This window comes from Taudactylus pleione, unplaced genomic scaffold (assembly GCF_031769625.1).
Source record: "Taudactylus pleione unplaced genomic scaffold, aTauple2 ptg000198l, whole genome shotgun sequence".
NCBI lineage: Eukaryota > Metazoa > Chordata > Amphibia > Anura > Myobatrachidae > Taudactylus > Taudactylus pleione.
In genome coordinates this window covers 14938712-15227069 of record NW_028284600.1, presented here as the reverse complement: position 1 = coordinate 15227069, position 288358 = coordinate 14938712, and the positions used below count along the sequence as shown (strand labels likewise).

General features: G+C 45.3%; 2 protein-coding genes across 3 annotated transcripts; both read left to right on the top strand.

Annotated features, from left to right (window-relative positions):
• The first annotated feature begins 87405 nt into the window (after positions 1–87405).
• On the top strand, positions 87406–129022 carry LOC148518891 (uncharacterized). The gene is made up of 10 exons (XM_088476923.1): positions 87406–87772; positions 111816–111891; positions 113468–113599; positions 113690–113813; positions 120658–120718; positions 120903–120949; positions 121068–121143; positions 123125–123211; positions 123758–125485; positions 128091–129022. The coding sequence occupies exons 1-10, from the start codon at positions 87744–87746 to the stop codon at positions 128290–128292; spliced, it is 2562 nt and encodes an 853-aa protein (XP_088333049.1). The 5' UTR covers positions 87406–87743; the 3' UTR covers positions 128293–129022.
• Positions 129023–161355: 32333 nt separating this feature from the next.
• Positions 161356–276473, top strand: BTAF1 (B-TFIID TATA-box binding protein associated factor 1). Of its 2 annotated transcripts, none has more exons than XM_088476922.1 (38): positions 161356–161705; positions 176884–177007; positions 177088–177202; positions 178970–179116; positions 181113–181270; positions 191178–191314; positions 192174–192300; positions 201462–201530; positions 201704–201793; positions 203672–203767; positions 205681–205857; positions 206001–206141; positions 206576–206700; positions 206828–206948; positions 212419–212523; positions 212600–212749; positions 216534–216676; positions 219242–219416; positions 220660–220863; positions 221823–222246; positions 222826–223016; positions 236350–236503; positions 236722–236831; positions 238070–238271; positions 238677–238825; positions 245712–245864; positions 246356–246477; positions 246556–246723; positions 247546–247623; positions 250275–250404; positions 252125–252266; positions 252355–252485; positions 252694–252819; positions 255583–255735; positions 256246–256457; positions 267798–267957; positions 275160–275330; positions 275754–276473. In XM_088476922.1, the coding sequence occupies exons 1-38, from the start codon at positions 161692–161694 to the stop codon at positions 275898–275900; spliced, it is 5541 nt and encodes a 1846-aa protein (XP_088333048.1). In that variant the 5' UTR covers positions 161356–161691; the 3' UTR covers positions 275901–276473. The 2 variants fall into 2 exon arrangements, with proteins under 2 accessions (XP_088333048.1, XP_088333047.1); XM_088476921.1 differs by having other exon boundaries at positions 161357–161705; positions 192171–192300.
• The last annotated feature ends 11885 nt before the right edge of the window (positions 276474–288358 follow it).

The following is a 288358-nucleotide window of genomic DNA, read 5'->3' as shown; positions in this document are numbered from 1 at the left end:
GCCGTTAATGGCAAAATTGGAAATCGAATCGGCTTTTCGTCTTCTGCCATTGCACCCCGATTCTATGCGCTATATGGGTTTTAAGTAGGATAATACATTTTACATTGATAAGTGTTTGCCAATGGGCTGTTCTGTCTCCTGTGCCTATTTTGAGAAACTCAGCACTTTCCTTCACTGGTGCATTGTGGCAGGCACAGGCCAGTCCGGAGTCGTCCATTATTTAGACGATTTCCTCTTTATAGGCCAAGGTGATAGTAACACTTGTCAGAAAATTTTGTTTTCATCTAGCTCATTGTTCCATGTTTTGGGGGTTCTGGTTTCATGGGATAAGACGGAGGGTTCCACTTTTTGTTTGTCCTATTTGGGTATCGAAGTTTATACCAGGGCGGGGTACTGTCACGCCTTCCAGTTCAGAAGCTGTTAGGGCAAATCAAAGAAAGTTTGAGGTTAGAAAGGCTCAGATTGTGGCAGGTCTAATCCCTTTTGGGCTCTTTTAATTTTGCATGCCAGATCATTCCAATGGGGCGAGCGTCTTGCCTAAAGCTGGAGAAGGCAACTGCTAGTGTTGCTAAGCCGCATCATTTTGTCCGCCTCGCTAGAGAGATCAAGGACGATCTTCATGTGTGGTTTTCCTTTTTGAAAAATTTAAATAGAGAGCTGTTATGGCCTACCAGTGCGGTTTTTAATTTCACTCTGCAATTGTTTACTGATGCGGCTAGTTTTTGGAGCATTTTTTTCAGGGGGAGTGGTGCGCTTCGCATTGGCCAACATCCTGGTTTGTACGGCGTTTCCCAGCCAACTTATTGTTACTGGAGCCATTTCCAATAATTGTGGCTGTGGAACTTTGGGCCACCAAGTTGGAAAATTAGAGCGTGGTGTTCCGGTGTGACAATTTGAGAGTGGTTCACGCTATTAACAACCACTGTTCCTCTTCCCCTCAGGCATTTGTGGTGGTGGCTAATAAACGTTTGGAGGTTACTAGCTTGTTTTCCCGAAATGTACTGATTAAGAAGGAATCAGTCATTTGCAAAATTCCCCGTTCCAAGACAGATGAGATGGGCCGTGGGCGGTGGGTCTCCCTTAAATCCCATGCTATTCCTAACATCTGGCCATTGTGCCTCGCGTCCCTTTTCAGTCAATCTAGGCCTGCAGGGGGGTGCACAATTTTTAGTTAATTTAGATTCTTCTTCCCTTACGAAGTTCCATTTTGCAGCAGTTTTTAGGCAGTGTTTGCTTGGTTTAGGCCTTAAGAGTGAGGAGTATGGTACTCACTCTTTTCGCATAGGCGCTGCTACGTTCGCTGCGGATAATGGTATACCAGCATCTGCTATTCGGGAAATTGGGAGATGGAAATCAGCTGATTTTAAAAGTTATGTTTGTTGTAATAAACTTTGAAGTTGCGCCTGTTGCTCCAACCCAGAAACGTTGCTTACCTGTCAATTTTTGAATGATTAGCATTCAAAAACAGGCGGGATTTTTAATTTTTCCTCCGAGGGGACCCTGATCACAATTGGCTAAACAAGAGGTCCACGGGAGGTTTTTTAAGTTTTCTTCTTCACCTGGGTTTATATCTAACATTGTCTGTTGCTGACAGTTATTAATTTTTTTTTTTTTTTTGCAGCATACATCGGCACTGTGGAGCAGGTGTGGCTTGTTGGCCACTCCTATATTTTTTGGTCTGAAAGCCACCCCTTGGCTAAAAAGGCAGTTATGTCGATGGGGGGGTCGCAGAATTAGATGGCTTGGGATAAGAGGATTGCGTTGGGCGTCCCTCTTAGAGTTGCTGTTTAAACAGGAGCAGCAATGGAGGCGTCCTGACTGGTTAATTTTGCATCTAGGAAGTAACGGTGTGGGTCAGGTAAAGGCATTGAGCTGATCCTTTGGCTAAAAGAGGATTTAAATATGGTTTTGTCCCATTTGCCAGGGGTGCATGTGGTATGGTCCGAAATTGCACCCAGGTTTGTTTGGAGAGGCTCCAGAGATTTAGCGGCTTTAGACAAAGCTAGGAAAAAGGTCAATATTGCGGTTTCCAAGTTCGTTATTGCTGCTGGGGATGTTGATGTTAGGCACCCATTGTTGGTTCTTAAAAGTTCATATTATTTCAGGCCGAATGGCATGCACTTATCAGTATTGGGGTTGGGAGTTTTTCTTAAAGGACTTTTTTAAATTTTTGATTAACTGGTTTAGGCTTTGGGTGGCAGGCTGCGGTTCTTGGAACCTGGCGTTCGGGGGTAGGCGCTACTAACCAGTGGCCACATGTGGCATAAGTGGTCATTGTGGGGCACTTGCCCCTTTGAAGGACGGCGGGTGTGTCCTACCTATGCGTGGTGGACAATTGGGTGCTTTCTTTCTGGAAGCGTCTGGACCATGCCCTAGTAAGGGGTGGTGAGACCTTCACAGCGCAGGTTGCGCATATAGAAAGGGGGGAGTCTTAGTCGCCCCCAATTTTTGGTAAGAAGTATTTGGCTAGAGCTGGGTTTTGGTAGCGCCTTCTTTTGCCACCCTTTATTAAAATAAATTGCAATGAATAAATACATTAATTTGATTCGAACCAAAGCAGTTGTTGTCAGTGTCTTTATTTCAGAGTTTAACTTAACAAGATTGTATTGTCATGTTTTTCACAATAAATGAATGGATGCCTTAGGCTAGCTGAGAGCTGCATAGGCATGAAGCTGTATAAGAATCCTCGATTTTTTGTGATTGGTCAGTATTAGGGAATCTGTTGCTAGACAGCTTTCTGTGTTGTAAGGTTCTTTATTTATCATTCATTGACAGTTGGCCAATTAGAGTTTAAAGGGGGCATGCATAATGAGGTATTCTATTTAAGGCTAAATTTGAATTGGTCCACCCTCTTTTTCAGTTTGAAGCCCCTCCTTCCCTCCCCAAACCGTGTGTCTGTTTGTGTTTTGTTTGTCCATTACTAATCAATTTTAAAGCAGTAGGCATGAAGGCGTTACTAACCCACGGCCACATGTGGCGTAAGTGGTCGTTGTGGGGCACTTGCCCCTTTGATGGACGGCTGGTGTGTCCTATCTTTGCAGAAGCATCCAGACTGTGCCATAGCAAGGGGTTGTGAGACCTTCACAGCGTAGTTTACGCATATAGAAAGGTGGGGCATCTTAGTCGCCCCCAATTTTTGGCAAGAAGTATTTGGCTAGAGCTGGTTTGTGGTAGCACCTTCTTTTGCCATCCTTTATTGAAATAAATTGCAATTAATAAATACATTAATTTGATTCGAACTAAAGCAGTTGTTGTTAGTGTCTTTATTTCAAAGTTTAACTTAGCCTAAGATTGGTTGTCATGTTTTTCACAATAAATGAATGGACGCCTTATTGTCACCAGTTTCTCGAACCTGTCTTCCTGATCAGGAGTCACCCTGGTGTCATCTGCTGTTGTTCTAACGCAGGGGTGGGGAACCTTTTTTCTGCCAAGGGCCATATTGATATATATAAACATTATTTGCAGGCCCAGTGCAGGCCACACCCCCTCCATGTGACATCACATGGGGGCAGAGCCACAATCGCTGGTGATTACAGCAATGCCTGGAGCATCCTGAGAAGCTGTAAGGGCAGCGGTGTGACCATCTGAAGTGTCCTAAGGATGCTCCAGGCGGCACTGCTGCATAGATTCTAGGCACCATTCTAGGCACCCTGCTAGCCAGATGAGACTAGCAGAAAAAAGCTCCAAGGGCCAGAGTAAATGATTCCGCGAGCCTTATACGGCACCAGAGCAGGAGGTTGCTGTTGATACCATCCAAAGCAGAAACTTCTGTAGCCGCAGCCTACCTGTCCGCAGCCCGCGTCAGTTCCACACCACAGCATAAGTCTAAGCCGCGTCAGTCAGTGATCAGCTGCTTCAAGCCAGCAGTGCTCTTCATATCACTGCCTCCAGCCTGTGTACTAAGCCACACCAATGTTCATCTGTCTGTCATATCTCAGTCAGCGGCATAGCCGCACCTCGGACTCTAGTCTGCTACATCAGCCAGTGGCCCAGCCACACTATTGGGCCTTGTCCAGTCTGCGGTCTAATGCTGGCCATACACTAGCGTGATTTCGAGCCAATTGCACGTTTTTAGACTCCTCGTATAACGCATTATGTGGAAATCGTGTAGTATTTTGGTAGGAATACGAAACTATGCGTGCTCCCGCCACTGTTCTATCGTATCTTATGATCAGACGTTCAGCCCATATTGTCCGTTGTATTCGTATGCAGATCGTGCCGTGTATTTGCGAATGCGATGCATCGTCCGTTCCGACCATCCAAGCGGCGTCATTTAAATCTATTATGATCACATGCTTTTAGTGAGGCACACGATCGATCGGATCACGACCCGTCGTATAGGGGCGAATGATCATACGAGAGATCGTATGTACATCGTGTGTCAAAAAGCACCAAATCATGCGGCCGGGACTGCCAGGGAGTTCAACGGAAATCGTATGATAAATCGCATCTTATGCATTCATACTAGTGTATGGCCAGCATTAGCCACATCAGCGACTGTCTACCTGTCATACATCAGCCGGTGGCATAGCCGCACCTTGGACCTTAGCATGCAATCTCAGCCAGTGGCCCAGCCACACTATTGTGCGTACTCCTGTTGTTCCCTAGTCCACGGCATAGGCCGCATCCCCGTTCTCGGACCAGTCGCTCAAGCTGCGGTATAGCCACATCATAGTTCTCTGTCCAGTCATCCTGCAGCCTGGTCACTCCAGACCACGATCCAGCTGCTCCACAGCCTGCGGTTCAGCTGCATCGGAATTCATTGTCAGTCGTGTCATAGCCTGAGACCCTGCAGTATCACAGTCCCGGTCGCTCCTTAGCTAGTGACCTATTCATCTGGTGTTTAGCTGCTTCATGCTTGGTGACCAAGTAGCACCATAGTCCCTTGACACACCTTAGACCATCACCACTTGCCACTGCTAGTGCAACTTTTCCATTGTTCCTCTGCAAGTCACATTCTGTCTGCAGCTTCACTCCAGTTAGTTATTATAGTGGTAGGACTGCCACTTCTCAGTTTTACCTTGTCTCCAGCCAGCAGTCCTGCAGTCTCTCATCAGCTGTGTAAGCCTCTACTTCTGGAGGCTTAAGTCCAGGTGGCCACCTAAGTACCGGTGTGAACGTCTATCACTAAGGGAACAGCAGGTGGCTGTTATTGGCGGAAGATTCTCTCCCTGGCTCTAGAGGTCTTAAACAACTGTGCGGGATTCGTAACAGTTATTAATAGTAATTTTGCTATGTTATAAGTGGGTGTGGTATACAAATTTGGCAATTAGAATGGCGACATTGGTATGGTCTACAACAGTACTAAGTACTGTTAAGTCGACTAAAACCATGTCGGCAGTGTCTTTATGCCGACTATAGTAAGGCCGACAGAGCTGTTATATTGACAATCAGAATGCCGAGCAAACCCCTAATACTAACCGTAACCCGCAGCGGCATCCATAACCGGTTATAGGTATATTAATTCATTGCTATTCACAGGTGGCCTGTGTATGAAGAGGGCTTTAATGCTCAAGTGTAAATGGGAAATACGGGAAATAAAAGTGAACGGTTATTATCAACAAGCTTTGGGCCTGATTCAGACCCACTCGCGAGCGGCTGTCCGCTCGCAAGTGGGTCGATGGTCTGCACTGCGCATGCGCGCGACGGAGGGAGCTCCGTCGTGCGCATGCGCGAGACGCGACGAGCGAAGGACTTTCCTTCGCTCGTTGTGTCTGATCAAAGGGGGCGTGCTGTCGATGTTGATTGACAGCACGCCCCCTTTGGTGGGCGTGCCGGGGGCATGCCTCCCAGACGGGGGCGTTCCCAAGGGAACGCCTACCGTCAGGAGCCGGCCCCACTGACATCACTAGTGATGTCAGTGGGAGTGATTTTGGCTCTGATAGAGCCAAAATCACTCCGGGCCTTGCGGTTGAGAAACTCAACCGCAGGCTTCGGCTCGCAGTGGCGATGGTCGCGATGGTCAAGCCCATTGCGACCATCATCCTGCACGCTCGTATATGCTGTGGGTGGTGACCCACAGCTATACGAGCGTCCAGGAGGACGCTCCGTAATTATGGAGGTGGGCCCTGATTCAGAGCGAGCGCTCTGGTCAGAGCGTCCGGCTCTGAATCAGGGCCTTTATTCAGAAGGAAAAACAATAATAATAGATCATACCTGCCAACTCTCCCCGATTGTCAGGGAGACTACCTGAAATAGTAGCAAACCCCCTGAAGAGTCTAGCAATCTCCCTGATTGCACTTTACCCCTATTATGTAGCCGTATATGTGTGTGTGTATATGTGTATATATATATTATATATACTCTATCACAGTGATTTATATTCAAAAGGGATCAGTAGTATAATTTCCGTGCATTGGTTATAAGGCACAATGATCCCTATGGCTACATGTATTTTCTGAAAGTATCAGTGTGTTTTCATCAACAAGTAGATCCTACTAACTGCTTTGCGAACTCAGTTACCTTTGGATGTAAATCCATTTTAGGACATTTCCACACGTCCACTTTACCGCCGCGCTCATACTTGTTGTTTTCGCAGTCTCCCTGAAATGCTTTTTCAAGTATGTAAGAGATACAACAATTATTTAACAAATATTTTTTTTTACCCATAATGACAGGGGAGCCCGCAGAGAGCAGAGACAAATAACCTACACCAAACTGGCAATTATCCATATTTAATTCTTCCAGCTGTTGAAAACCAACCTGCAATGAATGAAGACCCCTGGATTAAATGGGGTCCAACATTAAATAATAAATCTAATAAATAAGAATTCATGTATAATTCTTTACTGCAAATTAGCCAATTTTTGAAAGTAATTTTAGTTTATCTTCCACCTGCTCATAATACTGCACAGCAATGGCAACCATGTCATGTATGGGGTCAGGTTTAGGCTGCGGGGGGGTGAGGTTAGGTTTAGGCACTAGGGGGAGGGTTAGGTTTAGGCAGCGGGGAACGCTAGCATCCCGTACCAACCCACTGTTTCAGCGTGAGCGATTTTACTTGTGTATAATTTTTAATGTGGACATTTTTCCATGTGCGTTTTTTTCTGGATACCGGTTAGCCCGATCCTAATTATTTCAGTAAGCAATTATAGAGTGACTCACAAGCCAAAGGTGAATACATCACACTGCAATCTAAAGGTGTGTTAAGCCAAGCATACATTATGCAATTACTGGCCCACAGATTATTGACGGATTGGGACTATAATTGCACAATGTCCACGACAGGTGATTGGAGGGTTGGGCATGAGAAATCCTCCAACATGCCCGACTAATCCGATTATCGGTCGGCCACATCTGGCAGTGTATGAAATGGAGAAATGTCTACTCCCCAGGGGAGGAATGCAGATATCATGGCCGTACACTGTGAAATATCTCACAGTGGCCAGGATGTACTAAAGATAAAAATGCGGTAAAACCCCAGAAAATGCCTTTTCAGGGGCTTTACTACATTTTTCATATGTACTAAGCAACCGCGGTATGTACCCAATAAGAGGTGGGATGTACCGCATCGCAGATGCGATGCGCAGATCGCAGATGCTATGCTTAGTACATCCCACCCAGTGTATGGCCACACTATCGGATGGGTGTCAGACTGTCAGATAAAATATCTGTCTGTCTGACATTTTATCTGACAGTGTATGCTGAGCATTAGGCATATATGCAAGTGTGGGGACTTTCAGAGAACTAGGGTTCCTTGATGACAGGCTGCAAACTTAAATGTTGTGATTAAAATATGAACACAGGGCCTGATTCAGAGCCGCTCGTAATCGGCCGCTCGCTCCAAGCGATGTTCGCACATCTGCGCATGCGTATGGGTCGTAATGCGCATGCGCCTACCAGTCATTGCGGTCGGAAATCGTGTACTCGCAAAACAGCGAGGGCCTGCTAATTTGAGTGACAGAATGAGGCGTTTGTGGGTGATAATTGGGGAAGGTGCTTGAAAACGGTGAGTGGAGATCTGAATGCAGGCGTGCCAAACGGTCAAAACGGGCGTTTAATGGGTGTGCATAATTAACAAAGCAGCGTCATCGACCACGTCACTTGGTTGTCTTTTAGCCTGAACTGCTCGCAGTGATTGCGGGAAGTAAAACCTACCACAAGCACTGCGAGCAGTTCAGACGCCTTTCGATGCACTCGATTAATCTAATAATAGCGGAGATGACGTATGATGCGAACGGCCAGGGGGCTATTTACAAAATAGCGAGCGCATGTTTCGTTCGCTCGCTCAGACATAGAGGCGTCAACAGACTGCAAAGAGCGAGCGCTCAATTTAAATAGCCGGCCCCTTTCTCTGAACGAGAAAGGGTGTGCGGTTCACATGGGCCCCCGGGTCCAGGGGGGCCCGCAACGCACACCCTGCACCCAAACTTTGTCATACTTACCTCTCCGAAGTCCCGCGTCGGGTCTCCCAGCGCTGTTCAAATGCCGGAAAATGGGTGCCGTGGCCATTCTTCTGGCGTTTTGCGCATGCGCTGTGAGAAGATTGCCGGGAAAATGGTGGCTGCGCCATGCCCCCGGCGATCTGCATATGCGTAATAGACCCTGGGCACACTCTAGTGCCCAGAGTCTATTGATTCTGCGGTGCATCTTTGCAAATCCAAGTAGCTGCGTACACAGGTGCAGCATCGGTCGACGATCCTTCGATTACCTAAGTAACCTCTCTGAATGGCCACAGGAACTGAGACGCCAGATACATTTTTATTGCGCACAGGCTTTGCCGCCACTCCCAGTTACCTCCCACAAACGCACGCTGACTGTTAATCACACCGCGAGTGAAAAGTCACTGTGAGCGATTATGGTAATGTACCTTGAGCGCAATGTGATTTAGACGCATGCGCTGTTTACCAATAATCGCTGAACTGTGTAAATATCAGCTTTGCATACTTCTCTTAATCAGGGCCATAGATTGTAAGATCCACTGGAGCACATTAAGAGAATCACATTCTTTCCTTATATATCATTAGAGTAAATATGAGATTACCAATTCGCCAAGTATCACTTTAAGGACACACATCAAAAAGCAATACACACAATATAAAAGCCGCAGTAGCTTTGGTACTTTGACAGAACATTCGAGACACACATTCTCCTAACTTGGAAGCATAAGGAATTATAAGGGAAACATTCAGGCATTTTAACCATCCTTACTTTCTTCTTAGTCACATTTTCTTTTTTTTTCTTATTTCGCTACATGTTTTGATAATAACCCTGTATTTGAGCATTATTAGACATATGATCATATAGGGAGACATTCTTTATAAATATTGTATTGATATAAAGTGGGAGATAAATCATGTGTTTTTGAATTAAAATGTAATAATCCTTATACATAGTGGGATTATCTTTAACACATAAATGAATTGCGATTAGTTCAGCTATCAGGCCACTAGTAAACCTAGCGTCTTACCATTTGTTGGTCCATTGATTTGCTCAGCAGACAAATCCATTCTGCCATGATTAATGTGACGTCTCTGGGAAAATAGACGTGTCAGTCATTATAAAAGCCTGCATGTGGTAAAAAGTCTCCCGAATCATTTACAATTACCAACAAAGCGGCCACAAGCTCACTTTATGTAACAGCTGTTAGTCCGGGGAAAGAATGTACTGCTAGAGGTTATTTAATAACAACATTTTCAGTTATTGGCACCTATGTTAGTATATAAATTCTATTGAAACTTGAAAACAAACAAAAACAACACATCATATTTTCTTTTAAATGATTTTCGGGGGGGAAGGAAGTATTATTAAAGTATGTTGTATTTTATAACATAAACATGATTACATAATCAAGCACAAAGTATGTAAGTATGGAATGGCTACAGGTATAACAATATAAGGACAGATAAAATGTGGCATGATTACAGTAATATTCCACAAAAAAAGAACTAATAGGAAGGGGTATATACAGTCAGGTCCATAAATATTGGGACATTGACAGAATTTTCAGATTTTGGCCTCTATTCACCACCACAATGGTTTTGAAATGAAACAAACAAGATGGGCTTTAACTGCAGACTTTCAGATTTAATTTGAGGGTAATTACATCCAAATCGGGTGAACGGTGTAGGAATTACAACAGTTTCAATATGTGCCTCCCACTTTTTAAGGGACCAAGAGTAATGGGACTATCAACTCAAAAGCTATTTCATGGACAGGTGTGAGCTATTCCCTCGTTATTTCATTATCAATTAAGCAGGTAAAAGGTCTGGAGTTGATTCTAGGTGTGACATTTGCATTTGGAATCAGTTGCTATCAATTCTCAATATGAGATCCAAAGAGCTGTCACTATCAGTGAAGCAAGCCATCATTAGGCTGAAAAATCAAAACAAACCCATCAGAGAGATAGCAAAAACATTAGGTGTGGCCAAATCAACTGTTTGGAACATTCTTAAAAAGAAAGAATACACCGGAGAGCTCAGCCTCCCCCTTACACATTATACCACACAGTATAAATCCAAGCCCAGCCTCCCCCTTACACATTATACCACACAGTACAAATCCAAGCCCAGCCTCCCCCTTACACATTATGCCACACAGTACAAATCCAAGCCCAGCCTCCCCCTTACACATTATACCACACAGTATAAATCCAAGCCCAGCCTCCCCCTTACACATTATACCACACAGTACAAATCCAAGCTCAGCCTCCCCCTTACACATTATGCACACAGTATAAATCCAAGCCCAGCCTCCCCCTTACACATTATACCACACAGTACAAATCCAAGCCCAGCCTCCCCCTTACACATTATGCCACATAGTATAAATCCAAGCCCAGCCTCCCCCTTACACATTATACCACACAGTATAAATCCAAGCCCAGCCTCCCCCTTACACATTATGCACACAGTATAAATCCAAGCCCAGCCTCCCCCTTACACATTATACCACACAGTACAAATCCAAGCCCAGCCTCCCCCTTACACATTATGCCACACAGTATAAATCCAAGCCCAGCCTCCCCCTTACACATTATGCCACACAGTACAAATCCAAGCCCAGCCTCCCCCTTACACATTATACCACACAGAATAAATCCAAGCCCAGCCTCCCCCTTACACATTATTCCACACAGTACAAATCCAAGCCCAGCCTCCCCCTTACACATTATACCACACAGTATAAATCCAAGCCCAGCCTCCCCTTACACATTATACCACACAGTACAAATCCAAGCCCAGCCTCCCCCTTACACATTATGCACACAGTACAAATCCAAGCCCAACCTCCCCCTTACGCATTATGCAACACAGTATAAATCCAAGCCCAGCCTCCCCCTTAAGCATTATGACACATAGTACAAATCCAAGCCCAGCCTCCCCCTTACGCATTATGCCACACAGTACAAATTAAAGCCCAGCCTCCCCCTTACACATTATACCACACAGTATAAATCCAAGCCCAGCCTCCCCCTTACACATTATACCACACAGTACAAATCCAAGCCCAGCCTCCCCCCGTACACGTTATGCCACACAGCACAAAACCCAGCCCCCTCCCCCCCTTACTCCCCGGATTTCTCGGCACTTACCTGTATAGCTCCAGCTCCTGAGCATGTCACTGTAGGAGCTGAGGTAAGGCAGCCTCTGTCCTCCCATGTGCCATCCAACACAGAAGGAATGACTCCACAGGGGGGAGGTCACTCAGGAACTGGGCCAGGAGAGTCATGACGTCTCTTCCAGTTTCGGAAGACGGTACAGCAGACGAGGAGAGGGCGGACCACACGGCATAGGCAGCTGCAGCGATGCCTACTGTCAGGGGTGTATCTAGGGGTCCGAGCGCCCCTGGCAAAGTAATGGACTGGCGCCCCCTCCCCCCATATTTTCTGAATAATTATTCTGTACTTATAACATCTCTACAGCCAATCCTCCTTCTGTATCCCCAACCAACCCCCATGTTTTATCAGCCAGCACCCCATTCTGTTTCTTCAGGCAGCCCCCTTTTTGTCTCCCCAGCATCCCCTTCCTGTCTCCCCAGCCCCAACATCCCCCTCCTGTCTCCCCAGCCATCCCTTTCTGTCTCCCCAGCCCCAACATCCCACTTCTATCTCCCCAGTCACCCCCCTCCTGTCTCCCCAGCCATCACTCTCCTGTCTCCCCAGCCCCACCATCCTACTTCTGTCTCCCCAGTCACCCCTCTCCTGTCTCCCCAGCTATCACTCTCCTGTCTCCCCAGTCATCACCCTCCTGTCTCCCCAGTCATCACCCTCCTGTCTCCCCAGCCCCACTATCCTACTTCTGTCTCCCCAGTCAACCCCCCCTTCTCTCCCCAGCCATTAGCCTGCCTGTAATGTGGGGCTCCAGTCCCTGTCCCCCGTGCTCCTGTCCCTGGCCCCACGCATCCAGCCCCCAGCTCCAGACCCTGGCACCCACCATCCAGCCACCGGCCCCCCAAAACCCACAAATACTTACAAACTTCAGCATGTGACTCGGCGGCATCATGACATCACGCAAGCCTTTATTTATTCTATGTACCTACCAGACAGCCGCCGGTATGCGATAGCGGCTGCCAAGACCTTGACATCTAGGAAGTTCCTAGATGTCAAGGTCCGGGCAGCCGCCATCGCTTGCCGGCGGCTGCCTGGTACATAGAATAAATAAAGCGCTTTTTTTTATCTTTAACAAGGCTCGCATGAAGTCATGTGCGCCTCATCGCTGCTGTCCCAGGGGCGTACCCGGGACTGCAGTCCTAGCGGCCCTGTCTTGATTCTACCCCTGGCCACGGGAGGCACCCAAGATGGCGCCCCCCCTTGGCCGGTGCCCCTGGCGAGTGCCATCCTGGCCAATGGGTAGATACACCCCTGCCTGCTGTAGTGTGTATTAGTGTGTATTAGGTGCGTCCGGCGCAGAAGGAGCCAAGCACACCGCTACTATTATACATTGCAGCAGGCGGCGGCGACAGATGAAAGGGGGTGATCGTGGGTGGAGGAGGCCAGTTCCGCCCTCAGGGCACGTGCACTCAGCACGGGTGCACTGGCCGCACCACCCTATTTATGGCCCTGTACAGATGTGTCCTCATACATCCAGCCTCCTTGCGTGTTAATCAGCCCTTTTAGTCGCGCCATGCCGTGGCGTGACTCGGTAGCACAGAGCGTCTTTTCATGCAACTTTTTACCTTCAAATACATCTTATTCGCCCAGCAAAACAGCTTCTGCTAATTAAAATGATATGCGGCATGCCTTTATTATTTGTGCGATTGCGGCTGTATCTGCATGCGAAACGCTACATTAGTGTGTCACAGCCACTGACACTGTGCATTGCGACACTGTGCGTCCTTCGGCATGCGCAGAAAGATGTCGGAGGAACTTCTGGGTCATAGACCTGGAAGTCCCTCATTCGCAAAGGACCACTCTTACCGAGAGAGCGATCCTTAGCCTTTTCCTTCATGCATACAGGTGTAATTAACGCCGGAATGCATGCAAGGAGTGATGGGATGCATCGCGTCCTGAATGTGATGCGCCATGCATCTTGCCCGTTATAATGAAATAACATAACATTGTAAAAGAACATTGGGGCTTCCTTTATTTTGAAGTGACATTTTTTTCATTCTATTGGTAGAATTGCACATTACTGTATACTTTTTGTATCTTATCCTTTAATATGAGCAAATTAAGGGGTCTATTTACTAAGCAGTGTTAGGAGACAGAGTGAAAAGTGATGTCTGTGATAAGGTGCCAGCCAATCAGCTCCCAACTGTCATCTCACAGGCTGTGTTTGAAAAATGATAGTTGGGAGCTGAATGGCTGGCACCTTATCACAGATATCACTTTTCACTCTGTCTCCTAACACTGCTTAGTAAATAGACCCCTATATCTTATAGTTTTAATACGGCACAACTTTGACCTTCTGTGTGGTACAAAACCTCTGCAATGACTCTTAAATGCCTTTGGAAGATGTGTGTCATCTTGTTTTTATCTGTCATCAATGATTCCTGCCCTGTTAAATCAAAATACTTTGCTATGTGGTGAAGGAGAAACGTTTGGTAATATTGGAATAGATAGGAATTGTTATATATATTTAGGATTTTAGCGCAGAGCAGAGGGTGAGAGGGAGCATCCCAACTTCTCCCTCCCCCCCCCACCATAGGACACGTCAGCCCACAAAGAGCAAAAATCTGGACAGTTGGGAGGTACGCTGTCTACTTGAGGAATGCCATCATGGTCAAAGTTGACATTTTGACCATGTCGACATTCTCACATCAAAATAATGAATGTCAACATTATGGGGTAAATTTACTAAAGTGAGTTTTTAGAAGTGGAGATGTTGACCATAGCAACCAATCAGATTCTAGCTATTATCTTCTAGAAGGTTCTAATTAAATGTTAAGTAGAATCTGATTCTCTTACTTTAGTAAATATACCCCTACGACTGTAGACATATCATGCCCAATCCCTTTAATTATGCTCTGGGGCTGCTGCCACCATGGAATTAATTAAATCTTAATTTTGTTCCCCAGTTGCCAACTGCATGGCTCCCCCAAAGACCTGGCACCCAGGCTACAGCCTACTCAGCCTAATGCTTGATCAGGTACTGGCCAAGAGCACTAAAAGTTACTGCTTGGTTCGGCCAGGCTATGTACAGCCTCAGTGACGGCGATAATAGAACAGGCATAGTGCCAATGTGAGTGTAATGCCACAATACTTGTTAAGTAGTCTTCCCAATGCCGTTACATATTGTACAAAATATTATCACTAGCAGTAACCACTGTTGTATCGTTGCTGAAATAAACTCTATTGCCCTTTCATGTGTCCCTTAGTAGTATAACTGTAAGTGCTCAGGCAGCACGTTTAGGGAGGAATTCACCCTGTATATACAAAGTACTGTTACTGCTCAGGATGAGAACTCTAACCCAAATGTACATGGATATAAATTAATACAAATCTTTAATGTGTCTTATATACAGACCAATATTTTTCTTTTTGGGACAATTAATCATTTCAAAGGTTTGAGTGTAGAGGTTAGATGTACTAAAACTTTTATAAAGGAAAAGTGGGGTTGTTGTCCATAGCAACCAATCGCATTGCAGCTATAATTTTCTAAAATGTACTTGATAAATGATAGCTAGAATCTGATTGGTTGCTTTGAGTAACACCTCCACTTTTCCTTTGTAGAAGTTATAGTGAATGGATCCCCTGGGCTATGCGACAGTTGCTGGCTACCAGGTGCGGAATGCTTTATTAATTTCAAATTCCATTCCTTGTAAGCAATAAATCACCACCTCCCATTGGCTGACAAACCCCTTTAGGCTTATTTTAGTTTTTGAGTGATAATGAGATAATAATTTTGTTTATTACACAGAAAGCATAATCATTTGCAGCACTGCTGAAATAATGTGCTTTATTATGTCTAGTTATTTCTTTAAATAGGAAGAAACATTTAGTTGGGATACTTACATTTATTTTAGCCTCTGTTTGTACAGTGTTCATCAACAAAATGAGCCATAGTATGGAGGTGTAATGCATCTCTAGGAACTCAGGGCATAATTCAGCGTTGTATGCAATTTCAGCTACGTTCCCGTAAGCAGCTGCTGTGCGAACATATGCAAATGTCGCAGCTGCTGGGAGATGTACTGAGACGTCCAATGGCGCTTTTGCAAATCCAAACATCTGCCTACAAAGCTGCATCATCAGTCGCAGTTCATTCAATGTAAGCAGTGCAGAGCGAGTCTATGGTCACGAAGAATGCTTGTGGGAAATGAGATGCTGGAGCCATACGGGAGACCCAGGATGTGAAACGCCCCCAAAACGGTCGCGGCACGCCTGCATGCTTAGCTGAAACTCCCCGTTACCACCCCCCAAACACTCTGTGGGCGGGATGTACTAAGCATCGCGGTGCATCCCCCTTGACTTCGGGTACATACCGTGGTTCATTACCGTGGTATGTACCAAGAATTTCGCAAAGGACAGCTCTCCCGATAAGAGCTGTTCTTTGCGATGCTGCCGGGCAGAGGGATTTCCGGCTTTAATACCCAGAAGTCCCTCTGGGGTCCTTCTGCACATGCACAGAAGGCCGCCGGCCACGGAGGCTCATGGGAGGGATCCGATCCCTCCCATGCCTGTCAATCACACTGCGAATAAGTAATCGCTCTGAGCAACTACAATAATGTACCTTGACGCAACTGCAATGCCAATCAACTGTCAAAAACATCGGCTATAGCGTACAACTCTGAACCAGGCCATCGGCTTTTATTTTGTTTCTGTTAAGTTTCTTTCAGTTTAAAAAATAACCTGTCCAAATGGTGATGTATTCTGCTACATGTGCAGCCTGGCATGGATGCTGCGATATGACCTGAAGCTGGTATGGAGCTCCCTGCGATTAGTTGCTTCCTATTTGATAGGTTTCTTCCAGTGGAAAAAAAAAGCAGATTGCTTGTTGCCTGTTTGGAATCTGATACATTAGCTGGGTGCATGTGCATTATTGATGACAGGTTTAGAATGGTCCAATGCAGAGTTGATAGCAAGCAGGCTTTACTTACACCCACATTGTATGCACGGAACAGAGGCCCTGATTCAGAGCCGGAGCGTTTTTATTTTTTTTGTTGCGGCCCTCAGCTTTTGCGAGCGGCCAGGTGATGGTCGCGACCATCGCGGCTTGCGACGAGACCCTTGTGGTAGGGTCTCGTCCGTTGCATACCCCAGAGAGCTTCCTGCTCTGACAGAGCAGGAAGCTCTCCACTGACATCACTGGTGATGTCAGTGGTGCCTCCCACAAACGGCAGACATTCCTTCGGGAACGCCTCCGTTTGTGTAACCACCCCCCCACCCCATCTACAAAACAGGGCGAGCTGTCGATCAACATCCACAGCCGCCCCTTTTGTAGTGAGTCCCAGAGCGAGAGAATTTCTCTCTCGCTCCGGGGCTTGCACATGTGTGCGGCACGCGCCACGCTTGCACAGTACCCCACCATCGACCCGCTTGCCAGCGCTGTGCGCTCGCGAGCAGGTCTGAATCAAGCCCAGAGTACGGATATTTGCCGTGTGCCAAGTTGTAAGTATCTCTGCAACTGCACCACCACTATCTGAATGCTGTGTACCATCGCCGTAGTCAGTATTGGTGCGCGTTGGCGCCCGTCCTATCTTTGGTACAAGAGATCAATCTGAAAACAGGCGTAATTACACGTACGCACAACGCTGCATAGCCCGCTATACCACTTACATGCCCTTACTAAACTTAGCAGTGCCATGCCCCGTTACCACCCAGTTATGCCCCTTCAGCTGCAAGTGGAGATACGACTGACTTGCATACACCTGTAGTGGCATATGCCTGGCATGCACAGTGTGAAAACAAGGTCTGCCTGTAGCATTAACTTAAATTCAAGCACATTATCTCCCGCTCTCCCTTTTACTACTATACCCAAATTCTCTTTCTCTAAATGTAACACAGGTGTCTCACAGTTGGGGGAATTTTATCAAAGCTTGGAGAGAGAGAGAGAAAGTGGAGAGAGATAAAGCTCCAACCAATCAGCTCCAAACTGTCACTTTACAGGCTGTTAGGTTTACAGGGAAATAAGGGAAAAGCTGGTAGACTTGAGCACAGGTGAGTTGGAACTGATCCGAAATGTATATCAATTTATATGTAATAATGCTATAGTTATCCACAATTGCAGAGGAAATTACTATTATAAATAAACAATAGTCACTCATGTGGAGGTGCTCCCCTGAGTGAACATATGTTAAAGTTAAGAAGACAAAGGAAGAAAAGGAACTCTCATCTTTGCTGGGGCTCTCTTAGACAAAGTATTAAAAATAGAACTTTTATTCTGTATGTTAAAACGATCTTAACAACAAACAAACAACGTACAACACATAAAATAGTATCAAACGATGATACAGCGAAAATATCAATAACAATAAACTCTATGATGGTCACTAAACATGGAGGACCTACTTCCCTTTGGGCTATTACTGAGTCTTCTCAACCCTCAGCCTGTATAGTGACCCAACTGCACGTGTCTGATCGACAGGAATTTTTCCTCTTCTGTCCTATGCAGAATGGATCTCAGAATTCTCTTTCAGTTTGTTATTTTATTTTATCAACATACTGGTTACACAGAATATATTGGTTTCAAAAGTATGAGATCAGTAACATAAAATATCCCTATTTGCCGATGACCAACACTGCCGTAACTAGGATGGCGCGGTGTGTGCTGCTGCCCAGGGCGTAGTGTGGGGAAAGGGCACCGGCTCTGAGTTGGGTTCTGTTTAGGTTGCCTGCACCTGCAATTTACATTTGTTAGTGACTGGCCTGATCTACTCCTCCGGACTAGCCTCTGTTATACTGGTGGTCTGGACTCACTGTTTGTCGAAACCACTCCCAGATCTCCAACTGTCTCAGCTCGGTGTCACATGGAGCAGAGCAGTCATACCCGGAGCTGGGGGTAGGTTTGCAGTTAGCATCTGACTATCAGCTCTCCGCCCTAATTGGGACTGTTACAGAGCCATGAGGAAAATCATTAAAGCATGACTGAAACTTTGGATTAATTTAGCACTTACCACTGTTACCACTGAGTGTGCCACCCTTGTGGATTTAGGTCCTGATTCAGGTTGGATCGCAAGGCTGCGGGTGCACGCAACCGGTCGATCTTTGCATTCTGCGCATGCATCACAGTGCGCGTGAGCAAGCCGGCCACTACGATCGTGTATGTAAACACAGCGGACACACAGCGGCACAAACAAATGATTGACAGGAAGCCCCTGCGATGGCATACGCAGCCAGAAGTCTAGATGGCGACAGGAAGTTTGTGAGTCAGGGTCAGCTCAACCACAACTGTGCGTATGAGTCCGCTGTTACCTATGTTTTCGCTGACTTGCGGATGTATGTAATGGGAAGTGGGCGGCTTTATACATTGGTGGGCGTCTTGGTATAGTGCTGCAACTGCACTGCAATCGCATTCATTTGCATATTTTCTCAGCGAGCGGGTGCGTGCGATTGCAGACTTTAATACCCTGGTAATAAAGGTTGTTAATTGGCTACTGTCTACCTTGAAGAAATCTCACAGACAAAACGCGTTGGGTAGTGAACTCTTTTGCCTCATGAACTTTGTGCTGATACCTGAACTCAGATAAGAACAGTTTTTCTAATGCCAATTGTTCTTTTATATGTATTTATTTAAGAATCTTTCTTTTACTGAGCCAATTGTTTCAAAAAACTTTAAAAAAAATCAATGCAATGTGATCCCGTGAACTCCTGTATGTAATTTAATTCTAGCTTATTGATTCATTTAATTTAATGTGATTTGATTAATTTTATTGCCTACAATTGTCCCCGCTGTCTCCATTACCCTTACCCCCATTGTTATACACCGCACTGGTCAGATTTTAATATTTACCTTGTATTAAATGCACACCATTGCTTTCATTTTTATACATTGTATTACATTTTTTATATATATTTATTCACCACTGCATTGTGTACTTACTCACTATATTGGTATTTATTCACTCGCCCTTTATGTACCCAGCTAAATACAGAAGGTTATCAGTTGATATCACACTGTTTGCGTATACCAATTCACTCGCTAGAAACTAGACAGTCGCTGAATAGTACACCAATCTGTATACTACCTTACAGAACCTACTCCTTGCTTTTATTACTGTTTAGTTGACACACTGATATCTAAAGGGAGGGCAGTTTCTACCCACTGATCTTTTTACTTGAGCATTCCTGTGCTTCATTTATTTATATATTTATCTACATATTTATTTATTTGTTCTGTATTGAGGGGGCGTTATTTTTTTATTGGCGCCATCTTATCTTCACCTACACTATATATATATATTTATATTAAAATAAACAAAAGTGCGTATTTGTTGATTGCCTATTAAATTTATCCTTTCGATGCACTATGGGATGCCACTTTATTTTGTTTGCCTTCACTGTATTTTTTTTGACTGTATAAAACTATTTTCTACAAATGTCCCCAAAATTCTTTATTTTATTAGCAAATAATGTAGGAAATAGCTATTTAAATCTGATTCTGTATGATTTTAATAACAAATCTACATATTTGTTAATAACATTATCATAAATCATGTTTATTTAAATAGCTATTATTTACTTAATTTGGTAATACAGGTTGAGTCTCCCATATCCAAAATGCTTGGTACGAGGGTATTTTGGATATCAGATTTTTCCGTATTTTGGAATATTTGCATAATATAATAATATATCTTGGGAATGGGACCCAAATCTAAACACAGAATGTATTTAGGTTTCATATACACCTTATACACACAGCCTGCAGGTAATTTTATACAATATTTGTAATAATTTTGTGCATCAAAAACAAAATTTGTATATTATTATTATTACAGGTTGAGTCTCCCATATCCAAATATTCCGAAATACGGAATAATTTTGGAATGACTGAGAAAATGAAACCTTTGATTTTTGATGGTTCAATGTACACAAACTTTGTCTAAGGCACAAATTATTAAAAATATTGTATAAAATTACCTTCAGGCTGTATGTATAAGGTGTATATGAAACATAAATTAATTTCATGTATGTACACAATCTTTGCTTGAGCCACAAAATTATTGGAAATATTGTATAAAATTACCTGCAGGCTGTGTGTATAAGGTGTATATAACACATAAATGCATTCTGTGTGTATATTGGGGTCCCATTCCCAAGATATTTCATTATGATATGCAATTATTCCAAAATACGGAATATTCCGTTACCCCAGGTCCCAAGCATTTTGTATATGGGAGACCCAACCTGTATTATCCTTTCTTTATATGGCGCCACAAAGGTTCTGCAGCGCCTTACACAGTACATAAATGAGCACACAAGAAAAACCGTTATTAGCTGTACAATACAAGGCAGGACAAGGACATGGTTTATAAATGGGTTGGGTATGAAATGCCGATAGCCGGGAAGCCGTCTGACAAAATCCCGACACCGCAGAGCCCGAACGCTGAAAATCACGACTGGGGTTGGTTGTGAGATTGTGAGAGATAAAGTATTAACCAATCAACTTCCAATATACATTTTGCAGGCTGTGTTTAAAAAATGATAGTTAGGAGCTGATTGGTTGCTAATTTTTTTTTCACAATTTATCTCTCTCCCAGTTTTGATACATAGGCCCCTAACTCCAACGTAACTGTCTTAGTTATCAAATTGTAATTACACTTATAATCTAACAGACTATGGGGCCTATGTTTCAAAGCTTGATGAGAGAGAAAATTGTGAGAGAAAAAGTATTAACCAATCAGCTCCTGACTGTAATTTTTCAAACGCAGCCCATAAAATATAAGTTAGAAGCTGATTGGCTGTTGATTTATATCTTACAATTCTCTCTCTCATCAAGCATTGATACATATGCCCCTTAAGCAGCCTATGGCTATGCAGCCTAAAGCTACATACACACACACAACGATTTTGTTACCGACGATTTTATGAACGATTTTCTGTCAGATTATCTGTCAGATTTTTATAAAGTGTAATGAACGATTTTTTTGAACTACAAACGGTTTTTGTAACTTCCCTTAATGAAAATCGTTCAGCTGGTCAGTCAGAATGAATTACAAACGGGAACGCGCATGAACGATAATCGTCCATCGTTATAACTCAGAAACTGAACGATTTTTTCAACAATTGAACGATAACGGCATCGTTATAGTTAAATGGTTCAAAAAATCGTTACGTGTGTATGCACCTTTACTGATCAGTAATAAGCAGGGGTTAAAGTAGGCAGGAACAGGAACTGAGTTCCGTCACCTCTAATGATAGGTGGAACTAGTTCCCCTTCTGTCACATCCCTGAATAGAAGTCTTACAGACAGAGTACCACTGTCTGGTGGCAGCCGCCTCCCCATCCTCTGTTTCCGGCTCCATGTTCCTGCTCCTATTCTGCCCGCTGGCTGCCCCTCCCTGTCACTCACTTTTGTGGCCCTGCGTCCCGGCGGCTTCTTTTGCGGCACAGCGTGTGTGATGTCATGCCTTCACTGCTGTTGCATAGTGCACTGAGGAACCTAGAAGGCAAGCAAGGGTCAGGGCAGGCACAAAGGTGAGCTACTGCTAGAGGGACATGAGGGGGGATAAGCTGCTGGTCGGAGAGGAAACACAGGGGCAGGGAGCTACTGCTAGAGGGACATGAGGGGGGATAAGCTGCTGGTCAGAGAGGAAACACAGGGGCAGGGAGCTACTGCTAGAGGGACATGGGGGTATAAGCTGCTGGTCAGAGAGGAACACAGGGGCAGGGAGCTACTGCTAGAGGGACATGAGGGGGGATAAGCTGCTGGTCGGAGAGGAAACACAGGGGCAGGGAGCTGCTGCTAGAGGGACATGGGGGTATAAGCTGCTGTGGGAGAGGAGACACAGGGGCAGGGAGCTGCTGAAAGGACACAAGGGGGTAAGCTGGAGAGACACAGGGGGTGGTGTTGGAGTGAAGACTTGGAAATGGGGTGAGAAGCAGGGGGGCTCATGCTCGTGAAACACAGGATGATGGTGCTGAAGAGACGGTGGGATAGAGAACTTTTTTTTTTCTTATTAAGCGACCGGACATTGTAGTCTCAGCTGATGGCAGGAGTGCTAATAAAAGCATCTAAAATGTATTTCACACTGTCATAGCCCCCAAAGCTTCTGGGGGCCTAGGCGCCCCCCGGCCATTCACTTTAAAGTTTCCTATACACAAAGGTGTGTGTTTGTGTAAAGATCAGTCTTCATATTGTTCTCGCCTCTCAGAGTAGCTCCGCCTAATGTGTGTGAAGGGGTGGGGGAGTAGGCGGCGGGGAAGGTGAGTTCCACCACCTCTCTAGGACTACTTTACACCCTGGTAATAAGTATAGCTGCAAACATGTGTGTGTGCTCACTGATTGGGACCCATCCCCAGTACTCAACACACACTAGATAGTGATGCAATAAATTCTAAAATAAACAAATTGTGGGAGGGGAGTAGGCCATTACAGATTGACAATAAAATCCTTACTTCATTTATAGTAATGGCTGCTAATATAAAAGTAGTGGCAATTTAACCTAAAACTATTTATCAAAGCTGTGAAATTCATTTATGTTTCATATAAGCCTGAATGCAATTTTATACAATATTTTTAATAATTTTGTGTCTTAAACAAAGTTTGTGTAATTGAACCATCAAAAAGCAAAGGTTTCACTATGTCAGTCATGCTAAAAAAAAAAAAATCTGTATTTCGGAATATTTGGATACGGGAGACTCAAGCTGTTAAAAAAAAAAAAAATTTTAGCCCGTTTAGTGGACTGTTAGGTGAGATCCAGATTTAGGGCCAAATGTAATAGGGTGAGAGTTTAGAAAATGTGACAGTTTAGCAGTAACCTCTCACACTATTACATTGGTCGAGTTTTATCTTCAAAATGGAAAAACATCTGAGTTTTTTGAGTCTGTAAAACATGCGAGTTTGCCTGTCCTCGGCCTCTATTATACCTCTTTTCCACCAAAAACCCGGGTCCAACCTGGGTTTTCAGACATGGGCCCTGATTTAGAGCCGGACGCTCTGACCAGAGCGCTCGCTCTGAATCAGGGCCCTCCTCCATTAATATGGAGTGTCCTCCTGGACACTCGTATAGCTGTGGGTCACCACCCACAGCATATACGAGCGTGCAACAAGATGGTCGCGATGGTCTTGACCATCGTGACCATCGGACTTGCGAGTGAAACCCTGTGGTCGGGTTTCTCAACCACAAGCCCTGGAGTGATTTTGGCTCTATCAGAGCCAAAATCACTCCCACTGACATCACTAGTGATCTCAGTGGGGCCGGCTTCAGACAGTAGGCGTTCCCATGGGAATGCCTCCGTCTGGCAGGCACGCCCCCAGCACGCCCACCAAAGGGGGCGTGCTGTCAATCAACATCGACAGCACGCCCCCTTTGGTGCGAGACCTGGAGCGATGCAAAGTCCTTCGCTCGCCGGGTCTCGCGCATGTGCACGACGGAGCTCCATCCGTCGTGCGCATGCGCAGTGGGGACCATCGACCCACTTGCGAGCGTACTGCCGCTCGCGAGTGGGTCTGAATGACCCCCATGGTTCCAATCCAGGTCAGACACCATTTACACAGCACCATCGATCTGGGTTATTCTCAGGTCAGCCCCGTTCACACTGAACCTGGGTCTGCCCTGCTACACTTGTGAGGTCATAAAAAGTGGGAGGTGACTGCTCCACAACCACCAATCAGCATATTTTAGGCATGACCCAGGTCTGATAACACGGTTTGCGCCATTTACACTGCACCATTACCCAGGTCCATCCTGGGTTAGACCCTGGTAGCTACCTGGGTTAGATTGCCAGGTCACTTGACCCGGGTTATTTTTCAGGGACCCTTTTACACTGAGCTGCGACCCGGGTAGACCCAGCAAAAACCCAGGTGTTTGCTCTGGTGTAAAAGGGGTATTACATTGGCCAGATTTAAAAAGTGTCAGAGTTTACTGCTAAACGCCCACATTTTCTAAACTCTCACCCTATTACATTTGGCCCGTAGGATGAAGTGGATTCAGGTATCCATACTGAAATCTACAGGATACTGTAACATTATTGATTTCTGCTTCCTTACATACAATTGAATGTATCTGAATTTTATTGGAAGTATGTAACATGTCATGAAGGATAAGACTAATTTCAAAATGGCCAAAAAAAACCATGCAGTTAAGAATAAAAAGAACTGTGCAGGAAACCATTTCCAGCAATCGGTATCTGCAATCTACTGTATGGAGAGGAGCGTGTGTGCTGTTATATTATACAGAGGTGACCTCTCTCCTACCTTCTGTCTGCTTCCTACTAAACTTCCCAGCTGCAGCTGTTGTAATAACAAATGGTGCCAGGACATTCCTCACATTCCCGTTATCAAACATAACTAAAAGCTCTTCTGCTCTCTCATCTCCTGTAATAGCCAAGATTCGTGTGGATGTCAAACACTTCACTGAAATATCCATAAACCTCGTCATACTATTCTAAAATCATATATATGACATATATGTGGTATTGTCCTTGTATTACGCTGCAACTTTTGTGTGGGTACATATATGTATATTTCATTTTGCCCTCAGTCACTTCCTTTTGCTGTAACTATTTTGTTTGATGTAAGGTCTCCAGACTGCAAGCTCTGGGTTCTCACTGTGCATAATCTTGGTCTCCAGTGCGCTCCCGCTCACAGGCAGGAACTCTGACCCTTTCTGTCCATCCTCCCAAGGGACTGGGTCATTGAGTGCTACTGTTACTTCCGGTCACTCAGTGGTATAATTAGCTAGGTGTTGGATTTTTTCCCCCTGTAACGTCTGTTTATACCATTGTCATTTTCCCTGTACTGCACTACAGACATTTGTTAGTGACATAAATAAAAAATAAAATAGTAATAATAATAGAATACCAGTTTTTAAGAAAAATCCTTAAAAATAAATGTAATGGGTGTCCACTACATTCCGTACTGATTTATATAGTCGCTGTAACAAATATCACTGTTCTCTATTGTAATGTATCCTTCTGGCAATGTGCAATAATACAAAAAGAGTATTTAGATATTATACCTGTAATACATTATTATGGTGTAATATGTATGGTCTGTTTCGTTTAAAATGAACTCAAAGACAAGACTTGTTGCAGCCACCCCTCAGAAATGTTAGATGTCCGTCTTTTATATTTTAGGTTTATGTACATTAATTAAAAGTAGCAAGCGACCAGTAAGAAGTTGAAGTAAATAAATGAAGTATATGAGTTTAGAGAGTAAATGTAGTTAGTTATGTCATGTGTGGTGACATTGCATACACTTGGTCCTGTTACTTAACTCAACAATTTACTTTCTTGCACTGTGTTTAACTGCATGTATACAAGGAAATCATAACCATGAGGTAAGTGTTAGAAACTCTGTCAGGAGAGTAAGAGCTACTAGGAGATTGCTGGGCCTCTATTTATTTTGTATAAATACACATTTCTGTACAGTGTATTTGCACAAAAAAAGCCTACATCTGTACACAGATTTTGTTGCATCTTCTTAAGGTGGGTACAGACTTTTACGATTGCAGGCTGATCGGGTAAAACTGTCCCAATCAGCCGTGCAGTCTGTCCCCAGTGTGACCTCCTGTCAGCCGCCTACACACTGTACAGACATAGCACAGTGTGTACGGGCTTCTATGGGATCGGGAGGTCGACCCGATAAATATTAACCAGTACATAAGATGCGACCTCTCAATCCCGACCTTTGCAGGAGCGTTAAAAGCCGTTTATCAGCTAATGCTCCAGCATCGGGACAGCGTACACACCTATACAATCCAAAGGCCGTTCTCTCGATATTGGATGAACAGCCAAATGATTGTATAGGTGTGTACCCAGCATTCTACTGTAACCAGAGAGGCAATTCAGGGGACGGGCAGATGAGTGCAAACAGAGTACTGCAAGCCTGTGTGTTACTTTAATTGAGACCAGTGATGTCTCCTACCTGTCATTCTGCATGGGGTCTGATCTGCCGGTCTGTAATGTGCGGGTTGTGTGCCTGCGCGGGAATCACTCTGCTACGTGCAGTGTGGACTGACAGTCCCAGGGGGACACCTCGACTCCCTACGGCTATGATTAGCAGGGATGGCTTCCCTGTCACTGGGATGTCAGATTTTACTGGGGTGGGTGCAGGGGCTGTGCAGCCTATTCCTATAAAGCTGCACAAGCCCCTGACAGTCCGCGACCGCTGCATTGGTAAGCGGGAGGGGGGGTGGAGGCTGCGCCGGAACGATTTTATGTTGCCCCCCCCAACATAAAATCATTCCGAAGCTGCTCCGCATATACACCTGCCCTACTTTGCTGGTGCAATGAGGCACTAGCTAGCTGCTTCTGATCAGCAGATTACGGCCTGACCGCACACACTGTCCGTACTTTTATATGACGTGGTGGCTGTCTATTTGCATTACTTGATATTTACATTTATGCAGGAAAGAATGTTCCCATTTTTATTTTTAAAGGGCAGAATAACAGATGTTTGTATTTTATTTAATTTCACTAAATTAAGTACAGATTTGTATTTTTAATTATATTTTATACGGTATACAACTTTTGTGTTTATAAATAACACTGTTAATGCAATGTTCTCTGTTGTGTATATGACACTTCAGTAGGTAATGAAACTCGCAAGGTCACTATTAACTCTCAGGGGTTAATTTACTAAAGTAAGAGTTTTTAGAAGTGAGTTTTAAAAGTGATGTTGCCCATAGCAACCAGTCAGATTATAGCATACACGCCGACAATCAGCCCCCTCCTTCCGGGAGGGAGCTGATTGTCGGCTAACAGTGGGGGGGTTGTCCGGCCAGATGTGCCACGTTGGGGGCGGAGCCACGTAATCGCGTCATCGTGGCCCTGCCCCCTCTTCACAATGCCATTATTTTCGCCACTGTGAAGCAGGGGGCGGGGCCATGATGACGCGATTCAGCGCGAATTGCGTCACCGTGCTGCTGTGGGGATTTCTAGTGGATTCTGGGGGGAGGTCTGGAGAGGTTGGAGAATGTCAGGAGCCTTGCCTGCCTTTCTGGGGGGTCGGGAGCGGCACCCAAAAATCGGGAGGCTCCCGGCCAAATCTGGAGGGTAGGCAAGCCTGGATTATAGCTATTATCTTCTAGAAGGTGCTAGTTAAATAGAATCTGATTGGTTGCTATGGGCAACATCACTTTTAAAACTTACTTCTAAAAACTCTCACTTTAGTAAATTTACCCCTCACTGTGTAACACTTGCTGCTCCTGAGGTAAGCCTGGCGCATATGCTAGTGTTCTAGAACTGAACGATCAAACATATGCGCTCACAGTGACATGTTCTTTTTCATTTGTGGGACTTTTCCTATTCGTGTTTGGCATGTAGAGGCATCTAACTCCCCACGAGCCCTATTATGTTTGGGAGTGCAACTCCTTCTTTAGGTAATAACAATCACAGGTATGTAATATACTCCACGGACTTAACAACTACATTATATATATATATATATATATATATATATATATACATATATATATATATATGTATATATATACATACATACACACTATAATAAAATGATATTAAATTACAATAAAAGTATCATTCCAAAGTGCCCTATTTAAAGCAGGGAGTGCTGGAAGAACATTGGCAGTACAACTTCTCATCTAGAGGACCCAGCACCCTGGCTCCTGGTTCTGCATTGCTTCCCAACATTCTGATCCAGTTCATTCCAGAACTCTGTTCCAGCTTCTCAGCATTTGGTCAAATTCTGAAAACCTGCACTTGCCTAATATTTAATTATTTGGGCAAATCTTGAAAATCTGCACCTGCCTATTATTACATCAAACAGGCAAATCCTGAAACCCGCACTTGCCAAATATTCCAACTAACAGACAAGGCATGAAAATTTGTAAATGTCTAGAACAGGCTATCCTGTAAGACTGTATCCTGCCTCTATGTCTTCCGCTTGACCTGCCATTCTTACACACTGGCCGTGGTTCCCTCTCTGCGGCATCAATCTCCCACTTCTACCACCAGAGGTCCGCATGAAGAATAGCATCATGAGTCCTTCCAGCTTCATTCACACACCAGTATGTACAGTTAGCCCAAGTGGTACCTACCCGAATCTCAATCCTTCTAGTACTGTAACAGGATCCTTGAGCAATGTGTTGTAATGCACATAGGATGATTACAGGAGGAAAGCCTCACTTGTTTTTTTTTTTTGCTTACACCTCTATGTACTTTAAGGAAAAACATAAAAGGTTTCTCTGTCCATATAACCCACCCAAGGCCATCGCAATTATTATTATTATTATTATTATTATTATTATTATTATTATCCTTATATGGCACCACAAGTGTTCCTCAGCGCCTTACATAGTACATAAAACAAGTAAGTGATCAAGAAACAAGTTACTTACAGTACATTACAGTGCAGGACAAGGACACGATTTATATACATTGCTGCAATAGCGATTAAAGCACTCACAATAAGCAGCTGGGAGTTGGCAGTCACGTGTTAGGTGCCCTAATGGGGAGAAAGAAGTAGAAGAAAAGAGAAGCACATGAGGGAAGAGGTCCCTGCTCGTGAGAGCTTACATTCTAAAGGGGAGGGGCAGACAGACAGGCGTGACACAGAAGGGGAACGATAGGGAGGAAAGAGCATGCAGTATGCCAGCTCTTTCCCTGCAGCCAGAGGCTGGAGCGCACTCCTGAGCTCCGCTTTCCGGCTTCCATAGTGTGTTTAGGGAGAGAGGTCATGACATCTCTGCCATAGTGCCAAGCTTGAGGAGCTGTTGGACGGTGGCGAGCCAGGAGTGAGATTTCAAGCAAGTACAGTATTGTATGTCTGTGTGGCATAATGTATAAGGGACACCACTATTATGGTCATTATGAGTAAGGGGCACTACTACTGTGGGCATTATATGTAGGGGGAACTACTACTGTGGGCATTATGTGTACGGGGCATTATGTGTTTAAGGGGCAGCACTGTAGGCATTGTGTATAAGGGGCACTACTGTGGGCATTGTGTATAAGGGGCACTACTGTGGGCACTGTGTGGCATTATGTATGTGTATAAGGGGACTAATATGTGGCATTGTGTATAAGGGGTAACACTGTGGGCATTATGTGTATAAGGGGCATTACAACTGTGGCATTAAGTGTATAAGGGGCACTACCGCTTTGGCATTGTGTATAAGGGGCACTACTACTGTGGCATTGTTTATAATGGGAACTACTACTGTGTGATGTAACGTGGATAATGGGCACTACTATGAGGTCTAATGTGAATCAGGGGCACTACTATGTGGGGTAATGTGAATCAGGGGCACTACTATGTGGTGTAATGTGAATCAGGGGCACTACTATGTGGTGTAATGTGAATCAGGGGCACTACTATGTGGTGTAATGTGAATCAGGGGCACTACTATGTGGTGTAATGTGAATCAGGGGCACTACTATGTGGTGTAATGTGAATCAGGGGCACTACATGCGTTGTAATGTGAATTAGATTGCAGTACTGTGTGTCGTAATTTGAATTTGGGGACCTATTATGTGACCACGCCCCTTCCTTGTGAGACCACGCCCCTTTTTACAGCACACACCTTTGGCATGCGCGGTCCCTTTATAAAAAATGGGAGGGTGCATATTTATAGTTTGCAGGGGGGCACCGAACACCTTAGCACTGGCCCTGTAACCCGCATCACATTAGCGTTTGAGGTTCCTATGGACAATTGTGGCTAACTGAATCTCCCCCTTTTTAGTCTGTGATGCTAGAATAAACTTTATAACAGACGATGTGATCGAAGGAGACTCTACTTATGTTTATAGCTGTAGATTTCTGAAACGTAGGCGTGAGGGGTTTGCTGTCTGTTGTATTGAGAATCTAAGCTTAAAATTGTGGTATAGATATATGTAAAAAAGAAATAATCCTAATTAGCTAATTATTTGCAAAACAATTATGTGTAATAGGGACTTTAATCCTTCCCTTTGAGAGACATATCATGAAATACAAGTACTGAATCTGACAAAACATGTCATGTTGTCACACCTTCATTGTATGACAACAAATGGCATTAATCAGCACTATTATATATCATGAACCACAAGAGGAAATAATGAACACTATGATATATGTATTGTGACCATTTTAATTGACTATCTAGAGAGTGACACTTACCTCTACTGTCACCAAGCAACTATAAATATAAAATATCATTACCATCACTTATTTCTAATCTATCAGACAGCCATAAACCTTATGCCACGCATATACCAAAAAAAAGTCTAAACACAATATTAGTTCATTATTAAATACTCAAGCGTACAATTCTACACACAACATTCTTAAAAGACATGTCAGCTTGTTTTTCACTTATCAAAAGATTCTTTAACAACCTTTTCTGCTATAAGGAGTATTTAAAAACATATATTTAACATCCATTGTCCTATATACAATGTTGCTCTCAACATGGGCCTTTCTGATGTGTTAAGGAGATAAATTGTATATCCTGAGCGAAGAGAAACAACATAAAATATATATATAGAGTATTTAGCTAGCTTCATATTTTATTAATGTGGATATTATACTTACATGCATAGAATAAATGCTGTCAAGGTTTAATGTAACAAGCTCACAATTCCCTTGACAAACCATGACAATTACCCGTATCCTTGGAAACAAAGTCCTACAGAACATCTTAAACTTCAATTCTGTTTCCAGGAGCGTTTCAGCTTCTTGATGATCAGTATTCTATGGCTATCTAAGTTACTGAGTGACATATTCATAATAACAACTGTGTATAGGACAGAGGCATAACTCATTGCCAAGTGAAAATCATTGCTCACAAATGGTTAGAAAAAGTTAGGGCCTGATTCAGAAATTTAAGCTAATGCAATAGCAACTACAATCTCTTACAGATCACAATTGCTAATATATGCTAATGGCTTCCATAGCTTCCCCAAGCATAGGGATGCCCACTGTTACCTTCTCATTTCCATTCAATGACAAGCAACAGCGTAAACATCGGGTACATCAACGCAGATCGGACAGCCACGCAGTTTCTGAGTGAAGATCGACCTGTCCTGACACGCACAAAGCTCTCATGCTGAGAGGGAGATTGCAGTGGCTAATTTATGCACACCCATGAAACGGAGTTTAAATGGTCTTAACACGCCTGTGTTTGTTTAGCTACCCCCTGTTATCTCCCCCAAACACAGACTACCTGTCACTCACTGTGAATGAATCCCCTGTGCCAGCATAATCACAAACTAATCACTGCGCAATGGCTAACAATCGCACAATCTGCGTAAATATTAGCATTGCATAATTCTTTCAATCAGGCTTTTAGGGGGCGATTCAGACCCGGACGCTAAGCCGCGATCGCTCTCATCCAAAAGGGGCCGGGTATGCAAATTCCGCGATCACACTGTCTGGTGTAAGGACGCCCTCTATGTCTTAGAGAGCAACATTAGAGCGAACGCACGGTGATCTAAAGACGCCCACTTTTCCTTCTTAACACACGTCATCTCCAGGAAGTGTATGATTAATAAGAACCATCGAGAGCCATCGGAGCTTCACGCAGCGCTTGAGGTCAACCCTACCCCACCGCAAGCACTGCGATCACTGCAGGCTGAAATACAACCCAGTGACGTGTACAATGACACCTACATGCTAATTATACACACCCATAAAATGCTGTTTAGATGCCCAGATACTCTTGCGTTCGCAGCACCACTCCCCCGTTCACAAGCATCGTCCCCTGTTATTTTCCCACAAATGGCACTGTGCCCACTGTCACTCAAAGTAGCGTCCAGTCTGTGTACTATGAGCGCACAATTCCCGAGCCCAGTGAGTGACTCGCGCATGCGCATATTGACGCATACACATGCACAGACGGGCGACTATCGACCATAGCGTGCATCTGCGGTGTAGCGTCCGGGTCTGAATTGGGCCCTTAGTTCCTTAATAAATTGTCCGATGCCTGCAGCAAGCTTCCAGCTCACGTCAAAAACAATTCTAAAATGTTTGAGATAAACAGCATTTATCGTAAATAAAGAATCAACAATGTATATACACAATTGCCAGAGTATATAAATGGAATTTCTCTACCGCCAATAGTCTAAAGATTCGTGCATCCTTTACTAATTGACCTTACCTTCCTGCATAACTGGTATTCACTATTTGTGCTAACCTGGGGAAAAAAATTGTCCGCGCTTTTATTTTTTTACATTTATAACTGATTAAAAAATGAATCACTCATATACGTCACAAGATGCAGCAATCTTAAAAAGAAAAAAAACGTAGCTGTTGTGTCAGAAGTGCATATATATTACACCCTATTATACCACAGTGATACTGCAGACATGTCTTGACAGTAATAATCGTACGTACATGCGAAAGGCGCTTGACCCAATTTTTACAAAATATAATAATGTGATAAAGTGTCATATAGGCAACGGAGAATATTGTCTTGATAGGTGTGGCAAAAGTATTTTCTAAATAAAATGTTATTATTATTAATATTAATAAATATAAAACAAATATTTTTTATTTAAATGTATATGTTGTTTTTCCTTTTAACAGTCAAATGGGAATCTTCTTTCCTGTAGTGGTCCAAATGGAAATGCCAATGAAGTCATGTGAATACATGGTAGCGGCTTGTTATAATATAGCCGCAGTGCTAGTGATTTAAGTATTATCAGCTGGAGTGGCCAATACATAATCAGCCAATCATAAGCAGCTATACACTACTGCTGGTCATCATCATTGTATATCATTGTACTAGGTCTCTAGCCAGGGGCGTTTTCAGAGAGGAAGGGGGCCGTGTGCAGCCTCCGTTTCCTCTCTGTCAGCGCCCTGATGCCCTGATTCAGAGCCAGACGCTCTGACAGAGTGCTCGCTCTGAATCAGGGCTGTCCTTCTCTTTTTTTAGAGCGGCCTCCTGGCCGTTCATATAACTGTGGGTGACCACCCACAGCTATAGTGAACGGCCAAAAAGATGGTCAAGACCATCGCGACCATCGGGCTTGCGACGAGACCCTTGTGGTAGGGTCTTGTTGCCACAAGCCCTGGAGTGCTTTCAGCTCTATCAGAGCCGAGAGCACTCCCACTGACATCACTTGTGATGTCAGTGGGGCCGGCCCCAGACGGTAGGCGTTCGTGATGTCAGTAGAGCCGCCCCCAAACAGCCGGGTCTGAATCAGGCCCTGAGTGCTGTCGATTCTGGCTTCATGTGCAAGCCTCCGGGAAAATGGCGCCTGCAGATATTTTCCCGGGGACATCTTTTCTGCCCATGCACAGATCACTGGGAAAATGTCCGCCACCATTTTCCCAGTGAGTTTTTGCTGCTGTGCAGCGCCGTTACATGCACCCTGGTAGCCAGAAGCATGGGCCGTGGTGAGGCGACTGTGCGCTCTGGGCCTTATTCAGACCCGCTCGCAAGCGCTGAGCGCTCGCAAGCTGGTCGATGTTGGCCAAGTGCGCATGCGCACGACGGAGGTGGCTCCGTCGTGCCCATGTGCGAGACCCGGTTGGCGACGGGCAAGCCATCGCTCCGGGTCTCGCTACAAAGGGGGCGTGCTGTCGATGGTGAGTGACAGCACGCCCCCATTGGTGGCCGTGCCGGGGGCGTGGCTGCCCAGACGGAGGCGTTCCCATGGGAAAGCCTACCGTCTGGGGCCGGCCCCATTGACATCACAAGTGATGTCAGTGGGAGTGCTCTCGGCTCTGATAGAGCCGAAAGCACTCCAGGGCTTGCGGCAAAGAGAACCTACCACAAGGGTCTCGTTGCAAGCCCGATGGTCGCGATGGTCTTGACCATCGCGACCATCTTCCTGGCCGCTCGCTATAGCTGTGGGTGGTCACCAACAGCTATACAAGTGGCCAGGAGGCTGCTCTAAAAATTAAGAGGGACGCCCCTGATTCAGAGCGAGCACTCTGTCAGAGCGTCCGGCTCTGAATCAGGGCCTCTGTGTGGTAGCACCGGTCGTTCTCCTCTAGTTACGGGCTTGCACTTCACCACTCATTTTGGTATGTACTCAATGCACGGAGATTGGGGTTTTAAGCAGAAATTTCATATACATCCAACTGTGAGTCCCAATATAGTCAATTTCTGTAACAGTGATAGTGGATAGCCCTGCAATTAAGTTCCTTTTTATTGGAATTTACCGATATATACACTTAAGGATTGGTGAGTGAGTTGAGGGGTGGTTTGCAGACCAGTAACTTTGCTGATTTAATATATTTTACCAGCCCGTATGACTCGAGCTTACAGTGGGCACAATTTATAAAAATAAAGGTCTGCTAATCGAATGGTCCTGGACTGATGTGTCAGGTACATGTTAATCTGGAATACGTTTTACGTTTGGACTTTGCGTTTTGCCACCCGTTTTTTTGCCGGGTGTGAAATTTAATTAAGCAGGGAAGCAGGTGGGTCCTTTCACACGGCCCCGGCACGGCATGGTTGCCGTGTTACAGCCGGGAATATCCACTGGAAGGACGGCTGCCATGCTGTGCCCGTGCCATTCCTGCACGCCAGTGGTGTATGGGAAACAATGTAATATTAAAAAATATTAAAATCATCTCAAAGCCGCAGCTTGTGATAGGCAATGAGTGCCTGAAAAACACCGTCCGGCTTCTGCCTGTTTCTTGGCCAGACGGCCAAAACTGGCAGGTGTGAAATTGGCCTGACTGTATGTTTTGTTACAGCCCTGATACAGCTATCAGACATTGGGGGCCATTTATCAAAGTTAATTTGAGGTAAATTTCTCGAAAGGTTTACCTCAAATACTAAGTATCCCCAGGATGTATGAAGGAGGGACCGCAGCAGGTATCTCCAATCTCCGATACCTGCTGCGATCCCTCCATTGCCGCTGACAGCCGCCTCCCCCAAAGGTTTCTATGTGGGATGCGATGCTGCCAAATGTATCAATATCGGGAAAGTACTTTTCATGTAAAAGATGCAACTTTGGAATTTACAATCTTGGTTTAGATTGTAGCAAACTCGCTGATAAATTGAAGTTTTGAACACTCCACCTCCTGAGCTGTGAGTTTGGCAGAAACATACACAGATCAATGTGATTTGCATATGTTTCTGCATGTATACCTATTTTTTTTTAAATGACATAGGGTCCCCTCCAAAAGCATAACCAGCCCCGGACTGCTCAGCCAGTCCTGGTTCCTAAAATTCGGGGAACAAAACGAGTAGGGTTCCCCCGTAATTTAGGAACCAGCACCTGGCTGCAGGGCCTGTCCTGGTTTTAAATATAGGGGGGGGGGGAATGTGTAGGGGTCCCCCTATATTTAAAACCAGGGTGTAATGCCACAACCAGGAGACCCTATCACCGTGTCTCCAGGGCTAAAGCATTAACACCCCAAGCCGGTCAGCCCAAGCTAGGGATCTCAAGGGAGTTGCCCACCCCACAAGAAGGGGTCCCCCCTCTCCCAAAGACCCCAGGCATAGGCTGAAGCCTGGGGCTCTTCTCTGCACCCCTGGAGCGGTGGGTATGGGGGTAATAATGGGGGCAAATAGTTAAAAACTATTGTATTTTACAGTAGAACTACCAGTGCCAGTGTGCTTGCCCCTTGGCACTTGTGGAACTACAAGTGCCAGCAGGTGGCTGCCACCCATACCCCCACTGTAAAATAAATAGTTAAGAAACACACTACATACACACCATCTGAAGTACAACTTTATTACATTCACCTACCTCCCTCACACATACTTACCTGCTGCCAGATGTTTATGTCCACTCCCGTAGAATCCACCGGTGTACCTGTAAAAAAGATCCCATACTCACCTCTGTCCTTTCGCTGCTCTCCGCAGCATCCCCAAACTTGTCAAAATTACAAACCGAGTGTCCCGATCCAAGGCGGACAGGTACAACTATATGATGTCACATATACTTGCACCTCGCAAAATGACAGATGATCACTATCATCTGTATTTCCCACGGGCCGCTAGCCAATCAGTGGCCGCGTTACATGTAGCGGCCGCACATTGGCTGGGACCCACGTGACTCCAAAGGAAAAAGATGATATTTTATTAAAACAAGAGCGGGGGCAAATGCAGGATTTTTTGTTGGGGGGAATCCAGAAATCCGGCACTCAGTTGTTATAAATGTCTACTTCATCCCGTTGCCAGCACAGACGTGTCTAGTGTGGACACGCTGTAACTTAAAAATATTTCATGTGACACACACACATATATAATATATACAGTATATAGCTAACATGTATATATTATATATAACACACATACATACTCATATATACACACTAACATGCATACACATATAGTATATACACTCTAGCACATACTAACACATACAGACACATACATACACATATAGTATATACACTCTAGCACATACTAACACATACAGACACATACATACACATATAGTATATACACTCTAGCACATACTAACACATACAGACACATACATACACATATAGTATATACACTCTAGCACATACATACACACTTACTACTTACATTACTGATTCAACAGCAGGTTGCTAACGGGGGCAGGCACCTCGCATTATTAGGCCCCGCCCCATCCGAAATGTCACAATTCTCCGTTGTATGGGCGGGGCTTGTCTGATTGGCTCCATCACCATTGCGATCGGAGCCTGAAGAGGGGATGGGGAATCTGTCTGTGGGGGGGTCTAGTGCGGGCTGTGATGACATGGCCCCCACAGAGCCCTGATCTGATCATCATCGAGTCTGCCTGGGATTACATGAAGAGACAAAAGGATGTGAGCAACAAACATCCACAGAAGATCTGTGGTTAGTTCTCCAAGATGTTTGGAACAACCTCCTTGCCGAGTTTCTTCAAAAACTGTGCAAATGTACCTAGAAGAATTGATGCTAATTTGAAGGCAAAGGGCTTTCACACCAAATATTGATTTGATTTAGATTCATCTTCTGTTCATTCACTTTGCATTTTGTTAATTGATAAAAATAAACTGTAAACACTTCTATTTTTGAAAGCATTCTTACGTTGCAGCATTTTTTTCACACCCGCATAAAACTCATATATATATATAGTAGGGGTGAGCGGGTTCGGATTTCTGAAATCCGAACCCCCCAGAGCCCCCCCGATCCGAGGCCAATCCGAGTCAGGCTCGACTTTTCCCGCCTGACTCGGATCTGAAATCGAGGCAAAACGTCATCATCCCGCCTTCCGGGTCTCGCGGGTTTTGGATCCTATATAAGGTACCCGCGTCGGCGCCATTTTCTCACTCGGCTGTGGACAGTGAAAAGGGAGGGCGGGAGTTAGGGCTGGCTGGGCTGTGTAGTGTAGTGTAGTGTAGTGCAATGTAGTGTTGTGCTGTGCTCTGCTGCGCTGTGCTGCTGTTGTCCATAGGGGCTGTGTCCACTCCTCCAAAGTCCATAGGGGCTGGCTGTGTTGTGCTGTGCTGCTGTTGTCCATAGGGGCTGTGTCCACTCCTCCAAAGTCCATAGGGGCTGGCTGTGTTGTGCTGTGCTGCTGTTGTCCATAGGGGCTGTGTCCACTCCTCCAAAGTCCATAGGGGCTGGCTGTGTTGTGCTGTGCTGCTGTTGTCCATAGGGGCTGTGTCCACTCCTCCAAAGTCCATATTGGCTGGCTGGACTGTGTTGTGCAGTCAGTTGTCCATAGCGGCTGTGTCCACTCCAAAGTCCTGTGCAGAGTCCCAGTCCTAAAGGGGTGCTGTAGTGTTGTCCAGGGGGTGCTCTGTCCATCAGGGGTGCTCCCCCCAAGTGCAAAAAAAAATAAAATATTTTCTGTGCTTGTGAATTGTGTGCGCAGTAGCCGCACGTGCATCAACAAAGTAGTGCCAAGCGTGCGCCTGTGTCATAAGTAAAGGGCCGGCTGGCTTGACCGTTAAAGGGTGCTGTAATCCCCAAAGTACACTCCAAACAAAATAAAAAAATATTTTCTGTGTTTGTGAATTGTGTGCGCAGTAGCCGCGCGTGCATCAACAAAGTAGTGCCAAGCGTGCGCCTGTGTCCCATAAATAAAGGGCCGGCTGGTATGACCGCTAAAGGGTGCTGTAACCCCCAAAGGGCACTCCAAACAAAATAAAAAAAAAAAATTCTATGTTTGTGAATTGTGTGCACTGTGGCTGCACGTGCATCAACGAAGGAGCAGCGCCAAGCATGCGCCTGTGTCCCATAAGTAAAAGGCCAGCTGGCTTGTCCGTTAAAGGGTGCTGTGACCCCCAAAGGGCACTCCAAACAAAATAAAAAAATATTTTCTGTGTTTGTGAATTGTGTGGGCTGTAGCTGCACGTGCATCAACAAATGAGCAGCGCCAAGCGTGCGCCTGTGTCCCATAAGTAAAGGGCCGGCTGGCTCATTTCTTAAAGGGTGGTGTAACCCACAAAGTGCACTAGTCTCCAACAAAAATAAAAAATTATTTTCTGTGTTTGTGTGCCCCTTAGCCGCACGTATATATCAATATAACATAAATGGAGGACCAAACTTTCTCCAATAAAAATAAAATAGGGAAAGATCAAGAACCACTTCCTCCTAGTGCTGAAACAGCAGCCACTAGTCATGACATAGACGATAACATGCCATCAACGTCGTCTGCCAAGGCCGATGCCCAATGTCATAGTAGAGGGCACATACAATCCCAAATGACAAAGTTCAGGAAAATGACCTTGAAAAAAACATTTAAATCATCTGAAGAGAAACGTAAACTTGCCAATATGCCATTTACGACACGGAGTGGCAAGGAACGGCTAAGGTCTTTCCCTATGTTCATGACTAGTGGTTCAGCTTCACATGACGATGAAAGCCCTCCTCCCGCTAAAAAAATCCAACGAGTTAAGCTGGCAAAAGCACAGCGAAGAACTGTGCGTTCTAAGAAGATATCACAAATCCCCAAGGAGAGTCCAAGTGTGGTGGCGGTTGCGATGCCTGACCTTCCCAGCACTGGACGGGAAGAGGTGGCTCTTTCCACCATTAGCACGCCCCCTGCAAGTGCTGAAAGGAGCACCCACAGTCCACTTGCTGATATGCAAATTGAAGATGTCACTGTTGAAGTACAACAGGATGAGGATACTGGTGTAGCTGGCACTGAGGAGGAAGTTGGCGAGGAGGATTCTGATGGTGATGTGGTTTGTTTAAATCAGGCTCCGGGGGAGACAGTTGTTGTCCGTGGGATGAAAAAGCCCATCACGGTCATGCCTGGGCAGAAGACCAAACATTCCACCTCTTTGGTCTGACAATATTTCTATCCAAATCCGGACAACAACTGTCTTGCCATATGTACCATATGTAAAGGTGAAATAAGTAGGGGTAGGGACGTTAACCACCTAGGAACATCCTCCCTTATACGGCACCTGCAGCGCGTTCATAAAAAGTTACTGTCAAGTTCAGAAACTTTGGCTAAGACTGTAAGCGGTCCAGGGACACCTAAATCCCTTTTTCCTGTTTTATCCAAGGAATCGGTGGATGAGGAGGATGAGGACGACATCTTGCCTCCGTTGAGCCATTTTGTGCAGGGACATATTAATTGCCAGCTTGTTTTGTGGGGGCCCAAACGAACCAATAATTTCAGCCACAGTCATGTGGCAGACCCTGGCGCTGAAATGATTGGTTTGTTAAAGTGTGCATGTTCTATTTATACAACATAAGGGTGGGTGGGAGGGCCCAAGGACAATTCCATCTTGCACCTCTTTTTTTTCTTTGCAGTATGTACTGTTTGGGGCCTAGTTTTTCAAACTGCCATCCTGTCTGCCACTGCAGTGTCACTCCTAGATGGGCCACGTGTTTGTGCCGCCCACTCGTGTTGCTTAGCATAGTCATCCAGCTACCTCGGTGCAATCTTTTGGCCATAAAAACAATATTGTGAGGTGTGAGGTGTTCAGAATAGACTGGAAATGAGTGGAAATGAAGGTTATTGAGGTTAATAATTGCATAGGAGCAGAAAAACCCATAAATTCTGTGATTTAAGCTGTTTTTATGCTTTTTTTTTCAAAAAAATACAGATCCAAAACACAAAACCCAGAACCCAAAACACGGAAGGGTGGTTTTGGCAAAACCAATCCAGATCCAAAACACGAAGAAAGATCCAGATCCAAAACCAAAACACAAAACACGAAAAGTGGCCGGTGCACACCCCTAATATATATATATATATATATATATGTAGAAAAAAAGGGGGGGTAGCACTCACCAGTCTTCTTAAAAACATTTCTTTATTACATCTCAGTAAAAATTTTACAGCATATCAAAATCCGACGTTTCGGTCCTGTGCATGGACCTTGACAAAGGTCCATGCACAGGACCGAAACATCGGATTTTGATATGCTGTAAAATTTTTACTGAGATGTAATAAAGAAATGTTTTTAAGAAGACTGGTGAGTGCTACCCCCCCCCCCTTTTTTTCTACTTTTGCATGAAGAGGATTATTGTGATCCCATATGGGTGTGTCACCCCAGCAATTTATTATTGAAGACGAGAGTGTGGACCTATTTGGACTATATATATATATATATATATATATATATATATATATATATATATATATATATAAATATTCTCAGTACAAATGTAATATCATCCAGGACAATAGAATATCCCCTATTTGCATATATATATATGGTATATAATATCATTAATATACATGATAGTGAAATAATATAACAGAATTGATTCAAATATATTTTGTAGCACTGAATTTGTCAGAATTCCCAGACAGTTACTATAGTAACTGCAGCCCAGGATTTAAAAACATATTCACAATGCCTGGATTATTATATACCAGTCACTTGTCGGGGGCAACAGCTGGCCCGTTTTGACAAATCACTCTGAAATACGTTATCCAAGGCTCAAGCTGAAACGGTGGCGTGAGTCCTTCATTGCCCCCTGTGACATAGCGCTGGTTCTAATCACTAACAGAATGAAGAGCTCACCAGATGGAGCTGGCTAATTATTCCCTTATATCAGGGAAGACATGAATAAGTAGGATACATTGTTGATTCTTTTTTTTCGGTATGGAAACCATTAAACAGTTTTCTAAGTTTTAATGTTAAATAAGAATTTGTCCAGATGAGCTTTATTGCTGTTGGCCACTACTGTGTATAAGGAACTAAGGGCCTGATTCAGCAAGGAACGCAGTTTCTTATATGCACACAATCGGCCGATGGTTGTGTACTGCGCATGCATCTCAGTGCCGTGCGCAAACTATCCACTGCGATCAGTAAAGCGATCGCAGAGGATATGCAGACCCATGGCAGAGCGACTGACAGGAAGTGCCATTTGTGGGTGGTGACGGAAGGTGGTCGGGAGAACCCAGGCATGTCAGTGCGTTGCAGGGGCGTGCATAAATTAGCCACTGCGATACCATACACAGCCTGAGGCCTCATAGCGTACGCTGAAGTAAGCAATTCCTGAGTAAGGTCTGACGTACTTTAACTGTGCGTATGGGTCCGATGTTACTCGATGTTACCGATTGTTTTGCTATGTTGCCCAAGTATACGGATTTGAGTAAGGGGAAGTGGGCGTCCTTATGTTAGACTGTGATCACAATGCGAATACAAACATTTACATATCCCCGCTGATATTAGCAACTGCGTTGAATGCGTATAAGTAGAATAGCGATCCGTAGTGAATCAGGCCCCAAGTTATAATCATAGCAACAGGAATATAGGGATCTGTATGGAATATAGGGATCTGTACAACACTGCGGATATCTTGTATAGCTGCATAAATGAAAGATAATAATATATTATTAATAGTAGTAATAATAATAATAATAATAATAATAATAATTATTATTATTATTATTATTATTATTATTATTATTATTATAACAACAACAATCTCCCATGCCACTGTAAAAGTAAGGTCAAGGCACAGATCACAGAGAAAATTATGTATATGATACACATGTAGCACTTTCATAATTAGGCTTTCCTTTGGGTACTGCCCTATTATGTGTAGAATGCTCTATACATGATTTACTAGATTTCAATACCCATGATATTGGTTATAAACAGGATAGTCTAACTTTAAGTACATATTAGACGTCACCAAATATTAGAATATTATACTGTGTCTTAGAAATAGGAGAAATATTAGAAGTCATTAGGGTGTAAAAAGACGGCAAACTTAAAGTACTAACCTAAACTAAAAATAAATAAATCATAATATTATAATTTTATATCATTTAAATATAAATATAATTTAAAGTTATTTAAATAAAATGTCACTAAATAAAAAAGTGCATGTGTAAGGTGAATGAGGAAGAAAAAGTATGGAAAATGTAATTTCTGTTCTTAGTATTTTTAAGTGTGAGGTTTGGAGTCTTGCACGTTGCTTCCTACGTGAAACTGAGAGATCTGGGTCTACGGAAATAATCCCCACCACAGCGCCTCTAGTGATAGGGCATGTATTTACAGGCTCTGATATAGGCCGTACTCCATGTGCAGCCCAAAACATGCACAAATCTCCAATTAAAAGAAACCACATATTTGGTACCACAGAAATGATAGAAGTCACAGAATAGAATAACTGGTACATTTTTACAACGGGACGATTCTGAGGTGGACGCAGTCCCAGGCTCGGCCGAATCTGTTACTACATCTGCGTCTGCATATTTATGCTATTGCAGCAGACGATTCTGAGATGCCCTCTTGCAGCTGAGCTAACCTGTCGCTGGGCATTTTTAGACCCACCATCGGTGCACCCCAATGGCAGTCCTATGGCAGGTGTAGTTTTTCCATTGGAACATGACAGCTCCGTCAGTGCTACTGCGCCTTAAGACACAGTCAGCAACACGCCCGCAACACAGCAGCGTATGGCTCTAGCCGCCCCATGCAACCTCTCAGGAACACCCACTGAAATCCAGGGCTCTTGTGTCCAAAATCGTTCTGCGTCTCCCCATTGGAACACATGCGCTGTGCGACACAGATGCTTGCGCAGACCTAGAACACTGGCCAACTGTGTGCGGCATTCACACTGCGTCCACACTGCGTGGCTATTTATTTGGGGTGTGGGATGTGACTGGGCAGACCCTCCTAGGCTGCCCGCGCAGCTTTACCAAAAGAAATAGGATCGTACTGGACAGCGCAGTCATTTTCCCCTATTATCAAGCTTAGGTGGGTCATGGGTGGAAGGATGGGGATGGTTGGGTCTACAGGGGAGACCCACGTACAATATACCCACCGTCTTCTCAGCACCCCTGGTCAGGTCATTTAAGGGCAGGAAAACCGAACAAGATGCTCCATGGGCTAAATGATTATCCACTGAAGAAACTATGTACTCCAAAGACAACATATATATATAGATCAGGATTCAGATCAGTCGCCAGAAGGAGTTGTCAAGAAAGACCACCTCATAGGTTTCAGGATCCCACACCCGAGGAGTCGCATATATTACAGGCCAAAAGCCAGGTACCCTGGTTAGTTAATGCCTTCCACTGATCTGAACCTGAGGGCTTATATACTGTACCAGGGCACTGTACCACAAGAGCTGCCGCAGCTGCATGCAGATGCTGGCGGTCGGGCCCTCCTCAGTGACACTGGCAGGACCGGCCCATCTGGCTATCGGCCCTTTTGGCATTTGCCAGAACTGCCCGTTGGGCAGTCCGTCCTGTACTGTACAGCGGAACCTATAAGTCATTAGTCATTAATCTAAGACACAGGGTAACTGGCCTCAAACAGTTTTGTCTCCATCTGCTGGCCAGTCTCCAGACTGCAAGATATGGATAGACAAATGCTGCCACCTAGAGGCAGCCACAAGACATCATCACACTTCTCTATGCTAAGTTTTAATTGAATGAAATATATATATATATATATATATATATATAAATATATATTCAGCTACCTAAAATATCTTTTTATATGTACTCTGGGTCTGATTCAGAGTTGGGAATAGTGTAATAAGTTGCAAGTAACTGTGTACAAACCATGGGCCTGATTCAGCAAGGATTGCTATTCTGCTTATACGCACGCAACGCAGTTGCTAATATCAGTGTCTGCATTCGCATTGCAATTGCAGCCTAACATAAAGACGCCCACTTCCACTTACTCACATCCGTACACTTTGGCAACATAGGGGAAATAATCGGTAACATCGGCCCATAAGCACAGTTAAGGCAGGTCAGACCTCACACAGGAATTGCTAACCTCAGCGCACGCTATGAGTCCTCAGGCTGCGTATGGTATCGCTGTGGATAATTTATGCACGCCCATGCAACGGGGTGCGAACGCACTGGCATGCCTGCGTTCGGCCAGCCACCGCTCGTCACCACCCACAAACTGCACTTCCTGTCAATCACTCTGACATGGGTCTGCTATCCTCTGTGAACGCAGTCCCAATTGCAGCGTCTGGTTCGCGCATGCAAACTGCGCAGTGCGAAATAATCGGCATATTGCGTGCGTATAAGCAACTGCGATCCTTGCTGAATCAGGCCCCATGTTGCAATGCAAGGGGTGCAAATAAATCCTTTTTTTTGCATGCAGGGTAAATATTGGCTGCTTTTACATGTAGCCCCCAAATGCTGGACAGCAGGGCTGTAACTAAGGTGGAGCAACCTGGGGGCGCTGTTTTGGGTCTGTAAATTTTCCTATTATCATTCTCCCTCGTAGCTTTCTCTTCTTTTATCCCCAGCATCTCCTGGCTCCCCTATCTCTTCCCTGGCCCTTCCCCATGAGGCCATGGCCCTTTTTCAGGTGCACTATCTTATGTCCCTATTTAAAAAATGGAGGGGGGGGGCGCCAATGCTCTCTCTGGCACAGGGCACCAAAAAGTCTAGTTACCAAGATGGACAGTTACTGGCTCTGTCTTACGCTGGGTCTGATTCAGAGACGGACACTAATGCGATCGCAACTGCACCCTGCCGCAGCCTTGGGTGCTCTCCTGACACGCAGACCTGCGTATGCAATTGCAGTGGCTATTTTATGCACGCACATGTAACGGCGTTTAAACAGACAGGGACGCCTGCATTTTTTAAACCACTCCCCATTACTGCCCCCAAACACTGGCAGTCTGTCACTCACTTAGCGAGTGATACGCATACACAATGGAAAACAATCGCTCGATCTGCCTGAAAATTGCATTAGCGTCCGTCTTTGAATCAGGCCCTCTGTCAACATCTATTTCTGCAATGGTGGGTTCCTCTATTCCTGGCAATTACTATTTTCCTTTTTATTATTGTTTAAATATGCAGGACCTGATTCAGAGTTATAAGCTATGCTGAGCATGTGTCATAGTACATTACTGGTACTGTGATGGACAGTCAGGGAGCGTTGGGGAGAAGTAACAGGTAGTCACAGTAAAAACCACAGTTGTGTCCTGACCATTTAGAAGGCGTCACATCCTGCGTCTGATCCCGTATGCAAGAAAAATGGCTCAGTTCCCGTGGCCACACTGCTCAACGTTATGCAGTCAGGAAGCTGGTGGTCGAAATGCCGGCCGCTGGCTTCCCGACTGTGAAATCCCAGCATGGGACTAATGATAGGCGTCTGAATACCGACGCCTATCATCAGCACCACGCCGAAATCCTGAAGCCCCGTGTACCAAACATAGGTAAGCCGGGCGTCGGGACCTGTTAGCCGCGGGGGGGAAGGTTAGGTATAGGGACTCCCGGTGGGACTTAGGGTTAGGCACCCCCCTAGGAGGGTTAGGATTAGGCTAGGGGAAAGGGGGGTTAGGGTTAGGCACCCCTTGGGGGGAGGTTAGGGTTAGGGAGCGGGGAGGGGGGGTTAGGTTTAGGCACCCCGAAGGGAAGGTTAGGGTTAGGGGGGGGATAGGGGAGGGTTAGGATACTTACTAGGCGCCATCGGGATCTTCATCTGTCGGATTTCTGGCGTCAGTATTTCATCCGCCGGGCTTAGGTCCGGCGGTATGCCATAACGATTCCTGCTCAACCATAGGGTTACCCAGAAGAAGGATAATGGATCTGCGACCCATGCTGTGTCTGTGTACGCAGATACTTGGATTTGCAGAACCACAGATGGGCGTCTCTATGCATTTCTCAGCATCTGTTACATTTGCATATTGTCGTACAGCAGCTGCATATGGAATCACTGCTGCAATAACATTAGCGTACATGTCGGAATCAGGCCCATGCATAATACTGTACTGTACATAGGGTGTCGCCCAATGTTGATGCATTTGCATAACAAACACACATAGGAAAAGCTGTGAAAGCAGCGTACATATGTGTATGATAAGATGCATTCGTCCATAAACCAGCATCATTTGCATCAGGCATACATGTGTAACACCCTCTAAGGGATGGTATTTGTAAATACACCCCTCTCAGTGTTAGAGCTTGCTTCCTGTTGTAGATATTACATACCTGAGACCCGGATCAGTTTTCAGGTAAAGGAGGGGCTGGAGAGATAGACACGCAGGGGTGGGAAGACTGGGTGTGTAGCTGGCAGAGCAGAGGGAGGAGGGGGAGAGAACAAAGGGAGTTGGGAAGAAGAATTTGGGGGAGAGGAGACATCTTTGGGAAGCTGCAGAGCTGGAAGCAGAAATGTAGCCCTCGTGCTCCCCTGGCAGGGGGAGATTGGCGGGGCCGTGGTGACTGCCACGATGCCCATCTAACGCCAAAGGAGAAATAGGTCTGGAGTGAGACCACTGAGATAAAGTCTGTGAGAGTCCACAGAGAAAGAGCTGGAAGGTTGCAGTGTGAGCCGCTCAGTGAAGTGTTGAGCACCCATGAGAGGGGTAAGAGACGCAAGTATATGTGTTGAAGAGATGGGGAAGAGGAATTTCCCAGGAGCTTTTACTGTTAAGGTACCAGAGGAGTCCCTTATGCATAAAAGCCTCCCAGCAGCCATTAAAGGGGGGGGTCACTGTGGTAGCAGTGTGGCTATAGGAGCGATCCCTGTAGGATAGGGATGGACGGCAGCTGAGAGTTTGATAGCTGCAATAGAAAAGTCTGTATATTGCTGTCCCATGTGGAAGAGCAGGGGAGCAGAGAGAGGCAGACTGTGTATGAGACACTCTGTATATTGTTTTAGAAGAGACAAAGGAGAGGCAGAGTGCAAAAGAAGTTATGTGAGATGTGTGTAAAGCTGTGGAACTACAGGCACCAGCCAGCATAGGGCCAGGTGGACCTGCATGTATGAAGTGGAGAACTACAGGCACCAGCCAGCATAGGGCCAGGTGGACCTGCATGTATGAAGTGGAGAACTACAGACACCAGCCAGCAAAGGGCTAGGTGGACCTGCACGTATGAAGTGGAGAACTACAGGCACCAGCCAGCAAAGGGCTAGGTGGACCTGCACGTATGAAGTGGAGAACTACAGACACCAGCCAGCAAAGGGCTAGGTGGACCTGCACGTATGAAGTGGAGAACTACAGGCACCAGCCAGCAAAGGGCTAGGTGGACCTGCACGTATGAAGTGGAGAACTACAGGCACCAGCCAGCAAAGGGCTAGGTGGACCTGCACGTATGAAGTGGAGAACTACAGGCACCAGCCAGCAAAGGGCTAGGTGGACCTGCACGTATGAAGTGGAGAACTACAGGCACCAGCCAGCAAAGGGCTAGGTGGACCTGCATGTATGAAGTGGAGAACTACAGGCACCAGCCAGCGAAGGGCTAGGTGGACCTGCACATATGAAGTGGAGAACTACAGGCACCAGCCAGCAAAGGGCCAGGTGGACCTGTGTGGGTAAAATGCAAAGCATTCATTGTGACTGTGCTTAAAGACTGTGCTGGTGAAGAAGAGTGTGATGTAATGTAACCATATCCATGATTGTCATACACCATCTGACATGCCAAGTATATGAGCTGGAGGGAGAGGAGAAGCTGCTGTAACCATATTCTTGTCCTGTAAAGTCATGTGCAGGAGGAGAGAAATAAATTGTTTTATTTTTATAAGAGAAGGTCTGGCGCCCAAGTTATTCAATAGAACTGTTGCTGCATGTGTCTATCTATACCTGTATCTATATGTGTGACTGTTATAAAGCCTGCATGGGCAGGGACCCCCTTCTCAGGTATTGCCCACACCCTGGAGAGCTAGCCTGAGGCAATAGGAGGTGTATCACTCCAAATGCACCTATGTACCACACCGCACACTGAAGGGAGGTTACAAAATGGCGCCCAACGTGGGGCTCGAGCACAGTAAGATGGAAGAAGTGCTCGCAGGATACAGAGACTAAATGCAGTAAATCCAGCCGGAGCAAACCCCTTGGTAGATACCGTGTCTGATCTTCTCTGGGTGTCCCAGCGAGACCAAGGGTCCAGGAGGCGGAGATTGACCCCATTGTTTAAAGTTACCAGTGTAACTTCGCTGTAGGACAAAGTGTCAAGTACAAAATGGTGGTAGTGCCAAAGTGTTTCAGAGACTGTTTAAAAGCAGAAGCACATGTGTGAAGTTTTCTTGGGACTTGTAGTGCCGTTCATCCCATCTGCGTCGGATGCGAGGAGAGCGAGCTCAGCGGAATTGTTGTGTGTTCCTCCAGAAGTTGGGGGGAGCACATGTAAAAAGTTGCCCAGCATTAGAGAAGAGCTGGGGGGAGTGCACCCTGCATCCGCAAAAGTTTGGGGGTATTGGGAGGGGCCACGAGAGCCACCTGTCTCCTTTTGACCCGAGGAGGGGAGGAGACTCAACGGGCAGGCCTGGCAGGTACTTCGTTGTATGACATTAAAATTGTCATTTATAACTCATGTATGAACAAACGTGTTTGAGGACACCCGTGACTCTTGTGCTATTATACACATTGGGGGTAGTGGGATATATTGTTGGAAATGTGAATTTTTTCTGCATACTGTTCACTGCTAATGTTTTTTTCCCATGCAAATGTGATCTAATGTGATTTTCACCACTGAGATTTTTTTTTTATTATGTGGGGTGACATACGAAATTGCAAGGTTTTACATGTGTGCACCAGTGTAAGTCGGGTGTGCCTGCATGTGCAAGTGATTAGCCAGGTATACCAAAATAATGTATATATTTTAAAGCATACCTACCTAATGGGGGGAGTATGTAACACCCTCTAAGGGATGGTATTTGTAAATACACCCCTCTCAGTGTTAGAGCTTGCTTCCTGTTGTAGATATTACATACCTGAGACCCGGATCAGTTTTCAGGTAAAGGAGGGGCTGGAGAGATAGACACGCAGGGGTGGGAAGACTGGGTGTGTAGCTGGCAGAGCAGAGGGAGGAGGGGGAGAGAACAAAGGGAGTTGGGAAGAAGAATTTGGGGGAGAGGAGACATCTTTGGGAAGCTGCAGAGCTGGAAGCAGAAATGTAGCCCTCATGCTCCCCTGGCAGGGGGAGATTGGCGGGGCCGTGGTGACTGCCACGATGCCCATCTAACGCCAAAGGAGAAATAGGTCTGGAGTGAGACCACTGAGATAAAGTCTGTGAGAGTCCACAGAGAAAGAGCTGGAAGGTTGCAGTGTGAGCCGCTCAGTGAAGTGTTGAGCACCCATGAGAGGGGTAAGAGACGCAAGTATATGTGTTGAAGAGATGGGGAAGAGGAATTTCCCAGGAGCTTTTACTGTTAAGGTACCAGAGGAGTCCCTTATGCATAAAAGCCCCCCAGCAGCCATTAAAGGGGGGGGTCACTGTGGTAGCAGTGTGGCTATAGGAGCGATCCCTGTAGGATAGGGATGGACGGCAGCTGAGAGTTTGATAGCTGCAATAGAAAAGTCTGTATATTGCTGTCCCATGTGGAAGAGCAGGGGAGCAGAGAGAGGCAGACTGTGTATGAGACACTCTGTATATTGTTTTAGAAGAGACAAAGGAGAGGCAGAGTGCAAAAGAAGTTATGTGAGATGTGTGTAAAGCTGTGGAACTACAGGCACCAGCCAGCATAGGGCCAGGTGGACCTGCATGTATGAAGTGGAGAACTACAGGCACCAGCCAGCATAGGGCCAGGTGGACCTGCATGTATGAAGTGGAGAACTACAGACACCAGCCAGCAAAGGGCTAGGTGGACCTGCACGTATGAAGTGGAGAACTACAGGCACCAGCCAGCAAAGGGCTAGGTGGACCTGCACGTATGAAGTGGAGAACTACAGGCACCAGCCAGCAAAGGGCTAGGTGGACCTGCATGTATGAAGTGGAGAACTACAGGCACCAGCCAGCGAAGGGCTAGGTGGACCTGCACATATGAAGTGGAGAACTACAGGCACCAGCCAGCAAAGGGCCAGGTGGACCTGTGTGGGTAAAATGCAAAGCATTCATTGTGACTATGCTTAAAGACTGTGCTGATGAAGAAGAGTGTGATGTAATGTAACCATATCCATGATTGTCATACACCATCTGACATGCCAAGTATATGAGCTGGAGGGAGAGGAGAAGCTGCTGTAACCATATTCTTGTCCTGTAAAGTCATGTGCAGGAGGAGAGAAATAAATTGTTTTATTTTTATAAGAGAAGGTCTGGCGCCCAAGTTATTCAATAGAACTGTTGCTGCATGTGTCCATCTATACCTGTATCTATATGTGTGACTGTTATAAAGCCTGCATGGGCAGGGACCCCCTTCTCAGGTATTGCCCACACCCTGGAGAGCTAGCCTGAGGCAATAGGAGGTGTATCACTCCAAATGCACCTATGTACCACACCGCACACTGAAGGGAGGTTACACATGTATACAGTCTGAGTAATACTCTCTAGCCAGAGCCATTTACTGACAAGTTTCTGGTTAGTTTGTCCTTTCAAAGCTGCCGCAATCTCTGGAAAAGATCAGGAGTGTCAGCTAACCTCACACTCGCTGGTGAGGAGAGACAGAGGAAGCTAGAGACTTGAGAGACCTTAAAGAACTGTGGGCCTGATTCAGCAACATAGCGGATCATAGCAACATAGGATCGCTATTCTGCTAATACGCACACAACGCAGTTGCTGATATCAGCGGTGATATGTAAATGTGTGCATTCACATTGTGATCACATCCTAACATAAGGACGCCCACTTCCCCTTACTCACATTCGTATACTTTGGCAACATAGCAAAATAATCAGCAACATCGAGTTACATCAGACCAATACGCACAGTTAAGGAGCGTCAGACCTCACTCAGGAATTGCTTATTTCAGCGCACGCTATGAGGCCTCAGGCTGCATATGGTATCATAGTGGATAATTTATGCACGCCCATGCAACGGCATTCAAACGCACTGGCACGCCTGCGTTTGGCCAACCACCCCCCGTCACCTCAAACGGCACTTCCTGTCATTCTGCGATGGGTCTGCGTAGTCACTGCGATCGCAATCCCGATCGCAATGATTGGTACACGCACTGCGATGTGTACACATGTGCAGATCGCAACAATCGTCCGATGTATAAGCAACTGCGCTCCTTGCTGAATCAGGCCCTGAGTAATAAATACTCCCTCATTCCCATTTCTCAATGTAGAAGACACATTTATAAATGTACAGTACTTCGTATGTGACTTCTTACTTATACATGAGCTGCAACTTTCCCACGGTGGGAGCCGCTCCCCCGGATGTTCTTGTAATCATTATTTTGGAACAAGATTTCTATAAGGAGAATAATATGCAACTCTAAAAAGAGACAGACAAGAATATTTGTATAGGTCTTGCTTGGCCCACTTGTATTCCATGGGGGTCATTCAGACCCACTCGTGAGCGGCAGTCCGCTCGCAAGTGGGTCGATGTTCCCCACTGCGCATGCGCACGACAGAGGGAGCTCCGTCGTGCGCATGCGCGAGACCCGGCGAGCGAAGGACTTTCCTTCGCACGGAGTCTCGCATCAAAGGGGGCGTGCTGTCAATGGTGAGTGACAGCACGCCCCCTTTGGTGGGCGTGCCGGGGGTGTGCCTGCCAGATGGAGGCGCTCCTATGGGAACACCTACCGTCTGAAGCCGGCCCCACTGACATCACTAGTGATGTCAGTGGGAGTGATTTTGGCTCTGATAGAGCCAAAATCACTCCTGGCCTTGTGGTTGTGAAACCCGACCACAGGGTTTCACTCGCAAGTCCGATGGTCGCGATGGTCAAGACCATCGCGACCATCTTGTTGCACGCTCGTATATGCTGTGGGTGGTGACCCACAGCTATACGAGCGTCCAGGAGGACGCTCCATTTTAATGGAGGTGGGCCCTGATTCAGAGCGAGCGCTCTGGTCAGAGCGTCCGGCTCTGAATCAGGGCCCATATATTTTTATCAGAAACATGTTTCCTACCTAAAGATTATTACTCTGCATACTACAGTGATACAGTTTATGAATGAAGTTCATTGTAAATGCAATGAAAAGAGCTTGGAGTGTAAAGGTGCCTACACACTTAGCGATATTTTACCCACCCGCCTTTACTTTCACTTACCTCCGCTGCTCCGGTGATGCTCTCACTCCGGGCTTCGGCCAGCTGCTCTCCCATCCTGCACTGTGACCCGGTCAACTGTTTAATGCAGCAGCTGACCAGGGTCACAGTGCAGGAGCCGGGAGACCAGCTGACTGGTGGGAGGACATCACCGGAGCCCCGATCTTCTGTCCCTGGACAGAGGTAAGTTGTTGTTGTTTTTTTTTAGCAGTGATCAGCGTGTGGTCTGTTTAGACCACACAGCTGATCACTGGGGTGGTCTAAACAGCTGATCACAGGGTGTGAGGAGCCAGCTGTGATCTCTTCTTCCCCGACTCCCAGTTGACAGCCTGTCAGTGACACATCCCCCTGACTGGGAGACGGGAGCGCGCTTACACAGCTCCAATCACAGCACAGCACAGCCTTTATCATCTCTCTCCTCTGAATGGTGCAGAGGAGAGAGATGATAAAGGACAAACTGTGCTGGGGGGGGCGATCGCTCTAACCGCCCCCTCCCCAGATCTGCCACTGCTGCCAGGATGCTGCTGGGGAGAGTTCAAGGGGAAATCGGACACAATGTCGGATCGTGAGCACATCGCCAAGTGTGTAGGCACCTTAAGAAAGTCACATCCGGTTACCACCAACAGGAAAATAAAATACCTGGATATTGTTACTATGGGCCCCATTTATGAACGAACGTAAATACCGGCATATCACTGTGATACATGAAACGAAAACGCCACTACTATATATCAATACTTACGCCTCCGGCGAGGTCCAGCAAAGTCCTCCTCGTCTGCAAGGTCCTCCGCTCGTCGCCTGGCAGCCTAACGCTGCCAGCGATAGGCTCCTGTGTAATGTGAATGCGTGACGGTCCGTCTGTGCATGACACGGGGACCAGGCAGGGCCAAAAAGGCTTCGATTAAGCTGGAAAGGCAGTGCCGGGTCCCCATTGCCATCAATGGGGATTGCATCACTCTCGCCATCTAAAGATAGCAAGAACGATGCAGTGACAAACAGCTGTAGTCTTAGATTGTCGCTGTTTGTTGAATACAGAAAGGATGACATAACCCTTTTAGTGAGCACTAAAGGGGTTATTCTCGTTGATAAATCGGGCCCTTTATGTGTTACTCTGTTGTGGACCAAATGAATGCCAGGCCATGCCCCTAAGCAATTCATCACCCAGCAGCTGGCATCAGGTGTTCGGTTCCATTTTTATTGATCACAGTGGGTTGTGTCTATGATAGATCAATACTCAGTTACAGGGGATGCAGTCAGGAAGCCGACGGTTGAAATGCTGACCGCCGGCTTCCCGACTTTCTAATCCTGGCAGGGGTCTAATGACCGGCATCGAAGTCCCGACGCCTGTCATTTTAGTAATAGTCTTCACTGCTGGTGTTCCGCCATTGGGATTTGAACATGCGTCCGGCGGTATTTCATAGCGATCCCAGTTAAAGCGCTATATAAAACAGAAGTAGACACTCCCTCGTGTTCTGTGACGCTTCTTGTCGCCACCCCCAAACTCCAGCAGCATGTCAACCATGCTAAGGCTTTTGAGACACTGCGTGTGACATCGCAACCCAAGATCTGCACATGCACAGTGCGGCTTCTGTGCATGAGCGGATCTAAAAGCATTGGAGATGTGCGGAACCATCGGGGTTAGGTACATCTCTGCATTAGGCCCTGTGACAGTTGCCGTTACTAGTTAGGCGCTTGTGTTTGACTGAGTGTGAATGCGCCACTGATGCTAAGAGGTATTTTGTTCTGCACATGAGCATATAGGACCTCATTCAGAGTCTCTCGCAGGGAGCGATAATCACACATCTGCGCATGCGTATAATTCGCAGTGTGCGTGCACAAGTCGTTCGTTGCGATCTGATTTTGCTAGCTCGCAAGCCACTTTCAGGTCCCTGCTTTGAGCGACAGATAGTGCCGTTTGTGGGTGGTAACAGGGGAAGGTGCTTGTAAACAGGGGAGTAGTTGTGCAAACGCAGGCGTGTCTGGCCGCCAAAACGGCGTTTAAAGGGCGTGCGTAATTAGCAAAGTAGCGTCATTGCACACGTCACTTGGTTGTTTTTTAGCCTGAACTGCTCGCAGTGCTTGGGGTAGATTAGGTCAACCCCAAGCGCTGCGAGCAGCTCCGATGGCCCTTGATGTTCACGATTAATCAGACTCTTCCCGGAGATGACGTGTGCTGCGGGTGACAGGTGGGAGGTTTTATAGACCAGCGTACGCAAACTGCCGTCGCTCACTAAGACATAGAGGGCGTCCTTACAGCGCAAAGAGCGATCGCTTGATTTGCATACCCGGCCCCTTTTTGCAAGCGACCGATCGCATCTTGCGAGAGACTCTGAATGAGAGCCCTTATGTTTTTGTGTGCATTTCCGCAAGCATAGACAGTTTCGTATTGTGTAATATGCTGTCTTTTTTTGATAGGCCATATCATTTTTATACACTCTACGTCCCACAAAATTCACTGCTGTTTAAGCTGATTAAGATGGACCCTGTGACTATTCTCTGGGAAAAGGATAGTAAATGTAATTGCAAAAGTCACTTTATGTTCTCTCTATGCAGCCAGCTATACACAAACATATAAATATAGATCCATCTTTGATGCTTTAAAGACACTAATTAACTTTTGATGTGAAGATGGCTGATTCACTTACATTGCGACACAGCCACTATTACGCTCTCTTTTATATACCATGTGGATTTATTTATTTCTCTGCTTTTCATTTCTAGAATTCTAGTGATGTGTCTACAGTAAGTTTTTTGTCATCCATTTTTTTTTTTTACTAACTGTGCAATCATACATGCTGTACACAGATCACAATACTAATCTAGAGCGGCGAATGTACGCAAGCTGGACATATACAGCCATGGCCAAAAGTTTTGAAAATGACACAAGTATTGGTTATCACAAAGTCTGCTGCTTCAGTTTTTATTATGGCAATTTGCATATACTCCAAAATGTCATGATCAGATGAATTGCAATTAATTGCAAAGTCCCTCTTTACCATGACAATGAACTTAGGACCTGATTCAGACCCACTCGCTAAGCGATTTTCGCCCATCTGCGCATGCGTATACTTCGCAGTGTGTGTGCGCAAGCCATTCGTTGCGATCTGATGTTGTTTGCTCGTAAGCCACTATCAGGTCGCTGCTTTGAGTGACAGATAGTGCCATTTGTGGGAGGTAACAGGGTGCTAGTGAACGGGGGAGTGGATGTACGAATGCAGGCGGGTCAGGCGGCCAAAACGCCGTTTAAAGGGCGTGCGTAATTAGCAAAGTAGCGTCATTGTACACGTCACCTGCATGTATTTCAGCCAGTGCTGATCGCTGTGCTTGCGGCGGGGAAAGGCAACCTCAAGGGCTGCGAGCAGCTCCGATGGCTCTCGATGGTCCCGATTAATCCTTCATTTCCCAGAGATGACGTGTGTTGTGAGTGGCAAGGAGGCGTCTTTAGACACTTGCGAGCGCACTTTACCGTAGCTTGCTAAAACATAGTGGGCGTCCTTACGCGACACAGTGCGAGCACTTCATTTAAATATCCATTTATCCAGTTCCATTCCAAACAGAGCTTCCCCTGTGAATGGAAGCACTTCCACGGCTCTCTTAGATTCCGCATCCGCCTGCCATTGTCTCAGCCACAGGGCTCTGCGGGCTGAGATAGCCAAAGCCGAGGATCTAGAGAAAAGACTACAAATATCTTTTGAAACTTCTCCAAGAAAAGAAGCAGACTCTTCCACCGCCTTGTTGACCCAACAGCTGACTAATGCGGGTCGAAGGGACACCCCGGTGTACAGACTTTAAGGTAGTTTCTTACATCCTGTCAGAAGATTCCTTTAAAGAAACTGCTCCTGGTACAGGGAGCACCGTCTTTTTAGACAGACATGACACTGAAGGGTCCACTGAAGGAGGTGTTTTGCATAATTTCCTGCTCTCTGCAGGAAAGGGATAGTAGGATAAAAGTTTACGTGAGATCTGAAATTTTTTATCTGGGTGTTTCAACGCTGAGGTAAGGATCTTGTCCAATTCCTCAGACACTGGAAAGGAGGCTACTAGTCTTTGTTTCTTATTAAAGATCGACGGCCTAACTTCCACAGGGTCCATGTCCTCAACATGTAGCACCTGGCATATAGCTGCAATCAGCACCTCTACACCCTGAGATACAGGCTCCACTTGCTCTGGCGCCTGTTCCTCTATAGGGTCCTGTACCTTCCCTTCCTCTGTATCAGGCATGTCGTCCTCTTCCGGATCATCCCACATAAGGGGATTCGGTATTAGTCTCCTAGCAGGGACACTAGAGGACGATGCCACGGGAGGAACCTGGGCTGACATAACCCTTGTGAGCCCTTCTACAGACCTGGCTAAAGACTGCGCCCAGGACCTCATTCAGAGCCGCTCGCAAAATGCGAGCGCTCACTCTGAATGAGGGCGGCCGTATCTAAAAAATTATCCAGCCTCCTGGCCACTCGCTAGGCTGTGGGTTACCACCCACAGCTTTAACGAGCGGCCAAGATGATGGTCGCGATGGTCAAGACCATCGCGACTGCAGACAAGACCCTACTTGAAGTAGGGTCTCGTCTGCCGCAAGTCTCAGAGAGCTTTCGGGTCTAATAGAGCCGGAAGCTCTCCCACTGATAACACTGGTGATGTCAGTGGGGCCACCCACAAACGGCAAGCGAACGCCTCCGTTTGTGAAGCCACCCCCTCGCCACGCCTACAAAACGGGTCGAGCTGTCGATCAACATCGACAGCCGCCCCTTTTGTAGTGAGCCACAGAGCGAGAGAATTTCTCTCTCGCTCCGGGGCTTGCGCATGCACAGTGCGGCCGCTGCACGCGCGCACAGCCAAACATCGACCTGCTTGCGAGCGCTTAAGCACTTACGAGCCGGTCTGAATGAGGTCCCTGGTCTGGTTCAGAGAAGGCAGACCTCTAAGATCTTTCAACCTCTCTCTCCCTGCAAGAAGCTTCCAGCTCTGCAGACATTTGAGACATGACTGATGTAATTTGATCAGCCCAAATAGAGTGTTGTGGGGATGCTGCAGTCTGTGTTTCTGAAACACACTTCTCACACAACAGGGAACTGGATGATAGTCCCTGTGAAAACTTCTCTGCACAGTTCTTACAGGAGAAAGCTTTTTGTGAAGCCTTAGACCCCTTTGAAGTCATGTTACCAATTCACTCTTCACACACACACAGAGAAAAGGTAGTGATACACACAAACACACACAGAGACTGTTTAGAAAGAAGAGATTAAGGTCATAGAGGGAGATTATGCTATTAACCCAGCCCAACCAGCGCTGATGCAGAGACCAGCAATGTGTAACACACAGGGGCGGATTGGGAATTTAAAGTGGCCCTGGAAAAAAATGTGGAAGAGGCCCTATGTGAGCGCGCTGCAGGCGCACGGCCAGAAAAGTGGGTGTGGCCTAATTACAAGGGGTGTGGTCTAATGAGAAATGCCGTGCCCACAAGCCACTCCCCCATTATTTCATGCTAGGGGCATGCCCACAGCTCCAGGAGATGATAGCCATGCCCCCAATCCCTCTCTCCAGTGAATAAGCACAGCGAGCATGTGAATGAGTATTTTCTTACCTTTATGATTTCTCTGCAGTGGGGAACCTATGAAGAAATTGATCCTTCTTGGACAGGAAGTTTCTTGAGTCGGTGATCACTATTCATGCAGGAGATCTCATGGTCCGGAAGCCGCCTGTTTGTGTAGCAATAAAGCCAATGTCATCATCATGCAACAGAGGTTTAACCAGATAATACATAGCAACAGATGTTTTGGGGCAGGACAAAATGGGAGTTTCCTATATTGAACAATTTAATATTAATAAAATATATTTGCTCATTTGGTACCATTTGCATTAGAATATGGTTTCATTAGAATTGATATCTTACTGAAGATTACTGTGCCGCGGTGTTTTCTTCTAATAGTACCAGTGGTCCTACCGTCTATATGCGTGTCTCCAGCATCATCACCTTGGTGTGTCTCCAGCCTATCCCCTGACGTGTTTCTTCAGCTATCCTATCCCCCTGCGCCTCTCCAGTGCCACCCCCAATTCTCTCTGGCACCATCCACCTGTGTCTCCCCACAGTGCCATCCTCCTGCGTCTCCTCAGTGGCGTCTTCCTGCCCTAGCACAGAATTGCCCTTCTTTCTCACACTCAGGTCATCTCCCCTTAGCACAGAATACCCTCATCCCCACAGATCATCATCTCCCGCACCCCTAGTGTAGCACAGACCCTCCCACAGACAGATCATCTCCACCTAGTATAGCAGACCCCTCCCCCACAGAAATATCATATCTCCTTAGAACAAAATGAGCCCACCCCACAGACAGATCATCGCAGTATAGCAGACCCCCCTCCCCCACAGAAAGTCCATCTCACCCCAGTTCAGCAGATCTCCCCTACCCCTCTCCAACAGATCATCTCCCCTCCCCCTTAGACAGATCATCTCCCCTCACCCTCTCCCCCTTAGACACATCATCTCCCCTCCCCATTATACAGATCATCTCCCCTCACCCTTAAGCTGGCCATACACGCTGCAATTATCGGGACGATCCGCCCGATATCGGCGGATCGCCGCGATAATTGTAGCGTGGGGGGGGGCGACCGAGGGTCAAATATTGGATTGGATTGTCCAGCATGCCTGTCCGATGCGATATTTACCCGGTAACGGTCGGCCGCATCGGGCAGTGTATGCCCAGCGCGGCCGACAGACAGACATTTCCTGTGTTCCTTCCTACGGAAGGAACAGGGAAATGTCTCCTCCCCCGGGGGCGGAGCGCAGATGTCGGGCTATACACTGTGAGATTTCTCTCACAGTGTATGCCGCGGACATCTGCGGCTGGCAGCCGGCCAGATAAAATGTCTGTCGGTCTGACAGACATTTTATCTTGCCGTGTATGCCCGGCATTAGACACATCATCTCCCCTCCCCCTTAGACACATCATCTCCCCTCCCCCTTAAACACATCATCTCCCCTCACCCCCTCCCCTTTGACACTTAGACACATCATCTCCCCTCACCCCCTCCCCCTTAGACAGATCATCTCCCCTCACCCTCTTACCCTTAAACACATCATATCCCCTCACCCCCTCCCCCTTAGACAGATCTCCCTCACCACCTCCCCCTTAGACAGATCATCTCCCCTCAACCCCTCCCCGTTAGAAACATCATCTCCCCTCACCCTCTCACCCTTAAACACATAATCTCCCCTCACCCTCTCCCCCTTAGACAGATCATCTCCCTCACCACCTCCCCCCCTCCCCCTTAGACACATCTTCCCCCTTTCCCCATAGACAGATCATCTCCTCTCCCCCTTAGAAGGGCCCCCACCTCAGACATCCTGAGTCTCTCCTGATGGACATAGCCCCAATGTCCTGCACTGCAGCTAGCCAGAATGTCTCCTCTCCTCTCTGCCCTCTCCCCAGGCTGTGAAATTAAACTTGACACTTCACAGCCTGGGGAGGGAAGAGTAGAGAAGAGACAGACCGCCTGGGCGGCCTCCCATTCCCGCCGGCGCCACAACTTACCTCCGCCGCTGTCACCCACAGGCCGCTCCACTTCTTTTCTTCTTCACTCCTCCGCGGCGTGCAATGCCAAAGGCATGCTGGGCAGGGTTTAAATAGGCCGCGCTGGCCTCGCGAGAGAGGCTCAGGCGCAGCAAGGCAGAGGCAGAGCTGACAGTCAGCCGGTCCAGGTGCCTGTAAAAAAAATAGTAAGTCTGTGTCACGACCCAGCGGCCATGGGTGACGGGGATAAGGGGGAGGGGCCTCAATGGAAAAGTGGCCCCACAACCAACCGGCCCACCGGGATTTCCCCCGCAGAAAGTAACTGCCAATCCGCCCCTGGTAACACAATATAATGTGCTGTAATCACTGTGTAAACACAGTCTAACCTGTTCTTCACAAGTCTAACCCCACTGTGCAGTCACAATCTGGGCAGACAGGTCTCTCTTCTGCGTTTGTCAGCAGCCTGTGTCTTCTAAAATGGCCACCAGCCTCCTTCTGGGAGCGCTGGGGCAGCTGGGAGGCAGAAGCAGAACTGTGTTAGGCTCCGCCCCCTCCGTTCTGGCGTCTTTCAGCGCTGCTGCTTTTTAATGCCCGCCTGTCATTTCTCCTGGCCACCCTGCTATTCAGGGTGCCAGGAGTCACTAATCTTCTTGCTGCCAAATGCTGCCGGCAGCAGCCTGAGCTAATGGAGGACCGCGACGAGTGCCGCATGCAGCACGTCTGGGTACCTCCCAAGGACAGTGGTCTCTGTAGCTGAAGACCCCAGCGCACGCTGCAAGCAGCGGCGGTAAGGTCTCCCCGGCAGCTTTCACAGAAGCAGAGAGGCAGGGGCAGTGAGCTGCCTGTCTGATCATCTTGCTGATCGAGGATCCTTGATTTTTAGTAGAGAGCTCTTTGTACGTGACCAGCTCCCTTGGCACAAAATTAAGACTGACCTGTAGGGGGGTATAGAGGGGGAGGAGCTAGCTACTATTCAGATTTATTAAAGTGCCAGTTCTCGGTTATCCCACATCTATACCCCCACTGTACTGAGACTCCAGTGTCCCCTAGTGGATGAAGGAGAAACATCTGACAAAAAGGTTTAAAAACACTGAAGCAGCAAACTTTGTGAAAACCAATACTTGTGTCATTCTCAGAACTTTTGACCATGGCTGTACACACAGATACCAGGACCAAAGACTGGATTTCTATAGCAGAGTTTCAGAACGCTTTGCTTTAGGAACACAGGGGCTAATTCAGAGTTAAACGCAAACCCAATAGTCTGTGTAGAAATTCAATGGTGTGGAGCCTGCGCATGTGCAGAATGGGTCCTGCATCCTCGCACACCGTGCCCCCTGACCTACAGCCTGATTGGCAGGCTGCAGCCATTTGGGGGTGGTGATGGCTTCTGTTCTGGAAAATGTCGCCACATTTTCTGGGAGTGCAAAGGTCAGGGTCTGCATCTTCCCTGGCAGGCTTCCTGGCCCCAGCTACGGAGCTGCAAGGGACTGATGGTCTCAGATAGCTAAAAACGCAGCATTCGGATCTCCGATGCCAGCAGGAGGCGTCTTTTTCCCTCAGACGCCTCCTGCGGCATCAGCATATTAGTTGTACCGTATTGCGCAGTCACTTCCCTATGGCTGTACAATACCATACAACTATTAATCAGACCCATATTAAAAAGAAGAAAACTGCTATACTAAGCCTGAAACAGACAATTAATTCACACCGTCTTATCTAGTGATATTAATAGTATATTCCACAGGTTCTCAAACTCTGTTCTCAGGACCACAAACATTGCATGTTTTCCAGGTCTCCTCACAGAATCACAAATTAAATAATTAACTCCAAATGTGGATCCTTTAAAATGTGTCAGTGAGTAATGAGTACACCTGTGCACCTGCTGGGTGACCTGGAAACGTGACCTGTGTGGGGTCCTGAGGACGAAGTTTGAGAACCACTGGTATATTCAAAAGGGTAACTTTTTTTCCAACACTATAAAATAAAATTTTACCTCAGTGACGTAAGGATTCTGGATTTGAACCTCTATACACTCCTGCCTATACCTTCTAATATCCTGCCTATAAACCTCTAAGGTTGGCGCAATTTGCGTACGCAGTCATACATTAAATAAAGACTCCAGACCTTGAACCTGTTGTTCCAAAGCACAAAGTATTATTCAAGTAAAAGTACAGTCAGTTACACGCTATGATCTAAGTACAATTTAGCGCAAAGAAATTATACAGACCCAAGTACAGTTATACATACGCAAGCGCTCTGGACCAGATCCCGGCATCAGCAAGATAACCTCCGGCAATCAGCAATCAGCAAGAAGACTAGAAACCCAGGGTCAGAGCACACATATTTATACCCCCCCAGAAATAGACAACACAATTGAGGAGTTTGTTGCTGATCCCATTGGTTCCCAGTGCGGGTGCATTTGTTACAGGGCATTTAACAGGTTGGTTCAGATGGACACAGAACAGCCTCTAACAGCTTGTTGCCTCCTCTATTTCCCCTGCATGCAAATCTAGGTTGTTGGTTTAAAAAAAATACATGTTGGTTCTTTATGTCTTTACTGTCCATAAGTTGCGAACGCATGTTCCGATCTTCACACCGTTGATACCGGAAAGCTGTGGATAAAGTGCGGATCAGTATAATATCAAACACGGCTTACTTATCACGTATTAAACCTTAGATACCAAAATAGTCTTTATTTCACAGCATTTGTAATAAATGAATAAAACTTGGATCTTTTACTTTATAGCTATGGAACCTTTTGTGTAAGTGTGCATTATGTAAGTATTAGGGATATGGGAAAAGATGCTAGTTAGGTTTATCTGATTTGGGGCAGGCACATATAGAAACCGTTGTAATTACTACACCGTTCACCTGATTTGGATGAAATTACCCACAAATTAAATCTGAAAGTCTGCAGTTAAAGCACATCTTGTTTGTTTCATTTCAAAGCCATTGTGGTGGTGAATAGAGGCCAAAATATGAAAACTCTGTCAATGTCCTAATATTTATGCATTTGACTGTATATACGTGTATATATATATATATATATATACACATATCTCATTCCTTACTTACAGTTTCAAACTGCAATACAAATGTGTTGCCCCCAGCTGTGAAGCTGGGGCCATTCTGTCTGGGAGTAAGACTAAAACCTGTTTAGGATTCAGACAATATCAATTGTGTAGATCAATGTCTGGGTTATATTACAATTGCCACAACTATACTTGTCTATATACAGGGATTCCCATTTTGTATGTAAAACACTCACAGTATTCTGGTGTATTGTCTATTCTATTTACTTTTCTCAGGAGGCTGTTTTTCTAGTTGTTTTTGGTAGATTATCAAAAACATTGCCATCTGTACTTAGCTCGTGAGTTGTAACTTAAAATGGAGCTGGTCGCAAAATGGCATCTTGCAGATTCTTATTTTTAAGATGGAGTCTAGCTGCCACTAATTTTTACGCTGATTCCGTCTCAGCCACTAATTCAGCTTCGACAGATGTTATCTGCATCTACCACACAGCGTCTGTTTCAGGTACGTTCAGGACTGCAGTAAATACACTTACCATAGTGACAGACTTTCTTGCTGCATTCACCATGTGATTTAGCTAACTGGACTGCAACTAAAAGGCTATTGTTTTATGTTTTCAGGATTACCTAGGCCGGGATGCAGTAACTGCCGGACATCACATTTGTACTGATCGCATATGCATTAACATATGCGATCAGTACAGCAAAGGACAGTTCTTCCGATAAGAGCTGTCCTTTGCGATCTGTGCCGCCTCGTGGACTTCCGGGTTTATGACCCGGGAGTTCAACTGCGCATGCACAGAGTGACGCGGCGGTAGAAGCCCATAGGCTTCTATAGGGTAACCCCAGCAAAAGCTGGCGTTACCCTCCGCATTGGAGCCCGGCGGCCAGGAGAGTGACGCATACGAAAAATGCAGTAAACGGGGATTTTACAGCATTTGTCATTTACTGCATCCCGCCCCTAGTGTGTTTCAGCAGGGCCGTAACTAGGGTAGTGCGACCTGTGCTAGTAGCCGTAACTATGGCAGTGACACGATTAACGTGTAATCGCATTATTTTAGCCCCGCCCCTGTTGCACAATGCCGGAAATCTCGGCATTGTGTAGCGGGTGTGTTACCAAAATGACGTGATTGTGTGGCCACGCACCCCCGCTCCGCCGACAGGGGCAGCCAGAATGTTGGCATCTATGACTTACAGGACAGACAGAGACTAATGGAAGTCACACTGACATTGCTAGAAGACAGACTGACCGGTCAGACCAGGGCCAGATTAAAGGGAGGGCGACAGGGGCGATCGTCCCTGGGCCCCCACACCCAGCCATCGGGGTTAAAGTGAACGAAGGAGATGGAACCAGTTCCGCTTCCTCCGGACACCTAACCCCGGTGCTGCACGGAGACACCAGGCGCCCGCTGAGATTGTAACCAGCGGGCGCCCGGCTCCCTCCCCGCAGCGGCAGCCAGAGACGGCTTCCGGCTCAGGCAGTGAACTATGGGAGATACGTCATGCGTCTCTCCCATAGTGCAGAGGAGCAGCGCCAGCCGAGCAGATCAGAAGGCAGCGGGAGCGGGGCTTAAGGTAAGTATGATTTTTTTTTTTCTCTTTAGCGCAAGTGGCTTTTCCACTGCTGGGGGGGACATTACTCGGGGGGGAGATTACTACTGGGGCATTACTCAGGGTGGCATTACTACTGGGGGCATTCCTGGGGGGGAGCATTACTACTGGGACATTACTACAGGAGACATCACTCGGAGGGGACATTACTACAGGGGACATTACTCAGGGGGGCATTACTACTGGTGCCACTACCACAGTGGGCATTACTACTGGTGCCACTACCACAGGGGGCACAACTACAGGGGTATTACTACTGAGGGCATTACTATTGTGCACACACAGGGGGCATGACTACTGGGGGCACAACTACAGGGGTATTACTACTGGGGGTATTTATACAGGGGGCATTACTATTGGGAACACTACTACTGGGGGTATAACTACAGGGGGCATTGCATAGGGAACACTGCATAAGGGGCAACACTCCTGGGGGCACTACTACTGGGTGCACTGCATAAAGGGCACGTAATAGGGGCCCCCACATGTTTGTTGCCCAGGGGCCCCCACAGACCTTAATCCGGCCCTGGGTCAGACAGACACATTGACAGTGTTCACCCTCTTTCACCTGTGGATCAGGCATCTACAGACTCCCCTATGTCCTGAGATGTGTGATGGGCAGCTCCTGATGGCAATGAGTAAACTCTTAGCACATGATTGTCTGTTTTTCTTCTTCCTGAAATAGTCCTACCTCTCCCCTCTGCTTTACAGTCTACTGCTTTCAAGTGCCCAAAGCTCCTGCATAACCGGGAATGTAAACAGTCATTAACAGCATTCAGTGGATGGAGGTTCTGGGCTAGAGGATCCCCCACCCCCCATAAGAGCATCATTGGCTATGCATTGGTACACAAAAGTGCAAAAATGGGAACATTTTGGCTATGTGTGTACAAGATCCTCCTGGTGACATTATACAATTCCACATGTGTTTTTCAAACTTCAGAGAGTACTTGGTCCAAAGTGTGCTGTATGTACAATATAGGCACAGACGTGTAAAATCAAAGTGACTTGCAGTGCACATCAGCTACGTGACATATATGAAGGCCTGGGTAGGCAGCCATTTTGTAAATGCATGCAGGTTCCATGTGAATTTTGATCTGGCTCCTACTTACCAGGTAAGGCTGGTCCCCCTCCACTGTGGCATTCCTGTCACGAGCAGGTGCTGGCTAGCACCCACTGCAGTAAGTTCCTCAGGCTGCCTGTGGTTCCTCTCCCGGCTGCTATGGGGACCGCCGACATCTCCTCTCTCACCTGGCTGCTGCTGTGAGCAGATGGTCCTGGCTGCAGGCGCCCAAGGTATCGCTGAGGACCGCTCGCACTGTGACCACACAACACTCCCGGATGACGCAGAGGTCCGCTGGCACTGCACATCGCATCCAGCTGGCTATGAGGTCTGTCCACACTGCTTCTGCTCTTTGCTCTCAGTGTGTTTACTCAGTTTGCTTGCACTCAGGCTGCACACCAGAGTTCCCTCCAAAACTCAGTATGGGCGCAGCCATGTTGCATTCAGTCACCTGATTCTCCACCACTCAGAGTGCTGCTCCCAGACCAGCTGATCACAGCATCCAATCCCTTAGGTTCCACCACTATAAATTAAACTTCCTGACTGATCCACATTGCCCAGTACTGAGCTCCCAGGTACTCTGTATCTGAACGGTTCCAGTCCGTATCATTCCAGTTAGAAGTCTGGTTATCAAGTCTCCAATTTCATCTAGTACTCCAGTCTGGTTCTACCACAGAGACGTGCTCATTCCTACCAATCCACGGTCCCAGCCAATATCTCCAATCATCGGTCCCAGCCAATATCTCCAATCCTTGGTCCCAGCTGATATCTCCAATCACCAGTCCCAGCTGATATCTCCAATCATCGGTCCCAGCCGATATCTCCAATCATCGGTCTCAAACTGGCCCAGTACTTCATTTCATCATCATCGGTCTGAAACCGACCCAGGTCTTCAATAACATCAGTTCCAACCTGACTTTCTCCAAACATCGTTCCCAATCCAATTGTCTTCAAACATCGGTCCCAATCCGATCCTGCTTCATCAATTTCATATAATTGATTCTACAGCATCGGTTCCAATCCGACTCTGCTTCATGAATTCCATATCATGGATTCTACTACATTGGTTCCTATCCGAATCTACCACTACAGATCCAATTCAATTACCAGTCTAATAAAGTTGTTCCCTACTGTCCTTGCCTTCTTGCTCATCACCTCCAGCAGCTCTTCTGCCTCCTATCTTCCCTCAGAGTATGAGAAAGTCCTGGCTCAAGCCACCCAGATTCAATCACGCTTCCCCAGTCTCCTCTTCAGCCTTCCATGCCTGTTCTATCCAACCTCAACCCTCAGGTGTGACATCCCTGAAGGATTCTGGGTAGGTGTCACCAGTGTCATACAGTGATAAGAACACAATGACATAAACATGACCTAAACACATAAAATGACCATAAAGACAGTAATAAAATCAAAGAAAGTGAAGAGGTAGGAGGATTAGAGGGTAGGATAAAGAGACTCACTTACAGGTAGAGAGAGTATAACGCCGTTGATATGCTAACAAAGGGACTGATGTCACAATTGCTAAATGTGTTCCTGAGTAAGTGTGGACTGTATATATATGAAGTGTTGATATGTTTCACTTAGTACTGTTTATTGCATAACCCCCATGTTTTAGGTTACAGTGAACTTTGTTGAGATGCCTAAGTAAGGTATAATCATGCTAGCTGACTTTCTGGCTAGGTTGGCACTACAGGGGGCATGCCAGCGATAATAGTGGGCAGTGAAGGAGCGTGGCAGTGCGATATCATCATTGCGCCCCCGTCCCCGTTTTACAATGCTGAGATTTCCAGTATTGTAAAGTAGGGTGCAGGGCTAAGATGACAAGATTCATCGTGAATCGCGTCATTGGACTGCCCACTTTAGACAGGTAAGTTGGCAAGTGTGTGGGGGGGGGTGCGGGTTGTGGCAGCCAAACCGGGAGACTTTCCGTCTTCTTTGGGGGGGTCCGGGAGTGCTACCAGATAGTCGAGAGCCTCCCGACCATTGCGGGAGTGTTGGCAAGTATAAGTATAATGTTTTATGTAACTGGAGACAGCCCTGAGCTAGGATGTGTGATTACATGGCAGACAGTTACCCCCACTGGCGATCACTCATCGTGTACGCGGAGCACCTGACAATAAAACTGTATCTTCCCTTTAGGGATTGGCTTCATATTACTCCTTGTTAATAAGAGCTCCCCAGCATTTCTCAGCATGAGCAACTGGAGCTTACACCTTATCCCTCCTTCTGTAACAAAGTTCAATTCTTCTTGCAGCTGCTCCAGTCAGAAACATTATGGGTCAGTAAGTTTCTTGTCCTGCACATACTGCACACAGGAACAGACAGCAGATCGCAATCACTGGCCGCTTGTCTAACAGGAGCACACTTGCTGCTATATGCCTCTAGGGTGACGGCAGCAGGCACACAGGGAAACGCTTTACTGCTCTCCTAGAGGCTATTATCTAAACATGATTTAATACATTACATTACTACATTATTGCCTACTTTTGAAAAAGCATTCAGGAAGTTTGTGAAAGCAACACCTATGAGCACGGCGGTAAGGTAGACGTGTACTGCTACATCTAAGAGGCGTATCATAAAATTGATTTACATCCAAATGTAAATGAGCCCCAAAGCAGTTAGGGCTCTATTTACTACAGTCTGCATTTTGAATGCAGATTGTAGTGTGATATTACCAACTGAATTCGCATTGCGAATTCAGCCAATATCACAGGGATTTACTAAAAATCCCTTGCAGGGACACAGCTTGCGATAAAGCTATGTCCCTGCGAATCCCCTCCGCACACTTATCACGGTATTTTCACAAAAAACACTATGACAAGTGCTCGCGCATGCACCGACTGGCCGCCGCTAAGCCCCACCTCCCGCCGCTAAGCCCTGCCCCCTGCAATCGTGACCCTTCCCTTACCCCCCCTGATCCCCCCTCCCTTAATTACACTTACCTTCAATGATTGGTGCTCCTGTGATGTTCTCCGTGGCTCCGGTCAGCTGACATACCATCCTGCACTGGGACCCGGTCAGCAGCTGATGACCGGGTCACAGTGCAGGATGGGAGACGAGCTGACCGGATGGAGGACATCACCGGAGCCCCAATCTCCGGTCCCTGGACTCTGGTGAGTCTTTTTTTTTTTACAATTTTTTTTTCTTTTATTTACAGTGTATCAGTGTGTGGTCTGTTTAGACCACACAGTTGATCACTGGGGCCGGCTCCGGGCTCTGCTCTGCCTTTTAGAGCAGAGCAGGAGTCCGGTAACTGGGGAAGACCCTGGATAACGCCACCTCCAGGTGGCGTTATTATCACAAGGCTTTCCCCGGTATTTTTTCACAATTTATTTTTAGTAACTTTGACCAGATCACATTTCCCATTACAATTATGGGAAATGCGATCTGCTTACTAAAAATAAGGCTAGGAGTAGAATTCATAAAATGCTACTCCAAGCCCTAATTAGGGCTTGGAGTAGAATTTTACGAATTAGGGCTTGGAGTACAAGTTTACAAATTCTACTCCAATTGCCCTTTAGAAACTTTAGGTGATACTAAAATAATGTGAAAAGGGTGTGAAAACTCCCTTTTCAGTGTATCAGCGTGTGGCCTGTTTAGACCACACAGCTGATCACTGGGGCCAGCTCTGGGCTCTGCTCTCCCCGTCAGAGCGGAGCAGGAGTCCAGTAACCGGGGGAGACCCTGGATATTATCACAGGGCTTTCCCCAGTATTTTTTCACAATTTATTTTTAGTAACTTTAGCCAGATCACATTTCCCATTACAATTATGGGAAATGCGATATGCTTACTAAAAATAAGTGATACTTAGGGGCTGGAGTACAAGTTTATGAATTCTACTCCAATTGCCCTTAAGTAACTTTAGGTGAAACTAAAATAATGTGAAACGGGTGTGAAAACACCCTTTTTCACATTATTTTTGTAAAAATAATGTTAATAAATATAGCCCATAGAGCCCTCAGTGAGATCTACTTGTTGATGAAAACACACTGATACTTTTCAGAAAATGCATGTAGCCATAGGGATCATTGTGCCTTATAACCAATGCAGAGAAATGGCACGGATTATACCATTTGAATGAATGTATAAGCCTCTGATTTATTGTTTTCCCAAGTATTTAACAGTTACATAAAGGGGGTGGGGTGCAATCGGGGACATTGCTACTATTTTGGGGAGTCTCCCTGACAATCAGGGAGAGTTGACAAGTATGCATTGCTATTATTACAAAGTAAGATTGAAAGTTTCCCTGGCTGGCAAAGCAGAGGGCCTGATTCAGAGGTAGACGCTATTGCAATTCGCACGCAGACTGAGCGATTGTTTGCCGCTGTGCGAGTCCGTAGACCATGGAGGCCCATTGCAGATTGATTGACAGGAAGTGACCATTTGGGGGTGTTGACGGGGGATGGTCAAGGAAATACAGGCGTGCCTTGGCGTTTGAACGCAGTTTCATGGGAGTGCATAAATTAGCCACTGCAAGTGCATATGCAGCCCTGTGTGGCAGAAGAGCTCCCTAGGCTCCGGCAGGTCAGACCTTCCGCAAGGGTAAAATGGCCGCCGATGTCCTTCGATGTTTCCGATATTTATGCGTGTTTGCGATCGCGCATGAAAGTACGAAGGCAGCAGTGGGCATCTTTATGCTCTGATGATCTTTGCTAACATTAGCATATTTACACAGCTGCGAGCGTGGGAATGTGCGACTGCGTACGCATTAGTGTCCACCTCTGAATCAGGCCCAAAGTAAATAAGTTGTTTGCTAGAGCACTGGTTCCCAAACTGTGCGCCGTGGCACCCTGGGGTGCCTTGGGACACTTGCAGGCGTGCCTCAGGTTGGTGGTCCATCACCAAATCAAATTATTTATGGTCAATGTAATGTAAATATGTGGGCAAACAGAAGCGCAAACCTGTCCACCACCACATTTCTGAGCTTAGGCATGACAGGTGAGCACAATTTACTTCACTTTACTACATTCTTTTCTGAATTTCTCAATAACAAACTTGGTTTAGGGGTGCCATGAGGACAATGCGCCATGATCTCAAAAAGTTTGGGAACCTCTGTGCTAGAGTATTCCTAAATACATACAGGATACACTACTCTAACAAAATGTGCATTTAGCGAAAATCTTTCCTGGCAGATCTATTAACAATACAGTTCAACTTGCTACCAAAATATTTATTTTGCAGTATAGCTCTGTCATGTAAATTATTTTTTCTATCTGGCTTATATAAAACATTCACCTTCCTAGTTTAGTTTTTGAAGCTAACACAAGGGTGGGCAATTATCCCAGCCGGGGGCCTCTTAGCAAGTTTAAGGGGTCTATTTACTAAGCAGTGTTAGGAGACAGAGTGAAAAGTGATAAGGTGCCAGCCAATCAGCTCGTAACTGCCATCTCACAGGCTGTGTTTGAAAAATGACAGTTGGGAGCTGATTGGCTGGCACCTTATCACTTTTCACTCTGTCTCCAAACACTGCTTAGTAAATAGACACCTAAGTAAACTTTAGAGGGCTGCACTGTGAGTGGGAGGAGGGGAAGGGGGGAGGGGCTGTCTGGTAAAGAGGGATAAACATAGAAAATTGGAGAAAAAGCCTAGGGGATAGAGATGAAGGTGTAGTGTGCTACTGCACAGAACTCCATATTGCTCCTCCAGGGAGACTTGAGTCCCTGATCCAAGATGGCCACCGAGGCTACTGCTGCGTATACGCGGCACCATCTTGTCACTGTGTTAGAGGGAAACGCAAGTCTTGGACTTAGCTCCAAAGAAACCTGAGATATATAGGGGTCTATGTACTAAGCAGTGATAAGAGACAGAGTGAAAAGTGATAAGTGTGATAAGGTGTCAGCCAATCATCTCCCAACTGTCATTTTTCAAACACAGTCTAAAGCTGGCCACACATCTACAGATTATCTGTCCAACCAGCCAACTTGTTGATTTGTTGGAATGAAAATCTGGTAACGTATGGGAGTAAATGATGATCGTCAATTTGCTCCTAAATGCCAGCAAAAAGATGACAATGGTCGTCAGACAAGTTTGTTAAATGTTTGATCTAAACTATTTGTTTAAACAACAGTTTTGGTCCATTTACCAGCGTTTGGGAGCAAATTGCTGATTTTATTCCTTACCAGATTTTCATTCCAACCAATCAACTAGTTGGCTGGTTAGATGTAAGTTGGTCTAGTGTGTGGCCAGCTTAACACAGTCTGTGAGATGGCAGTTGGGAGCTGATTGGCTGGCACCTTATCACTTACTTATCACTTTTCACTCTGTCTCTTATCACTGCTTAGTACATAGATCCCACAGTAACCACAAACACTGTACCAGAATTCCTGCACCGCTACCAGGTATCCATATAGCTCGGTATCCATCAAGCTCTGCTGCGCTCCATCAACCAGTGTGCATAACAGTGAGTACGACTGTACCCATTTTATCAGCAATAAAACCTCTCCACTGGTAAAGTAACTGGGCTGATCGTAGTCTCCAGGCGTCCGCTGGTGTGTACAGAAGCTCTGCCACATCATCAACCTGTACACACATATTTCCAGCAAGAGAGAGATGGGGCTGATAGAGTCACGATAGACACAAATTGTTGTACATACAGACATAGGAGGAAGTAGTAGTTAGAGGAGAACAGGGCTGTGAAGGGTGAAGGCAGATGACAGATGGTACATTACCTTGTGGGCCTCTGAACACATCTGTTACTGGTCCTCATATTCATTTGCTATAATGTGCTCAGAATAAATAATACCAGTATCTTTTCAGAACACAGTAATTGCAATATAAAATCAATTAACATGAGTTCAATACTATTAATTCACAATGCAACAAATTATGTTTAGTATTAGTTCAGAAACATGCAGAAGTGCAGCTTTTGTTATTATTGTCACTTGCCTAGTCTGCATTTGGATCTATTCTGGGGAATAGGACCAAAACTTTGCTCCTGGTTATGGGAGCTGCTGGTCAGATCAGTGCAGTGCAAACTAAATGGCCGTGCGCTGCCTCACTATAGCAACAGGTAGTGTGCAGCCTATGCTCCTAGCCCCACCTTGGCGTGCGGCATAAAGCTGGTCGAATAACAATATGAAAGGGCCGGTTCCAAGTGCTTGGCGAGCCACATACGGCCCACCTCTGTTCTAACATGTATACACTATGTAGAGAAAAATTATTAGACATCCCATGTTTCAGCTGGTTTGACATGGGTCCACTAGTTGTAATACATGGTCACATTAAGTCTGAGAAGTATAGAGATGTTCTCGATAACTCTTTGCTCCCTACATTGTGGCAGTTCTACGGAAACAACAAATGTTTTTATCAGGACGACAATGCCACCTGTCCTGTATCCACGGCGACTCTGGACTGGTATACAGGAAATTCAGTAACCAGGGTGGACTGGCCAGCTCAAAGTCCAGATCTTTACTCCATTGAGAACCTTTGGGGCGAATTGGAGCGACGGGTGCGTTCTAGGCCGACTCGACCTTCTTCAGTGTCACAGTTGGTCAATGTACTAAGGGCCTGATTCAGCAAGGAAGGCAACTGTAACTGCAACAGAGATTACGCACGCAGTCTCACTGTGATAGCATGCTAATCCATTGTTATCGCAATGCCGCCGCTGCACTACATAAGGACGCCCACTTTACCTTATACACATCCGTAATGTTTAGCAAGATTGCAAAACCATCGGTACAATCGAGTACCATCGCAGCCTCACGCACACTTGCACAGCTCTCACCTTACTCAGAAATTGCTAACTTCAGCACACGCTATCAGGCATCAGGCTGCATAGGGCATTGCAGTACATAATTTATGCACGCCCCTGCAATGGTGTTCAAACACACTGGCACGCTTGCGTTCGGCCAACCACCCCCCATTACCAACCATAAACGGCACTTCCTGTCAATCTCTCTGCAATGGGTCTATGTAGCCATTGTGATCGTAGTCCTGATAGCAATGGTTGGTTCGCGCACAGGCACTGCGATGCATGCTCAGTACGCAAAATCGGCCGATTGTGTGCATATTAGCAACTGCGTTCCGTGCTTAATCAGGCCCTTCATGCGGAATGGCAAAACATACCGAGTGTAGTTGTCCAAGAACTTGTGTACAGTTTGCCAAGAAGGGTGTCTGCAGTAATCACTGCACGTGGTGGACCTACAAAGTACTGATGTCAATAAAATCTTGTTGATCTATTTTGCTGTCAGTGTCCAATCACTTTTGTTTACATAGGGGTCTGTTCACTAAGCAGTGTTAGGAGACAGAGTGAAAAGTGATAAGGTGCCAGCCAATCAGCTCCCAACTGCCATCTCACAGGCTGTGTTTGAAAAATGACAGTTGGGAGCTGATTGGCTGGCACCTTATCACTTTTCACTCTGTCTCCAAACACTGCTTAGTAAATAGACCCCTAATAGTGTACATAGAGGACATTTGTTTTATTTCGTAAGTATCTGAATGTACTATGCTATTATCAGATATGGCACTCTGCGCTGCTGCCGTTCTCTCCCTCCAATCCACAAGATACTCCAGGTCCTGCTTGCAGGCCGTGCACTATAGGAGTGGGTGTGACTCTGCTGTGAATTTACAGGGGCAGTCACATGACTGTTGACAACACTAACCTGCCAAATTCAAACTTGCCACCTAGGGATGGACAATCGCATGGTGTGTATCAAACTTTTTCATTGAGTCATCATCGATAAGAGTATATCAATACACACCAATAATCATCATAAAAAGAATATTTTACCTAATCAACTCAATCACAGCTGAGTATGCACCCAAGAATATGCATCTTGAAGAACAAAACAATGTAAAGGTGGGTACACAACTGACAGATATATATGCAGATCGAGTGATCTGCAGATATAGCTGCCAGATGATGTTCGCTCATACACACTCACCGGCCATCATCTGTGTCTTGCTGCGGGTCCCGTCGACCAGGGGGCGTGTCCCGGTGGGCGGGGGTGTGTCCCGACCCCCTCCTTGCAGCTGCCGCTGTGTGTGTACGGGCGGTCTGCAGACATCTCTGTCCATCGGCTGTGCAGCACAGCCAATGTGATATGTCGGTGAACGCCGACGTTCAATGACATATCGCGGGTACACACTGCCCGACAGGCAGCAGATACATTGACCCCTTTGGCATAGAAAGAGTGAAATGCCTGTAAAAGCAGCTGCCTTCCCTTCTGATATTATCTTGTTTGTGTTTAGTGAACGACTGTGAAGGAATTAATTCCATGCATCCTATTCTCTTGGGGACCAGAGCAATGAAAATCCAACATTTTGCTCATACACTTGTTCATAGTGCAATAATATACCGTTTTGCCAATATTTTTAAGGTTAATTGTGCATTAATCCCCCCTTTATTGTTAGGCTACTATGTATCAGTGTGGAATAATCATTACAGCTATTGACTTTCTTGTATTGATTCAATATCACTACAATTCTGTGCCAAAATGTCGAAAGATTTAATATATTGATATTTAATGTCCATCCCTACTGCCAGTCAGTTTAATGCACACAGCTGTGCCAGAGTATTGGGAACTTACCTGTGATTCTGTGTATTTTGACTAGTGATGAGTGGTTAAATTTTGACTCGTTCAAGTTCAGGTTAGTTTGGATTTATCTCATAGGCTACCCAAAATACGTAATGGCCAGATAGCCAATATGATGTTTTTTCTGAATCCAAACATTAACCAAGTAAAACCGAACCGCTCATCTTTAAATTTTATCTCCAACTGTTCCTGACGATTCTTCCACCTACTGACTTTGATTCTAATTTGCTTTGTTTGGTTTTGACTTGGCTTGTCCTGACAGTCCTTCCTGTGGTACATATTGGGTTCTTTGCAGCCCACTAGTGTACCAGTTCCAGCTTGTCAACCAATCCCTTCTTAGTCTCTCATCGGCATGTCATAGACACCTGAAGGAACAGCAGAACCCATAACTTACAAGTTGGCAAGCAGTGAACCCCAAACCTTGTGAGGGTCCATGGTGAAGACCAGAGGTTCATCAGATTCTTCATCTCTGCCAGTATCAATGCAAATTCAGGTTGGCAAAAGAGAATTCATCACATTAGTCTGAATCCTGGCCATGGATTCTGCCAATAACTTGTCTCTTCAGGACCTTCTGCAACACCTCCTTGGCAAGATAGATAAGCGAGGGGCTATATAAACAGTTGATGAAGTTTCTTCAAGGTCTCTCATGTTGTCTAGATATGCTTCAAAACACCTTGGGCAGTCAGACCCCTCCTATTGCTCCATTACAGACCCCTCCTATTGCTCCATTGCCTCAGCACATTCTCAGTTTCCAATTCCTCACCAACCTAAGTATGATGGGGAAACTAAGGCCTTTAGGGGCTTCCTTTATCAATGTCCAATACAATGTGAACTGCTATCTGGAAATTTTCCCTCTGAGACAGCATAGGAGGCATACATTATATGCATACTTACCTGTTAAGCCCTCCTTTGAGTCTCTCGACTGAGCCTGATAGTGTCTTCTCAGCTCTTCATCTTCGGTGGATAAATATGCAAATATGCATCCTAACATTGCATCTGAATTGCAGTGGCATAATGAAGCTCTGGGGGCAACATTCTGAAAAGAGCCAACGGAACTTATTGAGGACGATTTAGACCTTTTGGGTTCAAAAAAACAAAAAATGTACTGTGAAAAACACATTATTATTATTATTATTATTATTATTATTATTATTTATATATACCCTCTGAGAAGACTTGAGTCCCAGCAAAAAATCTGATATTGGTCAGATAGAAAAATCAATCCTTCATGGAATATATTGTTCCTATATTTAGTAATAGAGGAGTGTAGGACATCAATACACCCCCTTATTGAAGACTGCTAATCAATAGTGCCAAATGTCACCCAGTATATTTTGGTGCACGGTTCTTAAATTATCCGGACTCAATATAACAGTCCAGCCAGCAATGTGCTCCACCTCCCCCGTAGTTTGATACCGACCCTGTGACTGTATGGCCAGCTGATCTCTTACCCCTGCCGGGGTCCAGCTCTGCGGTCATGGGGTTCCACCAGGTGGCACTTGGGAGAGAGAACACGGCAATCCTTAGTACCAGCAGATGAAGCTATGATCCGATGCTTGCAGTATTATTGTGCATCGCAGTAATTAAAAGGGAGTGCACCAGTTCTTGTTCCAACGGGCAGACAGAAAAGGTCTTTTGCAGTCTCCAAAGTGGGGTCCCAGATGGAGAAATAAGAACACCCTAATCGGTTTCTCAGCCACTACTGACGGGCCGGCTTTTTCCTCAGAGGGTATTTATAAATAATAATAATATGTTTTTCGCAGTACATTTTTTTATATGGTTTTCATTAACAAATACATTTGTATACATTGTTTATGATATTTTATGTGCTCTCTTTGAATGAGTAATTCATCATTCTATTTGTATATATGTCCCAATTGTGCCTAACACAAGACTGCTCACCTGTATCCACTGAGTCCATTACTTCTTCTGCCAATTATGGACAATCCCTGGACTCCTTTGCCCAAAAATGTATTGCAGACCTGCCTTATAGTAAAAGATTTAATACCTTCTGGGTGTCTGCTCATAGGTTCTCTAAGGCAGAATACTTTACCCACTTCCCTGGCGCTGTTGCAAATGGCTGTGTCCGCAGCCAGATGGTTTTGTGACTTGGGCAACATTTATTATTTTATGGCTACATACATGTTGCCCAAGTCATAAAAACATTTTGAAATGCCCATTAACAATTAATAAATTAATATTGCCCAATTATTAGAATTACTAAATAATATTGCTTTGCTAATAAAAGTAAACAATAATAACCCCCTCCTAATATATTAATGCATAGCATTTCTCCCATAACACAGAATCAATGTTATCTACCTCATTATTTAATACATAATTAAAAAAATCATTGTGATTCCTCACCCTCTGATTGGACAGATAGATGCAGAGGTTTAATGAAAGTTTTGCGATGGTTTTAAAGGGGTTTTGACTAATGGTTGGTGGTTTGTTCAAAACCCCAGGAAAAAAACACAGCACTACAATGGTTTACAAAACCACATCAAAACCGCTCCGTTGTAAATTTAGTGGTTTTGTGCTTCTAACTGCAGGTGATGTGCAGAGGTTCAAACCTCTAGCACACTTACCACTTAGTAAATGTAGTCCCTGGTGTGAAACTCAGCTTTTGCTTGGCATATCACTCACAGTCAAATGGACAAACTAAAAAGATGAATAAAGGTTTGGAGACCTCTCTTAGGATGTACACCTCAGCTAATCTAGACAATTGTGTGTATCTCCTACACTGGGCTGAATTTGCCCATAATATTCATAACCATATATCATCCTCTAAGTATTTCTTCTTCGCTATGTTTAGTTTTTACCTTTGTCTTCCATTGCTCACTTCTATTTCCACTCCTGAGGTTCCTGCTGTGTTCTCTCGGTCACAAGAGTTTTCATACTTCTGGAGAACTTAACAGAGACATTATCTTGCTAGATGTATTCAGGGGCAAATGCAGAATTTTTAGGGGGGGTTTCCATAATATATATGTGTGTGTGAGACACAAGCAGCACACACACATACACACAGCATACATGCACACATAACATACACACACAAAATATACTTACAAACACACACACAGCATACTTACACACATCCTAGTTGCTGGACTGCTGCTGCTGGGTGGCCGTGATGATCCTCCCTCTTTCCCTGGGACTCCTATGTCCCACACACATACATCCCAAACACCCTCCCCCCTTCCTCTCCAGTACTTCAATGTCACACACACACACACACATACAACACACACATACATCCTAAACACCCTCCCCCCCTTACTCCCCAGTACTTCAATGTCACACACACACACATACAACACACCAGGGGCAGAACTGTGAGAGACAATGGAGGCGCCTGCCAGCGGGCTCCAGCACTGATAGAGCACCTCCTCCATTCTCCACAACATATTCACCCCACTTAGGGCTTTAACTATGTACCCGGAGTGTACCGTCACAGCCGCCCAATACATGGCATCTCTTCCCGGCACCTGAGAAGCCACCATACACTAGTGGAGAGCTCCATGTCAGACCATCAGCTGCTGCCTTCGTCTATCTATAGCCTGTCTGCATGCAAATTACTACATTATAATGTCAGCGGCTGTGACGCGGAGGCACCAAATTATAACTTGCCTCTGGATGTCTTGGATGAAGTTACACCACTGCAACACACACATACATCACACACACATACATCCTAAACACCCTACCCTACCTTCCTCCCCAGGACTTCATTGTCGCAAACACACACACACTCACACAACACACACATACATCCTAAACACCCTCCCCCCCTTCCTCCCTGGGACTTCAATGTCACACACACACTCACACACACACACTCACACAACACACACATACATCCCAAACACCCTCTCCCCCTTCCTCCCCGGGACTTCAATGTCGCACACACACATATACAATACACACATACATCCTAAACACCCACCCCATCTTCTTCCCCGGGACTTCAATGTCACACACACACACATACATCACACAACAAACACATACATCCCAAACACCCTCCCCTCCTTCCTCCCCGGGATTCAATGTCACACACACACACACACATACAACACAATACATCACACACACATACATCCTAAACACCCCCCCTTCCTCCCCAGTACTTCAATGTTACACACACACACATACAACACAATACATCACACACACATACATCCTAAACACCCCCCCTTCCTCCCCAGTACTTCAATGCTCTGTGGGAGTTGAGTCACTGGAAAGACGTCATGACGTCTCTCCTTAAAGCCAGTGCGCCAAGCTGCGCCAAGACTGTCTCCTCCTTTGAAAAAAAAAAATTTGGTTGGTCAGGGGAGTTTCTGGGTACCCAGAAAATCCCCCCACCCCTCCGTGCGCTAGTGGTATTTGGCCAATAAAAAGAGAATCGTCTGAAATTGGCGCTGAATATTTCAGATACTCAGAAGGATAATCTTGTGATGTCCAAGTTACAGTTGCCAACCAGTGGCAGGATGGAAATCTCCCACATTTGAGGAAAGGGTTAACCTTCTGTGGCTCAGAAAAGAACCGCACTCTGTTTTTCTCAAGAGTAACTAAGGTATAAAATCCTGTTTATATGAGTCAGTCAGGGTAAAGTGTGTCACCGCCTGGGAAGACATTTTGTCCAGGACTGGGTTGAAGTGCTCTGAGAAGTCAAAAACTACTCTTTATAGAGGGAGGTATGTTTTAAAGTTGGATAAGGACCTCATGGGGCACTAGGCAGCATAATGGTCACACAACAAAACCTAGAAACAGTTAATGGTAATCCTGGCCTGTCAGTTCCCTCTTTGTCCTAGGCAGGAGTCTGTGGGGTCTATGTACTAAGCAGTGATAAGAGACAGAGTGAAAAGTTATAAATCAGTGATAAGGTGCCAGCCAATCAGCTCCCAACTGTCAGCTCACAGGCTGTGTTTGAAAAATGACAGTTGGGAGCTGATTGGCTGGCACCTTATCACTGACTTATCACCTTTCACTCTGTCTCCTAACACTGCTTAGTACATAGACCCCTATGTTGTCTAATGGATGATCCAGCTATGCCCTTGTAGATGCTATGTAATGTACCAGTGAAATACTCATTGTCAGTCATTTGGCTAAAAAAATTGCTAGTGTAAAACATTTTAAAGGTAGGCACATTTACATGAATCTAATAAACAATTACACACATCAGGGGTCTGTGTATTAGGTAAATATGATTTTATTTAGATCCTATACAAAAATACTGATGGCATATGTAGTTTATTAATCGGTGGATATTTGAAAATGAAAATAACATTGTTTCAATTTACGTGTGAAACTATGAACCTTTTCTGTTCCCTAACTGCCTCTATATGTTCTTATAGTGTAACTATTTTACTTGTAAAGCAGTTATATTTAAATGTAATACCTTTTTGGGGAGAGACACGTGCTGGTCAGCTGCTGTCAGGGCACACACATAGCATGTTATAACCCGTTTGATGTACATTCTTCACAGCTGAAGCAGATTCTAGCAACTCCATTTACAGAAGACAATTATTTAATTAACCAAGTGTTTAACAATAAAATAAAACTCTGATGGACGATATGTACGGTATACGTTTAGGAAGCCGGCGGACGGAATGCCGACCACCTGCTTCCAGACAATTTAATCCCGACGAGGGACAAATGACAGGTGTCTAAACCTAGACGCCTGTCATTTTACCGACGCTGGGAGACCGGCGCCCGGCACCCCGATCGAGCGGATGCCGGGCGCCGCAGCAGACAGCCGCGCGGGGGGGGGGTTTAGGGCTCCCGGGGGGACTTAGGGTTAGGCACCCCGCCGGGAGGTTAGGGTTAGGCTAGAGCGAGAGAGAGTTAGGCTTAGGCACCCCCAGGGGGGAGGTTGGGGTTAGGCACCCGCCCCCCCGGGAGACTTAGGTTTAGGCGGCGGGGAAGGGGGGGTTAGGTTTAGGCGCTTAGAGGGGGATTAGGGTTAGGCACCCTAAAGGAGGGTTAGGGTTAGGGGGAAAAATAGATTAGTTTATACTTACCTAGGGACGATCCCGGCATCAGTGCCGCCAAACGACACATCAGCTGGGTACACAACGTTAATTGGGTATCCAGCCTTCACAAAAACATTGCCTTTAAAGATAGAATATTAATACTATTCTTTTATTCCTGAAACAATACTAAAATGAATGCATAGTTAATCTATACACAAACCTGGTTTGGGCATAGATCAGAAAAACTAATCATATTATTGGAGTTGGCAAACTGGTAATAACCCAACTGTATTTCAACAACATTTATTACAAACAGCCAGAATTCTTATATTTGGGTCTACAGTATTTTTGATACAACTCTTCAGTATAAGGTGATCAACTGTCTCTTGGAACCTAGATCGATGTGGCGGCTAAAATCTAGCTGAGCTCAGGGTGGTTAGTCATGAGTAGTGAATATTGAACTGTGGGCCTGATTCAGAGTTGGGAATAGAGGGCCTGATTCAGAGCCGCTGGTAAGCGGCCGCTCGTTCGCTGTGAGCGATGTTCGCACAACTGCGCATGCGTATGGGTCGTAATGCGCATGCGTAAACCAGTCATTGCGGTCGGAAATCGAGCGCTCGCAAAACAGCGAGGGGCTGCTAATTTGATTGACAGAATGTACCGTTTGTGGGTGGTAACAGGGGAAGGTGCTTGAAAACGGGGGAGTGGAGATCCGAACGCAGGCGTGCCTAATGGTAAAAAGGGCGTTTCATGGGAGTGCATAATTAGTAAAGGAGCGTCATCGACCACGTCACTTCGTTGACTTTTAGCCTGAACTGCTCGCAGTGATTGTGGTAGGATAAAGCTACCACATTCACTGCGAGCAGTTCAGATGCCTTTCGATTTACCCGATTAATCTAATAAATACCGGAGATGACGTGTGATGCGAACGGCAAAGGGGCGTCTTTACAAAATAGCGAGCGCATTTTTCGTTCGCTCGCTCAGACATAGAGGCGTCAACAAACCGCAATGAGCGAGCGCTCAATTTAAATAGCTGGCCCCTTTTTAGGAACGATCGTCCGCAAATAGCGTCCGGCTCTGAATCAGGCCCAGAGTGAGATATTTCTCTCAACTGATCATCTTGGTGAAACCATGCTGCACTGCAGGTGGGGCAGATTTAAAATGTGCAGAGAGATTTAGATTTGGGATGGAGGTGTCCAAACTGACATCTAAATTGTAGAGTAATATTATAGCGTTGCAGTATTTGTGGGCTACATGTAAAAGAACCAGTATTTACCCTACATGCAATTTTTTTTAATGTATTTACACCCCTTGTATTGCAACATGGTTTGTCCAGGTACACAGTTAAGTGCTATCTCTCTCACTATTCCCAACTCTGTATCAGGCCCTGTATCCAGCAAAGACAAATATCCAACAACCAGCGCATAACAGGCTTAGAAGACTTACTAGCTAGGAGCAAACTGTGTATTTGAGCAGATTGCATGTATTGCAAATAGCATTTTCTTAGCAAGTTTGATTAGCTACACATCTCATTCACAAGCAAAAGTGCTTATATTAACACAACGTTTTGCTATTTAGCCATTTGAAAGATTAACGAGCATATTTATCACAATCCGCATCTCAGATGGGGATGGGATGTGATAATATTGCCCTAATACGCAATGTGATATTTGAATACATTACAAGGATATGATGTATTCAAATATCTGTCACTGTGAATCCCCTCCACACAGTTCTCATGGAATTTTTCACAAAACAATGTGACCCCTGTCAGCTGACATGTGCTATAGACCGAGATGCCAGGTTTACAGCACACACCGGGGAAATGCAGTCTGCTTACTTATACCCCTTTTACACCAGAGCTAAAACCCAGGTTATTGCAGGGTTAACCCGGGTAGCTCCTTGGTGTAAAACAGGAGAGGGTTGGATTCCCGGGTAGAGTGACCCGGCAATCCAACCCAGGTAACTTGCAGAATTTAACACAGGAATAACCCGTGAAACCCTGCAGTGTAAAAAGTGCGATCTGGGTCATCTCCAAGCGTCCACTTTCACGCCGGAAGAGTCGGGTCACTGCAGACCCGGCTCTGGTGTGAATGGTGCCAACTTGGGAATATTCTGGGTCGGTGCTGGCTAAATTCCAGGTCTGATACGGTTTGGAACCCTGAATTTAGGTATAAAAGCGGTATTAAAAACATGGGCTTGGAGGAGAAACTTGCGTATTATCCCCCAATTGCCCATTGATACATTTAGGTGATACTAAAATAATGTGAAAGATGTGTGAAAACACCCATTTTCACATTATTTTAGTAAAAAAAATATATATATTGATAAATAGGCCCTTAAATGCTTTTATGTATATCGTTATTTACAGGACATTAAAACCTTTTACCAAAAAGTACCTTAATGGCCTTTCCCTATTGTACATGCCATGTGAGAGTTAGAATCACCAGGAAATTATGTCCTCCTTGCTATAGGCAACATCTCCACTTCTAATAACTCTCACTTTAGTCAATTTACCCCATAAAGTCACACACACGCCAGAAGACGAATGAGACAGAACCCTGCAGTGTAAACTTTTGCAGATGCCAGTTCCAATTCCTTGTCCAATGACTCCCCGAGGTCCCTCTGCCAGGCCCTGTGATGAGGAGTGCTGTGATGAGGGGGATGCAAGGGGCTGTGATGACTGGGATGGCACTCGCCAGGGGCGCCGAATAAAGGGGGGCGCCGTCCGACAGTGCCACCAGCAGCCAAGGGGTAGACTACCCCCGCTAGTCCCCCGTCCCCACAAGTGTAGGGCAGACCACAGTGAGAGCGATCTGCCCTACACAGTTTACAAACACACAGCCGCCAGCTGCTGCTGTGCGTTTGTTATAGCAGCTAGCCGAAGAGAGTCAGACAGACTCTTATTGGCTGCTGAGTCGTCCACAGAGGGAGCCGGCTGGTGCTCTCTCTTGAGCGTCGTCTTCCGGTTCCCCCGTCTCTCCTTTAGTGCAAGAAAAAATCCGGGACTCGGAGCGGACAGTGGCGGTCGCGTCAGGAGCGGGGATCAGGTAAGTTGTATTTTTTTTTTCGTGTGTGTGTGTGTGTAAGCCTGGCACAGCAGGTGGGGCACTGTATAGGGGATGGCCGCTACTGGGGACACTGTATAGGGGGGACTACTACTGGGGGCACTGTATAGGGGAGACTACTACTGGGGGCACTGTATAGGTGGGACTACTACTGGGGGCACTGTATAGGGGAGACTACTACTGGGGTCACTGTATAGGGGGGACTACTTCTGGGGGCACTGTATAGGACTACTACTGGGGGCAATGCAGCATAGGGGGGACTACTACTGTGGGCACTGTATAGGGGGGACTGCTACTAGGGGCACTATATAGGGGGGACTACTACTGGGGGCAATGCAGCATAGGGGGGATTACTACTGGGGGCACTGCATAGGGGGGGGGCGCCAGTCCATTACATTGCCAGGGCGCTTGGATCCCTAGATACACCCCTGGATGGGGAGTGCTGTGAGGGGCTGTGATGAGGGGTGCTGGGCTGTGAGGGGCTCGATGGGGGGGGAATATGTGAGCTAAGATGAAGGTCCACTGAGGGGCGCCAAAATCTATATCCGCTTAGCAAAAAAAATTGGCTTGGGCCGGCTTTGCCTGTAACGCTCAATTGTATGGAAAAACAGATCAGGCCAAGTTCCATTCTACTCTGAATTGGATGGATATGTGCAAAAATGTGCATCTGCGCATGCGCCGTATGCACAAAACCCGCCATTTATGACCATACACAGAGAGCCATCCGACTTAAGCTGGCCACACATCTACAGATTATCTGTCCAACCAGCCAACTTGTTGATTGATTGGAATGAAAATCTGGTAAGGAATGAAAGCAAATGACAATCAGCAATTTGCTCCCAAACGCCGGAAAATGGACAAAAACTGTTGTTTGAACAAATTGTTTAGATCAAACATTTAACAAACTTGTCTGACGACCATTTTCATCTGTTTTCTGGCATTTAGGAGCAAATTGCTGATCATCAGTTACTCCCATACGTTACCAGATTTTCATTCCAACCAATCAACTAGTTGGCTGGTTGGATGCAAGTTGGTCTAGTGTGTGGCCAGCTTTAGAATCAGGCCCATGAAGTGACACCAGACCCCTGGTTGAAGTCTGTCTGAGGCATAACACGACAGAGGCAGTGAGAAGGCTGGGGCAGAATCTAGTCTTCATTGAAGAGTGAGAGTTACGGATTTGCAAATATTGAAAGAAGGACTTATTTGGTGTCAAAAATATGTCTTTAAGATCCGAAAAGGATGGAAAGATAGAACCCTTGGTGAGATCATTGACATAAGTAATGTGCAAGTTACTTGTATGTCTAATGTTGGGCATACACTATACAATTATCTGTCAGATATCTGTCCAATCTGGCTGGTTGGAATGAAAATCTGGTAATGTATGGGAGCAAATGACAGTCAATCACTTGCTCACAAACACTGGAAAAATGGTCGTTCAGACAAATTGGTTAAAACACATGAATTTAACCAATTTGAACAATTGTTTTTTAGCCGTTTACCAGTGTTTAAGACCATATGATCGACTCATTTGCTCCCATACATTACCAGGTTTTCATTCCAACCAGCCAGATTGGCCAGATATCTGACAGATAATTGTATAGTGTATGCCCAGCATAAGAGGGAAGTACATATTTGATACATTAATTCTTGTATACATTGGGAACAGAAAACAGTTCACACAAAAGTAGCCAATAATGGGTCTGATTTAAAAGCAAATAGCTTGGCAAAGCCCTATTGCACTGTAGTTGGGGCAGAAGATTTCACTGTGGGAGGGTGTACAAACTCAAATCTAAATTGCTGTGTAAAATAAAGCTGTCCAGCATTTGTGGGCTACATGCAAACGCAGCCAGTATTTACCCAGCATGCAAAAAAAAAAAAAAAAACGAACCTAAATATATTTGCACCCTTTGCATTGCAACTTGGTTTAATCGAGGCACAAGGTTACTTGCTTTTTATTGCTTTGCTCCCAACTCAGAATCAGTCCCATTGTGAACACACAAAAATTTAAGATAAAACTTAAACTGCAAAGACAGTGCGATCTGAGACAATGGGAACATAGAAAGCTGGTGGTATAGTCAGCACTCAGACACTTATGCTGGGTGCACACCTGAACGATATATCGTTTGAGCGAACGACAAACAATATAGCGACGGCGCAACGGCGGGTGTATACACCCGATATGTTTGTGAATACCATCGTCCACAGAAATACTGTATCTGACCGGCCTTGCAGCACAACCAATGATGATATATCTAACAAATATATGGTTTCATTTGGCTGTTTGTACGGCCGATTAGCCTATAACGTTCGCAGCAGCCATTGGAATGACGTCACAAGTGGGCGGGCATATTCAAATGGCTCTGCTGGCCACACACATCGGGCGGACGATTGGTAAGTGGGTATGCACTTCCCAATCGTCAGATAGGTCGGCGGTTCGGCCAGGTGTTTACCCAGCATTACAATAGCACTCTATACTACAGAAACCATTAAAAAGAAATGTGGTAGGTCGTCCAAATTTCAAAATGGTGTGCCTTGTTGGGCTGCTATGTTATCCTTACAGATTTTGTGAACCAGTCGGAGTTGGACATAACTGCAAAATGCTCTTTACCCCCTCTATATTTTGGGGGAGTGATCATCCATGTCAATCCAGCCGCAAAGGGGTTAAAAAATATTAAAATAAATAAATTCCCCAATTTCATTATCTGTCCATGACTCCTCTGGATGGAATACCTCTTCAGATCTGTGACACTGGTATCACCTATTCCAAGACATGTGAAAAGCAGTATGTAAGCGATTCAAAAACCGTGAACGAAGCTGCTTATACTAAACCCTCTGCCCATCGCACAACTCACATCATTAACACACACACACCATGGGCAGACGTACGCTACGTACTAGTTTACGGCAATTGCGTAGTTTACGTACACAAATACTCTCTACATCCAGGCATGCGCAGCAGACGGCTCTGCGGCTATCACGTGATCGGAAGGCCTAGGCGTTCCCTCTTCCCTCACTGAGTAGCAGCATTAGGCCGCGTTTCCTCGGTGCTCCGGTGGCCTTTCGGCGTCTCTAGCAGTCCCGGCCAGGTTCCCCTTAGCCCATACCCGTCACACGACGAGTCTGTTTCTTGCCCTTAGAAGCTCAGGCCGCCATTTGTCTTTCGGCACCCAGCACCTACGCAGCCGCTCTCCGCTGCCCTGCGTTCGGCCTCAGCCAGGACTTAAAACCCCGTCGCCGAATTTCGCATCTGTTTTCACTTCGCGGGGAGGTTGAAGCCCCCTCGGCCCGTTACCATGGTGAAGAAGAACAGCATCCCCGAAAGGTGAGTATGGCCAGTCCGCCATGTTACACATCGATCTGCCCAGCAGTCCCAGCATTGTGGCCCCCTGCTCCATGCCGTGAGCAGGTGCAATGAGCAGCTCTGAGTATCTGGTCTACACTTGAGTGTGGCGGCCAGTTGTGGAAATACAAGTCCCAGCATGACCTAGAGAGGCTGGTGTAGTAGTGTGCTATGTGGGTGGCTGGTAGAACCAGTTCCCCCTTCCCAGGTAGGTATCTAACTGTAAAGGTAAGTATGGCCATATGCTGTGTGCACACTAATCACAGGAAATCTAATATATCATCCATTTATGAACTTCAGATGATGGATTTCCTTTAACAAAAAAATAAATAGAGCAAACTATCCAATAAACACTATCGCTCGGCCTGATTGCTTTGGACCTGCGGCAGATCCATGTGTAACCAATGTGGATGGTGTCGTATGTAAGGGTTAGAATCTGGTACAATGCTTTCCCTGTGAGGTGAGCTAGGTGTAAAGGTGGGTACACACGGTATAATGTGTACCCACCGATGTGACCGACGATCCCAGGGCCAGCATATCGGGCGGTCCCTACACGGGGCGATCCAGGGCCCGATATGCCGGCCCCCCCTCATAGTGCTGCATGGGATCGTCAGTCGCTTCGCCTGATATTTTGAACATGCAGAAAGATCAGGTGAAGCGACTGACCCCACGGGAGCGCTCAGTGCACTGTAGCGTGCGTACACACAGAACAATATTGCTGATTTATCGTTCCAATCTGTCGGATCGTTAGCAATATCGTTCCGTGTGTAGGGGCCTTAAGTGCATTGAGGTTGCAGACACTTGTAGCCTAGCGATGCCTCTAAGGGAACCAGAAGGGAAAACCACTGTATGTTGTTGACTGTTGATAAGTCTCATTAAGGTATGTAATTCACTTCTGGAAAATGGGTAACAAGGTAAGTTCAGTGACGGATATCTCCACCGAGCATCGGTTTTTCCCCAGTTTATGCTAATGTGGTCTTTAGATGGAATTATGCAGGATCGCATTCCGTCGTGACGGTGTTTTGGTGAATGTTCATTGAAGTAAACTTAGTGATTGCTTTAGCAGTAGGCATAGTAAAGTTTACAATGTTAAACATTGACCATAAGATTTCATGATCGGTTAGTAGATGAGTACACAGTGCAATTTTTACTGTGGACGTGAAGAATGCTGGCAGTCCAGTTTTCTTCTGGATCAATGTTTTGGCGTCCGGTAAAGCCAGACATTATTTAGTGACCCACAAAGTGTCGCCTTTCATATTAGGCAGCTCCCTTACCGGGCTGTGTTCTCAGAGTGACTGGAAATCGGCTGATGAACCCGAAAAGTATTTTTTGGGGGAGCTAATTCTTGATGAATTACGAAGTAGTCTTCTCGTATAAACCTCCTATTTTCAGTCTTCACCAGAGCGCAAAGGTGCCCCACCCAAATTCTCTAATGGTGGGTACACAATGGCCGATATATTGGCAAATCAGTTGATCGGGCAATATATCGTGCCCCCGTCAGCCAGTGTGTACAAGCGATAGGTCTGTGAACGCAGTCGTCCAGACATATCGCGTTGGCTGTGCTGCACAGCCGATGGACAGATATGTCTGCAGACATATCTGTCTATCGGCAGGTGTGTACGGGCGATCTGCAGACCGCCCCGTGTACACACAGTGGCAGCCGCGGGGAGGGGGACGGAACATGCCCTCGCCCGAACGGGACATGCCCCCGACCCGCCTCCAGCCCGGCCGTACTTGCTGCAGCATGCAGATGATGGGCATTCAGTGTGTGTATGAACGATCATCATCTGCAGATATATAGCAAGGTGTGTACCCACCTTTTAGTGTACCTATGCAGTATAGTAGCCCAGTCATAGGGTATCTCACAGTGCGCTATACTGTATAAACTATTCAAGTGAAGCTTGATATTGGGACAGTTTGTGTACCCTGCAGTTGATTGGTTAGTTAGGTGAGTAGCGTTTCTGCTAGGCTGTTTTAGGGGGGCGCCGTGCCGTATTGGTGCCCCGCTGAAACAGCCTGCTGGTGCCGTCCCCACCCGCGGGTGTGGAAAACTGCAGTGTAGCGGTCATCGCCAGTAAATGGATGCCGGGCGCATGCGCCCAGCATCCATTCACACTGATAGCAGCGCTTGGGGGCAGCCCAGCATGTCTGTAAGTGCTGGGCACGCCCCCAAGAGTGACCCAAAGGGGATGCGTATTAAAGACATCCCCCTTTCCTTGGCCACGCCCCAGATGTGCCCTTTCTCTAGGTCCGACGCCGGACCTAGAGTGAACACTAGGTGAATGTCACCCTAATGCCATCAAGGAGACACTGGCAGCACCCATTAGGCTTTTAGGGTGAATTGGAGTAATCTTAGATTGCTTTACATTGGTGTCCTGTATATCTTGGCCTGTAATAGGAAATCACTTTTCTATTATTACTGCCCATGCTTTAAATGGGGGATGGTTTAGAAATGTGTTAGGCCTGTCAGCCGTGAGCCTTAATAACTGTGTCCTACTTTTGAAGTTTAAGAACTGTTGAATAATAAAGGGAATGTAGTTACCAAAGCAATATTATGTATAATACTACAATTTGATTTTAATCAAAGTACCTTTGTGTGTACAGAGGTTGCTATTGAAGCTTGGTGAATTGGGACGAAACGTGTTCGTGTAAAAAAAATAAAAATAAAAAAAATGTTGCATTTGCTGTAGAATTATTCCCCCCCCATATGCCCCTCCCATGCCCACAACCCACGATATTGCTCCACTAGTAAAATGCCTGATGGCTCTCCTACAAATGTGTCCTCATACACCTCCATGCGTGCTAAACAACCCTTCTAGTCGCTCCATGCTGTGACTCTGTAGCGCCGAGTGTCTCTTCGTGCGACTTTTTACCTTCAAATGCATCTTGTTTACACTGTGATGCGAATATGTAGCACAAGCAGCTTTTGCTGATTGAAATGATATGCAGCATGCCTATGTTCTGTGAGCGACTGCGGGTGTATCTGCATACGAAACGCTAAGTTAGTGTTACAGCCGCTGACACTGTAACGTAGCGGTTCACATGCAGATAAACCCACAGTCGCTCACAGAATATAGGCATGCTGCATATCATTTTAATCAACAGAAGCTGCTTATGCTACATATTCGCTTCACGAATAAGACACATTTGAAGGTAAAACGTCGCACAAAAAGACGCTCTGCGCTACAGAATTACACGTAGCTCCCACGTTATGTGCAGCGCGACTTGTAGCGCACGAAGTATAGATGTATGTGGACACATCTAAGTCTGATATGACTGCCTTCCAAAAATAACCAGTGTGATACAGCAGTGATCTTGGCTTATCCCCTTGTGAGTAAACGGCCACCCGGCAGGCTGTAGAATTGCAAAAATGGCTGCCTTTATTACTGCGCCAAGAATGGCTGCCTTTATTACTGCGCCGTTACAATTTGCTGAAACATGAAATGCCTTCTTGATTATCTGTAGCAATACAATGTGATTTTTCATTTGTACCTGCAAACGTTATTGCTGGATTTATGACAGATTGTCTTGTGCGTAGTCCTCATTTTTGGTATGTTTTGCGTTCATTGGCCTCTGTGCTTTCAGTCACAGAACACTTTGGCTGAAGTGACAAATGGATGACACTTAGTCATAAATACAAACAAATAGTTTGAGGTTCCATGACTTGGCCAAAACGTTTATTTCCAATGGAAATAGATATTTAGTTCTGATACTGAATAGATGGAATACTGTCTTGGAGCCGTTATCACATGCTTTCCCAGTTACAGTGGCATCTGTTCCTGTTCAGCTATGCAAACAATTGTCATACAATGGCAAGCAATAGTGAGACTGCATTAGGAAAAGCCTAAGGCAGAGGCTGTACACAGTATGTATGGTCTTATTATCTCGGCCTCAGTACTTGACATTAGGAGTCGGACATGTATTTAATTGGCTGCAGTGTTTCACAGCACACATCACGCTAGAATACACTAGTCAAACATCAGCAATTATTCTGCACACAGCTATGGGGTGCATGAGAAAATTGTCGATGTTTGCGATGTGCTGCCATTCTGAGTGTTTCAATTACACATTGAGAGCATCGGTTCTTATTGAATTGCTCCTCGGGATAGTGATATTCCAAGCCAACATCGGGACATTACTGACGAATTTCCAGCTGAAGATCTGCTTCTTTATAGCAACTGGAGTTATTATTCTCTGCGCCTCTTTGATTGCAGATAGTCTGTAATTATGCTGAAGCTGTTAGTTCATAACCTATATGCATGCTTCTGCTGCTTGAGTATGTGTAACTCTAGTAATGTATTTTTTTAACAGTGACTATTGGCCACTATCAAATTTATAGAAATACTATGAATAAAAAAGGATAGATAAATATAAAATCTGTTCAGAAGCAGGTCATGAGTATATGTGGTGAAGCTGTTACTATTTCTCAACCATGACTAGAAGACTATTAGGACAAGGTTACTGGCCGGGACAATTAACTTGTGAACTGCTATACACACAAATTGGTTTGGGATTTTTTTGGGTAGGGTGAGGATCACTGAGGAGGGTGCATTTTTGAAAGCAAAATTTTGGTGTAGCATGTTGTGAATTGTGGGCGCTAATATTTGGGACAGCATTATATGTAATATTTAAATATTTCACAATCAATGTCCCTTTGCCATCAGACCACCCCACATGCCCCTTCTTGTCCCCTCAGTTCACTCAACATGCCATCGGACCACAACTCATCCTCCTGCAGTGCCCGTCAGACAACACATGCATGCCCCTTTAGTGCCCCAAAAAGTAACTGGACAGAGCTGTCTGTAGTCCTCCAGCAGAGAGAGAGAAACATTGGCCAACTGAGCAGACATGCTGGCTGCGGCAGTGGATCAGTAGGGTTATGCAGAGGCATCGGGGCTCTCTGCCAAGTCCCCTGTGCGGAGTGTGTTATTGGTTTATGTGGTCCGGGAATACATGCAGGAGGCGAGCAGTGTCCACGTCAGTGCTTTATCCAATCGGCCTGGTGCTCCCTAAAAGGGCAGGGTGCATTTTTCCAACGGCTAAACTGGCAGGTGGCGGCACCCTGCTATAACACCCTAGTGGGAAATATAGCAATTTTTATTTACACATACATTTTTTAATTGGATAGAGCATCTCAACATACTGAGGGACAACATGCCACAATGTCTTCCCTTTTTTTGGTAGTGTTTTGGTCTTACCTTATTAGCAGGGATGAGAATGTATGGAGAAGCTACTGTACAACTATTACCATTTAAATTGAGGGCCTTCCATTCAATAAATTCACTGGTGGGTCCAGCCACTCAAACCACAAATCTTGGAAGCTGCTCTCCACATTGCAATTAATAAAACCAGGCAGCAGGTACACCGGTAGGGCAGTTCCAATCTAAGATGTGAGAGGATCTGTCCTTCTGTAACTTCAGAGGGTCTAAGTGGTTGGAATGCATCACAGAAACCCCTGATCACCATTGAATTTATGGTTTAGATGTGAAGTGTTTTTTTTTTTTTTTTTTTTTTTGCCTCAACTGGATTGGAATATTTAGAGAGAACTTCCCATTCCACAGGAACCAAGTGGTCAATGGCTTGTCTGAGGAACATGAAGGCAAAATTAATTCTGTACCACGGCCATTCCGAAATGGTGTCTGAGACATGAGTTTCCACTACAATTGAAGAAAACATTAATTTGTGGTAGAGGCAAATCTCGTTCCCTTACTAGAGTTTAGACCCTTACAGAAACCATGCAAAAGTGGATTTAAGTTGGCTTAAATGAGACTTGCTTTTCTTTGTATGCAATGAAGTTTATGTATCTGTGTCCTCTGATTTGCCTCAATACCGCAAACCTGTTTTTAATTTACATAGAATTTGGAAGGAAAGAACCATTTGGCCCATCTAGTCTACCCCTTTTAGGTTTAGATTATTTGGGTTAGGGCTGTTTGGGTGTTAGGGTTAGAAGCAGGTATTGAGATTAGGTTTTAGGGGATTGAAGTTAAGGTTTATAAAGGGATTAGGGGATAGTATTTATTATTATTATCCTTTATTTATATGGCGCCACAAGTGTTCTGCAGGGCCGTACATAGAACTAATAAGTGAACAAGAAACAAGTAACTTACAGTATATTACAATGCAGGACAAGGACACGATTTATATACATTGCTGCAATAGCGATTAAACATTCACAATAAGCAGCAGGGAGTTGGCAGTCACGTGTTAGGTGCCCTTATGGGGAGTAAAGAGTCGAAGAAAATTGAAAGAGAAGCACATGAGGGAAGAGGTCCCTGCTCGTGAGAGCTTACATTCTAAAGGGGAGGGGCAGACAGACAGGCGTGACACAGAAGGGGAAGATGGCAAAGGAAAGAGCATGAGGTGGGTTAGGATGAGTGCTGGAAGGCCTTGATGAAGTAGTGGGTCTTGAGAGCCCATTTGAAGATTTGTGGAGAGGGAGAGCATTCCAAAGGTAGGGAGCAGCACGGGCAAAATCTTGGATGCGGGAGTGAGAGAGGAAGTAATCAGTTGGCAAGAGAGGAGGCATGTATTTGTTGAGCGAAGTGGACGGGCGGGATTGTGAAGGGAGAGAAGGTCAGAAATGTAAATGGGAGAGGATTTGGTGAGGGCGTTGTAGGCGAGTGTAAGAACCTTGAATTGGCATCTGAAGGGGAGCCAGTGTACGGCTTGAAGGAGAGGGGAAGCAGATGTCGAACGTCTGGAGAGGAAGATGGGCCGAGCAGCAGCATTGAGAACTGATTGTAGTGGAGAGAGGTGAGAGACTGGAAGGCCAGCTAGGAGAAGGTTATAGTAGTCCAATCTGGAGATGACCAGTGAGTGGATGAGGGTTTTAGTGGCATCCTGGGCGAGGAAGGGTCTAATCCTGGAGATATTTTTTAGGTGGAGACGGCAGGACTGCGAGAGGTGCTGAATGTGTGGTTTAAATGAGAGGGAAGAGTCTAGGGTAACTCCAAGACAGCGTACTTTGGGGCTAGAGGTGATAGTTGTGCCATCAATAGATAATGAGATTGTGGGAAGTGAGATTGTAGAAGAGGGTGGAAAGATGATCAGCTCAGTCTTAGACATTTTAAGTTTAAGAAAGCACTGGGACATCCATGAAGAGATAGCAGAGAGACAGTTGGAGATACGGGTAAGGAGCGAGGGGGAGAGCTCAGGGGTGGAAAGGTAAATTTTAGTATCAGCATAGAGATGATATTGGAGGTCAAAGGAGTTTGAGTTCACCTAAAGAGGATGTATATAGGGAGAAAAGGAAAGGTCCAAGAACAGAAGCTTGGGGAACTCCTACTGTTAGTGGAAGTGGGGGGGGGGGGGGGGGGGGAAGAGGAGTCATGAGAGGACACAGAAGGAACGATCAGAGAGGTAGGAGGAAAGCCAGGAGAGGGCAGTGCTACGTAAACCAAGAGAGTGAAGGATTTGCAGGTGGAGAGGGTGGTCTACAGTGTTATAGTATTAGTTAAGGGATAGTGTTAGAGCAGGGGTCTTCAAACTTGGCCCTCCAGCTGCTGTGGAACTACACATCCCAGCATGCACTGCCACCTTTTTGATATAACAGCATGCTAAAACTGTGCAGTGCATGCTGGGATGTGTAGTTCCACAGCATCTGGAGGGCCAAGTTTGAAGACCCCTGTGTTAGAGTATTAGGGTGGAGGTTAAGGTAGGTGGACAGATACTCACGTCCAGGCCCCTGAGATCCAGCTGGGGAGAATGTCCAGGATGACGTGCAGGAGCCATAGGGTGTTTAGTAAGTAGTAACCAGGATATGGAGAATGCAGGGGTTTAAATTGGAGAGAGGCAAAAGTGCACTTTCTTCAAAGTAGTTTCACAGTATTAGAGATTTCAGGTGGACTTGTAACCCTGCTGTTTTTGTCCTGTATAACTTATAATACTTTAAATGTAATTACACTTATAAAATTAAAAAAACACTTTGAAAAGAAAAAAACACAGCAGCCTATTACTGGCTGCAACCTATACACTGTTTAATAAATAGTGGTACATATGTTTGCTCCCACTACCAGACTACCAATAACAATTTCACAACAAACAAAAATGAATTAAAAGCCATGCCTTAAATAGAGTTGGCAATAATGCCAATTTACGTAAAATAATCTTGAAGGTTCTATACCATCTTCCATGCTTTTTGCAGTATACATGCTACCACTGGGTGAAATAATCAGACCTCATGGCCTGGTCTACCACTGCTATGCAGATGATACACAACTGTACCTATTTTTTGCTCTGGGTACTGAGAACCCAATAACAACCCTAAATGGCTTCGTGGCTGATCTCTAGGAGTAGATGAGTGCCAGTTTGCTGCAACTGAATACTGATAAAACAGGTCTTTATTATTGGAGCTCACGTTCAAAGGACAAGACTGCAGCTTAGACAACCACCTGGACTTACTAAACGTGTGAAATCTCGGCATTGGCCTGGATGGTGGTTTCCCACTTAAACATCAAGCTTCAGCCACAATCAAATCTTCACTCATTCATCTGAGGAACATAGCGAGAATCAAGCACTTGACTCCCTCAGAGGGTGTGCCTAAAGTCATGCATGCATTTGTTTCATCACACCTAGACTACTGCAACGCCTTCTACCTGGGTCTCCCAGGTAAAAGAACTGCACCCCTTGTAGCTGGTACAAAATGCAGCGGCCAGGCTGTTAACTAACCAGCACCGTTCCAGCCACGTAACACCAATTATCTACACTCTTCACTGGCTTTCTGTAAGATGGCAAATCTATTGGCTTACTGACTTAAAAGATCTTACTGATCTTAAAAGATTGGCTTACTGACTTTTGAAGCCATGTATAACCAGGGTCCACTTGTGTAAATTATTTGGAGACATTGTTATAGGAGGAACTTCCAAGCGTTTATTATCGAAGCTAATCACATATGTTATCAATGCCAGTGCTCTGGTTAAAATGACACCGCTTGAGAGCTTTCTGCACCCATTCTATACGCAGAGAGCTGGCGATTATTTATATTCGTTTTAAACAGCGGAAATCTGTTTGTTCTTTTTTGTGTAACCTTATTGGGGATTTTTGCTTGTTTGGTAATCGCATTGCATTTCTGCCTCTGTTCAGAAATGTTTTGTAGGGATGAACGTCGGAAGCGTGACATCGAATGGTTGTCGGGGTTCCAACATCAAATCCAATAATACTTTGCCTACTAGTATTCAGAGCTTTGCACATGTTTACATTAGGTTAGAAGTGGTGTTCGCAGCTACATCCGATGGCTGACAACCATTGAATAGCCACAGTTCAATGGGAAAAGTACTTCCATTGAATCGGGAACATCGATGGTTGCTAACCATCGGCTTCCGATGGCCATCTCTAATGTCTCGCCCTAAACGCTGCTTACTGCACATTGAATTTATCACTTCTCATTGTCCTTAGCAGTAGTACAGGTAATATAAATCCACTCCCTTTAGTATAAAGCACATGCATTTTCATAAACCACACCCACTTTACTTTTGCCTAAAGCTTATGGCTTCTCAAGCTTTCTCCTATGCAAGTATAACGCATTTAGACGTTTGTGACCCTCAGGGCCATTCCAGTGTAGGAGGCGTGTTTTCACTATGTTCGCCGCTAAATTTAAAGTAGCATTTAGTTAAAAGATAAACCCAGCCTTCTATATAATTGCCAAAGTCGCTGCGAACACGCCGATCCCTTAAACTCTGAACCTATTACAAAACTCTTCTGCTATTCTTGAGTAAAAACTCCACACTTATTACTCTACTGCCCATTTTTCCTTTAAGCCACACCTTTTAGTCGCTGCATTTTTATCCTGACTACTACAGCATGATGTCCTGCAATATTTTCAGCCAAAATTAATGTATATATTACCTCCTGCGCTGACCAGCATATTGTGCAACTAAAGAATTTAAGGTTAATACTTTATTTCCTGTGGGTTTTTTTTTTTTTTTTCTTTCAAAGTCTATCTAAACTTTCTTTGCTAGTCCCAAAAGTGAGGGAATTGACCTGTACGAAGACACACTTTTTAATGTGTTAATTTTATTTTCCCTAAAATATTTATGGCCTTCATAAGCTTTAATGCCATGTAAAATTGAATGGGGTCTGTGGAAGCTCTCATTAAGTAAAACGTAGTCTGTTCTATAAGGAACTTTGAAAATATATATTTTTTAATACTTTGTTAAAGCAGCAATCCCATGTAGTTTTGTTTTAAAAAAAAAAAAATCACACCTAAAATAGCATTTTTTAGAAGAGTTTTATTTACCAGGTCTTCCTTGGTCTGTTTTACTAATAATGATTTATAATTTGGCAGTGTCATGGATTATGATGGCAACCCCAGTCATATGGCTTTAATATTGCCCTGAGAGGCTTTGGAATGCCCCTCTGAGCTCTGTCATGTAAAATTATATATGTCTTCACCTCAGACCTCACATGACATGGTGAGAGCATTCAGCCTGTCTTAGCAATGAGCAGCCATAATTTGTAACCACCAGAGCGCTTTGAATTCATAACTATCCTACAAGTCCTTACTAGATACATGCTTAAAGGCTACTTAAATAGCTATTTGAAGTAAAGAAATCTTATGTGGGATTGCTGCTTTAAAGATCTTGACTGTACTTTTTAACCCTCACTATTTAACACCCATGTGTTTGATCCTAAAACATAATGGCCCTGTTGGTGTCGGTGATGGAAACACCAATATATAATATTGATCCTGGGAAAGGGATGTCATTAGTTGGTGTATTTTGTAGTTACTCATGCCGGCGATGTTTGAGGAATCCACGGATAGACTTCAGAAGGATTGTGCCAAAAAGATATTCACACCCAAACAACCAGTCTAATGATTTCACATTGGCGCTTTATTTTCTCACAGTGCATTTTTAAATTATCCCATTGACCTGGGAGGCACCTTCTTATATAGAGCTTTCTCACATTATAGCTCAGCTTATCAGCAGAGTGGGCTTTTCAGCAACGTGGTGTCTTCACTCCTAGAGCAGTGATTTTAGTATGTTGCCCAGGAGAGAACATGGCATAAGGAGGAACAAGCTTTAATAAATGCCTTCTAATTGATCAAGGGGCAAATTATTTTTATTTGCATAAGTGATGTACAATAAATCATGTAATAAGAAAATAAAAAGCCACTGTAGAACTTGACATGCTCTTTCTAGCCATAGACGTTAGACAAATTTATACTATAAATATATTGACCACCGCACACACCCCAGTGGTTGCGCCAACATATAGGAAAATATTTTAATAACTCGCCAATCCCAAAACAAGCGACTCCATTTCTATTATAGCCACTAAAAACAGGCCATATAAAGATTGTAAGCTTTATTGGGTTTGGTACATAGACTGTCAAAATATAGATACTATGGGCGCAATTCAATTGTTTTGGCCCCTCACACCTGACAGAGCTATTCAATTGTTGCACCTGTCGGGAGCTAACAGCTGGTGGCGTTGGCATCTCAGCTTGCACCCCCGGGGGATGGCGAGCTGAAATGTGCGAAAAGTGACCCGTTTGGGCGTCCAAAAGGCACTTTTCACGATCGCGCCCAGTACTTTGGTCAGATGTAGCGTTTTACGCGCTTAAACCCGACCTCTTTGGGTGCGATCGACGCAAAGATCTGCATCAATTGAAATAGCGCCCCTTGATCTCCCTTGACTTTAGATGAATTGCTCTCTATAATGTCGACAGGTACAGTATTTACACAACTAAAAGGTCAACATGGACTATAGTTTGACAATCAAGATGCCGAGAGGGACATAATGTAGACAGGTTGAAATGTTGACCCTTAAATAATAGACAAATCATAAGGTCGATACCAAAAAGTCGACAATCAAAATATAGACAGTTACAATGTCTACAACCAAAATTAGACACACTTAAAATGTCGACAGTCACAAACCAAGTATTGTACACCTTTTATTAAAAAGAAAACCCTCCCCCACACATCCATCATTTACTAATTTAATGCTCACAAAATACAGTAATCAAGTCCTCTTTGGTCCATGTAGACATCACCGGTCTTGGCAAAATAATAAAATAATGGGTGGTCTTTATATCACTTGGTTATCCTCCTACAAACCACTATCTCCTTTTAAAAATATCTCTGGCTGTGTAAAAAATGGCTGCGAGAAATACAGTACACAAGCTGACAACTCTTAGCATAGAGACAAGCGGTGGCACTCCAGCTGCTGTGAACTATACATCCCAGCATGCCCTGCTGTTAGTGGTAGGCAAGCTGCAGTCAGAAGATAAAGGTGAAATGGTAAATAACCAGTATTCGTAGAGCTTGCCACAGTGATTTATGTAAAAAAAAATTGATGGTTTTGTTGCTTTAGGTCTAATTAGCCTATAAATATAACTTGCCTATTGTCTAAATATAATTAATTTTTTTCCTTACATGCCCCTTGAAGCCCTATGTAAACCGCATACTCAAGTGGTTTCATTGTAAAATATATCCATTGGCTTTAGATTTTTATCGATGAAGTGGCATGTTAAATTATGCTATCTGAATATCAACTGTTTAAAGTTATGCAAATAAAATTATTACATATACTGTAATTGAGGGTTTTTGTTTGCTTATTTTAATCTATACACTGTGATGCTAGTTGAATTATAAGGCAAACAATGAATCTTCATAAATCCTCTATTGGAAACTACCTGACTGCAGGAGGGCTTTACTGATGAGCCTTGCAGGGGGAACAGTGATTCGGTCTTGGTCAAGAGCTTGTAATGCTCCCTAACACCACGTGGATCTTGTCAAGCAGTCTTGCGACATTACAACAGCACAAGACTTCTGCTTAAGCTTGGTCTCAATCCTGCAGGTTTGCTGAATTATATCAATATATGAGTGGTGTGGACATCAGATTTGGTTGTGCAATTGTTTGCATGAGAAACTGGCTGGCTGAATATTTTGTCTTAGTAAAGTTGCATACACACACAACGATTTTGTTACCAACTATTTTCTGTCAGATTTTTGAAAGTGTAATGAACGATTTTTTGAACTACAAACTATTTTTGTAACTTCCCTTAATGAAAATCGTTGAGTTGGTCAGTCATAATAAACTACAAACGGGAATGCGCATGAACGATAATCGTTCATCGTTATAAATCAGAAACTGAATGTGTTTTTGAATAACGTCATTATAGTTAAATCGTTAAAAAAAAAATCGTTACGCGTGTATGCACCTTAAGCGCTGCGGAATATGTGCGCTATATAAGTAACTGATAGTTACTAAGGCAAACTGTTTCCCCAGCAGATCTTCTTGATGAAGCCTCCACCTGCATAGTGATGAGTGGGATAAGGTTTTTATGAGGGGATCTTTTAAGTAAATTATAGGTTAACTGTTTAGTGGTCCTTTTTAAAAGCCATGTTCATTTTACTGTGACATTTAGTGCAAACTTACTTTATTTTTTGAGTTGCCAACATAAATCGCTGTGTTCTCAGCAGTTTAAATTTTCATTGCATATACGTTACCACAATTAGTGCCATACAGTGGTAGAGTATTTAACAAACACCTGCCATCAGGCAATAATAGTGGATATAGAGGAAGCATAATTCTACATTAGACACAATATGCAGAATGTATAACTGGTTTCATAAAGAACGTGTAGGAGGCCAGACACGCGTGCAGGGTGGTAGTAGGCAATGGGAAAGGAGGTCAAGCTTGTGAGATCATAGAAACTAATGAGGAGGGGAGAGGTGGACATTGTCATGGCGCGTACACATGTAGCGATTTAAATGCACGATCTGAACGATAACTATATCGTTATCGTTCATTTTTTGGTCCCTAACCTACCAACAACCTGCGATGCGCGGGCACGTATGAACAATAGCGATATCGTCCATCGACTGTGCATGCTGGCCAACCTGCTCTATATCGTGCAGGTTACTATAGTCGTTGGTGATGTGCTGGATGATCGATCACCCAGCACACCTGGGAGGGTGCAGCACGATCAGCCAGTGATATTGTATCGCTGGCTGATAGCTCCGTGTGTACGCACCATAAGAATGTGGGTGAATGGAGGGTAGAGAAGAGTAGTAGGTTTTTATGGATGATTGGAAGCTGGTCGGGGAGCCTGACTGGGCATTTGAAGCATATTCCAAGGGTATGGAGTGACATTGGGGTATGTGATGTTGTGACCAGTGAAAAGTTGATGCCTCTAGTCATTGGCACAGCAGAGGATATTTGGAGTGAGATGCGGGAGGAGAGGCTGAAGGATTTGTAGGGGAGGGGGGAAGCATTTTTCAAATTTGATTTTGTAGGGGAGCAGGTGTAGGGATAGGCAGAGATGGAAGGCGAAAGCATCATGGTGAAATAGGTAAAGAAGTAGTCGCGGCAATTAATTTAAGTATGTAGAGGCAAGTGAGACGCAGGCCTGGGAGAAGGAGATTGCAGTAGCTGAGATGGGATGATGGAGGAGAATTTTGGTAGCGTTGGAAGGAAGGGTACCACTAAGCAGAATACATGCAATGACTGCGGCTATAACTGCTGAAAGTTACAGCAAGGTAAAGTCTGCCTAATGATCTAGATCAGTGGTTCTCATCCCTCAGGTACCCAATAGGTCATGTTTTAGGATTTCTTTGTGTAAGAACGCAGGATCATCACTGACCCAGCAAAACAGATGAACTTACCTGTTCATGATTTAAGAAATCTACAATGCATGACCTGTTGTTGGTACTTGAGGACTGGAGTTGAGAACCACTGTTCTAGATACAAGGTTTTTATAGCTAGACGTAGCATTAACATTTAATCTACTCTTAGGGCCTGATTCAGAGCCGGACGCTCTGACCAGAGCGCTCGCTCTGAATCAGGGCCCTCCTCCATGAAAATGGAGCGGCCTCCTGGCCGCTCGCTTAGCTGTGGGGACCACCCACAGCATATGCGAGCGGCCAAAAAGATGGTCGCGATGGACTTGACCATCGCGACCATCGGACTTGCGACGGAGACCCTGCGGTAGGGTCTCCCTGCCGCAAGCCCTGGAGTGATTTTGGCTCTATCAGAGCCAAAATCACTCCCACTGACATCACTAGTGATGTCAGTGGGGCCGGCTTGAGACGGTAGGCGTTCCCATGGGAACGCCTCCGTCTGGCAGGCACGCCCCTGGCACGCCCACCAAAGGGGGGCGTGCTGTCAATCAACATCGACAGCACGCCCCCTTTGGTGCGAGACCCGGAGCCATGGGAAGCCCGTCGCTCCCCTGGTCTCGCGCATGCGCACGACGGAGCTCCCTCCGTCGTGCGCATGCGCAGTGGGGAACATCGACCCACTTGCGAGCGTACTGCTGCTCGCGAGTGGGTCTGAATGACCCCCTTAGTCTTTTGAGGCTTTTCCGATTTAAAATGTCATGGTCCAGTTTCCAAAAGAATACGGAAGATGTACCAAACCTAAAGAGTGAAGACGTTCCCCCATAGCAACCAATTTCCAAAAGAGTACGGAAGATGTACCAAACCTAAAGAGTGAAGACGTTCCCCCATAGCAACCGATCAGCTTCTACCTAGCATCTTATAGGATGTACTTGATAAATGGTAGCTATAAGCTGATTGGTTGCTATGGGCAACTTCTCCACTCTTTCGAAAATTTGATACGTCCCTCTAGGTCAATTTCTTCTAATACGTTGCATCAGTGCATGACGTTACATTGTGTGCTGCCTTCACCTGATTGTACATGTGTGATCCTTTAAAGGGAATCCTCAGCAATGCCTGTTTATACAAATAGAGGTGTGTGTGTGTATATATATTTTTTATATATATATATATATATTTATTTATATATATTTTTTTTTTATTTAAGAAAATCCAAGAAAGAATCGGCACTCAAGGGACACCAATGTGTAGCAGCAAAACCCAAGTGTATTAAATCATGGTCAACGTAACGTTTCATGGCATCAGCCCCTGCGTCAGGACACACTTGCACAAAACAAGGGACGTCCCTATTTTGTGCAAGTGTGTCCTGACGACATGGCTGTTGCCCTGAAACGTTACGTTGACCATGATTTAATACACTTGGATTTTGCTGCTACACATTGGTGTCCCTTGAGTGCCGATTCTTTCTTGGATTTTCTATGATATTGTTTAAATAGGACACCGGGACCAGCTGTATTGTGGATGTAGGAGTGCCTGCAGTTTCGGAAGTATATAGAGTTCCCACTAGGCTGTTTCAGCAGGGCGCCGTGCCCTATTTCTGAAGGGCAGAAAACACCCTGCCCTCAAGCGCGGCGCCCTGCTGAAACAGCCTGTGGGTTCTGTCCTCCACCCACGGGCCACAATGTCCCGCAGGTGGGGAAAACGACAGAGCAGAGGTCACCGCTGGTGAATGGATGCTGCGTGCATGCGCCCGGCAATCATTTGCAGTGACCGCGGCGCTTGGGGGCTCCCCAGCATGTCCGTAAGTGCTGGGCACGCCCCCAAGAGTGCCGAAAAGGGGACGCGTCATAAAGACGTGCCCCCTTTTCATTGCTCTCACCCCCTTTTTCTGCATGCTCTAGGTAATGTGCCGGGATGGAGGTACCTACACCTGTAGCATGATGGTCACCTAATTCCATCTTATACACCTTTATTGTGCTGTCAGTTTAGGTTGGCCTGTGTCCTTCTGTATGAATTTCATTATGATTTTTTGGGAGGCTGTAGCTAATGTTTAGCAAGCCAAAGCACTATCTGACAAGAGTTATCTGCACATGGCAGGTGTCACATGTCCGTATGGTGCATTCAGTGTTTTGTGCTTACATATAGGATACAGGTGTTTAAAATTGTATCAAGACAAGACCTAGAAAGTCTTATGTGCAGTCACTATATGCAGCAATCACCGTCAGACTTGGAGCATCACATTCACAGCAGCTTCTTACCTCCGGGATCAGAAGAAGAGTATTACTTTTTTATTGTATCCTCTCCATGATTGATGATCCTGTTTATACAGCGTGAATGTAACCATTATGTTTTTGCACTCTACTGTTCTGACTCCCATCACTTGTCAGTGTTTTGTAAACCTCATGCAAAAAAAGAACTAAATACAATCTGTTTACACTAAAGGCTCTTTTAAAAATCTGCCTCTTTGTTTAGCACAGTATTTGTTCTAGTCTGGTCAGCCAGTTATTTTTAGGTTAGCAAACCTTATTACCATTTTATTTATTGTAGGCTACGTTGACAATGACCAGTCATGTACTTTTGTTAGACACAATCATCTACATTTAAATGTCAATTTTAAATAAAACTGAAAACACAATAGAACTGCCTAGCATGTAATAAAGGCTAACATAATCCTGGTCCTCCCTCACGTTATAACAATTTAATGTTGTAGGCTAATATCAAGCATTGGCCCAAGCCTGTCTTATGTTATAATAACAAAACTAAAAGATTAAGTATTTATCAACACTTGATATGGAAATTGATTTTTGTGTTTCCCAAGTCCTGCTATGGGTGGGATTGCATATAATATAACTGTGTACAGTTATTATAGTAATATAACTTGTTGTTTCTTTTTTTTTTTCCATGCTTAGAACCGTGTTTCCCAACTCCAGTCCTTGGGAACCCTCTAATGGGGCCCATCCATCAGAGATGGATTGCCGCGATGCTGCAACCTGACATCGCAGAAATCCAACCTGTTGGATCTTGACGATCGTGATAAAAAAATTATCGTGATCGTCAAATTTTTGCCATTTAACATGTCAAATGTCAGCAATCCGGCGACGGATCGCTGACCATCGATGGTGGGCTATCGGAAATTTCCAATGGGCGATCAGAAATTTCCGATTGCATCCCCGCATTGCGACAATCAGTCGCTGATGTATGCGCACCTTAACAGTGCGTGTTTTGCAGATCTCCTAGTTTATGCACAGGTGTGTTCATTAATGGCTGACACTTTAAAACAGGGGTTCCCAACCACGGTCCTCAAGGCACACTAACAATCCAGGTTTTAGGGATAGCCTTAGTTGAGCAGAAGTGACTTAATTAGTACCTCAGTTACTTTGATTTAACCATCTGTGCACAATCATGGATATCACTAAAACCAGGACTGTTAGTGTGCCTTGAGGACCGAGGTTGGGAATCACTGCTTTAAAAGATCCGCAGGTGGAGCTAATTATGTTAGTGGTGATTCTGAGATTGGTAAAACATGCACTGTAAGGGCTATTTCACACACGTCAGTTTTCACTGGCCGGCGCAAACACTTTTTTTTTTTTTCTTGCCGTGTTTTTTATTGAATTATGTAAATTGGTCCTTTCAGACGACACGGCACGGTCGTCGTGTTACAGCCGGGAATATCCACTGACAAGGATGGCTGCTGTCCACGGTTTCAATGTTAAAGATTGGGGGGGAAACACACGGCACAAAACCGATTTGTGTGTGAAAGGAAAATATCCACAGGAATAAAAACGCCTGGTTTAACAGCCTGCAGGGTTTTGTCCTCCACCCATGGGCCACTGTGTCCCGCGGGTGGGGAAAACTGCAGAGCAGCGATCACCGCCGGTGAATGGATGCCGGGCGCATCCGTTCACAGTGACCGCGGCGCTTGAGGACTGCCTGCATGTCCGTAAGTGCCGGGCACACCCCCAAGAGTTCCGAAAAGGGGATGCGTCATAGACATGCCCCCTTTTCATTGGTCACGCCCCTTTTCGGGCGCACTCTAGGTCCGGCACCCTGCCTGCCGCCTAACCTAGAGTGAACACTATAATGCTTACCTTTGCAGCCTCACAGCACAGGGGTCATGGGTTTGACTCCAAACAGAGCCCTATATCTGTGGGGTTTGCCTGTGCTTGTGAGAGGTTCCTCCCGGTGCTCTGGTTCCTCCGACAATCCAAAAACATTCTGCTGGGTTCATTGGATTCTGACAAAAGATTAACCCTAGTGTATATATGTATCCATATGATGGGGAATATAGATTGTAAGCTCTACTTGGGCAGGGACTTGTGAATGACTAAACATTCTCTGTAAAGTGCTGTGTAATATGTGTGCGCTATATACATAACTGTTAATAAATACTCCCTGTTCTCATGAACTACTGCTCCATTGGGAATTATTTCTGTCTTAATCATAACACTGGCCCTTATTACATATGTCTAAAAAACGCTTAGATGTTTTCATTGGTAGGAATATTCTGTTGTATAAAGCATACTTGGAAGAAGCAAAGACAATACGTAAACAATATAGACCCAGACCTGGTTTTCCCCACAGCTGAGTGTGTGTAACTTACAAGGCAGCGCATCTCTCTTCTTAATCTTCTCCTTCTACTGAGTTGCAGTTAGAGATCACAAAAACAAAAAATAAATGTTACATGTGGGTGTAAAATGTGGCTATAGAGCTGCCAGTTTGCATTAGGTTATCATATTCCCCGATCAGCACCGTTTTATCCAATTGAACGCGATATTTTGCACACTCCTAAATAGTCATTTTGATGACTCGTGGTATAAGACGAGATGCATTTGTGCAAAGCTTGTCTGTATTACACCATAGGTGACTAATGTATTCTCACACTTTGACTTTAGTTGAATACGGTTATGTGGATACTGTTTTGGGATAGTAATGGTAAGTCAGTCATTTATAAAATAACCTCAGTATACAATAATAAAACCCTTGGGATCACTATCAGGCATGTTAGTGAATGTGGTGACTGCTGTTGGCCCATGTGCGCACGGATGTTGTAATTTCGGACAAGTGACAAATGGATAGATCTTGTCCAAATTGGCTGCCGACAATTTTTGCCCTCATTGTACAGTATGCTGTGGCTTGGAGCTTAAGCAATAGTTACATGTGTGGCCTGCTTAATACATACAAGGCCTGTGATTCCTGACTCCTAACATAAAGGGTTTGGATAGCTGTCGGCTGACCAAACGTTCCTTGGGTTGACCAGCCCTAGTAACAGTGGTTTTTATTATATGCTAGGAAATAAATGGCTGATCTCTTATTATCAATGGAAAATGTCACCTCTATACGTTATCATTTGCACTTTTTTTTGTCCCCCCTGTGGTGGGTGGAGCCTGGATATTATCTTAAACTAAATTACTGACCTAGGTCATATCTCACAACCTTACACTTACCAATAACAATGGGGTCAAAGCTATTAGTCCTGACGGGGGCTGTGAACAAAACTCTTGTTTCCGGGGGTACCGTAAGTGTGGCATATAGCCTCTTATGCACCACTAGGGGACTCGTGGCTTATAGAATTGACCCCCTAATCTCTGCTGCCCATTTGATGGAGGATGTAAACAATTTTACAATGTCTCAATAATGTTCTGCTGTTTATATTCCCCTAATATAAGTTGATAATGTGCTTAATTCTATAACACAGTGGACGCATCCTGTACCACAATGGACACTCTTTAAATGGTCATAAATGTAAGTTCATTTAAAAGCTGCTCATTTTAATTTTCAATGAATTTCAAGTTTGCTCATTTTTAACTTTAGTTCAAAGTGATAGAACGGCAATCAGATCTGATCCCTTTTTTTCTTCAGTGCTCTGTTCATTGTAGGCAAATGATCCATCCCTTGTGTCACATGTACCCTATGAGGCATGAGAATCTGTATGTCAGATGATAGGCCATTTAAACTGAGGTGCACACACGGCTGTGCTTGTGTTGCATATGAGACCAGTGCCCACCTAAATGCAGCAAGTGATGCTATACAGCCACAGCCACAAAGATGACCTGGTACTATTGCATATGTAGTGTAGCGCTCGGCTTTTTAATGCTTCATCATTGTCTAGTACAAGGGTCTCAAACTCACGGCCCTCCAGCTGCAGTGGAACTACACATCCCAGCATGCACTGCTACTGTTTTGCATTTAGGGCATGCTAGGATATGTAGTCCCACAACAGCTGGAGAGCCTCGTGTTTGCCACCCCTGGTCTAGTACAATGCAGTTTAGCATCTCATCACTGGAGTAATCTCTATGAAGGGCTGCACCATGACATGAGTAGACAATGGTCAACATGGAAGTGAAGACGATGAAGTCTGCGGCTGAAGTTTAGGGACTTGTAACGAAGTCCTGTGAAGAGCATCAGACCAGCCCGACCCAGAGCACTAAATTGACCATACTGTAGGTCACTACAAAATTTAGGTTAGTTCCACTACGTGTGCGTTATGTGCAAGGAAAATAAAAGGGTACAAATGACAAGAACCTATGTAGGGAAGACTTATACACGCACACACAGATGTGTAACCTACCACAGCACCTTGGTCCGAGTGAGGTCTCTGTGTCCCTGAGTATGGATCCCTCAAAGTCTCATCCACGGAAACTGAGGTTATTTTTATTGCCGATTTTGTTAAAAACTAAAAAACAAACGGGATATGTATAAAATAGAGGCATACACTGTAGACAATATAAATGTAAGTGTGAAAGGAAAGGGTTCTTGCTCATGAGAGAGCTTGCATCCTTAGAGGAAGTGTACGGCTGAAACAAGTGAATGTGGCTGCCATATAGCAAACAGGTTGTTCTAGAAGTTAATATTCAAACTTGAACATTTATTTTCTAATGAAGACACTATGGGGGGAATTCAATACAATGCAAATTGAATAGCGCTATTCAATTCAGTGCGCTGTTATGTTGGAGAATGCCCGTTGTCGAAACTTAACAAGGGGTTAAGGTGTGCGTACTGGCATTCTCTGACTAAAGTTCCGGGCGCGCGGCTGTTAGCGCCGTGCTAAACAGTAAAACAGCTGCGCACCCGGCACTTTTTGTCGGATTTCTCCTCTCATCCCCAGGTGGGGTGCGAGAAGAAATCCTTTGCCCACCCAAACAGCGTGGTGTATTGAATAGCTTCGGGAGCTCCCTCCCTTAGCTATTCAACATCGCACTGAATTGAATCCCCCCCCTGAAGAGCAACTGTGCACCTGGACCAGCCATGTTGCATCGCAAGGGCTGCAAATACATTTATTTTTATTGCTTACAGGGTAAATACCGGCTGCTTTTGCTGGATAGCTTTACACTGCAGTTTTGAGCTGGGTACATATTAGACGATGTGTACCCAGTGCAACATCGGCAGGACCCGGCATTCGGTAAGTGCATACACACTTGCTCATGCCGGGTCCAATGGGGGGAGGGGTTGGAATTACTACGTGTCATGATGCATTCTGTGGTATGACATAGTTGGCAACATCCCCCATCGGCCCTGCAGTAGGGCAGACTGGCGATGTTGCGAACGACCCGCAGGAGCATGCATATCATGGGTACACACTAACCAATGTACTCACGATGTCGCTCCGATCCGTGGGATCGGATTACATCGTCTAGTGTGTACCCAGCTTTACAGTTTAGCTAGGACATGCCCATCCCAACTCTAAAGCTGGCCACACATCTAAAGATTTTCTGTCCAACCATCAAACTAGTTGATTGGTTGGAATGAAAATCTGGTAAGGAATGAAAGCAAATGACAATCAGCAAATGCCGGAAAATGGACAAAAACCTGTTTGAACAAATTGTTTAGATCAAACATTTAAAAAACTTGTCTGACCATTTTCATCTGTTTTCTGGCATTTAGGAGCAAATTGCTGATCATCAGTTACTCCCATACGTTACCAGATTTTCATTCCAACCAATCAACAAGTTGGCTGGTTGGATGCAAGTTGGTCTAGTGTGTGGCCAGCTTAACTCTCTGCACAGTTTCCATCTGCATTGCAACATGACTTTGCCAAGGTTTGAATCTGCTCCTGTTTTTTTCCTTTGTTCCCAACCCTGTGATTTTCTGTATGAACTGCATTTTAAAGGGTCATTGAACGGCAACCATTCAAGACACTCATGCGTCTCGGCAAGCCATATTATTAGTGGCCAGAAGAAATATGCAAATGCACTCGTGATGTCATCAGCACTAGCAAGCTGCTCAGGATTGGCTGACTGCAAAATGCACCGCCGATGCTTCTTAACTAATATTTATTTATACAGAATCAGCATATTCTATTGGACTTTATAATTGGGAACAGGACAGTAATAAAAGGAGACTGGGTAATAGCACAGAGACACAGAGAGGTTAGAGAGCCCTGCTCTCACACACTTACAATTTGTCATCGATTTCTTCATTGCTCACGTGTTATCCTTATGACATATTATGCTTTTTTTGTGTCTGTGTTTTAGATCCCCACTATAGACAAAATAATAATGGATTCGAGAGCTGAACGAAGATGAGGGTGGGGCTGGGTACCTTTTGCCATTAGGCCTCATTCTCCTAGAATTGTATCATATTGACCCTACCCTCCTGCCCATGGACCCCCTGATTCCTAGTAGCCTTTCCTTCATCTTACCCAATGTGGGCAGGGAGAGCCACCCACTCTTCCAGGAGTCTGGGGGACTCCCCCAAATTTCAGGAGTCTCCCAGACGTTTCTAGGAGAGTAGGCATGTATTTCTTAAGAAAAGCAAATGGGTAAAAATACGGGTGTATGAATGTATGGTGTAAACCACATTCTTAGGCGGCTGATGTAATACAGATGTTTACGACTCGACAGGGCCATTTATTGCATATGCCCATTTTGCGTCCAACTCTGCAGCACCCTATTGTGTGTAGCTATTGTCCAGCAAGGTAAATGAGTTCCGTTTTGGTCATTGAATTCTGTTCCGTGGGAATAAACCTAATTAAAGCCCTCAATCGTGTTCGTATGTGCAAACGTGGGGATAAATAACCATATTGGTGCAGAATGTTCAACCATCTTACCGACCCTTTGCAGAATAAGAACGCTGGGACAAGCTAAAGTGCAAGAGATTTCCTTTTTAATCAGCCGCTTCAACCGCTCCCCGTCTCGGGTCCAGTTATGTTTTTTTGGTTCTCTGTAGTCTTTTTAGTTGCTCTTCTTCCACTGTTGTCTCGTATTTGCAGAAGCTTAGTTGCTTGTTAATGGCTATATAACTCATTATGCATATTCGGTAGACTATGTAAACCTCCAAAGTCTAGGGACCTAGACAGTTGTGTTTCTGAAAACGGTGACCTGGAACAGAATGTGGTTCTTTTATTTCAGAACTGCATGTAAATGTCATTCTGTGTATATTGGTCATCATGTACTTGTGAATCTCTCTCTACAGCTGAAAATAAAGAGTCTGAGTACTAAATTTACACCATTCTTTGCCTACAGGTGGCGCTCTTTGAGGTCAGTTGGACTGCGGGTTCCAGGATCCAGATTTATTGCCTTCAAAGTGCCGTTGAAAGGGGTAAGAATGAGAAAGTTAACTTTCTGTAAATGGGGAGGGTTGAGAGAGCTTGCAAACGTGTATGTATGAAGGAATATCTGTAAGTTGACTATGTACCTGTATGCATGCATGCTGTGTTTATTTTTTTGCTTTTTTGGGGATACTCTGTTGTATGCATTTACCGACTGAACACTCATGCAGAGTGTGGAAGCTATTATACATCTTGTATCAACTTATAACTTTAGTGGACTACATGGCCTTTTTATCGCACGCAAAGTGGCTGTAGTCGTGGCCAGCCGCGGAAGCCAGATGTACCACCTTTATGTTAATGTGAGATTCTGTTTAGCTAATGCAAGGTTCCGTGCCACCCATTGATTTGTGCCAGTCGCCGCAACAGTTATCATTTGTATCTGCACATGCACCAGCCCCATGCTAGGTACATGAGACCCTTAGGGAACAGGCCTCCTTTCCCCATGCACACAGCTCAGTATAGCAAAGAGCTTTAGATACACGCCGTGCCTGTCCCACAAGTCAGGGCGGCACCGTGCGCTCGCATGATCACTGTCTGATATAACCAATTTCACAGACAGACCGATCCAGCCAAGTTCTGTCCAACTCAAAATAGGACTGACATACGCAAAGATGCCTAAATTTGCTTCTGCACATGTTCTCTACGCAAAGACTCGGCATTTGGGTTCGTGCACAGGGATCAGTCTGACTCCGAATCAGCCTTTATATGTGAACTACTAAATTATTTAACATTTTGATATTTTTCAATACAGTATATCACTTAGGAATAGTCTGTTTAAAAATATATTCGGTATCAGCAGCATTTCGAAGGTTCCCATATTCTTTAGTTATATAACAAGACCTAGTATCTATCAGGGGTGCAAAGTGAGCCAGGGGGGCTCGGTCCCGCGTCGGCGGTAGTATCTGTGTACAAATTATCTGGAAAAAGGCCCCTGCGGCCATATTCCTGGCGTTTTGCGCAGTATGGAGATCACCGGGAAAATGGCTGCCGCACAATTTCCGTGCTGACCTGCGCAGTAGACTTTGGCATAACACTAGAGTCTACTGCGCTGAGCGCTTTGCCGGCCACGGCTAGAGAGGAGTGGGCCCCGGACGGAGACTGCCAACGGGTCCCCTCCTCTCCTAATACGCCACTGAACAGGGCTACTAGGAAAAACAATTGCAAATATAGATGTAGAAGTCTCTGGTAATAATTATCACAACTTGATATATTTGCTATAAAAACTTTTACTGTTGAGGAATAATGTTAGTATGCAGAACAGAAGTGCATTGTAGGGAACCTTTTAAACCCTTGCGTGGCTTATAACCGAGAACAAATGATGATGCCAAGACTTCAGTGCTGTTCTCACATGTGAACCTTATGGCAATATGTACAAGATGCTTTTTCGTATTTATCAATTTGTTTTTTAGTGTCAGTGAGCCTTTAAACCTATGTACAATCTCATGATTTGGGCTATAGAAGGACCGTTCTGCTCTGACTCCTGTAATTCTAGGCCTTCTCTGCCTTTATCATGTTTAGAACATTGTCCTGACAATGACATGCTAATAAGGTTCGTCTTCCTTCCAGGCCACAAACCAACGTGTGACGCAAAACCAAAAGTTTACACCTAAAGATTTAGTAACCACTATTCGCGCCCAAAATGAAGAGCTTGGATTAATTATAGACCTGACGAATACCGAACGCTACTATACCACTAAGGTAAAGGGAACTGACTGCTACGTTGTGGATGGAGACAGCTAATTTATCATCGCCAATTTTTATTTTACTGTCCATTCTCTTTTTGTAAAGGATCTGCCTAGAAGTGTGCTGTATGTGAAGCTACACACGGCGGGACTCAAAATACCCGATGATGCCACAATTCACCAGTTCAAGAGAGTTGTGAGACGTTTTCTGGCTTCTAACGGCGATAATGGTAGGGATACCATATGCGTGTGCTAATGTTGAAGCTTTTATTATGGAAATCCATGTTTGGAAAACGAATGACTTGTGAATATTAACTCCTTTCCCAAATCTTGTTCATGTGTTGTATTATCTTGATGCAGGGTTCTACCAGAAAACATTCCTTTGTTCTGTCTCCACGGCTTTGTAAATAGAGCAGATTACATTTAGCAAATATAAATATCTCATTTTTAACTGCACGTGAACAAGTTGCTTGTATGGGCCTATTTTCATAGGTTACCAAACTCTGTCATCAAGACACTCTTAAGGTGGGTACACACTAGGAGGATTGATCGCCCTTCTGGACGATCCGCCATACTATCTGACGATTGGTAAGTGCATTCACGCTTACCAAATGTCGGGCCGATGTGTCGTGCCTGACATCGCAACTGGGCGGCCATTTACATGTGCCCGCCCAGTTGTGACTCAGTCACCCGTGGCCTCTGCAGCAAGTGTACGGGCGGACACACACAGCACAATGAGCCAATATATCTGCAGATATACGTAATTCACAACGTATAGCCAGTACACACTGGCCGACACACACGATATATTGGCCGTTTAATTGAACGGTCAATATGTCGGCCAGTGTGTACCTAGCATAACAGTTTTAAGAGTATCCATGCTTGACCACAGGTGACTTAATTAGTACCTCAGTCAATTTGATTTAACCAACTGTGCTCAACCATGGATATCTCTAAAACTTGAACTGTTGGGATACCTTGAGGACCACGTTTGGGAACCTCTGGCCTATTCTTATACAGAGGTTTTTTGTTTTTCTGTATTTCGCCTTCATCCACTAGGGGACACTGGAGCTCAAGACACTGGGGTATAGACGGTGGTTGAGTAGAGCCTGACACTTTAAATAAACGAAAAGTGTGACTGGCTCCTCTCCCTCTATGCCATATCCGCGCCAGTTTTAGAAATGTGCCCGAGAGAGCCGGTGCACATTGGACTGTCTCCAGCACTTTTGTTAATTTTTATTTTATTTATTGTTCTTTTACATTGAGGACAGGCAGACTGCTTGCTGTGGCATTCTGTCTGCTACGGGGGAGCCGCCGAGAAGGGGACCGCCATGGCTAGTGCAGCCTGTGTCCGGTGACCCTGAGGAGGGGGTCCAAACACTGGAGTCATTGGACCCGCCAGAGCTGACACTGGCTTGTGTTCGGGTTTTCCTTGCTGCCCTCTCAGGCCAGCTTCCCTGCTACAGCAGCCTGTAAGTATGACCACCGCTCTTGATACTCATCGCTGGGCTTAGTGACAGTGCGGTGCTTCCACGACTGTTGCATTCCGTTTCTGAGCTGCTGCAGATGATATCCAGAGCCAGGGTCCAGCAGGGGTCTGTGAGTTCCCTTAAGTGGTGGGGTGCATTAATTTTGTTATATCCTGATCCTCCTCCTCCTCTTGCTCTGCCTCCCTAGTATTTTCAGTTCTGTGGCTGTCATTGGAGGCTGATCTGTTTTTGTGCTTGTGTGTGTCTGTGTATATATTATGGCAGCTAAAGCAACAGACAGAAGTACTTCTCAAAAGCTGCTTGCTTGTTCTAAATGCAGAAAAAAGTTTGCGCAAACTCGCTCAGGCGGTTCCTCCCTTTGTGAGGCTTGCTAGTCAGACTGTTACGTCCTCCATGTTAAACAGGCCGACCACTGTTACGGCTGATTTGACGTCAGAACTGACTGTTTCTCACATAGAACGAGGAGCTACCAGGGACGGTCCTCGCTGCTCACTCTAGCGAACCTGCTTGGGCTCAGGGTTTAGCTTGGATAGTCTGGTCCACTTAATGGGGACCTCATCTAAATCCTCAGAAATCTTAGATGGTCAGCCTCCTAGAAAGAGGAACCTTCCAACAGTCCTGCAGGCAGAGGAGGAGTCAGAAGCAGATCACTCCTCTCAGGAGGAAGAATGTGAGCCACTGGAGTTTTCGGATATGGAAGTTTTCTCACAAGAACCTGAGGCGGCTACACAGGGTATTGAAAATCTTAACCTGGCGATTAGGGAGGTCCTTCATGTGTCAGATTCAGAAATTCCTGAATCAGTGGATTCCTCCTTATTTGGTAAGAAGCAAAAGTCCACTATTACTTTTCCTGTTTCTCTCCAGCTAGATGAGCAGATGGCGGCAGCCTGGAAATATCCAGATAGCAAGTTTCAGCTCCCACTGCATTTCTCTTGCTCTATCCTTTTCCCATAGATAACAGACTCCGCGTGTGGATTCTCGGTTTCTCGACCTATCGAAGATTACTACGCTTCCAGTCCCAGGTGCTTCGGCTTTGAAGGAAGGCACTGAGGGAAAATTGGAAACTACTCAAGTCCATCTATACTGCCTGGTGCATTACACAGACTGACCTTGGTCGGCTCCTGGGCAGTAGAATAGTGGGCTGAACAATTTTCGGAGGGTCTAAGATCCAGTACTCCGCAAGGGGATCTTATTTCGCCAATCATATTCAGGAATCGACTGTCTATCTGGGTGAGGCCTCCAGAGATATTGGTCAGGTAGGCAAGCAGACGCTGAGTCTTAAGCGCACTGTAGAAGTCCTTCTGTTTACAGGTGACATACTATTTTGTCCAGAGTTGGACAAGTGGATTTCTCTGGCCGCGGGAGCAAGAGTACCTTTTTGCCTTCCTAGACAGTGACTCCACGTCGTTCATTTAAAGATCGTTCCTTTCGGGCCCCCGATAAGTTACAAGGCAGACCAAGAGGTGCATCAGCAGTTTGATGAGGTAATTCAAGATGACACCAGGCCTCAAGTTACTATCATCCGGACCCCAAGCCAGCAGATAAGCCACTGGCATGACAGGCTCCCATCCCACCTGGGGGATCCCAAGGTGAGGTGGGTGCCTGCCTTTTGAAGTTCACTTAAGTTTGGTTCCACTCCTGTTCCGACTCTGGGGTTCGAAATCTAGTGTCCCAGGGTTACAAGATAGTTTGTGTTTTCTCCTCCAGTTTGGTTTTTCACCCCAGGTCTTCTGGTTGATTCCCTGAAACAACTGGTTTTGCGACAGGCAATCGAAGGCTGCTAAACTCCAAAGTTCTAGTTCCGGCTCCCCCAAAGGACTTGGGGATTCTACTCCAATCTGTATGTGGTTCCTAAGCTGGATTGGTCAGTCAGGTCCATACTGAATCTCAAATCCTTGAATATGTGCCTAGCCTTTCACAGATTTTAGATGCAATCCCTTCATTCGATTATTGCGGCATTGGAAGCGGCAGAATACATGGTGTCCCTGGACATCAAGGATGCTTATCTACACATCCCAATCTAGAGTCCACACCAGGCTATCCTCCGTTTTACAATCAAGGATTCTCACTACCAGTTTCAAGCCCTACCCTTTGGCCTATCGTCTGCTCCCAGAGTCTTCACCAAGGTCATGGTGGTGATAATTGCTCATCTTCGGGCTCAGGGTGTGAACGTTGTCCCCTATCTGGACGACCTACTCATCATCCAGCAGGGCTGGTTCATCAACTTCCAGAAGTCCCAACTAGTACCGTCTTCAGTTCCTGGGGATGATACTGGACGCATCCTTACAACGTGTGTTCCTTCCCCTGGCCAAGGTGCAAGCAATTCAGAAATTGGTCTGTTTGCTCTCAAGCCAAGGAGCATGTCAGTGCACCTTTTGCATTCGCCTTCTCCTGTCACAATGGTCAGGGTCACATCTTCAGATGCACCGTCTAGTAAGACACACTCCGCAGGCCTGCATTTCTCTGATCTGGTGGCTCCAGACGGACCACCTGGTGGCGGGTTGCCGTTTCGACATCAGGATTTGGATTCTACTAACTACGGACATGGCAATGCGCAAAGCCAACCGCATCTTACAGTGGGCAGAAAGACATGTCGAGGCCTTCTCTGCAGTCTTCATCCCAGGGGTGGACAACTGGGAAGCGGATTACCTCAGCCGTCAAGACCTTCATCCTGGGGAATGGTCTCTGCATCTCGATATCTCCCTGCAGTTGATCCATCATTGGGGCAGGCCGCAGATTGATCTCATGGCCTCCAGGAACAATCGTCAGCTGCCTCTTTACTGTTCACGGACCAGGGACGAAGAGGTCGTCGGGGCGGATGCGTTGGCGATCCCTTGGCCGTACAACCTGGTGTGCCTGTTCCCTCCATTTCCGCTCCTTCCTCGAGTACTGAAGCACATCAAGCACGAGTCCACGACAGTCATTCTGGTAGCGCCATACTGGCCCCATTGGGCCTGGTACTCTGATCACCTTGTCCTGCTGGCAGACGATCCATGGCCACTCCCACTGCGGTCAGATATTCAGCATGGTCCACTCCTGTATCCAGACTTACATCAGCTACGTTTGACAGCGTGGCTGTTGAGACCATCATCTTAAGAAGCCGTGGAATTCCGCGGACTATGATTCCTACTATGTTCAGAGCTCAGAAGCTGGTTATATTGACCCATGACCATCGGATTCGGAAATCCTACGTGGACTGGTGTGAGGAGCGTAGTTCTTCCACCTCCTCTTTACCTCATCTCCTCCTTTTCCTTCAAAGGGGACTGGATGCTGGACTTCGATTGGGCTCGCTGAAGGTGCAGGTTTCAGCCTTATCTGTATTTTTTCAGCATCACTTGGCCCTACTTCCAGAGGTTCAAACCTTTCTTCAAGGGGTGTTTCGGGTCCAGCCTCCCTTTGTTCAGCCTACTTCTTCATGGGATCTCAACCATGTCTTCTCCTTTCTTCAGTCTGCGGTTTTTGAACCTTTTAGATGAGGTGGATTTGAAGTTTCTTACCTGGAAGTTGGTCCTCGTACTTGCCCCTTCTTTTTGCCGAAGGTGGTGTCAGCTTTTCACATCAATCAGCTGATTTGTTGTTCTGGTTCTCCTGGGTTCTTTGGGGGCTTCACCCTCTCTGCATGTGGTGAGGGCTCTCTGTGTCTGTGTGGCTCATACAGCTGGTTTACGAAAATCTAATGCTCTTTTCATTTTTTATGATGCAGCCTAGCTGGGTTGGCTTGCGTCCAAACAGAATTTGTCCAGGTGCAGCCGTTGGCTATTCGGCAGGCTTATATTGCCAATGCTCTGCCCCGTCTGTATCCATTTCGGTGCATTCTGCACGCTCGGTGGGTATTTCTGGGGCCCCTAGTGGATGAACGAGAAAACAGGATTTTGCTACTTACCGGTAAATCCATTTCTCCGATTCCACAAGGGGCACTGGATGCCCGCCCAGCGCTGCTTACCAGCTTTGTTTGTTTCCCGTTGGAATATTCTGTTCCAGTTCTGTGGCAATTTTGTATGTTGTTGTTTTGTTTAGTGTGACCGCCTGCATCGTGGGGCCGCTTCTGCAAAACTGAATAGGCAGGGATAGCTGCCGATAACATCAAAATAATAAACCTAATGACAAAAGAAAACACCACCAATAAAAAGAATAAACTGTGATAAATAGCAATAACTAAAAAATAAATGAAAATAAACAAAAACAAACGCAGATAAATACATAAACTGATCCAATATCCAAAATATACAGATATTCCAAGATCAAGATATAATACATAGCAGAACCATCTAATATGCAGAAAATACTATTTAAATCAGGCTGTTCCAGTTAATTTTATCATTAAGCCCACCGGGCTTAATTGTGCCCAATTTAGTAATCCACCTAGATTCTTTAAACAACAATGTTTTGACCTTGATTTATCTGTGTACTTTGGGTATTGGATCATTTTATGTCTTTATCTGCATTTGCTTTTTTGTTTTCATTTATTTTATTTTTTTTATTATTGTTTATTACAGTTTCTTTTTATTGGTGGTGTTTTCTTTTGTCATTATGTTTATTATTTTGATGTTATCTGCAGCTACCCTGCCTATTCGGTTTTGCAGAAGTGGCCCCACAGAGCATATGGGCATGATGTCACAATTGCTGGAAACGCATGCAGTCAGCCTGTGGAACGCATGCTGACGGTTCCTGTGGTGACGGCTGTAGCGTTTCCGGTGGGAGGTACCTGCGTCCGTGGTGAGGTGTGGGAGCTGGTAGTAATGAGAGGGTCATAAATTAAATCTGCGTTAACTGCACCAACAGGGCTTGCCGCAAAGGGTAGGAGGCAGTAATTAGAATAGCTCAGGTCAGAGCTGTAGCCGTGCGCTAAGTACCCCATGGCTAATTGAATCCTACCCATAGTAAGCTGAAATCCATAATAATGTAGCCAGCATACTAACTTCATGTAACATAACATTCTACCAGTAGCAAATGACTCTCCCAATTGCATACATTGAAGTTCTATGCACAGCAGTCCATTGACTATGCAAATACTTAAAATATAGCATGCAAATATACAGCACTAGGCTAAAGCTGATAACCATGGGCACAATACCATATATACAGGTCACATAGTATAACATTTAGGAGGGTGCAGATCGTTGGCGTATCTTATAGTGGGTGCAGGGTGCACTGTGAACACTGGCCAGTGACTCAAGGGGGAGCCCGCACTACACGCCTTTCACCGAGAACAGTCCCCACTCTGTGTCTTGCATTGGGCCACCACTATGTATTCTTCCAGGGGTGCCATCTTTTGGATTGTCTCTTCGGAAAGATGTTGCAAGTGTGCATGCAATGTCTTCCCCAAAATATTGCTGGGAAGGTAGCACGGCTGGCCAAAGGTATGGGCTCCATGGTTCAACCCCTTGCAACAGCTGTAGTTCTATCCAGGCTGATAACTGTATGTAAAGCCTAGCTGGATGCAATTACATCTCACATTTTAATAATCTCTATGTACACGTTAATAAGGCTGTAAGTGACGCATCCTGCAGTTTGTCATAGGGCACCATGAAGCCTTTGCAGAAGTTAAATAATTGGACATAAAAACATTATCTTTTCATTTCAGATAAGCTCATTGGAGTCCATTGTACAACTGGGATTAACAGGACAGGATATCTTATATGCAGGTAAATAATTATTATTTTTACTGTTTATTATTTATATAGAACCAGTATACTGAACTGTGCTTTACAATGGAGATACTTTTTGGTCCTGGCAGGTTTTTTTTTTTTTTTTCTTGCTTTTTTTTTATCATTTTACCACCAAAAACTTGAACACACAAAAAATGTTTTGTTTATTCTTCCACTGCAGATTCCTAATTGACGTTGAAGGATGGAGACCCATACCTGCAATAGCTGGTACTTGTGATACTAAAAATAACAACACATTCTTTTTTTTTTTTTTAAGTTAAAAAAAAAAAGAAGCTGATCCAAGTAAATTAATATATATGTACAATTTTTTTTTTATTTTTATAAGCTTTTGCAGTGTCACGGGGCCACCCAATAGAGGGAGCAGTATACATCGAGGACCTTGTAAAAGGGGCCCCACGAAGGTACTGACAATGATTTTGTGTTTAACAGCAATTATTAAGGATAAGAAAGGCCAAACCAGTATTTAACCTGTCCATTCACTAGGAACTGAGATGTGCTGTGTACTTAGGTTATGTCATTGATTTCCTAGCGGATTGTTAGCCATGTCATGACTAAACCAGTATTAATGACGTTGCAGTCGGTCTCCACTGTATATGTGGCAGAAACATCATAAAATACCCCATGGATAAAGCGATTTGTCTCGGCTGGGGTACATGTTAGTGTAGAATAAGCATACTGAAGTGTAAAACTATCTTGTCCTAGTGTTGCATTTTATAATCTCAGTGGCAGACCGAAGAAAAGATATGCAAGACAGAAATTAGGCTAGATAGTGAAATCCCTATATTAATATACTCATTTAGAGATGTTTTAGTCATTGGTACATCTTCAAAGGCTAAGGGGCCTATGAATCAAGCGTTTTTTGTTTTTTTACATAAAATTATATAGAATCTTCAATTTCTCTATAATGTTATGAATTCTTTAGAATGTAAGCTCTTAGGAGCAGGGCCTCTACCCTCTTGTGCTTCTCCTTACTTTATTTTCATCTACTTCTTACCCCCCACCAGGGCACCTAACACTTTGCTGCTTATGCTCTGTTGCGTATCTAGGTGTTATGGTAACTAATGTAGCAATGTATATTATCCATGTCCTTGTCCTATATTGTACTGTTAGTCGCTTGTCAGATTATTTGTTTATGTACTGTGTAAGGCGCTGCGGAACACTTGTGGCGCCATATAAATAAAGGATGATGATAATAATAATTATAATTGTAGCTATGTACTAAAAGCACAATGCAGGAGATTTCACAGAAATCTCTGGCAAAGTGCTAATTAGCACTGCAGATCGCAGTTCTTATCAATGGGGACTATGATCTGACTCCTATGTACCAGTTTGGTTCCGGTAGTTTGCACCATGTTCAGATGGTTTAAACTTCTTTAACCATATGCATGTTCCAGGAGCAGGAGAGAGATATTACGATCTCTCTCCCACAGCCTCTGGTCGGCTGCGTCCACAGGAGAAGTTTTTCACAAACGTTCTATACATACACATATGTATACACATACTGTACACTTGGGTCCAGAACTAAATAGCATCACCTAATGGGTGATTGTATTATATAAATGATCAGTGGGCCTGATTCACTACGGAACACAATATTGCGTACGCGCGCAGTTCAACTGCGATAGTATGCTAATCCATTGCACGTAAGGATGCCCACTTTACCTTACACACATCTGTAATGTTTAGCAAGACTGCAAAAACATCGGTACAACATCGCAGTCTCTCGCACATTTGCGCAAGTCCTGACCTCACTCAGAAACTGCTAACAACCACGCACGCTATCAGGCCTCAGGACAACGCCGTTGAAACGCACTGGAAAGCCAGCGTTTGTCCGACCCCTCCCCTTTACCACCCACAAACGGCACTTCCTGTCAATCACTTTGCGTTGGGTCTGCGTAGTCCCTTCGATCGCAGTCCCGATCGCAATTGTTTGCCCACTGCGATGCATGCGCAGTACGCAACAGTCGGCCAATTGCATGTGTATTAGCAACTGCGTTCCTTGCTGAATCAGGCCCAGTATCCCTTATATATTATGAACTAAAGGTATTTTACAATGGTATAGAGTCTTAACATAATAACTGTAGTAAATGTGTAAGGTTTTCCGGTTCTAGAGGTAAAAACTCTTTACGTATCCTGTCTGCTAGAGCGCGAAAAATAAACCATTACGCTTTTTACCATTTGGCGCACCTAGGGAAAAACAAACTCTACTTTGCACTGTGAAAATATAATGTACATTATATTACATATAAGATACTCCATGGTAGCCGTATTTAAGAACTGTTTAAAACACCTTTTCTTTCCCCTCCTTTTTGTTTTGTTTTGTTTAGATTTTGTTACTATGTTTAGAAATTAATATTAATTTCCTTTTAATTTCCATACTAGCAATGTTGGCATAGATCTCCCCCCAACTGCAGAAGAAATAATGGCACCTGATAATGGACTCTTTAATCCTCAGGAAGATTTTACAAGGTAAGGACTCACGGCTGCAAAATTGGACAAATTGGACAAATGGGACATGGAAGGTGCAATCCTCCAACAGTTCCGTAACTAACTTGAGATCCTAGCCCCCCCCACCTTCCTCTGATACACTGAAGATAGAGATATGTAAATAGACTTTACTGTATTAAAAAATGGATGCGGTCAATATCCCGGCAAAGAGGATGCCGGCACTTAGCATACTGGCGCAAGAATCCTAACGCCAGTCAGAATCCTGGCGCCAGGATCCCGACTGTCGGCCTCCTGAAGGTAAGTAGCGGAGTTAGGGGGAGCGTCAGGCACTGGGGAGGGGGAGGTTAGGTTTAGGCACCCATTAAAAAAAGAGAGGGACAATTTGAAGTGTTGCTTATTTTTGGCCTTCAAACGATGCACCGGATGGAGGTGCAAATTGTTAGATATTTAAAATACGCAATGATTTTTTGCAAACATTCAATTCAGCCTGCATTGCTTTCGTTTAACTAAAGCATTGTGATTTATGAAACGTTAACGTGCTTGTTTATACATTTTCCTGTTTTGCAGGGATAATGGACTGAGAGAGCGACGACTACGATCTCTTCTTGAACTAATACCGGGAGATGAGTTTGGAGATTTTGATGCCCGAGACCCAGGGCCATTACCACTGATGAGATATAGGTCTGATGAGTTCCAGGATGAAGATATTAGGAATTTGTTCAACACGAGGCCTGACATTAGAGATGGATGGCTTCCACCAAGAGAGATGATTGATGATCGTGGCCTTTACATGCCATATGACAATTTGGATAGGCATTTTGCTGACGGTTTGCCTGCGCATGTGATTTCTGAAAGATTACGAAGACAAGCCGATTTTAATCTGGGTGGTAGATTTAATCCTGAGCTAGAGAACAGGCGAGAGCTTGTTGGCACTGGACCTAGGCCACTCATGGAAATTCGGGATAATTATGGACCTAGAGAGATGCAAGAGATGGATTTTGCTGATCGTGTAAGAGGTCGGCAGGGCTCTGCTTATGGCTTCCATCCTCGTGAGTTTCCTCTAGAAATGCAATTTGAAGATCCTTCCTCTCAGCCTTTACCACTGTTTGCACATGGTAAAATGAACAATGCAGGGTTTGAAATGGAAGCTGAGCGCAGAATGCAAGCTGCAAATAGCGATTTAGTCTTTCGAGAAAGATTGCGTCAGCAGGAGATTCGTAGAATGGGGAATGAAGACCACAGAGTTGATCCTAGAGAGCGAAATCAAATGTCTGGTTCATTCCGCAGTCCTATTAATGAAAGGATGCACCCAAGAGATGTAAGGGCAACGCAAGGTCCTATGAATGAAAGAATTGATCCAAGAAATGCACCACTTATGGATGAACCGATGAATGAAGTGATGCACCCAAGAGGTATACGAGAGATGGAAGGTCCTATGAATAAAAGAATGCATCCTAGAGATGCACATATCATGGAAGGTCCTATGAATGAAAGGATGCATCAGAGAGCTGAACCGTTCATAGAGGGTCCTATGGCTAATAGGATCAATCCAAGAGATGGGCTAGTTATGGAAGGTCCTGGGAATGAAAGACTTGCCCAAAGAGATGGAAGAGCTATTAAAAGTTTAATGGATGAAAGGATGTATCCACGTGATCTGCAAGCCAAGGAGGGGCCAGTGAATGAAAGAATGCACCCAAGAGATGGAAGCTCCATGGAGGGAACAATGAATGAAAGGATTCAGCAAAGAAATCCACAATTTATGGAAGGCTCAATTAATGACAGAATGAATCTTAGGGATGCTCGAGAAATGGAAGGGCCAATGAATGAAAGGATGCACCAGAGAGTTGCACAGCTCATGGAGCTTCCCTTGAATGAAAGGATGAACCCAAGAGAGGGACGAGCTATGGAAGGTCATATGAATCAAAGGATGCCTCCAATGGATGCGCAATCCATGAATCGCCCCATGGGTGAAAGGCTTCCCCTAATGGACGCTCGAACCATGGAGGGTCCCATGAATGAACGAATGCACCCAAGAGATGCACTAACCATGGATGGTTCAATGAACGAAAGAATGAACCAAAGGAATGCATTAACCATGGAGGGTGCCATGAATGATCGGATGCACCAACGGGATGTTCGAGAGGGTTCCATGAATGAATGGATGCACCCAAGAGATGCACAAGCTATGGAGGGTCCAATAAGTCAGCGAGTGCACCCTCAAGGTCCTGAATTTCCAATGAACAAGCCGAGAACTATGGATGGTCCAATGCATGGTGACTTTATGAATGATGCAAGGTAAACTTTAATTATGAATACTTAATCTTGTCAAGTAAAAATATTCTTTACTTTGAAGCTGTAAATTAAAATGTAGAGCTCTTAAAAGTTAAATTTTAATATGGTTCATATAGAAGTAAAAAATAGTTTGAAAATAAAATATTCATCTGAGATTTATGCTGTCCTATGTCGTAGAAAAAAGTGGTGGTAAACTCCATTTGTCTGCCAAAGTGACGCCTATTATAGATGCATCTCTTGGCTTTAATTATTACAAATTTTTAAGTTGCTACATTGGCAACTGGAATTTATTTTCTAATTTCAAATGCAAATACGATGTGTGTACTCAGATTCTGGATCACTGTTTTAGGAAGACCAGCCACTTATGTCAGATGTATGACACTAAGCAACCTTACCATACACAGCATTAACTTAATTAAATGTCATGTTTATCTGTAAGTGGCTGTAAATTTCCATTTGAAAGCAGCCACAATTTGCTCCTTTTTATTGTTTTTATGGTTTCATTTCTTACAATGGATAACAAGTGTAATAAATCAAGTAGTACAAAAACAAATTATATTTCAGAGGTGTGTGAGCTCCTCGTATTCCTATATATTTATAAACAGGAACAAGTGCGCAAATGCGTTAAGGCTATAGTCATCATAATCGAAAAATCAACCCTAGCAGCAGGGGCGCCAAGAGGGGAAGGGAGCGCGGGTCCGCTCCTCCCTCCCTTACCTGTCAGCGGCAGCAGCCTGTGCCCCCCCCCCCCCCCCAGCTGTGTGCTGGGCTACAGTGGGACCAGAGAGGCTGTTGCCGCTGACCAGTCTCCTTTGACTGTGCGGGGGGGGAGCAATCACACCTATTGCTGCCGCCCAGCCCCCCTTCCTTCCCCACACTAGATTTGCCCCTGGCTGTGAGGGCCACATGGAGCTACCTCACAACGCTCCTCCCGGTGAAGCGCCCTGTCATATTTTTTTATTCACATTTTTTTACATTGGGCCACCCTGCACCCATTATAGACCCCTGGATGTAAACCATCAATGGTACCCTGTTGATGGTTTTAATGGGCAAGTGTAGAATAGCAATTTAATCAGTGCGGTCGCGTGAAACAGTTTGTCGCATTCCGATTGCTGCTAAGATGTATTTTCGGCCGAGAAAGCCGAGTCACATGGGACCTGGTAGCTCACTCACACCGCATTGCGTGTTGAGGCTGAGTAGAACTCTTGGCACCCCTTCGTCTCTTCATTTTTTTTTTTTTTATGTCACCGGCTACCCCAATATGGAGGAAATACTAGTCCCCTAACCCCCTGAGCAGAATGAATACCTCACACTGCTGGAGGACACACAAGGAGGAGTTCATTATGCAGGCACCGAGTTGTGGCAGCATAGAGCCTGACAATAGTGGGGCCAGTACCAGCTGCTGCCCAAGTAGTTGCATCCCTCCAGGATTGTGCTTCTGAACAAGGAGCGTCGGTTGGTGAAACACAACAAAAAAATATCCATAAGTAGATATCATAAACATTTTGTTGAAGACATTTTCTTTTTGAAATTTAAAAATAATGGGAGCAGTCGGGAAGCCAACGGATGGAATTCCCGCCTGCCGGCTTCCCGACTTTCTAATCCCGGCAAATGTGTGTAATGACAGGCGTCGAAATCCCGACGCCTGTCATTAGACCTACGCCGGGAGCCCGACACCCGGCTTATCAATCGAAGGTGAGCCGGGTGTGGACAGCCTGGGGGGGGATAGGTTAGGGTTAGGGGCTCCCGGGGGGGGACTTGGGGTTAAGCACCCCCCCTGGAGGTAGGGTTAGGCAAGGGGTAGGGGGGGGGGTGTTAGGGTTATTCACTTGGGGGGGAGGTTAGGCTTAGGCACCCCCTAAGGGAGGGTTAGGGGGGGAATTAGGTTAACATACTTGCCTTAATGGACGATCAGGATTTTCACCTCTGTCGGGCTGCTGCTGTCGGCGGTAGATCATACCGATCCCAAAAATAATATATAAGGGGATATTTTATGGTCATAATGTGTGGCACAAACATATAAAAAGCATAAATGTATTTTTAATCTAAATTTTAGAAATACTATTAGGTGTATTACAGGATACAGGGGGGAGATGTACTAAGCCGTGGCGAGAGAAAGGGGTTTATTTACTACGCCTTGAATGGAGATAAAGTACCATCCAATCAGCTCCTGTCATTTATCAAATGGCCTGTGAGATGGCACTTAAGAGCTGAATGGCTGGTACTTTATCTCCATCCAAAGCTTAGTAAATAGACCCCAAAGTACCAAACAATCAGCTCCAAACTGTCATTTTACAGGCTGTGTTTGAAAAAAATGACAGGAGCTGATTGGTTGGTACATTATCTCACTACACTTGAGCTCTTTCTATGGCTTGATGCATCTCCTCCTTAGTGATTGTCAAATTTCACTATTTCAACACATTTCTGTTTAATAACTTTCCTAACCAACAACCCCCCTCCACCACAAAAAAAAAAAGACAAGAAATTTTGCAGTTTTCACATAAGACTTAAATACACTTTTCTCTTTTGTCTTGCCACATTGTGGTGTTTGGCGCAAGTCTGACGGCCCTGTGTGATTCCGTAATAAAAAGAAGCTTTCTCATTACAGGCCGTTTGAAGGAAGAAAAGTGAATCCTTCGGAAGCATCGATGAGAGGAGGCAACAGGTTTGCTCCTTATCCGTCCGCGATGAAACCCATGCAGCCTCCAGAGATGCTTAGGGGGCCCCAGAGACTCGACAACAGAGATCCTCGCGATATGTTGACTCCAACGCACGGCTTTGGCTTCCCACAAAGAAATGTATTTAATTGAACACGCCAGTCCATTATTTTTGATGTTCTTTTTATCCCTTTTTTATTTTCAGTCACTGAAATACCAAATCATGGTAGTTGTGAAGCTTTTTGTAGGCCTTTTTTTTCCCCCCCAAATGTACCATATGCCATAGTCTTTGATACAATGATATTATCAATTTGTCCCTTTAACAAAGAAGACATTTTTTATGGGCATTGTATAACTAAAATCTTAAGTTGTTGCAGCAAGGGTATTGTCTAATAAAACAAATTTATTGATGGCCGTAAACACATCAGAAGCAATCATTTTGCAGACTGGACCAAAATTTGCGAGCGCGCAGGCGTTCGCCACAAATGAGTGGTATCACTGAGGCACAAAGACGGCATCCTCAGGAATAAGGGCTCAACCTGCAAAGTGTTTGATTCCATGTTGAGTAGGCCATGGTTACACTTTAACAAGTACATATGCATTTTGCCACTTTTAAAAATTGAATATACTGTTATAACTGGCTGTGTAGACCATTTTCCTTTCTATTGTTTACGGAGTTCTTGTAATCCTAATATAAAGGTTATACATGTCTATTTCCCATTTATCTCTCATACGAGAGTAACCGGTATTTTAACTATAAGTTCCCTTCAGGAATTGATGTTTTGGTAGACTGAAGACCTGTAGACAAAGTGAAGAAGAACTTAATGCATTTTCACTGTATTGTTGTACATTCACAAATAAACTTTTCCTGTGTTGTGTTTAATATATGTTTAGTTTTATTTTACTACAGATTTTCATATTTAAAACCTATTTTCAGTGCTATGGGTAATTGGGATAGATCATCTCATCCTAGTAGTAATAACCACATAATTGACGAATATTTTATTTATTTTCAAAAATGTTCCCAAATTTATTATTTTTTATTATAAAATTATGTACATAAAAGCTATTTTAAAATGTTACTAACAACTATGAAGATTTGTTCATAAAAAAAATTAGTCAATCAGGCCTAAATAGGTACTATCTACATGACATTACAAAAAAAAATACACACCATATTAGGGACATTTTTGAAAAAAAGCCTAGCTTAATATAGTAAAATAAAACACTTTACTATGTTAACTGTTATACACACACATACAATATACAGGAAAGCAGGCAAGATTTTTTTATTTGAACTGGATTTAACTCTCTCTCCTCCTAGTTACACTACTCACAGGACTTCACAGTCTTGTAAGAAGAGCAACCAGCAGCAGGGGGTGAGCGTTCCCATGAAGCGCCAATCACTGCTGTGTAGGGACTGGGAGAGACTGGGTGGAGGTGCAGCTGCAGTGAACACAATCATAGTGAAGCGATCCTCTTTGGTTCGTTGATCACTGTGGTTGCGGGGAGCCGCGGCTGCAGTGATCCACAGGACTTCAGACTGCAGGATGAGGCTTTTCCTGCAGCCGCGGTCAGAGTTTGGAGATACTGGACTAGAGAGGAGGAGGCTGGGGGTGGAGTCACAGGTCTAGAGAGGCTGGCCAGGCACTGAGCCCAGTTGCTGCCAGAAGATTACTTTCTAGCAGCTGCTGGTGGGCGTTTCTGGCACTGTTGCATCTGATGCAGCCATGTCAGGGAAAGCCCAGCTTGACATGGTCGCATCTGATGGCAACCACGTAATGGTTAAAGTGATCTGATTCAGGCAATATTACTTTAAAGTGACTTCAACATGATATTCTGTAACTTTATTATAAATATTACTTTTATTATTGTTCATCATTCTCTTAAAGTACTGAGATCACACAAATTACATGCAATGACATTCAGAAGTTAAGACGGTCTGGCCCAAATGAGCTTACAATCTAAGAGGAATTCAGAACACTTTATATAATGTAGAGGGATAACAATAGTAGCTGCTGGTACTGATAGTGCACTTTGTCTTCCTTCTGTGCCTTTCACGTAGACCTCTGTATAATCATCGGTCAGTTGCAGTTTTCTATTTTCATTACCCTTTAATACAACACAGAACTGCTCTGTTGATTCCCTTGTATTTGATGCATAAAGCTTGGCTGTACTGCAGACACAGTGGAGGTGATTAACTAAGTACAAGCAGGATTTGTGCAAGTGCGCCTAGATTTCTGCTACAGTGCAGATGCTTACGGGGCAAGTTGGTCTTGTGAATTAGTGGGAAAGAAAAGGCTTTCATCTTGGAGAATAAAGGTGCCCACACACATACCGACTTTTCATCCAATTTGGCCGATTTCGACGAATCGTGCCGACAGATCATGTAAAAAATGGCCAAATCGTGAGTTTCTACACTTGATCACGATGCCGATGCGCGTCCCCGCTCGTCGTACATCGCATCTTCAGATCTGCCGTGCTGTAGGGCAGATTAGCCAATCTGGGATACAATGCACTGGCTGCAAGATAGATCTTAAGTCAGATTGGACATTTTTAACTCCAAATCGTGACCACGACTGCCTGGGGAGAGTTCAGGGGAAATCGTGTACATTGGCTGATTGGGAGCAAGTCGGTATGTGTGTGGGCACCTTTAGAGTAATGAAATGAGATGGTGGATTTATAGGCGAGTTACTTTCCGTGCAGATGTAAATTACTCAAATTCAACTGCGCAGAAGGGCGTGAATTTGCACCACTTCAGACCTGGCTGAGATCAGTCTGCATCTTATACTTTTTTAGTGAGAAGCATTGATCAGCTTCCACTTGCAGTTTAATGATGAAGATACGCGTTTCACACTTTATTCAGCCTTTCATGCGTAGTTTAAGCAAAATAGGTCAATTTTTTGAAAGGATAGTGAAGGGGTAGGAGGGTGGGCAATTGATTTTATATTTGTACATTTGCACAGGTCACCTCTACAGATTGATTTATTTTTTTTCTAACCCCACAACAGATCTACAAATCTATATTTCAGAGGTAGTGTGGAGAGTGCCTGCATTTTGGTGGTTGTTGAATGGACTAGCGAGACACGAATGCAAACTCACGGCTTTGTAAGCTGGCTGTACATGACCTCAACTCTCTAATTCTGCATTGTGTTTATGACACTTATGGCATCTGATGTTTACGCAGTGTTCACCTATCTAAATGCCTACCATAGGAGAAGAGTCGGCGTTACATATATGGCATTACTATTTATAAACATTAATGGTATTAGAGGATTTTTATTTTATTTTTTTATTATTATTATTATTATTATTATTATTACAATTTTTACAGCGATACTTGTTGGTGGCAATAATCTATTTTCTAATTGGTCACAGTTGCTTGATATAATGGTCAGTTTTCCCCATCCTTCTGCATATAAATCCCAGTGTAATAGGACATGGCTGGTGACATTACAATAAGATGAAGTACAGATCAGCAAGTGGAGTAATGGTTTATATGTGTACTGTAATGCTTGTTGCAAGATAGGCTAATGTGCCCCCTTTGGCAGCAGTTTTCAGTAATGTCACCTCTAGCGGTGTACTAATCCCAATCTGAAAAAAACATTGGCTTCAGTTAAAAACAGTCAAAAGAGTGCAAAGAAAGTAAATCTAATGTTGGATATGAAATGGAACTTGTCTCCATGTGTTAAACAGCATTAGTTCCCAGCACTCCAGGTGCTGTGCATTCCACTCAACTTGCTGCACTTTTACAAATAAAAGAAAAAAAATCTAATAAAATATATATCGCATGCATAGAGACCCTTTTAAACCAATATAATATATATACATACACACACATACAAATAAAACATCATAGGCAGTAAAAATAATATAAACAAACAAACCATAAAATAAATAAAGCCGGTTATTCTCGCAGGAGTACTTGAAACGCGTTTCTCAATGCAACAGACCACTTCATCAGGTGTTATTATTGGCTACATCTATATTATCATTGTGAGTGAAGATGTAAGCACTGTCAATTCTGTTGTAACCTGTCCTATAGTATTATACTACTTTTATGTTCTAGGAGTGATGGGTGAAACACCCCAGTTATTATGGAAATATTTTTTGGGGAATAAAATATTCAACTGATTAATATTAGATGATCTGCATATTTGGTCCACTCTTATATTTGCATGCCCTTAACTAGAGACATTAGTCTTTAGGGTTTACACATTTTTGGGTTATTTAGTTCCATTTTTCTCACTATTTGGTTGCCTATTTCAGCGCCAGGGACAAATAAAATTAATTCCTAAGCTTAGCCTACTTGTATCTGGGTCTAAAGGTGTCCATCCACTAGATGATTAAATTGAGCGATTGAATGATAATGATTTATGAACGATTGAATGATATCATTAAGAAAAATGTCTAAAACGACCAGCAATGCACGCTCCCGCTGGTCGTTTAGACATCCATCATCGGGCAAACATGCTGGACAACCTGACCATAACTACTCGTTCAGTCTAGGCACATCACAGACTTTTTGAAATGATTACAATGTCGTAATCGTGCAGTCGTTTTGAGGTCAGCTAGTGGATGGGCACCTTAATATGAGCGATAGTATAGGACATGGTAGCGTGCAATATCTTTGTGTGAATAGTCCTAATCATCTGTGAGTACACAAGGTCTGCTGAGGTGACAACAGAATAATATACTTTACAGTATAAATGTAGACATGTATTTCATCATTTGTAATCTCTCACATATACTGTATGCTCTCTGAACAATCCACAAGAACATCCCTTTTACTGTGAATGTGTAGATCACAATTATGCACATTCCATTATCATGCAAAGATATAAATCATTGGTGTCAGGACAAAATGCCTTGAAAAGAGAGAGATCCAGCAGGAGTAGCGTTCTGTGGGTAACTTGTAGCAATCAATGAATGCTACATGTGTTCATATCCAGAAACAACACCGTAATGAACAAAGCAACATTCTTGTTTAAAGAGGGGATATAGATTCTCAAACTTATCTTCTAAAAGAACTGACGTGCTCCTCTGATCGGGAAAAATACATCTCTCCAGTTTTAAGGTAATTACACTAATTATTTTCCATCTCAAAAAAAACATAAGAACATAGCTGTCTCAAAAGAGAGAGAAATCTTTCAATTGATACACTGGGTTGATTCGTACATATTTAAGACTTCAAGGTGGTCTATATAAACGTGCCCATCCACTAGGCGATTAAATTGAACGATAACGATATTGTTTGAAAATTGTTTAAAAAAAGGTCTAAAGTGACCAGCGATGCGATCTCCCGCTGGTCATTTAGACATCTATCATCGGGCAAGCATGCTGGGCAACCTGACGATAACGTCAGGTTGAGCATGTTAGGGGATGATTGATGTGCCTACGCTGAACGACTGCTCGTTCCACAGCACAGACTGACAAATGACTGCACGATCACAATGTTGTAATCGTGCAGTCATTTTGAGGTCTGCTAGTGGATGGGCACCTTTAGACTCATTCTCATCTTGTGCAGTCTGTGCCGGGAGTGAACATGAGACCATGTATTTGGGTGTATGTTCACCTATATATTCACTGGATTTAAATTGCTATCATAGAGGAAGGTGTGTTCCTTGTACTATGATGAGGACATGGGGCATAACACATCATGGTTATCTGACTGAAACTGGTGGAGCTTCTAATATCCTCATGACCAAGAATGTTGGTCATGCTGATGGCCTTGGTAATGAGTACCCTCCGTGCCCCTGGGTCTGAGATCCAATGCAATAACTGAGACTGGCATTGTATTAATCCTGGACAGTGGCAAACGCAGGATTTCTAGAGGGGGGTTTCCAAATGCTTGAATTTAAAGCAAGTGTGGCCAGTCCACGAAGAGGGCATAATCAGCAATTAACCAGCTATAATATACATCATACGAAGTATAATGTATGTAATAATTCTGAGATATACAGGACCAACAATCACATTATTCCATTATATGCGTATGTAGGGCCATCCTGCCTGAGCTGAATGTTTTTATTTCAGATGTGAGCTCCATTCCAGATAATTTCAGCAAGTTCGGGAATCTGGGGGAGCAGCAAAAGAACCTAGCACTGCCCTGGACATATATGTACAGATTGGTCTCTTTATGTACTGGCTAGTTCATTATTACACAGTATTACTAATTAACCCTATCGATGGTCTATATCAGTGCACCCCTAGCAGTGCATGTTTTCCAGATCTCCTAGTTGGTGCACAGGTGTATTTATTACTGGCTCAGACATTTTAACAGATCAACAGGTGGTGCTAATTATTTAATTTGTGACACAGGGAATCTTAAAAAAATGCAACTTTAGTATTATATGCTATTTCTATTGTAGTCATCATGGTGTTGGCTTGGAAGGGGGGTTTCCAGGCATCCGGAAATCCCCCTTCGTTTGCCTATGCTGGAATCTGGTACCAGTACTGACACCTACATTCCCTCATCCAGTAGTGTCTGCACCTGCATCACCATCTCATCCAGGGTCCCGTTTGCATCACAAACCTTGAAGCCATTATAGATAAGCTATTGGTGATCATAATATCATAATGTATTTCTGACGTTCATTGTCATCCATAGTCTAGTCACTGGCTATAAAACTCCAGCAGATGGATATGTATATATGCAAAGGAAATAGTAATCCAGTGCTTAATGTTTCATTAACCTTACATTGAAACACTTAAAATACCAAAATAATGAAAAAAAACCATGGATTGCTATAAGCAAATAAGTCACATTTATTGGAAATGTAAATTACACATTAAAAATAGCAGCATCATAGATTCACATGTGATAAATAAAAGTATAACATACTCTATAAAATCATATGATTCAGCTAATAAAGTCAATGCTGGTGCACTACAGGGTGGACTACTGATAATAAAAGAGACCACAATATTGGGGACAGTGTATTGGGCCTGATTCTGTAAGGATCGCAACTGCGAACATGCACGCAGTCGGACGATTGTTACGCACTGCATACGCATCGCATTGCGTGAGCGTGAATGTTCCACTGTGATTGCAGTGGCTATGCAGACCCATCACAGAGTGATTGACAGTGCCGTTTGTGGGAGGTGACGGCAGGGAGGGGGTAGGAGAAACGCAGGCGAGGCCAGTGTGTTTGAATGCCGTTACAGGGGCATGCATAAATTTGCAACGGCATACACAGCATTAGGACTCACTGCGTGCGACGAAATTATCAATTTCTGAGTAAGGTCAGAGCTTGTGCAAGTGTGCGTGAGGCTACGATGGTACGCGATTATACCAAAGTTTTCGCAGTCTTGCTAAACATTATGGATGTGTATAAAGGCCCCCATACATCAGAGACTGATTGCAGCAATCGTGCAATTTGCAATTGATTGTGTATAAAAATCTTTCCCTTTTTCTATCGATTGCAGATTTGCCACAATCGATTGAAAAAGGGAAAGATTTGTATACACAATCGATTGCAAATAGCACGATTGCTGCAATCAATCTCTAATGTATGGGCGCGTTTAGGTAAGGTGGGCATCCTTGTGTAGTGCTGCGGTGGCTTTGCGATCGCAATGAATTGGCATACTATTGCAATGAGACTGTGAGTGTAATCGCAGTTGCGATCTGTAGTGAATCAGGCCCTTTGTCTTTAACTGATCAACCGTGTTCCTGGAGAATGTATAGAGATGTTTACTGACACCTTTACGTGTTACTGTCCCTTTAAAGATCCAAATCCATGATGGCAGTGAGTGTGCACATACATTGAATGTGGTGACCGATAGCATTAGAAGCTGAATGGATCCAGTACAGCAGGACATCTGTGGAATTAGGTATCTGAAACGATAAGAGTCATCTTCAAAATTCACAAGTGTAATGTATGCCTCTAGTTAACACCCTTGTCTTACTAAAGTATGAGCTCTGATGTTGAAACCATTGAAGAATGAGGTATGTGACTGATTTGTCCAATTTGTTAATGTCTTATATTCACTGTACTTCATTCCCAGTATAAATAGTTTTTTTATTTTAAACTTGAGGGATTAATAAATGTGGTGCCAAATTGTATTTTGTGTTCTGCAATGATCAGCAGGTGGCGCTGTAATATCAGGTTTTTTCTCCAAGATTAATCAGGAGGCAGACAAGTGAAATCAAACAATAGTTTACAATACTTGACTGGTAAGAAAAAGAGTACAGATACACAGGGGGTGATGCACAGTGAGAACGACACAGGTTTGCACTGTGCGTTTCCAGAAAGCAAGACGCATGCATATGCAGACCCACAGCCATATCTTGGCTCCTTATGTTTAGAGAGGAGTGTGCAAGTGTTGGACAAGCATAGTAAAGGTGTGCTAGAAAGCGCTAGGGCTCCTCCCACCACCCCTGCTGGTGGCTTTTGTGGTAATATATGTGTAAATATTATTTTGCTGGAGTATTATTGGTCTAACAATCCCATTTTGTCTCGTGCCATCCCACCCAAAGGCCACAGTGGGGAGGGGGGGTGCAGCACTCTCATGGCATAGCAGAGATGCGGGTGAATAGATGCCATGCGCACAGTGCGAGGAAGATCCTGGGGGCAGTAGTGCTGGGCACATGCCACTGGAGTGATAATGGGGCATGCTGTGAGGCCATACCAGTAGCGTCACAAGGGAGCGGGGGATGCTGGCCGCATCCGGGTGTCACCCTCCAAGGGGTAACACCAAAGTGCCGACTCCTCGGTGACAGGAGCCGGGTGCTGCACTGTAGCATTAGGTGCAGCACACTGCTCCTGACACAGTGAGGGAGCCGGCACTGCACACAGAGTGGTCTCCGAAGGCAGTCCACACCTCCGGGACTCCCGGAGTGACTAAAACGGGTTTGGGAAGTGAAGCCACACCCCTTTTTGCCAGTGCCCGGCTTTACCGCACGCACTACAACCCTCCCTGCACCGAGTGTCACCGCAGGGAGGGACGCCACTGGATCATGCCCCTTCTCATGAGGTCACTGCTCCTTTTAAGACATGCGCCTTTGGAGTCCCTCTTTCAAAATCCAAGTTGTTAGGAGGTATACCTAAACTGTTTGAATATGTTGGCACTAGAACTACAAATGCCAGTATACTGTACTAACGATTGTGCTTATAGCCTATAAGGCCCAGGATGTGCAGAGCTGACCTCCTCTGAGAATGCCAGAACCCTAATATAGGAGTCTTTCATTCTTATTGAAGTTGGTGTGAGAAAATGTTAATATATGTGAGGCAGTGGCCTGAATGCGGACGCTCTTTCCTGGAGCTCTGCATCACTGTGACTTTCCTCGGCCAGTGCTGCACCTCTTACAGCCCCAGGAGACCGGCTATCTGGCTTGCACAGTGTCCAGGTTTGGAAGCCACCTGCCGAGCGCTTCCACCAGGTTTTGCCATATTTCTTCCTTTTGAATGGTGCTCCTCTTGGGCCTGGCGCCCTGCTCTATCACACGGGGACTTTCGGACCCTCTTAAGCCACCATGCGGCCACCAAGTGAGCCCCACTACCTGGCTCCAACCCCCCCCCCCCCCCCATCTGTCCTCTCACAGTTTCTGGTCTACCAATATTTGCCACACAGCCAACTTCCAGTGATCAAGGAAGCTCCTCGAGCAACCTGTGTACGCCAAGCATTGAGCCATAATAACCGAGCACCACGCAATTCCTTCCTGCAGATGGCACTCTGCTCGGTGCAGCCCTCTTGCCACAACCAGCTTGAAATTCCTGCTGCCCAACTTGCTATCTGTAACTGTCCTGAGGGATCCAGAGGGACTCTGGGTGAGTCTGCTCCATTTTATTGTTACCCTTTCTGGGAGAGGCTAGCTGGCAGCTTTTACTACATATAATATGCAAATCTAGTTTTAGCTGTACTCTTTTTGTACCAGTGTGCGCCGGACTGTGCAAGCCTTGAGGTGCCCACTTTTGCCCATTAGCAATCCACCGTCAGCACACCATTAACCCAAGCACCTGCCTATGGCATGCGCAGTGTCTCTTTCTGTAATCTGGCTGAACATGGCCTCTGTGGCTGCGGATCTGTGCCTGAGAATGCAGCTGCTGTCACTGCCATAACACACCCATGAGACAGCCTTTTTTGTGTACACTTCAGGCCACCTCCCAGTCACTGCCCAGGAACGCTTATGGTTTTGCCTCACCACTTTTAATGCCAGGGCCTCAGTACACTCAGGGGTTTTTCTGGACTTTTTGCGCAGTAGCAAATAATCGCTCAACTGCGCAAACATTGTCATTGCATCCACCTCTGAATTAGGCCCTCAGTGTGCAAAAGGTTGGAAAGCACCTACAGCTGAAATCACCATCTAACCTACAAGACTTTTGTTTTATATTCTGCATCCAGACATTGCCTCTCTCGGTCTGATCTGTGTTTTCTCATCTCATTGCTTTCCACCAATAAATTATTTCTTTATTACCAGTTATTCATATAGCACATACACATTCCGCAGCGCTTTACAGAGAATATTTGGCCATTCACATCAATCCCTGCCAGGGCCGGATTGGGACTAAAAATAGGCCCTGGCCTTTAAAGCACACAGGCCCACCTCACAGCTGCATCTGGCTCCTAGCATAGACTCCTCACCTTACTATTCCTGACTCCTTCCACTTCTTAGTCTTAGTTGGTTGCTATGGGCAACATCTCCACTTCTAAAAACTCTCACTTTAGTAAATGTACCCCTTGGGGTTTGGTTGGTTCTGTTAGGTAAAGCTGCCACTTCATTGGTGTAGGTCACACACAAAGATAAGGGAAGGCATTTTCCAAATTGACCAAGCCCCATCTTAGCAGTTGTAGAGGATTACAGTAGATAGTGTTCATTCACTGTAGGAATTGGTTAGACAAGGGGTGCTGAACACAGAGGAGGGCACATTTGTGCATAACAAAGCAAAGCCGTCACTACACATTTTGGTGCCCTGTCTACATAAAGAACATTGGTGCCCCCATCCATAACTGAAGCAGAGAGTAAACCAGGAGGTACAGTATATTTACTAAAGTTTCTAAAACAGACAAATGGAGATATTGCCCATAGCAACCAATCAGATTCTAGCTATTATCTACTAGAAGGTGCTAAATAAATGTTAAATAGAATCTGATTGGTTGCTATGGGCAACATCTCCACTTCTAAAAACCTGCACTTTAGGAAATATTCCCCCAGGTGTGGTCTCGCTGAGACTTCACAATAGTACCCCCAATTTAAATTATGCCACACAGTAGTGCCCCTTAGTCACATTACACAGCACAGTAGTGTCCCCTAGTCACATTATACTGCACACCGCTTGGGAGAAGTCTGTTGCACATGCATTTCGGTGCTTTAGTCACCCCTTGGCTAGAGTTATGGTGAATAGGATCTTTTCTTACTCCTTCAGTGTTTCCAATGGAACAAGACAGGGATGCCCTTTCTCCCCTTACCTTTATCCTTTCCATGGAAGACCTAGCCCTAGTTATTTGGAAGCGATTATGTAAGAAGACTTTGCATGCAGAAAAACTATTTGTGCAAGAGAAGAATCAATTGTAACACAAACTGCAGCCTTTGGCATTTGATTTTTTTTTTTTACTCAATTTTTATTTAGATTTTCAAATATCAGGTTGTATAAACAAAGAAAAAGGCGGAAATTATAATGTAGGTAATGGGCAATTTTTTTTTTTTCTAATAAATACTAATACCAAAATAGTTAACAAGGTTTAATAGCCATCAGCAAATACACTCATGCAAATGTTCCAATTTTAGTTCTATTTTTCAAATTGATTGTACAGGTTGAGTCTCCCATATCCAAAATGCTTGGGACCAGGGGTATTTTGGATATCGGAATATTCCGTATTTTGTTATATTTGCATACCATAATGTAATGTCTTGGGAATGGGACCCAAATCTAAAAACAGAATGCATTTATGTTCTATATACACCTTATACTCACTGCTTGCAGGTCATTTTATACAATATTTTTAATAATTTTGTGCATCAAAAAAAGTTTGTGTTCATACATGAAATTAATTTATGTTTCATATACACAAAGCCTGAAGGTTATTTTATACTGTATTTTGATAATTTTGTGCTTTAAACAAAGTTTGCGTACATTGAACCATCAGAAAGCAAAGGTGTCACTTTCTTTGTCATGCTAAAAATATTCCGTATTTCAGAATACTGTATTTGGATATGGGAGACTCAACCTGTACTTTAAGAACATTCATTCACACCATGCGAATATATATTTGCAATGTAGGACCATTGACTTTCTTCCGAAATTTAGGAGTAACATTTTTTTTAGTAAAAATAAGAAATTACTGATAATTTATACTGTATATGACTCTGTAAGTCATATAAAGAAAACACAGAAAAGGTTATGGCACAGAAGATATTTTTTTTACAGATCCACAGATATATTTATAAATGAAGTAAAACAATACGTTTTTGCAGAAACTAATTCAAACTCAACTTAAATTTATTTTTTTATTAATTTCTTAATTTTGAGAATTTTCCGAAAACTGCAGCACAGTGAAAGATACAAATAGGAAACCAATAACATTTTAAAGTGGCACAAAGTTGTATAAGATTGTTATCAAAAACCTGAACAGCTGCATTTGTATATGGAAGGAACAGATCACATAATGAAAGAACTCCACTGAAATTTAATCTGTCAGTAAAACATCAGTTGGGGGTTTATTTATTAAGACACTGCTGAAAAAAAAAAAGATCATCGCAGTAACAGACAAAGGGGTCTATTTACTAAGCAGTGTTAGGAGACAGAGTGAAAAGTGATAAGGTGCCAGCCAATCAGCTCCCAACTGTAATTTTTCAAACACAGCCTGTGAGATGACAGTTGGGAGCTGATTGGCTGGCGCCTTATCACTTTCTTATCACTTTTCACTCTGTCTCCTAACACTGCTTAGTAAATAGACCCCAAAAGTTTCTTTTCGGCAGTTTATTAAAAAAAAAAAATTGAGGCAACTGAGTGATGTTAATCATATCCCTTTCACACCGCTGGGGCAACCTGGGTTGTGTGTCAGTGTGATAAGGTCAACCCGCGTTGTGTGTCCCAGGATCTCAACTCTGATCGCGACCAGGGTTATTCACGGGACCGATCCGGGATTTGAGAGGGGCAACCTGGTTTACAGTAAAAGAACATAATTGGCACCTGAGGAGCGCTGGGAGATGATGTCATCTCCCAGCAGCCAATGAAACGTCCACTTCTAATGACTCACACACTTGGTAGGGCAGACACTGGTGCAATGTGGAAGGGGTTAACCCAGGAATAACCCGGGTCCAAGGCGTGGTGTGGAAGGGGTGTGAGCTTGAAACCATGTTCAAAAACCTGGGGGCAGACCTGGGATTTTGGCCTGAAAATTGTATTATTGGAAAATAAAGTATTTTAAAAAAAAATCTGAAAAAAACTTATTTTAATAATAAAGCATTTTTTTTCCTGAGATGGCGTTAGCAATTCACATGACAGCTGCGATTCCTGTGCTGCATCTGTCCCTGATAAATTGGCTTCCCCATGCTTACTTGGTGAAGGCTAGCACTTGTGTAAGGGCATGTGTGTGTAATTCCAAACACAATCAGAACGGAAACCAGACACATCTAAATCTGGGACAGCCATATTGTCATATGGTTTGCAGGTGGTCAGGGTAGATGCACATGCTTCAGTGAGAATGCCGTTTGCCAGCACAAAACAAATGATAAAAAATGTGATTGCCTAAGTATGAATGCACTGCTTTTTCTTTGTTGTTTGAGCATATATTATGCTTTTATTTGAGTTTTTTATCAATTAAATTTTTTTAGAAGTGCAAAAGATGGAGAGTTGCATCAGCTGTATTTGATGCCTAATAGCAACTGCATATTTTGTAAACAATGGCTAAACTAGTGTGCGTGAGCGTAAGTGACGTATGAATGGTGTAAACCTGGTGTATATGCTACGGATGTGGAGCTGTACACATTTCAAGATATTTACCTGTCGGATGGCAGTGAACGACCAATCACAATTGTATTGAGATCTTTAACAGTGGCAATACTTAATTCATTATGAACTTAATTAGACACATAGCAGCCAATCAGATTCTAGTTCTCATTTTATACAATGTCCTATATAATTGATAGCTATAATCTGAATGGTTGCTATGGACAACATAGCAACACGCCAGGCTGGGCTTTCCCTGACATGGTCGCATCTGTTGCGACCAGTCAGAAACGCCCACTGGCCAAAAGATAATCTTCCTGCAGCTGCCTATATCTGAAGGACATCTCGGCCCCCCTGCACCCATGACTCTGCCCCTGGTATGTCCCAATCACTGCTGGCCACAGTGATCAATCATAGCGGAAGCACCCCACCGCCGGTTGCAGAGCAGCAAAGGAAACAGAGCAGCCGCAAATCATGGTAGCCATGGCTTCTCTTCCTCTGTGTCCTGATCACTGTGGCGACCGGCGATCGGGCAGTATGGCGGCACCCATACCCAGCGGCTGCATAACAACTATGACTGCAACGGAAACAGACGGGCCCCGCTGTCTGATTGTGTCCCGATCACTGTGGCCAGCAGTGATCGGGCAGCCCAGTGGCACCCCCTCCTGCCGTCTTCAGCTGAGCCTGCACTAGAAACAGCAACAGTGGCGTAACTAGGGCAGGGCGAGCGGGGTGCATGCCCTGGGCGCCGTTGGACCGGCGGCGCGGGGGGGGGCGCTGCCGGCCACGGTACCGGCCCGCCCGCCCTAGTTAGCCAGTGTAGCGCCGACCGCAATGAGTGCGGTCAGCGCTACACATTTACACAGGACCGGCGCTAGGCTTCCAGCGCCGGTCCTGTGCTTCACACCTGAGCCCGTTCCCTCCCCCTGAGCGCTTGCCCAATAGCGCTAGGAGGCGGGCTCAGGCTGTGCATAACACACGCATCGCCACCAGCACTGGCGGCGATGCGTGTGTTAAACAGCAGCCAATGAGAGTCAGATAGACTCTCATTGACTGCTGCAGCACCCACTGCAAGAGCCGGACTTCCATCCGGCTCCTGCAGTGGGTAATGGGACTGACTTCATGACGTCATGGCGTCTGTCCCATAATGCTGAGCGCGCCAGCCCGGGCGGGAGCGGCGTTGCGGACAGGAGCAGGAATTCAGGTAAGGATATTTTTATATATATAAATATATATATATTTTTTAACCTATCTGCACAACGGGGGAGTGGGGTGGCTACTACTGGGGGGACCTCTACTGGGGGAGGTGTGGCTACTACTGGGGGCGCCATTGGGAGGACCTATACTGGGGGGGGGGCTACTCTACTGGGGACTACTACTTGGGGGGAACTACCACTGGGGGCATTATAAAAGGGGCCTATTACTAGAGGCACTGCACTCGGGGGACCACTACTGGGGGCAATAATAGGAAGGACCACTACAGGGGGCACTGGATAGGGGGGATCACTACAGGGTGCCTGCATAAGGGGACCACTACTGGGAAAACTGCATGGGGGGGACTACTGCTGGGGGCACTATATAAAGGGCACTGCATAGGGGGGGACTACTACTGGGGGCACCATATAAAGGGCACTGCATAAGGGGATACCGCTACTGGGGGCACTGCATAAGGGGGAACACTACGTGGGGCACTGCATTTGGGGGGGCCACTACTGGGGGTACTGAGTAAGGGGAACTAATTGGGGGCTGTATAAGGGGGACCACTACTGGGGATACTGTATAAGGGGCACTACTATGGGCCTGCATAAGAGGGACCACAACTGCATACTGGGGGTACTGTATAAGGGGTACTACTGGGGTTAAGGTGCATATGGATAGGAATGTTCCGTTTGAAAATAAAGGGGTGTGTTATGTTGACACGCCCCATTTTTAAGTGACCACGCCCATTTTTTTGCCGTGCACACCTTCGGCGCGCCCACATCGGGGGGGGGGGGCTACCTTTTCAAATTTGCCCTGGGCTCCAAATAACCTAGTTACACCACTGAACAGCAACCTCGGTTCTGCTACCGCCCCCCTCCCCTCATGTGTCCTGGTCACTGCTGGCTACGGTGATGGGGCAGTTTCTATGTATGTATGTATTATGGCTCCGTGGCTCTGTCCTCCTTGCTCTGCCCTGCCAGTTCCCTCCTCTGTCCCCGCCGTTTTTTTTTAATAGAAAACTATTTATTTTTTTTAAATGTCCCCAAAATTCACATTTATTTAAATAATAGCTATTTGAAATTGTAAAAAATATATATATATAATATAATAATTGTAATTGTAATTGTAAAAAAAAATTATATATATGAAATCAGGTTTAATAGCTTTTCTTTGATAATAATAAAAAAAATCATTTAGATCAAATCCTTAAGGCACTTGGTAGGTAGGTTGTTTGTAAGCTCAAATTTCCAATCAGTTCAAAAGAGCTGAAACGCTGAACCTCAGGTTGCTTCTAAAGAAATGTCAGTTCAACAAGATGTGACTCCAACGGCTCCAGGGTATGGCAGGGCATGCTGGGATGTGTAGTTCCACACCAGCTGGAGGACCGCATGTTGAATATCCCAGCTCTACTGTTATCCTTACACCCGTTATACATCAAAAATGTGAATCTACATCTACACTTGATAGAGAGAGAGAGAGATGTTTATTTACACTACATAATATATAATTATGTGATAGGCAGGGTAACAGCTGAGTCCCTGTTATTTGCAGACAAACATAATGTGTGAGTGCTTGCTTTTGGGACCCTTTGGGGTGCTTTTGGCTTGCTTTTTAGTCCCTTGCTTGGGACTAAAATGTGTTTGTTCTTAAAGCATCACTGTGCTGATAACTTAAATACCCCTCGGTGTGTGCGAATCCATCATAACTGAAGGAGCATTTCAGTCATTATGAGACATATATTTAGATGTTCTCAATCTAACTGCAAGGTTGTAAAGAAGTCTTATTTTCGCTATTGTTTTTTGGATATTTTTGGCAGGATCCACTTTCCCCCAAACGTCAATAGGAAGGAATAACTTATTACATACATAATAAATTGACTTATATTACTAGTGCAGAAAATGTACTGCCATTATTGACACAGCATTGTTGTGTAACACTAATAACAAGAAATCGCATGGCAATTAGCATCTGGCTAAGAGAGGAGGAAGGCATTGCCTCAACAACATCATTGCTTTGCTTGAATGCCATCATGGGCTCATCCTTTTTGTCTGTGTGTGTCCAGTGGCGTAAACAGAGAAGATGCAGGACTACTCCCGAAGCCCAAAATCTGGGACTTTGACGGCCTCTGCACAGCAGGGTCAGTACCTGTTCTGGGCCTTGAGAGGTATCCGCTGCAGAGTTGCAGGCAGCATTGCTGAAGTGATGTAATGTCATCCCAACGCTGCCGGTCAGAGACTGGAAGAGCATGAGGGGGTGGCATGCATCAGGTAAGTTACCGTGAGTGTGGGGGTTGGTGTTGAAAACACAGTACAAAATGTACAGTACAGAGGGAACAATGCAGAACATGCAGTTTGGGGGCAAGCACAGTACAGAACATACAGATAGGAGTGTGGGGGCAGAATACAAAAACATAGATATGGTGTGGGTGAACACTACAGGATATACAGATAAGGGAAGGGGAAGTACATACAGTGTATTCTTTAGTGGGAGGGCTATATAACATATTACAGATCAAACAGATGAGGGGGAGAGCACAAAATAGATGTGGGGAAGTACGATATTGAACATACATATGAAGGGTATACGTTTAGGAAGCCGGCGGACGCAATGCCGACTGCCGGCTTCCAGACTACTTAATCCCGGCGAGGGTTAAATGACAGGCGTCTAAATCTAGACGCCTGTCATTTTACCGACGCCGGGAGACCGGCGCCTGGCATTCTGATCGAAGGGATACCGGGTGCGGACAGGCGTGGGGGGGAGGGTTAGGTTTAGGGCTCCCGGGGGGGACTTAGGGTTAGGCACCCCCCCTGGAGGTTAGGGTCAGGCTAGGGGAAGGGGGGTTAGGGTTAGGCACCCCCTCAGGGGACTTAGGTTTAGGCGGCGGGCAAGGGGGGGTTAGGGATAGGCACCCTAAAGGAGGGTTAGAGGGTAAAATTAGGTTAGTTTGTACTTACCTTTAGGACGATCGGGATTTCCTCCTCTGTTGGGCTGCCGCTGCCGGGATTTGAATGGCCGGCGGTGAATCATACTGAATGCATATGAAGGGGGTGCAAAACTGGACATACAGATTTGGGGGGGTCTAATGGGCCATATAAGTGGGACGTGGGACACACCTGGTCCTGAGGAGGCTAGTTTTCCATGTTCGCTCTGCCTCATGTCAAAAGTTCTCTGTGCCGTTATGTGTGTCCTGAGGAGACTGTAAGAAGCATGCAGTTATATAGGGAATAACAGATTGCTGTATACTGTATTGTGTTTGAATCCCAATTTCTCCATAATAAATTTTTTATCTTGTGGCTACAGCTACCCATGGTGCTAAATATTAATATGTAATATCCTTGTGCTGTGAGTTCTCCTGTTTGCATGAGACAGGGTCGGCTCGAGGTCCGGCTTGAGGGTTGTTTTGGGTGCAGCAAGCATATAACAGCATCATCCCATGGGCAGTGGTGCAGCGGGGCAGGTATTAGTTTCCCTGGCTCGTTCAAGGGGCCCAGTCCAGGTCGTTTTCCCTCTTTGCAGCATTGCTGAGGGGGACAAATGTGTAACAGCTGCCAGTGCCAACCTTCCTCCTACTAAGTTCTCCTGCAGCATGAATCCCTCTTCTCCCTGCATCCCAAATCCCCCTTCCCTCTGCAGCCAGAATCCTCCTTCCCTCTGCAGCCCGAATCCCTCCTTCTTCCTGCAGCCCAAATCCCCCCTTACCCTTGCAGCCTGATATCCCCCTGCAGCCCACATCCCCCCTTTTCCCTGCAACCCAAAACCCTCCTTCCCCCTGCAGACAGAGGCCCTCATTCAGAGCCGTACGCTCTGAGCAGAGCGCACGCTCTGAATGAGGGCCGTCCTCCATAATTATGGAGCGTCCTCCTGGATGCTAATATAGCTGTGGGTCTCCACCCACAGCCTGTACGAGCATGCAGGTTGATGGCCTCGATGGTCTTGACCGTCGCGACCATCGCCACTGCGAGCCGGAGCCTGCGGTTGAGTTTTTCAACCGCAAGGCCCGGAGTGATTTTGGCTCTATCAGAGTCAAAATCACTCCCGCTGACATCACTAGTGATGTCAGTGGGCTGGCTTCTGACGGTAGGCGTTCCCTTGGGAACGCCCCCGTCAGGGAGGCACGCCCACCAAAGGGGGCGTGCTGTCAATCAACATCGACAGCACGCCCCCTTTGATCAGACACAACGAGCGAAGGAAAGTCCTTCGCTCGTCGCGTCTGGCGCATGCGCACGACGGAGCTCCCGCCGTCGTGCGCATGCGCAGTGCACAACATCGACCCACTTGCGAGCGGACAGCAGCCGCTTGCGAGTGGGTCTGAATCAGGCCCAGAATCTCTCCTTCCCCCTGCAGACAGAATCTCTCCTTCCCCCTGCATTCCGAATCCAACCCTTCTGCCTGCAACCAGAATCCTCCTTCTCCCTGCAGACAGAATCCCTCCTACCCCCTGCAGACAGAATCTCTCCTTCCCCCTGCAGACAGAATCCCTCCTACCCCCTGCAGACAGAATCTCTCCTTCCCCCTGCAGACAGAATCTCTCCTTCCCCCTGCATTCTGAATCCAACCCTTCTCCCTGCAGCCAGAATCCTCCTTCTCCCTGCAGACAGAATCCCTCTTCTCCCTGCAGCCCGAATCCCTCTTCTCCCTGCAGACAGAATCCCTCTTCTCCCTGCAGACAGAATCCCTCCTTCTCCCTGCAGCCCGAATACTCCTTCTCCCTGCAGACAGAATCCCTCTTCTCCCTGCAGACAGAATCCCTCTTCTCCCTGCAGACAGAATCTCTCCTTCCCCCTGCATTCCGAATCCAACCCTTCCCCCTGCAGCCAGAATCCTCCATCTCCGTGCATCCTGAATCCCTCTTCTCCCTGCAGCCAGAATTCTCCTTCCCACTGCATTCCGAATCCAACCCTTCCCCCTGCAGCCAGAATCCTCCATCTCCGTGCAGCCCGAATCCCTCCTTACCCCTGCAGCCCAAAACCCTCCTTCTTCTTGCAGCCAGAATCCCCCCTCACCCCTGTAGCCTGAATTCCCCCTGCAGCCCAAATTACCCCTTTTCACTGCAGCCCAAAACCCTGAAACCAACCTTCTCCCTGCAGCCTGAATCCCTCTTTAATCCTGCAGCCCTGATACTCCCTTCCCCCTGCAGTCTGAATTCCTCCATACCCCTGCAGCCCTAATACCCCCTTACCCCTGCAGCCCAAAAACCTCCTCCCTGCAGCCAGAATCCCTCCTCCCTGCACCCAAATCCCTCCTTACCTCTGCCGTCTGAAACCAACTTTCTCCCTGCAGCCCGACTCACCCCTTCCCCTTCAAAAGTCACTGACATTGGAGGCCATACTCTGATGGAGAATCTACACCTAGCATGGGGCTGGTGCAAGTTTCAATGATGCACAAATAGGTATTTCATCATCTACAGATGCTTACTGTGGGCTCTCTCAGTCCTTGCACAGTCAGACGCACGGCTGTACACCAGGGATGGGCTTGTAGCAGTATCAGCATAAGTCACAGACGTGACTGCGCCAAAAGGTGCCGCTGTGTCCAACTCAGAATCAGGCCCTATATTAGTAAAATAGATGACAACATAACATGAATGTGAGACTATTTTCAAAGTATACTGTCATACCTATGTGATGGTAATATGCTTTTCTTTGAACATTGCATGAACATGAGGTTTTGTTGCAGGTGCTCGATCACTCCTTGTCAGAGGGCCACACAAGCTGACTGCCCGCGCACGGCTTACAACAATGGACTTTAGTCAAGATTTCTGTAGAACAATTAAATTGTCTATGTTGTGTTGGGAAAAAACAGAAATAGTTTCCCTCCCCCCCACCCCAGTTGGTTTACTGTAACAAGGTAACATAAGAGTGGCTTGAGACACATTGTGGACCCAGTTGTGGGTGTCCTGGTGGCATGACTTACCTAACATATGCAACTCTGCCCCCTGTCTTGACTCTCTTGTGATCAACTTGAAAGCCCTTGGCTCTGCAAAGCTACAAGCAGTGCTGTTGTGGGCCGCACCAGGTGTTACCCTCGGAGGGGGTGACACCAAAATGGCAGCTCCCCTGCAGTGACAGGAGCCTGGTGTTGCAGTGTGACATTCTCCTGCAGCACTCAGCCCCTGTCACAGAGGAGTAGCCGACATATAACATGTGCTGTGACTGGGAAGGAAGGAAAGTCCTTCGCTCGTCGCGTCTGGCGCATACGCACGACGGAGCTCCCGCCGTCGTGCGCATGCGCAGTGCACAACATCGACCCACTTGCGAGCGGACAGCAGCCGCTTGCGAGTGGGTCTGAATCAGGCCCAGAATCTCTCCTTCCCCCTGCAGACAGAATCTCTCCTTCCCCCTGCATTCCGAATCCAACCCTTCTGCCTGCAACCAGAATCCTCCTTCTCCCTGCAGACAGAATCCCTCCTACCCCCTGCAGACAGAATCTCTCCTTCCCCCTGCAGACAGAATCCCTCCTACCCCCTGCAGACAGAATCTCTCCTTCCCCCTGCAGACAGAATCTCTCCTTCCCCCTGCATTCTGAATCCAACCCTTCTCCCTGCAGCCAGAATCCTCCTTCTCCCTGCAGACAGAATCCCTCTTCTCCCTGCAGCCCGAATCCCTCTTCTCCCTGCAGACAGAATCCCTCTTCTCCCTGCAGACAGAATCCCTCCTTCTCCCTGCAGCCCGAATACTCCTTCTCCCTGCAGACAGAATCCCTCTTCTCCCTGCAGACAGAATTCCTCTTCTCCCTGCAGACAGAATCTCTCCTTCCCCCTGCATTCCGAATCCAACCCTTCCCCCTGCAGCCAGAATCCTCCATCTCCGTGCATCCTGAATCCCTCTTCTCCCTGCAGCCAGAATTCTCCTTCCCACTGCATTCCGAATCCAACCCTTCCCCCTGCAGCCAGAATCCTCCATCTCCGTGCAGCCCGAATCCCTCCTTACCCCTGCAGCCCAAAACCCTCCTTCTTCTTGCAGCCAGAATCCCCCCTCACCCCTGTAGCCTGAATTCCCCCTGCAGCCCAAATTACCCCTTTTCACTGCAGCCCAAAACCCTGAAACCAACCTTCTCCCTGCAGCCTGAATCCCTCTTTAATCCTGCAGCCCTGATACTCCCTTCCCCCTGCAGTCTGAATTCCTCCATACCCCTGCAGCCCTAATACCCCCTTACCCCTGCAGCCCAAAAACCTCCTCCCTGCAGCCAGAATCCCTCCTCCCTGCACCCAAATCCCTCCTTACCTCTGCCGTCTGAAACCAACTTTCTCCCTGCAGCCCGACTCACCCCTTCCCCTTCAAAAGTCACTGACATTGGAGGCCATACTCTGATGGAGAATCTACACCTAGCATGGGGCTGGTGCAAGTTTCAATGATGCACAAATAGGTATTTCATCATCTACAGATGCTTACTGTGGGCTCTCTCAGTCCTTGCACAGTCAGACGCACGGCTGTACACCAGGGATGGGCTTGTAGCAGTATCAGCATAAGTCACAGACGTGACTGCGCCAAAAGGTGCCGCTGTGTCCAACTCAGAATCAGGCCCTATATTAGTAAAATAGATGACAACATAACATGAATGTGAGACTATTTTCAAAGTATACTGTCATACCTATGTGATGGTAATATGCTTTTCTTTGAACATTGCATGAACATGAGGTTTTGTTGCAGGTGCTCGATCACTCCTTGTCAGAGGGCCACACAAGCTGACTGCCCGCGCACGGCTTACAACAATGGACTTTAGTCAAGATTTCTGTAGAACAATTAAATTGTCTATGTTGTGTTGGGAAAAACAGAAATAGTTTCCCTCCCCCCCACCCCAGTTGGTTTACTGTAACAAGGTAACATAAGAGTGGCTTGAGACACATTGTGGACCCAGTTGTGGGTGTCCTGGTGGCATGACTTACCTAACATATGCAACTCTGCCCCCTGTCTTGACTCTCTCGTGATCAACTTGAAAGCCCTTGGCTCTGCAAAGCTACAAGCAGTGCTGTTGTGGGCCGCACCAGGTGTTACCCTCGGAGGGGGTGACACCAAAATGGCAGCTCCCCTGCAGTGACAGGAGCCTGGTGTTGCAGTGTGACATTCTCCTGCAGCACTCAGCCCCTGTCACAGAGGAGTAGCCGACATATAACATGTGCTGTGACTGGCTGACTTCAAGTCTCCATTTCACCTGGTTTTAATCAGCCTCAAAACCTGTGTAATTCACATGTGTCCCAAATTAAAGAGATGATATGGCAGGGCCCCAAGTAGGGGGGGCTAAGGGGGCACGTGACCTGGGTGCCGGACTTGAGGGGGTTCCGGGGAGAGGCTGTCGGGAGGCTAGGTTGCTGCTCTTGTGGGTTTGGAGCTGCATCCTGGTCTTGAGAGGCACAGAGACACAGTGAGTCTAATGTGGTGCCGGTCACAAGCCAATCAGTGCTCGCGGACCGGCAGCCAATCAGCAGAGGCTGTCAATCTGTGAGCTCCAATTGGTTCGCGAGTGGCGCCACACTACGATGACAGCAGTACCGACAGTTCCCCAGCGTGTGGCAGCTCCGTCCCGCGCCACCCCGAGCTCTCCCACCGCATGGCCCTGGCAGGTAAGAGAAGGGAGATGGGGCCTTACTGTGGCAAAATGTGTAAGGGGCTTTACTGTGGCATAATATAAAGGGGGACTTACTGTGGCATAATGTATATGGGGCATTACTGTGGCATAATGTATAAGGGGCAGTACTGCGGCATGATGTATAAGGGGAATTACTGTGGCTTAATTTATAAGGGGCATTACTGTGGCATAATGTGTTGTAAGGGACATTACTGTGGCAGAATGTGTTGTAAGGGGCATTACTATGTCAAAAAACCACATACCCTTTTCGTTGTATTTTTTGGGGGGGGCGCCAAATTATGGCCTTGCCCCGGGTGACAAAAATCCTAGTTTCAGCCCTGGATATGGCAGGCCTATATTGAGGTATAGTACAAGATAACTAGGTTTTTTTAGTGTAAAATCATTGAACTTCTTAACTCAATATTTTATACCTGGATCGCTGCCAGTAAAGAGACCCTCTTTTTTTCTAATTTTGCTGATTGCAGATTATTTTACTGGATGGCTCAGGCAAACCACTTATAATAGAGTGTTTCACTGACTCCCCCTACTTTAATTACGATTCAATCAATAAGAGTTGCTTGAACTTTTGCATTTTAATAAAAGGGTGGCCCTCTCTGACATTGAAAAGGATGTGATAAGTTTTCACGAGAAGTGGAGGCACTATTTATGGGATGTAGTTTAAATCCCGGCTTTTGGGACCGCTGGGATCCCGAGCACCGGCATCCCGTACCCAACTCCTATTCAGTATCTTCCTGTAAGCATCCAAGCTAGTATATTTTAAACTGCTGGAGTCCACAGAGTCTTCTCTTTTGAGGAAGCTTTTAGATCTCTTTTTCCCTTAGAATAACACTATTACTGTTACTATTATACATGGATACTTGGTCCTATGGACACAATTTGTTTAGCAATACGGGATTTATTGTCCCCCTATACCATCCCCCTCCCACCCTGATCATTCCCTTCCTTTCTCTAAGCTCTTCTCTCATTCTTTTTCTTTCTGACTTCCTGTATAAAATATAAAACATTTTAAGCAGAACTGGTATTGTATGATCAATATAATATGCTAGTTGTGTATATCAGCTAATGTATGACTTTTTGTATTTTTTTTATTCAACTGGAATACTTTTGTTACACATTTCTTCTTTTGTTTTATTGATAAGTTTGTATTATTCTCATTGCATCTTCTAATTTTTTTTTCAACAAAAAGAAACATACAAAAAAGTAACATGGTGATATCAATGTAATACAATTTTTATATTCTGATATAGAAGATGAGTAGAGGAGGATATGGGGCGGGGACTAGGAGTCAGGAAGGGCTGGCATTGGACAAGCCCATTAAGGGATATAGCGAATGAGGTCTGAGAATATCTGTTAGGTGTGATGTTAAAAACAGGTGATACTGTATATATGGTGGCAATACCCGCACCTACATCAGTTTTGGTCATAAGTCCTTAAACTCTCTGCAATCATTACAGGGAAGCCGATTCCCTCTGATCCGTTGTTCTGGCTGTTTCACCTATCCCCCGCCCCTATTTCGAGATATAAAAAATCCCTGTTATGCCATTTAAATAACGCTGCTAAGTCAGTTATCCTGGAAAAGAGTCACTCCTTCTCTCCTCCAGGTAATAGCTAGAGTATATAATACTAATAGCGACCAGCGCTCCGGCTTGAAGACTGGATTGACTGCGGCGCTGCAACTACAGTTTCTCCCGCTTGTCAACTAATATCAGCGGATGGTGAGTCAGGCTGGACCTGATCCTATGTTACCCTGATCTGTTCTAGGGGGACGCCCCTGCTTGCCGTCAGTGTTTGGGACACTTCATTTATTTGGATATGCTTATATACTCTAGCTATTACCTGGAGGTAATATATTGACTTTTCTATTCTCCATATATAATATACACTAGGAGGATTACCTGGATATTCACAATACAAATCAATACTGAGCCGCATTCAATTTGAGCCGAGCCGCGTTAAGTTAAAGCGGCCTGGACTTAACGCCGACTTCGCCTGTTTTGGAGGTGGAAAAGTATCGCGCGCATGCACACTTTACCCCGTATTCAATTTGAAAGTACGTGTAAACGGGACCTGGCGATACTTTAACAGGCAGAAAGTACTGTCAGATTTGGGGAAATCAGCCTGACACCCCCAAAATGATGCTCTGACATGGGGTTCACTATGGTACCCCCCAATTTGGCTTGCTGAAGGTATTTGTTGTTTTTAAATGGGCTCAGTAGCTGCTAAATAGCGTTTTTCTATACCTGATGCAGAATAGTATTTAGGAGTATTTTTTCCAGAAAATAAGTTATCCCAGCAAATTTGGGGTACTTAAAAATGGGGGTTAGCATATTTAAAGTTGAAAAAGTGAAGTTGAAAAAATCGTGAAAAATCCACCTGCTACAAGCACCTGCAATCAAAAAAACACTTGGGGCATACTTGGGGACCCCCCAGAGTCAAGTTCGCTAGTTTTTAAGTTTGTACCCCAACATTTTTTTTTGCCTGCCCCCCTTTTTAAAAGTAATTTTTTGGGGTGTCCTTAAGTATTTTTTTTTTTTTACACATATTACCTTTGGGGGACTGTCTGAAGGTTGCACGGGGGTTCCCGCAACTTTGCACCCCAAAACCCCAATTCTGCACTTTTTTTCTGCCTGCCATTCATATGCGATACTTTACCGCCTATTACATTGCATTGACTTTCCGCCTAGGCGGAAAGTCTTTCAAATTGAATACGGGGTAAAACCAAAACAGGCGATAATGACGTAATCGGCGGAAACTTAACGAGGATCCATACTTAATGCTTCAAATTGAATACGGGCCTATGTGGTCTTTTTGAGATCACCTAGATATAAAGAACATTTTATTCGTTCAAGCTGCCAATACTCTATATACAAGCTTATAATATAATATATTGTTATGTACAGAATGCTGCTAATTTACATTTTTTAAACTGTTGTGTTTTATGCTGTGTAATGGACACATTCCTACTTGATATATAGAAGAAGTGGTTATATTTGTTTTTATTTTGGATAGTGCATATAAGAGCTCATAGTGATATATGCTGTACTTATGCTGATTTTTATTGAGACAATATATGGTATGAATAAATATAATTGATTGTACTTGCACTCCAGCGCAGAATTTCTTTCTTTTTGTCTAAATTTGTGAGGTTGGCAACACCTCATATCTGCTGCAGGTGTGTACAGACCATTTATCAGCAGTTGGTCAATTAGGCGCTGAGATTACTAGAATACTTGCTCCTCCTCTCCTCCAACGGTTAGAGACTGGTTCGTTAGAATCGATTTCTATATGGAAATCATCTTCTACAGATGATAACTACACAGCTTTCAGAGATGCATGGTTGCATTGGATGGACTTCAAGGACACGAAAAGCTTTAAGGGTATTATTGCATCCCATCCCTCCTAAGCCTCTGGATGGTTTCCGGTACCCTAGGGGTCCATGGCCCCCTGGTTTTGTCACTGCTTGAGGTTTTGTTTAATTTGACCGGCCTTCTGTTTGCCTTTGTTGGACCCGGAGCTGTATTTATATATTTTTTATTTATTTATCTATTAGGTTTTTTTTATCTCTCTCTTTCCATTCCCCTCAAACCTGCGAGTTTAATATCTTTTTTTGATTTGTTAGTATTGTAAGGTTTTTTTTTGCTTTCTTTTTCTCATACTTTATTTGTATGTAAACTGTGATTTTTTTATGCGATTTTTATGTTTTGTTTATCTATTTTATGCAAATTAACCAATAAAAACCAATTTGCACTAAAAAATGGGTGACATGTCAAAGTGACTTATCCACGGATGCAAGTGTACTACATCCGAATGAAGAACAAGGCAAGCAGCGTTCCGGGTCCATTCATGAAGTTGCTAAAGGGCAAGTAATAAAGTTAAATATATATTAGTTTATTTAGATGCTTAGTAAACCTGGGGATGGGCTGGGGTAGGAGAGTATATTTGAGACACACGTGATAATGTGCACCATGTTCCTGACCTGACCTTAGTACCAAATGAAATGAGTTCATAACAGCTTTTTTGATAAGTGGGGCATATTCACATCAAGAACTTCTGTTTTATCAGCATTCATTTTGCATCCCAAGAGCTATGCTTCTGAACAAAGAATGGACAAGGGAGTGAGGTCATTGTTCGCATAAGTAAAAAATAACTTGTATAAACCACAATTTAGTTAGTGATGACTTGGAGACCAGCTCTATGAAGATTAACTCTTATTTTTGCTGCTAGAGGCAGTGGCGTAAGTTCCTCCCAGATGCCCGGAGGCAAGTTATAATTTGGTGCCCCCTCATCACAGCCATTGACACTGTTATGTAGCAATTTGCATGCAGACAGGCTATAGATAGATGATAGATGATAGAAGGCAGCAGCTGATGGTCTGACATGGAGCTCTCCACTAGTGTATGGTGGCTTCTCAGGTGCTGAGAAGGGTTGCCATGTATTGGGCGGCCGTGACGGTACACTCTGGGTACATAATTACAGCCCTAAGTGGGTTGAATATGTTGTGAACAATGGAGGAGGTGCCCCCTTCAGAGCTGGAGCCCGGCGGCAGGCGCCTCCATTGTCTCCCATAGTTCTGCCCCTGGCTAGAGGCTCTGTAATGAGGCTGAAGATGAGGGGAAGAGAGAGCAGACCTGGAGTGCACCATCTGGTAGGATAAAAGAAGTCATTGATAGATATGGTAACGTTGGGATGATGATAAAGGGCTAGGATGCTATTTAAACATTCAAACCCCATTCAGGCTAACATGTGCTGCAAAAGTTCAAACTAACTCTAAGAAATGCTTCCTTGGCATCCTGTTCAGAGATACTAAGCAGGGCTGCCATCAGAAATGGTGGGGCCCGGGACTGACAAAATTGGCAGGGCCTCACCCCCCCAGGTTATTAGAACCAGTCTCTGCCCAGCTGCCCAGCTTCCCCCCCCCCCCCACTCTACTCCCTCCCCTTCCCCGGTTATAAAATCTAGTCTCTGCCCAGTTTTTTTTCCCCCACTCCACTCCTCCCCCTTATTAGATCCAGTCTCTGCCCAGCTTTTCTTCCCCCCACTTCACTCCCCCGTTATTAAATGCAGTCTCTGCCCAGCTTCCCCCCCCTCCACTCCCCCCCCCGTTATTAGATCCAGTCTCTGTCTAGCTTCCCCCACCCCTGTTGTTAAATCCAGTCTCTGCCCAGCTTTTTTTTCCCCCACTCCACTCCCTCCCCTTCCCCGGTTATTAGATTCAGTCTCTGCCCGCTGTGCACAGCTTATTTTTCACTTACCTTATTTCCTTGAAGAATGTTTCGGCTTCTTCTCTGCCTCTTACCCAGCACTTCAGATGCTGCTCCAGCTCCTCTTGATCCACAGCTCCTCCTACTTCAGGCTTTATGGACCATAGGGGGCAGACGGGTGTCTATCATGCAGGTTGGTGGAGGAGTGGCCTGAGCGGGCCCGCTACCTCCTCCATTTATGAGGACCCAGTTGGCGGCCGGTAGCTGGGCCCCTTTTCTTCTGTTCATGGGGCTAGTTCGGGCTGCAAGCTGTGCAGTGGCGGTAGGAGTGGGCAGGTCCTGGCCGCCCCCCCCGCTTCAGCCAGGGTCCGGGCCCGGGACTCCAGTCCTGGCAATCCCCCCCTGAGGGCGGCCCTGATACTAAGTACTCTATAGAACTGCATCAAAAGGTTTTCACCTATAGCAAGCCATCTTTCCCATAGAGCTTACCAGTATTTGAATGCCCCCAGGTCTACAAGCTCCATAGAGTAGCGGGTTGGGTATGAAATGCCGACAGCAGGGAAGCCATCTGACTAAATACCGACGCTGAAATGGCCCGAACGCTGAAGATTCCGACTGGGGCTGGTGAGTACCCTAACCCTCCCTTAGTGGTGCCTAACCCTAACCTCCCCCCAGTGGTGTCTAACCCTAACCTCCCCCCGGGGGTGCCTAAACCTAACCCCATCTTCCCACAACCTAAACCTAACCCTCCCTAGGTGGTGCCTAACCCTCAGCCCCCCGCGGGTTTCCTATCCTAACCCTCCACCCCTCTCCCCACATGGTTAAGCGCTAACTCAGACCAGCTTACCTTCTTTTGGGAACCCGTCTGTCTAGATACTGGCATCGGGATCTAGACTGGTGTCTGTGTTTAGTCCCACATTGGGACTTAGTCAGATGGCTTCCCGGCCGTCGCATTAATTTTTCAGGGTACTGTGGGAAGAACTGAATGGAAGAGAATGGAACTCTGAAGGAGGCAGACAGACAGGGGCAGTTCAGTTGGTATTAGTATGGATGTATTAGTTGCTGGATTCGGTGATACAGCCTGAAGTCAAATTAGCAGGACAGGGTCAAGGCAGTATTCAAACCAATGTCAGAAACTGGCAGTGGACAAGGTATGATCAGTAAACAATTGGGCTTAGTGGTTGGCAGTGGGCAAGGCAAGTTCAGTAACACTCAAAGGTCAGGGATAGGCAGCTGCAAGATGTCGGTGACAAACCAAGATCAGGGCAGGCAGTGGTCAAGAGCAGATTCCATTTAGAAAAGGTCAACAACAATCTGGATCACAACAAAGAAGTGGAACGCAGGTTCAGCGCACTGGTTAAGTAGAAGCTATCGCAAGCAGCAGTACAATAAACAAGGAGCTTTAATTAGTCATGTGAAGCCAATGTGATGAGGCCTGAGAAATGAGCCTTCTCCTAATAAAAACACCAGCAGCACCTGTGAGGAAAGGCAACCCAGGAGGAGGAAGGACACTGTCTGCAGTTGGATTCAATCCGGCACTGAAGCTGAAAGAGCAGCAACATCTTAAAACAGGATGCAAGTGACTGTTGCCAGGCAATGGTCATGAGAAGAAAGATGCCTGCCAATGAGCTGAACATTACTCCTCCCATTTGAGGAGTGGTTAAATTATTATTATTAACAAACCTGACCTTGAACCTTCTCAGAGACCCAATTTTTTTTCCCTCAAACTCTTAGTGACCATTAAAAATTGGAAAGTTTGAACCCAAATACATTGACTTGCTTATTTTTTGTGACATTAATTAAACTGATGCTTGGAAATAAGGGCTGAATTTGAGTATCTAGGTAAACTATTCTTTATTTTCTGGGCCACAGCTAGTGGTCTTTTATTGGATCCAATATGATGATGTACCTTCACAGAATCATATATTCCTCTGCAAACCTCATAAGTTGGGCAAAGAACTTAGTAAAAGAAACTTGCTTTGGAGGGTATTAGGTGTGTAAACTAAGTCTGGAGTCAAGATCAGGAATTCAGGAATGTGTACAATGTACCAATTTGATGATGACTGATGTTTCTTGGGTTACAAAAATAATAAAAAAATAAAGAAAAAAAACAGCCTGCCTCTAAAATAAGTAACCATCATCAGTCTTACAGCCTGGGCTGGTTACCACTAAAGCTGTATAAAACAACGGACATGGGGTTTCCCTGAAAGAGCAGTAACCAGCACCAGGCTGTGCTAGTCTAGGCTACTTATTCTACAACAGGGCCCCACAGCATTGGGCCCCATTATAATGTGAAACCAGCACCAGACCAGACAGTATGTAGCTGAAATTCTAGGAAGGTACAGCTCTGAGTTGAATAGCACTGGTGTTCATGCTGGAAGCCCTAGGAGAGTGTGGTTCACGGGTCCTGGAATATCCAATCAACCATTGGCTGCCAGACATTGCGGGGAATTGTAGGTCCACAGAAGTTCTTAATCTATTATTCATATTGTAATATTATTATGGCAACCAATTCCTGATGTATGGAAGGGAGTGGGGGGTGTCACGTTTTTGCATTCCCAACTTCCCTATGAATTTTAGTTCCATGCTGATCATGTTGGGGCTGTTTTCACATTATGACAGGGTGACCCCGTTTCGCTGTTATGATGACCAGTCACATCCGACATATCCTGGTGCTGATTACCAATTGCTCAGGGATGTTGCGTACTTGTTGTTTCTCTAACTTAGTGTGAATAAGCCCAGACTATAGAAATATATTTATCCATTTCTTTTTCTTTTTAGCTCAGTAAAGACAAAAGTTGATGCTGTCATCATTATCCATTTTTACATCAGTCCATCAGAACCTGCAACACATACACTCTCTTCCTAGTTGGTTTACAGAAGAATAACTTGGTAAGAAAGTATAATAAGAAAAATGTGAAATGCGCACAGAAATATTTGGAGATAACTTCAGAGGGCACTGGAACAGAAGATAATTCAAATGATTGCAATACTGTGACATAGAAGCTCTTGTATCTCTCAAATATACAACCTCGTCTCTCAGTATAATAAAGTAGCAGATAGTCCCATCTGGGCTAAGTTGACCAAGGTTCAATAGTATTATCACTGGAAGCAGTAAGTATTCATTATGGTTGAATATTATGTAATACAGGGGATGATCCCTCTCCAGTGATGATCTTCCCCTGGGGTCACCGATTGCTGATACAGGTTGAGTCTCCCATAGCCAAATATTCCAAAATACAGAATAATTTTGGCATGACTGAGATGATGAAACCTTTGATTTTTGATGGTTTAATGTACACAAAATGTGTCTAAGGCACAAACTATTAAAAATATTGTATAAAATTACCTTCAGGCTGTGTGTATAAGGTGTATATAAATTAATTTCATTTATGTAAACTTTGCTTGAGCCACAAAATTATTGAAAATATTGTATAAAATGACCTGTAGGCTGTGTGTATAAGGTGTATATAACACATAAATGCATTCTGTGTGTGTATTTGGGTCCCATTCCCAAGATATCTCATTATGATATGCAAATATTCCAAAATACGGAGTATTCCGATATCCAAAATACCCCTGGTCCCAAGCATTTTGGATATGAGACTCAACCTGTATTATATTTATTTATTTATTAACAGTTTCTTATATAGCGCAGCATATTCCGTTGCGCTTTACAATTGGAAACATTTATAGAACAAAACAGGATAATAACAAACTATATATATATATATATTTCATTCTGTTGTAATATTAATTCACTGGGTTTTTTTGCTCCCTTTTGATATTTGATATTGTTTGTTCATCCAATTCTATCCCCTTTGTATGTTGCTAAGGATGTTTTCTGTCATCCTATAAATAAAAAAATAATAATAATAACAATTATAATAGTAATAAATAATTGCCTCATGAGAGGCACATGGCAGTGTGAAAGTGACACAAGTAAACTGTTGTCCAAAAATAAACTCTTTATTAAACTTTCTCTCTGTCTTGTTCTGCATTCTGCATATTGTGCACTTCCCCAGCTCTTATTATACTGTACTTCCATCATCTCTACTTTGTCTCAGGCTCCCCTATGTCATCACCAACACTTCTCTCACTCAGCCAGTGATCCATCCACACACATCACTGACACAGACTGGGCCCTTCCTCTCTCCTCCCTCTCTGCCCCCTCCCGGCGGCCACGCCCCCCTCACCCCGCCAGCCTAATCGTGGAATCCCTGTCAATCCAGCCCGGGAACACTATTGTAACGAGGCTTCCTATTGGCCGCCCGCTGCCCATGTAACCAATCAGACCGCGGCTACTATGGTGGAAGGAATAAATACAAGATGGCTCCTCATATAAAGGCAGTTATCTGGCTCCTCCGCGGCCACGGTAAAATATCGCCTTTAATTCGGTATAACCGGTGCGCCGGCTTCCGCTGTGGCCCTGAGGAGTGATTAACCCTTCTGGAGCTGGAATAGAAAAGGCCGGGTGTGGCCGGCGGCGATGTGGGCGGCTTAGCCGGCGCCATGCACTAGCTGCAACTGCTGCTCTGGAGGCAGAGGCGGGTCGCAGCCTGGAATCTAGGCCCCGGCTCTCCGAAGGCCTTCAGCCTCTGCTTGGGACGGCCTCGCCTACCCTGCGGGGGGCAGAGCGTAGCCCGGTGTGCGCCCCTGTGGGGAAGGGTCTCGTCATGGCCGTGTCCAGGTGGGTATGAGCCCGACTGGGTAGGGGTCACGCCACGCTGATGGGCAGACAGTGCTTGTACCCACACATGCCAGGCCAGTACTCTGCCATGCCCCCTTGTAGCAGGGTGCCAGTGCCAAACTACCAGCACACCATGTGCCATCTCACCACAGCATGAGCAGCCCCCCTCCACATCTATAGGTTAATACCCTGAGGGACCAAAGGCACCAAAATGATTTGGGCCACCTTCATCCCCATCCCCCTCCGAATTTGCCATTCACATGTCTCCCAAACATATATTCCCCCTTGCCCCCCCCCCCTCCCTCCCTCCAGTTTAGTGCATTCCTGGCATTAGTGCCCAGTGGGCCCTAGTCAGAAGCCCATGTTGCCTAATGAATGATGAGGCTCTGCCTAGGGGGTCGTGATCTAAATGTGCGATGTGCACGTATATAATGCACAGTTATAATACTTGGCACTGGTGACTGGATGGTTAGATGTGCCATTTACGTCCTGTAAGGAGCCCAGGCAGTACAGGCCCATCAATGCCAAATGATCATTTGCATCACATTGCAGATTTGCAGCACCTAGTATGATAAGCTTTAATCATAGTTTATCTTTGTTGTAACGTCTGCATCTGTGCAAAACAGCATTGTGATGATCTGCTAGTTCCTCATGCTGGGGAAAGACCTGTACCCCTGGTTCTGTTCTGTACTTTTGGCTGTCTTGTATTTTAGCCTTTTGTGTACATGTGTAAATATGAACATGTCAGCTATTGTACACTTCTAATTTTATTGAGCTTTAATGGCCTAGTGTGTGTGGTTTTTGTGTTTTCAATTTTATTTGTATTTACCATAGTAATCTTTCTGTCACCGTAATGGTTTGTTTTCAACATTTAAGTAAACTATAATAATTTGGTTATTTACAATTATGTCCAGGTGAAAATCTGCTCAATTTCAGCATTTGCCCATATTCATTATCGACCTCTAGATAGACTAAATAGAAACTACTTATTTCCTATAGAACTTTTTGATCAAATTATTATTATTCCTTTCATTATCTGGATTAGGAGAAAGCATTTTCAATAAACAAAGGTGTTTTTAAGGAAAAGGACATGTCCTTTTGATTGTGGCCACTTGTTTTTACTTGTGTTCCATATATACATTTTGGAGTATAGAGAATTATTTGTTTATTTTCTACCTCACGCCTTCTGGCTGTATAGACCTATATTTGCTGCATGTAGAAAAGAGTGAGGGGAACACTCCAAGTGCATTATGATTTTTGGTTGCTTGGTTTACCTGCAGTTGTATGTAGTTCTGTTTTATTTATACATATTGATGGCTCTCGGAGATCTTCTGTGTTTTTTATTTGTTATTATTGCCAAGTTTGCTTAATTGCACATGACTACATTTTGTAAGACATCCTTTGTCTTACAAAATGTAAGTCTTAATCAGCTACATTGCAGAATTAGGGCTTGCTACACATGATTGGCTTTTTATTGAAGTTACAAAACCTGATGCTAATTTTACAAAATTGATATATATTTTTTCTTTTTACCTGTGGAAGTAGCTAGTTAAGTTGCATACAGACCAAGGACTTCTGTTGGAACTGACTCACTCTGTTTTGAGAGAGCTTTAAATTGTTGCCAAAAAGGTAGTTTTTAGCTGCATGGCAAGTTGTGTGTTGTTTTTTTTGTTTTCTCCTCTCTCTAGTGTAGGGAGCTGGAATCTGGAACAGAGACTACATGTCACTGAGTTGATACATATTTGCTGAAACTTAATAGTTACTAACTGTTAAAATGTTTTGTTTTTTTTAACAAAGATTAACACATTCAGCTTGAACTTATTTATAGAAGGTATTTGGCATAATCATAGCCATTTTTTCCAACGGATGTTCTCCTGCGGAACAAAGAATAACTGCTCCATGTGAACTTGAAATTGTTCCTTAAGGCCCCCACATGGTACAATTTTTTTTTTTTATACAAGATTTGTCAGCTTTCGATTGATTGGAACGACCAATCGCTTAAATGGTGTGTTTTTTTTTTCTGATTGATCACTATCTGATGCGTACTCCCACGGGTCGTTCGTTGTGGTCTTTGATCTTTCCAACATGCAGAAAGATTTTGACTGGTCGTTCACGATATGCCACACATAGTCTCGATGGGTGACACAGATGCATCTAGCGTTGATCAGGGAGATCCGTTCTACATGCATCTGTCAATGACCCAGATGTAGGCACTGCTCAGGGAGATCCGTGCTACATGCATCTGTGTGTCTTTACCACAGAAGCTCGGATGGGAATCAGTGATAACTGCTTCTGTTTTAAAATGACACACCCGCGCACACACACCCCTTCCCCCCTAGACCCCCACCCCAACAGCTCTGAGCTTTTAGTTACAGATGTGATTTCCGGTTTTACTCGGATATGTTCGGATCTCAAAAACTACATCATATTGGCTATCCGGCTGTAACGTGTTTTGGATAGCTAATAAGATAAATCTGAACTTGCGATAAGAACCGAATATAACCGAACATGCACATCTCTACTTTTTAGTGACCCAGTGCTGGTTGTGCTAAATACAGGGGACAAACTACTTAGGGGTTCCCTCTCTGTAGCTCAACCAGCACTGGACTCTGAGCCGGTTCTGGAAATACAGGGACAAAAAAAATGCATAGGGTTCCCCTGTAAATTCCAGCACCAAACTTTTTCTAGTGGGGGGGGGGGGGGTGCAATGTCACAGCCAGGGGAGCCCTTTCACCAGGTTCCTCAGCCAAAGCATTACCCTTGACTGCATGGGAGCTGGAGACCCCACAATAAAGGAGTCCCCTTCTCCAGGGCAACCCAGGCCTAGGCTGCTAGCAACGGGTATCTTTTTTTTTGCTAAAAATGCATCTAGGACGCACCAGGAGACTGCTGATTAATTTGATATGTGACGCTTGTATATCTGTGTGCGACTGAGACTTGAAACACAACTTGGCATGAGAAAAAACTGACCACTGTATTGTAGCAATTCACATGCTGATTAAGAGACTAGAAGTTGCACAGATATACCAGTGTCGCATATAAAATTAATTAAACAGTTTCCTGGTGCATCCTAGTCTCATTGGATTGCAACTTAGATGCATTTTCGGCATAAAAGACTTCCGGCGCTCGCAGGATCTCACGTGACCAGTCGCGCTAAGAGGACTGATGTTTGAAGTGACTGCAGCAAAGATGAGTACCTATATACATACACACAGCATATGAGTAAGGAGAGTTCCCAAGGGAATCGTGAACCTATATCTGAAGGCTTGTGGGGTTTCTCATCACTCTTTTCCACTATTGCCCTGCACAATATGGCAGAGGTTGCCAAACTACTCCACCATTACAGTCCAGGTTTTAAGGATATCCATACGGAGTCCAGATGGCTAATTGATGCACTAATTAAGTCGCCTGTGCTCAAGCATGGATTTCCTTTAAAACCTGGACTGTAATGGCGGAGTTTGGGAACCTCTGTAGTTCATGACTTTATAGAGGCTCTGCCAGAGGTTCCCAAACGCTGCCATTACAGTCCAGGTTTTAAGGTTATCCATGCTTGAGCACAGGTGACTTAATTAGTACCCCAGTCAATTTGATTTACCAATCTGGAACCAAGCATGGATATCCTTTAAAACCTGGACTGTAATGGCAGAGTTTGGGAACCTCTGGGCAATGCTATTTATGTGTTATATCTTTTTATGCATGTATTGATGAACGTTTGTGAACATTGAAAGTGGCTTTGCAGAACTACTCACATTTATTGTTGCTTAAGATATACATACATACATAGCGTTCCCGCTAGGCTGTTTTAGCGGAGCGCGGCGCCCTGCCCTCTTTCTGGAAGGCAAAAAGCGCGCTGCCCTCCAGAAGGAGGGCAAAAAGCGCCCTGCCCTAACAGCCTGCGGAAACCGTCTTCACCCGCGTGTCGCAGTGTCCCGCGGGTGAAGAAATGTGCGGTGACCCGGTCACCGCCGGAGAATAGACGCCGGGCGCATGCGCCCCGCATCTATTCTCACTGTCTGCAGGGCTTGGGGGCTGCCCGGCATGTCCGTAAGTGCTGGGCACGCCCCCATGAGTGACGAAAAGGGGATGCGTCTTATAGACACGCCCCCTTTTCGATGACCATGCCTCCTTCTCGGTCGCGCGCGCCGAAGGCGCGCGCACAGACATGCCCTCTCTAGCTCCAGCGCCCTGCCTCCCGCCGGAGCTAGAGGGAACACTACATACATGCATGCATACACACACTGAAGTAAGGTGTGTTTTGTTTGTTTATTTCTGCTGGCTCCATTTTTCTGATTTTATTACACATTCGTGTTCCCAAATAGTTATTCTGATTTGCGAGGACTATTTGAGTATTTAGTGTGGGACAAAGGCAGGAAGCTTTTGTAGAAGGCGGTGTAATGTTCTATTAAGGTTTATAAGGAAGTACACCGCTCTAGATTTTTATGGGGTGTAAGATGAAATGGTGCAATTAAGCTGCTTGCTTGCAAAAGCAATCCCTCAAAGCTAAACATGTGGCAAAGCTGCCATTGTGCAGCTTTTCCTGTTAGAGTAGTGTTCATCATGTAAAATGTCCCGATTACCTCTTTCATAATTCATCTGCTATATGGCATTAAATAACCACTTGACTTAGAACATTTTCTGAGTTTGTTTTGGTAGATGGTGCTTCCAAAAACATGCATTGCTTTCTGTAAAGGGATGTAATTTGGGCCAACCAGGTTACACTTTGGGATGATCTTGCGCTGGGAAGCGGTCACATGGCTACCAAGAGGCATGCCCAGCATTTACAAAGGTGCTGGGCTTCCCCCAAGCTCTCCCCTCGCCGTGGATAAAGGGCGTGCACATTAACACTACAGTGTTGGTTCACTGTAAAATCCTGCTAAAACAAGCTAGCGGGAGCACTAGGTATGATTGTGGTAGTGCTTCAGGTGATGCGGACTTAAGTTTGGTACAAGAATTTTTGCGCTTCTCAGAAAATAAAGTGCATGAGATACTTGTGAGGCAAAAGGTTATCTGTCAATTGGTCAGTAAAGCCAAGGTAAAAAAATGTATTGCATACGGACAGGTTATTGAGGTACAGATGTGTCCTCATACATCTAGCCTCTATACGCCAGGCAGCACGACTTGCATGGCATGAGTGAGCAGCCAGGTCCCGTGAGACTGCTAGAGCCGAGCGTCTTTTTTTGGCAAAAATGCGTCTAAAGGGGCATTCACATGAGACGATATCTTTGAATGTTAACTATATCGTTCCGTGTGTATGCAATAAATGACCAACGATGCGTGTTCCCGCTGGATAACGATATCTTTGGTCGTCCGTACATGCAGGCCAATTTGGATGATATCTTCAAGAATTGCCTGTTCAGAAATGTGGCAGGATGACTTCACTGAAAGATATCTTTCATAGAGATCTGTCAGTGTGTGTGCACCCAATATCGTTTATCCTAAACTACCGAAAGTTCAAGGAAAATCGCTCAGCGATATCATTGATGCAGCTCATCGTTCCGTGTGTACCCAGCTTTAGTCGCAATGTGATGCAACTAGGATGCACCAGCAGACACTGCTGATTAATCTGATATGCCACACTTGTATATCTGTGTGCACCTGAGTCTGTATGAAGCACAACAGAACCAGTAATGAAAAAAAGCTGCAGCTGCTCCATTGTATCACCTCGTATACAGAGAGACTCAGTCACACACAGATATACAAGTGTTGCTTATCAACTTAATCAGCAAATCACAACTTACGGTACGTACAGACGTAGTGATCAGCCAGCGATACGATATCACTGGGCTGACTGATCGTCATGCACACTCCCTGGTGTGCTGGCTGATTGATATCGATCACCCAGCACACCACATACTTACCGTCGACTATTGCGATCGTCTATATTGAACAAGTTGACCGGCATGCACGGCCGATGGATGATATCGCTATCGTCCATAAGTGGCCGCACATCACTGGTCAAAGGTAAGTTGGTAGGGTCATTTTTAATATTTAACGATATCGTTATCGTTCAAATCGCTCTTTAAATTCGGTACTTGTGTACGCTCCATTAGACACATTTTTGGCAACAAAGGATGCAAAAGACGACGCCTGGCGCTAGCTGAGTCTCATGGGAACTTGTACGCCGAGAGGGGCTTTTCAGCACGACTGCAGCAAAAAAGTGTAAGGACACATCTATATCAAGTCCTTATTATAAGTGACCTCACATACTGCCTTTTTTTTACCTGACAAAAGGTTGATTTATTTTAAATATTATTTCTAGCTGGTAGTTTGGTGTTCAATTAAGTAGTTTATGATAAGTTGCTGTTAATTAAGTTTGCAAGCAGAGACCACCTATTACTTTCTAGGAGTAATACTCAATCTTGTTTTGTTCCTATTTGCTCCTATGTGTACTGTGCTGCAGGTCATGTTGGAGGTGTGTGTATGTGTGTGTGTGTGTGTGTATGTATATAGATATATATCTATCTCTTTTATACTCTATCCTGTTGTGTAGATACAATTTTATTTATTAAAGTCATAGTAGAATTTGGTATGCCTGGAGCCCTTCTGGGTCATTATTTGTAAGTGCTAAACAGGATGTTTGCCTTTTCAATGCTCTCATGTTGAGGTGAATGAGTTTATAGTACCCCTTTTACACCGGAGCTAAAACCCGGGTTATTGAAGGGTTATCCCGGGCAGCTCCCTGTTGTAAAATGGGAGAGTGTTGGATCGCCGGGTCGAGTGACCCGGCAATCCAACCCAGGTAACTAGCAGGGTTTAACACGGGCGTAGCCCGTGAAACCCTGCTGTGAGAACAGCGCACTCCGGGTCATGATGACCTGGAGTGCGCTGCTAGCCGGCCGATTGGTCCGGCTTCAGTGGCGCTTGGAGATGACGTCATCTCCAAGCGACCACTTTCACTCCGCAGAAGCCAGGTCTATGCAGACCCGACCCCGGTGTGAGCGGTGCGAACTCCGCGTCAGACACAGAATTTAGGTGGAAAAGGGGTATATCTGTGCTGACATGAGTTGCACAATGAAGAGAAGCATTAGGAATAATTAATTGGTGAAGTATATGGTTGCTTTTGGTGCAATGACTTGTCACCTGTGCTCAATCTGCATTAGAGCCTTAAATACTAGATGGCATTAAGGCAGAAAAGCATGTGGATATGGTTTTGTAACAGGTTGTTTCTGGTAGTCAAGCTGTGCTCATTGGGTGTGATGGTGGGGTTTTTTTGTTTTGTTTTTATCACCCATATAAATGTAAAGAATTATAAGTGATTATCTCTGACAAGTGTAACCAAACTTTCTTTTATGGTGATGTATTTAAAGTGTTTCAAGCAGTCACTCTGTTAATTCAGGACTGGACTGATAACGCCTGATTCAGGAGGCATTCAGAACTGGAGTTATGGCATCAAAGCCATGTTCTGGTTTAGGCACGAGACTACGAAGTGATCATTGCTGCATGTAAGAAAAGCTATTAAATACCAGCAGATCACACAGAGCAGCTTGGCGCAGTCACGGATACAGAGCTACTTATGGCTTGTCTGAAACGCATTATGCTTGCCTGGTTTTGCCAGGATAGACCGGATAGGATGATAAATTCTTTGATTTTTTTTTTTGTGGCTAAAAAAAGTCCAACTTGCCTGCTTAAAACTACACCACCTAAATCTGAGTGCTTTATATAATAATTTTTTTGTGATCACCATATGCTTTATTCCCTAATTTGTTAACATTTACAATACAGATTTTATATAATTTTTTTTATTTATTTTTTTGGATACAAATTGGCCTGTATAAAAAAAAAAATCATATTCTACATAGGTTTCAGGATCTTATCCGAGCTGAATGTATTTGAGTTTATGTATGTAAGGTATTTTGCTATACATTGCAGACTTCCTGTCCAGCAATCACATTTAAATGACATGGCAGTCAGCCTAAGATCTGTTTGCATTTGGCTACATGGCAAATGGTCTGAAATATCCCAAATTGATGAGCAGGCAATTGGATGAATACACTACTCCCTATTTTTAATCATGGTCTTGTCAGTTTGCTAATTTTGCCTAGTATGTACTTCAGCTAGATACATTTTGCCAATTTAAATCTCTTAATTGTATCACCTCAGTCTTTTTCTGGATTGAGTGTTACCGATAGTGCTGCATGCAAACTGGTATTTCATGAGATCTGACCCCTTTTAAGGAGTCTGTCGTTTTTGCACATGGTTTGTTCGATCAAATCACACTGCAGCCTGAAGGAAGGTAAGTCCGAGGCGCCCTTAGCGTTACCTGGAGGCCTTGGATTAGGGAGTCTAGCAGGGTTAGGTTTGGGGGCGGGGTGGGGGGTGGTGATAGATTAGGTATAGTCATCCCTAGGGGGTAGGGTTACAAACCCCAGGTAGAGACTAGGGGTAGGCCCCCCAGGAGGTTTAGGTTCAGGGAGCAATAAGAGGGTTTAGGTTAGGCACCCCCGGGCAGAGTTTAGGGTTAGGCACTAAGGGGGAGGTTAGGCACCACAAAGAGAGGATTAGGAGGGGGGCGGGGGAAGACACGGGAGTGGTTAGGGTACACAGGCTAAACAGCCGCCGGTATTTAAATCCCTTTCCAATTTTGGTGCCCTGTGCATGCAGCTGCACAATTCTACCAACTCAGCTTTGAGATGTGAATTTTTTATTCAAGGACACATTAAGGGAGTACATTTATGGGGGGACAAGAATGCCTGCCTTTTTAAGTTGTGGAGTTATTGCAAAGGTTTGCCAAGTAGCACCTTGCTCTTTGTTACACCAGGTCTGAGCTGGCTTCAGGCATGACATTTGTTTGGTGAAATTGCATCTTTAATTTTTTTTTTTCTTTTTATTATTATTTACATGGTGCACTTGCTCTCGCTGATCAGCTTTTCCTTTCTTTGGTTTGGTTTTTATGTAATTCTAGATTGAAGATGATTCTTACAATCATGCAAGGCCTGCTATGTTTGGTTAAAGCCATTCCCGAAAGTATTTAGGGGCATATTTATCATAATCTGCATTTCAGATGTGGAAAAGAGGTGATAAATGTGCCCAAATTTGCATGCAATATTTGAATGCAGCACATGAATGTATCAAATGTCTCATTCAGGGATAGCCCTTGCGAGAAAGCTCTGTCCCTGTAAATCACACCCTCCCCTCTGCACTTAAGGTATTGGCCAATAAATACTGAGATATTGTACTGCTGGTTAAACACCCCTCTCCCCTGCTCTGCTCAACTATCACTTACCTGCACCCAGGGACTGGTGATCGGTGAGCTCCTCCAGTGATCTGGTAATCTGATGGCTGTGCTCCTGCTCTGTGACCCCCAGTCATCTGATCTCTGCAGTAAATGGAGTTGCCGGCCGGTACTTAACAGCATCTCTGATCACTTTACAGATCAGATGACTGGGGTTACAGAGCATAGCGATCAAATGACTGGGTCACTGGTTCCTGGGTGTAGGTAAGCGTGTTTTTTTTAATTACTCTAATCAGCCTGTGGTATATCAGACACACAGGCTGATCACAGAAACCTTCTCTGGGCTGTGGTCTCCCTGCCAGCTGCCAGGAAAAGCTGAGCTGGAGTAGGTAAAATGGGGGCAAGCCTGCAGATGTTATTGCAGGGCTCCCTTCCAGTATTATTTTTACAACTTGCTTTAGTAAATTTGAGCATATTACAGTTCCCATTACAAGTATGGGAAATGCAATCTTCTTACTGAAAAAAACTCTTCCATGTACCCATTAGTACATTCCTGTGAGACTAAAATGTGAAAAGTGTGTGAAAACACCTGTTGTCACATTATTTTACAAAAAATTATATATATATATATAATATAATATATGCGCCCCTTAGGCAGTTTAAAACTGTCCACAGCCACATTTTTCTTTTTTCCTTATATTAAAGCAAAGTTGTAGGTAGTGGAGACTCCAGTGCCACTGACAGAGGAATTGGAATTTATCTACGTACATCGGCTTTGCTCACATAGAAGCAATATATCGGCATGTGATGAAGTCACACCTGTACTTGCCAAGGCACTCGCACACAATCTGTTAATAACTTCCATTATTGCCGCTGACCTCTGCACAACACCCTGCGTACCCCACATGAAACCCTTTCATATGACTGATTTTCCTTTTCTTCTCTTTTCTTCCTTGTAATAACTCTGTATCTAGCTACGATTATGTTGCAACATTGGATTCCATTTGTGACACTTGGGCCCACATTTAGCGCTCACTAAAGGAGTTCTATCCTTATTTCTGCATTTCACAAACCGCAGTAACCTGAGATTAGATCTTTTACATGGCGAGAGCGATGCGGTCCCCAGCAATGGAGACATGGCTGTGCCTTTTTCGGCTTCAGCAAAGTCTTCCAGGCACTGACGGATCCCCGTGGCACGCGCATAACACCGGTGCCCCGTCGCTGGCAGCGTTAGGCTGCCAGCAGCCCAGCGGAGGACCTCGCCGAGGACAAGGACTTTGCGGGACCTCGCTGGAGGGGTAAGTATTGGTAAATACCAGTGAATTTTTTGTTAGTATCACGGTGATGCTAAATGAAAAATTCTGTTTGCCTTTGTTGGTAAATGAGGGGGGCTCAATTTTAGTTTCACACCATTTGGGGGGGTCACATTATGTGTTATTAGTGTAGGTACAAAATGATCACCAGCCTCAACGAAAAGCATTCTGCTGCTTAGAGCTACAAAAGTGCACAGTGATCACACCCTATCCCCTTTGTTCTATTTCTTCCAAAATATGTATGTCACGTGTTCCACACATCTGTGTTTTAAATGAGTCATCCATATCTGTCTTGTATCTCCACATCTAGATCTACTCTGAACCCATGCTTGACCCCCCCCCCCTCTCATGGTTTCACCTGTACATAGCTTATAAATACCAGCTTTCTTTGCTTACCAGTAACGTAGGGATAATTTACATGAAAATAAATACATGCACAAACACAATACACAGACTAACAAAACTCAGTCCTCAACACAGACCTGTGCTAAAACACTTGATTACAAACAAAAGGTAAAGCATTATAAACTTCTTTGTATAACTTTGCAAGCCAATGTTTGGGTCTTCTAGTTATGGCTAAAAATGACAATTACTCTAAAGATAGTACCCTCAGACTAAAGCTGGCCACACACTAGACCAACTTACATCCAACCAGCCAGCTAGTTGATTGGTTGGAATGAAAATCTGGTAAGGTATGAAAGCAAATGACAATCAGCAATTTGCTCCCAAACGCCAGAAAATGGACAAAAACTGTTTGAACAAATTGTTTAGATCAAACATTTAACAAACTTGTCTGACGACCATTTTCATCTGTTTTCTGGCATTTAGGAGTAAATTGCTGATCATCAGTTACTCCCATACATTACCAGATTTTCATTCCAACCAATAAACTAGTTGGCTGGTTGGACAGATAATCTTTAGATGTGTGGCCAGCTTAAGTGTCATGGCGAAGGCAAGATTGCCAATCATGATATACATAGCTTCTGTCAAAAGTAGACCCATTGTATTGAATTTACAAACTACTGTATGGGTGTCAAGTGCTGTATTAGGTGAATAGGGGATGTTTGTGGCTGCTTGGGGTTATTAAGTAGCAGTGACTATTTTACATTTTTGGAAATGGGGAAGTCTTCATTTAGCAAGTGCTTATTAGGCTGAACAGTGAAAGCTGCACTTCTCAGTCTTGCGTCATCTGTACCTATGGCACCTTAAGGCTCTTTAGAAATGGTTTAATTATGTGTTAGCTCTGCAGTGTACCGTTCTGGGTATTCACTCTGTACATAAGTGATGTGTAAACAGCTGTGAAAGGTTGTCCTGCCACAATCTCACGCCACTTATCATCATAGATAATTTTCACTATGGTAACATTGTTCATTTGTCTATCAAACCTCTTAAAGGGGTGCGATTCAATTCAGTGCAATGTGAATAGTGCCAGGAAGGAGTTCCCGGAGCTATTCAATTGACCGCGCTGTTTAGTCCAACGAGAGGATTTCTGCTCACACCCTTCTGAGGTGCGAGCAGAAAGTGTTGGGCGCGATGTTTTCCGGCTTATCACGGCGGCACTTAAGTTGTAACTGGCATTCTCTGACTTAACATCAGGCTTAAGGCACAGTAACCAGCATCTCCTGAGTAAGTGCAGGGCCTGATGGGGACAATTGAATAGCTCCAGGAACTCCTTCCCAGTGCTATATGTATAGAGAGAAGTTGCAATGAGCAACCTGTGAGCTTCTACTTTTTTTTTTTTTTTTTTTTTTTTTTTATTGTTAAATTCTATAGAATGTACTTGATAAATCCCAGCTAGCAGCTGATTGGCTGATATGGGGAACTTCTCCACTCTTTAGAAAGTTTGGTTTATGTCCCCCCCCAATGAAGAGTGACAAAGCAGCTATGTTGATGAGATGCTTGTATGTTCTTTTCTTTGGGGGCGATTGAATTCAGCGAGAGTTGAATATCACCTGGAAGTTGGTCCCAAAGCTATTCAATTCAGTGCGCCATTTAGTCCGACTATTAAAAGTTAAGTCAGTGAATGCTTGTTCTCGCAATTCAACCTGGGTGTTTAGTCGTGAAAACCGGCATTCACCAAACAAAGGGCGGGCGAGGCCGATAGCGCAGAGCTAAGCTGGAAAACAGCCTTGCGGCTGGAACTTTCATCGGATTTCTCCTCGCACCCTCAGGAGGCTGCGAGAAGAAATCATTCAGTCGACCTAACCGCGCGCTATAATTGAATGTCTCCGGGACTGACTTGCTGGCGCTATTCAACTCCTGCTGAATTGAATCGCCCCCTAACTTGTGCACATGTATAATAAAGAATAAGCCTCCCCACCATGCTGAAATTAGTGCAATCTGCTCTGACTTCTAATATCCTTGCTTTACCGTCAGTGTTATCCCATATATAATGGGTGTACATATACTGGACTTGGCTCGTGATGAAAACATTTGCTCTTCAGTTGTGCAATATCTTCCAATAAAATAGTTTTAAAGCCTATAAGACAAGTAGTGCTTAGCACTGACATGTCACAGTCCCTTCCTCCCTCCCCACGCTCAATATTTCTTGAAATAGTCCTGAAATCTAGGTGAGGGTGTGTAAGAACTAAACACATTTTTCCCTCTTAATTTCAGAAAGTGCCTTTTTATGGGTTTACTTTTCATGTGCCATTGATTACTATTTATCTGAAATCATTCTGCACTTTGGCAACTGTTATGTATGTGCCTACGTCATCTATAACCGGATACCTAGCAGCAGCCTGCAGTTTGTTTTTCCTCTTCCTGATAATTTACCACCGCCCCACCTTTAAAATGTGACATTTAACGTTCTGTGTACTTATCCAAATGGAAATGGAACAATTTAACCCTGGACAGTTGTTTGGTAAAATGCTTTGTCCAGCATAATCTTTGATGCTGCCAATTCATTTATCGATCATGTACATAGTGCCGTCATATTACACAGTACTCTTAGAATATTTTCAACTCCTGTAGTCCCTGTCCCATGGGAGTCCAGGCTATGTTATCTCATAAGCACATTAGGGTCCCTATGTTTTTGGACTGGAGAGGAAACTGGGCACACAGGGAGAACACAACTAAACACATGATAAAACTCTGCTCAGAATATATAACCCAACACTAAGCACGTGGTAAAACCCTGTTCTGTATATATAACCCATGGCTCCTGTGCTGTCTGCAAGTCTAACTGAAAATAAAACCAAAATTGATTGTGTTGATCAAATGCTGTTAATGTTATGCTATATAATAGTACTAGAAGCTGAATATACTAATGGTAAACATCCAGTTTGTAATGGTTGTAAACATCTCTGGTCCATTATGTAAATATTCTGTGTTGAAGGCATAACTGAGCCATAATCAGGAACCCGTCGTTCTATAGTATGAACGAAGTAGTCTCCTGCCATGTGCTTGCTGTTGGGCTGTCTGGCTTTATTAGTCCAATAATATATTACTTCTAGCATGGGGAGAAGAGAGCCTCCTATGAGTACCTGGATGCCATTAACAATTCATGCAGACCTCCCAAATGGAGCATCTCATTTCATGTGAGGTTTTTATTATCTTGCTTATACCATTAACTATAATGTGAAGCTTCCCTAACACATTGGTAAGGAGGAAGGGGTGATGGGGAGTGACTATAAGCTTGGCTGAGTGCTTATTCCCACACCCCCCAAAAAAATTCCAATCCATTTGTTGTGATTGCGTCAGAGTATGACATGCTTTTGTAGCCTGAGTAGAGTCCATCCTGCTTTATAAGATTATGGAAGTGGTGATGTTCTGTGCTCTGCTGTCATTTCCATTACTTCAGTCTGTAATATGTATCTATGCCGTGTACAGAAGAAAGGGAATGTTCCTGGTGTAAGTGCTGTTAAGATCATGCAATGAAGTGTATTGGCAGGGCTGGCTCACTTAAAGCTTTGGATTTCTTTGACGCAAGATAAGGTAAAGTGGCTGCTTAACTCCTGTTTGCAAATACAGAGGTATTGTATGTAGGCAGTGTGTTAAAATGTCAGCTTGCCTCTTTGTTTTGGTACCACGATGTGCAGAACACAGTTACTACAGGTTGAGTTTCCCATATTCAAATATTCCAAAGTACGGAATATTCTGAGCATGACTGAGATAGTGACACCTTCGCTGGTGGCTTATTGTACACAAACTTTGTTTAAGGCACAAAATTATTACAAATATTGTATAAAATTACCTTCAGACTTTGTGTATATGAATCAAATGAATTTCCTGTATGTACACAAACTTTGTTTGATGCACAAAATTAATAGAAGTGTGTGTGTGTGTGTGTGGTTTTCCTATATTTGTGCATTAATATATGAATAAATCATATACGTTTTGTACTGAGGATAACCCTAGCTTCTCCCTTGAGACTGATTCTCTTTTATATTTGAAAGTTCAGTAAAACAATAACTATCGGCTGCGTCCTTAACACAGGATGCGGGAATTGTAGTTCAGAAGCAGCTCGAGGGCAGGGGGGGGGGGGGACTTGGTGGGAGAGACAACTGTTGGTGTTCTAGCCCTGTCAGGATCCCGAGTGCTGGCATCACGTACCGATCCACCATAAAACTACATTCTCATTGTCCTGGTGTCATTTTTATCAGTTATTTACAACATATTAATTTACATCAGGACTGATGACTCTTAATTGCAGTAATAATGGTGTAAAATATATCTTGCCTTTTTATTTTAGGTTAGACCGCCTCTTTATTTTACTGGACACCGGAACAACTCCAGTAACAAGAAAAGCAGCCGCACAGCAGCTTGGCGAGGTGGTCAAGCTTCACCCTCATGAACTTAACAACTTGTTATCTAAAGTGAGACCCTCTTTCCCTTTTAATGATCAACTCTTCAGACATGAAGTGAGTTTTCCTAACCTCTTTGTTTGTGCCATAAGGTCTTGATCTATCTGCGCAGTCCAAACTGGGATACCCGGATTGCAGCTGGGCAAGCTGTTGAAGCAATTGTAAAGAATGTTCCAAGGTGGAACCCAGCGACCAGGCTGAAGAAAGGTAGTAATTCCTGTATAATCACTTTCCCAGTTGTTAGAATTCTTATTTAAAACATGAACTTATTAATACAGATGTGTCTTCATACACCTATCCCTTTTATATGGCGCAAAACTCTTGTCACGTCTCCCATGCTGCATATTTTTTGCCTTTAGCTCTGCTAAATTTTCCTCAAATGTGCCGGATGTAGTCAAAAGGCAGACTATCAGAATGCTGACCTTCATAATGTCGACATGTGGAATGCAGACATCAGGGTTAGATGGCAGGAGGGTTAGGGTTAAACTACAGGGTGATGGGTTAGGGTCATGGTTAGAAGTAAGGATTAGGGCTCGGCCTAGGAGAGAGATACTATGAGGTCTGGCCCGGATGTGATGTACACATGACCACAGGGCCCCGGAAGCTGTGCTGGAGCAGTCATGAGCAAGGTAAGTTGTCACTGGGCCAAGAGAAACTATGTCGACATTGTAGCATGTCGACATATTAATTTCTACTTGAGGATTGTAGATTTCAACATTGCCATATCACACCACACCTAGATGCTTAGGATTACTTTTTTGTCTCTAAAGAATTGGTATAAAGTTGCAGATTAAGCATAATGATGCGTGGAGAGTCACTCTGATCTGACCTATCTTTTGCCTGTTTAACTTGGATTGTGTACGAATTCTTCAACTTTACTATTTTTTTTTTTCCTGATACGGTTTCCTTCATTGTTCTACGTTTTCATAAATTTTGCATCTTCATTTGCGATAAACACTATTTGCCGCACTTTGAGAATAGCTGTTTGTGAACCATCTGTACAGATCATTTCTTATGCGTTCTCTCTGTGACTATAGCTGCTGGTCACATTTCAGCTGGTGATCTTGTAGTGTTCCTGACTTCAAATCCTGTGTAAATGTGTATGTAATCATCTAATCTGTTCTGTCCAGTCTTCCACTGCGCACGCAGTGGAAGACTGGGCGTGTGCCCCAATGGCTCCCATTGCAAGGGAGACAGGACACCCTTGGAGAAGGACCAGCTGCTGGGGTGAGTAGGGGAAGACGGGGACTTAGCTGCTGGGAAGCGGAGATTGAGGTGATGCCGGAATATATATATTTGGTATTCCAGTCTGCATTCTAGTGCACATGGGGAAGGAAAGTAAGAGTGAGCTGGAGGTCTCTGTTGTGCTTGACATTAGAAACTTAATGGATGCCATTTGGTGCTTAGAGGAACCCTAAAAATATTGCTCTCTGTTGAAGCTATAATAATGTGTATCTAGCGTTCCCACTAGGCTGTTTTAGCGGGGCGCGGCGCCCTGCCCTCCTTCTGGAGGGCAAAAAGCACCCTGCCCTCCAGGAGGAGGGCAAAAAGCGCCCTGTTCTCACCCGCGGGACGCAGTGTCCCGCGGGTGGACAAACATGCGGTGACCCGGTCACCGCCGGAGAATAGACGCCGGGCGCATGCGCCCGGCATCTATTCTCCCTGTCTGCAGGGCTTGTGGGCTGCCCGGCGTGTCCGTAAGTGCCGGGCACGCCCCCAAGAGTGACGAAAAGGGGACGCGTCTTATAGACACTCCCCCTTTTCCAATGACCACGCCCCCTTCTCGGTCGCACGCTCGTGCATGCCCTCTCTAGCTCCAGCGCCCTGCCTCCCGCCGGAGCTAGAAGGAACACTATGTATATATATATATATATTTTTTGTTGCTAGAAGTGTTTTACACAAGGCTCTTAGCGTGTTTAGATAAATGTCAATCCTTATGCAAAATTTACTTTGTTTCGCTTTGACCAATTTTAGAGGCTGGCTCAGAGTGTTCCAATGAGGACTCATCAGTATCAGACCGGCTGAGCTTTGACAGGTTTGACATATCGAGACTGCTCAAACATGGTGCCTCTCTCCTGGGCTCCGCTGGTGTGGAATTTGAAGTGCAAGATGACAAATCTGGTATAACATTCATAAAGCAATATTGTGTTGTCTAGACCTATTGTGTATATGTATAGATGGTATGTTTCCTTTGTTCAGAGACTGCATTGTACCTACTCAGTTGTAGTGTGGAGCCCACACTAGGGACTTTTAAATCTCATCATAAACCAAGCTGCATTGGGTGTCAAACCACAGCCAGATGTGCACATTGGACTTTCCTTTTATATAGGCCTAGTTATTAATGTTGGGAGTGCACCTGGTTCAGGCCGGGAGAAATTTTCATTGGCACCTGCCAATCGGGCTCCACACATTTATAGTGGACCTGTCAGCTGATGTTTTGTTGGCATAAGGTGTTTAGAATATTTCATGCTTCTATAGAATGATGTTAAACTGACATGCAGCTTGCTGCAGTTTCTTCCCTTGTTGACATTAACCCCTCGCCCGCATGGTTGGCAAAAGAAAGGTGTCTAGTTCCCACAGTGCATATAAGCGCAAAACTGCTGATACTGCATAGGGAGCAGAAACTTCTGCCTTTCCTGTTACCTCTTCCTCTCCACCCATTACATTTTGCCAGTGATTTCATGGTTAGGAAATTGAACAAATGACCGATGATTGTCTTGTCTGGACATATTATTTGGGATGATCAGGAATATTCAGGATATGAATTTGATTGTACATCCTATCATTTGAATCCTATACAGTTTATGGACTTTCTAGTTAATGTAACTTTAGTGTCAGGTTTTTAATTTGAGCCATCTTTTAGCTATATTACTATCAATTGTCAGAAGTTGGGTTATCAGTTGTCTTGTGATTTTAATGGCTTTGAGATCAGAGCCTTTCTTTATTTAATTGTATTTATTTAGTTACTAAGAAAATAGAAAGGGATGTTTGTCACAACACCCGTCATACAATAATGTACAATGAAGATGGTAAGGCTTAATTACTAGTCTTCCATTGCAGTAATCATAACGTTTGATATGTTACATTTAAACTTTTTACCAAGATGAGAATAGAAAGGAGCAATTCATGTCTGATCATAGCATATTCATGTCAGTGACCTCAACCCCGATAGGAATGACCACGCTCGGACCTTCCAAAAAGCTTAAAGTTTAAATACAATTATGTGTGTGTGTATGTGTATATATATATATATATATATATATATTTTTTTTATAGTCCAGCAGTGGAAGATCAGTGATTTATACTGATGAGACATACAGTCCTTTTAATCACACGATATATCTTTTCTCAATTGATATTTTAGTTTTAATGTTCACTGCCATTTTAATTAAATTGACTAGTTATGTTTTAAAGCAACAGTATGCACCCATTATACCTACATTTTATCTTTTTAAAAAAAAACATTTTTCTTTTCCTTGAATTATGATTTGGGTTAGGTGTAGCATTTTTTTTTTTTTTTAAATAATAAACAATCTCATCTTGGTCTCTTCTACGATGTAAAATTTTTTTTATTTTTTTTTGCTTTATGCGACTAATTTTTCTCTCTAGCTATTAAATGTAATCTGAAAATTGGAGAACTGCATGTAGCATGGTGGCAAAGTGATTAGCATGACACTGAGGTCATGACACTGAGGTCATGAGTTCAATTCCCGTTCATGATCCATCCATGTGGGGGTTTCCATGTTATCCTCGTGTATTCTTCTGTGTGCTTTTGGTTTCCTCCCACACACAAAAAAATCAAAAAAAAAACCTAATGGCATGTCATTTGGATTCTGACCAAATTAACACATGCGCGTGCTTGTATGTTAAGGAATTGACTGATATGAATGACAAATATTCTCTGTACAATGCTGTGTAAACTTTTATTTAGCGCAATCTTAATTGTTCATAGTCCCGGTGTTAATTACGTTGGCTCCTATCCTGTGCAGAATTTGCCAGTGTAAGTTACATAAGCTGTAAAGGTGGGTGTGGTAGTATGTGGTACCACATTAAGAACTTATGAAGGAATGCTATGAGTAATACTAAATAGTAGGCTCTATCATTTGTTTGTTCTTAGTGGAAGTAGACCCCAAGGAAAGGATCGCACGACAAAGGAAACTGTTACAGAGAAAACTAGGCCTTGACATGGGAGCTGCAATAGGCATGAATACCGAAGAATTATTTAATGATGAGGATTTGGACTACATGCCGAATAACACACTTTTAAATAAACCTGTAGGTAAAAGTTTATTTTAAGTATTTTTGTCTTAAATGAATGCACTCTAAAGATGATTCTAATTATTCAGAGCACTGTTCCAGATTCCTATTACCCATTCTTGTACATGGATTTGACCCACCTGTATTGCTCCTTCATACACTGGGGTATAGACAGCAGTATGTGGAGCCTGGAACTTTAAATCTGAAAGATTTGGGCTTGTCTCATCCCCCCTTCCTCTATACCCCACTTGCCTGCAGTTTAATTAAAGTTCCTGTTGGAGCCTGGTGTTCTTTTTCAAGTTGCAGTGCAGTCTGTCATGTATTTTTTTCATATATACAGTACTTGTCAAAAGTCTGAGCACAGCAGTATATTTGAAGGAATTTTCAATTTAACTGCACATAACGAAATAAAACCTGTTTTATTGGCTTTGTTTACAAAATAAACAACTGTTTGAACAATAAGGAAAAAAAAAATACTTGTTTTTGACTTTTAAGCAAGTTTATTTAGGTAGTCTGCTTTCATTGAAGTGACGACCCTTAGCTTTGATAAGTGCTTTGCATATCCTTGGCATCGTATTTACAAATTTTTCAAGCTTTTGGCGATCCATTCGACTTCAGCAGCTTTGAAGAGCCTCCCTGAGGCCCTCAGTGTTGGTAGGCATCTGTTTTCTGACTTCCCTGTCTAGTTCTTCCCACAAAATCTCGATGGGTGAAACATCTGGTGATTGAGGTGGCCATTCCATTTTTGTTACGACTTGAGCGTCCTCTTTCTTTTGCAAATAATTAGTACACAACTTGGACGTATGTCTTGGATCGTTATCTTGTTGGAAAACGAAGTTCTGACCTACAGGTTGCCTTCCGGAGGGAAAACGCATGACACACTAATATGTTGTGGTACACCTTTTGATCCATTCCGTTGATTCTGACTAAGTCACCAATTTGGTTGGACTCGAAACATCCCCAAACCATCACATTGCCTCCTCCATGCTTAACTGTTGGCGCTACACAGTGTGGGAGAAAGCTCTCACCTGGACGACGACGCACAAAAGCCTGGCGATGCGAGCCAAAAAGTACAAATTTCGATTTGTCGGTCTAAAGCACCCTCTTCCACTGTTACTAGGTCCAATCCATTTGCTTCTTAACCCATACATACCTTTTTTGCTATGTTTGTAGTGCGTAGAAGTGTTTTTCTTACCGCAACCCTACCACTAAGGACATATTCCTGCAAGCACTTGGCCACCTTTCTATCGGACACAGGCTGGGAACGACTTTTCCGCAACTCCCTTCCGATTTCCGGAGTGGTCAAACGTCTGTTACGCTTGCTAGTAGTCACAATGAAGTTGTCCTCACGAAGAATTGTTGTTTTTGGATGACCAGTTCGTTTTCTTGTAACATTTTGATAGATTTTTCACTTTCATTCAGTAGCCCGACACACTGCCCCAACGGTTGCCTTCATCAGTTTGTGGATATGCCGTAAAGAATAACCTTCTTCCCTCAAAACAATGATTTGAGCACGTGTTTCCACACTTATGCATCGGTACGGAAATAATATAATTTGTTGTTTTTATCATACTCCATTCATACACAAGTAGCAGAATGTACAATAAACAAGCTTCTTTTTGATTTTCAGGGGGTGTGCTCAGACTTGACAAGTAGTGTGTGTGTGTGTGTGTATGTATATATAATATTATAGTAATATTTACAAACAGCGGGTATAAGTATTGAACACTTCAACATTTCTCTTCAATCAAGGCTGGGGGACACGACTATGGGATTGTCGGTTGGGGCTGGAGCAGGCACTTAATGACACTGTGTAATTTAATCCTAGTTCCTCCCCCCTGCAATCCAATCATGCCAGTTGTCTAAGTGCCTGAGGAGATGGGGCACGTTTGGATGGGCTGCTACGCAGCCCATGTAGGTAGCTTGTATTTGTGTTTTGTTTTTTTTATATTTTCTTTCTACTTGAGGTACTGTGCGCTGCTTGTAGCCGCGTACAGGTGTGAGTGCGACTAGCTACAGGAGCTGTGGTACAACTCGCCGCTAGGTAGCTGCGGCGCGGAGTGGTGTGCATCATCAAGACCCCCCACGGAGCACTCTGGTCTCTTAGAGAAACCGCCTGGACCCGGGGACAGTGCGCTCTCTCACCATTTTAGAGGGTGCAGGGCGGCAGTGCTGTCCCAGATGGCGGCGCCAACTTGCGGGTTTGAGGACGGCTTCTTTACGGAAGCACGCCCTCACAGGAAGCTCTGGTTGAGCAACACATGTGCTTTCCCCAGACAGAGGAGTAACACTTGTCAGGACAAGCTGCGGCATAAGGGGGGCGGAGCCTGTAGCTGCTGTATTCCCCTACGCATTAAAGTGTGTCGGACTTCTTTTGGCAGCGACTCTCCTCACACAGGGAGCGCGCATGCCACAGTCTCCCCGGATCAGCCGGGCTTAACCAGAGTTTTCACCTCGCAAGGGGAACTACTCTGTTCAATAGGACAGTGGATATTGGAGGGGGCAGAGCTTCCAGTGCTGATCTCCCCTCTGGCAAAGGCAGCCGAAAGCCGGGATGAGGCATGCATCTGCCGGGACTTCAGCATTCTCCTGCGCTGCACACCTCTCCTTTGCTGCAGCGATGTCTGTCCCCTGGTTGGATAAGTACCCTTTTGGCTGTATTAACCCTGGGTAACCCGGTTTTCCTTTAACTACTTGGTACCTGTTTTCTTTAATACATGTTGTAAATCGGGGGGTGGCTCACCAAGTTAATCACAAAACTCTGTAAGCAACTGGTCATAAGATCAAATCCCACAGATTTAACTTGGGTGTCTAGTATTGGTTCTTATAAATTTAATATCTGATACGCCCCCTTTCTGTACCGCCACAGGTTTAGATATCCCCTCTATGTATAGGTGACTGATGGCGTTGGACAGTAACTGATTAAATCAGTGTACGTCTACTAAAGCGGATCTATCTGCTACCTTAACGACACGTATGGGGTAATGGTTGGCGTTGCGGCCTCACCACACGGCGGTGTGGGTTCGATTCCTGCTGTGGTGAGTGGTATTTTGCTGTATCTGGGCCGCTGTTTACTCCCATGTGTGAGGTAACGAGCAGTTGACCTCGGGGCCCTTGCATGTATAGGAAGGGCAGCACAGATGGTGTAATGGTTAGTATTACTGCCTCACAGCACTGAGGTCGTGAGTTCTGTTCCCACTTCGGCCCTAAGTGTGTGGTGTTTGTATATTCTCCCTGTGCTTGTGTGGGTTTCCTTCAGCTGCTCCGGTTTCCTCCCACACTTCAAAAATGTTGAAAATTGTAGAAACAGAGATAAAGGTAAGTTCTTACCATATCTCTTGTTTTCTACTTCAGGGTCCACAGGGTTGACCTTGGATGTCCCAAAGCGGTTCAACTAAGGGCAGGGACGCTCCTGTGCTGAAAGGAGAATACGGCGCCCAAAGGATGCATCCTGAGAGGCGAAAGTGTCAACAGCATAGAACCTCAGAAAGGTCTGGATGGAAGACCACGTGGCCGCCTTACACAGCTGAACAGCCGAGGCGCCACGGCTAGCAGCCCACGAGGGACCCACAGACCGAGTAGAATGAGCCTTAACAGAGGCTGGAACAGGCAAACCCTCCTGTGCATAAGCCTCACAAATAACCGAACGAAGCCAACGGGCCAAAGTTTGTTTGCCGGCAGGCCAACCCCTCTTGTGAAAATTCAAAGAGGACGAACAAGGAATCAGACTTCCAAATGGAACTAGTCCGGTCCACATAAACGTTGAGAGCACGGACGACCTCCAAAGAAGCCTCACCAGCTGAAAGGTCAGGTGACAAAGGCTGGTACAACAATTTCCTGATTAATGTGGAACTTGGAAACCACTTTAGGTAGAAAACCCGGACGAGTGCGAAGCACTGCCTTGTCCTGTTGAAAAATCAGAAAAGGAGGACTACAGGAAAGCGCCCCAATTCTGACACCCTCCTGGCCAAAGCAATCGCCAGGAGAAAAGAAGTTTTAACAGTCAACCACTTGAGTTCCACCGACTCAAGAGGCTCAAATGGAGCACCCTGTAGGGCTTGAAGTACCACTGCCAAATCCCAAGGAGCCACTGGGGGAACAAAGGGAGGCTGAATCCTGAGAACACCCTGGAAAATGATGCGGACATCTGGCAGAGTAGCTATCCTACGCTGGAACTACACAGACAGTGCAAACACATGAACCTTCAAAGAAGCTAGGCGTAAGCCTAGGTCCAAACCAGATTGAAGGAATGTCAAAACCCTAGAAACACAAAACGCCTGAGGATCATAGTTTCTGGACTCACACCACTGAAAATAAGTATGCCACACTCTGTGGTAATTCCTGGCTGAAGCAGGCTTGCGCGCCTGTAGTATCGTGCTGATGACTGAACTTGGAAAAAACCCGGGACCTTAAGACTGATGTCTCAAGAGCCACGCCGTCAGACAGACGACCCAGATCCGGCCCCTGAGACAACAGGTCTCGACGTTGAGGTGGAGAACGGAGCGCCGATGGAGAGGCTCCGAAGATCTGTGTACCAAGGACATCTGGGCCAAGCAGGAGCCACCAGCAGAAGCGTGTCTCCATCCTGTTTGAACCCGAGGCAACAGGGATATCTGAGGGAAGGTACACCAGCTGAAATGTCCATTTCACTGACAGCGTGTCCACTAGGCTTGCGCCAGCGTTTCTTGTCTTGGACCCGTACACGGGCAGCTTGCAATTGTAACGGGAGGCCATGAGGTCCACCTCCTGCATTCCCCACCTGTCCACGAGTAGTTGAAATACCTCTGGGTGAAGCGACCACTCCCCGGGATGCACGTCGCGACGGCTGAGGAAGTCCGCCTCCCAATTGAGGGCTCCTGGAATGAAGACTGCCGAGATGGATGGAAGGTGGCACTCCGCCCAAGACAGGATGCGTGACACCTCCGACATCGCTGCTTGACTGTGAGTGCCCCTTTGATGGTTGATGTACGCCACCGTGGTGGAGTTGTCGGATTGAACTTGCACGTCCAGTCACGCTCTTTGAGGAATAGCCAACTGGAAGGCCCTGTATACGGCCCGAAGTTCCAGAATGTTGATGGGGAGAACCGCTTCTTCTGCAGTCCAGCAGCCCTGATGTGAGAGTGGACCTGTCACTGCACCCCAACCCCGGAGACTGGCATCTGCCGTGTGCAAAACCCAGTCCGGGATCCAAAAGGGACGACCCTTGGTGAGATGTGACGTCTGAAGCCACCAAGCAAGCGACAGGCGCATCTCCGGAGTCCTGATCCGGTGTGGTAACCCGTTCCATTTGGATAGTCAGCCCCTGCAAGGGCATGGAATGAAACACTCGTGCAGGAGAACTGATGGGGTGATCTGTGACGAAAGGAGAGGGCGTACCCCTGAGAGACAACTTTTCGAACCCTGGCATCCGTAGTGGTGGTGTGCCAGCACTGGGCGAATTGAAGTCGGTCCCCCAGAGGGAGGCCCGTCCCAGAAGGTTTATCCTCCAGCTTGGAAGAAGAGCGTTGAGCGCTCCACGCTTGTTTCTTAGGCTTAGGGGGCTACCTTGGTAAGGGCTGTCCCTTGGACTTTCCCTGAGTACAAAAGGACCAAAATGCAGAGGTCCTAGCCTTAGAAGGTGAAGCTGCCGAAGGTAGAAAAGCTGACTTAGATTTAGCCAGGGTATCCACAATTTTGTCCAGACCTGGGCCAAATAATATCTCCCCATTAAAGGGTAAGGCCTCCAGGCCTATCTTGAAATCCGCATCTGCTCCAAGAACGCAGCCACAAAGACCGGCGAGCAGAAATGCGGCAGCCGATGCTCTGGAAGTCAGAAGACTGGCATCCAAAGACGCTTCTCCATTATAAGAAGCGGCATCCCTCATCTGACCCACTAAAGCTCTCTGCATTTCTGGAGCATCCTCAAGAAAAGTATCTTCCAGTACTTTGGCCCAGCTCTCTATGGCTTTAGCCACGTAAGAGATGGCCATGGACGGATGGGCCACAGCCCCAGAGAGAGAATAGATCGTGTTTTTTTTTTTTTTTTTTTTTAAAAACACGTCTCCACTTTCTGTCTGTGGGATCCTTTTAGGGATGAAATGGACGGCAAAGGCAAGGTAGCGCTCTTGATTAAGCGAGTAACATGAGAATCCACCGCAGGCAGGGTTTCCCACTGTTTGCAGTGACTTGCAGGAAACTGATAACTAGATACTAAACGTTTCTGCGGCTGGAACAGTCTTACTAGCCGACTGCAAGGCCTCCGCCATATGTTCAGTCAGGGGGAAAAACAGCCGAAGTCACCTTTTTGTCTTTTGAAATTTGGATACTTGGATTTAGGGGACGGAGCGTCATCCTCTATATCAAGAATAGACCGCACCACCCATACCAATGCCGGCACATTAATGGAAGACTTGGTTTCCACCTCCCGGACCAGGAAATCTGAGTCCTCAGACAATTCCCCATCATCCGACGACGCCTCTGAGTCTGTTACTTGCGCAGACAGGGATGACCTAACAGGGCGTTTAGACGCCTCTTGAGGCCTGTCAGTTCGTAGCATATTTTGAAAGACTGAAGATGAGGCTGCTAAACTCTGGACTGAACTGGAGAACACATCCACCCATGGTGGTTGACCTGCCTAAGGTAGACCCTGAAAGGGAGTGACTGACTGTTGTCACTGGAGGGAATATACATGGGTAACCCCTCATAAGGACTAACTGAGGCCCAGGGGAAGACTGCAACAGATGTGGTATACCCTGAGAAGGGGGGATGGCTGGTTTGGATAACCCCCCTATGGGGGAGAGCAGTTGGGACCACCAGACGGTCTGCAATGGAAGCCAGCACCTGAGAAAACACTGCCTAAGAAGGGTCCTGGGGGGGTTAGAGGGACCAGGTAACTGCTGGCACCGCATATACAGCCCATCCTGTGATAAATCCACCTGATTTAACACCTGCAACGCAGCGTCTGCAGCAGAACAGAGTGGTAGTCGCGGAGCGCTCAAATTCCTCGTCAGACATGATTAAAATATATATATATACAGCTATATATCAACACAATAGGGAAGTTCAGTGATTTACTCCTGTCGCACCCACAAGCATGCAGCACACAGGTCCACAGATATGGTACCATGTAGCACGCAACTGTATGTGACCGACTTCACAAATACATGAATTTATAGTTAAGTAAAATAATTTAACTGAGGTCCAAGAAAAGCCCTACACACACACACGCGCGCACGCGAAGGAAAGGCATAGGTATAGACTGACAGTAAGTAGAAATAAAGCACAGTCAGCACTAGCAAAAGTCGCATACAATGCGGAAAGTTAATACTCACTGCACCTTTTCACTACATTCAACCTTCCCAGATTCAGTGTCTGGGAGGGCTATAGTGCTGTGTACGCTGTCCTTTAACAGGGGAGAGGTACACTGGGAGCGACCGCACGCTGCCTGCGAGATTTGCGCTGCCACTGGAGAGAAGATGGCCGCCGGAGACCTCAGGAGGAGTGGCCGCAGGAGGAAGCAGCTCAGCATTGCCAGACCCGAGCGGAAAAGCGCACTGAGCTGAGGGGAGGAGTCGCTAGACGGGGAAGGCTGCCTCCCCTGGCTGGCAATTAACCCCCGGGACGCCAGTTCCCACTAACTGCAATTACTCCCTGGTGCTCTAGCGGTCACGCGGGGTATGCCTCCGCAGAGGGGGAGCCCGCTGCTAGCGCCTCCGGTCTGTCCCCAGAGACCGGAGGCAGCTGACTGCATATACCCGCGGGTCACCGCAAGCGGTGACCCGCCTCTTACCTGATCTCCGGCAGCAGTTGTGGGAGTCCCCAGAGCCCGTGCTAGTACAGACTCTGGGGTCCCGTCGCGATCCCCAGATCTGTACTGGCATCGCGATGCCAGCAGGGTGTAGCTTGGACGTCCAATGTACAGTCTGATGCTGCCGCTCTGAAGAGTAGTAAAAAAATAAGTAATTAAATTAAAACCTGAGGTCTTCACTTTTGTAAGCTCAGTACTCCCTGGTCTGTAATTGGACAAAATTCTTTCTCATGTTATTGGAGGAACAACTTTCCCAGGCCATTACTCATCTAATTGTCTCTGTTTCCAGGGAGTGCAGGCACAGCTGCTATTTTCATGTGTTTCTTGTCCTAATACTGGACATGGCCTTAAATATGAATGGCCTAAACTCTCATTTGCGAGTGGAATGACTTGGCATCCCAGAACTCTTGCCTGCCATCCCGGGCTTGTCAGTCACTGTTGTGATGGCTAGAAACCCAGAATCTTGGCAGGGGTTGTGGGGAGGTGACCTCATCTCTGACCTTGGGAGGAAATATTGCTGCCCATAAATTTTTTTTAGATTTGAGAGCGCCTCTAAAGAGGGCGCAAACCTTTCTAAAGGGTATGAGGACCCTATAAGGATATAATCTGAAAATACGAAGGTGACAGCGTATATCCACCATCAAGGAGGGATTAGGAGTCATGTCCTTGGAGACTATCAGAATAATGCATTGGGCAGAACTTTATGTTCCAGCGATCTTCATTCTTGGGGTAGATAATTGGGAAACTGGCTACCCAAGTCATCACTACATCAACCAGGAGGAGAATGATCCCTTCACCCGGACTCATTCTGGCATGTAAATGGACATGTGGGGACAGCTGGAGACCAATCTCATGGCCTCTTGGTAGAACAACAAAGTGGACTGCGTGAGGACCAGAGTTCCGGAACCATTTATGGTAGGTTCATGAAACACTGCCATAGCAATTCAGTTTGGCCTATTACTTTTCCATGATTCTTTGGGTACTCAAAAAGGCCAAAAGCGATCAGATATCCACCATGGAGATTGATGCTCAGAAATTATTTTTTAACTCAAGTCCCATTCCATCAAGATTTGACCCAGCTAACTTTTAACAGCATGGATCTTGAGGTCCTGATCCTTTGTGTGAAAGGTCTGGTAGAAAATGTAATTCTTTGAAAATCTACCAGTGTGTGTAAAACATATCTTCTACAGTGTAAAGTCTGTTCAAGGTACTTGTTTCGCTGTTCCTCGATGCCTTTCCTTTTTGCAGATGAGCCTGGATCAGGGATTGCATCTCTCAAAGCCCAATGGTTTATTTAGACTGGCTTCTTTCAATGTAAGCTGGCAGTTATACCGCAGGTTCAAGTTGTCTTATACGGAGTTCTCCATATTTAAAAACCCTTTACGTGCCACCTGTAGCACCTAAACCTGGTACATATGGCTTTTCAGTAGTCTTCATTTGAGCCTCTTCAGTTCGATGAGCTCAGATTGCTGACTTGGAAAGTATCTTTTCTTCTGGCCTGCCAGTTAACACGATTTGATTACAGCGATTTTGCCTGGCCTATATTACAGAAGGTATTCCGGTCCCTGATTGGGTCATGGTTCATTTACCGGCATGGTATGGTGTCGCAGTGGAACAGTTTTTTTTTTGCCAGGTTGCAGTTTGGTCTTCTGTCCGTACGTTCACCAAATGTTACAAATTCCATATCTTCAAAGATTACAGTTTAGAGCGGAATGTTTTGCATGCAGCCGGGACTGAGCATACCCTCCCCTATTGACCGCTTTGGAACGGCTCCAAAATACAGCACAACAAAGACCGCCCCTGACCAGCAGGATGTGCCCCCCTCCAACACACAGAACACGATGGTGGTTCAGTGTGTATGAACAACCATTATCTGCAGATCACTCGATCTGCAGCTATATCTGTGCTGTGTATACCCAGCTTAATATGCCTCTCTGTTTACTTAGTGTCAATTAGCTCCATATATGCTAAAAAATAACTTATGCTGTTTGTCTCTTCAGCTTGAAGTCAATCATTTTGACATGATTTAAGTGTGCCTTTGTATCTTTTTTTTAATTTATTTTTTTGTTTTTCCTGCATTCTGTTTTGTTCTCCCATGTAAGTGCTTGATCACAAAATGACTCTGTTTGCTATTTTCAGACTCTTCAAGCCGCAGAGTTTATTGACTCAGAGTTTCTTCCGGGCATGAGTAACAGGCAGAAAAATAAAGCTAAGCGAATGGCAAAACTGATTGCAAAGCAGAGATCCCGTGATGTAACGGAGACCAATGAAAAGAGGTAGTGTGCCGCTGTAATTACATCTGTATGAGTTTATGAAAAATCTCCTCTCCCACTTTTCTGTACAGAAAATTTTAACAATAGTCACTGTGTTTAGTAGTGGCCATGCTAAACCTGTCGCAGGGCATTCTGGGATGTGTAGTTCAACAGCAGGTGGAGGGCCGTTCATTGCCCACCCTCACATACCATCTGATTGGCCAGCAGTCTCGAGTCTATGGGGTAAAATTACTGGGCAGCGCTTTTCCACATTGCCGCATGGATTTAAAGGGGCAAAAATTAAAGTATTGCTCCTCTAAATACTGTGGCTGAAACGGACAACTACACAGTGGCCTTGATACGCTGCTTGGTACATTTACTGGTATGGGTACTGTACAAGTAAGATCCAAGCACTGCTAGTAGTTACTACTGAGGTCATGAAGCATAGCTATATTAATTCATAACTCCTGCAACTTCTGATCTGTAGACCCACAGTCTGTACCTCAAGCATTATACTGTACATTATACCAGTATGTTTGGCAACAAATAGGTTACCGCAAAATACCTTTGAAAAGGAATATGCCTTAAATGATATGAAGGCTCAACAGGGAAGCGTTCAGATAAAACTTACTTGATGATAAGTTGTTGTGCATAAACCAACTAATTTTTTTTTTTTTTTACTACTTTCTGTTTTAATACTGCAATATTCTATTATGAAGTAATCCACATCATAAAGTGCTAAATATCATCATAAATATGTTGTAAAAAATGTTTTGTGACTTAAGTGTGCCTGCCCCCTTTTTCTTCTATTCTTTGGTTTGCCGTGCAGATTTGTGTGTTTAATCTGTTCTGTGTATAACGGTCATGTAACCTATTCCAGCAGTGATAGTACAGATGGGGAGCCTGAGGAAAAGAGAAGGAAGGTGACCAATGTTGTCATCAGCCAGCCAGCAACCGAGTCCAAAGTGTTGATTGATAATGTACCGGACAACTCTTCCCTGTTTGATGAGGTAATGCTTGATTCTGGCTGCATGTACCAATTTGTGTTATGCCCAGTTGCTACAGAAGGTGTCAGGAGAGTATGCCTGCCCTCCATAAAATAAATCCTGTATAGAGCCGTTATCTGCTCTGTCCACTGACTCGGGGAAAGTGGTACCTCCCAATGGTGCTCCATCCTTTTCCCTAGTGAATGCAGTTTTCAAAACTCTATATAAGTATTTAAAAATGTCTGTTGTCATTAGTGCACAAATAAGAGAACCCGTGAGTCTGAGCATCGCCTATAGACAAGAAAATGTACATATACCCTTTGACATCACTGAACTGCATAATTGTGCAGAGACCAATACAAAAATGAGACATTCTAATTTGTGCTTTGAAGCACGATTCTCTGCTGTGCCCAAATAGTTCACCCTTTTTTTTTTTTTTTTTTAAACCGAGGATTGCAGGTGAAAATGTAAAACTGCACCTGCAGTCAGTGTAAACCCGGCGTGCATTATACGATGTGTGGGCGCAGTTTTAATTTTTTCACCTTCAACCTGCCAGGAACGGCTGCTTTGTAAATAAAGCCCTTGGAGAGGAAGAAAATTGAGAAGTTGCACAAAGCAACCAAGCGGCTTTTTTTTAATTCAGTAATTTTTATAAAAAAAATTTTCTTTATACAACAAGAAAAATAAAAAAAAAAACAAATATCAACTTGACAGGCAGTACAGGTAATATGCTTCATTTAAAAAATTTTGCGTCGGTATAAAAACGAATAAGCCTACACAGGATATAACCTCCTAACACAATAAAGGAGTATACACGAACCCGAAGGCGCCATTCGGGCCTGTAAATTTTGAGACCAAAAATACTTGGCTCCTCTAACAGTATAATCATCATACCAACCGCATTGCTCATAAACAAATATTTACCAAAATATCAAAACAAATAAAATACTACCAAAACAAACCTCCCCATAACCCCCCCACCTTGTATAACCTAACCCCAACCCAGGCATACTTGGATCCCCTAACCCCCAGCCCACCACTAACTATTCTATGTTACCTAGATCCCTAACCCTCCCATATCCAAATAGAGGATATAAACACAAAATAAATGAAAAGGGCAAAAAATAAACTAAATGTCCCTAGGCTAGTAAAAACCAATCCCGCCCTCACGCAGCATCTAGAAAATAGAATACAATCCAGAAGAATATTAAAGTAATACAGGCTCGCATATAGCACAGAATATACAAATTAACAGCTACTAGACACAGTAATTCGCTGGAAGACATTAGTCCGGCCAGGTCACAAACCCTAGAAACAAAGGACTTGAAGTGATAGTTCCATCTTGACTCATTCGAGAATAAATAGGAGAAGAACAATCATACTTGAACGACAAATCCCAAAATCCCGGCACATAGTAAGGATAAAAAAATTAATCCGCAGGAGTGCAGCGGCAACATCGGAGCACCCAGAAATTAAATAGCAAATACACTCAGAATCAAGCTCATTCAATGGAGAGCAGAAATGGAGGACTTTTGAAGCTGTGAGGACTGTGTATTCAGGATTCAGCCATATAACTTGCTCAGGTTCAAGCATATCCAATGGAGAGGAGAAATAGAGGACGGAATCAGTCCCAAAAGCTGTGCGGACTGTAGATTGAGCATTTGGCTTTATTACTTGCTCAGGTTCCAGCATATCCAATGGAATGGAGAAATCCAGAACAAAAACAGTCCCTCAATCTGCAGTCCTCACAGCTTTTGGATTTGGCTTTATAACTTGCTCAGGTTCTAGCATATCCTTTTGAAAAGAGAAATCTATAACTTAATTAGTCCCAGAAGCTATGATGACTGTAAATTCAGGATTCAGCTGTATACCTCGCTCAGGTTCTAGCATATTCAATGGAAAGGAGAAATCCAAGATGAAATTAGTCCCATAAGCTGTGAGGACTGTAGATTCAGGATATAATTTTCTTGACCTTTTCACAGCACTTCCCAGGATCACAACACAAAAAATTAGTATTTACTTGCATGTTATCAAGCACTTTAAGGAGCCTGTGAGTAGAGGCATTAACAGCCTGGATGATTTTATCCATAATTAAGAAAAAATGTCCTGCAAAAGTAATTTCAACACAGCAAGAATTCAGGAGATGGCAAAGTGCAGCCTGGCAACTACAGAGCAGGATAGGCAAACTTGAAAGCAGGAGTACAATTCCTTACTTAGAGGAGGAACTATAAGTTCCAGCCAGCACCAGGGAGTAACTGCATAGTATAGCAAATAAGCCAGCTGGTACAACAGGCACCCCAGCAGGGAAACCATGCAGCAGGAAGGCAAAATAACAGGAGAAATCAAATACCAGACACTAGTCTCACACCATACAGCCAGCAGCTTCCAGCTTTGCAGAGCCGAATCCAAGATGGCCGCCGTCAGTGTGTATCATCCAGGACAAACACCGGAGCCCAGTATGGAGATAGATGCTAGACCCAGGAGCCAGTCCACTGCAATTGGAGAAGGGAGAGAAGTGTCACCTCCAGGTGAAGTCCCGCGGACGAACAGCCCAGCTTGCAAGCAGCGCTTAATCAGGACGCCGGAAGATGCAGCCGTCCACATGGGAGACAGGAGAAGCACCAGAGAGAGATAAGATAGCTAGAAGCTTATCGGTTGCTGTCATTTCAAATACTGTGCTCAATAAATGAGTTAGAAGCCGCTTGTTTGGGGGCGTGGCCTGGAGCAGCTGGTGTAGGAGCTAACTTACCTGCTCTCCTGCTGAAAATCCTGCTGTTCATCCTGAAGGAGCGATACCCCAGGCTTCAGTCTTCCCAGCTTGGTGGTTGTAGATCTGCTGCCACTCCTGGACCTAGAATCGGGACTCTCCTGTTACTTTCCGAGGTAAAGAGCCTCTGGAGTCTGGTCCTGAACAGGTATCAGAGGGAATAGAAGCCTTGATTGCTGCAATACGACAGGTATTGCACATACAGGAAGAGGACTCAGGTCCTGCAAAGACAAGCTACGGCTTTCCCTATATCGGAAGAGCTGGATTCTCTTCTAACGACTGGGAACATCCAGATAAAAAATTTCAGATGTCCCGGCGTTTATTATCTTTTTACACTTTTCCAGCAGATAATAGAAAGGCTTGTGAAACTCCTCCTACGGTAGATTCATCTGTATTGCGATTGTCAAAAAAGACTACGCTCCCTGTTCCTGGAGTCGCGTCTTTAAAGGACATGTCCAATCGGAGACTGGAGACCACTCTTAAGTCCATTTACACCGCTGCAGGGGTGACTCTTCGTCCAGCGATCGTTAGCTGCTGGACTAACAAGGCTATTGAAATTTGGGCTAAGCAATTGGCGGACGGAATGAAAGATCAACTACCAATGGAGGAACTCATTCCATTAGCAGAACATATAGGTGAAGCGGCAGCTTACCTTGGAGAAGCGTCTAAGGATGTTTGTTCTATTGCCTCCAGAACTTCAGCTCTGGCAATTTCAGCATGGCGGGCGCTGTGGCTCAAAACTTGGCTGGCTGACGCGGAATCCAAAAAGGCTGTGGAAGCACTTCCTTTCACTGGACATGTACTATTCGGGGCAGAACTAGATACATGGATATCTCAGGCTACTGGAGGTAAATCCACTTTTCTACCATCTGCAGCTCCTCCACCTAGACTATCTTACTCAGGACCTTCATTTCGGTCCTTTCGGGCCCCGGGTCGTTCACGTGGTCGTTTCAGAGGATCAACGTCCCGTGGTACCAGAGGTCGGGGTAGAACCGCAGCCAGCAGAGGCTTGAGTCTACAGGAAGTTAAGTCCACTTCTAAACCCAGTGCATGACTGCTTCCCTCTCACCTGGGGGACCCCAGAGTGGGAGCTAGTCTTCGGGACTTCAGCGAGGTCTGGACGGAAACCTGTGCGGGCGCTTGGGTCCGAGATCTAATAATTTGGGGCTACAAGCTAGATTTTCAACTGCAACCCCCAAATCGTTTTTTTACCACAGGTTTGCCAGTTTCCAACGACAGAAGTGTGGTCTTACAGAAAGCAATAGACAGGCTTCTGTCCATGAAAGTGGTAATCCAAGTCCCCAGTCATCAGAAGGGAAAAGGATTTTACTCCAGTCTTTTTGTCGTTCCAAAGCCGGACGGTTCAGTCAGACCCATTCTAAACTTAAAGGATCTCAATCCATACTTACGGATCTTCAGGTTCAAGATGGAGTCTCTTTAGTCGGTAATTGCAGGCTTGGAGGAGGGCGAGTTCATGGTATCTCCTAGATATCAAGGACGCCTATCTGCACATTCCCATTTGGCCACCTCACCGGGCTTTCCTGAGATTCGCAGTTCGGGATTCACATCTCCAGTTTCAGGCCTTGCCCTTCGGCTTATCTTCGGCCCCACGGGTATTCACAAAGGTTATGGCTGTGATGAGTCTCCCTCGGAAACAAGGAATCACTATTATTCCGTACCTAGACGACCTACTCCTGAAGGCGAATTCCAAGGATCAACTATTACAGGACATCACCGTGACGCACAACCTCCTCATTCGTCATGGATGGATCCTGAATTTTCCCAAATCGCATCTGCAACCAACACAGAGATTGCAGTTTTTAGGAATGATCATGGACACTGTCTCAACGGGTGTTCCTTCCCCAGGACAAAATAACTTCCATTCAGGAGATGGTGAGGTTGGACCTTCGACGTCGGCAGGTTTCGGTTCATGCATGTATCCGACTTCTGGGGAAGATGGTGGCAGCCTTCGAGGCTGTCCAGTACGGTCATTTTCACTCCAGACTTTTTCAGCTAGATCTCTTATCACAATGGTCGGGATCCCACTTGTTTCTTCACAGAAGAGTCAGGTTACAACCCAAGACTCGGATTTCCCTACTGTGGTGGCTAAACTCAGTTCACCTTGCGGAGGGAAAGAGATTCGGAGAGTGGGATTGGACGCTTCTTACCACGGATGCGAGTCTCAGAGGCTGGGGGGCAGTAGTTCTGGAGCATCACTTCCAGGGACGCTGTACAGCACAGGAATCGAGTCTTCCAATCAACATATTGGAGTTAAGAGCAGTTTTCTATGCATTACAGACAGCAGCTCACTTTCTGAGGGGCCGAGCAGTCAGGGTCCAGTCCGACAATGCCACAGCAGTGGCATACATAAACAAGCAAGGAGGCACCAGAAGTCGTGTGGCCATGAAGGAAGTCAGCAGGATTCTGATCTGGGCGGAAAGCTACGGAAGGTCGATTTCGGCAATCTTCCTTCCGGGCGTCAAATTGGGAGGCAGATTACCTCAGTGGTCAGGATGTACATCCAGGAGAATGGGCTCTCCATCCACAGGTGTTTCAGCAGCTGGTCCAACGGTGGGGTCTTCCGCAGGTCGACCTCATGGCATCCAGGCAGAACCATCAACTGCCCCTTTACTGCTCTCGAACAAGGGATCCACAAGCGGTGGCTGTGGATGCACACTCAACACCATGGCGGTTCCAATTCATTTATCTGTTTCCTCCATTTCCCCTTCTCCCTCGAATCCTTCAACGCATCAAGAGGGAACAGGCCAAGGTCCTGCTGATGGCTCCGGACTGGCCTCGCAGAGCTTGGTACTCCAACATTCAGCTCCTGTTGGTAGACAATCCGTGGCCCTTACCACTCAGATGATCTGCTCCTTCAGGGTCCTTTACTCTATCCAAACTTAAAGCAGCTACGTTTGACAGCCTGGTTGTTGAAAGGACGTAAAGGGATACCTTCCAAGGTGATTCCTACGATGCTTAGAGCCAATAAGGAAGTTACTTCCAAGCATTACCATCGTATTTGGAGGGCATATGTAACCTGGTGCGAACGTAGAGTTCTGCCTTCTACGGAGTTCAGTCTTCCCAGATTTCTGCTTTTTCTGCAAGCATGCCTTCGATTGGGATCTCTGAAGGTACAAATTTCAGCACTCTCGGTTTTCTTCCAAAAGAAATTGGCCTTATTACCGGATGTGCAAACTTTTCTGCAGGGTGTGGTTAGATTACAACCACCCTTTGTTCCTCCTACAGCTCCATGGGACTTGGACTTCGTCCTGTCTTTCTTGCAGTCTTCGTTGTTCGAGCCTTTGGAGTCGGTGGAATTGAAGTATCTTTCATGGAAGGTGATACTTCTGCTGGCTCTGGCTTCCGCCAGGAGGGTGTCGGAGCTGGGAGCTTTTATCATGTCGTCCACCATATTTGGTATTTCATGAGGATAGAGCTGAGCTACACACCAGAATGGATTTTCTGCCTAAGGTGGTTTCGGCCTTCCACATCAATCAGCCTATTCGGTTCTTCCACAGGATTCTCCTTCTTCTAGATCCTTGGATGTGGTTAGAGCTCTTCGCATATATGTAGACAGGACGGCAGCCGTTCGCAAGACAGATACTCTTTGGAAGCTGGCCAACCCGGACGAGCAGCATCATACAAAACAAACAGACACTGGCTCGATGGATTCGTCTGACCATACGACAGGCATATTTGGCCTCGTCTAGAGAACCTCCATCTTCCATTACCGCACATTCCACTCACTCAGTGGGTGCCTCGTGGGCGGCTGCTCGAGGCGTTTCTATGGAATCTCTATGCCGGGCAGCTACTTGGTCAAGACTGCATACTTTTGTTCAGTTTTACAGATTTGACACCTTTGCGACTTCTGCAGCGCAATATGGTCGGTCTGTTTTGCAGGGTTCTCAGCGCTTTCCCACCCGTGATGGGAGCTCTGGGACGTCCCCACTGTCTTGAAGTCCTCCAGTGTCCCCTAGTGGATGAAGGAGAAAATAGGATTTTGGTACTTACCGATAAATCCCTTTCTCCGATTCCACAGGGGACACTGGACGCCCACCCTGCGCTGTTCTTCCTGCCACCTGTTATGCCTGTTGGCGACATGTTTGTCTAGGGTGATTTTTATGAATGTTAGACATGTTTGTCGTCTCTTGTTTCATTCTATTTTGCATTGTTTTCACCTTTCAGTTGTTATGTGTACTTTCGCCTCCTCCTTTTCTTCTGTCAATCTTTTCTCTGCTCCCCTCGGGCTCTGTTCTAATACTGGCCTATAGGGGGTATAGAGGGGAGGAGCTCTTCACACTTCATTTAAATTTAAAGTGCCAGCTCCACTCAGCACCGTCTATACCCCACTGTCTTGAAGTCCTCCAGTGTCCCCTGTGGAATCGGAGAAAGGGATTTATCTGTAAGTACCAAAATCCTGTTATTGCATTAAATCTGGTTCACTGAGAATTATGTTGGTAGTTCATAAGTGCCTGTCCAGCTCTACTACAGTGGAAAGGTCCTTGAAGTGTTGGGGACCTACTCATGCTACCTTTTAAGGGACTTCTATTCTGAGCCATCCAGAGTGAGGGAAGGTGAGATTCTAGGGGTCTGACTGTTAGCATGGGAAGAGGACTCCTCCTGTAGACAGGGTATTGAGGAGTGTTACCTATTTGCCAACCCCTCAATATTCAGTATCCAGTGGTAACTCAAGTCTCTGGTTTCCTTTCCCAAAAGGAATGAGACTTTCCTTTTTGTCCTTTGCTTTCTGTCAAGTCTCACTCAATAGTTCTTTCAACTGGGCAGATAGGTGGAATCCGGTTCCTAGGCAGTTCTCTTCCATCTACTCCTTCTTGGAAAATTATCTGTTCTGGGAGCTCCTTGGGTCAATAAAGCGGCAGAGGAGTGGATTGAACAGTTCTAGCCATGTAGAGGATAAACTCTCAGTATTTGAGAGAAGTGGACATGACACTGCTTTCAGTCTGTGTAGACTCCCTGCCTTGACGTTTGGCAGCCAGAAGCTTGCTCCATCTCCTGCCCCAGAGTCTAAAAGGTGTTTTGCATATATTATCTTTAATAAACTGGGAAGGTTGATCTGTCTGACAATGGGCGAAAAAAGCTTTTTCCTCTTATTCAGTGTTTCAAAAACTTCATGCCAGACATTTTGGTACTAAATAATACACTAATTCATTTGCCATTGTTGAAGTACCCACATTTCTATGTAATCTGAGCAAGTGTCTGTGTCTAAGTCTACTGGCACATCTAGCTTAATGGGGCTCTTCTATACCACCCAGACATGTGTATGGTGGAAGCTTTTCTATTGCCATTGTGTGGGGTTGCATTTCTTGCCTCCATGGCTAGAACAGACTTAGAGAGCTGTTATCTTGCCAACGCGTATTAGTCCTCTATTGCATGAAGGTAATGAGAGAATTTAATTCTACTCCAGAGTGGTGGAATTTACACACTTCCACACTTGGACCTTTCAAAGCCATATTTTAGACAAGCGGTCATGGTCACTTTGTGGCAGCAATGTTCTTCAAACTATCATCGCTGACTCATCACTCCATTCTGTGGTGGCTGAAGACACAAAATCTCAGCAAGAATTGAACCATCATGACCACAGATCCCAGCCTGAATGGGAGCAATGACTGAGCTTTCAACTGCTGGGTTTTCGGTCCCTAGACTAGGCAAAACTAGCAACATTCTAAGCTCCGTAATGTTTTGGGTAAACACACTAGTACAAGCTTCATCCCTCTTAAGGATCAGACCCATTTGTATTGAATCGGACAACACCACGCCTGTGGCACACATCACCAAGGTGGGGTACTGAAGCGCTTTAGTGATGCATTAAAAAATAAGGATATTCTGTTGGGCTCATGGGTTTCTTTTTAATAACCGTATTCATCCTAGGGATGGACTATTGGGAAGCGGACTTTAAGAGTCCCATGCCTTTTTATCCTGGGAGTATGTTATTCTGGAGGTCTTCAACCAGATTGTGTAATGGTGGTGAGTAGCTATAGACCCCCATGATGACCCCCTTGGCTGAACCATAAAGTAGCTCTGTACTGTGCAAGAACCAGGAATCTGATTGCATTTCTTGAGGAAGTCTATGGAAGTACTGACCACTATTTTTATTTTTTTATTTTTTTCCCCTCCTGTAGGGTCAAAGTATAGAATGGATGCCTGCAGTTAATATTCAATTACTTTCATTTGGTTTTACAGGTTTCACTTGAACTAGTTAAAATATAAAAATATGAGGTTTATTTGTGTGGTTTTTGTTTATTTGTGCTTTGACCTTTTTCAAAGTGCTCTCCCACCTGTGATTGATTGTGAATGCAACTCTTGATGAACTGACTCATGAGTTCTGTGTAACCATAAATTCTATGCTCTGTTGACTTTGGAAATAACTGCTGAAGGTTTCTCTCATCTTCTCCTTTAGACAAAAGAGTGGCCTATGGAGAGCTTTTGTGAAGAGCTTTGTAATGATCTGTTTAACCCATCTTGGGAGGTGAGTTGAAGCCTTATTGATTTGACTTGCATGCATCCGTTTTAAAAAGCCATTCTCCTGCTTTGAATTGTAATATGAGCACTTACTAACAAAAAAGGAAAAAAATCTTTGAAATTTACATACGTTCTTCTTTTTTTTTCTTTTTTTTAAATTAACTTATTTGTTCTGTTAAGGTGCGGCATGGTGCCGGTACAGGTCTCAGGGAGATCCTCAAGGCACATGGTAAAAGTGGAGGCAGGATCGCTGACAGCACACCTGAAGAGGTAAAACAAAGGGGTAACCATGATTGCAGCAACTGTTCAGGAAGGCTAGAAATACCTAATCAAAATCTTCTTTTTTTTTTTTTGTAAAAAAAATAAAATAAAAAAATTAATAAATAAAATGGTCCAATTATTAGACTTTAGATTGAAACCTATTCTGGTGTGTTCAGGAAAATGTGTGCAAAATTATCCTTAGTCTCTTTAGAACTGTCCCCCAAATGGCACAATGTACTTGTTCTAAACCAGGTCTAACTGTTTTTGAGCAAATAAAAATGTAAATGTAGCATAACATTTCCGATGAGCCCCATAATTATAACCCAAATCGATGCACTCTTTAGAGCAGGGGTAGCCAGACTTTTGGACTCTGATCTACTTTTAAAATAAAAACCTTTAGTGATCTACCCAGCCCGGAAAAGGGGTCGTGACCTCGCAGCAAGGGACATAACGTCTGTCCTGCCGAAATCGCACACAGTGGGCCTGATTCAAAGATGTACGCTAACCCGATGTGCCCCAGCCGTAGCCTGATTGACAGGCTGTGGCATTTGGAAGGCGGAGCTGAGGGGGCGTTCCCTGGCAGCATTCCTGATTGTATGATTGTTTTTCGATGGTGACCCCAGGCTGCGACTTGGGTCACGCAAATGCAGCAAGGAGGTGTGACACCTTCTTCTGCATTTGCATTTTAAATGGATGGAATTGCACAGCCGTCTGTGCAATACCGTCCATCTCTGAATCAGGCCCAGTATCCCCAATTCAAATTACTCCACACAGCAGCACAATCTTATTCACATTACACCACATAGTAGTGTCCCTTATTCATGCTACAACACACAGTAGTGCCTCTTATGCAGTGCCCCCTGTCTTAGAGCCCCTTATGCAGTGCCCCTCCCAGTGTAGAACAGGCCCCACTCCCCTGTGCAGTACTTGAGTGTCTTCACGCTGGGCATCGCTCCACAATGCAAAAGATTCTGCAGACGCTGACTGGATCTAACTGGATCCAACAGGTGTGCAGGCTCCTCACTTCGCTGGGAACGCTGGCCTCTGAAGCGATTGTCTTCTTTAGCCTCTGATCACTTCAGAGACCAGCGTTCCCAGTTGCTGTAGCAAGTTGGTCGTGATCTGCTGGCGGGAGCTACGCGAGTTACTGGTAGAACGCGATTGATGTCTTGGCTGAGCCTGCCATACAGGGATGGTGAGCTGCATAGAATCGCTTAATGCAAAATTATTCTTTACCTGGATATTTCAAAAAATATGAAAATCACATCTACAGTCCTGTAAATATCCTGGTAATCCTACAGAGTTAATTATAGTAACCGAGGCGTTTCTGAACAGAATAATAGTTTTCCTCAGTGAACAGTTGAATTACAGACTGGCTGTTTTAGAGGTTCTGTTGGTATCATGAGCTGCAATCTTGAGTAATGGTGAAAGAAAAAAAAGTAAGCTATGGGTGCACATGGAGAGGGACTAGAAGCTTGGAACAAGGCAATGGTTATTGAAGAGAAGGTAGACCAGAGGCAGGTTACAAGAGGACAGGAGGCCTGTGAGTTAGGTAGGACAGCAGGTGATAATTAATGAAGGGTTGCTGAAGAAGAGGGGGGAGCGAATGGCTAATCCTGAGACTTCAATGCGTAAACTACATAAAAGCACAGATGCGTAATGGCAATCCATTTATATGTTTATGAAAATAAACTTTCATCAAATTCACCTTCTGCCTAGAGCGTAAAATACATATATGAGGAACTCTATGTGCAAAGTACAACTTAATGCGTCTTTTAAAAGTCTGAAAAGGTGGACAAAGCACTTTTATTGAAGGGGAGGGAAATGGTTATGCATAACCTTTATTCTGTGGTAAACAGCAAGCTTTCATTTGTCTATTTTCTTCAGATGGAGCAGCAGCATCAAGAATGGCTTGAGGATTTAGCTATCCGTCTCCTATGTGTTTTTGCATTAGACCGATTTGGGGATTTTGTTTCCGATGAGGTAAGATTTAATTAGGGGTGTAAGCAGATGATCACCCAACTGTATTAAGATGTATACCCCAACAATCCCAGGATTCCCTAATAAACTCAAAAGATTTAACAGGCGTATAAAAATTATTTTGGACTCTAAACCCCCCTGCCAAAACTTTAGCCAGAGGGCTTGATAAGCTGAGGTAACAAAGCTGACCAATATTTGTAGTGTCCACATCCTGCTGGGGCCTCTGGACCCCAATGGTCCGTTTTCAAGCAACAGGATAATAGAGCATTTGATACTACCACTTATTGTTTATTACTTCAGTTTACAAACCGTAAACAACCCACTCCTTAAGACAATGGTTCCCAAATTTTCTCTTCCATGACACCCAAAGGCCAAAAGTCTTATTGAGAAATTCAGAAAAAAATATTAAATTAAGAATTGTTCTTATGTGTCATCCTTAGGTTACTTTGATGGTGGGCAGAAATCTGCTTCTGTTTGTCCACATTTTATGAATGGCAGCCACCAGCACTGGTTTTACTGTCGAATTGACCATAAATTTTGATTTGGTAATGGACCACCTTCCCGCAGCACCCCTCCAATTATTTATTACTGTTTATAAATGGCGCCACAAGCGTTCCGCAGTGCCTTACAAAGTAAATAACCAATAAAGTGACTAACAGTACAATGCAAGACGAGGACTAGTATAATATACATTGGTGATCATAACACCCAAATAAGCAACCGAGCATAAGCAACCAAGTGATAGGTGCCCTAGTGGGGAGTACGAAATAGATGAAAATAAAGTAAGGAGAAGCACAAGGGGTTAGAGGGTAGGGGTAGACAAACGGGCGTGACATAGATGGGGGGGGTGGAGACAGGGAGCATGGAGTAGCGGGTTAGGATGAGAGCTTGAAGGCTTTGATGAAGTAGTGGGTCTTGAGAGCCCGTTTTGAAGGATTGTGTGGAGTCTGATGGGGAGAGGGGGAGAGTTCCAAAGGTGGGTAAGCGGCACAGGCGAAATCTTGGAGGCGGGAGTGGGAGGAAGTAATTAGTTGGCATAAGACGCGGCGTGCATTTGTTGAACGAAGAGGGCAGGCAGGAGAGAAGGGAGAAGAGATCAGAGATGTAAAGGGGAGAGGAATGTGTGAGAGCTTTGTAAGAGAGTGAGAACCTTGAATTGGGTTCTGAAGGGGAAGGGGAGCCAGTGGAGGGCTTGTAGGAGAGGGAAGGCAGATATAGAGCGTTTGGAGATGGATGATTTTAGCGGCAGCATTGAGGACAGACTGGAGAGGAGAGATGGGAGTTGGGGAGGCAAGAAAGGAGTAGGTTACTGTAGTCCAATCTGGAGATGACCAGTGAGTGTATTAGGGTCTTGGTAGCATCCTGGTTGAGATGGGGACTGATCCTGGAAATATTTTTGAGATGGAAATGACAGGACTCTGAGGTTCTGGATATGTGGTTTGAAGGAGAGGGAGGAGTCCCCAGATAAATCAAAGACCGTGCAGTTTGGGCCTAGAGGAGATAGTTGTGCCATCAATTGATAAAGAAATAGTGGGAAGTGAAGTTATATGGGAAGTTGATCTCAGTCTTAGACATATTAAGTTTAAGAGATCGCTGGGACATCCAGGAAGATATAGCAGAGACACAGTTGGAGATACGAGTGAGGAGAGGTCAGGGGAGGAAAGGTAGATCTGAGTATCTAAGTGCCCTATTGTACCCCACGGCACCGATTTTGGTAAAATACAAATTGTTGTTTTTTCAAGCTCCTTAGGCAATAACTGCATATCTTGATGGGTTATGTGTGTGTGAGAGTAGTTGTCACAAGGTGCTGTCTGACTTACAGCAAGCATTAATAGTAAATCATGTGACGTACTGATCTCCATGTACATGAATGGTCAAATGGGCTCAACTGTGTACTCTCTGTTCTTAACTCATAGGTGGTTGCTCCAGTGCGGGAGACGTGTGCTCAGACGTTGGGGGTGGTCCTCAAACATATGAACGACAGTGGAGTTCAGAAAACTGTGAAAATCCTGCTGCACTTATTGATACAAGAGCAGTGGGAAGTGAGACATGGAGGACTGCTAGGGATAAAGTATGCACTGGCTGTTCGTCAGGTAACCCTCAGCCATAATGGCTGCTAATGCTATGCAAGTAATGTAAATCTGTTTTTGTCAAAAAAATGTCAGCCTTTTACAGTCTTAATTGCAGCCAAGTTTATGCAAATGTATTTATTTTTCTCTTGATGGTTTCTCTGTAGGATTTAATTAAGACATTATTACCAAAAGCACTACCGGCAATAATTGAAGGTCTTCAGGACCTTGATGATGATGTACGGGCTGTAGCAGCAGCATCTTTAGTGCCTGTTGTGGACAGTCTGGTGAAGTTGCAGTTTAAACAGGTAATCAGTCTGCTATAATTACCGCAAACCCCCAACACACCTTTCTTTTTAATGTGTATAATGGTTTATTAATGACACTTTGTAATAGGATGGAGTTGAATGGCTAATATCGGACTTATAACTTTTGTCATGTGATTAAGTGTGTGTGTATATGTATATATATTATAATCTGTCTATCTATCTTTGCTTGTACACAGGAAGATTACTTGAAAAAGAAAAAAGCCTTCTGAATAGATTTTATACTAAGCTAATTTTATAAATATTTATTAGAAAGTAGCCTGAATGTTCTTGTGGGTTTATTTTAGTAATACCTTTTAATATGTATACTTCAGTACTCCTTGAATCTATATGAGGGGTGCAAGCATAAGAATGTGTATACAAGTGCATAAACTTGCCTAGCTTATGTGTATATGTCACTTTTTTTTTAATTTTAGGTTCCTTTCATTCTTAGCACTTTATGGGATGCACTTCTGGAGTTAGATGACTTAACTGCCTCTACTAACAGTATCATGACCCTTCTCTCTTCACTCTTAGCGTACCCTCAGGTTCAGCAGTGCAAGTAAGTTCACCTGACACTGTAGACGTGTTTAGTAAGACTATTTTGGAGTCTATGTTCCCAGACATTGTTTTATTAAACACTATATTCATTGATTGAGTTTTTAATAGTCGTTTTTCTGTTTTGGCAGTATCCAACAATCCCTCTCAATATTAGTACCACGGGTTTGGCCTTTTCTACGTCACATTATATCATCCGTTCGAAAGGCAGCGCTGGAAACGTTATGCACCTTATTATCCACACAGGACCAGGTTAGTAGATGGGAAGGGATGACAACGCTGTACTGTACAATGCAACCTGTGTGCTACATGAGACCAGCTTCCATAATTCCACAGTTGTCATGTCAGCTGCAAATCCTGTAGATGTGCTCCCAAATAATCGTACTACAGACGTGTCTTCATACCAAACAGGTGCACCAGGTCCTGTGCAACTCTTCTTGCGCCGGGCGTCTTATGTCTTTTTCTCTTGCAGCAAGGCTGGAGAACACTGGACAATGGGATTGTAGCTTGGGGCTGGAACTGGCACTTAATGAATCTGTAGCTTTAATTCGTAATACCACAGTTCCCGTGTTCTTTAAGTGTTTCAAGGAGTAGGGGCTTGTTTTGGAGCACTTTGTTGTGGCATTGTTTCTATTTGTAATTTTTCCTTTTAGGTAGCTTTGCGTTGCTTGTAGCAGCGCACAGTATGAGGGTGGCGGCTGCATTTGTGAGTGGGCCAGTGTGCTTTGCCAGGGACCTCTTTGCAGCATTCTGGTCTCTGGCGAGTGCAGTCCGGGCTGTCTGCCACCATTTTGAAGGCGGGCTTGTTGCGGGGTGCGTGTGCTGATAGGATACCCATCAACAGGGCTTAACCGGAGTTTTCCCCTAACCCTGGGAAATACGACAGGTCTGCAGAGCATGTAGAAGGAGGGAGGTGGAGCATTCAACGCTGCACTCCCCATCCTGCAGCAGCACAGAAAGCCAGCTCTGCCATCAGCAGGTGCACAGAGCGTCATTCCTCCGCAGGGACTGCTGGTGTCTCCTGCTTGTCACAGGAAGGCTCAAATCTTCTCCCCTGCAGCTCCTGGAAGTCTAAGTACTCTCCACTAGCACTTCTATGATGTGTTCAGCGTCTTCTGCTGCTTCTGTGTTGGCTACCTATGTATACGCAGGGGCAGTTGTAATAGATTAATCCCGCACCAAAAAAACCCTGTAATACCAGTTATCCAATAACCATTGGTTCTGTATCCATGTACTTGCTGTAATAGAAATTAGTATTATATCGTTCATATGCAAGATTTCAATAAGGTGCTACTCTAATGCTAGAAGTCAGCACGCAGATGTGGTTAACTGTAAAGCAGGCGGAGGTAAAAAAAAAGTGCGACAGAGCCTGTGTATACATAAACCAATAATTCCAAAGAAGAAAAAAAAAGCATAATATTGGGTGCATTCAGAACCAAATGGTATGTTAAAAATTATACTTTATTGATGTGTATTAAGTTTAATATTAGAAAAATGGGCAGATATCGTTTTTCAGGGCTATGCTCACTTTTCGCCAGCGTCCGCCTTCCCGGTTCTATTCCAGCGGCCTATCTACACAGCAGTAAAAAGCAGAAGCTCTCGAGGCATCTTTTCGCTTTCATGGCCTCTGGTCGTCAATCCTTCCGCCCCAGAGGGTTTGGATTTTACACCAATCTGTTTCTGGTTCAGAAGCCGGACTGCTCTTTTCAACCCATTCTCAATTTGTAATATCTGAACAAATTTCTGCAGATTCCCAAATTCCACATGGAGTCCCTTCGGTCCATCATTCTAGCGTTGGAACCTGGGGACTTTATGGCATCGTTGGATGTCCGGGGTGCTTATTTACATATCCCTATACGAGCCAGTTACCAACACTTCCTCAGGTTTGCAATACAAACCAATCATCAGTTTCAGGCGTTACCCTTTGGCCTGTCCACAGCCCCTCGTGTGTTCACGAAGTTCATAGCTGTAATGGCTGCACATCTTCGTCGCAGGGGCGTCAGAATTTTACCATAACTGGACAATTTACTATTTTTGGCCCAGTCTGACAGCTCTCACAGATTATATCTGTCTGACAGTGGAATTTAGTCACAGGACTGGGTAATCAATTGGAGGAAATCCACGCCATCTCCGACCCAGGAGATGCTCCACCTCGGTGCCTTTTTTGATTCCAGAGCTCAGAGGATTCCTCCCCTCCTTACAAGATCTTGACCTTTTAAAAGCCAGAATATGCACCTTTCTCAGTCAGCAACAGGTGTCCATACACTCGTGCATGCAGATTCTGGGGTCATTGGTCTCAACGTTCGACATTTTGGAAGTCTGTTCCACTCCCGGCCTGATGGTCTCCACTTGCGGGAGTCCCAGTGCGTAATCCTCCACACTTGGACGGATTGGTCGTCATTCCTCTAGTCTCTGTTACTCATTCTGTCTGACAGCACTCGTCACTCTCCTTTGGTCGAGGCTTTCCGTTCTTCTGCTCCAGGTCCAGTCCTTCCAGATTAGCTGATTTTGACCTCAGCCGTGAGTCTCCTGGGCTGAGCTTCCGTGAAATAGCTTTTTCCGCTCCAGGACTTTGGGTCACTATCGACAATGTCTCTGCTGATCGATGGGTTAGAGATCCAAGCCATCTTCATGGCTCTCTTGGGGGCCCCGTCCGTCCTCGCGGTCCGGCCGCAGTCTGTAGGACAACCTCCCAGCGGTGGCATATATGTCTTCCAGCAGGCACAAGAGTGTGGTGGCGATGGTGGAGGCAGCCCGAAGTCTTTCCGGGGTGTAGATGTTTTTTTCTGACTCGCTCAGCGGTGTTCATAACGGTAGTGGGAAATTGAACAGCGACTTCCTCAGCAGAACCACGTTTATCCCCGGGCAGTGGTCTCTCCTTCGAGTGGTATTCCTACCGTTTGTTCGGATGCGAGACCTGCCACACTGGGATCTCATGGCCTCTCTACACATTTCAGTTTTGTATGTGATCTGGGTATCCGCAGGCTTCTGCAGTGTATGCCTTGACTGTTCCATGGAATTTTTCATCTGGAGCATCTCTGCCTACCCGACTGTTCTCTTAGGTCTCCAGGCGCATCGAGGCTTCCCAAGTGAGGGTAATCCTAGTGGCTCCAGACTTGCTATGCTGGTCATGGTATGTGAATGTTCTCCCAAGGTCGATAGGTCCGGGGAGGTATCTTCCACTTAATTCAGACCTGCTGCAACAAGGCCAGTTTCTACATGGGCACTTTCTCTGTTGGTTTTCACTACCGGACATGTGTGACCAAGTGTAAGAAAGCTGCAGGTTTTCTCTTGGAAAATGTGTCCATGCTCACAGCCTAGTACGGACCACCATCTCTTGCTTACCTCCGAGTTTGAAGATTCTACTTCTTGTGGTGTAACCATTACAAGTTTTCGCCTCACATTTCTTGGCGTTCCCACTGAAGGATTTGGAGGCTGTTTGACGACTCTTGACTGTACAGGCATCGGCCCCGTCATTTTCTTTCCAGCTGCGTTTGGCTTTTCTTCCGAGGGTCCAAACCATTTTTACAAGGTGTGCTGAGTATTCAGCCACCATTTCGAATGCCGGTGGGGCTGTGGAATCTTAATCTAGTCGTTTGCATTCAGTGGAACTTCAGTTAGTGCTTGTAAGCTGGACCTACCTATGGCTATTGCCTTCTCTCAGCATAGTTCCGTGTTTTAGGGTTTGCAAGCCAGCTTTCTTTGTCTTCCAGGAAGTTTGTGCAGTTCTCCGTACAGGTTTTGCGTTCCAGCCAACACTTGTTATGGCCTTGTACTTACACCAGGATATTGTTCTTCCTCCTTTTGCAAATTCCCGGGACTGGGATGATCTGGCTCTGCTAGTTGTGCTGAGCTCTGCAGATTTCCTTGGACACGTTTCTTTGGTACACCGCACTGTGTTCTGTGGATTCTTTATGACGCGCATGAACGTGGTTGGTCTATTTTATTTTTTGCCTCCGGCAGCACCCACTTTTGGGCATACAGTTCTCAGGTCAGGCAGCCTGAGCATTCCCTCCCCTGGGGGCGGCTGTTGAATATCCCATTATCCAGTGTTCCCCAGCCTTGCTGAAATAGGACTCTTGTTCAACTTACCGTTGAATCCTTATCTCTTAAGCAGGCCTGGGGAACACTAGCTCAAGCTCAGTCGTGTGAGCTTCTTCCTTCTTCTTTCTTCTTCTTCTTTCTTTCTTCTTCCCCAGTCGTCTTAAGAGAAAAGGCTTCAATAAGTTGTCCAAAAATCCTATTCACCCAATAATGTGTCTTAGCCGCAATGTGATGCAACTAGGATGCACCAGAAGACTGTGATTAATATGTGACACTTGTATATCTGTGTGTGATTGAGTCTCTGAAATTGTTTACAAAATGCTACGATGGCGCAGATCCGTTGTGCTTTATTTACAGACATAAGTGTTGCATATCAAATTCATTAATTAGTGCAGTCTCCTGGTGCTTCCTAGTCTCATCACATAGAGGCATTTTCTGGTGGAAAAGATGCCTGGAGCTGGCATAGGTGCACGGGACCTGGCGTTTCACTTGCGCCATGTGTCAACCACCATATGGCGTATAGAAGCTAGATGTAGGAGGACACCTGTATGTCTGTTTAGTGTTCTTTAACACAGGAGAACTAATTCATATATAATGCATATTAAATCTGCCTGAGCATTCCTCTACTTAACTTTCTTATAACAAGACTATTACAATCTCCATTTGCTAGTTAAGTGGTATTTTGCAATTAGTGCAATTTACTTACTTGTGAATTTATTCAAACACTATTGTATCCCAGGGAAAACTACAGTGTATATTTTTAATGTTGGCACATATCGCTCTTTATAATTGTACCTCTTCTAAGCTGATCACAATAAGATGACTTTTATGGGCGTATGCAGTTAGCGGGGATTATCCCGTGCGAGTCCCCTCAGTCGGACTGAACCTCGCAGCCTAAATCTGGCGTGGGGGAAAAAAATACACATTTATTCTGCAGTGTATGCGGAATATGTTTCAGTGCGGGGAAGAGGCGATTTAATTAAACAGCAGGAATTTTGCCCGGTAATTAGTCGAGGGGTAAACTTCCCCCCCCCTTAGTTTTATATTTCCTTTACATTATTTTAAACTACAATATAGATTGTTAATTTGTAAATGGTTTTGAAATACTTATTAATGCTTACTAAAGAAATGTTTGTTAATTTATATCTTTATAAATAAAGCAGCAGGATATTATACAGTGCTGTACACAATGTGTAGCAGGCAGTGGGGTCTCAGTGGCTGCAGGCTTTGCTGTGTCCATAGGCCAAGGGGGCTCAGCGCTGCACGCCCTGTGTATGTGCCGTTGGCCTAAATGCATCGCCAGAAAGACTGTGACTGGCAGGTGCCCTGCACTCTGGTCCCACTGCACATGGCCCCTGGTGCCATGATACAAATTTAAAATGACATAAGGCAGACTGTTGGCTCATTTGGCCAGAGATCTGTTTAGCTCCTAAGACGTGGGGACCATCCGATACATAAGTTGAATAACCAGTCTGATGCTGGTGAAGGAAGTGTGTGGCTACTGTAAGCCAGAAGCATTCAGGCAGCAACATGAAAGTCTGGGATGGTAGACAGCGGATGGTCAATACTCGAGAAATGAACTAGCCATTGTAAATCTGAAGGCTGTTATATCCTCTACCTGACAAAATGTACTTAAAATGCTGATGCCTGTCACTATATAGTTCTCTATGTATTCCAGAGCTGTACCGGCTGGCTGACCCCTATCTTGCAGGACATGCTGCGGCATATATTTCAGATATGTATTCTGGAGAGCAACCAGGAAATTCTTGACCTTATCCACAAGGTAGTATCAGTATCTCTATCAAAGGGTTATGAAACATTCAGCCTTCTTGTACTACATCATGCTGTTCTTTCCACAGGTGTGGCAGGAACTAATACGCAAAGCTTCTGTGCAGTACGTGGTGGCTGCTGCTTGCCCCTGGATGGGTGCTTGGCTCTGTTTAATGATGCAACCTTCTCATCTACCTATCGATTTAAACATGCTGCTAGAGGTGAAGCCCAAGTCAAAGGTGAGGTTGACTTCTAAATGGTTGTGGTCTCTGTAGAAACAATGTTCAGTGTATTTCTAGGCCTAGATTTTAGCGGCTTCTCAACTTATGTTGTTGTGTTCAATGTTTCTACAATTTACTGCCCTTGTTCAATTACAGATGTGTTCTAATTAAAATAGTTTTACTCCTTATTGTGCGAGACGCTTGGGCGCCTTAGATGCTTCGCCACTGGTAACTTTTCGTACTTCTTCCTAAATTTAGCATCATATTTGCATCGTAGTGACATACAAAGTCATTGCAGGGAGCCGCATTGGTGCGGTCTCACCCGCCGGTGGATCTCTTGACAGCTGGTGGCCAGGTCGACCCGCACCCCCACTAAACCACCGGTACACGGGTAACTGTGCACTATTACAGTGGCGGCCATTGTCCTGGGGCTCCTTATCAGACAGGGAGGTGGGCTCTCCCTGTTACCTCCTCCCCCAGCTCATGGTGTTTTCCCTCACGGAGGCTTCCCATCAGTGTTTGACTCCTCCTCCTCTCCCTCCCCCACACACGTTGAGAAGCCATTTTTATTACACTGACCTGCTGCAGTTGGTCTCCGGAGAGTTGGGATCCTGTCTCCCTGTATACCTCTCAGGTCAGGTCATACGGTTTTGCTCCTTCCAGCCAACTGGGGTTAGGACTGAGTACTCACTGCCCATTTTATGCTGCATTGAATGTACTGTGTGCTGGTCTTCATTTGAAAGGTACTTTCTTTTCTCTCTCTGCCTGTTTTATCTTTATGCAGTCTCTCTGTATTACTCTCAGAGATAGCCCTTGTGTTAACAGGGTGAGGGATTCACTATGTCCCCCTTTTACTATGCCCCACTTATTAAATTTGTGCGGCACTACATTCATTGCACTTTTCCTTTTATTGCACACGTCTGTCACTACAGCTTCGTGTGTGGGGATTGCCTTGGATTCTACCATGTCTTCCAAGGGCAGTGTACATGGAGATCTTGTTCTGTTGGTCTCTGCCCGCAGGATCCAGTCCAGTATGGTCTCTGTATCTGCTGCTGCACAGATCAGCAGCAAGAGGTCCCATCCACAGCCTCCAACCAGGAGCCGGCTTGAGCTGCCTACCTGTCGCAGATAAGGTTACAGTTGGCTGTCCGTTTTGACAACCCACACTCCTCCCTTCCCTCCTACAGGGTCCCACCTTGCTGCGGTTCTGCAGCCTCCCACTTTGAAACCACCATGGATGAGTTCCTACTCCCAATCAGTACAGGGTTTAGTGCAGGTGTCCGCTTCCTTCCAGCAGATGCTTTATAAGGACTGGGCTTTCCCCAGTCTGCTTATACTTCGTGCTCTGAGGTTTCCTCTGACCTTGAAGAGATTGGTTCCATTGCTTCAGATATTGAGACCTCCTCTGTCCAGAAGGAATCCTCATCTCATGTAGATGTAGTGCACTTGATTAAGGCGGTTAAATTGGTCCTGGCAATTGAGGATGAGGAACCGACTCCTAGGTCAAAAGTTCCGGTTTTCAAGCAATAAAAGCGTATTTCAGTAGAATTCCCTAAGTCAGAACAGCTTGAGGACCTCTTAGTGAAGGCTTGAACACACTATCAGGTCTCCAAGTGCATTGCGGCCCTTTATCCACTCCCGGCTGAGTAGCGTCACAAGTGGGAGCCTCCTCCTACGGTTGAGGCGCATATTGCTCGCCTAATTAAGAGCTCTAACCTTCCTATACCTAATAGAGCTTCACTTATGGGTCCAACGGATAGGAAGTTGGAAACCTTCCTAAGGTTATTTATTCCCATGACTGTGCCATCACATGTTTGGTTCTAGCCTCTGCTTGAGTGGGTGGCAACCACATTGGACGTCTAGGTACGTGGTGTTGTTTTTCATGGCTAAGCTCTAACCTTTTGAAAGCGTACTCTGACCCAGTTCTTTTCCACTGGCCTTCCAAGTGGATCCAGGAAAAGCAAAGCCCGCCTGGAGTCCATTCACTCCCTTCTGGCCTCCAGGTTAATTATTCCAGTACCCCAGGCTCAAAGGCATGTGTTTCTATGCCTATCTCTTCTTGGTTCAGAAGCCGAACAAGTTCTTCCAGCCAATCCTCGACCTTTAGTCTCTCAACCACTTCTTGTGGGTCCCCAAGTTTCTGCATAAAGGGGCAGGTGATGCTCTTCTTGAACTGGTTACTGGGCATGCTAATAGATTGGTAGCATGTGACTACAGTCAAGTAGCTCTATTGGATGATCTGTACAAACATTCACAAAATTTACATGGTAAGCATGTTTGCATCAAATGTTTCTAGTTTGGACCTGTTACTTGTCAGGGGATCATGAATATTTCGTACCTAGACAGTTCCCTCTGTTGTAGACCTTATCTGGAGAGATTGTTTTCCCCGTCTGATTATAAACATGGTCATGGATCTTATACTATCGCAAAAACCTGCTGACCTGGTCACCTTTTTGTGCCTTAATGGGCCTCCATTTTGATGCTGTCCATTCCTCAGGCAAAAATGTTCTTAATGTAAGAGCCAATGTCACCACTTATCAACATATGCAGTTACTGTAGTGGTACTTTGTCTGCAATGCCACATGCACTCTATTTAAAATGCATGTCTCGTGCACCTAAAGTCCCATCCACCTTTCTCACAAGTTGGTTCCTTTTATTAGGAGTATGATGTCTATCTCCTATCAGATAAGAAAGTACTCCACATCAGTGTGGTAGGTTGTCACCACGAAGCTCCGTCTTCATCAGTGCCCAGAGTACAGAAGTCCACTTTTCTGATTAATGTTCTGCAGCTTGGACCATGGCTCTGAACAGCAGGATAGCTCTTGGGTCTTGTTCTCTTCAGCTCCTTTGTTCTACTCTCTGGTGTTTTATTGCATGGATTGAGAGCAACTTTTCTTGCGGTTTCACCTAGAATGGTCTTTAGCTGACTTTTTTTTTTTTTTTTCCTCCTATAATTGTCTACAACTGGTTTTCTTTGAAACGAAGGTAATTCCTGTGTACTGTTCCCCCACTCCTGGCTGAGGTAGTTTCAAATTGTATGCATTACTCAGGAGCCAGTGGTATCATCCTTGTGCCTTCACCTAGAAATGTAGCGTTCCACTCCTTGAATGTGGTGCATATAGATTTATCCCAATACCTGAGTTTCATTGCTGGGATGCTCTGTCCTGTGATATATACACACACAGGTGTGTCTCATCTCCTTAAAATGCCTGATGGTACTTTTCTCATGGGGTACCAATTACTTTTCCTTCGTGGACACTTGACCAGGGTGGGCAGTTGACTGAGACATCAGTGCAGCGTAGTCGCCTGGTCAAACCCCCTGCCCTTTCTATTATCTGTCCTTCTCTTCTTTTTTTTTTTTTTCATAGCATTAACAATGTTGACATCGCTGCCTTTTTGATGGAAGATTCTCCATACAATTGATCATTCCAATTCATTTCTCTCCTGTTGAGGGTTTTTTGGTACATTGCAGAGTCCATCTTTGATGCTGTTTTTTTATTCATTTATTTTTACTTGATTGTTAAATCCCTCTCTACAAAGCTCTATTGGGGATAGACCAGCCATTGAGTGTCTGCTATGGAATACAGAATTTATAAGTAGCTTGTTCTAATTTTTCACTTCTTCTTTTTACAATTTAATGGATTAATGTTACATTATATACTACTTAAGTGTGTAGTTTTGTTTTTGTTTTTTTTAACCCTGAGAAATGCTGAACTTTTCATTGCATTGTTGTATCTTAAGGTGCTTTCATGCTCAAAATACTGTCCAGAATTCTATATATTTGATTTCTGAATTGATGTAGGAAAAAGCAGGGGGCAAATTGCGTCAAGGTCAGTGCCAGATAAAGGAAGCAACACAAGAGTATATCGCTGGTTCAGACAGTGTGACCGACGACTCTGCCTCTAGGGACTACGTGGTGACCCGAGCTCGTGTTGCAGCAGCAAAGTCAGTATACCTCCTAGAATTATTAATCTAATGTATCTTTTATACCAGCAGACAATTGAAAGTCATAGAAAATGGACTTTTGGACATGCCTTAAATCCATTTCGTTCAGTCCATAGGTGGACACTAGACACCCTCCCATTACTCTCTGGTTTTATTTCTTAGTTATTCTTGATTAGGATTGTGGTTTTAGTTATAGTAGATTCTTTCCTCTCTTTTTTTCAGACCCTTAGACCTGTTGTCCTTTTTTTTCTAAAAGAAATGCTGAACTCTCAGGCGTCCACAACGGTTTAAAGGGGGAGGAGCTTGAGGTTTTAGCATTAAATTTAAAGGACCCAAGCTCCTGTACTGCACCCCATGGTATTCCAGTGTTCACCATTGGAAAGAAAATTTGGCTTAACCAACTTTTTCAAAAATAACCATTTTCTATCCTGTGTGCCTGTCTATGGCAGTTGGGCTCTCTGCGTTAGTTGCACTGTACTATATGATGGCCATCTCTTTAGGCCATATTTCCTGCCTAAAAGATGGCCTTTGTGGGCGGAGCCAAGAACAGTGCCTGATCTGTTGCTTTAGAAGAGGAGGGGTTCACTGCCAAACCCCACAAATTATAGCTGAGAAATTGGATGCATCAGCGGCGCTGGGAAGGGTGTATTGTTTAGCTTTAATGTGCTAAGCAGTAAGATATGTCTATCTATGACCCTTATGGAGACTAAACCGTTCCTTCAAAAAGGAGTCAGCCAAACGCTGTTATAAACCTATCTTACTGGTTACCACTAACCACTTGACTGGATAATATTTTTTTTTTTCAAAAAATGTCCCCCAAAATATATTTAATGTTAAAAAAAAAAAAAAAAAAAAATACTGAAACCAGTTTTAACAAATATTCAGATTATCAAAAATTATACTTCTTAAAATCTAAGCTTTTATTTATGTAATTTGATTTTTGAAGAAAATCAACAATTTTGAGGACATTTGAAAAAAAAGTAATGTAATAAAAAACACCTTTTGCTGTGTTAAAAATAAAAAAAAAAGATATAAAACAATTAAATACATAAAATGTGTTATTTTTTTTTTTTTTAACTGTAAAACTACTACTTCAGTCCTGCAAGAAGAGAAGCTAGCAGCAGGGTATGGGTTGTTCTGAGGGTTGCCCGTCACTTCTGCGGTGCTGCCTGGGAGAGGAGACACTGGGGTGAGGCGAAGCTACAGGGAACTCTCACAGAGGCATGCTCAGACTGTGGGAGATCCTAACAGGAATGGCGATCAGCAGTGGCTGTCTCAAGCTCTGAGGTCAGGCTACAGGAAGACTGTCTTCCTGCAGCCGCATCCCCTTCGCTGTGGCCAGGGCAGAAGGAGGGGACTGAGAGGGATCCGTTTTAGAGCAGAGGGGCCGGCACTGCCTCCTGAGCTGCTAGAAGATTGTCCACTGGCGGCTGCTAGAAGCTCTTTCTGACATGGTTGCAATAGTGTCTCAAGGAAAGCCCAGTTGGGCACAGTTGAATCTCATGCGACCAGCAAGGGGTTAATGGAGATTTATCAAATCTTTGGGGAGAAGTTGCTCATAGAAGCTGATTGTTTGTTTGCTTATGGTAATTGTGTGGTTTTTTTTTTTTTGGTTTTTTTTTTAGCGCAGTCTGTAAAGTGATTAATGAATTTCTCCAAGATTTGATAAATCTCCCACTAAGGCTAAACTATATACCTTTCCCAGCAGTGGAGATGCATATATTTTCTGCCTGACAGGGATGGGCACAAGAGCAACTATCCTGGAACCAGCCTAAAAAAGGGTACACATTGGATGATGTCGCCTGATCTACGTCGACAAGTGTGTACCCACTATATCTGCCCATGCGAGCTCCCGCTGGGTTTTTCATCACCCCGACAGATCTGCAGTACATGCTGCTCAATCTGTTAATGTGATGAACGATGCCAGGCACGTGACTGGAGCCGGTGCCCGGCATGTCGGGCACCGGATCGTGTAATGTGTACCGGCCGCCCTGTCTGTAGGCCGTCTCACCGCTGGGTACACACATCAGTAAGTGTGCACCCAGCTTAAGACAAAAGCCTTAATGCAATACATCTCTAACTCTTTAAGACAAGTAGTTATTCCAGGCCTTGCATTCAATACAGGACTTGTACAATCCCTCGGCTACAGTTACACTACCATGGAGCGCTTTTACGAGTCAGTGTTGGGCCTTTCCTTGGAATAGAAGGAATGTGGAGCCAGACAAACTCTGCCCCATTTCCTAGGTTGTGCTACAAACTCTAGATGCTCTGAGAAGGGAAGGTTTCAAATGGGGAAATTTCCATCCAAAAATTATTTTTCGAACAAAATTAAGATTTCCGAATATGGCTACTGGATAACATTCCCTACATATATAAATGAGTAGGTGCTACTCTTTGCATAATAAAGTTGAAAATGTAATTCCCTATATCGTTGCACTTGGTGGACTTGCTAGGGTGATTCGTTAACAAAGTAAAGCATTTTATGGGCATAAATCATAGTTTACTTTGCTTATGTTTTCAGAATTTTTTCAGTGAAAAATATCTCTGGACTCTCCTCACTTCTAGATTGTTAGGATCATTATGCTGCTGTATCTGTGATCCCAGTGTAAATACAGCCTGCCAGGAGATCAAGCCTGCAGAGTCACTAGCTCAGCTGCTCCTCTTCCATCTGAACTCCAAGTCTGCCTTGCAGAGGATCAGCGTGGCTCTCGTTATTTGTGAGTGGGCTGCGTTGCAAAAGGTAACAAAGCTGATTCATTATCTATACTTCTACTAAGATATGGTTTGTCTTTCAGTTTACATGAAGGGTGCGTTTTTAATAGTTTCCTGCTATGAATACACATCCTTAATGCTATTATAGCTGGAGGCTGGATGACAAATTGTGATTCCCACTATTGAATGTCCTTTTTATTTTCCTAGTTCTTGTGGATATATAGAAACTTTTTTTTGGGGGGGGGAGGGGGCTGTTATCCATATTCACCAGTCAGGCATAACATTAAAACCACCGGCCTACTATGTGTAGGTCCCCCATCATGACTCCAAAACCGCTCTGGCCTCACAAGACCCCTGAAGGTGACCTGTGGTATTTGGCACCAAGGCATTAACTACAGAATCTTGAAAAACCTGCAAGTTACAAGTTGGGGCTCTACTTGAACTCCTTTATACTGAATGAGCTAAGGGATAAAGGGTGCTATTCGTACCCGAAGAGTTGGGATTATGTTAATCAGAAAAACAAAGGGCGGAATTCAATTCTTTTCATCCCCTATCGCGCCCGACGGAGCTATTCTATTCTTGCTCCTGTCGGGCGCGATCAGCTGCCAAGCGCTACATTTCAGCTCGCAGCCCCTGGGGGATGAGAGCTGAAATGTGCGAAAAGTGACATGTTTGGGCGCCCAAACATCACTTTTCGCGATCACGCCCAGCACTTTGGTCGGGTTTAGCTGCTTTACGCGGCTAAACCTGACCTCTATGGGCGCGATCAGCGTGAAAAGCTGGCACAATTGCATAGCGGCCCGCGATCTCCTGTCACTTTAGACAGGAGATGCGGGCCGCGAAATCAAATGAATTCCGCCCAAACTGTCTAAAGAACCAGGCAGCAGTCCTGTGAAACGCGTAACGGGTTTATGCAAGATTTGATGTTTGCTGTATAATGGTATATGATGGCTACCTTTTGATACAGATGTGATTTTAATTAATATATGGTGAATCTTTAGTTATACTTCATAAAAAAACCAGTCATTTATTGACTGTTCAATTGGGGGAACCAGCACCAGAAAGGACTTTGCTTACATGATCAGTGTAGTTGCCCATTTATTTGTTCAAACATTTATTTTTTTTAATTTATTTCAACTGGGTGAGTGCTTAATGGTTTTTTTTTTCCTCACTTTAAATATGTCCTTGTCACACTTAATGTAAATAAAGCTTGTCCTGTTTACCATGGTTCTACTTTGTGGCGTACTTAGTCATTCAATCTGTATCCATAGGAATGTAAAACAGTAGTCCTCGCAGTCCAGCCACGCCTGCTTGCAGTTCTCTCTGAGCACCTGTATTACGACGAGATCGCAATCCCTTTCACACGGATGCAGAATGAGTGCAAACAGCTTATTTCCTCCCTGGCTGATGCTCAAATAGATATCCGGAGTAAAGTGAGCTGCAGCGTATTCACCATAGACCAGGCTAATGACTTGGTGAGTGATTGTACAATGGATTGAACCGCTGGGCCAATAATAACCTAATTATATCATAAGTGCTGCACTTTGCAGCCAAATACAAGTACAGAGTTTATTATTCTTTTTTTAATCTAACCACTATAAAGCTTTCAAGTAAAAGCATTCTAGCTATTGTTATAGCCCATTATCAAAGTGCTACTTTGGTTAAGGAATAATTTTGTCTTTCTATACACGCTGACTCACTAAACAACCTCGAATGAGATATTCGTAAGATTTGCTTAAACTTCTAAAGGAAAAAAGTAGAATGTGTTGCCCATAGCAACCAATCACCCTACCTATTTATCTTGTACGTTCAAACAAAAATAGGAAACTGGTTGCTAGGGGCAACCCTTCCTTCTTGAAGTTCTAATAAATGAACTATACAGGTTGAGTCTCCCATATCCAAATATTGTGAAATACCCAATATTCCAAAATACGGAATTATTTTGGTATGACAGATAATGAAACCTTTGATATTTGATGGTTCAATGTACACAAACGTTGTCCAAGGCACAAACTTAAAAATGTTGTATAAAATTACCTTCAGGCTGTGTATAAGGTGTATATGAAACATAAATGAATTTACACAAACTTTGCTTGAGCCACAAAATTATTGAAAATATGTATAAAATTACCTGCAGGCTCTGTGTATAAGGTGTGTATATATAACACATAAATGCATTCTGTGTGTATATTGGGGTCCCATTCCCAAGATATTTCATTATGATATGGAAATATTCCAAAATACGGGATATTCCATTATCCAATATACCCCTGGTCCCAAACATTTTGTATATGGGAGACTCAACCTGTACCACTAGATCTTAGCAGAGATCCTAAAGGTGTAACAGTCAGTGCAGGCCTTGGTTCAGCTTATACAGTGATTATGTAAGTGTGGAAATTGTGTGGGACCTAGGTTATATATCTTTCGTTTCTAGGTCACTACACTGTTCAATGAAGCAACTGCTCCGTGGGTTAATACTAAACCCTTCCAGCAACTGGATGGAAAGAGGCAGCAAGTGCAGATGACAGTAACGGAGACCAATCAGGAGTGGCAGGTCCTGCAGCTCAGGGTGCACACGTCTGCTGCTTGCGCCATCGTCAACATCATGCAGCTGCCAGAGAAGCTTAATCCAGTTATTAAACCCTTAATGGAGGCTGTGAAAAAGGAAGAGAATACGGTGGTGCAGAACCATGCAGCGCTGGCAATTGCCAAACTACTGCAGCAATGCATCATAAGGACTCCTTGCCCAAACCCCAAAATTCTTAAGAACCTCTTCAGTTCAGTGTGTGTGGATCCCAATATTACCCCGTCTGTGAGCTGCCCTGCCCCTACCCTGAACAACATGGACATTTTAAAAGGTACGATTAGTAGTTCTATATGGCATATTGGGGGATTGTTCATTCAGAATAAAATTGAAAACCTTTTCTATTTAAAATTACGGTAATTGATTTGGGGGGGTTATCACAATCCTATAGTTTCTTTATATTTATATATTATACACACACACACACACACACACACACACACACACACACACACACACACACACACACACACACACACACACACACACACACACACACACACAGCTAGCTAGATATATAGATATACACACACACATACACACAGATATATATGTGTGTATGTATATATATATATATATATATATATATACACACACACACACTCTATATCTCAGCGGTACTTGGAGACTGGTACAAAATCATTTAATGTTTTCCTTACACATGTTACCAACGCTTCGGGGCAGCACGCCCCTTTGTCAAGGTAAATAGAGAATAAAAACGTAAAGGAAAGATAGAGCTCTAGAACTGGCAGGGGGAGCAAAATGAATAGTTACACCACTGCATGTAATATGCTATTACACTGATAATTTAGCTGGTTTGTTATCATGCAATATGTACTTTTTTATTCTTAAGGAACAAACTCTGAAAAAGATGGAACATGTCACACAGTCACCAAGCACAGAGGGATAATTACCTTGTACAGACATCAACAAGCTGCTTTTGCAATTACTAGCAGACGGGGCCCAATTCCTAAAGCTTCAAGAGCTCAGGTGGCGGAGCTGTCAGCGGGAGGGGGTGGCCACGGGCCCCTAGAGTCTGATGAGGTACCTGCTATTTGTTTACATGCATGTTCTCCTGTACAGTATGTAATCTTCACCTTTTTATTTATATTATTTCAGGGAAGCCTGACTTCATTTAGAACATTTGTTTTGTTTTATCACTTTAAAATCTACTCTATGATTACACAATGATTTAGATGGCCACAACCCTAAAACTAATCTGCAAATGATCCTCCCGCATACAGCAGTCAGTAATGCCATTTGAAGGGCAATGCAGCTGGCATTTTTTTTTATGCCACAATTTTTACAGTAAATTGCTGGTAAGCCAGTAGCTTGCACTTAGCTACACACCAAATATAGTAAAGGATGTGACTGATATCTTCTGTTTTAATTATATGAAATTTTACATATTTGAGGATATTATTGTCTAGTGATCCTTTAAAAACACCATTACTGTAGTGCTGTAATTCCTGTATGGTAAAGAGTCAGTCACTAGCACACCGGATCGTGTAGTGTACAGCGCACATGATGTATCGTTACATTGTGGCGTTCTGTCAGTGGGTACACACCTCATGTAGTGTTTACGCAGCTTCAGAGAGGGCTCTACACAGCCACAACACCCTTATCCTACACTGAGCGCCCAGATCCCATAGAGTTACTCTCTCTAAGCCACAAGTGGAGTTGCCACTGAGATGCTTACAACTCTGAATCCTCTGTCCTTGCTCAGAGTTCTGCTCATTTGATGATGTGAAGAACGTGCTTCTCGTCAACCTCATTAAACATTCAAATTGTTAGTGCCATCCATTAATATTGTCATAATTGATCAGGAGAGTCCGTTTATTGTGTCCCTGCTGAGCCGAGCAGATGGTAATAGGTGGGATCGGAGCAGGGGAAGTCACTTTATAACACAAAAAGGCGTTGTAGCCATTGCTGGTGCTCAGTCTCATGTCACACTGGGGGGAAAAAACAAAATGATGGCAACAAACTTTTTTTTCTCCTTCATCCACTAGGGGACACTGGAGTTCAAGACAGTGGGGTATAGACGGTGGTAGAGTAGAGCCTGGCACTTTAAATAATCTAGAAGTGTGACTGGCTCCTCCCCCTCTATGCCCCATCAGCCCCAGTTTTTAGAATGTGCCCGAGAGAGCCGGTCGCACATCAGGCTGTCTCCAGCCTTTCTCATATAATTATATTTTAAGCTTTTATACAAGCACTGAGGACAGGCAGGCTGCTTACTGTGGCAGTCTGCCTGCTACGTGGGAGCCGCCGGGAGGGCACCACACGGCTACTGCAGTCTGTGTCCGGTGACCCTGAGGGGGGACTTTAAACAGAGTCATCGGACTCCATGAGGACCCGCCACAACTGAAACCGGTTCGTGTCCGGGTTTCCTCATTTGCCCCCCAGCCCAGCAACCCGGCCGCAGCAGTCCGTAAGTATATCCCACTACTCCTGACTAGCTGGAGTGGTGGGCCAAAACGCTGGGCTCAGGGACAGCGCACACTGCATGGCTGTCACACACTGCTCCTTCCCCCTGCCAGTGAAAGTGGTAGTGTCGGAGCTGCTGACTGACTTATTCCTAGCCATCCCCCTCCTATTAACGAGGGGATGGAGTCGGGCTCGTGCTCTAAGCCCTCATCTGAGAGCAGCGCGGTCTGCCGGTCCGTTAGCGCTGCTGCGCTGACATACTCTGCATTAGTCCCCCCGGGAAGGGACCTCAGAGGTACCTGGGAGGGCATCCTGCCGCGTCTAGAGCGGGCAGCAGCAGCCCCCCCATTATTAAAATGGCGGCCGCACTCGGGGAAAAGCCACGCCCCCCTTCGCGGCCCTAATTGCGGGGCAGCCCAACCAGCGGGGCAGCCAGGTGTGAGTAAGACAGACGCCGCACCGCTGCTCACTAAATAGTGCAGCACAGGCGAGGTCCTGCCATCTGGTGTAATGGCCGGCTTCAGGAGGCCAGACGCGTCCCTCTACAGAGGCAGTTGCAGCGCTGACAAGCAGCGCGATCCTTGGTAAGGAGTACCCGCGTAAAGAGGCTTCCCTTATTGAGCGGCCCAGCCTTATAAATGTATCTGCTGGTCCCGCACCCCGTTCTGCAGGGCCGGGAGGAAGGTTGTCTTCCCTACATTACGCCCAGCCCACTCTTTCCTAGTAAGTGGGCAGAGGCGAGCATAACAGTGCACGCGCGCGCGCACACACTGATAGCCGGGATTTTAGGGAAGGGCGCGTCATGCATAATAGCCGCGCCATCTGTACCACTGCCTGCCGCTGGTTAAAGGTGCAGTGCAGACCAGCGCCTGAAGAGCGCGGCTGCCTCCTAACTCCTGCAACAGGGTTAATTAGCGTGGGTATCCTACGCGACTCCCTCCTTCTCCCACGCTGGGAGTGCTGCTAGCACAAAAGTAGAGATAGGAGTATAGGGCTGGCTACAAATAAGTATCAGCGCAGGGCTCGGATCTCTCCACGGCTCTTGCTGTGTGGAGTTTGTATGTTCTCCCGGTGCAGGCAGCACTGTCTTTGCTTAGGCTGGTTTTAAAAAATTAGCAACGCTCCTCATCTAGATCTCAGGAGGAGATGCCGCGTCCCGCAGCTCCTGGCTGGGCTGAGCAGGCTTCCCTGTTAGCTATAACATAGGGCTAATAGCCTTACGTTATACCAGCACAATGCGGCTCCCCGATGCAGTGCTGTATGACCTTCACACTCCTGTCACAGCAGGACAGCATCACCGCTTTATACTATTAAGGGGGCTAGCAGCGCTGTGCTAACTGGAGTGTAGCAGTTTGCACACGTACAGCGCGGTATTCATGTACAAACAGCGCCCCCTGTTTCCCTTTTAAGGACTGTAGTTACTACTGCACACAAGCATGATAGCTCAGTGCACTACCTGCAGCAGGGAGTGCTTTAGCGTGGGTCTCTTACGCCTTCCACACTGGGAGTGCTTCAGCGCAAAGGGTAGGGGAGGCCCTGTCCTTGTATGACAGGAGTTTAGGGCTAGCTACAGTGCATAGCTGGTTGCTAGCTGTATGGGAACTAGCCCAATTCCCTTTTGCACCATAACACCACGTTAGGCGGTTCTGAAAGAGGCCAGTTCAGTCGATGCATCACAGCTAGAAGCGAGGGATTGACGAGACAGTCCCGCCAATGCAGCACCGCTTGGCAGGCTTCCCTTCGTTCTATAACAAAGGGCGCCTAGCTTAATCTAATGGCTTGGTATCTTAGCTTGTGAAGTATCATAGCCTCATGGTGTACTAGCTCTACTGTTCTGGTGCTGCTGCCAGAACTTATGGTTATAGCATACCCTTCACCCAGGGTTAGCACATTTTGGCGTCCCATCCCCAGGCTTATGCCTCACATGGGCTCGCCTTAAAGAGGGGCAGTATCTTCCCATGCATATATGTGGCAGCACATATACTACATATACTACATTATAGGCTGGTCTTAAAACCTTTCACCAGTTTTCTGTGCTTACTTTAGAAGGTATGCATATGTGCATCTATTTATTTCTCATGTGTTCCCTTCGGCAGCACATACAGGAAGAGGTTAGTAACGTGGCATTGCTGCCTCACAGCACTGAGGTGGTCTTTTTGATTCCCACTTCGAAAAATGGGTTAATCTGGCGCTAAAATGGCTCACCTGCTAAGGCGAGTACACCTGTAACAGAAGGGTCCCAGGATTGAAACCAGTCTGGGACAGCACGCAGCTAACATACCCTGCCCCTGCGCAGTAGCAGAGTGACGGCCACACGCGGTACATGAGCAGTCCCCCTGCGTGGGGGTAAGCCACGTGTATGGTATGTATGTGTGTGTGTATATATATATATATATATAATATGTATATTGTATTTTATACTAGCCCTGCAGTAGAACATATACATGCTGGAGTGAATTTTGTCCTTGGGCTCAGTTCCTTCCATGGCTTTAATTTTTGCTCATGTTCTAATTTTACAATATTATTGTCACCTACTAAATTTGTATGTAGATATGCATATGTGGATATCGCTTCTTATCCTTACCATAAGAGCAGGGGTAGGATCTGTTGTTATCAGTTTTATGTCTGATACCTAGCATATTGATAGAAGGCTGCGATTGGAGGCTGGACTCCTGATGCGGTAGATGGTACAATAACTCCGCTTAACACGATCTCTCCCGGGGGATTGGGTTGTGTGTATATACATGTATATGTGTAGGAGGCCTATACTTCTACAAGCATTAGGTTACCTATAATACCACGCATGGGAAGCCGCCAGGGATTACCAGAAGCTGTAGGCTATATCCATACATATTATATGGTGGCTCTATAATCTAAAGTCATGTGCTGCAGCTTACATAGTGATAGTCACAATTCCCTAAGGCATTGCTTCTAGTATGGACCCTAGCCATGTCACATGTATATAAGGATATATACTTATATAGCTCGGTTCATGTTAGTCTATATCTATGGCGCCCCGTTTCGGGGGACCTATTATCATTACAGTGATGCACTTGGTAGCAAACTGGTAAGACGCCCATTCCTTGTATGTATATTTCCTAATAATTGGGAAACAAAAACCTGTTTTCTGTTTAACCCTACTGGGGTTATCACTACTGCTATCTCCCTTCTTTGCTTGGGATAACTAACGAGTTCTATGTCTAAGTACAGGTACCCTTCTCAGTATCGATTCCGATACTCCATATTATTGTCGTATATCTCAATAGAATGAGTCTAAAGGGCCCTTAGGTACAATTCATATCTTGAAGGCCTAGGGCCACCTACCGATTTAGGCAGGGACAGACCTGGGTTATATTAGATTGGTGGGCATAATACACATTGTAAATATTTATGTAAGGATACTTAAACTAGCAGACCGTTTTTGGGGTATAAGTATAATCTTCAGATACACGTCTCTAATGGAACAGGCTCAGGTATAGAGTCCTGTTTTACGACCTTCTTGTCTCCACTAACATTCTGCTAGTTTCCACAGTATTTTCTACTGCACATCTCCAGACTGAAGTACGTGCTGTAGGGCATTGGTCTTAGCCCACTGAAGCTACTCTCTATTCCTAATGTGGCGGGTTGCTTTGCGATACAACAGGTCAGTGACATTCTACATTTCGGGCCAGAGGGCTTCTGGTCGCTCACAGGTGAGAGCTTACCCACTAATGCCTCAGTAGAGGCTCCTATTTCATGTAAACTGACATACATAGAGTTCTTCTCCCTTACTGCCTCCTAGCAGCCATCCGCTCTTTTAATCAGTTGGCTCTACACTTTAGAATTTTCCTGGAGTGTGGGTGCATAGTTACAACATTTAGAACCAATTCTACTAGAATCTGTTGGCGTTATGGACCAAAGCACATCTCTGGGCTACTGCACATCTTTACATAGAAGTATGACAGTCACTATGTTCCACTCAGGGGGCCTGGTGGGTTTCCTGTTCAGTAGCTGTTGATATTTTTATCATACTGACAGGTACCTGACTGGTATCTTCCTGGTTGTTTTCATGCTATGTTCAGGCCAGCAGTTACTACTACCTATGCACTTCCATCATGTTGGAAGTTGTCCGTTGTTTTCTCTTTAGCGTCAGGGTTTCAGTTGCTGGTTTATTCCTGTTCTCAGAAGGGGTTGTACTGCGGTCTGACCCTCTGGAAGGTATTGTAATCTCAATCTTCTCGAAGCCGCCTCGGCCTCATGCCCAGGGTGATCTCCACTCGTTGGAGATTTCTATGGTCTCATCCTTCCGCTGGTTCACAACTTTGTAGTAGTTGGACTTTCGGAAGGGTTCAGGGCGACTGTGCGGCCTTGACTTTTACCTTATACTTTTTGTGAGGAGTCTGTGGACTCTCTGTTTTTGTAGATTGGTATCGTTATACTTCTATCTATATGAGTTATGTCCAGCAGTGCTGGTATTCTGCTATCTGCAAAATGTGGCAGCTTCCTGTTTCCGAATCTGGTACGGTTTCCTCGAGGTTTCTTCTCGGGTTACTGCCCTTCTCCTATGGATTCGGGTAGGAGTTCTCTGCTCCCAACAGTCTGGCTTGGTCTGTTTTCAGCTGAGTTTACAGTGTTCTGATGCTTCTCATCTGAGGGTGTTTTCTCGCTAGCCGCTTATTCCATTCGATTACTGTACGTTGTGGTATTCTGTGTCTGTTCCGCACGGAGTTCTGGTTGTCTCCTGGCTCACGACACTTGATTCTCAGCTCTTGCCTTCCGTTGAACCTCCGGTTCTATGCGGTCCCTGTTCGGTTGCCCGAAGGGTCGGCATGTTCTCCGCGCTTCCCACCCGGGAGGTTGGCTTTGGGACGTCCCCACTGTCTTGAACTCCAGTGTCCCCTAGTGGATGAAGGAGAAAACAGGATTTTGGTACTTACCGATAAATCCCTTTCTCCGATTCCACAGGGGACACTGGACGCCCGCCCGGCGCGGCGTACCTGCCTGTTGTGGGTCTTTATATAGTTGTGTGGCTGCATGTGTTCCCTGCAGTGGTTTCCTCTGTTCTCCTTCAGTCGGTATTGTTCCGTTCTGTGGTCTTCTCCTTCTCCTCGTTTTCCTGTTGTCCTCCGTCTCCTCTCGGGCTCAGTTCTTAAACTGGGGCTGATGGGGCATAGAGGGGGAGGAGCCAGTCACACTTCTAGATTATTTAAAGTGCCAGGCTCTACTCTACCACCGTCTATACCCCACTGTCTTGAACTCCAGTGTTCCCTGTGGAATCGGAGAAAGGGATTTATCGGTAAGTACCAAAATCCTGTTTTAAATACGCCATAATCACTTCTACTCCCAGTGGGTGTGCAGTATATGTGCAATAGCCGGCTTATTATTGCATCATGTGCTCCAAGCTGTCTGGGCTTTCATTTTTCTCCCAAATCACTTTACTCTCCCGACATCAAGTGTGTGTGTGTGTCATATGTTTGTACTGTGACACACCACTAATCTGGTAATACCACACCCTTCTCCTAATCTTCATTGAAGAATATCCACCTATCTATAGAAATGTTAAAATATTTTTAATCATAGAGGACAAATGGTTTGATCTGTTTGATAGGCTAAAGTAGGACTGATCATTTAGCATTGGGATCTGCAGTTATAGATGCAGGCTGTGACAAATTGATTAGTCTGTCCATCGCTGTATATTGTAGCAGCTGGGTCGGCCTGGGAAGGAATACAATAGATGAAGGCTACATTTTTGCTGTGTTAATAGAATTCATTTGTAAACTCTTGAAGAGCTGTCTTGGTAGGTTGTGGTTTGCTAGATGTAACGTAAAATGTATAATGATTGTTGAAGGGAATCTATCCATTTCGTTAACAGAAATATTCCACAGATAAACATGGTTATGGCAATAAGATTAGAAAGGGAAACTCTACGTGTGTGTTAGAATGTCCAACAAAATGCAAAGATGGAGGTGAATGCATGTACAAGGTGTGGCTATTAAATAGCGATACTGTATTTTAAAAATACAAACCATGCTGCGTGAGTTAAAAGGGAGTGGTGGGAACATTGACCTTTTGACTATTCCAAAACTGTTTTGCAAGTGTCACCCCTCTCAGTTTGCTGTCAGTGTTCAAAGAATTTGTGTTTTTTTTTTTTTTCCTCTGTTATAAAAATATTTAGTTCAAAGTAGAGCAACGTGTTTAACTTAAAATTTTTAGTTAAATTGAACCAAATGCCCACTGCACCTTTCCATATTCTAGCCAAGGCTTACGTGGCAGATTGTATGTCACGTGCACATGTGTTCTGAGTTGCACAAAAGCTATAGTGACGGTCATGAGTATTTCGAAATGAACATCCCGGAAGGCCTTGCACTTTAATAACAAATGAAAATGTGGGGAAAAAAAAATTAATATTGTTCGAGTTGACCAAACGATAACAGAAATGGTAAACATCGACAAAGAAACAGACAAGATCTTCATTCAAAACTTAACGTGACAAAAGTTTGTGCTAAAAAATTGAAAGCAAATTTGTTCAGACATTTTAGAACAAATTCAAGCAAATAAACACAATCCCCTCCAAGAATTAAGAAAACAAGTCAAGCAAATTCAAAGCCATGTTAATTCTTTTCTTTGGTGTTATTTTGGAAGACTGGGTACCAGAAGGCGCGGCAGTGAATAAACATTGCTACAAAAATGTTCTAGCAATGTTGCGGGAAAGAAGTAGAAGAGAGACCAGAGTTGTGGAAAAATGGCTTCATTCTGGCAGCTTCTACTGCTGCTGCTTCTCCATGGCATGGGTAATTGTGCGGTAGCCGTTGGTTCCTGTGGCTCTTCCAGGCACCATCTTGCCTCCTAGTCAGTGAACGCCATTCATACTAGTGTTTCCCTGCTCCCTCCCTTGGACTTTGGTACCTGGAGCACTACTCCTGGGCAGATTTGTAGCCTGGTCCCTCCACTATTTGCCCTCTGGGTTTCTGCTGCCTGGCTGTTGGGTTACCTAATTTTGTTAACTTGGATTGCTTACTAGTACCTTGGTCTTTCTCCGTCTCTCTGATTGTTCTTTCCTATACTTTTATTAAAATTGAGAATTCCCCTCAGGGAGCTACCTCTTGCAGTCTTGCTAGTTTTCCCCATATCATGTCTACCCCTGCCCCACCGGAGACTACCACCCCCTTGGGGCCACCTGGGTAATTTTTGCTTTGGTTGTGGCTTATGTGACCATGGCTACTCAGCTGAAGATTACACTACAAAAAGTATTGGAAGCTGGGGCCACCTGTGAAAAACAAGTTACTAATGGGTTGCCTGCACCTCAGCCAGTTTAGCTGAAGGGGAACTAGGATCAACCCTAGAGATAAAGGACACGTAAAGGACGTCGAGTGAGGGAAGATGTGCGGTTCCATGCCCTGACAGCACTTATTTTGTTTTAACTGTAGTATCTGGCCACCAATAGTAAAAATTTGTACTCTTGCGGGCTCGCTTCGCTCGCCATGCTCCAGGCACAGTGGCTTGCTTTGCTTGCCAGAGGTTGCTATCCCCACTCTGTCCACGTGGATAGTAACTGGTGACGTCTGGGTCCTGTAGCTGAAAGGGGAACTCGCCGCAACCCTGTCTTTAGTAACACACAATTTACCAAACCTGAGCATTTTGTAGAAGCTGACTTCTGAATCTCCTCTCTGGAGGATGCCCCCTCCCCGACATAGGTCCAATAGAGTGAATTTGAGGCTCGGATGGTTGCAGTGCAGAGTTTATAGATTGCTAAGGAGGGCTGGTTGGCTAGAAATACTCCTAACGTGTTTTTGGAAGGAATTTCTAATTTTGCGGTTGCATGTGCTTGCAGAGTACCTGCTACTCCCCTACCTCCTTGCCTCCCACGCCCCACCCTCAATTTTAATTGCGACATTGCTTCGCTAACAGAGCAGCTATTCTCAGTCCAGTATGTACTAAGGGCCCATTTGAGACAAACTGATTTCTGTATTTTGCGTTTGATGTCTGAGTCCTGCGCAATCTATACCTACTGAAGGGGTGATTGGGAGAAATTGCCGCTGTCTTCTGCTATGCTCTCAGTCCTAAATTGCGGTTGATGGTGAGATTAACCTCCTATATCTCTCCTCCCAGTCATCGCCTGATGGTTTTCTTCTCCTGTTTATTACTCTTTATTAATGTGCTAGACATCAACACTGTGTAGTTTTCTTCATGTATATTATTTTTACTGTGTGCTGATGTACTTAGGGCCTGATTTGCATTTGTCGCACGCAATTGGCCGATTGTTGCGTAAGCTTCACAGTGCGCAAACCGGCCTCTGCGACCGCAGAGGCTACACAGACCCATCTCAGAGTAATGACAGGAAGTGCTGTTTGTAGGGGGTGGTGACGGGCGAGCATAAATTATTCACTGCGGTACCAGATGCAGCCGGAGGCCTCATAGCGTGCGCGGAAGTAAGCAATTCCTGAGAGGTCTGACCTGCCTAAACTGTGCGTATGGGTCCGATGTTACCGATTGTTTCGCTTTGTTGCCAAAGTATAAGGATGTGAGTAAGGGGGAAGTGGGCGTCTTTATGTTGGGCTGTGATCGCAATGTCAATACAAACATTTACATATCATCGTTGATATTGGCAACTGCGTTGCGTGCGTATAAACAGAATAGCAATCCTTGCTGAATCAGGCTCTTAATCTGTTTGTTACAGTTTCTGGGTTTCCTTGTGGAATTCCTATATATCTACGAGGGTGAGTCAAAAAGTATCCCCTCTCTGTCTTTTCTGAAAGTTGATTAAAATAATTTCTACAGCCAAATACATATTCGATATCCTCTCCCTGCTTTTCAATACACTTTGTACATCTGTCAACAAGCTTTTGTATTCCCTCATTAAAAAATGTTTTAGGCTGAGCTACTAGCCACAAATGCACCGCTGTCTTCACCTCTTCATCAGACATGAATCATGCTGATTCGTAAATGATTTGCAACATAATCCACTGTCACTCGTCTATCAAACATAATCCGTTCACGTGCACGCTCAGTGTTCTCATCAGTCGTGGACAGGCTTTCGGATCCTTCATGGCTGACACTTGTGCGACCTCCTTTGAACTTCTCTATCCATTCATACACACTTCTCGACAAAACACTTTCTCCATACTGTGCACAAAGTTTCCAATAACTATCTGCACCAGACACTCCCTCGGACCATAAAAAACTAATCCCTGTACGCTGCTCTTATTTCATGCATATCACAAGTTGGGCAGGCATTTTTTCTTGCACTGCAGTCACAAATGAACTAACGTAACATGTTCAAACCTGCACAGAAGTGACTGGGGAGACATTGACCTAGTACGGAAAGTGTTAAGACAGTGCTGCCAACAGAAGTTTTAATATAACTGGAGTGCGGATAATTTTTCACTCGCCCTCGTATTTATAGTTATATTATGTCAGACATTTATGCAATTCAATTTGGTGCTGTTAGAATATTCTACGTCCCTATGTTTGAATTGGTAATATATCTTGTACGACTCCTGCTATATATTGCCTATGTTTTACAGTTTATTCGTGTAATGGATGCTTTTTGTACAACATCTCCTGACTGCAGTTCTATTACTAGGTTTTACCCTTTTCTAGTTAATTTGGGTTCATATGTTTGTTTTGCTGTTACTTTTATCTAGATATTTGCACAGCTTTATGCATTTGCTCTTCTTTATTCGCGGCTCATTACTGGTGCTGGTCCTGGCCGTCTCTAGGCAGCTGGGGACGCAGCGCCTCCCCGTCCGCAATGATGGATGGTCACACTGGTTGCTGGCAACAAGAGGACCCCGGGCGTCTTTAAGGGATTGTGGTTCTGGCCGGGATGCCAGCTCTGTGTGCAGCTTGGCAGCTGCACGGAATTATTAATCAGGGAGGCTGGTCTCACTGGCTGCCTGCTATTGGTGCATTTTCTTCTGAAAGCCCTGCACACCAATGCCGGTTATACTTATGCTACTTTGTAAGCCTCTGGTCTGGATCATGTGTCCTGGTGCCTTTCCTTCATGTGCCTTGCCTGGTCTGTGTACCAAAGTTCCTACTGTCCTGAGTTTTAAGACCTGGTGGCATCCTAAGTACCGGTGAAATGTACTTTACTGTAAGGGAACAACGGATGGCTGTTATAGGCAGAAGACTTCTGTACTGTGACTCTAGGTGGTCTTCTACAAATACTCTGTTTCATTAGACTATCCCTGCTGGTCTCATATTTTTCCCTCGCTATGACTAATGCATGGTTGGAGGGTTCACTATCTTATGGTCATTCCGATGAATGCTCCTGTTTTATACTGCTCAAGCAAAAAGCAGGATGATGTAAAGTGCCATAAAGCAGTTTGTCGCATCCGATTGATGCTCGGCACAAGCAGAGTTGCACAGGACCAGGCTGCTCACTAGTGCATGGTGTCTTATGCCGCATGGCATGTTAAACCAAGGTTATGAGGACACAACTGTATACTAGTTAATGTTTTGTTTTTGGGTTTTTTTTGTGTATTGTATAATATTGAAAATGCTTCTTATGAATCTCAATGGAAACAGTTTTCATGTTTTATGCACTTGAATATGTGAAACTGACCATTTAACAGTCACAATATATAAGCTGATTGAAAATTTTAACCATCTTTGTGGAATATTATGCTATAATATATATGTATGTATGTACATGGTATTGTTTGAAATGTATTTTATAATGTATGTGTGCTTTTAATGTGTAAAATTGTGGATCACTGTTCTAATACACGGCAGTATGGTGATCCTTGAATGGAAATGCATTCCACTTATCAAAGTTTAATGCATTTGCGTTCCAGGATCACTATACAGCTGTGTATTAGAGCAGTGATGATCCCCCGTTTGGAACACACATTGTGGTCCATAGAAACGTGTTGATGTAATGACATTATGGACACTTGTGCTTCCATTGGCTGCTGTTCTCCATGGCAGCCGAGAGGGAGCGCAAGATTGCCGGGAACGGATAACAAAAGTTTTAAACCAGCTGCTTTATCACTGACAGTGTGTGTCCAATTTGATTGGATAACTTTTAGCATAATAGGACACTCCCTTCTGCTTTACAAAAGAACCTTATTCGAAAAGCGTCAGCAGGTGTGAGGGATCTCCATTGGACAATACATTTGGAGATTTCCACCAGTGAAGAAACATGCAGTTCAACAGAGCTAATCCTATGAAATAGCACAGTTTTTTTTTCTTTATTTTAGTATGGTGAAAATTTTAATCTATATAAGCTTTAGCTTTACTATGCCTATTTATTTTATTTTTTTTAAATTGAGTTACTTTTTTTTTTTATTGATTTTATAGAAATACATTGACATATACAGTAGACAAAAGAAAAATAAAGAAATATAAAATGGTCAAGTGGAAAAATATACATAGTCGAATAATAACTGAAAAATAAGGCATGGAACTACAATCTGCATTTGCAAAAAAATTCCTTCAAGTATTAACGATTATACCGATACAGTAAACATATTTCGATATAGAATATTGTCCATAAAGTATAAATTGCGCACATTTAAAAAAAAAAGGGGGGAAAGAAGAAATGGCGCACTATATAGACACTACAATGTTGTCAAAGGCTTCGCCTGAATAAGTGAAAGCTTGGTAAAACCAACTACTTCCCAGCTTTACTGCGCCGCCTTTACACTTTGGTTTGTCTTATAGTTGCTTTAAAACAGTAGAAATCATGGTAAGCGCTTCCTTCATTCACCTATAACCATTGTGTACCTGGGACTACATATCTTTTTTGTTAAACTGGTAATCATTGAAGTTATTCAATAAATGTTTGGAAGAGCATTAGTGGGAACCTACACTTTATTATTTGCTGGATTCCGTAAAATAGTGACGTGTTAGTGATATTTGCAATGAGTGCAAAGTGTGGAGGATGCTGAACACCAGTAACTTACTGAACCACATGATTTATTAGAACTGTTACTTTGAATGTTTGCTTTAAGGATTCTTCCCTTTTCAGACTCTGAAACAACAGTTAATTCAGAGAAGAGGAGCAGAGTTTACGCTTGCCACCATTGCGAAACACTTCGCCTGTGATTTGGCCACAGGACTGCCACATCTTTGGGAAGCAATGGTTGGACTTCTAAGGAGCAATATTAACATTGACTGTTTTGGTAGGTGTTCAGCGCTAGCATTCACATTTTATTTTTTACCAGGTGTGTTCTGGTGCTTGTAGTAACTGACATTCCGTGATGATCGCGCTGTATGAATGGAATGCCCAGCTTTTCACATTTCCGTATTAGGTCATTTCTGGTGGTAACTTAGAAAGTGTGAACGTATTGTCGTCCTGCCAGCGGATAAAGGTGTTGCTGTTATTTGATATGTATTTTAGATGGCAAGCTTCTCTTGGCTCGAGGAGATGAGAACGCTCAGGAACTAGTCAACAGTCTCCAAGTGTTTGAAGTCACTGCCTCTTCCATGAATTCAAGGCTTCACCCACAGGTAATTCATGGTTCTTTACAAAAAATATTTTTTTTTATTTTTTTTTAAAATAGGAAAGCTTCCATTCTATATTAAAGTACACCTTATTTGTTTTAGATGGTAATCAAATAATTTACTTGTTTTGATTACTTTTCAAAAATTACTCCTTGCCTGGAATACATTACAACTTAAATACCAAATAGGACTTGCTATACATTCACATGATTTAAAATGCATGCCTTTTTTTAATTTGATAAATGATCTGAATTGAAAAGTGTGCGAGACCAGTGATCTTAATACACCATAATTTTTATGAATAGACGTTTTTGTTTTTTTTTGTGTTCGCTTCCATACACTGGAGTACAGTCTCTATCCTCAATTATACAGCACACACTAAGGTGTTTAGAAAATCATGTGAAGTCTGGCTTCTAAAGCTGGGTACACACCTAGCTTTAGGAGTTGACTGGTCGCCGACCTATCTAAGGGTTGGAAAGTGCATATACACTTACTAATCGTTTAGGCAATATGTTTCTGCCAGTAGAGCTATTTGACTATGTGCGCCCATATTTTAAATAACTCTTCTGCAGATACATCGTGCTGTCGGTGAGTCGGCCATACAGACAGCCAGATGAAACGATATATCGTCATCGGTTCTACTGCAGGGACAAACAGATGTTTGTGATGTCATTCAGACACGCATGCACTACAGATATATCGCCCTTTCAGTGTAACGGGCGATGCATCTTAAGCTGGGTACACTCTGACAGAAGTGCTTCTTTTAAAACCCCACCCCGCTCTACCAAAACACTACAGAGAAACTAAATATTGCAAAGTCCTGCTGCAGTTCTCCTTATAATATGTAGACCATGGTCAGCTAATCAGCAGTTCTGTTTAGAAGAGGGGCAGCCCTGACTCCGATTACAGACTGGCAGAGGATCTTGCATTGTATGCTGGTTAGTGGTGCATTTGCACTATCGACCAACCATAGATCTGGTAAAATATATGTAGGTCAATTGTTTCTTTATCAAGTGTGTAACGAGAAGGAGAGGGTTAAGGACCTAATAAATGATGGAGGCTAGAAATAGCGGATGCTTGACTAGTATATATGAGGCAATGTGTAGCTGTGTTAGTCCTGCCAGTGCAAAGTGGAATAAATTCCCAATTGGTGATCATGCCATTATTTGGCTCTATACAGCAGGTTGTAATAAATCATGAAAATCCTTTTTGCCTTTTTTTTAAGTGGTTTTCCTTGTTTCCAGCTGCTACAACATCTTCCTCATCTATTCATGTGCCTGCAACACCCATACACAGCAGTGAGGCACATGGCCTCTCGATGTGTAGGAGTTATGAGCCGAATTGCTACCATGGAAACCATTAACGTCTTTTTGGAGAAAGTTTTGCCGTGGCTCGGAGCGATTGATGATAACACAAAGCAGGAGGGGGCCATTGAAGCACTAGCCTGTATCCTTTCTTTGCACATCAAACTGTTTTTCCAAACTTTGTTGCTTTCAAATTTTTCTTTCATTTAATGGCAAGGGAAATGTACAATCTGTTCTGAATCCACACTCCCTCTGTGATTACTGCAGGACTCATCTGCTCAGCACTTACTTGATTATAATGACCCCCATAACTAAATTGTGTTGGCTGCAAAATAAGATCTCCGATTGTGTTTTGATCCTCAGTCTGAATCATTTACCAATATGAATTAGAAATAGAATATAATTGTGATTTCCCAGACAGATTAACCCTGGGACAAGCTGCATATGTAGGTTGTGTAGAACAAACGATATATAAATGTTTCCTATAGTGATGAGTGCGACCTGTAAAACTTTTTCATAGTTTATGCCTTGACTTGGAACACCAAAGGTGTCATGGAGCAGCTGGACGTAGGCATTGTCCCATATATTGTCCTCCTCGTGGTACCCGTTTTGGGTAGAATGAGTGACCAGACGGACAGTGTGCGCTTCATGGCAACACAGTGCTTTGCAACGCTCATCAGGTTAATGCCTCTAGAGGTAAGTTAGACTGCTGTATACAGTAAGCAGCATCGTCTATTGCTTTGTTTGAGGGCAGGATCAGGTTGTCAGATTGGATATCCCCTTGTGTCTGACCCTCACTGTAGATCAACTGTCAGCAGCTAAAATATCTTTTCTCCCTTATATGGGCTGGAACGGGTTCATTTTACCAATTACCGCTCTATGATCTGCAAAAATATGAGATATGGTAAGAACTTAACTTTGTTATTTCTATTTCTACGAAGTCCATAGGGTTCCACAGGATTCCTTGGGGTATAGGTGATGACGTCTGGCATCGGGCACCATAGAGTTAAGTGTTCAGCCTCCCAGGATGCACTAGGGTCCCCCCTCCTATACCCCGCCCCTGAGCCAAGGCATCTCAGTTACGTACCAAGCCATAGGCCGGAGAAGGAAGAGAGAGAAGAAAGATCTGGACACACACAAGAATCGCATTCTCACCAGAGGGAGACGGAAAAACCGGTGACCAGAGTAAAGCCCATCTGCAGCACAGGTGCGACAGGGCGGGAGTCCTGTGGAACCCTATGGACTTCGTAGAAATAGAGATAACAAAGGTAAGTTCTTACCATCTCATATTTTCTACATCAGGGTCCATAGGGTATCCACAGGATACCTTGGGGCTGTCCCAAAGCAGTATCCTTTAAGGGTGGGGGCGCTCCTGTGCTGAAAGGAGAATCCGCTGCCCGAAGGAAGCATCCTGAGAGGCACAGGTATCAAACGCGTAATACCTCACAAGGGAAAGGACAGAGGACCACGTGGCAGCCTTGCAGATCTGTACTGCTGATGCACCACGTCGAGCTGCCCACGAAGGACCCACAGACCTAGTGGAATGTGCCCTCACAGAAGAAGGAACCGAAGGCCTTCATGAAGATAAACTTCTGAAATAGCCATACGAATCCGGATTACGGAAGCCATAGAGGACAAACTAGGCGACCGACTTCCTAAAAGAAGTGCGGTCAACATAAATCCTTAAGGCCCGCACAACGTCCAAAGTGGCCTCACCCACCGAAAGATCAGGTGAGTTAAAAGCCGGCACAACGATTTCCTCATTGATGTGGAAACTTGAAACAGCTTTGGGAAGGAATCCAGGACGAGTGCACAGCACTGCCCTGTTCCTATGAAAAATCAGAAAAGGGGGTCTACAGGAGAGAGCCCCTAAGTCAGAAACACGTCTGGCCGAAGCAATGGCCAGAAGGAATATTGTTTTATCTGTCAGCCATTTAAGGTCCACTGAGCCCAGTGGTTCAAACGGCGGTCCCTGGAGAGCTCTCAGGACCACAGCTAAATTCCAAGGCGCCACCGGTGGAACAAAAGGTGGCTGAATGCGAAGAACACCTTGCATAAAAGTGCGCACATCAGGGAGCGCAGCAATCCTACGATGAACCCAGACTGACAGGGCAGACACCTGGACTTTCAGAGAAGCAAGGCGAAGCCCATGGTCTAGCCCCGCCTGTAGGAAAGCCAACACTCTAGACAGACGGAACTCTGGAAGAACGTATGCCACACACGATGGTATATCCTTGCAGAGGATGGCTTCTGAGCTCTTAGCATGGTTTGCACCACAGAGCTGGAAAACCCCCTGGACCTTAACATGGCCGTCTCAACAGCCACGCCGTCAGACAGCTGAGCCAGGTCCGGGTGAAGACAAGGACCCTGCGCCAACTGCAGAGGAATGTCCACGGACAGGCCCTGAAGGTCTGAGAACCAGTGCCGCCTGGGCCACTCGGGAGTTATCAACAGGAGTGTACCCCCTTCCTGTTTGAATTTCCGGATTACCCGCGGAAGGGAAAACTGAGGAAAGAGATAAGCAAAACGGAACGTCCACTGGACGGACAGAGCATCCACCAGAGACTCCTTTTCGTCTCTTGTTCGAGACCCGTACACCGGCAACTTGTTGTTGTGCCGTAACGCCATGAGGTCCATCTCTGGAAGACCCCACCTGTCCACCAGAAGTTGAAAGACGTCCTGGTGCTGAGACCATTCTCCCTGATGTACGTCCTGGCGACTGAGAAAATCCGCTTCCCAGTTGAGGACTCCCAGGATGAATACTGCTGATATGGCCGGGAGATTGCGCTCCGCCCAGACCAGGATGCGCGGGACACCTTTACGAGTGCCGCCCGACTTCGGGTTCCTCCTTGTCGATTTATGTAGGCCACGGTGGTGGCGTTGTCCGACTGGACCTGCACGGGGTGACCTTGGAGAACCCGATGTGCCTGTTGGAGAGCATTGAAGACCGCGCGGAGTTCCAAGATGTTTATTGGAAGCTCCTTTTCTGCCTGAGTCCACCTGCCCTGGAACAAGTGTGAACCCATGACCGCTCCCCAGCCCCGAAGATTGGCATCTGTTAACAGGACCCAGTTCGCCACCCAAAATGGGCGACCCTGGTTGAGGTGGGTCGTCTGCAACCACCAGGCTAGAGACAGGCAATCCTTCGGAGTGAGCACCCTCATCTGGGACTTTAGACGCTGAGGCAGTCCATTCCATTTGGACAGGATCAATTGCTGCAGAGGTCTGGAGTGAAACTGGGCATATTCCACCATGTCGAATACTGACACCATGGAGCCCAGCAACCTCATCGCCACGTGCAGAGACACTCAGTGACACTGTAGACAACTGCACACCCTCAACTGCAAGGCAGAGATCTTTTCCCCCGTCACAAAGATCCGCTGCTGTCTGGAGTCCAATAAGGCTCCGAGGTGCAGAATCCTCTGACGGGATCAGGGTGGACTTTTGCCAGTTTATCAACCAGCCGTGACGTTGCAGTACCGCAATCGTCAGGTCCAAATGTCGTAGAAGGAGCTCTGGTGATCCTACCACCAACAGAAGGTCGTCCAGATACGGCAACATGCGGACTCCCTGCATCTGCAGGTAAGCCGCCATGACCTTGGTGAACACTCGTGGTGCTGTCGCCAGGCCAAAAGGTAATGCCCGGAACTGAAAGTGATCGTTGCGGATTGCAAACCTGAGGAACTGCTGATGGCGCAAAAGAATAGGGACATGCAGGTAAGCGTCCTGTATGTCCAATGACACCATGTAATCCCCAGGTTCCAGCGCCAGAATAATGGACCGTAGGGTCTCCATCCGAAACTGAGGCACCCTCAAGGACTTGTTGAGGGCCTTGAGGTTGAGTATAGGATGATACGACCCATTGGGTTTCTGCACCAAAAATAGATTGGAATAGAAACCCTGGCCCCTCTGGGAGAATGGAACAGGCACTATAACTCCAGCCTGGAGCATAGTGTGCAAAACCTTCTGCAGTTCCAAGGCTTTGTTCCGGTCTAATGAAAGGCCTGTGTGAAGAACCGGGATGGGGGCCTGTGCCGAATTGTCTGTCATGGTTATTGACACACTGGGCGAACTGCAGCAGGCGGCCTCCCACTTTGGGATCCCCCAAAGGGATGCCCGGACCGCCATGCCGCAGGTTTGTCATCTGACTTAGGGGCCGGACGTCTGGTACTCCAGGCCTGTTTCCTGGGCTTGGATGATTTCTTGAGCCCAGCCTGTCGGGGAAAGGACTGTGCTTTAGGCTTACCCTGGGCCCTGTAAGGCTGAAAGGACGACTTACCCGAACTTGAAGGGACCGCAGCAGACGGGAGACATGCAGATTTGGCTGCTGCCAGCGTAGCTACAATTTTGTCCAGATCCGGACCAAATAGGACTTCTCCATTAAAAGGCAAATCTTCTAAGCCCTTTTTTGGAATCGGCGTCTGCTTTCCAAGATCGCAACCATAAGGTGTGACGAGCCGCAACAGCTGCAGAAGAAATCCTAGAGGTGAGGATACTGATATCCAAGGCCGCTTCATTGATGTAAGTGGCCGAATCCCGGAGATTGCCCACCAACTCGGCCTGTTCAGCTGAACAGTCAGAGTCCAAAGACTCCTCCAAACTATCAAGCCAGCGCTTCATAGCTCTGGCTACCCAACACACGGCCATAGCCGGTCTGGATGCCCCCCCTGCAAGGGAATAAATGGACTTTAGGCAGATTTCCACCTTGCGGTCAGTAGCATCCTTCAAGGAGAACATGGAAGGCATGGGCAAAGTGGCACTTCGGACTAGGCGTGTCACGTGAGAATCCACCTGTGGAGGGGATTCCCACTTAGAAAAATAATTGTCAGCAAACGGATAAGCCACGGCTAAGCGCCTCTGAGGCTGATATCGGTTTCCGGGATGTTTCCATGCCTAATCTAAATGGTCTACTAACTGACCCGAAAGAGGAAACACTGTGGCGTCACCCTTAATATCCTTGAAAAATGCATATTTGGACATTGACACCGGAGGATCATCATCCTCGATGACTAAAGCCGTGCGGACTGCCCGAACAAGGGCAGGAATATAAACTTTTGACTTGGCGTCCGACTCTTTAGTACGGAGAGGTTCTTGGTCAGATAGATCCAGAATCTCCCCATCATCGGACGTCACGTCGTCATCCTCATAAGGAGCAGACAGACGCCACAGGCCACTTATGCGGCCGCAACACAGACTCCCCTTGTAACGCTTCCGACAAATGCTGTACTGAATTTGAGTAAATTAACCCACGCAGGCTCCTGGGGAGGGGAAATAGGGAGACTGTGGGGTACCATCAGTTGTCTCGGGAACCCCTGCATGGGTGACGACACCACTGACTGCTGGGACAATCCCATCTGGGAAAACGCAGGTGGCGGAGCAAACTGGCCCACTAGGGTTGTAAGCGCCTTAGCGAAACAAGCCCAGGGAGGTTCCTGTACCGGAGCCGTGACAGTAATTGGCCGCGCCAATAAATAACACTGCCGACATAGCCCCTCCGCGTTGCCCTCCCCCTCCGCTATTGGTACATTGCACTTAGTACACATAAGCTGGAGAGGAAATTCACTCTCCGACATGATGGTAAGTATGTGACCCCTCTCACTGATGCTCGTTAGTATAGTGGGAGAACCACCCTGCAATCACCGCACCGCAAGGGCTTTAGCAGAGTAAGAGCAGGGACAGTAAAATGGCTGACAGTAGAAAGTGGAAGTACAGGCAGCAGACGCTAGCAGAAGTCACATACAATGCAGAAGAAATCAATCCCTGCACTATCAGCGCTGTTTCTCAACTACACAGACAGTCTGGTAGGACACAGCGCTGCATACACAGACCTGTAGTCAACGGAGGAGAGGTATGCTGGGGGACCCAGACCGCGATGCCACCGATCAGCAGCGTTCACCATACAAAGATGGCCACAGAGGAGCAGAGAGGAGGCCGGCCTGGGGGAGGAGCGCTGCCACAGGGATAATCGGCAGCGCAGAGAGGGCTGTGTGCAGCGGGGGAGGCGTCGGCTGTATACAGGGAAGGCGCGCTCCCCTGGCATGCAATTAACCCCTGGGACGCCGCAGCGCTTGCCGCTCAGCTGCAGCCCGCTGTCCCAGGGGGGTAGTGGAAGCACAGGTTAGTACCTGGCTCCACGCTGCAGCCAGTCCCCAGGGAGCCCCCTGCCTGGGGACTGTGGACCATGTGCTCAGCAGGGACCCACCGCGGGACCCCCGCTGCTTACCTGCTCCCCTTGAATCCAGCCATGGTCCGAAGCATCTGGGGTCACTGCTAGCTGTGACCCCAGATACTTGCCAGCATCCCCAGATCAGTACCGGCGGGGTGTAGGGGAGACTGCATGAACGTCAGCAGTGACTGTCCATGCTGTACTCCCAGATGTGCAGCCAGCGCTGCCTTGAAGAAAACTTCAGGGGCTATTCTTACCCCCCCTCTAAACATGTGCTCCGACTCCGAGCCGGGCACCAACAAAACTGAGATGCCTTGGCTCGGGGGCGGTGTGTTGGAGTGGGACCCTAGTGCATCCTGGGAGGCTGAAAACTTAACTCTATGGTGCCCAATGCCTCATCACCCTTACCCCAAGGTATCCTATGGACCCTGATGTAGAAAGACCTATTAATACTCGCTTAGTTGTCATACAGTTTAACCCGGGAGCCCTGTCCTGGCAATACAGGAATGTAGTTCTACCTTCTTTTCTGAAATGTACAGGAATGGGACTAAATTAAGAAAAAAAAAAAACCCTTTTTTTGTAGGGGTTATCTGTTTGTTCTCCTGCCCATTAAACCTATCCATTTGAGGCCATATTATTATTTCTTTCTAAAATTGGGCAGTATAGTCTGAGCCAAGCCCAATGAGAAGTTGGTGTTTCAGGTTAGGTGATAGGACCCTATTGGTCTTTCTATGAGCCTTATGCAGAGATATATGCTAATGCATTCGCTGCTGCGATCCTGCACTCTGCTGCTCTGCGGAAATATGCTATGTATATATGTAGCCGGCTGGAAATGTAACGAGACGCCCACCCGGTGGCTTTGCAGATCCAGGCAAGTGCATACAAATACACAGCCATCATCGCAGATTGTTCGATAATCGCCCATCTGAGTAGCCCTGCGGTCACGCAGATGGGCGCGTGAGCTGAGATGTTGGAACCACTTTATCTGCGTTCGGGATTGCAGATGCAACGTACGTCACACCCCATAAATGGCCGGGATACGCCTGTTTTTTGTGTTTTTTTTTTTTGCCTCCTTCCAAACGGTCCTTGACTGCCAATCACTTTCCAAAGTAAGTAATACTGCGAGCAGCATTGCAAAGGTACCTTGACACGTGCACAGTTGACTGCGTAAATATGCTATGGCGTACATTTCTGAATCAGGCCCCACGTTGGAAATGCATGTGTCGTTAATAAGATCACTGCAGTGTGTCATTGCCTCTGAGCCAAAGTGTTTCCGTAAGTCATTAATAATCTCGCTTTTTTTTTTGTAATTTCTTCTAAATTCTAATGCACCAAACTATATTTCTAAGTGGCGGTCCAAGTCCTTATGTCTGCAGATGCATTTGTTCTCCGAATCACCTTGGTGTTCATTTTTAGGCTGGGATCCCAGATCCACCCACTATGTCGGAAGAGTTAATTAGACTAAAAGCCAGGGAGCGCAACTTCTTGGAACAGCTTCTGGACGGAAAGAAATTGGAAAATTATACAATCCCCGTTCCAATAAAAGCTGAGCTAAGGAAATATCAACAGGTAAGGTGCCAACAGCATATTATTCTGCCCGAGGGCTGTTGAAAATGGCAAAAAACGATGTTCCTTTAAGCTGCTTGGCTTTCGCCGTAACTTCTTGGAATAAGTGTCCTGAAACTTCACTAATTTTAATTTTTTTCATTACACACAGCTCGTTACAACATAGCTTCGAGTCATTGATTACACTTTGACATAGCTGTAGACTATTTGTGGGACTAATTATCACTGTTGTAGTCCGATGCTAGTAGAGAAGTTGCCCATAGCTATTGTTCGTCCAGTACATTCTATAAAATGATAGCTGATTGGTGGCTATGGGTAACTTCTCCACCTGACCTCTTTAGATGGGGTGATACATCGTTCCCAGAGTACTTTATTCATTGGTTCTAGAGCTCTGACAGGGTATTAAATTAGTTTAGTTTAAATATGACTTATTTTAGATAAATGCGAATATTTAGATTTCAATAATTTCTTATGAATGGGTTTGTTTCCCACAGGATGGAGTGAATTGGTTGGCCTTCCTGAACAAATATAAGTTACACGGCATTCTCTGTGATGATATGGGACTGGGAAAGACTTTGCAGTCTATATGTATTCTTGCAGGAGACCATTTCCTCAGGTAGAATATATGTGTCTTCTGATTCCTTGTGTTGTACTGGATACATGAAGTGTAACCCTTCTGGTCTTTCTGTGACAGATCTCGGGAGTATTCCAGGAGTAAGACTGCGGACTGCTTGCCTCTTCCATCATTGGTCGTATGTCCCCCAACCTTAACTGGGCACTGGGTGGATGAAGCCGGAAAGTTCTGCTCTAAAGAATATCTGAACCCATTACATTACACCGGGCCGCCAACAGAACGAGTCAGGCGAGTATTTCATGGTACACATTTGGCATTTATGAACATCCAGCCAGGGTGTATGCTATATACATATTATTTATTAACAGTTCTATAGTGCGCACACATTCCATATTGCTTTGCAGAGATTATTTCGGTCATTCCCATTAGTCTCTGCCCCAGCTGAACTTCCAATGTCCATTTTCCCTATCGCATGTACACGTACACATATACACACTAGGGTTAATATTTTGTCAGAAACCAATTAACCTACCACTATGTTTTGGAGTGTGGGAGGAAAACAGAACTTAAAGGAAACTAGTGCAAATGTGAGGAGAACATACAAACTCCACACAGATGGGACCATGACACAGGTCTTCAGTTCAATTACCAGTGCCGTGAGGCAGTACTGCTAACCATTGCACCACCCTTGCTGCCCAATATACATAAATTAACAATTAAGAGGGTTTCTAATAAACCTGTACGTGTAGACCAGAAAGCCCCAGCTAGCAGTGCTGCACTGATGCTTTCCCTCTGTTAATAATAAAAAGCTGAGTTTTAAAAAACAAACAGGGCTGTTAATTTCTATCCCCGACTCTGATTGGACAAAGCCACAATTCACTCTGCATCTGTATTATGCATTAATGCAGTTGTTTTGCACCCTGCAGTTGTACTACTGTAGGGTTACAGTTTGTAGGCAAACTTTAAATTGTGGGTGCAAATAGAAAGTTGTGGGTGGATGTAAACTTTGGGCTTGGTTATCTTGAGCAGATAACAAGCTTTTCGTGTATGTATACATACGCCGAACCACATTTTAGGTTAATTTAATAGTTAGGCCTTTGTTTCCTACAGGTTACAGCACCAGGTAAAGAGACACAACCTGATCGTGGCTTCTTATGATGTTGTGAGGAATGATATAGACTTCTTCAGGTAAATAAGATTTTGGTGCAAAATACTTTGTGGAATACAATGGGTGGCATCCTATTAGCGGCTGCAAATTACCGCCAACGGGGCTATCCAGCGAGCCCTAATGCCGGCACTTAACGGGGGTTTTGTGGCAAGCTAAACCAAATCCCCGATGGGTCTTTTTTTTTTTTTAACAGCTATCACTGGTGCGAAAGAACATAGGTCCACAGCTTTTCGCATATCCTATGTTGTTTCAGGCGAGAAATGATGATTTTACACACACAAAAAACAGCTTATAATTGGATAGCCCGATAATGGCCATTGAGTTTTCATAGCGATAAAATCCCATTTTTTTTTTTTTTTTTTTTGTGTGGCAAATTACCGCGGTTATGTGTTCTTAGCCATAGTAACATTTATATCCTCAATTACAGATCTATTTCCATAAATTAATGGTCTTTCACAAATTCAAGAACCGCTGAGCGACAGTGGAGAAGATCACGCTCTAAGGCAGATTTTCTCCACTTCAAATTTATGCTCTCATCCTACAGTGCTGCCCTTTCCCTATCTAAACAGTCCTATTTAAAGAACCTAATTTCATCCCAGTCCTCAAATCCCCAGCGTCTCTTCACCACCTTCAACCCCCTCCTCTGTCCACCGCCTCCCCTCCTCACTCACTGCCATTGACTTTGCTACCTACTTTACATCCAAAATCGATTCCATACGTCAGGACATCGCATCCCACCGGTCCCCCTTCTTTCCCTGATTATCCATCTCCATCCATTTCACCGACTGACAGCCTTCTCCCCTGTATCTGGAGAGGAAGTCATGGCTATCATCCAGTCCTCCCCCCTTTCTACCTCCCCCCCCCTTTACCCTATCCCTTCAGGTCTCCTCCGCTACCTCTCTCCTTGTGCCTGTTCCCATCTTGCCCTACCTCTCAGACCGGTCCTTCTCTGTCTCTTCTCATGACTCCTCTTCCCCACCACAGCCTCTTACAGTAGGTGTTCCCCCAAGGCTCCGTTCTTGGACCTCTACTATTCTCCCTCTATACGTCCTCTCTAGGTGAACTCATCAGCTCTTTTGACCTCCATTATCTCTATGCTGATGATACTTGGATCTACCTTTCCTCCCCTGACCTCTCCCCCTCTCTCCTCACTGGTATCTCCAACTGTCTCTCTGCTGTTTCTTCCTGGATGTCCCAGCGATTTCTTAAACTTAATATGTCTAAGACTGAGCTGATCATTTTTCCACCCTCCAACATAACCTCACTGCCCACTATTTCTTTAACAATTTATGGCACAACTATCTCTTCTAGCCCCAAAGTGCGCTGTCTTGGAGTTATCCTGGACTTCTCCCTCTCCTACAAACCACATATCCAGAGCCTCTCACAGTCCTGTCGCTTCCATCTCCAAAATATTTCCAAGATTAGACCCTTTCTTACCCAGGATGCCACCAAAACCCTCATACACTCGCTGGTCATATCCAGATTGGACTACTGTAACCTTCTCCTATCTGGCCTCCCCAACTCCCATCTCTCTGCTCTCCAGTCTGTCCTCAATGCTGCTGCTCGACTCATCTTCCTCTCCAAACGCTCTACATCTGCCTCCCCTCTCCTACAAGCTCTCCACTGGCTCCCCTTCCCTTTTAGAACCCAATTCAAGATTCTCACACTTGCTTACAAAGCCCTCACCCATTTCCTCTCCCATTTACATCTGACCTCATCTCCCTCCACTCTCCTGGCCGCCGCCTTTCATGCCAACTGATTACTTCCTCCCACTCCCGCCTCCCAAGATTTTGCCCGTGCTGCTCCCGACCTTTGGAACTCACTCGCTCTCCCTATCAGACTCTCCTCCTCTTTACAATCCTTCAAACGGGCTCTCAAGACCCACAACTTCATCAAAGCCTTCCAGCTCCCATCCTAACTTGCTGCAACATGCGCCGTCCTCCTTTTACCCCATCTGTGTCACACCTGTATGTCTGCCCCTCTCCTTTAGAATGTAAGCTCTTACGAGCAGGGCCTCTACCCTCTTGTGCTTCTCATTACTTTACTTTCACCTACTTCTTACCCCCTACCAGGGCACCTAATACTTGGTTGCTTATGCTCTGTTGCATATCTAGGTATTATGGTCACTTATGTATCAATGTATATTATCCATGTCCTTGTCCTATTTTTTACTGTAAGTCAGTTGTCAAATTATTTGTTTATGTACTTTGTAAGGCGCTGCGGAACACTTGTGGCGCCATATAAATAAAAGATAATAATACTACTAATTGTTGCTTAGATGAGCTCTAATGTGTGCTGCCCCCAATCCAGTAACCATAAGGCAGAGGGATTGGACAAAGGCATATGTATCCTAAAATGTTACCTCTCCTGCTCATACGTCCTATCCAGCCCTGCTAACTGCAAATAAATCCATTACTGTCATACATCTCTAATCTGCAAAGCACCTATACCTGTAACCTTCACCCACTCCCACACTTTCCTGTGCATCATCCAATCAGTGGAATAATCTGTGCTCACCACTACCCTTTGCATTTTGTTTCATTCGCTGCGGTTGTTTAGACAGTAAATGGCAGCCAGCCATGGCCTTGGCTAGGCATTATTCCGTATTGTTTTTTGGGACTATAAAAGATAAAGCTGCATTTTGAATTAACATATTAATGTCTTGTTTCAGAAATATGAAATTTAATTATTGTATTCTGGATGAAGGCCATGTAATTAAGAATGGAAAAACGAAATTGTCAAAAGCAGTAAAGCAGATAATGGCCAATTATAGAATTATCCTTTCGGGCACACCTATTCAGGTATGTACACTGTCTGGCACAACATCTTTCACCAATATTTGGTAGGACTGTGGTGTGCCTCCACAGAGCTGATATTGTAAACATGCTACCTGTCCACACATTGCCATTCTGGGAGGGGCCTTCACTCTTGTCTTGAAGTGCGCATAGCATCATGGCCCGCCAGAGGTGGAGGGGTTGACTGAGACCATAGTGGGTGAGATAGAGGTAGGGGCTCTGGATTGGTCCATAGGAGGAGAGGTGGGGGCTCTGGCTGGGTCTGGGTAAAGGTAAATGGGAGCTCTGTCTGGCTCCCCATCACGTACTGCCCACGGGCTGCTTAGCGTTTGACTGAGATGTAAGGTAGCCCTGGGTATCAAGGAAGGAGCCAGGAGTGTGTGGCTCTGTAAGGGAGCTCCAGGCAGTGCACAGCGAGGGAGCCAGGAGAAAGGGTCCCATTTACCCCACCATCACAACGTTTCATAGCCATGGGCAGCGCCGTACGCTTCAGTTACACACGTTACCAGTATGCAGCCCTTGATTGTTTTACCAAAACCTGCAAAGTGGTCCCTTAGCTGCAACAATTGCCTACCCCTGATCTAGAAGTAAATAACTCCTCATTGCGGTGCAACACTTCTTGCAATTGTTCCATTATCTGCAACTTCTTACGTGGCCCCGATGCAATGCGCACTTTCTGGTCTACAGCAATGAGTAAGGAAATCATGGGATTTTATTTAGAGACCACGTTGCGCCTGGAAATTTGTATTAGACTGTATGATTTGTACAGACATTGCAGTGCTTTTGCACATTATCCTACTTCATTGAAGCATCCCAATGTTCCACCTCCACAGCAGTAACGTAGTCCTCTCCAAGCTGCAGCAGCCTTCACTTGATCATGAGCTCTTTTTGAGCAGGCCTTTTGACACGTCAGGACAAAATTACAGAATGCACTTTATGGCCTAAATGATTATTTTTTTGGACCATTTCACTCCAGACACTTGGGTTACCTATAGTTATTTGTCAGTAAGCCAGTAGAGCCAATTATAGGCTTGGTATGGAACAAGCTACTACTATACCATACAAATGTACTGGAAAGCAAGTTTCCTTTGCCGTTGCTGCATAATGAGCGATGTTCAGTCTGGTCTCTGATTAGATGTCAGGCTGCCTCAGTTGGTGGCTTTCAGTATCTGTGCCACAAGGCATTTTGTTTTCTCTTATTGTTAAATACTTTAAATGGTGTTCATTATATCCATGCCGCAGCAAGCCAACTTCTCTGAAGTGATCTTCTAGCCTTAATGCATTATCTTTATTTTCTGTTTGGTCTGGCTTTGCTAATATAAACTAGATCCTGTAGTAAGGAAATGTTAGAGTTTAAGCTCCAATTCTAGTTACTGTCCTTCCTCAATGAGATGAAGGAACAGATACCCCCAGTCTTCTACACTGGCATTATACATAGACATTTGTCCTTGTATTGAAACTGTACCAGATTACTCTTAAAAGCAAAGTTAGCCTTGCTCTGAGGCTTTATGTTGGGCTACGTCTGTACCATAGTTTTCTAGCAAATAAATAAAAGGGGCTCTAGGTGACCCTTTAATCGTACGTCAAGCCAATTGAGAATCATGGAAGAGACTGCATACTATTTATTTTGTACTGAATAACCTTGCCTTGGAAACGAGCTGTAACCTGCCTGTTGCTACAGTTCCTTCAAGACTGCTTATATGATCTTGTATGGTTTCTTTCCCAGAACAATGTTTTGGAGCTCTGGTCATTGTTCGACTTCCTCATGCCTGGCTTCTTAGGAACAGAACGGCAATTTGCCGCAAGATACGGGAAGCCTATATTGGCCAGTAGGGATGCTAAGAGCTCCTCTCGCGAACAAGAAGCTGGTAAGGAGTAATTCTCCTCTTTGATTTATAGCCATTTGTTTTGTAAAACTGCTTCCCACTTATACTTAATTTTTCCTACCCGGTATAGGTGTCCTTGCAATGGAGGCATTGCATCGGCAGGTTTTGCCGTTCTTGCTTCGGAGAATGAAGGAGGATGTGTTGCAAGATCTTCCTCCTAAAATTATCCAAGATTACTACTGTTCCCTAAGTCCTTTGCAGGTTTGTTTACAAATCATTGTATTGTACATTGGACGTATCTGTTTTAAGGGCATTATTCTGTTTCTACCGTTTAAGCCTTTTTGATTTTCTTCTCATCTGTTCTTTGTTTTATGAAGTCACGGCTTCCGCTCCAGGTTATCTGACTAACACACTTGAAAGATTACTACAATTCAGTGTCCAGCTGTAATGCAGGTCTGTGTATTTTTAGGTGCAGTTATATGAAGATTTTGCGAAATCTAGAGCCAAAACAGATGTTGATGAAACAGTCTCAACATCTGCACTGGTGGAAGAGTGCGACAAACCGAAGCTCAAAGCCACAGGACACGTCTTCCAGGTAACGCATGACTACTAATGCGGGCCGTACATGTATGCCCATCGGTGATTTCTCAGCGGATCGGCAAAATCAAACATGTTAAAAATCTCTGGCTCACTGATTCCGATAATTTTTGGGTCAGAATCTGAGAATTGAGGTTGTTAGATTTTGCTGATCACCGGACCTAGGCATCAGGGAATTGCCCCTATTGATTGCTAATGGGATTGACCCTATAACTGCTAGACAAGCTATTTACCTATGCTGAAGACCACTTATCTGTGGTTTGTTGTAGTATAACATGAGTTTCCTGCAAATTGCTGTAGGCATTGGGTTGCGCACTTTAAATCGATGAAGGCTGAGCCTGACAATACGCTCTACAAGAGGAAGAATTAGTATTGCTCCCCTTCACTTTGTTCTCCATACTATGTGAGACATGGGCTAAACCCAAGTGGTAGTTTAAGCTTGCATTAAGCTCATCGACCCCAAAAGGAAATGGATAAATGGAAAAAATCCAAGTAAGTTGGATGCCCCTATAGCATGATTATCCACCACAATTGTAATTCCTAATGCTTTATTTCTTAAGAAAAGTGTGGATAAAAAGGAAAGACCATCCTCTAGTCTTATGAGACCCATTTCAGATTCAGCCTGGATCAACAATGCTGTGGAGATGTGGTCCAAGCAACTCTTGGAATGTTTGCAGTCAGGGATGTCTAGGGTGAAATTATTGGCGTTTGTTGAACACGTGTGAAGCATCTGACTATTTGGAGTAAGCAGCTCTTCTTGGGACTAGAAGCTCTGCTTCAGTGGTTTCTATTTGACAAACTTCTTGCTAGGAGGCAGGTTCATTCTCTACTGTCCAGACAAATCTCTCTGAATGCATTGGTTACTTCTCTGGTTTACTAAGCACCTCAACCCTAACCATTCCTTTGCCATGGCATTGAATTATTTTGATGGATGCCATCTGAGAGATTTTCAATTGCTGGTTTTAGGGTCTGTGGTTCCAAGCGCGAGCTAAGCTTAGCTTTCCAATTAAATAAAACAATTGGAAAACACTTGTGAATTCACTCAGACAATGCCATAATGATGGCTGATATCAGCAAGGCACCAATTACCATAGGATCTGGAAGTTTTTTGTTTTTTTGGTGAGAGTTTTTTGGGACTTTACTTTCGTACTGACTGCATTACAGACTCCTTTTTGAATCTCCTCATTCGGTGGATGTGACGTTTGTCACGTCTTGCAAGTCTCCCTATCTGGGCTGGTTTCTGTTTGAAATAATCTTTTCAGCCGACGGTGGATTCTAGGTTCATTTTAATCAGGACATTTTGGTTCTGTCATTAGGACAGAATCTGTCTACTGACGAATGGGAATCTCTTCACGCTTTGTGTTGCGAAGCCATTGATCTGATCTGGTCCTCTGATAGCCACAAAAGAGGTTGTCCTGCATCTAAACAGATATGCTGAATCACAGAGGTGAACCATCTAGCTCAGAGATTTTCAACCTTTTTCAAATCGAGGCACACTAAACAAGATTTTAAAATTGCCAAAGCACACCATCCAGCGATGCGGCATGCGCGACATATGAAAAACACACTAAATTGGCCCCCGCAGGAATAAATCTACATCGGCCCCCATAGAGAGAAAAAAAAAACATTGCTCCCAACTGAAAAAAAAGCGTTTTGGCTCACCCCCCTCCCCCGGATAGGGCTGGCTAGGTCACTGGGCGGGCTGGCAGGCAATGTGGCGTGCATGACCTTTGTCACGCCGCCACGTCTAGGCAGGTGACAGCCCTTGCGAGCCTGAATCTCCCAGAGGAGCGCAGCGGCAGAGTGGCTCTGACCGCCGCGGCACACTTCACAACCGCAAATGCCGCAGCACAGCGGTTGAAAACTGCTGATCTAGCTACTATGTTGGGATCCGAAAACCAGTTGTGCTTAATGTCCAGGTGCATTCCGTCAGACACAAATAAACATTGAACCAGAGAAGCTCAGAGGGCTCAATGATCTAAGGATATGCTGCACAACAATAATGTAAGCGTAGCTTTGCCCCCCCCCATTAATCATTGTACCCCCCCACAACCAATTGAATGGGAAATTGGGTTTTAATGTTGAATCCTTTTCTGAGGATACACTAGGGGCACATTGAGCCATGGGAACAGACAGCCTCCATTAGGTCTTTGGTGCTTTAAGTAACTACATATTGTTTTAGCACCTCTTATATCCCTGTCCTGCAGGGAAGGCCATTTATTCTCCTATCCAAGTCCCAAAGGACAGAACTTCCAAGAAAACATCAACTCCCTGAAAAAAATAATTGTAACCTTTTTGGTAAAATGTTTTCAGCAGAACTACAGCTTAAAAGGGAAGGGCACTCAGTGTTCCCCAATGGCTTCAGAGAGGGTGATTTTAATGTATGTTTCTGTGCTGTGAAATAATGCTGCAGGAGGGAAGTACTTACATTGCCTGTGTGTCTGCACGGTGTAAGGAGTCTGCTGTCAGTAGGAAGATCTGCCTTTATGCTCACAACTTAATCTCGTTATACTAGCTTCAGTTCTGATCTGCTCATGGGACTGTGAAACTTGCATGTGTAAATGTTATTGGTATCTGTTAAAGAATACTTGTATTTTAGGTTTAGTGGTTCCTTCATGATACTTCAAGAGCTCTCCTGATTCCATCACTCTATTCCAGTAACTTTAATGTAGAGATTCAGTGGAGGGGCAGTGTGACACGCATAGAGCAAATTCCCATGGCTTTACATAGACTGAAATCACTAACTGTTATTGTTCTTCAGGCCCTGCAGTATTTGCGGAAGCTATGCAACCACCCTGCTTTGGTTCTGTCTGCACAACACCCAGAGTACAAGAAGATCACAGAGCAACTGTCTACTCAGAATTCCTCTCTGCGCGATATTCAGCATGCCCCCAAACTATCTGCATTAAAACAAGTATGTATATATATTTCCCTTTGAGGTTACGTGTCGTCTTTTGGCAAAGCTATACTGCCTGTCTGATGTACAGCTTTTCTTTGCAAGTTGAAATGTCCTATTGGGCCTTTTGTAATTCATAATCGTAGACATGACTAATGTAGGACACCTTGTTCTTGCATTTTTGGCTATAGCATTAGGCCTGTAATTGCTGTAGTGATCAAGTGGATAGATGTTTAAATCTTGACTGTCAAATTCTCCCAACGGTTTTGAGCACTACAGCCGGTCAGTAGAAGGTTAATAAACTTATGAAAGGATTTATGTACAGTACGTCTCTAGTAAACTGTTCTTCAGTGATCAGGTTTGTACAGGTAATATTAGAATTTAGGCCTGAGTATTCATGAGAATGTAGCTAAATAATTACAAGCTACGTCACTGAGGTAGGTGACCTTTGTTAAGATGTTTGAAGTGGTTTGGTTTACTTGTATAATGAATTAAAGAGAGAATGTGCTTGTTTTTCTCATGTTTCAGCTACTTTTGGACTGTGGTCTAGGCAACGCTGGCACCCCAGAGAGCGGAACTGAAGCAGTTGTAGCCCAGCATAGGATATTGATCTTCTGCCAGCTGAAGAGTATGCTTGATATTGTGGAACTTGACCTTCTAAAGCCTCACCTGCCCTCCGTTACATATGTACGGCTAGATGGAAGTATACCTGCCGGCCAAAGACATTCCATTGTGTCCAGGTCAGTAACAAAGCTTACTGCTTTCTATATACTTGTAATGTATTGGCGTACCAGTATGGCAAACAAGGCTGCATGAGAATGCACTTTATGTATATTGTTGGGCTTATAGTAAACACTTTGGGGCTCATGTAGAGTTGGATGAATTGTTTGCAATGCAAAATGCTCCCCAAAAAAAGGCTCAATGCCTAGCTTGCAGCTCTGTAAGGCTGGTATCTGTTACTGTACTGTAGGAGAAAAAGGCAGCGTAAATATACAAAGTCTTTTCCACACGAGTACTTCAAATGGAATCGGTATGAAATACCGCCGGCCGCAGTGCCTGGCCGACCAAAGCCGAGTTCCCGGCAGCGGAAGCCCGACAGCGCTGGAAATCCCAATCGTCGATGGGCAAGTATTGACTAACCTAACCCTCCTTAGGGGTGCCTAACCTCGCTCCCAAGTGCCTAACCCTAAGTCCCCCCCCTGGGGTGCCTAACCCTCCCTCCCCCTAGCCTAACCCTCCCGGGGGGGTGCCTAACCCTAAGTGTGTGTGTGTCGTGATGGGGGTCCCCTAAACCTAGCGGCGGCTGTCCGCTCGCGGCGCCCGGCATCCCTTCGATCGGGATGCTGGTCTCCCGGCTTCGGGGAAATGTATGGCGTCTACATCTAGACGCCCGACATTTCACCCTCACCAGGATATGACAGTCGGGAAAGCTTCCCGATTGTATACCCTTCAAATCACCCTGCAGCTGACCACAGCAATAAAAATAAAGTATTTTTCAAATAAAGGCCTACGTTTATCAATGAGTGATATTCTTGTTATTACTAGTTACTAATCATAAATGGTGCTCCAACCAATCGGCTCCTAACTTTCATGTGTTTGAAAAATTACAGGAGCTGATTGGTTGGAGCACCAATTGAGATTAGTAACAAGTGATGAGAAGTATAAAATGTGTTGATCTGGTCCAAAATGTCAATACAGAACAAAAATGTTGATTAGTAGGGCTGAGTCTTTTCAATTCTGTAATAAAATGTTAAATCATTTAACAGAAGAATACTATAAAAGTCCAATAGTGAATATAAATCTTCACCTGGAACGTACACTCGCAATGTTAAAAACTCACTACAAATACCAGGATAGACTAATCCATTTATCCAACCAGGAATTGTGTTCTGCAGTGAATTTAAATTCAGTTAATTTAAAATTCCTTTATTTGAAAACATAGGTACACAGCCCGCACCATGTATCCACATTTTTTTTTTTTTTTTAATTCAATAGATTTTATTGATATTTTGAGACATACATAAGCAAAAAAAACCAAGAAATTAAATACAAGAATATAAGCAACGGATCCAAAACAGATATGAAAATTCAACATATCAAATGTTGAGTATAGACAGTTTAGCACAGGAGATTACAATATGGTGTATATATAAATCTATAACAGGGTATACCAAGTATTTCTACTTCAGGGTCCATAGGGGGTCCACAGGGTTGACCTTGGGGTATAGGTTGGGAACCAAATCCGGGCACCACGCAGTTAAAGCTTTTAGCTCCCAGGATGCACTGGGTCCACTCTCCCTATAACCCCACCCCCAAGCCAGAGGCACCTCAGTTTAAGTTGGTGCCCGGCCGGAGTCGGGTCACCGTTAGCGCAGGGGGAGCTGATTAGCAGCCCCTAAGCTTATTTAATTTTTTTAGGGACAAAGTTTTTTCCATGGACTTTGGACTCTTCAGAGCGGCAGCGTCGGACTGTCCATAGGACGTCTAAGCTGCCGCTCCGTCACCCCGCTGGCGCTGAGACGCCAGTACAGATCTGGGGATCTCAGCGGGACCCCAGAGTCTGTACTAGCCGGACTCTGTGGGCGCCCAGGACTGCTGCCGGATCCACGGGGAGCAGGTAAGGTCGCGGATCGCGCATTTCAAATGCAGTCCTGTGCCTCCGGTCTCAGGGGACAGACCGGAGGCGCCGGCAGTGGCGGCGGGCCCCCCATACCCCGTGTGTCCACTAGACCACCAGGGACTTAACGATCGGTGCAGGGAGCCGGCGTCCCGGGGGTTAATAGCCGGCCAGGGGAGGCAGCCTTCCCTGTTACAGCGGCTCCTCCCCTCAGCTCAGCGCGCCTTTCAGTATCCATAGTCTGGCGTCGCTGAGCTGCTTCCTCCGCGGGCCACGCTTCCTCTGAGGTCTCCAGCGGCCATTTTATCTCTGTGGTGCAGCAGAAATCTCTCAGGATGGCAGTTGGTCCAGTCCCCCTGCGTACCTCACCATCAGGTCAGTGTACACAGCGCTGTAGCCTTCCCAGACACTGAATCTGGGTAAGTTGAATGTAATAGTGCAGTATATTATATGACATGTTTATGTATATATCTGCATTGTATGTGACTTATGCTAGTGCTGACTGTACTTTATTCTCTCACCTGTCAGTGTATATCTATCCCTTTTCTTTATCTGCCCTAATACAGCTGTACTTAGGGTGGTTCTGAGACCTCACATTTATATACTTGTTAATATTTGTGTGGTTTGTCACATACTGTTGCGTGCTGCACGTTGCCATATTTTAGATGGAACTGTGTGTTGCATACGCTGAAAATGGGTCCCTGCAGCTAATTTTTGGCATCAGTCAGGACCAGTATAGTGCTGCTTAATATTTCCGCCAAGATTGGTCAGATATGTCTGACCAGGAGATAGAGCGTTATACTGCACCCATTTTTACTATCCTGCAAGTCATGTGCTGCAGGTGTTAGTGCGGAGGATTTGACTCATAAAGGGTTCTGTATGTGGCGTCATCTGGTGCTGGCCTCTTTCACGACCCCCTTGGGCGGTTTGTTTTCTCGGGATCCTCTCAATTGCGGATCGCCGGGCGGGCCCCATTGTTGTACCTCACTTGGGGTTACTTCACCATACTGCCCTTTTCATCTCAGGGTATCTCGCAGCTTCTTGCACTCTTCCCCTGTGACACAGACTACCGCTCCCTGCAGGGGTTTTTCGCAGTATATGAATTCCCCCTGGTGCCACAATAGTCTGTCATTCCCCTTGCAGGGATTACCACAACAGCCACCCTGGGTGGATGTCGTTTTCTACGAAACGCTAATTGGCGTGGTTGACGCCCTGTGGTTACTTCCCAGTTGGCTCTGCCGTGAACTGGGTACTGTTTGGGGCTCTTTCCCTCTTACACGGGGGGAAGCCTATTTCAGGTATTATTATCCCTGCTTTAGGGCTGGTAGCAGGTCCATTCTGGTTAGAGTGAATGTTGACCTGCACCTGTATCATACACCCTCAGTATTGCGTGCCTTCGGGTTCCCTGTTGCTGACTAGCGGGTGGATCGCATAGCGGGACTCTGGCTGTTGCCAGATAGGAGGTGTTACAACAGTGTTTGGCCTCCTGTCCCAAATTCCCTGAGGGTCATCACGAGCCCCTCCTGGGGTGGATGGGCGTGTTACTCGTCTGATTACAGACGTTACTACGTCTCCCATTCCTGCGTGGTCGGATTCTTCGGATCCGTAGGTGGTAACTCTGCCTGAAATCAGTATACTTGCTTTCAGGAGTTGTTACCCATCCTACCATGGCTATAGCATGGTTGGTTAATACTATTGCATATTGGGTTGATGCATTTGTAACGTTTTTTCCCCTCCAACACGTCGGGGGTTCAAATGTATTTGGTCGCTCACGTAATATATGCTGTTGTCATAGGTGGAAATGCCTATATTGGATACCAGTCTCCTAACTTTCAGAGTTCCGGCTGCGACTGTATCCTCCGTAATACCCTATGGCTGCGCTCTGGGAATGCAGAGGTGCAGATACCATCTTTAGGGTTGATATTGTTTGGTCCTGACCTTGACAAGATTGTAGTAACATTGGCAGTATTACTAACGACAAGTTTACCGCTTTCAGCTATGCCCACTACAAGGCCTCAGACTAAGTCTGTTAAGTCTTTTTTGTCCTCTGGGTCAGCCTAAAGGTCTGTTTCTTCGTAGACTGTCGGCATCTACAAGGGCCGACATATCCAGTACCGAGCAGGCCTGGACTGCCAGCCGATCCTGCTTCCGAACCTACGGATATCTCTTCAGCCTGACGGGACAGGCCTACAACTGGGAGATACCGATTTTCTCAGTTCGCCCGGTATTAGTGTCAAGTTGCCGCGGCTACGTGGGTAGGAGGGTACGCCCTCTTTACAAGGGCCTTACAGATCCAGAAAGCTATGCAGTTGTTGCGGTAAGCGGAGCTAATTAGGCCATCCCCACTATCTCAGTGAGGGACTGGTTGTTCTGCTTTCTTTCTGGTGCGGTGGCTGAATGGTCCTCTTTGGCCTATTCTCTGTCTCAATTCCCTGAACCAGTTCCTAAAGCTACCTGGGCTCAGGAGGAAATCCCTATGCTCCATCATACGATGTTTGGAACCTGGGGACTTTATGGTATCACTGGATATACAGGACGCGTGCCTACGGGTACTTACAGAGACCTTTCCTCAGCATGGGCTGAGGTTTGCTGTATCACAGCAACACTTACAATTTTTCGGGCTCTGCCTGTTGGGACTGTCCTCAGCCCCACAGGGGTTTACCAGCATTTTGGATTTTCTGACAGTTCTTCTGTTCAGTATATCCCAATGCTCCTGTACCTGGACGGCCTCCTGCTCTTAGCGGGATCACCGGGGTACTTTACGGCCAGGTCAGGATGACTGTGGCTTCTTCAGGGTGCAGACGTTTAATCAACGGGGAAAAAGTCCTCCCTGCATCCCTCTCTGGGTATTCTTCATCTAGGATCCCTGCTGGATTCTCAGAATCTGAGAATTCTTCTGGCGTAAGACGGAATCTCCTCTCTTCCATTAGGAGTACATGGTTGTCTGCGCAGTCGACAGATGTCTTTACACTCTGGGATGCATGGTGGAATGGGCTCAGTTCCATTCCAGGCCTTTCCATAATTGGCTCATCTCCAGATGGAACGAGTTTTTTCTGTCGGATAACTGTTCAAACGATGATGCTCTCTCCGGAGGCAAGTCGGTCCCTGTCCGGGTGGCTATGGCCATCTCGTCCAGGGTTTTCTTTGCTATGGACAGTGTCTGGATCGAATCCTTTTCAGTGCAGTTGGACGTCTGTCGATTCCACCCTGTCAATTAACTTACTCTGGCATAACTCTTGTTTCCCGGTGAACCTGAAAAGGTTCAGTCCGACAGGGTCAGGACAGTGGCTTCCTTTTTAGCAACACTGTTCGTTGGGTGGTAATGACAGGTATGTCACATATTCGGACATAGTCCGAGGGTCTCCTCCCGACCATCTCGGCAGCGTTCATTTCAGGAGCTCTCCATTGGGAAGCGGGAGTCCTCAGCCGTCACGACGTGCATCCCGGGGACTAGTCTCTTCCCCAAGAGAGGTTTCATCTCCTGGTGAGCAGGGGGGGCCCCCCTGAGGTGACCCTCATGGCCTTCTGACTTTATCACACTATGGTGTTACAGTCCAGCTCTGGGGATTCTGAAGCAACCTTCAGCGACTCTTTGTCGGTGAAGTGGTCCTTCCACTTTGTGTACCTGTGTTCTCCGGTCTCCCTTCTTCCTCGAGGTCTTTGGAAGTGTTTTCAATCGAGACGGAGATGCTTTCCTGCTGGTGGCTCCTGATTGCCCCAGATGTCAGGGGTACTTGGATCTTCGGAGTCTCTACATCGCTACTCCATCCCTGATGCTTCACTGCCCGGACCTGTTGTCTCAGGGTCCTTGGTTTTGCCTTGGACCTGGGTCGTTTGTCTTTGACTGTGTCCTTACAGTGGTCTTACGGCTTCCCTGGCTTTGTCATCGTTGGAATGATTAGAGCACATGGATCAGCTTTTGCTGGGACCTACCACAAACTGTGGCAGCCATAAATCTTATGGTATTGTACCTGTCGATACAATCCTCCGGTGTCCAGGATTTCCAGATATTCTGGCATTCCTTCCGGCTGGCTTGGGTTTCACACTTGGCCTGGTCTTCCTGACAGTGCGGATCTCTACACTGTCAGTATGGTTAAGATATGGAATTGCTCCACTCTGGTATCCAGTTCATCCTTTGGAGTGTTTTCTTGATTATGCCTCCATTTGTCCTCCCTAGGGACTCCTTGGGAGTAAGTAGTGGTTCTTCGTTACCTCCGGGGACAGTCAATGGAACCGCTGGTTGTGATAGCCATTACATGGTCTATTGCTTCGGCTCTCTCTTTCTCTCAGGGTGTTTATATCAACCAGGAGAGTGTCTGAATTGGGAGCGTTCTCATGTGGCTCTCTCTTCTGGAGGGCATCATGTCAGGGTGGGAGTTGCTCTCGCCCTGTGTTTCTTCTTAGTGGTTTTCAGGTTCCATATTATTCTGGAACTTATGGTACGGCCATTCTGTCCCCAGTCCTCTCGGCTGGTGTGGCCTCATTGACTGTGGTCTGGCCTCTTTGGATTTATGTGATCCGTTCAGGTTCCTTACGGAAATCGGACTCCTTATTGGTGGTCTGAGATTTCTGGTTTTCACAGGAAAGGATGGCCGGCCTATAACCAAATGTTGGCTGGAGGGCCTCGTAGGTCTTCCTCAGGGGCCTACCCATGGGTAGGCCTTCCTGTTGTTGATGCTTGTTTTTTCTCGGGCCATGTGACCCTCGTGTGCGGCTCGCTGTGGCGCCTCGGCTGTTTTGCCTTACTAGGTGGCCACGTGGTCTTCTGTCCACACCTTTTTAAGGTTCTAGGCATTGGTTTCCTTTGCCTCTCAGGATGCTTCCTTTTTGGCGACGGATTCTCCTCTCAGCACAGGAGCGTCCCCACCCTTGGTTGAACTGCTTTGGGACATCCCCAAGGTCATCCCTGTGGACCCCCTATGGACCCTGAAGTAGAAAACAAGAGATATGGTAAGAACTTACCTTTGTTATATCTGTTTCTACGAAGTCCATAGGGTCCACAGGGCGCCCGCCCTGACGCACCTGGCTTCATATGGGCTGTGTGGCTGGTCACCGGTTTTCCGTCTCCCATTTCTGTGAGTATGGTTGAGTGTTCCAGTTTTCTCTCTCTTTTTCTCTCCTCCGGCCTTTGGCTACTTACAAACTGAGGTGCCTCTGGCTTGGGGGTGGGGTTATAGGGAGAGTGGACCCAGTGCATCCTGGGAGCTAAAAGCTTTAACTGCGTGGTGCCCGGATTTGGTTCCCAACCTATACCCCAAGGTCAACCCTGTGGACCCTATGGACTTCGTAGAAACAGAGATAACAAAGGTAAGTTCTTACCATATCTCTTGTTTTCCTGATGTAAGTAGGTATAGCAGAAAGGACTCGAAGGCGCCATTCGTGCACATGTATATGGAGATAAAAAACAACATACACCCTTAAATGATACATATATCTCAACATAGGCAAGTCAGGTATAAAAATCACATACCAGAATAGCAAAGAAACTATTATAATAAAGTATACCCATCTCTTCAAATAGTAATCCCTAAAACTAAACCATTACACTCAAAGCAAAACCTCCCTCATAACCCACCACCCTGTATAACCTAACCCCAACTCAGGTATACCTAGATCCCATAGTACCCTCCCCCCACTAACTATGTTACCTATTACAAATAAATCCCACCGTCCCCCCCCTCCCCCTCCCTCTCCCTCTGGTGTAAAGAGTACATTTTGGATAGTTTCACAAAAATGTTAAGGACGATAAATTAAAGACCGAAATGAAAGTATTTCATGCCATATTTTACCAGAGGCAATAAACTAATGACCATAAGCATGGCCCAGCTCTCCGGCCCACACAAATATATAGTTACTCCCACATAGTCGAACATATTAGAGCACAAACTCCACACAAAATATTACATAGTAAGGAAAAAAACTGGATATTCAAATATAAGGTTAAACAAAAAATAAGTCATCAGCTTTGAATATACATCATTAGAAATTGTTTGATCAGAATAGTATACATATAAATTTCATCAGTGAGACAAAACAAAAGATTAAGGGCCATATTCAATTTGGCCCTTAGCATAGGACACCCCTAAAAGAGTGTCCCCCAATTTTTTTTTCAACCCCAAAATGAAACCAAAGTTAAAAACTAGCGAAATTGACTCAGGGGGGGTCCCCAAGTATGCGGGTGGTTGCGGCAGGTGGATTTTTGAAGAATTTTAAAAAATAACTTTAGGGACTTAAATATGCTTGTACCCATTTTCGTGTACCACAAATTTTGATGGGACTAGTTGTTTAAAAAAATAATAAAGCTAAATGCTATTCTACACCACTTCAAAGACTCATTTATGCACCTGCCAAGGCTGTTTAAAAACCCCAATTACCTTCAGCAGACCATATCGGGGGTACCCATAGTGATCCCCCATGTCAGACCATCTTTTCGGGGGTGACAGGCTGATTTCTCCAAAAGTGACAGGACTTTACGATACTTGCGTTTCCGCCGGGTCCCGTTTTCGCTGATTCCTAATTGAATACAGGGATAAGCGGGCACACGTCTGATACTTTATCCCCTGAAAAAACGGCGATGATGGCGAGAAGTCCTACCTGACTTTTCGCCTCTAATTGAATATGGCCCTAAATGAATGAATCGGGCCAGGCCTCAGCCTGCTGTGAAATAATATAAAGTAAAAGTAGAAAAGTCTCCGCATAAACCATCTGAGAACACACAGAACAGGACATGTAATACTGAGATAAGTGCCAAATCTTCGTCATAGCAGACAGGAGAGGAAAATAGATCCTTTCCGAGAACCAATGTAGTTTCAAAAAACCCAGCAGCTGAGTAATCTTCCAGCTTGAATGTATTCTCAAACGTTGAAAAGGAAAAGTCCAAAAATAATTGGATTTGAACAGGTGGAAGTAGGTCTTTAGAATTGGAAGACGAAGGAGGAAATGAGACCTCATTGGAGCAGTCATCATTCGCAGTAAATGGAATCCAATATGCTGCTTCCTGTTACTTACTGGTTGGTCAATATCCTTTAACAGGTGGATCATCTCTCTCCAAAATTATATCACAAGCTTCCATTTCAGTAAACCGAGCCACATCTTGGGACAAGCCATTTCGCGAAACAGGCATATCTTCTTCTCGCAGTCTCATCACTTGAGCAGCCAGCCTTTCGCCAGACTCAATAGCTTTGAGGAGACGTTTCATATCCAGATGGTAGTACAGGACTTCAGGAGATATACAGTGCAGTATATGTTTTGTGCGTATATGTGTATATATATTAATATATAACCCTGGGAGCTGTATATGTTCCACTGCACAAAATATACCAATCAGTCCAGCAATAATTTCCAACAAGGTAAAGAAGGCTAGAAATCACAAGATAGTAACAGACAGCAGCATGATCAAAAGTACCTCCACCTCGAAAAAGCATAATAAGCAGACAGAAGATTCTTCATCCACACAGAGAACCTTCCCTGCACAGCCTGAAACCCAAAATGGCGGCCGGATTGGACAGTGTGGATCCTAAGTGAATCTGCAAGCCAGCACTATATCAGCAGCCCACAACAGAGACCTTCACCACCCCCACAGGAGCAAGACTAAGGCCAGAGGACATTGTAGAGGCAGCGCTGGAGTCAGAAGCCGTCGGGACTGAAATCCAAGATGGCCGCCCCACCGAAGATGTAGCAGAGGAGAACAAACAGCTCCTAGAACATAGCAGCAGCTCATCTCAGAGACCACAAAGCAGTCTCAGGACATGGACGGGTGAGTAATCCAATAGATATTAGTGCCAAGTTGCGAGTGGGAGTCTCGGAATGTTGGGTATCCGATATATGGGCCGGAGAGCTATGGAGTTGACCTCCTACGCCATGCCGGTCTAGGCCACGCCCCCATGTATCCACCTCTTTAAAAACCAAGAAAGACTCCGAAAGCAGGAGTACAGCTGCCATAGTAAGCGGGGGCAAATCTGCTTACCGGACTTTGGAAGCAGTGAGTGTATATATTGAAAAAGCCGGCATGTTACTAGCCCAGGACCTCTGCTCTCACCTGCCTCCTTGCTTCCACTGTCTGCTGGTGGTGTAGTAGGAGTATTAGATTAAACCGTAAGTGATGATCTTCACCTGCTGAGCCGACACGTTTCAACCCCACTGGGTCTTTGTCAAGACACAGTAGTTTGTGTCTGTAATTTATCATTACTACCAATGGGATGCCACATTCCCAGGAGTAAACCAACGCACAATTCATACACCATATAATAGTACATGTCTGGAAAGACACAAAAGCAAAATTTTAGTATTAAGTTAAAATCCATACATACACGCCTGCTGCCTTCCTCCTTCAAAAAGTTATTTGTAGATGATATTATTGTAATGAGGCGAATAGATTACAGCAGCCGCATTATTATAGTATTAGTATAAGTGGGTTGGATTCAGACACATTGTCAGACTCTTACCATCTTCATCAGTTCACATTTTGCACCAGGAGTCAAGCACCCGCTAGTGATCTGCCACCACTCGGGCTCATATTCATCTGTCATATGGTCAACATGGGATGCGTTTCGCATGAATGCGCCCAACCTGTACTTTGGAGTACATATAAAATGGGAGGAATGTGTGTGACAGTGCAACCAGAGACCCTGATCATATTATTGATGTAAACCGAATGGAGCTGAAAAATAAATGTTCTGAATATCAGCAAATCACCTTTCATTGGACATTGCATAGGGGACTGCAGCACAGTCAAAAACTGCCACAGGGGTGCTGCTTAAACAATAAAATGAAGTCCACCCAGCTCTAAATGCTGCTGCCGGGGATCGTTAAACTCAGCCGGGATCAGCTTGGTCTCTGAGTGACTGGCAAGTGCACTTAATGGTGCCGGGGGGGGGGTACTAATTGCCTGGGCTTGATTGAAGGGTCCGCTACCCAGTTCCCTCTTTCCTTACCTGTCATCGGAAGGGTCACCCCAGCCAGGCATATGCTGAGCTGTGGTGGGTGCAGGGAGTCGGTCTCTCCTCTGACTGACTGACAGACTCCACCTTCTGGATCTGCCTGCACCTCCGTACTATAGACCACACCCCTTTCCAGTACTCCGGCCCAGCCAGGCTCTTTACGACCCTGGGTGCACCGGATTAGCCCGCTCCCAGACTCCTGTGTCAGCTAGCCTGTCAATCACAGTGACCTAGCTGATCCTTTCACAGTGAGTTTAATGATCGAACCCTGACTGGAGCGCTTGGAGCAGACTCAATTTTATTGTTTAAACTAGACCCCGCACCCCCCTACCAGGGCACTTTTGGTAAGGGCTGCAGCCCCCACCTTGCATCCACAACTAGTGGCATGGTAATGTTGATTTGATAAAAATTGTGGTATTGGGTTACACTAGATGCCAGGTTTTTGTTGTGTTTTTTTTTTTTTTTTTTGTCAGCATTGTTTAGAGTCGTACTCCTAATCATGTTACCTTTCTCATCTATTTCAGATTTAATAATGATCCTTCAATAGACGTTCTGCTGCTGACCACTCACGTGGGTGGCTTGGGTCTCAACCTAACGGGGGCAGACACTGTAGTGTTTGTGGAACATGACTGGAATCCAATGAGAGATCTCCAGGCAATGGACCGAGCACATCGCATTGGACAGGTAAGGGAATACTCTACCAATGCACCTAATGGTCTTGTGATTGTATAGGGATGGTCATTGTGATGAATAACAGATCAACCACGTTTCTTGGATAGGAAGGTTGCAGGAGAATGTCTTTAATTGTCTTGTGACAACTGTACTGTAGGAAGCTGATGACCAATTATGACTCTTGCTGTATTGTTAAATCAGCCCGGTTGTCTATGGTCCAATCAACATCCATCTTATTCCTTCCCTTAGACAACTTTCTTTGCAGGGTTTGGTATTAAAGACCAACTCCAATGCTACCATCTGGTACTGCATAAGGGGTAGGAGCTATATCCACTTTGGAAGCCGTAAAATGTGTTCATTCCCCATGTGTGCCTGTAACGGCATCTCCCACACTTAACTGGTCCAATGGATCTGGTCCTCTCCTGAATCCTCCCTAGAGATCCTCTAGAACACCATACTGTGTATCTGACCCTGAGCACCTTGCTCCATGATGGCATGACAAATAGAGTTCATTTGGACATAGCCGCTGCATTAGCCTGTATCCTTTAGTGGCACAATGATGTGTCCTGGCCACCTCAATGCTATACATCCTGGGGTTAGACCATTGATTGATGGACTTTGAGTCGCAAGTACCGAAACTGAGCTAGGCAATAGGGTATATTTTATTTTCAACAAAATATTAAACTAGGTCTTATGTGGTTTTTTTTTTTTTTTTTTTTCCCTTTTTTGGGGTCCATAGGGCTCCACGGAGAGACAATGGTGTGTAGGTGGTACTTTGAGGAACGGACACCAGCAGCAAAGCTTTTTCGTGTATCAGGATGCTTCGGTCCTCCTCCCCTGTACCCTGCCCACTGCCTGAAGGCAAATCCGTTTTGTTGGTGTCCGGCAGGAGCTGGACCACCTTTAGAAAGTGGGGCTGCTATTAAGAAGCCAAAACTTGATTTTTATGAGTTACTTTTTATTTTAATTACATTTTTTTTTTTTCTACAGAGCAGCAGTACTAGACTGTCCTCTGGACGTCGCCACTGCTGCTCCATCACCCCTCCTCTTCGCTATGACACCACCCCTTGGCTAGGTACTCGCAGCGGAGCTCCGGGGAGATCTAGCTAGAAGGGCTGCTCGGACCCCAGACTGCAGCTGGGACTCAAGGGGACAGGTAAGGCGGATCCCCTCTTGCAGGGACCCACGTCTATGCACAGTCTTGCCTCCGGTCTCAGGAGACAGACTGGAGGCGCTGTTGTGGACACCGATTTGTACGGGATTCAACTAGACCACAAGGGAATTACAAGCACTTGTGTAGGGCACAGATTAAGGCCAGGGACCCGGTGGTTGATGTCAGCATAGGGGAGAAGGCGCTCTCCCTGCGGCCCCTCCCCCGGCTCAGGACGCCATTCCACTGCGGTCTTGCACCTCCCTCACCTTCCGTCCCCTCTGAGATTCACTGCAGCCATTTTCTACATTGAGGTCTCCGGGAACGCTGGGTCCGGTCTCCCTGTATACCTCTCCCAAGGGCCAGGTTATACAGCGCTATTCCTACCAGCCACTGTGTTCTGGGTAGTTGAATTAGTGCCCACTGCAATTATATTATGTTCTGCATTGTATGTGACTTGTGCTATAGCTTCTGTCTGTCTTTCTTTCACAACTGTCAACTTATACCTTTCCCTTTTTTCATTCTAACCCTGGAATACTGAGAATGTAGGGAGTTTATTGTACTTCACATCTCCCTATATTTGTGAGGGTTATCATATACTATATCGGTGTTGCGCACTACACTGTGCCATATTGCACATATATCTGGGTTGCTAACTGCACTTTACCAGATTGCGTGCTACATTATTTTGCAGCTATGTATGGCAAAGGCAAGAATAACGAGCAGCCTGCTGCTCCCACTCTGGTGTCTTGTAAGTCCTACTTGGCTTCAGAGGATCTCATACAAGATGGTCTTTGTGCATCTGGTTATACGGCATCTGGCCCATCAGCCCCTGCGTCCTCTCCTCAGGACCCGTCTGGGCTTCTTTTTCACAGGTGTTGGCAATAATTGCGGACCACCTAACTGTCCTTGTGGTAGCTCCCCCTATGGGATGGCAACAACAGGTGCTCCCTGCAAATCCTTTGCCTCCCTCATGGGTAGACGTACTTTCTACCTCAGTGCAGAGTCTGGCGGATACCTCTACAGCCTTTCAACAAATGCTGCAAAAGGAGAGACCCTTACCTAATAAACCTACTAAGCGTGCTGTTATCTTCTGAGTCCTCCCAGCTATCATTCTGAATTATCTGGGGAGGCAGAAGACAGACCTTACTCTCACTCCCCCTCTTGCCTTCTGCATCTACTGCAAAGCCTCGAATGTCATCCTTTAGCTTTTCCTTGAGGACGAAAGGACCAAAAAGTCAGTTCTTTCCAAGGCAATCGGCATCCACTAAGGCCTCCAAGCCTGTGACCAAACAGGCCTGGGCTACTAGACGTCCACCTACCAAATCTGAGGACAAGCCTGCAGCCTGACGGAGCAGGCCTCTCCCTGGTTGGGAGGCCGACTTCTTCAGTTCGCCTAGTTCTGGCGTCAGACTACCTCAGATGCCTAGGTAAGAGAAGCGGTCTCCCACGGATACGCCTTCTCATTTTTGAGGCACCCCCCTCCCCCAGTAGTTCTTTTGCACAGGACCTCCATCGGACCCAAGCAATGCCCTGCTGTTCCAGAAGGCCACTCAGTTGACCTGCTCTCGGGGGTAATAATTCCGGTCCCCTCCTCTTCGCGAGGAAAGGGCTATTATTCTACCCTTTTCCTAGTTCAGAAGCCCAACGGGTCTCATCGGCCTATCCTAAACTAATCTCTGAACAAGTTTATGAAGGTGCCCAGGTTTCGTACGGAAATCCTGCACTCTATTGTCCTGGCTATGTAGCCTGGGGACTTTATGGTGTCTCTGGACATTCAAGAAGCTTACCTTAATGTACCTATAGTGCCTTCTCATCAGCAGTATCTCTGGTTTGCTATACTACAGCAACATTACCAATTTCAAGCTCTGCCATTTGAGCTTTCTACAGCTCCTCTGGTCTTTACCAAGATCATGGCAGTTATGGCGGCCTATCTTAATCATCCAGGGATCAGATTGCTTCCATACCTGAACGATCTCTTGCTCTTGGCAAGCTCTCCAGAAACTCACCGCTATCTACAAATATAACCATTGCCTTTCTACAAATGCACAATTGGCTGATCAACTGGAAAAAGTCTTTCCTGACTCATTCTCAATGAATGGTGCATTTGGGAGCCCTCCTGGACACTCAGGCTCAGAGAATCCTCCTGACAGCAGACAAAATCTCTGCACTACAGTACCGAGTGTGCAGGCTACTCCATAGTCGCTGAGTGTCAATTCACTCTGCAATGCAGTCCTTGGGATCCATGGTGTCCACCTTCAACATGGTGGAGTTCGCTCAGTTTCACTCCAGGCCCCTACAACGCCTGATCCTATCCAGGTGGAACTGGCTACTCCATCTGCTTAGATCCCAGACAATGGGCCTCTCTCTGGATGTTCGCCTGTCCCCTCTCCTGTTGGCTACAGACGTCCCACTTAAACAGGGGTCGTCCCTTTTGGATCCCAGACTGGGCACTCCTCACAAACCTATGTGGATGGAGCGTAGTGACCGTCCAGCACTCCTTCCATGGACTCTGGTAGGACCGCCTCGGTTGGAGTCCAATCAACTTCCTAGAACTCTGAGCCATTTACAAAGCCCTCACTCTGGCTCAAGTTCTTCTTCAGGGCAGACCAGTACAAGTACAGTCTGACAATGCCACAGTGGTGGCCTACCTCAATCACCAAGGAGGCACTCTAAGTCTGTCAGAATGCGGGACACTTCATCCACCATTGCTGACATGGGCCGAATGCCATCTCCGCAGTGTTCATCCTGGGATTCTCAATTGGGAAGCGGTTTTCCTTAGCCATCGCGACGTGCATGCAGGGGAGTGGTCTCTACATCCAGAAGTGTTTCAGCTCCTGGTGGACAAATGGGGTCTACTGGACTTGGACCTCATGGCATCACAACACAAGCTTCCAGTCTACGGGGCTAGGATGATGGACCCCGACGCAGCTTTTGTGGACGCATTATCTGTGAGGTGGACTTCCATTTGGCATACCTCTTTCCTCCAGTCTCCCTTCTGCCCCGGGTTCTTCAGAAGTTCAAGAGGGGGGAGCAATCTCTTTGTAGCTCCGGCTTGGCCCAGACGCCATTGGTACTCCGACCTTCAAAGTCTCTCCATAGACGTTCCTCTCCAACTTCGTCTGTGACCAGACCTGTTGTCTCAGGGTCCCAGTCTACAGCCGGACCTGGCCTGTCTTTAACGGCTTGGCTCTTGAGACATTCCTCCTAAGGTCTAAAGGATTCTCTAACTCTGGTCCAGACCATGCTCCGCACGTAAACCCGGCCTCTGCCAGGATTTCACTGAATGTGGCATTAATCTTTACAGTGGTGTGCTACTAGGAACTGACACTCAGGTTTTTAGGGTTTCTAGAGTCCTTGCCTTTCTTCAAGCAGGAATGGAACTTGTACTTTCAGAAAGGCTAGGCAGAGTCCATGTCTTTGCTCTGTCCATCTGGTTCAAACGCAGAATTGTTTCTCCACCGGATGTTCACACGATCCTGCAGGGTGTTCTCCGTATACAACCTCCCTTTGTCCCTCCTGTGGCTCTGAGATTTGTCAGTGGTTCTCCACGCACTTAAGGAATCTTCATTCGAACCCCTTGAGTCAGTAGATGTCAAATGGATCACTGCATAGACTGTTTCTTCTGGCTAAAGCATCTGCCCGTAGGCTGTCAGATTTAGGGGCGCTCTTCTGTCGCTCCCCATTCCTAATCTTTCATCCAGACAGGGCTGTTCTTCGAACACACTCTGGCTTCCTTCCCAAGGTGGTCTCCCGTTTCCACCTTAATGAGGAAATTGGTGATTGAAAGGTCAGAGCCAGACTTCTCAGCAGGTGAGGCCTCTTTGAATGTGGTCCATGCTCTGAAGATCTACATGGATCGTACTAGTTCCATCAGGAAATCGAACTCCCACTTTGTTAGCTGGCCATCCCTTCTTGTGGAATCCATATAGGACAAACAAACTGGCCAGATGGCTTTGCATGGCTATCTCACAGGGTTACATGCAGACTGACCTTCCTGTGCCGGCTACAGTTTCTGCTCATTCTACTCGCTCTGTGGGCAACTTGACGTGGCGCCTCCGCTGGATAACTATGTAAGGCGGCCACAAGGTCTTCTGTCCACACTTTTCTTAGGTTCTATGACTTTGATACTTTTGCCTCTCAGGATGCTTCCTTCGTGTGCCAAGTTCTCCTCTCAAGAGTGTCCCTGCCCTTGAGCAACTGCTTTGGGGCATCCCCCATTGTTTCCCTGTGGAGCCCTATGGACCCTGAAGAAGGAAAAAAGTTATGGTAAAACTTACCCTTGTTAACTATTTCATTGAAGTCCATAAGGTCCACAGAGCACCCGCCCTGATGCACCTAGCTTCTATGGGTTTCTTGGTCACTTGCTTCCTTCTCTGGGCTTGTTAATAAAACTGAGTTGCCTGCAGGCTGTGGGTGGGGTATAGGGGGAAGGACCAGAGCATCCTGGGATACGAAAAAGCTTTGCTGTTAGTGTCCGGACCTCAAATTACCACCTACACCCCATTGTCTCCCTGTGGACCCTATTGACTTCAAAGAGTTTACAAAGGTAAGTTTTACCACAACTCTCCTTTTTTCTCTTTCATCCATTGGGTACACTGGAATACTTTTGATGTAGATGGAGCTAGAGGAGTCTGCGCACCAAAAGATTAAGTTATAAACTGCACAGGCCCCTCCTCCACATACCGCACCCCCTGCCTGCAGCCTTCAGGTTTATTTTTTGGTGCCCTTGGAGCTGGGCACTTTTTTTTTTTTTTTTTCCATTTATTTTATTTGAGTTTCGTTTTACTTGGGCTGCAAGCGCAGCGCTCACATTGGCTGCTCCTCCGGGATCCTGCTTTGGTGGCCGGAGCACTGGCAACTAGTTAAGGGACATCGGCTGGTCTGCAGAGCACAATTCCCTGGTGTCTGGCTCTTTCCTCCCCATCCTTTGGGACGCACCCTTCTTAGGCAGCCTGCCAAAGATACCTGACAGCGCACATTTTTATAAGTGACTTGGTACATGTGTCTTATACAGGCAATCACTGGTTCTAGTCCCATACCAGATCTGTTTTTCACTAAGTGAAAATCCTCAAACTATATTTTGTCGACTGGTGCCAGGTTATAGTGTATATAGGTGCAACTGTATATGGGCACTGATCATGGTTTACTTGTACAGACTGGGCCTTTATATTTTTTTTAATGGATATTTACCTATATACTAAAACTTATTTATTCTGTTTGCTAGATGCTCCTAGCATAAGCATTATCTCTATCATTACAATTTGACTGTTTACTTTGTGTGTGTGTGTGTGTATATATATATATAATTTTTTTTTTATTATGTTTCTGTTGTTGCTTAGACACCCTGCTTAGTTTGCAACTGTTGCAGTAGTAGTTTCCCTTTCGAAAGAATGAAGCCAAAAATATTTATAGTGTGAGCTTCACAGTTTAGTGCAGTCTTCCTCTCAGGCCACACTACGTGCCTTCTGCTGGAATCCCCTCACAGGCTCTGCTCAGCAGGGCTGTCTCAGTATAAGGGGCATTCGTGCATAGGTCTCTCAACTACAGAAACACTGGTCACGGTAATGCATGCTCTGCCACGGTGTAGCAGTCTAGTTCCCCAGTGGCACATTCCATGACTGAACAACGTAGGCTTCAACCACAGACCATGTACTCGCTTGTGTAACATTTCCTTTGTCTAGGCATTCTCCCTCAGCTACTAGCTCTGTGGGTTCCTCTAACCAACTGTTTGCAAAAATCTAAATTTAAGGATAGTGTGTGCTGTAACAATAAGCTAAGTCACTGTCCTGTAGATCTTGTTCTAATTTGGTAACTGTCACCATACACATGTGAAGAGTGCTAAAATAGTGACGGAATTGCCCTTTAAGGTACAACCCTCATGCATTTTCACTCCTCTCACAGAAGTGAGATCTGTACTGCCAAGTCTGGCTTCATTTGAGAAGTGTCACCCTCCCAGTTTAGACCCCAAACCCTATAATAGTACTGTAACATGGACAGCTTTCAGGTCTGGTAATGAGCTGATTCCACTGACCTATGGTAAATGGTGGAATTTCTGTTGCAGAAACGTGTAGTTAATGTATACCGCCTGATAACGCGAGGGACATTGGAGGAGAAGATAATGGGCCTGCAAAAATTCAAAATGAGTATTGCAAACACTGTAATAAGTCAAGAAAATGCTAGCTTGCAGAGTATGGGTACTGACCAGCTGCTGGACCTGTTCACCCTCGATAAGGTAAGCATTATCGCTCCTCTCTTTATATGGTGTGTGTCTACCACCAGGATATAGTAAATGCCATTAATCAAAATACCATGAAAAGGCTAATTTAAGTAGCTGAGAAAGTAATGCCACCTATTGATATCTATTGGAATTACACTTGCTGATGTTCAAATTAAAAAAACACATTTTATTACCAGTTATTTATATAGCGCACACATATTCCGCAGCGCTTTAGTTCTGACTTTTCCCAATTGCTAGGGGACATTATAAACACCACCACAACCCTAGTCTAGTTTCTAGGGTTTAAGTGCATGACTATTTACACACTAAGCGTATATTCTGGGTTTTGAGTTTGTGATTACACAGGTTCCCATCATTGACTGTCGTAGTCTCCTAACTCTGCTTGTGGAATATTCATTTATGCGTAATATTTCTTAGGACGGAAAGAGGGAGAAGATGGAGACCTCTGATACCAGCGGAAAGAGTTCAATGAAATCCATCCTTGACAACCTGGGAGAACTGTGGAACCAGGAGCAGTACGACTCTGAATTCAGTCTTGACAATTTTATGCATTCTCTTAAATAAACACGTTATTGCGGCTGCTGCTACATCATCCGTATTTCTGCTGATATTCAGCAAGAACCGGGATGGCCCTGTACTATGAACGTCAATATAGGTTTTTACTAGACTGTTTCAATGAGCAGTTGGCAGAGATATGCGAAATGGGAGAAAATGTGTCGCATGAATTATGCAGTCTTAACAAGAGGAAAATGAGGCTTGGATCCCTGTGCTATACTGGTGCATTATTCTACAGCTGAAGGAAAATAAAACGGATGGATTTTATGCACTGCCAGCTGTTATTTCTAATGTGTAATATTCTCTGCATATTTTTGTATGGCAAACCCTGACTAAATGGTTTTTATTTGATCTGTAAAACAGGCAGTCATCACTAGCTTATTTACCCTTCCCGGCCATGCATTTAGTGAGGTATTATAGCATCGTCGCTGAGGTGTACAAGTAACATTTAGCAGTAATTAAGTCACATTTTAAGTGTTCATTTTATGCCCCCTGCTGCTGGCATTAATGTGGCTTCATTATCTTTTTTTTATTATTTTTTTATTTTAAGATTGTACATTTTTAATGAATTTCAGACCCACACATGTCTCCTGTTGCAGTTTTTTGGGGTTGGGGATCAATACGATCTGAACTTGTATTAAATAAACTTCAGGTTTCTTGGTTTGACATAGAACTATGCACACATTATGCTAAACTACTTCAAGAACACGCATATCTAGGAGTGTACATTCTGTATGAGGAAAAGCAGATGTTCTTGTGATGTCTTCATTGATAATTATCTGGCCCACGCACATAGCAAAATGTCTGTGTGTTGTTATCAGAAGAGCGGGTTCTTATCCTGTTCATATGCAGTTTCTGTTGTATACATTGGATAATGCTCATCCTTTTTACTTGTCCATACCTGTGTTTTGGGTTTCAGTGAGAGAAGAGCGGCTGGTCTCACATGGAAGTAAATATAATTATAAAAAAAAGATATATATGTATAACCACCTCTATGTAATATACAGGCAACTAGGAAAAATGCTAACTATGGAAATTAACTGTTGTCCACATTTTACCTGTGGCGTGTTGTAATGAATTACCATTCCATTTAAACTTTGAGAATAAAAAAAAAAAAATTTTTTTTTTTTTAAGTTGTGTTTTTTTTTTTTTCTTTTGTTTTTTTTTTGCCCTGTTTTAGAAAAAACAGTGATTAGAATTTCCATAGGCCATTTTTGCCTGTACTTCTGCACTTGGATCTCCTCATCCACTAAATTGGCCAGAACGATTCTCCATTGCAGTAGCTGGGGGACAGAGCGGCTGGTGTCGCACGCGATGCGACCTTGCCAGAGGAAGCACTTCTGGCTCTGGCCGCATTACATACGACTACGCCAATTAAGTGGTTAAAGCAATGACAGTTTTTTAAAATCTAACCACTCCTGAGTAATAGTATCTTGATTTGGCATTAATCTACTTTTCCAATACGGCAAAAAAGCTGAATTTAAAAAGCTATACTGTTGGAACCCAAAATTTATTAAGTACAAAAAAAAAAGTTGCTAAAGTCAAATCGGGCAGCTCACGCTAAGGGGCATACAATTTATAATATAGTATTTTTTGTGTGTTAACATGAAATGCAGAAAATGTGTAGGGATAATATGGTGTCTGACTGTTGCAGCACTGTACAATGCAGAAGCGATGATGGGTATCAGGCTGAGTTGGTCTCATGCCCAGCGCAATGAAAAGCTGACAAGCCAGTGTTCACTAATCTGCAACGGTCCCTCCACTTACTCAGCAATGTAACCATGGAGTTCAGGTGTCAGAGGCAGCCCATAGGAAAGAGGAAGACTGGGTGAAAGTGGGCTTTTGCTGTTGCATCCTCCAGTGGAGGAGACAAGAGTTTTTGGGGTGCAGGAAAGATAGAGGCCAGTATGATCTTGAATTGCACTGGTTATAGCTAGAGGGGAATGGGGGCAGGTATTTCTACTTCAGGGTCCATAGGGGGTCCTCAGGGTTGACCTTGGGGTATAGCTGGATCTGGATCCACGGGCTCCACGCAGTTAAAGCTTTTGCTGCTACCAGGATGCACTGGGTCCATCCTCTAAACCCCGCCCTCGAGCCACAGGCACCTCAGTTTTAGTTGGTGCCCGGCCGGAGTCGGCCCTAAGCTTATTTTATTTTAAGAGTTTTACTTAATTTTATTTCTTTTTTTTTTTTTTTTTTACTGCCCTTCAGAGCGACAGCATCAGACTGTCCATTGGACGTCCAAGCTCCCGCCCCCTACACCCTGCCGGCGCTGCGACGCCAGTACAGATCTGGGGATCCTAGCGGGACCCCAGTGTCTGTACTAGCCGGACTCTGGAGGAATCCCTAGGCTGCTGCTGGATCGCCGGGGACAAGGTAAATCGCGGGTCACCGCTTGCGCATGCAGCCTTCTGCCTCCAGTCTCTGGGGACAGATTGGAGGCGCTAGCAGTGGCGGCGGGCCCCCCCCCTCTCCGGAGGAATACCCCGCGGGTCCACTAGACCACCAGGGATACATTGCGGGAGCTGGCATACCGGGGGTTAATTGCTAGCCAGGGGAAGCAGCATTCTCTGTCTAGCAGCTCAGCGCGCCTTTCTGCTCAGGTCTGGCGACGCTGAGCTGCATTCCTCCTGCGGCCACTCCTGAGGTCTCCGCCGCCCATCTTCCCTGGCAGTATTGCAGAACTCTCAGGCAGCGTGCAGACCGGTCCCCCTGTGTACCTCTACCCTGGTAGGACAGCTTACACAGCACTATAGCCCTCCCAGACACTGAATCTGGACAGGTTGATTGTAGTGACAAGGTGCAGTGAGTATTGCTTTATTTCTACTTACTGTCAGTCTATCCCTCTCCTACAACCCTGGCAGGTGTGTGTGGGAAGGGCGTTTCTTTGATCTCACTTATATAAATTCATGTATTTGTGAGGTCGGTCACATACTGTTGTGTGCTACACTGTGCCATATTTGTGGGCTCGTGTGCTGCATGCTTGTGGGTGTGCCAAGAGTAAACACTGAGCTTCCCTGTTGTGTTGAGAATAAATATATATATAAATATATATATATAATAATTCTCATGTAATTTCTCCTTCATCCACTAGGGGACTCTGGAGCTTCATGACAGTGGGGTATAGACGGTGGGTTGAGTTGAGCCTGGCACTTTAAAAATCTACAAGTGTGACTGGCTCCTCCCCCTCTATGCCCCATCAGCCCCAGTTTTTAGAATGTGCCCGAGTAGAGCCGGTGCACAGGGGCTGTCTCCAGTCCTTAAATTTTGTAAAAGAAAATCAAGCAAGAGGACAGGCAGACTGTTGGCTGTGACAGTCTGCCTTCATCGTGGGAGCCGCCAGAGAGGGGACCACACGGCTACTGCAGCCTGTGTCCGGTCACCCTATGGAGGGGAGGCTGCTTTAGGCAGTTAAGGAGTCATCAGACTCAGCGGGGCCCGCCACAGCTAACACTGGCTTGGGTCCGGGTACCCGCTCTCCCCTCACTGCCTCGCGCTCTGGCCGCAGCAGCCCGGTAAGTAGCACACCTCTCCTGACTAGCAGGAGAGGTGTAAATAATCTGCTGGGTCTGGAACAGCGCGCGGCTGTCAGTGCCACGCTGGTGTTGCGAAAGAATACTGGCGCTGGCTGTTAGGCGCGCTCGGAGTGGCAGTCCTACCTCTGCGTGCATGTGTAAAAGGCACCGGCACGTTTATCACTGGCAGCGGTTGTGCCGCTGTCAGCGCAGGAACACGAGCGCCTCGCTTCACCAGCCGCGCATGTTCAGCTTAGATGAGTGTATGCCGCACGCATACAATAGCGGCGGCCATTGGGTGGAGGAGCTTATGGGTCCCTCCTTCCTTCACTGCCTGGGCTAGTTTGGCGCACTCTGAACGGGAGTGGCGCCTCAGAGCGAGAGGAGCTACTACATTGGGCTCCCTGCAGGCACTGGACGGAGAGAAGAGGAGGGGGAGATCTGACAGCTTCTACAGGGGGTCTGTAATTACAGAAGGTAGTTTTAACTACCTTCTGGTTTCTATTGAGTAGCATTATTAAGATCTGCTCCTCCCTTATATTGCACTGTCTGCCCCTGTTACTGAGCTGCATTATTATTGAAATTCTGCTCCTCCTATATTGCTTTGCCTGCATTTTTAGTAGCATTATTTTTGAAATTCTGCTCCTCCCTTATTGCTCTGTCTGCTCCCATACTTGAGTAGCATTATTATTGAAATTCTGCTTCTTCCTATACTCCTTCTGCATTCCTGAGTTGTATGTGGTGTCTGTCTGTGAGTACATGATGACTTTCAGGACAGAAAAAGTTGCTTCACAAAAGCTGTTTGCCTGCACTAAGTGCAGGAAGAATTTACCCATGCTCGCTCCGAAGGGTCTTCCCTGTGCGAGACGTGTGAAGCAGAGAGTGCTAACACGCAGTCTGTCACTCCCTCCTTCATAAATAGTTTGGCGGGGGTCATGGCGGATCTTTCTTCTGAATTAGCCGCTTCCCGTAGGGAACGGGAGGCCGCCAGAGATCTACCTAGCACATCTCACCCTTCTTTTCTAGCAACAGAACCAGCCTGGGCTCAGAATTTAGTCCGCTCGGTGAATAGCCTTGCTCAGGTGATGGTTTCTGCGTCTAAAGCTCCTGAAGCTACGGTAAGTCGCTCATCTAAGAAGAGGGCTCTTCGGTGGTTCTTCAGTCGGATGAGGATTCGGCAGCGGATCACTCGTCTCAGGAGGAAGGGGAGATGCTGGACGAATCTGCTTCGGTGCTCTCTGCTCGCCGGGCACTTTGGCTTCGTGCCTGGCAAGCGGATGCTGAGTCAAAAAGAGCAGTGGAAGCTCTTCATTTCACAGGCGATATTTTATTTGGTCCAGAGCTGGACAAGTGGATCTCGCTGGCCACTGGAGGTAAGAGTACCTTTCTACCTTCATCAGCACCTCCTCCGCGGCGCTCGTTTAGGGGACCTTCCTTTCGAGCATCTGCAAGATTTCAGGGACGATAACGAGGTTAGTCTTCAGCGGGGCGAGGAGGCCGTGCTAGAGGAAGTCAAGCAAATAATGCCCGCCGTCCAGATCCCAAGCCAGCAGACAAGCCTGTGGCATGATGGGCTCCCATCCCATCTCGGAAATCCGAAGGTGGGGGCTCGTCTCCAGTGTTTCTCGGAGGTTTGGAGACTGACTTCTCCAGACACTTGGGTTCGGAATCTGGTATCTCACTGATTCAAAATCGAGTTCGCTTTCACTCCTCCTGTGCGTTATTTTACAACAGGTTTGCCCGTCGATCCCTTGAAGCAACTAATTTTGCGTCAAGCGATCGAGAAACTTTTGCTGGCCGAGGTTCTTGTGGCGATACCCACTGCACAAAGACAGCAAGGGTTTTACTCAAACCTTTTTGTGGTTCCGAAACCGGATGGATCAGTCAGACCCATTCTGAATCTGAAATCCTTGAACCAGTATCTTTCATTTCACAGGTTCAAGATGGAGTCTCTCCATTCTGTCATTACGGGACTAGAGGCAGGAGAGTTTCTGGTGTCGATAGATATCAAGGACGCCTATCTGCATGTCCCAATTTGGATTCCTCACCAGGCTTTCCTCAGATTTGCCATCAGGGAAGCTCATTACCAGTTTCAGGCCCTGCCATTCGGTCTCTCGTCAGCTCCCAGGGTATTCACCAAAGTGATGGCTGTCATGGTGTCTCACTTGCGCTCTTGGGGTGTGACGATAGTTCCGTACCTAGACTATTTACTCATCAAGGCTCCGACGGCAGAAGTCCTTTTACACCAAGTGTCCCTTACACATCAGATTCTCATTCAACACTGATGGATTGTGAACTTCCAGAAGTCTCAGTTGATGCCGTCCCAGAGATTTCAGTTCCTAGGAATGATTCTAGACACTGTTCTGCTTCGTATATTCTTGTCAAGGCACAAGGCCATAGCCATACAGGAGCTGGTTCGTCTGGTGCTCAGACCCAGGAAAGTATCTTTGCATCTGTCTACTGGGAAAAATGGTGGCTTCCTTCGAGGCCATCCAATTCGGCAGATTTCACTCCAGAATTTTTCAACTGGATCTTCTGTCTCAATGGTCCGGGTCCCACCTACAGATGCATCGGCTGGTGCGTCTGTCTCCCCGGACCCGCATATCCTTGCTCTGGTGGCTTCGGACGGAGCATCTGTTAGCGGGTCGGCGCTTCGGAATTGGACCTTGGTCACCACGGACGCCAGCCTCCGCGGATGAGGAGCGGTGGTGCTGGACAATCACTTCCAGGGGCTTTGGTCGCAGCAGAAATCCCTCTTACCAATCAATGTTCTCGAACTGCGGGCAGTCTACAGAGCTTTGATACAGGCTGCTCCTCTGTTATGAGGACTTCCGGTTCGGATACAATCCGACAACGCCACGGCAGTGGCATACATAAATCGCCAAGGAGGAACCCGCAGTCGTCTGGCAATGAGAGAAGCCAGTCGCATCCTTCTGTGGGCAGAAAGACACGTAGAGGTCATTTCCGCAGTGTTTATTCTGGGAGTCAACAACTGGGAAGCGGACTACCTCAGTCGTCAGGATCTTCATCCCGGGGAGTGGTCCCTTCATCCCGAGGTCTTTCATCAACTGGTTTGCAGATGGGGGAAACCACAGATAGACCTGATGGCATCTCGGATAAATCATCAACTACCCCTTTACTGCTCCAGGACCATGGATCCGGCAGCGGTGGGAGCGGATGCTTTACTGATCCCTTGGCCGTACAGCCTCGTGTACCTGTTCCCACCGTTTCCTCTCCTCCCTCGGATTCTCAAGCGGATCAAACGAGAGTCGTCCACCGTCATCCTAGTGGCTCCGGATTGGCCTCGTCGGGTTTGGTACTCCGATCTATTATTCCTTCTGGCAGACGAACCTTGGCCTCTTCCGCTACGATCGGACCTTCTACAAGTACATGTGGGTACCCGGATTTACGGCGGCTTTGTTTAACGTCGTGGCTATTGAGACCGCCATCCTAAGAAGCCATGGTGTTCCTAGGTCGGTCATTCCTACCATGCTTAGGGCTAGAAAACCGGTGACATCAGCGCATTATCATCGCATTTGGAGGGCTTATATCTCCTGGTGTGAAGGTCGTGGATCCTCCACTTCCTCTTTTCATTTACCACGTCTTCTTCTTTTTCTTCAAAATGGCCTCGATGCGGGCTTACGCTTGGGATCGCTTAAAGTGCAGATTTCTGCTCTTTCAATTTTTTTCCAGCATCGCCTAGCTCTGATTCCGGAGGTTCAGACCTTTTTTTCAAGGGGTACTTAGAATTCAGCCCCCCTTTGTGCCACCCACGGCTCCTTGGGACCTGAATCTTGTTTTATCTTTTCTTCAGTCAGCCACCTTTGAGCCTTTGCAGGAGGTGGAATTGAAGTATTTGACTTGGAAGATGATCCTTTTATTGGCCCTGGCTTCGGCCAGACGAGTGTCTGAACTTGGAGCCTTGTCCTGCCGTTCCCCTTACTTGATTTTTCACGAGGATCGGGCGGAACTTCGTTCCTTTTTGCCCAAGGTGGTCTCGGATTTTCATCTGAATCAGCCAATTGTAGTGCCAGCGTTGTCGGACTCTTCTGGGGATTCTCACTCCTTGGATGTGGTTCGGGCACTTCGCATTTATGTGTCCCGTACTGAGGGGCTACGTAAATCAGAGGCTCTGTTCGTCCTTTATGATGCTAATCGGCGTGGCTGGCCTGCGTCTAAGCAAACTTTGGCCAGGTGGATTCGTCTGACTATTCGTCAGGCATATGTTGCTTCTGCTCAACCACCGCCGCTATCCATTTCTGTGCATTCTACGCGCTCTGTGGGTACTTCTTGGGCGGCACGTAGAGGTGTATCAGCTTCACAGCTTTGTAGGGCAGCGACGTGGTCTTCGGTTCATACTTTTGTACGTTTCTGCAGATTTTACACTTTTGCAGCTTCTGCTTCAAATTTTGGTCGTAGTGTCTTGCAGGGCGTTCAGCACTCTTCCCCCCAGGAGGGTAGCTTTGGGACGTTCCCACTGTCATGAAGCTCCAGTGTCCCCTAGTGGATGAAGGAGAAAACAGGATTTTGGTACTTACCGTTAAATCCATTTCTCCGATTCCACAGGGGACACTGGACGCCCACCCAGTGCTTCTTGCCTGTTCTCAGTTACTTGTTCTGCTTCAGTTCTGTTGCAGTTTGGTCTGTTTTCGTTGTGTGACTGTTTATCCCTGCAGCCTGCTGTGTTCTTGCAGTGTGTCAGTATGTTGGATTGTTTCTTTTCCTGTTCTCCTTCTCTGTTCTTCAGTCTGTTCTCTGTCTCCTCTCGGGCTCAGTTCTTTAAAACTGGGGCTGATAGGGCATAGAGGGGGAGGAGCCAGTCACACTTGTAGATTTTTAAAGTGCCAGGCTCAACTCAACCCACTGTCATGAAGCTCCAGTGTCCCCTGTGGAATCGGAGAAATGGATTTAACAGTAAGTACCAAAATCCTGTTTTTATCATGTATGATGAGGAAGTTGAGCGCTTTGCCGCTCCCACTCTGCTCTCCTGCAGCTGCTGTGCTGCAGGGGTAAATATGGAGGATTTATCACAGGATGGGCTGTGTGAGGTGCTGTCAGTTACCTGGTTCCTCTAACCACCCCAACTTCGGGACAGGATCCTCCTTGGGCGGTGTTTTCTCAGGTGCTGGCTTCCATCGCGGACCGTCTGGCGGTCCCGACTGCTCTCCCCCCTTCTCCAGGTATACCACAATTTATTGTAGTCTTCCCCTGGGCCTCAGACTGTTAATCCATATACAGGCTTACCTATGTATATTCAGTAAGCTCTGGTGACGCAGCAGTCATTCCCTTCCAGGGTCTCTGCAGGCGAGTCAACCACCATGGGTGGATGTGTTCTCCAGTTCACTCCAGAGTTTGCTGGCCTCATCTTCAGCCTTTCAAACTATGTTACAAAAGAACATAACCGTGCGTTTAGACATTTGTGTCATCCCAGTCTGCACAACTATCAGACTCATGTGTGTCCTCTGATGATGGGGAATTTCTTGAGGACTCTGGCCCTCATTCAGAGGCAGCCGCTCGGTCGTACACCTAACTATCGAGAATCTGAAAAAAAAAAAACAATCTCACGGCCGGGCCATCGCAACCAAAGTGACGCCCATACATTAACAAAGCACCTCCTCTAGCTAGCGAGTGATAGCAGTTAGCGATCGAGTCAATAGTTGTCAGTCGCTGTATGTTAATTTTCTTCTTATGGTTGCAGCCGCTTGTGTTGGGTGCAAATTACACTAAAAATGAACAAAAAAACGCATAGACTTAAGCCATCCCCATGAAACTTATTTATTCTTATTATTCGCTAATGCTAACGCAACTGAATCAATTACAAGCCAATTAGCAGTGTTATTAGCTTCGACAATCGATTATTAGCTGCTTGCATTGTGTGGCACAAAATAGAAACATCAAATATAACATCAGTTACATTTGATAGTATCGATTGTACTCTGGGGCTGTAAGATCAGCCAGGCCTCTAACCTGCTCGCAGAGTGACGTTTTTACTACTTCCGGCCTTCTATGTCGGTCATCGCAGTAAATTGATGTACGCCCCTGAAAACGCTGAGGAAAGCCTGCGTTTTTAGACCACCACCCCCGTCAACACCCACAAACGGCCTTTCATGTCAATCAATTCTCGGAAGCCACTTCGTGCTCGTAAGCCGTACGCTCGACAGCATTTTGGATCGCAAGGTCTCGTACGCACATGCGCACAACTAATTGTACGCATGCGTGGTTTGGAAACATTGGATGCGTACGACCGAGCGGCCGCTTACGACCGACTCTGAATGAGGTCCTCGGGTTTCCCTGCCCGGGAAGTGGATACAGTCAATCTTCCATTAATGTGTCTGCATTGGTGAGGGCGGTGCAGTCCATTCTCTATATAGAGGATGACGCCCCGGCCCCTAAGTCCAAGTATCCAAATTTTAAGCAGGCAAAAGTGACTTCGGCTGTTTTTCCCGTCTGACCAGCTGACTGATCATATGGCGTAGGCCTGGCAGTCGCCTAGTAAGAGGTTCCAGCCGCAGAAATGTTTAGCATCTAGTTATCAGTTTCCTGCAAGTCATTGCAAAAAGTGGTAAACTCTGCCTGCGGTGGATTCTCATGTTACTCGCTCAATCAAGAGTGCTACCTTGCCTATGCCGTCCATTTCATCCTTAAAGGATCCCACAGAGAGGAAAGTGGAGACTTGTTTAAAATCCATTTATTCTCTCTCTGGGGTGGTTGCTTGCCATGGCCATCTCTTGGGTGGCTAAAGCCATTGAGAGCTGGGCCAATGTACTGGAAGATACTTTTCCTGAGGAAGCTCCGGAGGTTCAGAGAGCTTTAGTGGGACAGATGAGAGATGCTGCTTCCTATATTGGAGAAGCGTCTTTGGATGCCAGCTTTCTGACTTCCAGAGGTTCGGCGGCAGCGGTCTCTGCTTGCTGGTCTTTATGGCTCCGTTCTTGGAGAGCAGATGTGGATTCTAAGAAGGGCCTGGAGGCCTTACCCTTTAATGGGGAGATTTTGTTTGCCAGAGTATCAACAATTTTGTCCAGGTCAGGACCAAAGTCTAAGGGCCTGATTCAGAACCGGATGCTCTGACCAGAGCGCTTGCTCTGAATCAGGGCCCTCCTCCATTAAAATGGAGCGTCCTCCTGGACGCTCGTATAGCTGTGGGTCACCACCCACAGCATATACCAGCGTCCAAAAAGATGGTCGCGATGGTCTTGACCATCGGACTTGCGACGGAGACCCTGCGGTAGGGTCTCCCTGCCACAAGCCCTGGAGTGATTTTGGCTCTATCAGAGCCAAAATCACTCCCACTGACATCACTAGTGATGTCAGTGGGGCCGGCTGTCTGGCAGGCACGCCCACCAAAGGGGGCGTGCGGTCAATCAACATCGACAGCACGCCCCCTTTGGTGCGAGACCCGGAACTCCCTCCGTTGTGCGCATGTGCAGTGGGGAACATCGACCCACTTGCGAGCATACTGCCGCTTGCGAGTGGGTCTGAATGACCCCTTAAGTCTGTGTTTCTGCAATCAGCAGCTGCGCCTTCTAAGGCTAGGACCTTGGCCTTTCGTACTCAGGGGAAGTCCAAGGGTCAGTCCTTCCTGAGGCTGCCCCCAACCCAAAGAAGCAGGCCTGGAGCACTAGACAACCTGCTTCCAAGCCAGAGGATAAGCCTTTAGCCTGATGGGATGGGGGATCCCAGAGTGGGAGGCCGACTTCTGCAATTCGCCCAGTGCTGGTGCAATGCCACCACCGATGCTTGGGTATGAGAAGTGGTCTCTCAGGGGTACGCCCTTTCCTTCTGTCAAAGACCCCCCCATACACCACCACACACACACACACACACATATTTATTCTGCACGAGTCTTTCTCGGGACAAGACCAAGGCCTTGCAGATTCACGAAGCCATAGAATCCTTGCTGAAATCAGGGGTCATTGTTCCCGGATCCGCTTTCTCAACGTGGGATGGATTACTACTCTTCTGTTTCTGGTTCCGAAGCCCCATGGGTCTCATCAGCCTATCCTCAACCTGAAATCGCTGCACAAGTTCCTCAGACTGCCCACATTCAGGATGGAAACTTTGCGTTCCATCATTCTGGCTATGGAACCGGGGGATTATATGGCCTCCCTGGATGTCCAGGATGCCTACCTCCATGTTTCTATAGCACCTTCACACCAGCGGTATCAGGTTTGCTATACGCCAGCTTCACTTCCAATTTCAGGCTCTGCCCTTTTGGCCTTTCCATGGCTCCAAGGGTGTTCACCAAACTTATGGCTGCCCATCTGCGTAGCCAGGGTATACAGCTTCTGCCATATCTGGACCTCCTATTGCTGGCAGGCATCTGCACCTGACTATCACTTATCTGCAAGAGCACGGGTGTCTGATAAACTGGAAGAAGTCCTCCCTGATTCCGTCACAGAGGATGGTTCATTTGGGAGCCCTTCTGGACTCTCGTCAGCAAAGGATCTTTCTGACTCCAGAAAATATTTCCTCCCTACAACTATGAGTGAGCAGTTGTCTAAAGAGTTCCCAGGTGTCTGTTCACTTGGCAATATGAGTTCTGGGGTCCATGGTGTCTGCATTCGACATGGTGGAGTATGCCCAGTTTCATTCCAGGCTGCTGCACGGGCTGATTCTATCCAAATGGAACGGGTTACCACACCGGATCAGGATGCTGGTGTTTGTCTCCGGAGGTGCGCCTGTCGTTTGCTTGGTGGCTTCAGACGTCACATCTCACCAAGGGTCACCCCTTTTGGATCCCGGACTGGGTTCTGCTCACGAAAGATGCCAGTCTCCGGCGTTGGGGGGCAGTGACAGGTCCACTTTCACTTCAGGGCCGTTGGATGGCGGAAGAAGCAGTTCTCCCCATCAACATTCTGGAACTTCGGGCCGTGTACAGGGCCTTGCAGTTGTCCGGTCACACTCTTCAAGGAAGGGCAGTGCAAGTTCAGTCCGACAACGCCACCACGG

What these genes read in the sequence shown, in the direction of transcription:
- BTAF1 (XM_088476921.1), top strand. An exon ending in TTAACAACTTGTTATCTAAA is followed by an intron (nt 177,008 to 177,087) that starts GTGAGACCCTCT and finishes TTGTGCCATAAG; the next exon opens with GTCTTGATCTATCTGCGCAG. An exon ending in GGCCCCTAGAGTCTGATGAG is followed by an intron (nt 223,017 to 236,349) that starts GTACCTGCTATT and finishes TTCCCTTTTCAG; the next exon opens with ACTCTGAAACAACAGTTAAT.
- LOC148518891 (XM_088476923.1), top strand. Translation starts at nt 87,744, where the DNA reads ATGGTGAAGAAGAACAGCATCCCCGAAAG. An exon ending in AACGCTACTATACCACTAAG is followed by an intron (nt 113,600 to 113,689) that starts GTAAAGGGAACT and finishes CTTTTTGTAAAG; the next exon opens with GATCTGCCTAGAAGTGTGCT. An exon ending in GTAAAAGGGGCCCCACGAAG is followed by an intron (nt 121,144 to 123,124) that starts GTACTGACAATG and finishes TTTCCATACTAG; the next exon opens with CAATGTTGGCATAGATCTCC.